Source organism: Sciurus vulgaris, assembly GCF_902686455.1.
Source record: "Sciurus vulgaris genome assembly, chromosome: 3".
Classification (NCBI taxonomy): domain Eukaryota; kingdom Metazoa; phylum Chordata; class Mammalia; order Rodentia; family Sciuridae; genus Sciurus; species Sciurus vulgaris.
Window position 1 is genome coordinate 43,338,287 of NC_136463.1, and position 227,487 is coordinate 43,565,773.

At 42.2% G+C, this 227,487-nt stretch overlaps 4 protein-coding genes, 1 long non-coding RNA gene and 6 pseudogenes across 17 annotated transcripts; 5 read left to right on the plus strand and 6 right to left on the minus strand.

Annotated features, from left to right (window-relative positions):
- Positions 1–14,182: 14,182 nt before the first annotated feature.
- On the plus strand, positions 14,183–15,153 carry LOC306658517 (small ribosomal subunit protein uS2-like; annotated as a pseudogene). The gene has a single exon. The product of its transcript is annotated as a small ribosomal subunit protein uS2-like (transcript).
- A 25,625-nt stretch (positions 15,154–40,778) lies between these two features.
- Positions 40,779–43,105, minus strand: LOC306656568 (vacuolar protein sorting-associated protein 26A-like; annotated as a pseudogene). The gene is made up of 2 exons: positions 42,211–43,105; positions 40,779–41,015 (listed from the first exon to the last, which is right to left on the minus strand). The product of its transcript is annotated as a vacuolar protein sorting-associated protein 26A-like (transcript).
- LOC306657586 (transmembrane protein 69-like) lies at positions 41,072–41,853 on the plus strand (annotated as a pseudogene). The gene is made up of 2 exons: positions 41,072–41,093; positions 41,297–41,853. The product of its transcript is annotated as a transmembrane protein 69-like (transcript).
- Positions 43,106–74,184: 31,079 nt separating the features above from the next.
- On the minus strand, positions 74,185–76,848 carry LOC306657587 (myotubularin-related protein 9-like; annotated as a pseudogene). The gene is made up of 2 exons: positions 76,837–76,848; positions 74,185–75,766 (listed from the first exon to the last, which is right to left on the minus strand). The product of its transcript is annotated as a myotubularin-related protein 9-like (transcript).
- On the minus strand, positions 76,411–78,029 carry LOC306657017 (RING finger protein 11-like; annotated as a pseudogene). Its single transcript has 2 exons — positions 77,300–78,029; positions 76,411–77,216 (listed from the first exon to the last, which is right to left on the minus strand). The product of its transcript is annotated as an RING finger protein 11-like (transcript).
- Positions 78,030–81,079: 3,050 nt separating this feature from the next.
- LOC306658385 (uncharacterized protein) lies at positions 81,080–131,056 on the plus strand. 5 transcript variants are annotated; one of them, XM_079135276.1, is made up of 6 exons: positions 81,327–82,807; positions 87,391–87,457; positions 89,275–89,352; positions 99,107–99,162; positions 129,797–129,915; positions 130,581–131,056. In XM_079135276.1, exons 1-6 carry the CDS (start codon positions 82,702–82,704, stop codon positions 130,770–130,772), a joined length of 618 nt encoding a protein of 205 aa, XP_078991402.1. In that variant the 5' UTR covers positions 81,327–82,701; the 3' UTR covers positions 130,773–131,056. The 5 variants fall into 5 exon arrangements, 2 of the variants coding, with proteins under 2 accessions (XP_078991402.1, XP_078991401.1); XM_079135275.1 differs by lacking the exon at positions 89,275–89,352 and having other exon boundaries at positions 130,564–131,056; XR_013763034.1 differs by lacking the exons at positions 89,275–89,352; positions 129,797–129,915; positions 130,581–131,056 and adding an exon at positions 81,080–81,255 and having other exon boundaries at positions 82,767–82,807; positions 99,107–99,647.
- Positions 116,332–118,113, minus strand: LOC306657593 (uncharacterized protein; the record flags this gene model as incomplete). Its single annotated transcript, XM_079133724.1, has 4 exons — positions 116,332–116,567; positions 116,810–116,904; positions 117,122–117,284; positions 118,041–118,113. The coding sequence occupies 4 exons, from the start codon at positions 118,111–118,113 to the stop codon at positions 116,332–116,334; spliced, it is 567 nt and encodes a 188-aa protein (XP_078989850.1).
- Positions 131,057–146,958: 15,902 nt separating the features above from the next.
- On the plus strand, positions 146,959–156,398 carry ALDH3A1 (aldehyde dehydrogenase 3 family member A1). Of its 2 annotated transcripts, none has more exons than XM_079131541.1 (11): positions 146,959–147,037; positions 149,872–150,038; positions 151,464–151,695; positions 152,308–152,393; positions 152,669–152,877; positions 153,686–153,803; positions 154,070–154,211; positions 154,867–155,033; positions 155,442–155,541; positions 155,953–156,090; positions 156,180–156,398. In XM_079131541.1, exons 2-11 carry the CDS (start codon positions 149,877–149,879, stop codon positions 156,230–156,232), a joined length of 1,407 nt encoding a protein of 468 aa, XP_078987667.1. In that variant the 5' UTR covers positions 146,959–147,037; positions 149,872–149,876; the 3' UTR covers positions 156,233–156,398. The 2 variants fall into 2 exon arrangements, with proteins under 2 accessions (XP_078987667.1, XP_078987668.1); XM_079131542.1 differs by having other exon boundaries at positions 155,953–156,083.
- Positions 156,399–161,796: 5,398 nt separating this feature from the next.
- Positions 161,797–162,274, plus strand: LOC306655699 (ADP-ribosylation factor 4-like; annotated as a pseudogene). The gene has a single exon. The product of its transcript is annotated as an ADP-ribosylation factor 4-like (transcript).
- A 3,522-nt stretch (positions 162,275–165,796) lies between these two features.
- Positions 165,797–190,206, minus strand: LOC306658388. The gene is made up of 3 exons (XR_013763040.1): positions 186,654–190,206; positions 167,950–168,120; positions 165,797–167,767 (listed from the first exon to the last, which is right to left on the minus strand). It is a non-coding gene; the product is annotated as an uncharacterized lncRNA (long non-coding RNA).
- Positions 190,207–190,570: 364 nt separating this feature from the next.
- ALDH3A2 (aldehyde dehydrogenase 3 family member A2) lies at positions 190,571–211,435 on the minus strand. 2 transcript variants are annotated; one of them, XM_079135270.1, is made up of 11 exons: positions 210,393–211,435; positions 208,727–208,958; positions 207,885–207,970; positions 205,780–205,988; positions 204,540–204,657; positions 202,444–202,585; positions 200,591–200,757; positions 198,687–198,786; positions 194,045–194,280; positions 192,972–193,092; positions 190,571–190,738 (listed from the first exon to the last, which is right to left on the minus strand). In XM_079135270.1, exons 1-10 carry the CDS (start codon positions 210,543–210,545, stop codon positions 193,012–193,014), a joined length of 1,524 nt encoding a protein of 507 aa, XP_078991396.1. In that variant the 5' UTR covers positions 210,546–211,435; the 3' UTR covers positions 190,571–190,738; positions 192,972–193,011. The 2 variants fall into 2 exon arrangements, with proteins under 2 accessions (XP_078991396.1, XP_078991397.1); XM_079135271.1 differs by lacking the exon at positions 192,972–193,092.
- Between the last annotated feature and the right edge of the window lie 16,052 nt (positions 211,436–227,487).

Here is a 227,487-nt window from a genome sequence, read left to right on the forward strand (position 1 = left end):
ATGAACAGCAGATATAAAGGAGTTTGATAATTTATTCCATTTTGATATATAGATATATTACCATAATCTATAGTACATGAATATTTACAAAGGACTTTGGTTCATGTTTTGAAGTTTCTGTGCTATGGTGTGCTATTCTAATTTTTATGATGACATATAAGGGATTTTTTTGGGTTTTAGCAACACTGGGTCATCTCTTTCCTTTCCATAGAAGTTAGACTTTTGGGAACCTGCTCTCAGTATCTCCTTGTGCAGCCAGCTTGATGGGAGACTTGAGAAGCCAGGAGACATGTAAGTGTAAATCAGGGGCTGCCTGTAGCCCAGATGTTTATAATGGGGGGGGTTATATATATAAAATTATATCATCTGCAAACGGGTAATTAGAACTCCTTCTTTAATATTTGGGCATCTTTTCTTTCTTTCTCACCTCTTATTTCTATGGCCAGTACTTCCAATAGTATATTGACTAAGAATGGTCTTTCCTTGCACCTGATCTTACCAGAAATGATTTCAGCTATTCCCCACTCTATGTGATATTGCTTTAGGCTTTTCATCAATTGTTTTTACTGGGTCAAGGCATATTCTTCCTATATCTAAATTTTGAGGTTTTTCATTATGAAGGGATGAAGACTTTAGTCAAGTGGGCTTTTTTGTAATGATTTAAATGGTGCAATGATTTTTGTTTTTTATTCCATTACTGCAGTGTTTCACACTTATGTATTTATATATGTTAAATAATCATTGCCTCCCTGGGATGAATTTCATTTGATGGTGGTTAATGATCTCTTTGGTGTTCTATTGGATTATGTTTGCTAGAATTTTGTTGAGAAATTATGCATCTATGTTCATCAGGGATATTCATCTGTAGTAACAATAACTACAGTTTTGTTTGTTTTTATAGTATCTGTGTGCTAGGGTGTCAGAATAGTTCTGTCCTCCATACTTCATGTTTGCATAAATATATCAAAATATACTCCACTATCTTGTGTAAGTAAAAAGAACAAATAAACTTATAAAAAGAAACTAGTGCAAATATTTTAGAATTGCGTTTCTTTATGAAGGCTCATTTCACATAGACTGAAAACTGAAGTTGTACTTTCCTTAGTTAATAATCTAGATAACATTTTATTTTTTCTAATTAGATTTTTTCTGGGATTATTCTCTTATGTATTTATTTCATAAAATGAGGACAGATACCAGTGACACCAAAAGAAAAGATGATGATCTGGGACTATTCTTTGAATCATTCCCTTTCTGTAGGCCTACAGAAAAGGATTATGCTGAGCTTTCTGATGAAGTGTCTGTTTCTTGTCTGAGAAGCAGCATTCTAAAATCATCTTGGCTGGGCTTTGAACAGCCTAGGCTTTAATATTTTGAATTAATTGAAGGTGGGAATCTAGACCTGTTGTCCAACATATACACCAGCAGAAACTCCAGAATGCCTTTCCTCTGTCACCAGTGTAACTGGGCCCAGAGAGTCTCAGAGGTTCATGTTTCCTCTTGACCATTTCTAAATATAAGAGTTAATGTTCCTGTTGGGAGGTAGAAATTTCAAGATAACTTATAAAACAATAATTACTTGGACAAATGCAATGGCATGTGGGTTTCCCTCTTTCTCTCTTTCTCCCTCTTCCTCTCCCTCCCTCCCTCCCTCCCTATATCTTTCTCCCTCTCTCTTTCTGAAACAAAGTCTCACTAAATTGCTGAGGGTCTTGCAAAGTTTCTTAGGTTTGCCTAGAACTTGTGATCTTTCTGACTCATCCTCATGAGCCAGTGAGATTACAGACATGCACCACCATACCCAAATCTATGACTATATCTTAGTGGTGCCATATTTCACTGAACTATTTGTTTTAAAGTAAATGGCCTGAAGCAAATATGTCTTTCAGGGAAATAATCATGCTTTGTATATTCTAAATCCTGATCTTCTAGAACAGAAATAATATACTAATATATTAAATAACAGAAGTAAACATAGATTACCTGATGATTCTGAAAACTGTGATTATTCTATTTTGCTACACTTAAATAAAAATGGTACAACTATTGGCCTTTCAAAATTTCTTTTTTTTCCCTGATAAGTGTGTGATGATATATAATGTGGGTGAAGGGGTGGAGGGTGAGATAAGAATGGAGGAACTTTAGATTATGTAGAGGGAAATGAGAGGGAGGGGTTATGAAAAATGGTGGAATGAGACAGACATCATTACCCTATGTACACATATGATTACATGAATGGCATGAATCTACATTGTGCACAACCATAGAAATGAAAAGATGTGCCCCATTTGTGTACAATGAATCAAAATGCAGTTTTTTTTTGAAAAATGTTGTGTATTCAATATGTACAACTTTTTTGTACATATTGATAATTTTTTATCCATGTACATTTTGAAATGATTACATGTATAATCAATTTAATTTGCATACTCATCACCACATATTTCTACCATTTTTTTTGTGTTTGTTGGGAAAATTGTAGATCTACACTCTTAGCAATTTTAGTTGCACAATAGATTCTTTTTAACTATAATTAACATGCTGTGCATTTCATCTCCAGGTTTATTTATCTTGTCATTGAAAGTTCACACCATTTGACCCAACTCCCCACATTAGTCTGGACCTAACTACCACCTGAAAACTACCTTTCTAGTCTGTGTTTCTACAAGTTGATATTGTTAGATTTCATGTATAAGTGAGAACATGCAGTATTTGTCTTACTATGTCTGAATTACATCTCTTGACATAATGTCCTCTTGATCCACCATGTTGCCAGAAATGGCTGGATTTCCTTCTTTGTTTTTTTCAGGGGGAGTTCAGTGTTCTGTTGATTAACTGCACTTTACTGAGATATAGTCACAGGTCTTTTTGTATTTTATTTTAAGACAGGGTCTCATTATATGGCTTAGGGCCTTGCTAGATTGCTAAACCTGACCTTGAACTTGGGATCCTCCTGTCTCATCCTCCCAAACTTCTGGGATTACAGGCAAGCATGGCAACTTCCTTCTTATTTAAGGTTGAGTAATATTCCATGTATCTCTCACCTTTTCATCATTATTTATGTGTTGATGGACACTTGAAATGATTCCATATCTTGGTTATTATAATTAATGGTGCAGTGAACATGCAGTGCATCCTTATTGAGCTTGCTTCAGTCCCTTTGGCTATGTATCCAGAAGCGGCTCTGTATCATGTCAATTTTGTTTTTCTTTAGTTTTAAAAAACTTTACAATGTTTTTCATAATGGTGGGTTCAAATAACATTCTCACTAACACAGTGTAAGTGTTCCCTTACCAACCCTTATTATTTTTACATTTTGAGAATAGCCTTTCCAGTAGTTATGAGATAATATCTCATTATAAATTGATTTGTGCTTCCTCAGTAAGTAGTGACACTGAACACTTGAATATAGTTCGAATGTACCTGAAGGGTTCATGTGTTAGAGGCTCGGTTCTTGTCTTGTTGTCTGTCCGCCTTTCTTGCAGTGTGATCTCTTCCTCTCACATGTGCTCCTTCCATTGTGATGTGATCTGCCATCTTCCCTCTGCCATTAGTTCCCAGAGAGCTAATACTGGCACCATGCCCTTGAACCTCCTGAACTGTGAGATAAATCAGTGTCTTTCTTGTAATGTTGCTCAGCCTCAGTTATTTCCTTATAGTAACCAAAATGGATTCATTCATTCCTTTTGGCCATTTGCATGTCTTCTTTTGAAATAAAACATCTTTCTATTTCTTTGACAAATTGTTATTGGGATACTTGCCTTGCTTGTTATTGAATTGTATGAGTTCCTTATATATTTTTGGTATTAACCTCCTTCAGATATATGCTTTTCAAATGTTTCTCCCACTGTGAATATGCCCTTCTCATTTTGTTCATTGTTTTTCTTGCTATGCAGAAGCTTGTTAGTGTGATGTGGTATCACTTGGTTATTCTTGCTTTTCTTGCATGTACTTTTAGAGTTGTATTCATCAAGTCATTGCTAACAGCGATAGCAAGATGCTTCCCTCCATTTTTTCTCTTAGATTCCACTGCCCCAGGTTGTGAATAGCACGTGTTGGTTTCCTCTGTTGACTCTGACTGATGCAAGGTTCAGCCAGTGTCCAAACATTGCCCCTTCTTTACCAGTTGTGACCACTGGTCAGGCTGGGAGCCAGGTCAGGCTGGGAGCAGACACTCCTTGCTGCCTTGGATCAGGCAATTTTCTGTCTTAACTAATCTCCCTCTGGCTGTGTTTGCAGGTGCCTACCATTTAAGTTTCCTGGGACATTCAGGGAACTTCTCCTAGCAACCTTTTGCTCATTGCTGCTACCATCTGGCAACCATATCTCTAGGTCACTGGATATTCATGTAACTTCCTTCTGGAATGACCCCAAAATTGAGAGAACAGTCCCTAGGCTTCTCACAGTGCCTCCCCCCAATGTCAGTGGTTGGTGCTGGTTTGGTCCTAATGGACCCATTTCCTCTGCTCTAGTCCAAATCTGCTTTGCTGTTGTGTCACTCTCCGGGTCAGTGGATGCTGTGCAGAGTTTTTTATTGTTGTTTTGTTTTTTCCTCCACCATTGATTGAGATGCAGAGTGGTGGGCTAGGTGCACTTCCCAGCACAGTCTGCTCAGCCCCACTCCTCTTGTTTGTGGTCAGGGAAGAGAGAGGGGGAGTCTCAGTGATTTGGGGCTAGTAATAGTCCCTTAAAAATTCTTTTTGGCTGGATTCAGTAATGTATAAGTGTATCCCCCCCCCACCAAATCCTCAATAACATTTATCCTTATTTGATGATTGTCTTTCTAGCTGTAGTAGGATGAAATATCAGTGTAGTTTTGGTTGGCATTTCCCTAATGATTAAGGATGTTGAACATGTTTTCAAATGTTTTTTGGCCATTTGAATTTCTTCTTTTGAGAAATACCACTTTAGATGTTTTGTCAATTTGTTGAGCGGGTTATCAATTTGTGTTATGTTTTTGAGTTCTTTATATATTATGTTTATTAATTCCCTGTTGGAAGAGTATCTAGCAAACATTTTTTTCTCATTCGGTAGGCTATCTTCATACTCTTTAAAAAATTATTTTTTAGTTGTTGATGGATCTTTATTTAATTCATTTTATTTATATGTGGTGCTGAGAATTAAACCCAGTGCCTCACACAAGCCAGGCAAGCACGCTACCACTAAGCCACACCCCTAGCCTCTCTCTTTATACTCTTAATTGTTGTTTTTTATGTGCAGATTTTTAATTTTCCCAGTCCCTCTCTTCACACTCTTAATCGTTTTCTTTGAGGTGCAGAAGATTTTCAAATTTGGTGCCATCCCACTTATTAATCCTCGCCTTTATTTCAGAGTCTTATTAAGGAAGTCAGTGGTCCTGCCAGTGCGTTGGAGTGTTGCCACTATATATTCTTCTAGCAGTTTTGCTGTTTCTGGACTAATTCCTAGGACTTTGATCCACTTTGAGTTTATTTCTATGCAGAGTGAAAGACAGGGGTCTAGTTTCATTCTTCTACACATGGCTTTCCAGTTTCCCTGCAGCCTTTGTTCCAGAGGCTGTCATGTCTCCAGTGTATGCTTTTTGCGCCTTTGTCAAGCATCAGACTTACATGGATTGTCTCTGTGTTTTTAATGCATTTTTAGTTGACATTTATGTATTGTTTAAGATAGTGTCCAGCTTCATTGCTTTGCACGTAAATATCCGTGTTTCCCAGCACCATACATGGAAGAGACTGTCCCTTCCCTATTGTAAATTTTTGGTGTCTTTTTAGTAATTGACTGTATGCATGGGTGTGTATCTGAGTTCTCTCCTGTGTTCCATATTCATATGGTATTCTCTTTTCTGTGTGTCAGTTTTCATGTATGTATCTGACTGTTTGGATTCTGAGAGTCTTATACTTGAAACCAGGTACTGTAATGTCTCTTGATTGTCCTTTTTTCTTAGGCAGAGATGACTATTCATGATATTTTATGGTCCCATATGAAATAAAGGATTTACTTTCTATATCAAGTAAAATTTCCATCGATAGTTTGACAGGAATGTTACTGAGTCTGTTAACATAGGCATTTTAAAAATATTTATTCTTCCAATCCATAAGTACACTACATAATTCTATCCGTGTATGTTTTCAGTTTCATTTTATCACTTTTATCATTTTCAGTGTACAGATCAACTTGCTATCTTTGAATACATCGGCTCACTTTGTTCCTAAATATTTTGTTTCTTTTTTAAAAAAATTTTAAATTTTTAAAATTTATTTTTATTTATTTTGTTCCTTTTGATGTCATCATAAGTGTCCTACTATCTTCATTTATTTTGGATATATGATTATTGAGAGTATAAAAATGTGTCTGATTTTTGCAGGTGAATTTTATCTCCTGAACCTTGACTGAACTTGTTAATTAGTTCTAACAGTTTTTAGTGGAGGAGGTTGTAGAATTTTGTGTGAACTTATCCTCTGCCAACAGAGACAATGCCTCCTTTTCCCTTCTTGTGTTTCTTTTTCTTGAGTAATTCCTCTGGCTGGGACCTCCAGCACTACATGGAATAAAAGTGCTTGAACTTTGGTTCTGATGTTAAAGGTAAAAACTTTCCATTTTTCACCCTTTACATACAATGTTTGAAGTGGCAGGTCGTATATGACCTTTTTTGTTTTGTGGCGCATTTCCATTTTTACCTAATTTTTAGAGGATGTCCATCATGGAAGAATGTTGATTTTTTAAGAATGATTTTTCGACTTCCCCAAGCAGCCTGGCTCCCTCCGGTGGGAAGCGCCTTTCCAGGCTAGCTTCTCGGAGCAGACCGCCTAGTGAGAGCCTTTCTACACAGAGCCAGCCACAAGTCCCCAAGCCAGCGGAGATCTCCGACACACAAGCAGCCTCTGGGACCAGGGTGGGCAGCCAGAGACCTCTCCAGGCAGCCCTGCCGGCTCCGGCTGCAGGCTTTTTCCACGGGGTGATCCAAGATGGCGGACTAGAGGATGACTGCATCTCCAGTTGCTCCAGAACCCAGGATTCAAGAAGGGGAGGCATTGAGAGAATTGGACTAAAATAGAACCACGGGGTGAGTGTCCCCCACCTGGTGAAGCTCAGCCGGGGTGGCAGGCCTGGATTCGGATGGCTTATTAGAATAGGGCAGGGCAGCTAGAGTCTCCCCCAGGCAGCCCTGAGCACTCGGCGGTGGGCTCCTCCCACAGGGCCAGATACTCCAGCTTCTCGGAGCAGGCCCCCCAGCGAGAGCCTTTCTGCACACAACAAGCTCCAAGTCCCTGAGCCAGCACGCAGCGAGCTCCAGCCCGCCTGCAGGTTGCTTCAGAGACCAGGACAGGGCAGCCAGGGACTTCCCCAAGCAGCCTGGCTTCCTCCGGCGGGAAGTGCCTTTCCCAGGCTAGCTTCTCGGAGCAGATGGCCCAGTGAGAGCCTTTCTACTCAGAGCCAGCCACAAGTCCCCAAGCCAGTGGAGAACTCCGACCCACAAGCAGCCTCTGGGATCAGGGCAGGGCAGCCAGAGACCTCTAGATCTCTCTTCCTGGAACCAGTAGCGGGCTAGGGGCAGCTTGCTTTGGAAGCACTGTATTATCAAGTTACTCCAAGACTTCAGGCTACTGAAGGCTGGGAGGTGATACACTGGAAATCTACAGGGACACTATAAGCCAATAGAGGAAATCTGCAATATCACAGAGTCCCACTGACATCTGACCAATATGAGAAAACAAGGGAAGAAAATGTCCCAAACAAACCTAGATACTATATCAATAAAACTCAATGACAGCACAGCAGAAGAAATGTCAGAAAGGGAGTTCAGAATGTACATAATTAAAACAATCAGGGAAGCAAACGAGGAGATGAAAGAGCAAATGCAGGCATTGAAGGAGGAGATGAAAGAGCAAATGCAGGCATTGAAGGAGGAGATGAAAGAGCAAATGCAGGCATTAAATGATCGCACCAATCAACAGTTAAAAGAGCAAATACAAGAAACAAGAGATCATTTCAATAAAGAGTTAGAGATACTGAAAACAAACAAAAAACAGAAATCCTTGAAATGAAGGAAACAATAAACCAAGTTAAAAACTCCATAGAAAGCACAACCAATAGGATAGAACACCTGGAAGACAGAACCTCAGATATTGAAGAAAAAATATTTAATCTTGAAAACAAAGTTGACCAAACAGAAAAGATGGTAAGAAATCATGAACAGAATCTACAAGAATTATGGGATATCATGAAAAGGCCAAATTTAAGAATTATTGGGATTGAGGAAGGCTTATAGAAACAAACCAAAGGAATGAACAATCTATTCAATGAAATAATATCAGAAAATTTCCCAAATCTGAAGAATGAAATGGAAAACCAGGTACAAGAGGCTTATAGGACTCCAAATATACAAAATTACAACAGATCCACACCAAGGCACATTATTATGAAAATACCTAACATACCAAATAAAGAAAGAATTTTAAAGGCCGCAAGAGAAAAGAATCAAATTACATTCAGGGAGAAACCAATAAGAATATCAGCAGATTTTTCAAACCAGACCCTAAAAGCTAGAACGGCCTGGAACACCATTTACCAAGCCCTGAAAGAAAACGGATGCCAACCAAGAATCTTATACCCAGCAAAACTTACTTTCAGATTTGACGATGAAATAAGATCCTTCCATGATAAACAAAAGCTAAAGGAACTTACAAAAAGAAAGCCAGCATTACAGAGCATTCTCAGCAAAATATTCCATGAGGAAGAGATGAAAAGTAACAATACAAATCAGCAATGGGAGGAACTAGCCTAAAGGAATAACCAAATAAAGGAGAAACCAAATCATGTCAAAAAAACAAAAATGAGTCAAATGACTGGGAATACAAATCATATCTCAATAATAACCTGAATGTTAATGGCCTGAACTCATCAATCAAAAGACATAGACTGGCAGAATGGATTAAAAAGGAAAATCCAACAATATGCTGCCTGCAAGAGACTCATCTCACAGAAAGAGATACCCATAGACTAAAGGTGAAAGGATGGGAAAAAACATACCATGCACACGGATACAGCAAAAAAGCTGGAGTATCCATCCTCATTTCAGATAATGTGGACTTCAAGCCAAAACTAGTCAGAGGGGATAAAGAAGGACATTACATACTGCTTAAGGAAAGCATAAATCAGCAAGACATAACAATCATAAATATCTATGCCCCGAACATTGGCTCATCCATGTACGTCAAACAAATCCTTCTCAATTCCAGAAATCAAACACAACACAATAATACTAGGCAATTTTAACACACCTCTCTCACCGCTGGATAGATCATCCAAACAAAAACTGAATAAAGAAACCATAGATCTCAATAACATAATCAACAATTTAGACTTAACTGACTTATACAGAATATACCATCCAACAAAGAACGAATACACTTTCTTCTCAGCAGCACATGGATCCTTGTCTAAAATAGACCATGTTTTCTGCCACAAAGCTACTGTTAGCAAATACAAGAAGATAAGAGATACTACCTTATATTCTATCACATGATAATGGATTGAAATTAGAAATAAATGACAGAATAAAAAACAGAAACTTCTCCAATACCTGGAGATTAAATAATACGCTATTATATGATGAATGGATAAAGAAGACATCAGGAGGGAAATTAAAATATTCTTAGAAGTAAACGAGAACAAAGACACATCATATCAAAACCTCTGGGACACTATGAAAGCAGTACTTAGAGGAAGATTTATTTCATGGGGCGCATGCAACAAAAGAAGTAGAAATCAACAAATAAATGACTTAACACTACAGCTCAAAGCCCTAGAAAAAGAAGAGCAGACCAACACCAAAAGTAGTAGAAGACAGGAAATAGTTAAAATCAGAGCTGAAATCAACGAAATTGAAACAAAAGAAACAATCGGAAAAATTAACAAAATAAATAGTTGGTTCTTTGAAAAAATAAAGAAAATTGATAAACCCTTAGCCACACTAACAAAGAGAAAGAGGGAGAAAACTCAAATTACTAAAATTCGGAATGAACAAGGAAATATCACAACAGACACAAATGAAATACAAAACATAATTAGAAGCTATTTTGAAAATCTATACTCCAACAAAACAGAAAACCTCAAAGACATCAAGTTTCTAGAGACATATGAATTACCTAAACTGAATGAAATTCATCTGGAAGAATAAGAAACCCAGAATAGCTAAAGCAATCCTCAGTAGAAAGAGCGAAGCAGGGGGTATTGCAATACTAGATCTTCAACCTTATTACAAAGCAATAGTAACAAAAACGGCATGGTATTGGTACCAAAATAGACAGGTAGATCAATGGTACACAATAGAGGACATGGACACAAACCCAAATAAATACAATTTTCTCATACTAGACAATGGTGCCAAAAATATGCAATGGAGAAAAGATAGTCTCTTCAACAAATGGTGCTGGGAAAACTGGAAATCCATATGCAACAGAATGAAACTAAACCCCTATCTCTTTCCCTGCTCAAAACTCAACTCAAAATGGATCAAGGACCTTGGAATCAGACCAGAGACCCTGCATCTTATAGAATAAAAAGTAGGTCCAAACCTTCAACTTGTTGGCTTAGGAGCAGACCTCCTTAACAGGCCTCCCACAGCACAAGAAATAAAAGCAAGAATCAACCACTGGGATAGATTCAAACTAAAAAGCTTTCTCTCAGCAAGGGAAACTATCAGTAATGTGAAGAGAGAGCCTACAGAGTGGGAGAATATCTTTGCCACTCATACTTCAGATAGAGTGCTAATTTCCAGAATCTATAAAGAACTCAAAAACCTCTACACCAAGAATACAAATAATCCAATCGACAAATGGGCTAAGGAAATGAACAGACACTTCATAGAAGAAGATGTATAAGCAATCAACAGATATATGAAAAAATGTTCAACATCTTTAGTAATAAGAGAAATGCAAATCAAAACTACCATAAGATTCCATCTCACCCCAATTAGAATGGTGATTATCAAGAATATAAGCAACAATAGATGTTGGTGAGGATGTGGGTAAAAGGTACACTCATACATTGCTGGTGGGTTTGCAAATTAGTGCAGCTACTCTGGAAAGCAGTATGGAGATTCCTCAGAAAGCTTGGAATGGAACCACCATTTGACCCAGCTATCCCACTCGTTGGCCTATACCCAAAGGACTTAAAATCAGCATACTACAGAGATAAAGCCACATCAATGTTCATAGTTGCTCAATTCACAATAGCCAGACTGTGGAACCAACCTAGATGTCCTTCAATTGATGAATGGATAAAGAAACTATGGCATATATATACAATGAAATATTACTCTGCTATGAAGAATGGTAAAATGATGGCATTTGCAGGCTAATGGATGAAATTGGAGGATATCATGCTAAGTGAGATAAGCCAATCTCAAAAAACTAAAGGACGAATGATCTCGTTGATAATTGGATGAGGACATATAATGGGGGGTAGGAGGGGTTAGTGTTAGGGTTAGGGTTAGGTTTAGGGTTAGGGATAAGGAGGGTGGTAAGAATGGAGGAAGGAAGGACTGTATAGAGGGAAAAGAGGGGTGGGAGGGGTACGGGGGAAGGGAAAAAAATAACAGAATGAATCAAACAACATTGCCCTATGTAAATTTATGATTTTTAATAAAAAAGAATGATTTTTCTATTTCTATTGAGAATAATGTGAATATTTCTTTCATTCTGTCTGCGTGGTTATCTCATTGAGTTATCACGTGTTTTGAAGCATTCTTGCATCCTTGGGATAAATCTCACTTGGTCCCAGTGTAAGATTTAGTGAATGTGCTGTTGAATTTGTTTTACAAGTGTTTTGTTAAGAATTTGTGTCTATGGATGCAGGAATATTGGCCTATAGTTGTTCCTGTTGTTTTTGTAATAACTATATCTGCTTTTGGCATTTCAGTAATTCCTTGCTCATAAAACGAATTTGGAAGTGTTTCTTCCAGGTCAATTTTCTGTAAGTTGTTAAGAAGGTTTGCTGTTAATTCTTCCTTTAGTGCATGATAGAATTTACCAGTGAAGCCATCTGATCCTGAATTTTTCTTTTTGGAGAAGTTTTTGACTATTGAATCAATGTCTTTATTCATTACTGGTCTGTACACTTGTCTGTTTTTTCATGATTCAGGCTTGATAGGTGTCCGAGAAGGAGACCCTTTGCCAACTAGGAGTCCCCTCCCTTTGATAACCATCCTCAAATTTCCAGCCCTAAGAACACTATAATCTACTTTCTTTATCTTTGAAGTGATGTATTCTGGAGATTTTGTATAGAATGATACTATTTTTTTGGAGTAACTTTTTCATGTCGCACAATGTTTTAAGGCACGGGGTGGGGTGTGTGTCCCTGCTGGAGTAGCATGGAGGTGGCTTGGGGTTGTGCCTTTCATTTCACTCTTAACACTCTGAACTTGTAGCAGTGTCTGTGAACAGCTGATGTGCTTTGTAAAGGCCTCTCATGCTCACAAAGTTCAAGTGGGTCCTGTTGTTGGCCTGAGAACGGCACCTGGCTCCTTTCCATTCAAAGTGGTCTTTATTACCTGCTGACCTTCCCATGGAGTAGCTTCCCTGAGTAAGAAGGGGCTCCATGGTTGGAGTTAAGAGTGTCCAAGCTGGGAAGCCAGTCCTGTCTTTCCTTTTGTCCCTTATGAGAGCCAGGTCACTTTTCTGTGAAACTGAATTATAGAGCTGGAGGGGCTGGTAACAGGCATTCTCTGTCCCTTAGTTCCTTCCCAGGGACCATGGTGGTCTCCAGTACTGGCTTATTCAAACTCCATTGACCCACCCTGTGTTGCTGTAGTCACTGCATTCTCCATCAAGGCTTTAGCTCCATGAAGATACTTCAGGTATGTAAACAGTGGCCAACATATTGAAATATATATACATTTTGACCTGGAAACCCCATTTCTAGGAATCCTCCATAAAAAGCTATGTTTATAGATGCATTCCCCTCAGCACTGTAATGGGAGGGAAACAGTCCAGTGTTCAACAGCAGAGGCTGCTGTGTCCATTGTGTCATTTCAACCTCTGCAAATGCACAAGGGATGACAGTTGGACCGGACCATGTGTCCAGTGGCAAAAGGAGAGAACAGAACAGCCCAGCTTGTGACTTGATGCCTACTTAGCCACTAAGAATGCACAGATCTCTATCTCTCGTCCTGTACAAAAGTCAAATCACAATGCATCAGACATCTTGTAAGTACTAGAAGAAAGCATAGGTCAATCATGTAGGTGTAAGACTAAAGTTCAAGAACGAGAATCAATTGTGGGATACCATTATATTAAAAAGGTTCTGCACAGCAAAGGAAAAGATTAAAAACACAAATATAGGGCCTACAGGATGGAAAAAAAAAAAAACTTTATCAGCTCTTTCTCTCACAGGGAATTGATATCCAATGTATATAAAGAACTCAGAAAACTCAAAGGCCAAATAAATAAATGGGCAAAAGAAGAAACATAAATGGCCAAAAAGTACATAAACCATGTTCATCTCTAACAGTCAGGGAAATATGAATCAAAACTGCAGAGATTTCATCTCATTCCAATCGGAATGGCACACTGATACATTGTTGCTGGGACTGCAAATTAGTACAATCACTCTGAAGCTCAGGTTGGAAATTCCTCAAAAAGCTAGGAATGAAACCACCATATTACCCAGCTAGTCCACTCCTTGGTATTTATACAAAATAACTAAAATCAGCATAATGTATAGTGATATAACCACTTTGGTGAATTCACAATTACCAAATTATGTAATCACCCAGATACCCATCAATATATGAATGTACTAATAACCTGCAATATATATACACCATGGAACTTTATTTATTCATACAGAATAATTCTGGCACTGGGAGTAAATGGATTGAAATGGAGAACATAAAGCTAAGTGAAATAAGCCAGACTCAGAAAATCAAGACTCAAATTTTTTCTCTCATATATGGAAGCTAGAGCAAAATAAAGGAAAGAAGGAGGTGGTGGTGGAGTAATTGAATATCACAATTATATAGAGAAGATTAGAGGAGTAGAAGGTCCAGAATGGGGGGAATGGTAAAGGGGAGGAAATGTGGATTGCATTTAACTAACAAAATCATGTTATATCCAAATCATGTTATATGCATATATATGCACACACACACACACACACACACACACACACACACACACACACACACACACACACATATATATGTAAAGGTACCAAAGGGAATTTAATCTTTGTGTATATGTAGAAAGTACCAATCAAGCCTTTCTGCACTACCCAGGGAGGGGTCCATACGGAGTTCTTGATTCCTGTCATAACATAAAGGGAAACTGTCACAATGTCTAGAGCCCTTGATGTCCTGCAAATGAAGGAAGAGGATGTCCTCAAATTCCTTGTAGCAGGAACCCACTTAAGTGGCACCAACCTTGATTTCCAGATGGAACAATATATCTACAAAAGGAAAAGTGATGGCATATACATCATACAACTGAAGAGGACCTGGGAGAAGCTTCTGCTGGCAGCTCGTGCATCATTGCCATCGAAAACCCTGCTGAGTCAGTGTCACATCCTCTAGGAATACTGGCCAGCGGGCTGTGCTGAAGCTTGCTGCTGCAACATGAGCCACTCCTATTGCTGGCTGCTTCACTCCTGGAACCTTCACTAACCAGATTCAGGCAGCCTTCTGGGAGCCACGTCTCCTGGTGGTTACTGATCCCACAGACTCTCCTCTGCGCTATGTGGACATTGCCATTCTGTGCAATAATAAGGGAGCTCATTCTGTGGGGCCCATGTGGTGGATGCTGGCCCGAGAAGTTCTGCACATGTGTGGCACCATTTCCCGTGTACACTAATGGGAGCTCATGCCTGATCTCCACTTCTACAGAGATCCTGAAGAGATTGAAAAGGAAGAGCAGGCTGCTGCTGAAAAAGCTGTGACCAAGGAGGAATTTCAGGGTGAATGGACTGCTCCAGCTCCTGAGTGCACTGCTGCTCAACCTGAGGTTGCAGACTGGTCTGAGGGTGTGCAGGTGCCCTCTGTGCCTGTCCAGCAGTTCCCTACTGAAGACTGGAGTGCCCAGCCAGCCCCTGAAGACTGGTTTACAGCTCCCACTGCTCGGGCTACTGAGTGGGTAGGAACAACCACTGAGTGGTCTTGAGCTGTTCTGCAGACACTTGTTAAGCAAAAAAAAAAATAAATAAATAAATAAATAAATAAATAAATGAGGGGCTGGGGTTGTGGCTCATTGGCTCAGTGGTAGAACACTTGCCTAGCATGTGTGAGGCACTGGGTTCAATCCTCAGCACCACAAACAAATAAATAAATGAAAGTCCATCAACAACTTAAAAAAAAATGAATAAAGGAACATGAGGAAGATCAGTAGAGCACAGGAAGAATAGGGTAGGGAAGAGATTGGGGAAATGGAGTTGAAAATGAGGACTGAGGTCAAATTCCTTGCATGTATGATTTCGTCAAAATGATCCCAACTCCTCTGTATAACTGTAATAATGATGATGATCATCATGGTGATCATAATAATAATAATAGTAATAAAGAACACACAGAAAGTATAGGACAGGAAAGATGTGTACCTTATGGGGGAGGGCAATATTTCTTGATAGACTGTGTCATTTCATAATATTCTTCATTCATGGTGAATTCTGCATTTCATTCTTGAAAAATATTACCTAATTTTGAGTAAATGCTCTTAATGAAAACTGGAGAATGTACTGTGTATATGAGTGGAAATGGATAGAATTCATAAATGAATTTTTATATAATTAAAATTTTATATTATAAAATATTTACCTATCTATTAATGAAGAAATTAAATATTTTCCACTCCATGCCCATGAGAGCATCATTGATGACTGGGTACATATCACTCAGGCCTGTCTCATAAGTCTCTTTTTCCTTTTCAGTCTGTCTCACATTCCTACCCAGATTCATTTACATATGTATGTGTGCATGTTTATATTATGTAAATGTCATTTTAAAAAGTGGTAACCTCAGTACACATGTCATGAATACGTTAATTTTTTTTTTTTTTTTTTTTTTTGCAGGGAAGAATTTCCTTGACATCTTTCCCTGTGGTCCCAGACAGACCCGCCTCACCAGTTGTACAGTATTTCCTGGAGCAGATTTATCCAGCCAAGTTCTCTCTGGATGTTAGTGAGGGCTCCAGTTCCTTGCTATCCCAACTTGTGCTGTGAAGAAGAGTCTTGCAAAGAAATACTGAAAAATGGTGCAACTCCACAGGTGGAATTAATTCCTGGAATTAGCCATGCTAGGTAAAGGTACCCTCTTTTAGAACTTTGATGGTTGTTGACAGAGAGTCCCTAGCCACATTTCCCAGGGGATCTCTCAGAGCCTCTGCCTCCCACATTTTTGTTAGTGCTGGTCATCACCAGTCAGTCTGATGGAGACAAATCCCACCTCAGTAACTGTACTTTTGTGTGGGTTCATTGGGATGTGGAATGTCTTTGACATTTTTTGACCCATTTGGTGATTCCATTTTGAATTGCAGGAGTTTGTCCTTTGTCCTAGTAAGCAAATTGAGTCATGAGGTTTGAGTATCCCTAGTATCCCTTGGATCTCCCTAGGAGGAATATTCATTTCCTTTGTGACTTCTGAAACTTGTGTCACAGAAAAGCAGTTCCGACCCCAATGTTATGAAAGTACTTACTGTGGGGCTTTGTTTTTTACATATGAACTTTGACATGTCTGGGATTTCCTCTTCTAACAAAACCAAATGTAATTGGCTCCTACAATGTGATGTGGCCAAACAGAAATCAGACTGTACTGATCTTAAAAATCCAGAATAGGCATCTCACAGGGACAGAAAGATGAGTGGTCACCTGGGACCAGGGGAAGGGATTGAGGAGGGATGCTTGTGGGTAGAAGATGAGGAAAATGCTCTGGACCTAGGCAGTGGTGACGGCTGCACAACAGTGAAAGTGCTCTTCACTGCACTGAACTGAATGTGATTTTAAAATTAATCATAAACAATGTGAAAATAATCTAAATAAACAGAACAAACGAAATGATGAGAGATGGGAAGGGACACTCTGGGATATGAGCAGGTCCAAGATTTAGATCAGACACTGGAACTAGCTGTAGAGCCACTGAAAGCTCCAGCCCTGGTGCGCCTGTTGAAGGCATTTCTGGTCCTGGCTCCCTCTGGTGCTCTAGGTGGGAAAGGAGCTGGAGGTGGATATGCTGCAAGTGCTAAAAGTGGTGGCCCTGAAGCTGCAAGAGGAAAGCTCACCCAATGGTCGATGTTCCTTCCAGGGATAAATACTTCCCACTGCCTTTCCACAAAAACTCCACACACAGTCACCTCTGGGAAGTGTTCACAGACTGCACCCAGCCAGTGATGGCTGTTTTTCATTTTCTTCCCCACACCAGCTTCTGGAAGTTCCGTACTACATGCCAAGCCCAAGCCCAGACCCACAGGTCCCCATCTTCCTCACCTTCAGGGTCTGCCTCAGTCGGCTCTCAATACTCCAGCAGCATTAGGTGCTCTACACGTGGGCCTGGCATGTTGACCGGGCTGTTGAATTGTGTTGATGGATAGTGATCCAGACAGGAGCCAAGAAGGGAGACCCACTTAGAGGAATGTGGTTGGGTCACAGTGTGAGAGGCCTGAAAAGAGGTGGCAACTCCCTTCATTAGGAGAATTACCCCTGGAGTAACTGAAAAACCTCCCATTCTAGATGAATAAATGGAAGTTTATCTTTAGCAAGAGGGTCCTTGTATGAAGACCCCCAGGCTGTCATCACAGACCCCTGAAAGCCTGGATCTGTGGAAGTTGGAGAGAGTGTGGAAGGACAGTTAGGCCATTGCCACGTGAACACCTGGACCCAGGAGTGAAAATGAGGTGAGACAGAATGCACAGACCTGAAGTGAAAGGATGACAATGTCACTTTCCTGATGTTTCCACCACCATGTGGATAGTGACCTTGCACCTGGTCAAGGCCGAGGTTGGGCAGAGAGAGTGGGGATGGATGAGGAGTTGAGGCTCACATTCTGTGGGATGCAGGCTGTGGCCTTACCATCCCTCAGGACCTGCAGGGAGATGGTCAGGGTGGCCTTTGGGCTGCATGTCCCCCTCTGTTCTTCTCTAGGCCCTGCCTATGGAGTGCCCTCTGTACCCTCACTCACCCCAAGGCTGAGCTGGAGCCTGTGGGTGGTGCCAGACTCTGGCTCCTTCTCCTGCATAGTGAACTCAAACTCCCACTCTACAGCTCCTCAGTGGTAACCTGCATAGAATATGTAAAGACACTGCCTGGCAGCTGGCAGGGAGCCCCAGGCCCTGCCTGGATGTTGTTCAGGCTCTTTCTGTCACTGGAGAACTCTGCTCCCCACACCTCATACAGACCCTGCGTCACACACGGTTCTCTCCTGGGAAGACAGGAAATGACACTGGGGGCCTGGGATTCATCCTGTGCACTCCCCACATGCCAACCCTATCCCTGGGTGACCATGACAGGACACCAGCATCACAATCTCCCACTACCTGCTCTTGTCTCAGCTCCCTGTTACTCACACTCAAGGAAGGACATGGGTCTGCACATGGGGACTCACAGTGTGGACTGGCCTGGATGCACCTGCCCTTGGCTGGCTGCTATTACTCATTGTTGACTCCTCATAAATACCCTGGTGTTTCTGGAGCAGAGTTAGAACCAGTGTAGCACCCTTTGTAGGAATCTTTCTCTAGGGTCATCCTGGGTCTGTGGTCCTTCAAAGTTAGGATACAGCCCAAAAGGCAGCTCTCATTCTGTGACCTCCTGAAGCCATGACCATGGGAAGTCAGGATACAGCAGAACATGTTGGTCTCTTAACTATCTGTTGGATTTTTCTTATGAAACTCTGATGTTTCTTGCATAGAGACACTGAACCAGTGTAGCACTCTTGGTCATATGTTGTACCTGCAGGGTGTCCTGAGGCTGGGGTCTGGGGTAGAGGGATGCAGCCACAGAGACTGCTGGGGATGCCTTGCAGACTTGGCTTCTAGAAACTCAGAGGTAACTAACATCCTTATTTGTCAAAGATGTCTCACCAAGTGAGCTGAGGAGGTGACTTTTGCTAGAATGTGGGTGCCTTAGTACTGGGGTGCCCAGTTCTGCTTGCATCTATCAACATTGAAGTTAAGTCATGTCTTGGGGTCCCTAACCTGATACTCCCTTCTGATGAGACCACATATGTCCCTCTGGGCTACTGCCTGCTCTCTTCGTGCCTCACTATATTTCTCTTTGTGAAATGTGTGAACCCAACACTGCTCCCAATTTTCTATGACAGACCTGAGTCTGCCAGATTTCTACCCTGGGAGGACAGAAGATGATGCTGGGCAACCAGAAAGAACCCTGGACATTCCCATTCCCCTTATCCAGCCCTGTCTAAGGGGTGACCATAACAGGACACCAGGCTTAAAATCTCCTACCAGTTGCTTCTGCCTAGGTCCTTGTTTCCCCAAATTCAAGAGGAAGGTGGTACAGGGGGTACTCATAGTGGTGATCTGTCTTGGATATACTTGACCTGGGCTGTCTTGCCTTGGGTTTCTCTTTCCACATGGACAGAGGCACTGGATTGGGAGCAAAAGCAATTTCCTACCCTTTTCCACAGATTGTGACTACAGGGCATCCTGAGGTTGTGGTTTGGAGAAGGGGCTATGTAGACACAGAGGGAGCTCTGGCTGTGGGGACTGGTAAGCTTCGGCCTTTACAAATTGGGAAGCAACGAACATCTTTGTGGAATGTGTTTGACCAAATGAGCTGGGAGATGGCTGTTACTAGAGTGTGGGTGCCTGGTTGTGGGGTTCCAAGTTGTTTGGATCTATCACCAAGGAAGGTACGGCATGTCCTGAGGGTTCCTGAACTGGCACCTCCTCCAGATAAGGCTATATTTGTCCCTCTGGGTTACTGTCTGCTCTCCTCCTGCTCATTCCCAGTGGTGCTCAGCCCTGGCTGTTCAACCATTAATATGTATATGAAGCTTCTGCTCCAGTTCTCTTCCATGAGAACCTACAGAGAGCAGGTAAACAGAGTGCCTGGTAGCTGGCAAGGAGCCCCAGGTCCTGCCTGAGCTCTGCTTAGGGTGCTTTGGCTCCGTGTGTCCTCCTCCCCAAACCTCATACAGATCCTGTGTCCCAGAGTTCTACCCAAGGAGGACAGGAGATGACATTGGGGGCCCAGAATGAACCCTGGATACTCCACATCCCCACATCCCGCCCTGTCCTGGGAATGACCATTGGCAGAACACCTGGTTCACAATCTCCCACCTGCTTCTGCCTCAGCTCTCTGTTCCTGCAAACTCAGGACGAAGGTGTTGCAGGGGTATTCATGGTGGTGGACTGTGCTAAGTTCAGTTGACCTGGGCTGTCTAGAGTGGGTCTTGGTCTTCTCTTGCCACATGGACAGAGTTGCTGTGAGTGAGTGTGAACCAGTACCCCATTCTTTGCTATAGGTTCTGCCTACAGGATGTCCTGGAGCTGGGCCCTGTGGAGGAGGCAGTGCAGCCAGAGAGGGAGCTCTGACTGTAGGGCCTCCTAGAGCCTTTACCTCTAGGGTAAGCAGCAGAACATGTTTCTTTGTCCAAGGTGTTTCACCACCTGAGCTGAGGAGGAAGCTGTTGCTAGGATGGGGTGCCTGGTTGTGGGATTCCAAGTTCGGCTTGAATCTATCATCAAGGAAGGGAGGTCATGTCTTAGGGGTCCCTGACCTGACCCCCTCCTCCAGATAAAATCACATTAGTGCTGCTGGGCCATGGTTGACTCTCCTCCAGTCCCATGACATTTCCCTATGTGTACACAGCAACCCCAACACTGTCCCCCACATTCCTGTGACATGCCTGGGTGTGGTCAGTGTCCCAGTTGTGAGGAGACACTCCTGGGATTAGACCCAGATCCTTCTCCTGACCTTTCATATGACCCTGAACAAGGCATCATGTCTTCAGACCTTCCCCAATCTCCCTCTACATAGTGGGGGTCATCCTAGCATCTGCTTCCTAGGGATGTCATCAAGCATATGTGAGATAACACTATGGGCTGCTGTTACATGTATGTAATACACAAAATTAGAGATAAAATTCAGGAAGGTGTGGGATGTGGCATAGGATATATCTAAAAGTAGATATATCTAAAAGTGACCTTCGGAAAGTCACTTCCTTTCTTGTTCTGTTTTCCTTGTCTGCAGCATTAGAGGGTTGAAATCACTTAATACAGATATCTTCATGCTCCGTAGCCTTCGGAATGCTTCCCATTACATTTAAATTCATAGCTAAGTGCTTGAACTATGTCTTTATGCTGGGACTCCTGCTAAGCAGTTCTCAGTTGCCCTCACTCTTGGTGTGCTCTTCCATGACTTGCTTATAAAATGTAGCTACCATTTTGTGCTTTTTATCTTCAGTTTATTCCTTTCTGGTCCCCCCACTGCCTCTGACTGTTATCTTGTGTGGCACCCCAAGGAGAAGGTCATGAGTCTCAGGGCAGAGAGGATAACAGATGAGGAGAAATTTCAGCCTCTGTCCTACCTGAGTCCTGCCAGTAACCTTGTGACTCAGCTTGGAAGCCGATCTTACCTAACTAGACCTCAGCTGAGACCACAGCCTGGCCTCCTGAGAGACATGGCAGGAGCCTCTACCTGAGCCCTTCTAGACTCCAGGTCCACAGAAACTGTGAGACCATGAATGTTTGTTGTTGTAGCCTCTAAGTTTGGGGTAGCATTTTTACTTAGTCGTGGGTCAGTAATATAATCAAGAATCTGTCCCTTCGTCCCTCTCCTTCTGGGCTCTCTCCAGCACCACTGGTTGCCCTTGTAACTTCCTCTCTCCCTCAGCTAGTTTTGACTTTGAATTCCTAAAAAATTGATCCTCCCCTCTGGCACACACTGCCCAGGGTTATGCAGGGCTGGGTCCTACTCAAGTCTTTGCTTGAGTGACTTCAAGACCTCAGCTTACCAGGTACCAGGGGCATAGAAGAGCAGGACAACAGGATCCAGGGGCATTAGGAGGGACCTCAGAAGCTCCCCTTTCCCCTTCTCACAGGCTTCTTCACCACAGTCACTGCCAGGATGTGGTTCCTCTTTCACATCAGATCCTGAGGCTCCAACAAGGTGGTCTTTGACTTTTTCAAGGATGAGAGGGTCAGTGCTCTGCCACATTGTATCCTTCCCCAGTTCTTTGTCTACAAGCAACCAAGCCTTTGTCTGGCTTAGAAGAACATTTAGGAGGCAGAAAGCATTATCCAAGGACCCGTGTGCACCAGGGTCTAGAGGTTGGTGAGTCTTGTGATTCTTGCAATGACCAACTGCAGCCTCCATATTATATCAGGAGGGAAACTGTGGCTTCTGTCCTAAATCCCCTCCATACTAGGCAGCTTTTCCTATAGGAAGGTGCCCATGCTGCTGGGCACAGAACCCCAGACCAGGCATACCCTAATTTTCCCTAGCAATGCCCCGGTCCTAAAATCCTGGTATCTCTCTTCCTTCCCTGCTATGGATCTGGAATATGGTGCCTTGATATGAGCTGCTCATGTCCGATGAAGGTGCTGCCTCCAGCATCTTCCTTCTTTTCCCTTGTCACTTCTTTGCGTCCAGTTTCACTTTTACATAGTGCTGTGTCCCCGATGGTATATTTTTGTGTGTGTTTGTGTGTGTTCTGAGTGGAATCAGTCCCACATATAAAGGGGGATAGGTTATACAAGATCTTAGGGATTCTTTCTGAAGCAAACCTTGTAGGAGATGGATGAGCCCTGATCTAGGAGATAAGGACCCTCCCTTGTCTCATTTGGGGTTTTTATTTTTGCTTTTTGGTTCATTTTTAAAGTTTTGTTATTGATTTATTTGCTCATTTGAGTTTATCCGTGTTATACTTCAATATAAAAATGTTAATAAATGGGTTGAGCTGTGGATGGTATGTAGGTAAGGGTTATGTGGGGTAATTTCTTTTTAGGCAGTTGAGGCATAATTGACATACAATGCACTGCACATGTTTAAAGGATAAGAAAATAGCAAATTTTATGTATATAAACACCTTGGAAACCATCACTTGGATGATAAAAATGAACTCATGCTTGTATTCCCTTAATGATCCTGTGGCCACTTGTAATCACTTCCTGTCCTCCCATCCCTTGCAACCACTCATCTGGTTTATGTCCCTGGTCCATAATTCTGTCCATGTACCCATTTAGTATGTGTTTTCTTATAGGGCTTATTTATTCAATGTAATTATTTTCAGTTTCATATGTGTTATTCCTTGTATGTACCACAAATTGGTTCTCCATTCATCTGCTGATGAACATTTGTGTTGTCTCCAGTTTTTGTCCTTAAAAACAAAGTTGTTGTGATCATTTTTGTACAAGTCCTTGTATGCAAATAGGTTTTCATTTCCCTGGGGAAGCTATCTAGGCATGAAAATGCTGGATCATGTTGTTGGTGTTTGTGTTTAACTCAGAAATTGTTTAGTGGTTTTTCGAAGTGGTTGTTGAAAGTAGAGTTACAGGGTTCCTGATTTTTCCTGAGAGAATTCTTAATCCCTGTTATTGTATTTTTAACTTTTTATGATATGAATTTGTGCAATAAGCCCAAGGAAAGGCTATTTCTGTTATATAAAACTCAATATTTTTGCCTTCAAGTAAACTTAAAAGAAAAAAATAAAAATACCTCTAATCATACCACACCAAAACCTGTGCAGTTTTTCTCCAGATACGTTAAGTCCATATGCCCAACATAGGATTTATTATAATTCAGCAGTTACTGTATTGTGACATATTTGGATTGTTTCCAATTTTTTATTTTAGGTTACAAAATGAGACAACTGCCAATATTCTGTTAAATGTATTTATTTAGGATTCAAGTATTTTACTATTGGGAAAGTAGATCATTTTTTTCTCCTCTCAATTATTTACTTACTTTACTTCAGGTATTTTACAAGATACTATATGATTTTTGACATATATATTATAGAATGTAGAGGTTTCAGGCCAGTCAATGTACAGAGGAGCAGAAGTCCTTTGAGTAAGCAAACTCCTCAGGACAATAAGGTCTTCTGATTGATTGGCTTAGAAACACTCTGCAACTCCTCTGTCCTTGAGGCCTAGAGACATTATCTTATTATAAAAACATTTGGTACTTGTAGACTCTGAGAAGCAAGCAAGTTATATGATCTACACATGAGCAATCTAGTTGCACTATGTAACCTAATGTAACTTGACATGACCCTGAAATACATAATAAAAGTGAACTGGCTTTCTCACAGGAGCCACTTCTTGATGTATGCCATTCTGTGTGCTTGCCTCTTTATTTGCTCTCCCCTTAATCTTTATAGCTGAACCCCAATTAACCTTTACAGGTGGCACCCTGAGCAGGGGCCCTTCTGGATATGTTGATGGGAGAAGGGGATAGCTTACTGCCTGGAACAGGCTTTGACATGCATCTCCCATTGGCTGGTACTGATCCCACTGTTAAGCAATGGGGAGTTCCTTGTCTGATGCTTAATGTCATCATTGGGCTAAATTTTCTTATTTGCTTCATAAGGCTAAACATACCACAAGTAATGCTGATCTTGATTTGCTGTCTGAAATAGATTCTTGCTGTGCATGGTATCTGGAGAGTGGGTCCTTAAGACCCAAAGATTGGGAAGATAAAGTAAAAAATTGCATGAGGAGCCGTGGGCTCCTCCTATACCTGTGTTACATGCTTGGTCTTTGTGTCAAGATGCTATCTCAAAAATAGCCTTGACAGCACTGCCAACTTCTCTGGTAGTCTCTACAACTGAAGTTGTTTTCTCAGCCATCTCCTTGCACTCCTACTCTTCCCCCTCCTCAAACTCCTCCCGAGTCCAGTCTCTATCGGAATGTCTCAGGCAGGCAGCTGCAGAGGGAGAAACTCAGACGTTGGCTGTCTGTCCCATTAGATTAAATACTAATCAGCCAGAATATTAAAGGAAGATAATTTTAATGAAAATAAAAATATATAAAATTCAAAGGAAAAAAGAAATGGTAGGGGAGGGTAAGGGCAACACTTGGGTGGGTATGGGTATATAAAGTGGGTGCTGCTGGCTGAGGGACCACCAGGAACTTCTGGCCTGGAGCTGCCATTGCAGGTGTTTCCAACTTCAGCTCTCTCTCAGGTGGTGGAGGTGGGGGAACTTGAACTGGAGTCTCCACAAGCACTGGAGGTGGCCCTGCAACTGCAAGAGTGGTAAATGTTACCAACTATCCATGTTCCTTCCAGGGATAAAATACTTCCCATTGCCTTTCACAGAACTTCATACACAAACCCACCCCTTGGGAGTGTTCTCAGAATGCATGCAGACAATGATGGCTCTGCTTCTCCTTGTTCCTGCCCCTACTCCAGTTTCTGGAAGATCTGCTCTGCACGTTCAGTCCCTTCCCATCCCCATTCTCACATCCCACACCCCAGACTTCACCTTTGGCCTCTTTCTCCATGGGCTCTGGGTTTTCTATCAAGGCCCAGACCCGGTAGTCCTCCATGTCAGGACCTGTCACAGTGACATGACTGCAAATATTACCAGATGGATAGTGAAGCGAGTGCAAGTGAAAAAGTGAGGAGACCACCCAAGACGAAAGGCGGGCAGCAGCATGAGACACCTGGCATTTTCTACCATGACATCAGTCTTCTTGGCACCCCACTGTTCAGAGGAGCAAGCTGAGGTTCAGAGGTGTAGGGTCAGTTCCAAAACTCACAGCTCTACGTGACCTTGTCATCCTGGGCAGGGCTTACCTTCCCAACATTGTATCCAGCTCCTGTTGGGTGGAGAAGCTGGAGATGGTGAAGATGGAAGAGGGGTAGCCATTAAGGAAGCTGACTCTAGGGGCTCTTTGAGGCTCTCCAGTAAGTTTGCCTGGAATTCAAGAATGCTGGTATCTTCCATCTCTGTAGCCATCTCTTCCTTCTGAGGTGGGACATTGAGGAGACGGAGTCAGTGGGAACTCTAACCCACCAGGAGTGTCTGGGGCTGGTATTCAATGCACAGTCCAAAGCACTTCAGGGCTTGATGCTGAGGGGAACAGGAGAGCCCCAGCACAATGGCTGGTGGAATGGCAGGGGGAACAGTTAAGAGATATTAGCAGATTCAGACCATTTTGTTAGCCAGTACAAAGTTCCTGCATTAGGAGCATTGTCTCATGAGTCCCTACAGAACATCACCTTTCAGAAACAAACGCAATAAAACCAATCATGGTTCAAACTTCATGTGCCAACATTGATCACTTAAAAAGAATTTATGGAAAAATGTTTTTAAAATATTTTATTATGAATTATTTGATCCAGGATACTGGAAAATGCATAAATACTTATATCTAAGTAAACCGTTAAGGGACAGAATCTATAATAAGTATATTGTAATGTGGACAAGATATTGTTATTTACATCAAATATAATTGACAGATAAAAATACTTTTGTTAAAATAAATATAAATGTGCATAAATGAAATTGGTGCCCAATGTGATGTATTTTTATTTTATTTCATTTTTAAATTTTTGGTTGCTGGTATTCAACTCAGGGGTGCTTTTAAACTAAACTACATCCCAAGCCCTTTGCTTATTTTTAATTTATGAGACAGCTATCACTAAGTTGTCAGTGCTGGCATCAAACTTGCAGTTTTCCTGCTTTGGCCTCCTGAGTTGTTGGGAGTTTAGATGTGTTCCATAGTTCCTGGCTAATGTATTTTTAAACTATAGCATTAAAAATGCCTTATAGAAGTCTGCTCTCAAAAATACTTCCTCAATAACTTTTAAAATACTGTTATAACTCTGATTTCAAAATGTACTGAGTACAGAGCAGAATTTTCTGAACCAGAAGAGCAGGGTCCAAATAGGTAAAACCATCAGGGCCAAATTCCTCCTGTATTTCTTGTGTGCTAGGGAGATGCCTATTTAAGTTAGTCCTGCGATCAGGTTTTAAAGTAGATGTCTTCATTAAGTCATGCGGAATCACCCCATAACTCACATATTTCAGTGGCATCGTGCACATTTTGTGCCCTCTTATCATTGCCAGTTGGTGCTCAGGTTGGGGAGGCAGCTCTGTCCCCATGCATGGGCATTCTGGAGCCCACAGTTCTTCCATTTCATGCTTTCACTAATACCCATCCTTGGTCTCAGCCCATCTGCATCCCCCAGCAGGAGGGAAGGAGCATGGAGAAACTCAAGTGGGAGAAATGTATGGGCCTGGTCTGCAGGTGGTTCCTCTCTCAGTCCCACTGCTCTTCCATTGGCCAGAACTGGTCATGTGCCCACACCTAACACAAGGAGGCTGTGCAGTGTGGTGCAGGTGTGTGACCACAAAAAAGGAGACTGGACATTCGTGGACAATTAGGGAACAGGAAAGAAATCATTTGTGCTAAGAGCAGAGCAGAGGGTTAATCCTGTGGTGTCCTGGCCTGGTATCAGGTCCCAGTCTAAAGTTGGAGATCAATATGGTGTGAGGATCCTGCATCCTAATAGAGGAAAGAATAAAGAGAATGTGCTCTGGGAATCTAGACTGGGAGGCTGCCTATAGATGACAGCAATTAAGCACAGATTTTAATGTTGGAGGGAGATGGCAGCAGGAAGCATAGAAGCATATAATTTATAAGACATATTAAGAAATCATAAGTAGCTTTTGAATTCTGGTGTTTTTTTCTTTTTTCTTTTTCTTTTGGTACTGGGGATTGAACACAGGACATCTAACCACTGATCCTCATCCCCAGCCCTTTTAATTTTTTAATTTTGAGAAAGGGTCTTGTTGAGTTGCTTAGGGCCTCACTAGATGGCTGAGGCTTGCCTTTGAACTTGGAATCCAAGTTCATTGCTTCAGCCTCCCAATTTGCTGTATGTACAGGTGTGAACCATGCCACCCACCTTAAACTCTATTTTCAAAACACTGAAGGGTATATAAAAATGCTCATAATGAATTATCAGGGTAACTGGGAATATCAGATGATCCCAGTTTTATAAAACTCTGTCTAAATTTAGTTGAATATTTAGAGATTTATTGGGTGGTAATTTTCTTTTCTTTTTTTTTAAATATATAGGTGATTTTATTGAGGCAAAAATAATTTGACAAATGTAATTTGACAAAATTTTACATTCATTCATTATGAAGATAAATAAACAGAAGGCTAATGTTATACAGAATTGAATGATTCCCACTTTAGGTGGGGGGCAAAACAAAAATAATCTGAACACCTCTCTTCAATATTTTACTGTGAGTAGTAGCCAGTTCACTAAAGCAAATAACTTAAAACATATATAACTTTTGAAAAAATTTTAAAACGATGAAATATAATTTTTCCCATTCATTGGTGGTATAACTGTCAACATAGAACATCTCAAGGATTCTCCAAAAAAGGGTGATAATTTTCAAATTCTCTAAAATGTTTTATTACTTATTCAATCACAAGAATTCCATCAATATGCTTTGGTTTTGTACTGTTGTCTGTAAACCAGCATAAACACCTGTGGTGTAGACCAGGTATTCTCCACACTCTGTCACCCATGCATGACCTGCTGTTCATGTGAGACTGAGACCCCTTCTCTACTTTCTGCCCTGGAATTCAGGCCCTGATTCTGGTGCCCCAAATATATTCCTTGAAAGACTGCACTTGAATATAGGCCCCTATTTTTCATGATTTGAAATGACAAAACAGTGGTTTCCTCAAGATGACATCACTAAAGCCTTGATCTTACAGAATTGGAATATGATGTAACAGCAGGCCTCTGAAGCAGTCTCAGCGCATGTGTGCTTTTGCTGACAATCAAGGAGCTCTACAGGTCTCATGTCATTTTCTCATATGGCCGCCAGAGGGCAGTGACTGATTTTTTGCCTGCATGACACTGCTTATTGCAGAAGGTTTGCAAGTTTTGCCCTCTGTAGAACATGGTTAATAATGGTAGATAATTATCTTAGTACACATTCATTTGCTTTTATTCTTCATTATAATTTTGAAGCTGATGAAAATTCTCTACAAGAAACAAACACAAGGTCATCCACTAGCTGGAAGATGTACCTGTGAATATGAAAACGTGAAAAATAATGGATCCATCCCACATTTTTATTCGGGTCTCCCTCTCTCCTTCTTCTCTTATGTACAAACATCCATGTAAAACATCTTGTCATGGGCTGGGATTGTGGCTCAGTGGTAGAGCGCTTGCCTAGTATGTGTGAGACACTGGGTATGACACTCAGCACCACATAAAAATAAATACATAAATAAGTTATACATTTTTTTAAAAAAATCTTGTCACAGATGAGAATCTGTGGTGGCAAGAGGTCTGCTTCTCAGAGTCAGGATGTAACAAATGTTGAGGTTCTACCTCAGGTTATCCACAGCATGTTTGTCAAAAGGCAGATCTCATTGTTAGCATCGCCAATGTCTGGCCCACATTGCCAGCCAAAGCACTCAGTTTTCCTTCCTCTGGGAAACTTTGCTAAGAGTCTTTATATCCTGAAAGAATGTCAGGCCAGAATAATGAAATCGGCAATAAGCATTTGAGGAGGAGATAAGGATGTGATTTTAATTAGCTGGAACTCAGCCCACAAGGAACTCTGCATTTTATCATGATTCTGAGACAGGGGCAAAGGATAGGTAGTCAGCATGATCAGGTTAAAAAGATGAGGACTAATTATCAAAGAAAAGGAGATGGGATGTAACACCTCCAGAGCACTTCTGATTCTCAGCTCGTTGCTGACACCCCTGGGGAATCTCTTCTCCCCACACAAGGAGTGCTGATGATCCCCCCCGGGATGCTCTTCTCCTGCCTTTGGGCACATACACAGGATAGAAAGGAGGTGGGCAGGAGAAGAATTGTAAGATCTATAAAGGAGAGAAGACTACCCGCTCCCATGGGCATCCAGCTCGGGGCCCCAACTTTCCTCTGGAGAAGTCTGCTATCCCTGTTCTTTTTCTTAAATGAAACTTGCTTTCTACTCTTGCCTCAGTATTTCTCGGATGTTTAATCGTCAACACTGATGGAATGTGGGCCCAATTCTGATTTCCAAGACCAGTATAAATTCTTTGTGTTCCTCACCAGTGACTTGGGAGCAGAATCTACACCTTGGCTTAACTGTTACTCAGGATCCAACTTAGCTCCAGGCAAATGACAGGAACTGATGAAAGAGCACTTGGGACCAAAGTTCTAACAGAATGGAGGATAGTATTTGAAACTGCGATTTTGTTAGAGCATCCTAGATATGAGGTCACCCTGAACATGGTGGGCACAGGCAGACCCACCTCAGCAGCTCCAGTGTTCCCTGGGGCACCGGGAGCAGATTTGTCCATTTATCTACATGGATGTGAGCAAGAGCTCTCGTTCCTCACTAATTCAACCAGTGCTTTTGATACCTCTGTTATTGGTGACGAGTACTGCTTCCTCAAATGTTGAAATTTGCACATTAGAGAAGCACGGGGAGGCAAGCACATAAAGCAGGTTTTAAGAAGGGAGCCATAGCTGGTGTCCTGGTACCCCAAGCAGTGAGAGCATCTTGCCCCTTTTATACATTTTAGGCTTTTTGTTTTCCAGCCCTCTTGCCCCTTCTCTCTCTCCTTCCTTCATATATGGCTAGGCCCAGGAGATGCCATTGGGGTGGCCTAAAGGTGAGAAGCAAATGGGCAGGGGGAAGGGACAAATGGAGTGATCCAGGCAGGAAGCAGCCCAGGGGGCATCAATTAACAACTCCCTGGCTGCAGTGTTTGGGAAGGGTAGTATAGGCAGGTAATCTTGGTAGTCGAAGGGTTCTGGAGACATTAACATTTCAATCTCCCAGGATCAGTCTCCAATCTCCAGGACCCAATACAGCCTCCATTTTCTCTATCTGACCAGATCATCTATCGACACTAACTGCCTGTCTTTAATTCTGGCTTCACTGTGAAGAAGAGCCTTGCAAAGAAATCTTGAAAAATGAGTGAGTGCGGCGGGTGGGGGTTAATCCCTAGTGTTGGCCCTGCTAGGTAAAGGGACACAGGCTGAATATCTGAATGGGTGCTGCCAAAGGAATCTCTGACAGAGGGGTATTCATGGCCAGGACATCTCCCAGGGCATGTGCCAGGGCCTGTGCCTCCCACATTCTCACCAGGGCTATTCAGTCTTAAAATGTTCCTACTCAATGGGGACAAATGACATCTCAGTAATGTGTGCCTTTTGTGCCGACATTCAGAGGTTAAGTATCTCTGATGGTTACTGGCTATATGTAGTGATTCCCTTTTGTGTCCCATGGGAAAAAAGGTTCATAGGTTCTATGTGTCCCTCGGTATTAAACTTTTATGTGCCTGAGGTTGTAAGGAACACCTTTCTGGTTTGCTTTTCTTTTTGTTTTGCTGTCAGAAATCATTCATTTCCTTTGTGGCTTCTGACCCTTGGGTCACAGAAAAACATTTTCAACTCCAATGTTATGAAAGTATTTTCTAAGAAACTTCACATTTTACAAATAAAATGAGACATCCTGGGGTGAGTGGTACATGCCCATATCCCAATTACTCAGGAGGCTGAGACAGGAGAGTTCCCAGTTGGAAGCCAGACTCCCCAACTTAGGGAGACCCTCAGCAACACAGTGAGACTCCATCTCAAAATTTGAAAGGATTGGGGATGTAGTACAGTGGTAAAGAACCCCTGGGTTCAATCCCTGGTCTCCACCCCCAAATGAATAGAAAAAAATAGGGGAAAAAAACCTTAGACATATATGGAATTTACCTCTCAAAGAAAACTCAAACAGTCCCTTCCAATATTATGTGGGCAAAGAGAAATCAGACTGCACTAATGTAAACGACCCAGAAGAGGCAAGTCACAGGGAGAGAATGATGAGTGTTCCCTGGAGACTAGCAGGAGGGAGAGGGGGTGGGGGTAGCTATGGGTACCAGATACAGGACAATGGGAGGCATGTAAAGCCAACAAGCTGAACAATTAAAAAATAATAAGAATGTAAATTTTAAAGTAAACCATTTTTAATAAAAATTTAGACATGAAATAAAAAGGAGAAAAAAATAAATGGGAGGAGAAGAAAAGGGCAGCTCTGTGGTAGGAGCAGGTGCAAAGGGTCGCTCAGTGGGCAGTGCTGGCTGTGGGGTCACTAGGAACCACAGGCCTGAAGCTGCTTTGGAAGGGATTTCTGGCCCTGGTCCTCCTTCAGTGGATGGAGGTGGTAATGGAAGTTGGACTGGATATTTGCAAATTTTTGGTAAAAATTTCTCTCTCTCTTTAACACACACACACACACACACACACATATACATTTTATATTGATAGTGGTACAATCCTACTCTTGTGAAGCTTTATCATCTTTTTCTTGGAATATGAATCAGATTCCTCATAGGACCATACCAATAGGTATATACTTACATGCATTTGAGATTTTTTTTTAACACCACAGAAGAGTTGAACTACATATGTTGTAGTAAAAATGTTGTGCTTTATACTGAAAGAGGCAGAATGTAACTTTATCAAAATGTATCTTGAAATAGAATGATTTTAGCCTGAACTTAAATTCCTTGAAGTAGTTACTAATGCTATCACCAAGATTTCCTTAGTTGTACAGTGCACTTAAGAAACCTGGCAGAAGTGAGATTTCTATCCCTCTAGCATATAGCATTTTTGTTTTCCAGGGCTTTGTTCTTCCTATGTCATTTAAATGCTTTGGATGTGTCTAGTGTAGATAGTGCTGATGAGATTCAGTATAATCTCCATATTTTCTTGTGTGTTTTAGCTATTCTTGTAAGCTATTGTACTTGTTGGGTCCTAAGATTTGAACATTTGTGGGGGTTGGAAGACAGAATGAAACCCAATGTTCTGCTCCACAACCTGGACAGTTGGGGAGATGGACATTCTGTAGCCAGGGACCTAATGAAGCAAGGCACAAGGCAGTGAGGAGGAGGGCGTATGTCAAGAGAAAAAAGGTAGAAAATGATATACTGCTGTAAGACTAATTCTTTAAAGGAGAGCTGGAGTTGGCTACATTGATATAAGCCAACTGGAGTGTGGGAAGCCATCCTTATTTAGCAGAATCAGACTAGGTTGAGCCATAGGACATGGAGGCCTGGCTTCTAGGAACTGCTGGAAAGCATGTAGCACTGCATGGGAATGGTTCCCTGCCTCCTTCTGGAATATTCCCCCTTAAGAGAATGGTTCCCCTAACTCCACCCTATCCTGCCCATCACAGAAGAAGCTCCTCCTTGTCCCGGCCCCCTTTACTTGTAAATTATAAATAAAATAGAGTTGGGCCAGTTGTTGTTGTAGGAGGCCAGAGCTGGTATGGCCAGAACCGTCATGCCCCTCTCATTTAAAAATAATATTGGCTCTTGTGTGTTTATGGAGTAGATAAGTTTTTTTTTGGGTAAAAAGACCACCAACATCATCCTCTGGCAATTAACCCTTTTCTCATCCTTTTGGGATGTGGCAGAGAGGACCCCCACACTGGAGCAAAGAATATTGTGGGGATGAAGAAATTCTTTTCATAATGATAAAGCACTCAATTATTTAAGAATTTGTGATAATCCTAAACATTATGAACTGAGAACAGAGTTTTAAAATGTATGAAGCAGATATGTCCAAGATGATAGTCAGTGATTCCATTATTCCTCTGGCAGTAGTGTATAGACCAAGTAGAAAATCAAGTGAGACTGAAGAGGACTTGAATGACCCTGTCAATTAGGGTCCATTCATTCTGAGTACACACACATTACAAGACCATATTCTGGGGCATAAAACAAGGCTCAATAATAATGATTCAAGTGCATATCTGGGTTAGCTACATGCTTCTGAGTTCCCCAAATTTTCCACTGAAAAGTGTAAAGTCAAGAAAATGATATTTGCATAAATGTGGCAAAAAGACTCCTTAAATTAAAAAAATATATACATATATGTTTCAAAGTATTTATGGAAAAATCATGCCCTGTAGGACCCCTGGCCAGACAGACTGAGCCCCGTCTCCAGGATCCCTCAGCCCAACCGATCACTCCCTGCCTCTGGGGCCCTCACATTGACTGACTGCTCCCTGCTGCCAGGACCCCCAGAACAACTGACTGCGCCCTATCACCAGGACCCCAGACCAACTGATTGCACCCGGCCTCCAGGATCCCACAACCACACCAAACACACTGACCTCCAGGACCCCTGCCTGACCAACTGCATCCCGCCTCCAGGACCACCTGCTGATCACAGCCACACCCTGAGCTGCAGCTCCCCATTTGCCAACACATTTTGAAGCCAGAGCAGCCATCTTGGATAATCTTGGAAGCCTTAGCTCCGATCTTTAGGTGGGGCAAATCCCATCCTGAGATGCCTGCTGGAGGCTTGAAGCTCATTGTCAGGTACCTCTCATGCATCAGGCTACTGAAGACTGGGAGATTTCATTATTATATGACTGTTATACTGTAGATTTTCTTTTTTCTCCTTATTGAAAAAATTTAAGTTTTTATTTCTTTACTTTTCTTGCTCTCTTTTCCTTGTGTTTACCTGTTCCCTCAGAGCCTCTTTCTCCCTTTTTTGCATGCTAACATCCAATTTGTTTTGATTACACTCTCACCCTTTCTATTATCTAGAACTTCTGTATATTCTTTTCTTATCCCATTAACAGCCACATTCTACATCCCTCTGCATCCTCTTTGTCCTCCATTTGAAACTGCAGACCTTATTGCAAATTGGTTTATTTTACTGAAGATAATATTTGAACTCATTCTGTTTATTATGACAATTTTGTTATTGTCCTCATAGGGGCTATTTGGTCTAGGATTGCATAGTGTCTGACTTGGGCACTGCTAATATTGATCTCCCCTTAAAGAAAGGGTTTTGGAAACCTATAGGGCCACTATAAGCTTATAGGGGGAAATCTGCAACACCCCAGATCTGCACTGCTAGAGGGGAAGATACATGAACAACATGAAAAAACAAGGGAAGAAAATGATCCAAACAAATATAGATTCTATATTAACAGAATACTATGACAGTATGTTAGAGAAATGTCAGAAAAGGACTTCAGATTATACATGATGAAGATGATTCGCAAAGCAGAGGATGAGATAAGAAAGCAAATGCAGGCAATGAATGATAATACCAATAAGCTGACAGAGCAACTGCAGGAAGCAAAAGATCATTTCAACAAAGAGATAGAGATTCTCAAAAAAAAAAAAAAAAAAAAAAAAAAAAAAAAAAAACCAAACCAAACAGAAATCCTTAAAATGAAGGAAACAATAAACCAAATAAAAAACTCAATGGAAAGCATCACCAAAAGACTAGAACACTTGGAAGACAGAACCTCAGACAATGAAGACAGAATATTTAATCTTGAAAATAAAGTTTCCCAAACAGAGAAGATGGTAAGAAATCATGAACTATGGGACATCATGAAAAGACCAAATTTAAGAATTATTGGAATTGAGGAAGGCACAGAGATACAAACCAAAGGAATGAACAACCTATTCAATGAAATAATATCAGAAAATTTCCCAAACCTGAAGAATGAAATGGAAAATCAAATACAAGAGGCTTACAGAACACCAAATGCACAAAATCACAACAGATCCACACCAAGGCACATTATAATGAAAATGCCTAACATTCAAAATAAAGATAGGATTTTTTTAAAATCCTCATATCATTTTTTATCATACATTTTGCATCAAAAAGCACTTCAAAATTGGGAAGCATTTATAAAGATAGGATTTTGAAAGCCAGGAGAGAAAAGCATCAGATTACATATAGGGGGAGACCAATATGGATAGCAGCCAACTTCTCAACCCAGACTCTAAAAGCTAGAAGGGCCCGGAACAACATGGTTGCCAACCAAGAATCCTATACCCAGCAAAACTAACCTTCAGATTTGAAGATGAAATAAAATCCTTCCATGATAAACAAAAGTTAAAAGAATTTACAAATAGAAAGCCTGCACTACAGAATGTTCTCAACAAAATATTCCATGAGGAGGAAATGAAAAACAACAATGGAGGTCAGCAAAGGGAGGAACTACCTTAGAGAAAAACCACTCAAAGGAGAAACCAAGCCAACTTAAAAACCAAAAATAAGCCAAATGATTGGGAATACAAATTATTTCTCAATAATAACCCTGAACGTTAATGGCCTAAACTCATCAATCAAAAGACATAGACTGGCGAATGGATTAAAAAGAAAGACCCAACAATAGGCTGCCTTCAAGAGACTCATCTCATAGAAAAAGACATCCACAGACTAAAGGTGAAAGGATGGGAAAAAACCTACCATGCACATGGACTCAGTAAAAAAGTGGGGCTTTCCATCCTTATATCAGATAAAGTGGACTTCAAGCCAAAGTTAGTCAGAAGGGATAAAGAAGGACATTTCATACTGCTTAAGGGAACCATAAATCAGAAAGACATAACGATAGTAAATATTTATGCCTCAAACAATGGTATATCCCTGTACATCAATCAAATCCTTTTTAATTTCAGGAATCACATAGACCACAACACAATAATTCTGGATGACTTTAATGCACCGCTGTCACCACTAGATAGATCTTCCAAACAAAAACCAACCAAAGAAACCATAGAACTCAATAACACGATCAATAACCTAGACTTAATAGACATATATAGAATATTCCATCCATCAAAGAGAGGATTCACTTTCTTCTCAGCAGCACATGGAACCTTCTCAAAAATAGACCATGTGTTATGCCATAAAGCAGCCCTTAGGAAATGCAAAAAAATAGAGATACTGCCTTGTATTCTATCAGATCATAATGGACTGAGAGTAGAAATCAATGACAAAATGAAAAAGAGAAATTACTCCAACACCTGGAGACTAAATAATATGCTATTGAATGAAACATGGATAACAGAAAACATCAGGGAGGAGATAAAAAAATTCTTAGAGGTCAATGAGAATGACGATACAACATATCAAAATCTCTGGGACACTATGAAAGCAGTACTAAGAGGAAAATTCATTGCAAGGAGCACATTCCAGAAAAGAATGAAAAGACAACAACTAAATAACCTAACATTGCAGCTCAAAGCCCTCGAAAAAGAAGAACAGAATAACAGCAAAAGTTAGTAGAAGACAGGAAATAATTAAAATCAGAGTAGAAATCAATGAAATTGAAACAAAAGAAACTATTCAAAAAAGCGACAAAACAAAAAGTTGGTTCTTTGAAAAAGTAAACAAAATAGACAAACCCTTAGCCACACTAACAAAGGGAAGGAGAAAGAAAACTCAAATTACTAAAATACATGATGCAAAAGGAAATATCACAACAGACACCACTGAGATACATAACATAATGAGAAGCTACTTCAAAAATCTGTATTGAACAAAATAGAAACTACCAAAGACATTGACAAATTTCTGGAGACATATGCTCCTCCCAAACTGAATCAGGAGGACATACACAATTTAAACAGATCAATATCAAGCAATAAAATAGAAGAAGCCATTAAAAACCTACCATCCAAGAAAAGCCCAGGACCAGACAAATTCTCAGCCAAGTTCTACAAGACCTTCAAAGAAGAACTCATTCCAATACTTCTCAAAGTATTCCAGGAAATAGAAAAGGAGGGTACCCTACCAAACTCATTGTATGAAGCTGACATCACCCTCATACTCAAACCAGGAAAAGACACATCAAGGAAAGAAAATTTTAGATCAATATCCTTGATGAATATAGATGGAAAGATCCTTAACAAAATATTGGGAAACCGTATCCAAAAACATATTAAGAAAATTGTGCACCACGATCAAGTGGGGTTCATCCCTGGAATGCAAGGATGGTTTAACATCTGTAAATCAATAAACATAATCCATCGTGTCAATAGACTTAAGGATAAAAAACATATGGTTATTTCAATTGACGCAGAAAAAGTGTTTGACAAAATACAACACCCCCTCATGCTCAAAACCCTAGAAAAAATAGGGATAGTAGGAACATATCTGAACATTGTAAAGGCTATTTATGCTAAGCCCATGGCCAACATCATTCTTAATGGAGAAAAACAGAAACCATTCCCTTTAAAAATGGGAACAAGATAGGGATGTCCTCTTTCACCACTTCTATTCAACATTGTCCTCGAAACTCTAGCCAGAGCAATTAGGCAGACCAAAGAAATTAAAGGGATACGAATAGGAAAAGAGGAACATAAGCTGTCATTATTTGCTGATGACATGATTCTATATTTAAAGGATCCAAAAAACTCCTCCAGAAAATTTCTAGACCTCATCAATGAATTCAGCAAAATAGCAGGCTATAAAATCAACACGCATAAATCTAAAGCATTTTTACACGCAAGCGATGAAACAGCTGAAAGGAAAATGAGGAAAACAACTCCATTTGCAAGAGCCTCAAAAAAAAAAAAAATACTTGGGCATCAATCTAACCAAAGAGGTAAAAGATCTCTACAATGAAAACTACAAAACATTGAAGAAAGAAATTGAGGAAGACCTTAGAAGATGGAAAGATCTCCCATGTTCTTGGATAGGCAGAATTAATATTGTCAAAATGGCCATACTACCAAAAGTGCTATACAGAGTCAATGCAATTCCAATTAAAATTCCAATGATGTACCTTACAGAAATAGAGCAAGCAATCATGAAATTCATCTGGAAGAATAAGAAACCCAGAATAGCTAAAGCAATCCTTAACAGGAAGAATGAAACAGGAGGTATTGCAATACCAGAAATTCAACTATACTACAAAGCAATAGTAACAAAAACAGCATGGAATTGGCACCAAAATAGACAGGTAGATCAATGGTACAGAATAGAGGACATGGACACAAACCCAAATAAATACAATTTTCTCATACTGGACAAAGGTGCCAAAAATATGCAATGGTGAAAAGATAACCTCTTCAACAAATGGTGCTGGGAAAACTGGAAATCAATATGCAACAGAATGAAACTAAACCCCTATCTCTCACCCTGCACAAAAATCAACTCACAATGGATCAAGGACCTTGAAATCAGATCAGAGACCCTGCATCTTCTAGAAGAAAAAGTAGGTCCAGATCTTCACCTTGTTGGCTTAGGATCAGACTTCCTTAACAGGACTCCCATAGCCCAAGAAATAAAAGCAAGAATCAATAACTGGGACAGATTCAAACTAAATAGCTTTCTCTCAGCAAAGAAAACTATCAGCAATGCAAAGAGAGAACCTATAGAGTGGGAGAAAATCTTTGTCACTCATACTTCAGATAGAGCACTAATTTCCAGAATATATAAAGAACTCAAAACACTCCACACGAAGAATACAAATAACCCAATCAACAAATGGGCTAAGGATATGAACAGACACTTCACAGAAGATCTACAATCAATCAACAAACATATGAAAAAATGTTCACCTTCTTTAGTAATAAGAGAAATGCAAATCAAAACTATCCTAAGATTCCATCTCACCCCAATTAGACTGGCAATTATCAAGAACACAAGCAACAATAGGTGTTGGAGAGGATGTGGGGAAAAAGGTACACTCATACATTGCTGATGGGGCTGCAAATTAGTGCAGCCACTCTAGAAAGCAGTGTGGAGATTCCTTAGAAAACTTGGAATGGACCCACCATTTGACCCAGCTATCCCACTCCTTGGCCTATACCCAAAGGACTTAAAATTAGCATACTACAGAGATACAGCCACATCAATGTTCATAGCTACTCAATTCACAATAGCCAGACTGTGGAACCAACCTACATGTCCTTCAATTGATGAATGGATAAAGAAACTGTGGTATATATATACAATGGAATATTACTCAGCTATAAAGAATGATAAAATTATGGCATTTGCAGGCAAATGGATGAAATTGGAGAATATTATGCTAAGTGAGATAAACCAATCTCAAAAAACCAAAGGACGAATGATCTCGCTGATAAGTGGATGGTGACACAAAATGGGGGGGAGGGGGGCAAAAATGGAGGAATGAGGGACTGTATAGAGGGAAAAGCGGGGTGGGAGAGATGGGGGGGAAGGAAAAAATAACAGAATGAATCAAACATCATTACCCTATGTAAATTTATGATTACACAAATGGTATGCTGTTACTCTATGTACAAACAGAAACAACATGTATCCCATTTGTTTACAATAAAAATAAATTAAAAGAAAAAAAACACATAGTTTTAGCAAGCTCTAAAATGGCAACATCTATCAACTCCATATTGCAGAACACATATGGTACTACTGCTGAAAAGTAGCTTAAAATGAGGTGGTGGGGCAAAAGGGCCAAAATGAAGACCACATCGTCCCTGGGAAAAAATTTTACATTTATACCATAAAAGACTTCAAAGAGGATAAAACACAGGAAGCCATGAAATGGTAGACCTGGAAACACCTAGCATGAAACACTCCATATACATTTCTCAAATACATATGTAAAAACAAATAGAATTTTCAAAAATATTGAGTTGCTCTATTTTACGATTTTAAGTCTTCTCAGGGTGTAAGGGTTACTCGGTTTTCTAGTTTTATTTGATCGCAAAATATTTAATGTTTTTCATGGAGAGAATAAGAGGTAATCATTAACCCAAAAGAAAAAAAGAAAAGGATTTATCATCAACATTATGCTGAAAAAAAGCAAAATTACAAATCCTAGTCTATCTGCATGAAAATCTTTCACGTTCATGCTGACACACATCTGAGCGCTTATCATCAATGTGCGCAGTTAAGGGAAAAAATGAAAAGGGCAGTGCAATTTAAATCTCCAGTGTTTCAAAGGAAGCACTTTTTAAAATGTAGGTACATTTAGTTGTAGTGTAAAATAGATGCAACACTGAAGGATAAAGGGAGACTATTGCTATGGAGTTTTGACTCCCCCACGACCCCGCCCTACACACTGCCACCATCTTTAAACTGCTGAACTTAATCTCAACAGTTACCGTTTTTTGTTTTTGTTTTTTTTCTCCTATTCAGTTCACATTTCAGGCTGTTCAGCAGATGCCTGTGATTCTGGAGAATCAAATTGCTGGTGAAAGTTTGTTCTGTTTCTTCAGTTTTTCAGGAGCTTTTCTCCACAAGATAATTTCCTGCTGCTTGAAGTACCATCTGTCTTCCTCCACAGTAAGCACTGGATTCAAGAAGTTCCCTACTGAGTTCTTTCCGTAAATCCCTGTCCTTGAAGTTCAGCTTGCCATATACTGGCACAATGCTGGCCAGTAATGCCAGAGGTTGAACCCAGGGCTTCGCATGCCTTAGACAGTCACTCTACCATGGATCTACACTCCTGGGACCTTTATTTAAAAGCCTCATGCTTCTGATGTAACCCTTCCACTTAGCTGTGAAAATACAGTAATCAGAACTGCTTGGTATCTTCCTGAATGAGACTTAAAGGGGGCCTATATGCTTTACTTCATCTAGAGATTTTCTTAAGCATCTTCAAAGATGCTGAAGTACCCATTCACAATGAGCGTGGGAACCAGAAGGAGAATAGATACACTTTCTCTGAAGACATCTCTTCAACAGAACCTATCCCTTTGCTTCCAACACCTTATCTTTCCCCATAATTTCCAGTGTGTATGAGCAACTCATGATGGTATCATACATCCCCATGTAACTTTAAGAAGCAGCATAAGCAAGCAGTACTTCCAGCCAGGCCATCAAGCACCATCACTTACCTGCCCAACAGCCCAAAGCCAGCATTATACATAACTCTGGCAGGACTAATCCCTTACATTGATCCACCATTGGTTGTGGTCATGACAAAGACTTATATCCCTGTGTTAGCTTTTACTTAGATGACTTATGGAGCCAGCTTCCTATCTTTCTTGGGAGGGGTTAGATGGGGTTTTGCTCTGGGGAATAGCATTACAGGTTGAAAATATTCTCTTGCAACATTATCCAAACTGGTTCAAGGCCCTAAGAAGAGTTTTTGCTTTGGTGAGTTTTTTTTTTTTTTTTTTTTTCATTTGTAGACATTTAACTACTTGAAGATATTTATCTAGAGAAAGGACCCAAGAGACCTAGTCAAGTGGTATTTTATAAAGTGGCATTTTGGCATGACCTTTTCAACTTCTGTTTGGCTCTTTTTCCCCCATTTTACTAGTGGTAGTTCTTTATAAGTTGTTTTTCATTTCTAAAAATTATTTCATAGTAATGCCTAAGCAAGAACTCAAAAATCCCTAACAGGTCTTTGTCATGCCATATAGGTTAGTTTACATTTTATCTTTTTATGAATGATATGTCATCCACTTAAACCTTTCAATGTTTTATCTTGAAAAATATAAAATAAAAAAGGTTAATAATCCTGAAACAAAACAAAACAACAACAAAAAAGAGATACCCTACTGAAAATTTTTTGTTCACATCTCTCATGGTTGGTGTTGGAGCATAGCCTGCTAAAAGCAGTCTTATAAGAATGGATTCACCAATTCCTGTGATCCCTTTTTTAATCAGCTTTAACTCCATGTGTTGTGTGTGTGTGTGTGTGTGTGTGTGTGTGTGTGTGTGTGTGTGTTGTGGTGCTGGGGATTAAACCCAGGGTCTTGTGCTTTCGAGGCAAGCACTCTACCAACTGAGCTGTCTCCCCAGCCTCATGTGTTGTATTTTTATTCTTACCAATAAGAAAGTAAATTTTTCCAACAGTCACATCCTTTAAATGATATTTTGACTTATTGTATTCAAACTCTGTATGCAGATACCCTATTAAGATGGAAGTGGGCATTGAAACATCAGGACAGGTGGCAAGCTGGTGAAAAATGAGATCATACTCTTTCACCAAGTCTGTCAGTCTGCTCACTATTGTCACCTTAAGAAGATACCTCAAGCGGACATTGGCATCAGTGTAAGATTCACACGGCTTTTCAACTTGCCTAGATTCGAAATCATAACTTCTGCTCTGCGTCAGTTTTCCAGGTAAGGCTAGTTCTTTCACTAGGTTTACAAATTCATGTCATTCTTGTCCTTGAAGAGTTCTTTCCTGAAACGGATTCTCCATCACAGAAGAGACAGGGCCTTTCTACTTCGCCATCTTCGGTTTCTTTTCTGCCATTTTCCTGGTTTCCCCATCATTAAGGGCAACATCAATTTCACAAATGGGACCCAAAAAGCCTCCAAGGAAACTCATTGTTAGCACTGCCACCGCCATGTCCCCACCACTCCACTCCTCTTTCATGTGTCACTTAAAGGCTCTGGATGTATCTAGCGTAGATAGTGCTGCTGAGATTCAGTATAATCCCCATTTTTTCTTGTGTGTTTTTAGCTGTTATTGTAAGCTGTAAGATAGGAGGGGGATTTGGTTTTTGGTGTTGAGAAAACAAGACAGGGAGAACTTGTTGGGTCCTTAAGATCTGAACATTTGTTTGGGATTGAAAGAGTGAAACCCAGTATTTTGCTGAGGAATCTGGCTAGTGAGGGAGGTGGACATGCTGTGGCCAGGGACCTAATGAAGCAAGGCACAAGGTAGTGAGGAGGAGGGCGTAGGTGAAGAAGAAAAAGGTAGAAAATGATATGCTGCTGTAAGACTAATTCTTAACAACAGGTGTTGGCAAGGATGTGGGGAAAAAGGTACACTCATACATTGCTAGTGGGGCTGCAAATTAGTGCAGCCACTCTGGAAAGCAGTGTGGAGATTCCTTAGAAAACTTGGAATGGAACCACCATTTGACCCAGCTATCCCACTCCTCGGCCTATACCCAAAGGACTTAAAATCAGCATACTACAGAGATACAGCCACATCAATGTTCATAGCTGCTCAATTCACCATAGCCAGATTGTGGAACCAACCTAGATGTCCTTCAATTGGTGAATGGATAAAGAAACTGTGGTATATATATACAATGGAATATTACTAGCCATGAAGAATGATAAAATTATGGCATTTGCAGGCAAATGGATGAAATTGGAGAATATCATGCTAAGTGAGATAAGCCAATCTCAAAAAACCAAAGGACGAATGATATCGCTAATAAGTGGATGATGACACATAATGGGGGTGGGAGGGGTTAGTGTTAGGGTTAGAGTTAGGGCTAGGGAGGGGGGCAGGAATGGAGGAAGGAAGGACTGTATAGAGGGAAAAGAGGGGTTGGAGGGGTGGGGGGAAGGGAAAAAAAGAACAGAATGAATCAAACAACATTACCCTATGTAAATTTATGATTACACAAATGGTATGCCTTTATGCCATGTACAAACAGAGAAACAACATGTATCCCATTTGTTAACAATAAAAAAAAGACTAATTCTTTAAAGGACAGTTGGAGTTAGCTACATTGATAACAAACCAACTAGAACAAATAATATTGCGGGGACAAACAAGTTCTTTTCATAATGATAAGGGGCTCAGTTATTCAAGAATTTGTGATAATCCTAAACATTATGAACTGGGAACATAGTTTCAGAATGTGTGAAGCAGATCCTGATCACTGCAAGGAGAAATTGATAAGTCCAAGATAGTCAGCGATTTCATTGGTTTCATTTCATTGTTACCTGTCAGTAATGGATAGAACAAGTAGAAAATCAATGAGCCTGCAGAGGACGTGAATGACCCTGTCAACCAGGGGACTCTACTTCATAGTTTAGAACACTCCACTCAGGGACAGCAGAAGATCCACTCTTTTTGAGTACACACTCATTACTAAGACCATATTCTGGGGCATAAAATAAGGCTCACACTAATAATGACTCAAGTCATACAAAATAAATTCTGTGGCCACACTGGAATTAAGAATAATTCCAATAATGGAAGTCTGAAGTCTGTAGTAACTAAACCACACACTTCTAGATAACCCATGCATCAAAGGAGAAATAAAAATGAAATCAGAATATTTAGAACTGAATCAAAATGAAAACACATCATAAATTTTGATAAGCCATTAAAGTTTATCTAGGGAGAATCTGTGGGACTCAACACTCGTATTGGAAAAAAGTATCCTTTATTTCAGCCATGTTTTGTAGTTTTGAGAAGTTTCTCATGTGCTTGGTTAAATTTATTCCTAGGTGTTTTTATTCCTTTGAAGTCTGGTGCAAATGGGATTCCTTTCTTAATTTTCATTCAGATTGTTTATTGCTGGTATATAGAAGAATTGATTTATGTGTGTTTATCAGGCCCTCTGTAACTTTGCTGACTTCCTGTGTTGGCTTTGGTAGTGTTTCAGTGGATTCCTTGGAATTATCTGTATGTAGAATCATATCATCTGCTAATAGGGCCTTACTTCCTCCTTTCTGATTTGGATTCCTCCTGTCATTCTCCTCCTTGCCTAGTTGCTCTGGCCAGCAGACAGTCCAGTGCTGAGGGGCAGTGGTTCATAGGGGGGTGTCTTTTTGTTGTTCTAACCCTTGAGGGACAGTTTTCAGTCTTCCATCTTTGAGGGTCCTGTTAGCTCAACTATCGGTTTTCCTAGAGCCACCCTTTATGAGACTGAGGAAATTCCCTTCTCTTCCTAGTGTGTTGGGAGTTCTTAATCATGAGACATAAATTTCTTAAAGGCTTTGTTTTCCTTTGTAATATAGAAACTTTGGTGTGTGGTTTATTGTGACTGGTGCTGATTGTTAAAGCAAAGTCCCCAATCACAGTCATTGGTGATGCTGGAGGAAGGACTGGATTGTTGTGGTGTGGAGACATCTATTATTATTAATTGTGGTATGTACCATTGTAATTCTCTTGATGTATTTATTAACTATGCAAATATAAAAGGCCTGGGGATGATGATGTGTCCATGTAAGTCTCGCATGAGTTGGTGCCTTGTGTTAAATGTTTACGTTGGCCCACAAACTGAAAAAATGCTATTGGTCATTTATTAAAAGATTGGTTAAGTTCTTAAACACTGTGTAGCTATTTGTTGGTGATAATATAGGAAACTGTTTTATAAGTAAAGTAGGGTGCAAAGTTGATAAATATTTCAAAACGCACATCAGAGACCTAGGATGTAGCCCAGTGGCAGAGCGTATGTTTAGCATGCAGGAGGCCCTGGGTTCCACTACCAGCACCACACACACATATACACGCACACACACACACACACACACACACACACACACACACACACACACACAATCTCAACCTCCCTGAAATCACAAATCACAAGCTGTCTCATACTTCATAAAACCAATGCACAGAAAGAATACACTTGCTGCCTGTTTAAAGAAGACTAGAATGAGGCCCTGTGAACTCACTGCTCTACTTGAGAGAGCCATGTGGCGAGGTGCCTGGGAAGACTGCCCTGGCTTTCTCTAGCCTTTTTCTTCTCCCACTAGCCTGAGAATTGTCCATTCTTGTCCTAACCGTTCTTTACAGTCTATAGTGTGTTTCTTAGTACTTAGTTGTTGATACTTGTATAAGTGATTTCTCTGCATATTCTTTTGTTCAGCACTATTGTTGAGATTTACCTGCTCAATGAGATGGAGCAGATATTATAATTTTTCATAGTTGTATGATCTTCTCTAGTGTAGCTGTTAAACATCTGATTTGTCTGTTCTCCAGGCATTGAATATAGATTTTTTTTTTAATTTCCAGATAATACTGGGCAGTGTTCCCAGAATACATGCAGACAATGACAGCATGGCTGTTCATTGTTCCTGCCTGACCCCTGTTTCTGGACAATCTGCTTAGTATGTCCATAACCATCCCATCTCCACATACTCACACCCGCCACCCTAGACCTCCTCACCTTTGGCCTCTTCCTCCATGGACTCTGGCTTTCTCTCAAGGCTAGGACCCCATGGCCTTGGGGCCTGTCATGGTGACCTGGCTGTGGATAATACCAGGTGGATTGAGAAGTGAGTGCAAGTCAAGAAGTGAGGAGACCACCCAGGTGAGAAGGGGGAGTGGCAGCATGAGAAGCCTGGCATTTTCTACCATGAAATCAGAGTTTTTTTTTTTTTTTGGCACTTCACTCTTCAGAGGAGCAGGCTGAGGTTCAGAGAGGTGCAGGGCCAGTTCCAAGCATCACAGCTGTATGTGACCCTGTCCCCCTGGGCTTGGCTTACCTTTCCAACAGTAGTTTGAGCTTCTGTTCGGTGGTGGAACACGACATGGTTGACATGGGGGACGCTGAGTCATGGAGGAAGTCTGACTCACGGGTCTGCAGCAGGCTGTCCATAGAGTTTTCCTGCAAGACACATGCAGGGCTGGTGTCATCCACCTGTGTAGCCACCTGTGCCTCTGGGTTGGAGCATGGAGGAGACAGAGTCAGTGCCAAAGTGTGACCCACCAGAAGTGTCTGGGGATGGAGTTGAGGGAAGTATCCACAGCTGTTAGGGGCTTGTCCCAGAGGGGGACAGGAGGGCCCCAGCAGAACAATGGCTGGGAGAGTTGAAGGAGGAATTGCCCAGGGAATAGTTAGAAGCCTGAGCAGCTTCAGGCTGGTGTGTTAGCTGGTAAGAGGTGGCAGCTCCCTGCATTGGGAGCATTATCCCTCGAGTCCCAGCAGAATATGGATCAACATCACCTGAGTGAGGCCTTTTCATATGCCCCCATGTAGTGACTGCAGAACTCCCTTGGAGCCCCATGCTCTCTTTCCATGTAACACTGGATCTTTTCTTCTAATTATTTCTCTAGTGGTTTATTCTTATCCTCTCCCAAATTTGAGCTTCTGGAGGTCATATCAGTCCTTTTCTTTGCAGCTCCCAGGCCTGACTCAGAACATGGACCAAGGTAAGAATTTGAGACATAGTGGTTCAAGAGATGAGAGAATCTGGAAATTACTTGAACCAGGTCCCTGTCACTGATCAGCTCTGGAGATGGATTCTTCTAATAGGTGGTACAGTTCTGTGTGGTAGCAGGAGAATGGTCATTATGCCCTCTGGTGGCTCTTCCTGGCTGCAGGTGCTCCAGCAGAGCAGAGTGGATTCAGTCTCCCCCTGGTGGCCAGTACTCACACTGCACCCATGGAGGAAAAACACCACAGAAAACAGGGTTTTGCTTGAGTGACTTCAAAGGCCTCAGCTTGAAATGTGCTACGGGACAAAGGAGCAGGACCTGAGAGACTCAGGGGCATTAGAGGAACTTCAGAAATTTCCTTTTCTTCTTGAATCCACAGTGCCTATGGAGCCCATTTCAATTCAAAGGTTTCTTCACCACATCCAGGGCAAGGTCTCTGGCCCTATATACACAAGAGACCCTGAGGCTCCACCAAGGTGGTCTTTGTCTCAGTACAAGAATAAGTGTGGTTCAATGCTCTGCTCTCTTGCATCCTACGCCAAGTCTCAGTGCACCAAGGGGATCATGAAAATGAAGACATATGTATTATATGGAAAGTCCAGGAATTTTACAAGTTTATTATAGAGATTGAGTTTTCTCACTCCACATAATGCCCTTGTGCCATCCAAGTAGATGCACATGCCTATAGTTCCTTTTCATTGCTGTGTGGTATTCCATGATATAGATGTATCACAGTTTACCTGACCATTCATTATTCTTGCATCACTGTTAGTTTTCAATTTAAAAAAAAATCACTTCAGGGCAGTGAAGTGTTATATCAGTTGTTGACCTAGTAATCAAAATATAATGCAAGTTCAGCCACATACTTTACATTCATTTGGGAGATGTCTTCTGCCTTAAAACAACTGAAAAAAAATCACCTATAGATGAGTTATCAAGTAAGGATTAAAACAAACAGGGAAACCTGTTTATGACAAAGGGAAAGCTTTTCCTTGCACTGAATTTACAAAAATTACTCTAGCAAGTGAAAAAGTGAACACTGATTGGCTGAGGCTGATCACTGACCTGCCCATGCACAGAGAGCCAGAGGCAGGGACTCGGTGAGTTGGTGTCTGCCTGGTGTATGCAAGATGAGCTCTCCTCAGCTCAGGTGCTGTTGTCCAGCCCTGGAGCCTCAGTGAGCACCAGAGGGGGGGATAGTGGGGCTGGGAAGGAATCCTGGGCCCTGAGACCTTCCAGTCACTCCAACTTGTCAAGTATGCCTTGATGTCCCCCCCACAGATATGGCTCCTCTCCTCTGTCCTCAGAGTCTAGTAGATTCTCCTGAAATACCCTCATTGATCTATTTCCCTCTGCCTTCAGCCCTCCAGGCTCTATTTTGAAGCAATCTTTTTTTTTTTTAATCTTCAATTTGTATAGATATCCCTTGAGCATTAAAAAAAAGTTTCTAAGTGGAGCTACTCCATTGAAAGCAGGATTTGGGATCTAGTCTCAAGCATCTCCCCTCATTCCCATGACTTTCCCATCATCCTGGAGAAACCCCTCCAGGGAACCTTAGGGCAAGGAGAAGCTCAGCACTCTGGGGCCCTGCTGCTTCCAATTTATCTTCCAGGAGTTACAGGTCATACTTCTGCTTAAATTAATCCTCCTTATGACCTGTGCAGTTTCCTAACCAGTGTTAATCATGTCAAAGGGGTTTTCTGGTCACATTGGTTGTGGTGGATTGGATGTGCTACTGGTAGTTCTGGGTCAATTCATACAAATAAAGATGTTTCCAGCTGCAGTAGCCATTGCACCTTTGGAGGCACTGGCCTGGAGGAGGCAGAATGCCTGTGAGAGCAGTTCCTGGTTCTGGTGCCTCTTTCTTGTTCCCTGGACCTGAGAGGCCTGGTGCACTGCCTGGGAGCTCTTCCTCAATTTCCTCCCTCTGCCACTCTGCTTCTGCTCTTTCATGTTTCTTCCTGGCTTAGACCATTACCTCTGCCAGGAATGAGCCTATTTTTAACCTGGCTCAGTTTGCTTCTCATTTTTGGATCTAGTTCAATGGTTTCAAAATTAATAATGCCATTTTTGAATTTCCCAGACCAAATTAATAATCCCCTTCACTGTTCAAAATACAAGATTCCAGCTGATCTTGAAAAACTTGGGCCTATTACTCAGTCCAGTCAGGAAAAACAACATAGACAACAGTGGGGTCATCTTAGCAGGAGATTTGGAAAGATTTCTCTGACAGGATTTGGCATTGTGTTAACAAGTTTTGGGGAGAGTTCAAGGAAGAGGAGTTTTCTTCTAGAGCACATGTTGTCAGGAAGCAGAGAATTCTTAGGGTGACCTTCTTACATCTTGTCTAGAAGAGGGAGGAATGGAATGAGGTGAATGTGGGTTAGGAGACAGACAGCAGTCACTTACAGTTAGCCAGGTTAGAGGATGTTGGTGACTTCTTTGATAAAAAAAAAAAAAAAAAAAAGTCCAGGTTTTAGCTGTGTCAAACCTTATTACAGAATAGGTTTTTTTTTTTTTTTGTTTTTGTTTTTTTGTTTTTTTTTTGTATATTTGTTTTGTTTTTTATTCTTTTCCTGGTCACTTGTGCTTTCACACTGATCTCCTTGGCTATTGCTGCTCTGTGAAACTGGTTATGTTCCCCAGAGACAGCATGGCCTATCTCTGTGAGTGCCAGCTTGGGGTCTAAATCCAGTGTGAGTCATGTCCTTATAAGAGTAGATGGAATGCACAGCCCCAAGTTCCTATGAGTAAAATGCCCTGTGGTAACTGAGGCAGAGAAGGAAAAAAAGAAGCTACAAGGCAGGAGGCACCAAGCATGGCCACAACCACAGGAAGCTGGAGGAAGTAAGGAAGGCTTCCCTTAGAGACTCTCCAGGGAGAAAGAACTTGCTGAAACCTTGATTTCTGACGTAGAACTTCTAGAACTTCAATGGAATATACTTGTTTGTTTTAAGCTATCCAGTATGAGGCCCTTAATTTAGGCAACCCTAAAAAGAATCATACAAGTACCCATAATATCTTAGGTCCTGGTGACAATAGTGGAGAAAGTCTAAGACCCTTGTCCATAAGAGCTCGGTCTAGAGGGGGAGAGAGACTTGCCCTTCCCTCTCCTTGCTATGAAGAGAACCCTTTTCCCCAGACACTGCCTGGTGAGGCTTCACTTAGCTTGGCATTGAAGGCCCCTACTCACCACCCTGCCAGCCTCTCTGCTTTCATATCCCTTCTACCCATTTGCAGGTAGAGCTTCAGAAACACAGAACTCTTTCTGGGTCACTGCACAGGCCACACTGTTCAGTGCCTTCCCTGCTTAGCATTGGCAAAGTTCCTCATCCATCTCCCTTCGAGGCTGCAAGAACGAGATGTTATGGGTTTTAAAAAATATTTTTTTTCAGTGCTAGTGATCAAACCTAGGGCCTTACACATGCTAGGCAAGTACTCTACCACTAAGCCATATTCCCAACCCCTCACCACTATAGATTTTTTAAATCACTCTGTTGCTTAGCAAAGTGCCTGGCAGAAGTGCCTAAAGACTACTGAAGAAAATGAGGTTAAAAACAAATCTAGATCCAAGATGGCGGACTAGAGGGTGACTGCATCTCCAGTCGTTCCAGAACCCAGGATTCAAGAAGGGGAGGCATTGAGAGACTCAGACTGAAATAAAGCATCGGGGTGAGTCTCCCCCACCCGGTGAAGTGCTGCCTGGGCGGCAGGCCTGGATTTGGGTGGCTTATTAGAGTAGGGCAGAGTAGCTAGAGTCCTCCCCAGGCAGCCCTGCGCACTCCGGCGGTGGGCTCCTCCCACAGGGCCAGATTCTCCAGCATCTTGGAGCAGGCCCCCCAGTGAGAGCCTTCCTGCACAGAACCAAGCTTCAAGTCCCTAAACCAGGGCGGCGAATTCCTGCCCACAGGTTGCTTCAAGGACCAGGACAGGGCAGCCAGGGACTTCCCCAAGCAGCCCGCAGCCCGGACCCCTCCGGCGGGAAGCGCCTTTCCAGGCTAGCTTCTCTGAGCAGGCCCCCCAGTGAGAGCCTTTCCACACAGAGCCAGCTCCAAGTCCTGGAACCTGTAGAGGACTAGGGGTAGCTTTCCTTGGAAGCACTGCATTATCAAGTTACTCCAAGTCCTCAGGCTACTGAAGGCAGGAAGGTGATACACTGGAAAACTACAGGGACAATATAAGCCAATAGAAGAATTCTGCAATATCACAAAGTCCCACTGACATCTGACCAATATGAGAAAACAAGGGAAGAAAATGTCCCAAACAAACCTAGATACTATATCAATAAAACTCAATGACAGCACAGCAGAAGAAATGTCAGAAAGGTAGTTCAGAATGTACATGATTAAAACAATCAGGGAAGCAAACGAGGAGAAGAAAGAGCAAATGCAGGCATTGAAGGAGGAGATGAAAGAGCAAATGCAGGCATTAAATGATCGCACCAATCAACAGTTAAAGGAGCAAATACGGGAAGCAAGAGATCATTTCAATAAAGAGTTAGAGATATTGAAAAAAAACTAAACAGAAATCCTTGAAATGAAGGAAACAATAAACCAAGTTAAAAACTCCATAGAAAGCATAGCCAATAGGATAGAACACCTGGAAGACAGAACCTCAGATATTGAAGAAAAAATATTTAATCTTGAAAACAAAGTTGACCAAGCAGAAAAAATGGTAAGAAATCATGAACAGAATCTACAAGAATTATGGGATATCATGAAAAGGCCAAATTTAAGAATTATTGGGATTGAGGAAGGCTTATAGAAACAAACCAAAGGAATGAACAATCTATTCAATGAAATAATATCAGAAAATTTCCCAAATCTGAAGAATGAAATGGAAAACCAGGTACAAGAGGCTTATAGGACTCCAAATATACAAAATTACAACAGATCCACACCAAGGCACATTATTATGAAAATACCTAGCATACCAAATAAAGACAGAATTTTAAAGGCCGTAAGAGAAAAGAATCAAATTACATTCAGGGGGAAACCAATAAGAATATCAGCAGATTTTTCAATCCAGACCCTAAAAGCTAGAATGGCCTGGAACACCATTTACCAAGCCCTGAAAGAAAACGGATGCCAACCAAGAATCTTATACCCAGCAAAACTTACTTTCAGATTTGATGATGAAATAAGATCCTTCCATGATAGACAAAAGCTAAAGGAGTTTACAAAAAGAAAGCCGGCATTACAGAGCATTCTCAGCAAAATATTCCATGAGGAAGAGATGAAAAACAACGATGCAAATCAGCAACGGGAGGAACTAGCCTAAAGGAATAGCCAAATAAAGGAGAAACCAAATCATGTCAAAAAACAAAAATGAGTCAAATGACTGGGAATACAAATCATATCACAATAATAACCCTGAATGTTAATGGCCTGAACTCATCGATCAAAAGACATAGACTGGTAGAATGGATTAAAAAGAAAAATCCAACAATTTACTGCCTGCAAGAGACTCATCTCATAGAAAGAGATACCCATAGACTAAAGGTGAAAGGATGGGAAAAAACATACCATGCACATGGACACAGCAGAAAAGCTGGAGTATCCATCCTCATTTCAGATAATGTGGACTTCAAGCCAAAACTAGTCAGAAGGGATAAAGAAGGACATTACATACTGCTTAAGGAAAGCATAAATCAGCAAGACATAACAATCATATATATCTATGCCCCGAACATTGGCTCATCCATGTACGTCAAACAAATCCTTCTCAATTCCAGAAATCAAATAGACCACAACACAATAATACTAGGCGATTTTAACACACCTCTCTCATCGCTGAATAGATCGTCCAAACAAAAATTGAATAAAGAAACCATAGATCTCAATAACACAATCAACAATTTAGATTTAACCAACTTATATAGAATATACCATCCAACAAAGAACGAATACACTTTCTTCTCAGCAGCACATGGATCCTTTTCTAAAATAGACCATGTCTTATGCCACAAAGCTACTGTTAGCAAATACAAGAAGATAGAGATAGTACCTTGTACTCTATCAGATCATAATGGATTGAAATTAGAAATAGATGACAGAATAAAAAACAGAAACTTCTCCAATACCTGGAGATTAAATAATACACTATTACATGATGAGTGGATAACAGAAGACATCAGGAGGGAAATTAAAAAAAAATTTAGAAGTAAACGAGAACAAAGACACATCATATCAAAATCTCTGGGACACTATGAAAGCAGTACTTAGAGGAAGATTTATTTCTTGGGGTGCATTCAACAAAAAAAGTAAAAATCAACAAATAAACGACTTACCACTACAGCTCAAAGCCCTAGAAAAAGAACAGCAGACCAACACCAAAAGTAGTAGAAGACAGGAAATAGTTAAAATCAGAGCTGAAATCAACGAAATTGAAACAAAAGAAACAATCGGAAAAATTAACAAAATAAATAGTTGGTTCTTTGAAAAAATAAAGAAAATTGATAAACCCTTAGCCACACTAACAAAGAGAAAGAGGGAGAAAACTCAAATTACTAAAATTGGGAATGAACAAGGAAATATCACAACAGACACGAGTGAAATACAAAACATAATTAGAAGCTATTTTGAAAATCTATACTCCAACAAAACAGAAAACCTCGAACACATCAACAAGTTTCTAGAGACATATGAATTACCTAAACTGAACGAGGAGGACATACACAACTTAAATAAATCAATTTCAAGCAATGAAATAGAAGAGGTCATCAAAAGCCTACCAACAAAGAAAAGTCCGGGACCAGATGGGTTCTCAGCCGAGTTCTATAAAACCTTTAAAGAAGAGCTCATTCCAATACTTCTCAAAGTATTCCATAAAATAGAAGAGGAGGGAACCCTCCCAAACTCATTCTATGAAGCCAATATCACACTGATACCTAAACCAGACAGAGACACATTGAGGAAAGAAAATTTCAGACCAATATCCTTAATGAACATCGATGCAAAAATTCTCAACAAAATTTTAGCAAATTGCATACAAAAATATATTAAAAAGATAATGCACCATGATCAAGTGGGTTTTATCCCAGGGATGCAAGGTTGGTTCAACATCTGGATATCAATAAATGTCATTCACCATATCAACAGACTAAAAGTTAAGAATCACATGATTATTTCAATAGATGCAGAAAAAGCATTTGATAAAATACAGCATCCTTCATGCTCAAAACACTAGAGAAAATTGGGATAGTGGGAACATTCCTTAACATTGTGAAGGCCATCTACGCTAAGCCCATGGCCAATATCATTCTAAATGGTGAAAAACTGAAAGCATTCCCCCTAAAAACTGGAACAAGACAGGGATGCCCTCTTTCACCACTTGTATTCAATATCATTCTTGAGCCTCTAGCCAGAGCAATTAGACAAACCAAAGAAATTAAAGGAATATGAATTGGAAACGAGAAACTCAAACTATCCCTGTTCGCTGATGACATGACTATATATTTAGAGGAACCTGGAAATTCCACTAGAAAACTCTTAGAACTCATAAGTGAATTCAGTAAAGTAGCAGGTTACAAGATCAATGCTTATAAATCCAATGCATTTTATACATAAGTGATGAATCTTCAGAAAGAGAAATTAGGAAAACTACCCCATTCACAATAGCATCGAAAAAAAAAATACTTGGGAATCAATCTCACAAAAGAGGTGAAAGACCTCTACAATGAACTACAGAACACTAAAGAAAGAGATTAAAGAAAACCTTAGAAGATGGAAAGATCTCCCATGTTCTTGGATAGGCAGAATTAATATTGTCAAAATGGCCATACTACCTAAAATGCTATACAGATTCAATGCAATTCCAATTCAAATCCCAATGGTGTACCGTACAGAAATAGAGCAAGCAATTATGAAATTCATCTGGAAGAATAAGAAACCCAGAACAGCTAAAGCAATCCTCAGTAGAAAGAGCGAAGCAGGGGGTATCGCAATACCAGATCTTCAACTCTATTACAAAGCAATAGTAACAAAAACGGCATGGTATTGGTACCAAAATAGACAGGTAGATCAATGGTACAGAATAGAGGACATGGACACAAACCCAAATAAATACAATTTTCTCATACTAGACAAAGGGGCCAAAAATATGCAATGGAGAAAAGATAGTCTCTTCAACAAATGGTGCTGGGAAAACTGGAAATCCATATGCAACAGAATGAAACAAAATCCCTATTCTCACCCTGCACAAAACTCAACGCACAATGGATCAAGGACCTCGAAATCAGACCAGAGACCCTGCATCTTATAGAATAAAAAGTAGGTCCAAACCTTCAACTTGTTGGCTTAGGATCAGACTTCCTTAACAGGACTCCCATAGCACAAGAAATAAAAGCTAGAATCAACCACTGGGATAGATTCAAACTAAAAAGCTTTCTCTCAGCAAAGGAAACTATCAGTAATGTGAAGAGAGAGCCTACAGAGTGGGAGAATATCTTTGCCACTCATACTTCAGATAGAGCACTAATTTCCAGAATCTATAAAGAACTCAAAACACTCTACACCAAGAATACAAATAATCCAATCAACAAATGGGCTAAGGAAATGAACAGACACTTCACAGAAGAAGATGTATAAGCAATCAACAGATATATGAAAAAATGTTCAACATCTCTAGTAATAAGAGAAATGCAAATCAAAACTACACTAAGATTTCATCTCACTCCAATTAGAATGGTGATTATCAAGAACAGAAGCCACAACAGGTGTTGGCGAGGATGTGGGGAAAAAGGTACACTCATACATTGCTGGTGGGGTTGCAAATTAGTGCAGCCACTCTGGAAAGCAGTATGGAGATTCCTCAGAAAGCTTGGAATGGAACCACCATTTGACCCAGCTATCCCACTCGTTGGCCTATACCCAAAGGACTTAAAATCAGCATACTACAGAGATACAGCCACGTCAATGTTCATAGCTGCTCAATTCACTATAGCCAGATTGTGGAACCAACCTAGATGCCCTTCAGTTGACGAATGGATAAAGAAACTGTGGCATATATATACAATGGAATATTACTCCGCCATGAAGAATGATAAAATTATGGCATTTGCTGGCAAATGGATGAAATTGGAGGATATCATGCTAAGTGAGATAAGCCAATCTCAAAAAACTAAAGGACGAATGATCTCGCTGATAAGTGGATGAGGACATATAACGGGGGGTAGGAGGGGTTAGCGTTAGGGGTAGCGTTAGGTTTAGGGTTAGGGATAAGGAGGGTGGTAAGAATGGAGGAAGGAAGGACTGTATAGAGGGAAAAGAGGGGTGGGAGGGGTGGGGGGGAAGTGAAAAAATAACAGAATGAATCAAACAACATTGCTCTATGTTAATTTATGATTTTTAATTAAAATAAAAAAATGTGGAAAACAAAACCCAATTCTAAACTGTGCATGGTAACCCACAACTATAGTGCCAGCTACTTGGTAGGCTGAAGTAAGAGGATTCCTTGAGTTCATGAATTGGAGGCTAACCTGGGAAACACAGTGACACACTAGATCAAAACAAAAACAAATCTGAGCCAGGTATGGTTGTGTGCACCTGTAATCCAAGCTTCATAGGAAGCTGAAGTAGGAGAATCTAAAGTTCAAGGTCAGTCTGGGCAACATAATGAGACTCAAACACAACAAAACAAAATCTAAAATGTGTACAAGAGACCTTTTTGAGGCTATCAAAATGTTCTTAAATTGGATAGTGGTGGTACACAATTCTGCAAAGTAACTAAAAGTCACTGAATTCTATACATGAAAACAAGTGGATTTTGTGATATTTAAAAAAATGAAAAATTGTTTTCTGAAGTATTCAAACCTACTTGAATAGCTAAAAGGTGAAAAATACAAAGAGCAGCCAGAATGCAGGTGAACCACCATTGGAATGTTAATGGACTCAGTTGCAATATCTGCTAATGGGACAGAAATATATATAGCCTTAATTCCACTCATAGTTATGTACCTCATGTGTTAATTAGGTCTTTGTCTAAAATATCTGAGAAGAACAAATTAGAGAAGGAATAGTTTATTTTGGTTCATGGAGTCAAAGGTTCAATCCAATGTCAGTTGACTCCCTTGCTGTGGGCCCAAGATGAAGCAGAGCATCATGGTGGAAGAGAATGGCAGAGGAAAGCTGTTCAGCTCATGATGCCTGGAAGCAGAGAGGGGAGAAGGGAAACGTGTCCAGGGTGTGCCTCCAGTGACTTGCTTCCTCTAGTCACTCCCCACCTGCCTATAGCTACAACCCAGTTAATTATTCAATTAGGTTACAGCTTTCATAATCCAATCATTTAACCTGTGAACATTCTTGTCTTAACACAGGAACTTTACGGGATACCTCATATCTAAGCTTTAGCACTCCCAAATTAAAATATGTATCCACCAAAAGACATATAAAAGTTTCATAGCAGCACAATTCATAATTTTCCCAAATTGCCATTTACCCAAATTTCCATCAACAGTAGATGGGGCAAATGAATGAGGGAACCAGAGACAAAGGGAAAAAAAACATATACAGTTATTCAAAACTCAACTGTCCCCCTGAGTACATTAGGACCAAGCTATCAACCCTATCACTTGCCTTTGGTTGTCCTCTGTCTCAGCTGCCCCAAATCCCACCCTACAGAGTCCAACCACAGTCAGATACCTCTCCTTTACCCAGAGTCTCTGCCCATGCTGACTCGTGAGTGAATTACTGCAGTTATTGTGGGAGAAGTTTCATTGTCTCAGGTCAACTTTCATATAAGAGGATGAATTTTCCCCCCTCTTGCTTTCTTTTGCCCTTTCTTTGCCCTTTTGTTATGGCATGACATAACAAAAACCCCTCACATAGGCCAGACGTGGTGGCACACACTCATAATTATAGCAACTTGAGAGATTCAGGCAGGAGAATCACAATTTCCAGAACAGCCTGGGCAACTTAGCAAGATCCTGTCTCAAAAAGAGAAAAAATTGAAAAGACTGGGGATGTAGCTCAGTGGTAGAGCACCCCCGGATTTAATCCCAACAACACACACATGCACAAAACCATATCGTAAAGTTATAATTTGTACATCATAAAATCTAATCATTTTACATGGAAAACTGCCATGCATTATGAGACATTTTCACAGGTCCCAGGCCACCGAACTGCTTTCTGTCACTATAGATTGATTTTCATTTTACCTTTTCTACAATGTCATAGAAAGGGTCTCATGCAGTGTTTTGGTCTTTCCACTTTTCTTTCAATGCTGGGGATCAAGCCCAGGGCCTCAAGCTTGCTAGAAAAACACCCTACCACTGAACTATACCCGCAACCCAGACCTCATACAATGTTTTTCAGAAGTAGAATCCCATTTTATGAATATATCACGATTTGTTTATTCATTTCTGGACCAAGGGGCATTTTAATGTTAAAAACAGCCCAAGGGACATTTGGGCTATTTCCAATATTGAAGACTATGTTTAAGGCTGCTGTGAATATTCACAAGCTGCATGCAGAACATTTGTTTTCATTTCTCTTGGATAAGTACTTAAAAGAAGGAGTGCTGGGTCTTAAAGAAAGTGCATTATGATTTTGTAGGAAAGCAAGACACTGTTTTCCAAAGTACTGAGCCACTGTAGGTCCCCACTGGCAGTGTATGAGGATTCCCCCCACATCCTCAGCAAAAATGTTGTCATCATTCTGTTAGTCAGCTTTATGTCACTGTCATAAAATACCTGAGACATAAAGAAAACTGAGTTCTAACTTTAAAGTAGGAAAGGTCTGTTGTGGCTCATGGTTTCAGAGGTTTCAGTGCATGGTTTCTTGACCCCATTGCTTTGGCCTGTGGCAGCACAGCACAGCACAGTGGGAGCACATAGTCAGGAAGCTGTTCACCTCATGGCAGCCAGGAACCAAAGTGAGAGACAGGAAGGGACTGTTTTCCCAATATTGATTTTTAGGGCTCACTCCTGATAACTTAACTTCTTCCCATGAGGCCTAATACCCTAAAAGTTCTGCTACCTGTAATATAATAGAAAGCTGCTCCCCTGTCCTTTATCCTGCAGTCATTTCCCCACCTCTCAACTTCTTGTCAGTCTGTGAACATCCTAGCTAGCTATTGGTTCAACAGTCAGCTTGCAAGTATCCTTCTCCGTTATTGGTCCTGTTAACCCATGGAATTTGACTGCTTAAGGATAGCTCGCCGCCATTTTCTTTCTTCTTCTCCTCACATTCATGCTTTCTCTCTCCTCTCCTCACTTTCTCTCTCTCTCTCTTCTCCTTGCTTTCATGCTGTCTCCTCCATTTCACTCTCCTGCATGTGTGCCTTTCTCTTTTCCTCTCATTTTCTCTCTTACCCTGCAGGGAGACACTCTGTCTGTGTGCTTAATAAACTCCCTTATGTGAATTTCCTTGTCCGAAGTGGTTTCTGGGTTCTTACACTACTTCCTAATGGCACCACAGATTGGGCACCAAGGCTTTGACACGTGGGTCTTTGGAGAACATTTCAGAGCCAAACAATAGCAGTCTTATTTTTAGCCATTCTGTTGCTTAATGGTGTGTCAATTTGCTTTTAATTTACATTTTTCTGAAGGCTACTGACACTGTTTTTCATGTCCTTTTTTATAATTTCCACTCATATATCTTCTACTGTTAAATCTCTGTTTAAATCTTTTGCCTTATTTGAAAATTGAACTCTTTGCTTTCTTAGTATGGATTTTTAGGAGGAAATAACTTGTCTTTAGTCATTACCTTTTTTATTATACTTATTTATTTATTCAGTAGTACTCAGGATTGAATCCAGGGGCCATCTGCCACTGAACTTTATCAACTCTTCTTTTTTTTTTTTTTTTTTTTTTGAGACAGGGTCTTGCTGAATTGCCCAGGTTGACCTTGAACTTGTACCTCTCCTGCCTCAGCCTCCAAATTGCTGGGTCATTACCACTTTAAAGCATATGATACAGTGACATTTAGTACAACTACTATATGTACTTTCTTCAGCTTTAACATATTATATTATCCCAAAAGAAAACCTGATACTCATTAGCATTTACTACCTCTTCTTTCCTCCATCATCTCCTGGCAACCACCAATCTGTTCTCTGTCTAAACGTATTTTCCTATTCTGGACCTTTCATATGTGACCTGTCATGAATGATGTCTTTCATTTAGCATCATGTTTCTGAGTTTCTTTTATGTTGTAGAATAAATCAGTGTTTTATTCCTTTTCATGGATGAATAATGTTCTATTGTATGGACAGACCATATTTTGTGTATTCCTTCATTTGTTGATGAACATTTGCATCATTTCCACCTTTGGGTCATTGGTGAATAATTCTGCTTTCAACATTCATCTATATGTATTTGTATATGTTTTCACTGTATTGAGGCATGTAATTTGGGTTGGAATTGATGAGTTATGTGTTAACTCTATGCCTAATTTTTTAAGAAACTGCCCACCTTTTATAGTTTCAATATTAGGTGTCACCCAAAAGCTCATATATGAGACAATGCAAAAAAGTTTATCAGTGAAACAATTGGGTTATAAGAACCTTAACCTAATCAGTACATTAATTCTCTAACAGGGATTAACTGGGTGGTAACTGTAGACAGGTACGGTGTGGTTGTAAGGGGTTGTTTCCTGGGGGCATGCCTTTGGGGTATATATTTTGTCCTAGTTGAGCATAGCTCTTTGCTTCCTGATTATCATGTCCTGAGCTGCTTTCCTCCACCATAATCTTCTGACAAGATATTCTGCCTCACCTCAAGCCCCAAGGAATGTAGCTGGCTGTCTATGGACTGAGGCCTCTAAAACCATGAGCCCCCAAATAAGCTTTTCCTTCTCTAAAATTGTTCTTGTCATGTCTTTGGGTTGCAGCAATGAAAAAGATGACTAAAACAGTCTTCCACAGTGAATGCGTCATTTTTACATTCCCACCACCCATTGTGTTCCAGTTTCTTCATATCCTAAAAACACTTGTTATTTTGTTTTATTTTTATTATTATGAACAATTTAGTGTGCATGTCTTCTGGTGGATACATATAGTAAACCTTACTGTTGATTCTTAAAGTCTTTCATATATTCTCTGTAGAGCTTAGTTGAGAATAGAACCACAAGAAGAGAAAAGCAAGGAGAACTTGAAGAGAAATACAACACTAGTTGAACACTGGATCTAACCATACCTAACACTGTCCCCTGACCTTCTTTATTATGAAAATGAAGCAACCTCCCCCTGCCAACTCTGTATTTTTAGCTAGTGTAAATTTGTTTCATTGCAAAATTTCTGATTAATACAAACACTTATGATAAAATGTGAACAGAGGAAATCTTTCTCTTTGCTATTATCTCAAGCAAATATAAAATATGAGTGAGTGGTGAAAGTCCCTAAAGGAGGCACACCAGCCTTACTCCCTGGAGGCCATAGGAAGAAAAATCAAGGATCCCATCCTTAGGCTTCTTTGGGAGTAATTTCCAATGAAGGAGGAAGGAGAAATGCCTGAAGGGTGGTAATAAAGGGGCTCTCCAACTAGGACCGTGAAGGAGGGGATCAGTAGGTCCAAAAGACTCCAGCTCAGGATGCCTGATTTAGAGCAACCAAGCCAGAGAAACATGGTTTGGGAGAGGAGAGCATTTGCTGTGATGCTGGACTCTGGGAGGGAGGGACTGGTAGAGTTGAATTGGGGATGCTGCATGGGGAAATCATCAACATTTGGTCACTTTCCAATTGTGGAAACAGCATTAAGCCATAGCAGGTGCTGATACTGCTGGTTATTAGTGATGAGTTCTGCTTCCTTAAATGTTGAGGTATAACACCAGAGAAGCATGCTGAGTCAAGCATATGAAATGGGTTTTATTTAAAAGTAGTAACACAGGGCTGGGGATATAGCTCAGTTGGTAGAGTTGTTTGCCTTCCTTGCAAGCACAAGGCCATAGGTTCAATCCCCAGTACCACAAAAAAAAAAAAAAAAAAAAAAAAAAGGAGTAACACAGACTTCTCCCAGGAGGGAGAAAGGGACCATGGCTGCTCTTCTGGTATCCCAAGAAGTGAGAGTGCCCTACTCTTTTTAAAGATTGAAGTTTCCCTTGTTGTTCTACTCTCTCCTCACTTACCTCTCTCCTTCCTGCCTAGGTGACTAGGCCCAGAAGATGCTGGTGAGATGGCAAAAGAAGCAGATGGGCAGGGGAAAGGGCCAAATGGAGTGATTCAGGCAGGTAACAGCCCAGGGGCCATTAATGAGCAATTCCCTGCCTGCAGCCTTTTGGGAAGGGTAGTATAGGCAGGTAAATTTGGTAATCAAAGGGTTCTGGAGACACTGACATTTCAATCTCCCAGGGGTGGTCTCCAACTTCCCAGACTCAGATGGTCTCCATTTTCTCTATTCCAACCCAATTCCCTATTCTATACTAACTGCCTGTCCTCAATTTTGGTTTCAGTGGAGAGCTGCAGTATTCTGCACAGTATGGGCCAATAGTGCCAAGGAGAACAGTTGCAGTGAGAACAATGCCCGCAAAAAACTCAAAGCCCCAGATCTTCACTGGGTGCTCTCAGAAGGCTGCCACAGGACCTGTAGGTGGCCTGTCTCAACTTCACTGTGATTTGGTTTGTTGCCAGGTACCATGAATACATGATTCCACTCCATGCTCTCAATAGTGTCTGGAGTTAAGGGCATTAGCCATTAGCCTATTCATAGATGAGGAAACTGAGGGTCAGAGAGGGACTTCTAAGTGTATAGCTTAAAAATGGTAATTATTTGTGTAATAATAATGAATGCCACATGTGATGATAATAATTACAAAGTTAATTGAAAATTTATATTTAGAGGATAACTACAAAGTTAATTGAAAATACTTTAGTCAGAGGTTACTGGGTATTAAGGCAGGACTTTGCTAAGCACTTTACATGAAATGGCTCATCTACTATGGTCACCATATGAAGTAGGTGTTTTGTTTGTTTCTTACTATAGCCCCAGATCTTGGCATTGGACCTGGCATGTGGAAAGTACTCAATTAACATGTACTGAGTGAATGAATAAAGATGAAGTTCAAGTAGCATAATTTGGACAAGTAATTTTTAAAGTCCAGGAAACACCATTCACTCTGCCAAGTTAAAACATGAATAGTGCCTGGCATTGGTGAGGGTAAGGGACACACATGCTTTTCTACCTTCCTGGTGAGAATGTAAATCAGTATACACTTTCTGGGAAACAAAATGTTGAAAGGGCATGGCCTTTCAAGTAAACAACCTTCTAACAATTTGACATGATGCAATAATTGGACAATGGTACAGAAACAGATTTTATATAATAGTAAAATGTACCAGAATTAGGGATTGGTTTAACAAAACCATGATCCCTTCATACCGCAATAGCTCCTATGTATAGCTAGTAGAGAGGGGTTGTCAACTATGGGCTGGTTCATAACTTACCTGGTCACCACAACCACCCATGAAGTAGATGCTGCTACCATTCCCATTTTATAGGTGAGGAAATGGGTGAGAGAACTAAAGGAACTTAATTGAGATCACACAGCTATAGAGACAGTAGAAAGAATTTGGACCCTGGCTGCAGGCTCCCAGTCTGGGCTATTTTGTCCACGGTTCACATAATGATGACATCAGCCTAAATTCATCAAGCTGGAACCAGGTGTGCAATAAATTGCTAAATGAAAAATGAAAAAGTACCAGAGGTGATTACCTACATTGGATAAAGACAGATTTATACTTTTTTTCCTCCTTGCTTGTTTGATTTTCTCTGATATATAAACATTATTTTAATCACAAAAGAAAATGAAGTTCTTTTCATTTGGGGGGCAAACAGGAAAAGGAGAAAGGTTCGAGGATAGAGGAAGGGATCCAATGAGAGAAACTTCCAAGGATCCCTTGACTGGGGCCCTGGTCTTGGCCTCTGCTGTCTCCTGCAGGCAGACTAGCTGCAGTCCCACTCCACCTTGGAGGTTGGATGGCCAGGGACTCAAGGGCAAAGAAGAAATTGCAAAACAGCTTCCTCTGGTGACCTCTTACTCCATGAACTCCATGGAAATGTCATTGCTCACCTCCAACCCTAAACAGCTGCTGATGTAATGGCGTTCCACTCCATGCCTTGAACATAACCCTTGCTGCTTTGCCACTGGTAGCTTATTTTAAAGTTTATATGTTTTTTCCTTCTTCTTCTCCCTCTCCTCCTCCTTAATCATGAGGGAAGGAAGCAAGATTAACCTTCTTCCTGTGGCCTAGGCAGAGTTATTTTTTTCTTCAGCTCAATGACCACAGGATTGAAGGAATCCAACTGCAGAGCTGGTACAAGTGGGTCTAAGAAGCAGCTCTCTGTAGAGGATACAAATAAGTTATGAATCCTGATAGGGCACAGCTGAAGTTTAACCTTTGTATCCCCTTTTTAAAAGCCAGTTTTTCCCCCTGGCAGTTAGAATCACAGCCTCCAGGACAGGAATCCACTGTATTCTCCTTTGCTAACAAAGCAATAAATTTTTTTCCTTTTCTCAAAAACTCCTCATTATTGACTTTACTTCAAGCACCGGGACCAAACTTACAATATCACCAACATGAGTGATCATTTTCAGGTGAGGAAACTGAAAGCTCAGCGAAGCAATGGTATCTCTAGGACATCCCTTCTGCAATGGAGAGGAGAGAGGATGCGGAACCAGGTCCTAGTGTCTGACAGTCACATGCCTGTTTTCTTTTATTTCAACAATCATTTGAGAGTTTTCCCTGTGCCTATTGCCTAGAGCACCTTTAAGGTCCACGGCCTGGTCACTGTGACCTCCGCCCTCTGCGCGCTGCGGGCGAGCCGGGAACCCTAGAACCCAGGCAATGGAGTCAGTGACCTTTGAGGATGTGGCTGTGAACTTCACCCTGGAGGAATGGGCTTTGCTGGATCCTTCCCAGAAGAAGCTCTTCAGAGACGTGATGCAGGAAACCATTTGGAACCTGACCACTATAGGATAACAATGGAAAAATCAGGACATCGATGATTACTACAGTTCCAGGGGAAATCTAAGAAAGCAAGTAGTAGAGAGACTCTTTGAAAAGAAAGAAGATAGTCAATGTGGAGAAATCCTCAGGCACATCATAGATCTTCTTGTAAACAAGACAAGTTCTTCTGGAGTAAAACCAAGTGAACATCATGGTGTGGAGAAGTCCTCATTGCTGATTCATTCCTAGCCGTTCCCCTAGCAGCTCACACTGGACACAAAACACATGAGTATCAGAAACATGGAGAGAAGCCACATGAACATAAGGAACATGGGAAAGCCTTCCATCGTCACTAATGTTTGCAGAAGCATGAAAGAACTCACACAGCAGAGAAAGTCCATGTGTGTAAACAATGTGGAAAAGGCTTTAGTACATCTAGATACATGAAAACACATGAACGAATTCACAGTGGAGACAAACCTCATGTGTGTAAGCAATATGGAAAAGACTTTTGTTATTCCAGCTCAACTAGAAATCATGAGCGAATTCACAGTGGAGAGAAACCCCATGTATGTAAGCAATGTGGAAAAGGCTTTAGTTTTTCCAGCAACATTAGAATCCATGAACGAATTCACAGTGGAGGGAAATCTTATAAATGCAAGCATTGTGAGAAAGCCTTTTGTTTTCCCAGTTCCCTTCAACAGCATGAACATATTCACACTGGTGAGAAACCCTATGTATGTAAGCACTGTGGACAAAGCTTTATGCTTTCTTCCTCCCTTAGAAGACATGAACGAATTCACAGTGGAGAAAAACCCTATGTATGTAAGCAATGTGGAAAAGGCTTTCCTTTTTCCAGAGACCTTCAAAAGCATGAACAAGTTCACATTGGAAATAATCCCTATGCATGTAAGCAATGTGGGAAAGCCTTTCCTATTCTCAGTTACCTTCATGAACATGAACGAATTCATAGTTGGAAGAAAACCCATGTGTGTAAGCATTGTGGGAAAGCCTTCCTTCTTCTCAGTTTCCTTCGCAAACATGAACGAACTCACACTGGAGAGAAACCCTATGTGTGTAAGCAATGTGGAAAAGCCTTTAGTTCTTCCAGTTACATTAAAATCCATGAACAAATCCACAGTGGAGAGAAACCTTATAAGTGCAAACAATGTGGGAAAGCCTTTCGTTTTCCCAATTGCCTTCGAATGCATGAACAAATTCACAGTGGGAAAAAACCCTATGTATGTAATCAATGTGGAAAAGGCTTTAATTCTTCTAGCGAAATTAGAATACATGAACGATTTCATAGTGGGGAGAAACCCTACGTGTGTAAGTAGTGTGGAAAAGCCTTTCATTCTTCCAGCTCCACTAGAAGACATGAACGAATTCACAGTGCGGAGAAACCCTATGTAATTAAAAAATGTGGAAAAGGCTTTGGTTCTTCTAGTGACATTAAAAGACATGAAAGAATTCATAGTGGAGAAAAACCCTATGTGTGTAAGCAATGTGGAAAAGTCTTTAATTCCCCCACCAACCCTAAAAAACATGAACGAATTCACAGTGAAGAGAAACCCTATACATGTAAACAATGTGGGAAAGCTTTCCGTCATTCTGAGTCAATCAGAAAACATGAAAAAACTCAGCACTAGAGAAAAACCCTATGTATGTAAGCAATGGGGAAAAGCCTATAGTGATCCCAGTCTCCTCAGACATAAAAGAATTCACAGTGACATGAAAACAGCATGTGAGCAGTGTGTGCAAGCCTGCAGTCATTCGTCCACCCTTAGAATACAGGAAGCAATGCACGCTGGAGAGAAACCCTGTGTGTGTGAAGAAAGCAGCGAAGCCTTCACTCCATCCAGTTACCTTCTCAAACAGCAAGGAACTCGCGAGAAACTCCATGAGTGTGAGCAATGTGAGAGGGCCTTTCTTCTCAGATTCTTTCCACGGCATGGAAGAACACACTGAAGATTAACCCTGAATATAGAAAATCGGAAGTCTTTATTATCGCATGAACTGCCTAGCGCACATGAGCAAGCAGTAACTTGTATTGTTGTAATAACTTGTATTGTTGGAAAGGAGGTGGGGATACTTGTTGCAGTGTTGCTTCAGTGTACCCACGTGGAGTATCATCCTTCCAGTCTGGAGTGAAACCCGAAATAGAGGAGATATGCTATGTCGTTTATAGCATATATATACTTCCTACATATATTCATATGTAGGAAATCACTCTAGATTAAAACTGTGTGACTGTGAAAAATTCTTAGAAGAGGGTGTCAGTTGTAACATAGTTTCAGAGGCCTTTAAAATTCCTCATGTAGCAGAATGCAATTGCTATGAAGAGCTTGGTGCAAAATAATTTGGTTAGAAGACTGGAGAAATTGTGCTTCCTGGAGGAGATTTCCCAAACTTCTATTGCGTGCACCACTAATTCATTTTTCAAATAGATCTCCGCATGGTGTATTTCTGATTTGTGTTCTTGGAAATAAAGCTTGAGGTGAAACACTTCTGGGAATTTTCTCTAGGCTGGGCTATATGACTTTGATAGGTAGCATATTTTTAATCAAACCAGGTAGTAAGCCTTCTAACATTTTGAAGCATGTTGGACCCAAAGCAAATTAATGTGTATCTCTAATACGACATTAGGTTTAATTTCTGTGTAGTTTTTAAGTAATTGTTGGCAGTGGGCCACTGAAGAATTAGGTTTTGTGCATTACTGCAAATTTCTTCGTGGCCTCACACAGTGGGGTATGCATACCTTTCTATTATGTATACATACAGAGAAATGTATATGTATATGTGGGTATGTTTCTTTTCATGGATTTTTATATATTTCAGTTTGATGGGATGTTTTCTGTATTTTTGGTACATCATAATTATGCACAATGGTGAAATTCATTTTTACATATTTGTAAATGCCCATGATATAGCAATAAATGAATATTTTCTTTAAATCAGAAAAAAAAACAAAAAAACAAAAACAAACAAACAAACAAAAACAATCATTTGAAAGAGGAGAATCATTCTGTCCCACTACACCATGAAAAACTTCTATTAAACTATGGCAAAGATTCCTTCCCTTCCATTCCCCCATCCCTGCCCAGTACTTGGCTTCATACTTGCGAAGTAAGTGCTGTACCACTGAGCTATAACTCAGCGCATCACTATTTTTATTATTTTTTTCAGCATTTGAACATATTCAGATTTTATTACCTTTTTTTTTTTTTTTTTTTTTACCATTGTCTATAGAAATTTAACACCAGTATCTATGCAATACTCCTCTGGGCAGAGGGAGAACACCACACACAAATATTATACACTAAGAACAGTGCCACATTGACAAGACCGTTTCTTGATTCAGTAACCAAGCTTGACAAACCAGCCAACTCAAGGTGACTGATTTCAGTTAAAGGACACACATGAACTTACTACTCAGTGAACATGACAAATAATATCAAAGTGTTACACACTTACATAAGTTCAGAATTTTACCCTCAGACTACATATAGATAGGTTCACAGTATGGAAACCTGTACCTTACAGCACTCTGAGGTTTTAGCAAAGCATACTTCAAAGAAAAATTTCCAAACAGTGCAATTTTATTTTCTAAGACCTGAACAATAGTGCACTTAAATCCAAGAGTCACATTCAAATATATCAAGAGTACAATCCAAATACCAGGCTATTGTAAGAAACACAGTCTTTTTAAAAAATAAACTAAGTTGTGCAAGTACATTAATTTTAATGTAGGTTTGTAATAGATCTATGTAGGTTCTAAACCAGCAGCTGTTTAGAGTTGGAGGTGAGTAGCTGTTTAGGGTTGGAGGGAAAAAGGGTGAATCTGTGTAGAATTCATTTATCTAAAGAGATGTGCATTTTTAGATGAGATCGGGCACATTCAGTGTGGTATGACTGTAGATGAGGTGTGCATTTTCAAAGTGAAGCAAATGTCTTGGCCTGGCAGACACAAGCAGTGTTGTAAAACTCAATCTTATTACAAATCACAAACACAGTTTATCTTAGACTTGCAGATGGTTAAACAGAATGGCTCTAAAAGTCAGTAAACTCTCATCAGAACAATGTAGTGTCCACAGTGAACTCTGTTCTCTTTCACTGAATTGAACACAAACTACTGTTCTCAGTGTAGTTCAAGAGAAAGGGCATTAGGTTTCTTTAAAGAGAATTTAGGTAATGGGTTCAGAAATTTTAAAACCTAGTGCTAGAATTTCAGAGGGTCTTTGCTGGGGCTATCAGTATCATGGAAGAAGAAGAGAGTGGATTATATAGACTGAATGAGGGTGGAAGTAGTCTTATTCAAAAAAATAAAAATTAGAAAATGGATACAATAAAATAAATTTAACATTTTATATCATCTAAGAATAAATACAAATGGAGAAATCAGTCTTTCAATGTTTTTTGTTAAGATGGTGAAAAACATAAAAATACTACCTGGTAATAACTTAAAATGCCAGCTCTGGAGAGGCATTTTTTTCTTCTTGTTAAAGAATGAGAAGTAACTGACTGACATCTTGAGGTGTGGCACAAACCAGTACCAGATGTAATAAATGCCATCCTTCCCTGGTAAAGGTCAAAGCTTCCAGAATAGGAGGTCAACTATTCTAAATATTACCCACTCCCTGTCCAGGAAATACTTTCCTAACAAAGAATGTGCGCAGTATCCTTGTGTAGTTTTCATTCACTAAAATCTGGAAGCTGGCAAATGTTAAAACATTTGCCTCAGATTAAGTCTGATAATAACCTAGCCTTATGACCTTCTGAAGACCGACAATTACAACAGCTGAAGCCAGAAAACTACCAGTGCCGTCTTTAATCAGATCTTTCAAATGTGGAAAAATATTTTCACTTCAACAAATCGTTAAGGGTGTTGAGAACAGGGTGATATCTGTGCAGCTAACTGTCTTAATCACCAGGATGCAGGCAGTTGCAACTGTACCCTCAAAAGCCAATTCAGCGCAAACAGGACTGCTGGGCCCCCGTCCTTATTGAGGTTGTTAAGAGACATTTGTCTGAGGAATGTGCAGATGCCTAGAAACCTTATCTATCAAGGACGGGGGGCCTAACTCCGACTCATCTCCTGCATAGTTCACCTCTTCCCTCCTCCCTTCTTCTTCTAGGACTGTTCAGTTCTGGTGGGACCCAATGAGAATCAAATAGATTGGCAGGACCCAACCAGAGGAGGACTAATGTTTAGCTGTTCAAGTGTTAACCAATTAAAAAGAACACTGTAAAACTGTTTGCTTTTCATTATAAAAGGCCTGTTGAACAAAGGCTCAGGGCCTCTTAGCGTCACTGGTTACCGAGTGCGCGGAGGACCAGGCTCGAGCTTGCTAATAAATGACTCTTTGTTGCTTGCATTGATCGTGGTCTCTGGTGGTCTTTGTGGGGTCTCGAGCCGCTGGGCACAACAAGGGCTGGGGCTGTCCCACATGCAAGGCACTGGATTCGATTCTCAGCACCACAGAAAATTAAACAAAGATATTGTGTCCATATACGACTTAAAAATATTTAAAAAGAAACTGTTAAATCTTTTCCATGATATTGACTTTTTATTTAACATAGCCAATTACTGACTAAACTTCATCTTTAAAATGAAAGGCAATGAGACCCTACCTCTAGTCAGCTTTCACAGTTTGAAGAAGTTTTAAAATCCTCTATATTGGGATTTTCAATAAATCTATCATTATTTTTGCATGTTTGCCAAACAAATCACTTTAAAATTCTGCTTTGACAGCCTGATTTTCTTAAGAAATAAAATATATTTATAAGTTGTTTACAAGCTAATGGATTTTATTATTTCTGCTTTTCTTTCCATTTAATGTTAAAGACAAAACTTTCAAGCAAACAATTAAAAAGTCTTGTCACCAAAAAAGTTACAGGTTTCTTATATATTCAAGTAACTAACTATAATTCTTCTGATGTTCAAAAAATTAAATCTCAGGATCCTTGTTGTTGTTGAAAAAGGATTGTGGTCCTTTGTAATTTTGAAAATGGCCTTTGGAGGCCTACTTTATAAAATATTCCCCAACTGTAAACCAACCTTTGCTACAAATGAATAGAGATGACTAATGTACATGAACTGACTACCTCTTACTTGATTATAAGGCATCTATTTGCTTACTAATTTTGTCACCAAACTCTTCATTAAAGTTTTAAAAGCCATGCTCATCAAAGGCAACTCTCCAGACCTAAGGCTTAACAAGTATTTTTTCATGAGTGTATCCATCGTTATTTATTCTCTTCACCCAAGGGAGGAATAACTTAATAGTATTGCTAGAAATCCTCTTCAAATTACAGTGACAATGCACTTGTTCTTGACAGGGTTCTCAAGTCAGGGGAAACTATAATATTTACATTATTAAGTGACCCTTTTGAAAGTGCACTGATACCAAAGTTCGTTTTTACAACTTACAAACAGATTTGAGATTTGGTTAATTCCTATTTATAAGTTAACATTAAAACACAAACTTGTCAAAACAGTGAAAACTGCTGTCTCAACAGGAGAAAGAAAAAGAAACTGGAATACTAGGCTGGAACACATCAAGTGTTCATCAGGAAGACAGGTGTAAACTGATGGCTTATGAGTTTCCCATGACCAAGCCTAACAACAACTCCCTTCTGGGTTTCTGCATAAGCAGTGGAAGATCAGCATAAGCAGTGGAAGTAACTTCTAAAGAATTACTAAGGAAATCTCCAGATGGTTCTCCTTATCAGTCCATTAGTTGAGAAGAAAAGGGCTCTTTTTTCATATGTAGCCTTGAGACAAAAATAAGAGAAAATAAAAAGGTCAGTTGCACAAAACAACCCAAGGAATTCCCTGAGGATACATGAAAAAGCAAGGCTGTTTTTTCTTGTTCAAAACTCAGACATTTCATAGAACACGGAGATATGGACAGCAAGGGAGAACACCTTTTATAAATCTCCTTCCCTTAGTCTTTTGTGAAGATGTCAGTGCCACAGACTCATAACTACAGTCAAGAAAAGAAGACAAGAATAAAATTGAGCTTAGAGAAGAAGGCAAATTTTTTTTTCTTAAAAATTTTTTTGTAGTTGTAGGTGGACAGCATGCCTTTATTTTATTTGCTTATTTTTGTATGCAGTGCTAAGGATTAAACTCATTGCCTCACATGTTCTAGGCAAGCACTCTGCCACTGAGCCCCAGCCCCAACCCAGGCAGGCAAATTTACCAAAAGAATTTGACTATTGATTGTTACCTAGACTTTTGCACAAATCTGAGGAAGGAAAACAAAACAAAACAAAACAAAAAACAAAACAGGGAGGAAGTTTGGGACATTGGAGACAGAAAGCATCTGCCATTTTCTAAGGCTCCTGAATGTGGCCATAGATTTTGTAAGAGTACATTTTTGAAAGTCATATTTTTACCTCAATGCATAACTCTGCAGCAGTACCCAAAGCTGTGTTGAACATGGTGTAGAAATGGTCTTAAAGATTACTCTCCAACTATCCATTTAAAGGAAAACTAGAATGGATGAAATCTGTGTGTTAAAATGAGCAGTGCTATAAGATAACAACACACCTGGACAGTACTGAACACCAAATATTTAGAGTTACAGTTATAAACAAGATAGCAGATCACGAGCACAGCCATTGCTATTCTGTAATTCTAAGACATTTCAGAACTGCTTCTGAAATTTAAACAGAGCTGCATCATATTTAAAAATCTCCCCAGTTAAATTATACTTGCCTAACACATAGTGGGCAAATCAGTGGAGTCAAAATAAAACTTGTAAATGGCTATAGCCAATGTGAAAGTTTTAATGACCATAGTCTTAGTAAGTGCTTAGAATACTACTTAAAAATAAAATAAAACACACACATACAAATATAAACGAGTATAATCAGAACTTCTGACAAGGGCAGTGCATCTCCGGAATAAGAAAACCATATTTGGAAATAAATAAGGAAACCATATTTGGTCTTAATGTTAACAAATTAATCTTTTCTAAGTGATGATTTAATTTTATATCCAGCATTTGATACACATTTTATATGCATGGTCAGAAACCTGAAAAAACAAATTCAATAGTAACAGTTTTAATAACAAATTCCTACTTGAATTCTATTTTGCACATACTTTTAGTGTCTACTCTTCAAATAAATTGAACTCTTCTTAATGTAAATATCATAGGATCATACCTATTGTACTTACTGAAAGAAGGTACCTTGAACAAGTATTCCAATTTTCCTTTCTTGACAATCCAGAATGAGAATGAAATCAACTTTGTTAGTCCAAAAATGTTTTAAAGAGAATGGTTGTTTTATGTTGCAAAGATAATGTAAATGGTATATCAAACAAAATATTTGGCTTAGTAACCATTTCAGTTTTAAAAATCATTTCTATACTGAGTGCTTAAAAGCCTGACCCTTTTGTTAATCCACCAAATATTTCCTAGAGAGATTTAATCATATCCTCAACTGGTCTGGAGTACTGTTTGGAAACTGGACAAGGAGGAGAGGTTTGGCGAAAAGACGTGTGACACAAATGCCATTAAATAGGTCACTAATTCCATGTAAAGAAAAATAACTGGGACCTCCTTCCTGCTTCCAAAACAAAGGGGCCTAGTAGGCCACATAAAATTGTGATCACACTGGGTGTCATTTCTATAGTGCTAAGAGAGCATGACATCAGAGGGGACCCATGTCCAAACCCTTAAGTTCAAGGCTACAGAGTACAAGTGAACTGCAGGAAGAGATGGAAAGAGGAGGACCTCGGCCCTGAAGGTCCTTAGGATGCTGGGCATCTTTCAGGGACTCTCCCACAGTTCATCCTCTGTTTCTCCAACTGCCTCCTCAGGATGTTGACCATTGCTTATAATTCCCTGTTGTACTCAATGATGTTCACCATTTCCTCATATGCTTCATCTATATACTTACAGGATTGGTTCCAACATAGGAAAATTCTCAGCTCACTGGGCCAATGAACCCAAGACCACAGAGACATAATTTTCTGCTGGAGTTTAAATTTACATCTTTCACTTTCATTGTTGCCCAGAAATGTTCCAGACTGTGAGGCATATGCATGCTCAAAGAGCATGATAAGGAAATTCTGGTTAAACTCAAAAGAGCAAGGGAACTGACAGAGTATCAAGAAGAGAAGATACACAGGTGCCTTCTACTTCTGCTTGCTATTGCAATAGGCTGACTGTGCACAGCATTGTCAGAAGGGGTGACCAGCCTGAAGCCCCTTTTTTTCTAACTAGGCCTTGAAACCTTGGGCAGTCTGGCTCCATGGTTCCAAAATGATCTGAGCCAGCGAGGCCACCTGCAGAATGGAGTCAGTTCCTTCTGCTCCATGAATCAGAACCAATGCTCCTTCCCTGTTGATACACTGAGCGGCTAGTCAGGCAGCGGTCAGAATCTCTTTGACATGAGTCAGCCAGTTGGAGGCCTCCAACTTAATAAGCCATCTGCCCATGTTATGCATTTGGTCATTACAAGCTTCCACAGTTCGATTAAGTTGTCTTGAAGAATGTGACACCTCTCAATGGGCTTAAGAATTTGCCTCCACTGGGGATAATGGGCTTCTTGTTCAAAGTCACCTTTAACTCTAGTTTGCCGATTCACATTCAGACTTTGAGTGTCAATGATGTAGCCACACTTTCCTGCGCTGAGGGCATAGCATTTATCAGCTTCTTATCTTCCTTGCACCTCTCCCATTTGTGCCAGTGAGTGGCTGACCACTTTGCATAATTACCATTCCATTTTTAAAAAAAATGATAATAGCTGAGTACTAGAAAGCACCTTGCATGTCAAAAGGTAGCTATCTTCAGAATAGCCGCATCATCAATGGTTTTGGGCACAATGACAATTGGTGGATAAGATGGACAGACAGCAAATTCCTTATTGACACAGCTTACCCTCCATTCGCTTGTAGCTGAAGAGTAGAGTCTAAACTCTGCTCAGAAAGGAAGGAATGCCAGCTGTCTTCTATCACCTCAAATATGGGCCAGTAGAAGAAAGGGTACATGAAAGTGACAGAGTATAGGGAACTGGCTATATTTAAACATACCTCCTTCCAGGACTATCCAACGCAATAATTCGAAGATCTTTACATTGTATGATGATGGTACCCAGGGAGCTCACAAATCGCTTGTCACTTGTTGATGGCCTTGATGTTTGAATGGAGGAGCCACAGGTACTCCGAGTTTTCCTGATGAGGTGATGGCTGGTCAGACACAGGGTCCCCTCTACTGTCGAACAGAAGTGCCGGTTTGTCCACCGCGTGGACTTTATCAGCTTGGCAAACTCTGTGTTCCCCCAGCGGCTAATACTGGACGCCGGCCCACCCCTTGGCCACGAGGTGGTTACCCCACCCCAGGGAATGACCTGGAGGGAATGACCAGCGCTGGGCGGGCCGGCAGGGGTTGGGGGAGGCAGCGCCCCGCCCCAGGCAGGTGAGCGTGGCGAGGCCTGCAGGCTGCGCACTAGCTAGGCCCTCCTGAACCTCCCCATCACCCAGGCCACAGGGAACGCCTCTGCCACCCGCCGCCTGGACAGAGGACACAAAGAAGAGACAACTTTAGGACCAGGTCCCTAGTGGGAGCCGCTAGGGACCTATTTTTAATTTTTGAGACAGGTTCTGATTATGTTGTCCAGGCTGTGCTCAAACTTACAATACTGCCTCAGCTTCCTGAGTAGGTGGGATTATAGGCATGCACAACATGCCCTGCTTTCTTCTCCTTCTTCTTCTTCAAAACAGAAAAAAAAAAAAAAAAAAGTTGAAGGGAAATATCTTTTTAAAAAAAATTTTTGCCTTGATTTTCATTTATCATATTAACAATCCAAAGAATTAGATGAAACCCATAGGAAAGGGTAATATTAAACCCACTTTGTTGAGTTGATTTATTGACACATTAACTCATTTTTTATAGAAAAAGGATAGAAAAAGGATAGCTAGGAGATCACTTAAATTCTGCATTTCCTAACTGCAAACAGAACATAGCACTTACAACAGGTTATAAACTGGCTTTCAAGTGTACAGCCAGCCCCAACGATAATAAACTATTTAAAAAGACCTAAGGCAATGAATTCCATTTCCAATTGAAAAAAAGAACTGTGCAAACAAGCTTAAAACTACTTTTTTTTGGTGCCAGTGTTATAAAATGTAGCTTTTAATAAAACCTTGACCCAAAGACTGGTAACTTCAGAAAAGAATTTAGTGGAGAGAAAAAAGTTATTTCATTTAGGAAAAATAACCACTATCTTTTTTCCTAACCTTCAACACACAATTTAAACATATACAGCTGCTTTAACACTTTACACAATTCCTATGTACTGGAGCAATAACAAGATCTAAATACAATTATATTTGTAAACACTGAGTCAAGGCTTTACATAAAAATACCATCCTACTTCCCCCCACCTAAGTTTCTAAAATGTCACATGCTTTCCTCAACATCTGCAGCCATCCAGGAATTTTTAGGAAATTTTTGTGCATGATCTTAATTCCTAATCCCTGGTTCTTTGGGCTCAGTGACAAAAGATCAAAACCACAAAAAACGATGGTTCACTTGAAGTCAGATGAGAGACCCTGGTCCAATTAGTCTCATAGGATGCAAGCAGTGCTCCATCAACTGGCTCCATGCAGGAGGGGCACGTGAAGGAGCTCATCGACCAGTCATCTATACAGTCCAGGTGATAGATTGCATGCACAACAGAAATCGAATTGGGTCCCCATAAACAAAGTCCATCATACCGATCACACATTCCCAGATCTTCTTTTCTGAGCTATCTCCTTCAGGGTCATGAACTCCTTTAGGCAGATGCTGTATAAGGTCTATATAAGGTCTATTCTTTTTTTTTTTTTTTTTTTTTTTTTTGGTGCTGGGAATCAACTGAGCTATCTTCCCAGCCCAAGGTCTATTCTTTGAGCTATCCTAATTTGTTCCTCTTCAGTCAGCTGAGTTGCTAGCTGAGTGTGGTTAGGTGTTGGATGATAAACTGGAACTGGAACTTGTTCCTGATATGGTGGCAGCTCCTGATCGAGCTCTGTCCCCTCGCCAAAGCTAGACTGGTCAGACTGAGACTCATGAATCAGGGAGATGTCATCTGAGGTGGGGGATTTGAGGTAGTTCCCCATCTTCCGGGACTGGGGCATGTGATCTTTGCACTGTTCTGACAGTCTTCTTGGGAAATATCTTCGAATTGGCATCTTGTTCATATTCTATAGGCAGCAGTTTGCCCCTTGAATATGGACAATAATGTGCACTGGTGAGCTGGGCATTTCAATTATATGCAAAAGCCCATTGCAAACCCCCAACGGGCAAGGGATTAACAAATTTAACAATGGAGTAACCAAAGATAGCTTTAGAATACAACTGCCCACAGGCTTTAAAATGGGTTCTTGTTCCTTTCTTGCTTATTACCCATTGTGTAACAAACAAACTTCAAACTCAGTGCCTTATTACAAAATTTTATAATTATCTCTCAATTTTCTCTGGTTTGACTGGACTTAGCTGGGTGGTTCTTGCTTAGGGCCCACACTGTTGCAGTCATCCTGTGGGTCATCTGGGCCAGACATCCATCATGGCTCACTCCTATGGTTTATATCCCAAGAATAAAGAGATGGGGAGATTTGACATCAGCCTGTAAAAGATTTCTAGAGTTTGTGAAGAAAACTCTGGAAATAGAGAAAGTGGTATCTGCTATAAGCAAACAAAGCAAACCCAAGTTTAGTGCCTGCAGGGAGGGGAACTTATGAGAAACAAGTCATGTCACTGTGGATCCCTGCAAGCAGTGATACACTGCAGCCAGTTCAGCTATATTGTTCTTTGCTGCTGCTCCTCTCCTTTCCACCAAACAAAGAGCACTCACTTAAAGCATTTCTTGAATACCATACTTGTGCCAGGCACATTGCTGAGTATCATGAAACAGCAAGAGAGACAAAAAGCTTGCCATTGTGGTGCTTACAGTATTTAAGGTTTGGGGTAGGGATATTTACCAAATCATCACCCAAATATAGGTTGAACATTCCTAATTCAAAAATCTGAAACCAAAAGTACTCCAAAATCTGAACTGTTTGACCACTGACATATTGCCATGAGTGGAATATTCCACAACATGTATCTCATCCACAGCCCAGTTGTGCAAGGGCAGTGGAATAGGTTGTAGGAAAGACAAAGTGCCCAGAAATGGCATGGAAGACATATGGCTTATTGGGGAAAGCTTGCAAGAGATCAGTAACTGCTCCAAGAAGAGTTCAGGGGTGACAGACCAACGGCACTCCATCCCTCCAGGTGCTTCACCAAATAGTGCCTCCTCTCCCTCAGAGGGTTTTGTCTAGTGGAAACTGGCTGGAGAGTGACCAGCAGTCCGAGGAGCAATTGTCCTGGCAAGTATGCAGAAATAGCTTTTGACAGATAACGTAAGGTGCCCAGGTTCCCGGGGTTCACAAGAGAAAGCCAATTTTCTTCAAAATAATCTGTATACTGCCCAGGCTTGCTCTCATTGTTCCCTTAACTTGGCTAGGGTTTGGGGAGCAGAGAGAAGATGTTCAGTAACGTGGTGTTTTACTGTCCCCCTTTTCTTTAGGGATGATACAAAACGAAACTTTGTTTTATGCATAAAATTATTTAAAATGTTAATGAGGCCCTAAACAACATAGGGGGACCTGTCTCAAAATAAAACATAAAAAGGACGGGGAATGTGGTTCAATGGTTAAGCACCTGTGGGTTCACTTTCTGGTACAAAAAAGATATTTAAAATGTGTAAAATTATCTTCAAGCTATGTGTATAAGGTGTATATGAAACAAATTTCATGTTTATAGTTGGTCCCATCCCCAAGATACGCATTATGTATATGCAAATATTCCAAAACCCAGGAAAAAAATCAGAAATCCAAAACACGTTGGTCCTAATCATTTCTGATAAGGGATATTCAACATGTAAATGCTTAATTAGCAATTGTGATAAGCCCAAGGAAGAAATAGTTTTATTTGGTGAGGGGTGGGTTTAAAGAAGACTTCAAAGTGATAGTTGGCTTACATATGCAGTTTAAGTCAGAGTTAATGGAAGATGCAAGACAAGGATGGAGTAAGCAAAGAGAGAACATCAAAGAGACTCTGTAAATGGCAGCAACCCAATCTATAATGGCTTCAGAGGAGGCAAGGGAGGAACTTGGTGGCTTCCATAACTGAGTAGCCCAAGGATCTACTGTCTTCAGGATTCAGCTAAAACTCAGTTGGTCCTGGTCTATATGCCTCCCTTTTTCTTCAGCATCTTCTTTGGGTAGCTTTCCTCCTGGCAGAGCAGCAACAGTGGCGGCAACCGCAGCAGAACCAACAGGCCAGAGAGAGAGAAAACCTTCAGTGAGCGCAGAACGATGACCTGCTCTGATTGGCCATTTCTGACCACAGGTCAACATGTGAAGGGTAGAGTCAACACCACCTGTTGCAGATGGTAGGGCTGTGTAGAGAATTCTGTCACAGCACAGAAAAGAAGGAAACCCTGCACAGGTCCTCTGAAAAAGAATCAGCTTTGTCATGAAGATATATCCGTGGGCTCACAAGAATGGCAAGGAGGCACGTCTCAGTAAATTCAAAGGAAATATCTCAAATTTACATTCCAGGGACTATCATGTAATTTATAATCCATAATTCAAGATGCTTGTGTCTTTTGTCTGTAAAATAAGATGTTGAATTACAAAGACCAGTTACCCGTAGTTCCCAGTGCAACCTCCAAAGAATGATATCATGCCACACTGTTGTGAAAAATTCAAAGTAGAATTGGAGAGGTAGTGTGATGTGGGGGTTAGCTACCAGAAGAAGTTCTACAGGGCCTTCTGAATTGAATTTTGTCCATCACTTTGTCACTGGAAAAGTAAATAATGTTGGTGTCTCAGTTACTATTAAAATTATAACTATTAAAATGCACGAAATAATACCTACTTGGTATTAAATAAATTGCTGCAAATATATGCAAAACACTTAAAAGAGGACCTGGTCTGACCCTTGGTAAGTGCTATGTATGTGTTTATTATGATTCAATTAAATATATATGATAAAGAGTACACATACTTAAGTTAGAACTCAAGCAATGGGTACCCAAAACACCAATTCTTAATAATAAGAAAAGGGCAACGAGACAAACAAAAACCGATAATAACTTAGCACTGACGATATGCCAGGAACCTTGTTGAGAGCTCTGCAAGTATCTCATTTTTTCCTCTCAGAAATCCCATGAAATGAGTACTTTGATCATCTGTTTTTCACACAAGGAAACTGAGGGTCAGAGAGATAAAGATGCTTGCTCAAGGTTGTAGGCCAATAAAACCTTGAACCCAGACACCTATAATTCCAAGCTCCATTCTCTCTCCACACCTAATCCTTGACTAGCACTCTCCCAGGTGTAGCCCAGCATTCTGCCAAGCCTCTGGTGTCATCAGGAATCTACCACGCCCACTGTTTCCTTCTTCTCCCTTGAGAGGGCCACCCCACAAACTCAAGTCAGGTATCTCCTTGGTCGCAGCTCCTGGCCGCACCTTCTTCCTCCGCAGTCGCGCCATCTAGCCCCATCACTCTGACTGGGACTGGAAGATCCCGCTCCTCCCCGTCGAGTAGGCCACGCCCCAAGTCCCCGCCTCCTGCCTCCTCTGGCCCCGCCCCGCGCCGTCCGCGCCCTCGCAGTAGCTCCTAACGCGGTTTTTGCGCGTGCTGTCGCCGTTTTGCTTCTAAAGACGCCGCCTGGGGAGCCGGAGATTTCTTTCTTCCAGCTCGGAGGGCGAGGCGGGGCGGGGCTGGGGTCGGGGCAGGTAGGCGGGCGGGAGCCAGCGGCGAGTAGCGGTGAGGACTGGAGGCCCCTGGCAGTACCGAGCGCAGGTGCGCCGGGCGGGGAGCTCCTTGACTCGATGGGCCCGGGTGCCGCGGAGGCCGAGGCTGCGGTACCGAGGCTGCGGTACCGAGGGAGACTCCGGCCTTTCGCTGCCGGTCCACCCCTTGCTCTCTCCCTCTCTCCTTCTGGCTGGGTTGGCGGGCCTCGGGCTTCCCCCGCCCCCTCTAGGCGCCTCTGGGGAGCTAATTCCTAATTATGGGACCGGAGGCTGCCGCTCAGGAAGCAAGTCCCAAGCCGGCATCGGATCTAAACTCCCAGCCCTTAGTTTTAATTTGGTTATCCTTGCTAGTCGTGAACATTTACCCAGAAAAAAGTGATTTTATTCCCCTCAGAACTCAAATCCTCAGAGCTTGAGAGGCACCGAGATGTGCTTTTTAAGATATGGTTCTACTTTAAAATTTTTACTCCCAATGTATAGAATATTGATGATAAGGATCTATTTTTATTATTTTAATGTTGGCTCAATTTGGGTGATTAGGTTGTGTAAGGAATATGAAAATGTGGAACGGGGCTTTGGGGCAATAGGAAGTATGATCTCTAATTTTTTGAAGAATTTAAATACACAAATAAAAATAATTTACCCATGTTATTGAACCTCTTTCCCAAAGAATATATTTCTTGTCCGTATTCTTTCCTTGCCTTGGTGTGTACCTTTACTACCCAGTTCTGCCTCATTCCTAAGCAGCTTTGCTTATATGTATGGAATATTTAGTATTTGAATGTACATACGGTCTCAGTTGTACTTGATTACCCCACTGTGGAACCTTTGCATATGTCCAGAATTTCTGCTCTTTTAAGAAATTTTGCAGTTACCATCATTAAGAATAGAGTTTTGTCCTTGTTTCCTTGGGGCAAATTCCAAGAGTTGGAAATAAAGAATCAAAGTTTTATATTTTCTATTTGCTATGAATTGTTTTCTAAATAAGGCATGTTTGCAGTAGTTTTCAAAATCTGGGTATTTGGTTCTGCTCATCTATGTGGAATTCAGTAAGGTGGTAAGTCATTTTCTGTGTGGGTGGAGACAGGATGTGCCCTTAGTGTTGTGTACTACTAACCCCTACAAATCAGGTGAAGACCAAGTTCTGTCTGCTGCTGAGAGACCATGCAGCCTTGAGAAGGTTTTTTCATCTCTAAACTTCCTCATTTGTAAAATGGGTTTAATTCTTATATCTGCTTCATTGGCTGTCATAAAGTTCAGATCACTCAGAGAGTGTTAAGCATTAGGCATAAGAAAACATTCTGATGACAGATGAGCAAAGTGCCCAGGGTCACAGAAGAATGGAAGAGTAATTAGATTCAAATTTCGCCAGTAAATCCTTGATTTTTAATTTTTGGTTCTGGGGACTGGGACCCAGGGCCTCTGCATGAAGCACCCACTCTCCCACTGAGCTGCACCGCTAGTCCTTGATTTTTAAAAAGTATATTTTCTTGGAATGAGATTTATCACTAATAAAAGTAATAATCCTTTGTTTTTTGATGTCTTTTTTTTTTTTAACAGACTACTTCAGTTCCATTTGTTAATCATTGCAACTCAGCACGGTGAGTGTTTATTCAACACACTTTTGTTGAGCCTCTATGATATGCTAGGTGCTCTTCTAGGCACTGGGAATAGTGAAAACTCTGCTGCCTGGACTTTAAATTCTGGTGGAGAAAGCTCAATATTTGGTTTCTCTCTCTCTTTTCTGGAAGGTAAAGACTAAGGCCTAGTGATGTACCCTAGGCCTGGCAGCTAGTAACTGGAAGGCAAGCCCAGGCCTTCATCCACCTCCACTAACCATCAGCAGATAGAAGACTTACACAGTGGGAAAATGATATACTTCTATGCCAGCCTTGCTCATCTCCTAATATGAATCACCACACAGGGTCACCAATTTACATTTAAAAAATAAAAGGACTTTAAAACTTTTTTTCCTGTGTTGCTGGGGATCTAACCCAGAGCCTCACACATGCTAGGCAAGCATTCTACCACCTAGTTACCTCAGGATGGTTGGTGTTGAAATGACCGCTAGTCTGTTTCTTGTGGTGTGGTTTAATTCATGAAACTTAGACTCTCAAAGTTCATTCAGAGAGAAGTGTGATTTGCACTTTAAAAGATGCAGAGATTCACTGAAAAGGATGCGTTTTCACACATACTATGAATAATTCTTACACATTCTAGAGTAGATTTAGGATAAACATAAAAGCAACTGTAACTTATGGAGGAAAAGCTGGCATGTTATTTTTCTTCTCCATTTCACACTAAAACCTTGTGTGAATGAGCCTCCTACCAGCCTCCTATCATGCTTTGAAGGATAGCCTTTAAAAGTCACTTTTCTTGAGTGGTGATAAAGAGCACAACCTGAATTTCAACAGGAGAAAGGAGAATTAAAACTAGAAACAGTGCTTCCACCTGAATAATTTGTGCAATGAGTAGTCACAGGGCATTTTTAAATGGATGCCCCATCCCTATGGTGTCATTTTAAGGATGATCTCACATCAGGATTTTTTTTAAGTGCTGTCCCAACGCAGAGTGGCACACACTCTACCAGTAAGCAATATCCTCAGCCCTTATATTAGACTTTAATTATAGTCTATATCTGAAGATGAACTTCAGAGACCATAGGGTGATACAGGGCATTTGAGCCACGTGAGATAAGGAAAGGCTTCAGGAAATACCCTGAAGAAGCCTACACTTCAGTGTAATTTTACATACTTGTTAAATGAATATTAAACCCCTGCTGTGTATAAGACCTTGATCTAGACATTGGAGGTTATCAGGAAGCAGGCCAGTCAATTTTCTTCTTTCTTACAAAGTTTACATTTTAGTATGAGAGCCAGACAAGAAACAAATCAACAAACCAAACAAGTTCAGATGGTGAATACCCTGAAGACGGCAGAGTCACAATGGGGTGGGTAGTTAGACTTTAGCTTAGGTGCACAAGTGTCTTAAACCAAGGGTATGATAAGTAAGTTGAGAAATGTGAAGGAACCAACACATGGAGACCTAAGATTAGAACCCTCTAGGCAGGGGGAACAGCAGGTGTTCTGAGGCGCTTTGGTGCACAGGAGGAGGAATTGGTGTGTGTCAGGAACCTGGGCTGGAGGTCAAAGGGCAGCAGGAGTACAGGGCAGAGATGGATATATAGGCTTCAGGTAGACATGGGATGGGTAAGAGGGCAGGAAGTGAACTCATAGAACAATTTTAACTTTGATTTCAAATTTTGTAATAACTATTTATATTACTTTTTATCAATTATGATCATCCTTAAATAATAGAGATGTTGGTTCTGTTCTAATGACCTCAGCTTTTCCCCACCTCCTCTATGTGACTGAGGGTGGAGATGGGCAAAGGGCAGGTTTACAGAAACCTGAGATGAACTGTCTTGGACATGTGTACCATTTGATCTTTTGTGAATATGGCATATTGTCTCAGTCCTTCATCCTTTACTATTGAGACAGTTTGATTCAATTGTCCACTTAAGAAGTCAGGCAAGGTGGAAGAGAGTGATGTTTTAGCTTTCACTAATACCAGCTAGAGTCACATGTGAGGTCTCACCTGGCAGTTTTAGAGTTCATTTAATAATAATTGCATAAATATATCAACCAGCTAGTCAATTGAATGAAAACATTGGCTCAGCTGTTGATTGAATTGTTATCACCTTAGGCAGGATAAGCAAATCCTGTGACTGCACTTTCAGGTTTTTTTGTTATTGTTGTTGTTTCTTCCCTCAAAGACAGGTTCTTATGGGGCACAATGGCACATGCCTTGTAATCCCCGCTGCGTGGGAGGCTGAGTAGGAGGATCATAAGTTTGAGGGCAGCCTGGACAACTTAGTGAGACACTATTTCAAAATAGAAAATAAAGTAAAAGGGCTTGGGACATAGCTCAGTGATAGGTGCCCAGTACTGCAAGTAAAACAAACAAACAAACAGAAAGGGTGGTGGTGGGAGTTCTTGCTGGCCTCAAACTCCTTACGCAATCCTCCTGCTTCAGCCTCCTGAAGCAGGGACTAGACACACCCCGCTACACCACTCTTTTGCCCTGGTGCTGGGGATTTAACCCAGGCCTTCCTGCATGTTAAACATGCATCTCACAACTAGTTCCCAGTTGGTTATTCTTTATTTCCACCTAAGCTGCCATAGATTAGACATCATGAAATCTTTTTAGGAAATACTTTTGTCAATTGATTTCTGCCACCAATAACCATTCCAAGTTACAAAGAATGTGTTATTAAATCTTAGTAATATCTTTTAAAATGTTGATATTTAAAATTATCGTAGCAAGAGTGATGTACAGCTTGCATGGGCTTGAGAGTCATATGACTTATTCTTTCTAAATTGTAAACAATTAGGGCTATTTCTAGGATTAAATGGGATATCTATGTGTCTAACACAGATCTTGGCACATAGTAGGTACTCTTTAAATCATTTCCTTTCCTTTTCTACTGCAGGATTTTGTCAAATATTTAAGTATCACAGTGTTTAGGAGGCTTTGATAGAAAGGTGATACAAAGGTGTCCTCTGCTGCTCCCTTATTGCTCTCTCCAGTACTGCCTCCTTTTTCCTGTCTCCTAGATGGCTTCAGTAGAGAAAAGTGCAATTGAAGAAACAGTCTGAAGGGGTATTATGGAGGAGATTCTCCTCTAATGGGGACTGGATGAGGGAGGGCTACTGGGAAGCCTGGCAGTGAAGTCTCAGGGAGGTTGGTTCACTATTCAGGCTTATGAGTGAAGGGAGGGAAGATAGTATGTGTTGGGAAGGAAGGAGGGAACTAACGTGTGTATTTTGTATTGTCACCAGATCTTGAAAAACAGTTTAGGTGTGATGTTATGTATGAGATCCCAGAAGTAGAAGAGTCAGGATTCAGATTCAGATATCCCTGACTCTAAAGCTCATTTTCTCACCATCCCACCACATTCTTTTGTAAATCTGCATTCTGTGTTTTCCAACTTTTTTATTCTTCTGTTTATTTGATGTGGTGCTGGGGATCGACCCCAGGACCTCACACATGCTAGACAAGTACTCTATTACTTAGCTATACCCCGGCACTTTCTAACATTCTTAATAAAAATTTTCAAACATATGTGACAGTTAAAAGAATGATACCCTAAGCATCCATCCATATGTATATCTACCACATAGGGTCAACATTTAATGTTTTACCATCTGAATATGTGTGTATGTAATCATTTGAAAATAAGTTGCAGATACCTGACCACACACCTCCTGGGGATAAATTCTTTCTCCTGTATAAATACAATGCCATTGTCACATTTAAGAAATTAATACTTTTTAAATCATGTGATATCATTCTATATTCAGATTTCCACAGTTTTCCTAAAAACCCAGTGCTGGGAATGGAGCTCAGGGCCTCATATCTGTTAGCATATGCTCTACCAGTGAGCTATACCACCAACAGCTGTCATACCCCCCACCAAAAACCAGGACTCTTAGCTCAAGTGATGTGTTTTACATATCTTTAGTCTCTTCTAATCTAAAATAGTCTCCTCATGTTTTCTTTTTTATTCCTCTGACAGTGACTGATGAAGTTGTCTTATGGAGTGCTCCCGTTCCACATTTATCCCATTGTTCCCTTGCAATTGATCATAGATGTTTTGATATTAGATTTCATTTCCCTTTGCTGTCATAGCATACAACATCTTGTGCCTGAGTTCTCAGTTGATCCGGGTCAAATGAATGAACGTGTCCTTTCTGTACAGGTCCTATGCTCAGTGTAGCACAGCACTCAACTGCTCACATGTAAGGGCTGAGATACCTAGATTTACTTATTTCAAGTTAGAAAGGTAATTACCATTTAATGTGCTCATGTAACCAAGCCTGTTTAAAAAGTATAATTAGGGGCTGGGGTTGTGACTTAATAGAGCACTTGCCTGGCACATGTGAAGCACTGGGTTCAATTCTCAATACCACATAAATACAAATAAACAAAGGTATAAAAATAAATAAGTACAATTAATAGCATTTTGTTTATTATCTGTGGTAGCATCTAAAGCCTAGTGAGTTTTTAATAGTTCCAGTTTCCACAGATTATAACTACTTCATACCCCTATGTTATATTGCTTGTGAATTTTTAAAAATCTGAACTCTGTGCCTTTTCCTCCTCCCTTTCCTTTTCCTGCCAGAAACAAGAGAACATGTTCAAGAGTCTGTGAGGCGGAAAGATGTTTTCATCATCCAGACTGTCTCAAAGTGAGTAGTTCTACAGCAGTGGTAATGTTGCCTTCTGGGTTTTTGTTTGGACATGAGTGTTTAGAACACAGAGAGTTAACAGAACAGGATGAGTTCAGATAGTCTTAAAATCGTGTATCTTGCTTTGCTAATTTTTCCAGCATAACTGCTGATTTTCGTGTGCTCTGTGTGTGTGTGTGTACATATGCATGCATACTTTTAAGAGACAGGGCGTTGCCCCGTGGACCAGGCTGGTCTCAAACTCCTGGCTCAAGTGATTCTTCTGCCATAGCTTCCTGAGTATCTGAGTCCACAAATGTACATCACTGCATGCAGCTTTCCTCTAGGAGAAAATGAGCAAGTATTAGAGTAGAGGCTCTTAATGATAACAGAATTCCTGAAGTTCCTAAGAGTCGATAGTCAGGATCATGTAAGACTTGTAGGGAAGCATTTCTACTCCTGCTTCTCAATAAACAAACAAAACAACAACAACAGAAAAAAAAAAAAAACCAGGGTGGGTGGGTAATCATATTAGTGGGGTTCTTAAAACTTTATTGTAGATAATTTAAATGTGGTAAACGAGCTGAGAAGATAAGAAGACTTTGCTGAAAGAACATATGTCCCAATCCAGTGGGACATTTGCCATACATGTGTTCTGGAAATTGTGGAGGTCACAGATGTGTAAACTGGGTGTAGAGAATTTAGTGGCAGGGTTTTCTGTGCCACTTTGAATGAAGAGCCACTGTGGAAGAGAATGTGGTCACACGGAGCCCTGCTTTCTACTGTGTATTTATCCTCAAGTGTCCCCAGACACCTCTGTAAATGGAAATTTTTCACTCAGAATGATTGTTTTTTTCCTTTTTCTTTTAATGGCCAGGCTAGTCCTCCAATTCCAGGCTTCCCAGTTCAACAGTAGTCCCCCATTCTTATTCCCATAGAATAAGGTCCCCCTGGGGTAGTCTGTAGCAACCACATTGCCCTGGATGTAAGGGGAGATGTGTGCTGTTCCAGGTTATTCTTTCCAAGTTCTGATAAGGGGTAGGGACTCCAAGTGTCCCAGCTTTGCCCAGGCAGAGCGGGCTACAGGTGGCCTGAAAGTGTCAGGTCCCTCTAGCTTGATGATGCCATCTTCAGTACTATCCTGTCCTCTCCCTGTAAGGGATACAAAATATTCCACAATGGCATAAGTATTATTTTGATCTGAGGACATTTGATAAACAGTAAATAAAGGACTAGGCCTTTTTTCTCAAATGTCCTTATCTGCATAAAAGCAAAGCCTCACAAAAGAATTCAGATGTCATAAATCTCCTCCCTAGAGTTTGGGAGTTTTCCAAGGAGGGGAGACTGACTTCTGTCCTGAAGCTAGAAAAGAAATCTCGCCAAGATAAGAAGTTGCCTGATTGTCACAAAACTGTACCTCTATCTCCCATCTGTTTTCCAGAGGGCCTGTTTTATCTTTCCTAAAAGTCATTTCCTTTAAGAGCCTTTAGTTGTCTTCCCCTTCCCATGCTAAGATGGTATATAAGCCCTAAATTCTAACCAATTCTTCTTGGCACATTTTCTGAGTTCCTACTTTTTTCATGCAGGAACTGAGTGAGGCCTCAGTACATTTTTTTAATGTCTGGACATCAGTTTGGATAGTGCATCATTTTTTTAGCTCAGGGTCTTAAAATTGCTGCATACCAAATTTAGTAACAGATATGGATATATGTATATAATAAATATGATAAATAGCAAAGAAAGGGATGAAAAGCCAAATTTCCCAGAAATGTAGTCTTGGAACACACATACTTTCACCTGAAGTTTTAATATCTGTGTCCTGACCTTTGATTCCTCAGGATGGTGTCACAAAACCCTATCTGTCCCAGAAAGAGTAGTGGTAAGGAAATGTTATTGCATCCCAACCCATGGAGAAGGTATGTGCTGTGAGAGTGAGGGCATGGTTGGCCATTATCAGCTACCCTTGTTTCCTCTTCTGAACTTCAGAGTCCTCAGCAGAGCTGGGCATGAAGGCACCAAGTCTCAGTATCTTGTGCCGCTTTCCCCTTCCCCAGGCTTATCCTGTGCTCAGATGCTAGGCGGGCAGACCCACCTTTTCTATACCCTGTTGGCAGCATCAGGGAGGGAAGGTCAGGCATAGATGGCCCAGGCTGCTCTGGCCCCTGAGTGTCTGCAGCCTGCTGTCTCCTCAGATACAGTTTGGGTGTGTTGGATAAATACTGGAGGCTGTGTGGCTTGTCCAGGAGAGAAGTGGAGCTGAAGTTCCAGTTGAATTAGAATTCAGGACTCAGGAAGGGTGACTGTGTTAATCCTTGCCATTTTCAAGTACTTCCATTTCTCTTCCTTTGCACATTTTTGTTTATTTGAATTCTGTTGTCATCTGTCCCTGCCTTTTGTTAGTTTCTTTTCCTCCTAGTCAAGACCAGTAAGTATGCCCAAAATATTATTCCTACCTCTGCTTTCCATTGTCCCATGAATGCCACAATTTGTGTCTAGTCAGGTCCTCAGTATATCCAGGTTATGATAAGCCTGGACATCATAGTCTTTTTTCTGAAATCACCTGGATATTTGCTGGTATCATACATAGCCTCCACTTCATTTTATTTATTATTGATAATTTATAATCCTCGGGACAAGGCCAGAGCCTCATGCATTCTAGGAGAGCACTCTACCCCTCAGGTACAGCCCATCCCCTTACTTCATTTTAGTACAGACTCCAGTGGCAGTTACTTGAAGTATTAGACAGATTTTAAGTGAAAAAAAAGTCCGGTCAATTAACTGAAGTTTTCTTGTTATTCAAGCAAGTTTTATCATTTGAGTTGAGTGGTGGAAGCCCTGTTCCTTTTTGTTCCCGTTTTGGATCCTAGAGTGACTTTATACTCACTGTCAGTTCCTCTACTCATCCTTCCACATAGTATACTTTTGTGAAAGTATGTTTTAATTCACCAGATATCAGACTCGTTATTTGATGATAACAGAAACCTACTCATTCAAATGTTCTGTGTTTCTGTTCACTCATTAACAAACATCTGCTGAATGTCTATGATGTGTGAGTTTCCATTACTGGTGTGGGAGGTGCCTTAATGGTTGATACAATTAAAGATCTTTGTCCTTGTGGAGTTAATATTGTAGTGGAGGAAGACATACAGAGAATGTGATAAATAAGTTATCCAGGGTATTGGAAATGATAAGCACTATGGAAAAAAATAAGCAGGTATGGCAAGGAATCAGAAAGATGTTAGTGAGAGGGTTGAAGGGCAGACAGAATAAGCCTTGTCCCAAAAGCGATGTTGGAACAAAAAACTGCAGGAGGTGTGGGAGTGAGCCTGATAGAACGACCTAAAACCAAGCCTTCTGTGCAAAGAGCAGCACTAGGAGGAGTGACCAGGACAGAGTGTGACTGTGCTGAGAAGGGGGCATGGGGCCAGGGGAAGGAAGGGGCTGATCATAAGAAAGGAGTGTGGGAGCCACTGTGAGACCTTGGGCTTTGGCCATGGGCAGAAGAGAGACCATCTCATGGTCTTGAGCAGAGGCCTGTGCAGTGTGACTTCAGTTTAAGGGCAAGTTTCTGTGCAAAGAGCATGCTTTTCAGGGATATTCCAGGAGGGACAGGCCATGGTTACCAAATGGGTGGCATGGCCCAGATGTGGGGGCAGTGGTAAGATGCAAAAACCATCTGGAAAAGAGAAGAGCTGTAAGAAGTGGCTGTAAGGTTTCTGTCCTGAGTTACCCGGAGGAACAGTTTGCCAGTAATTGAGCTGGTGTGGGTTTTCTGGTGAAGCAGGTTTTCTTGGGAAAAAGAGTAGTTCCATTTAGGGAAGGTTACATTCTGAGATGCCTTGGTATACAGTCCAGTGGAGCCATAAAGCATCTAACTCTTTTAGCTCCAAGTTCAGAGGTACATGGACTGAAGGTAGGAATGTGAGTCACCAACATTTACAAAGTCACTCATTGGATGAGAAACTCAAAGGGTGAGGGAAGGCAGGAAAAGACAAATGAAAGTCTTAGGTGGAGGTCAGGCAAAGTGAAACCAGCAGAAGAATCCAAGGAAGGAATCCAAGGGGAGATCAGAGAGGGGCTTCCTGGAAGTGGTGTGCATTAACCATATGCAGGAACAGGGGTGAGCAGCTGCAGCAGATGCTGCTGAGGGGCCAAGAAGTAAGACTGAGTGTTGACTGGTGGATTTAACCACTTAAAGGCCATCAACAACAATGAGAAAAGTATTGGGGTTGTTTGGATGACCAAAGCTTCTTTGGAATATGTATGGGAGAGAATGAGAATGTCTGAGATAGTGAGCATAGACATCTCTCTTGAAATGTACTACAAAGGGGAGCAAAGAGATGGGGCTTCAGCGAAGGTGGTTATGAGTTGTCACTTTCAATGAAAGAAGGACCTGAATATTTACAAGCTGATGAATATGAGCCAGGGGAGTGTGACAAATGATGGTGCAAGCAGGGAGGGAGGAGTGTTGGAGCAAGGTCTTCCAGTAGGCAAGAGTGGGTGGGGGTTAGTTTGTCATTTTGGAGTAATCTCTGAGACCAGTACTCCATCAGAAGATAACTTCCATGGGCTCTTTACCATCAGTTGCATCTGCACCCTGCAAGTCTGCCTGTGTTCAGCCATTAGTCAGAGAGGAACTTTGCACACCACAAATACTCCACTATTGACACTAAACCCCATTGCCTATTGCCTGCTGAATGATGCTGGTCTCAGTGAAAAAGAGACTAGAGTCATCAGTTGAGAGGAAATGTGGGTAGAGCTCATGGAGATATGAGAAGAGAAGACATCACTGGTTTCTGCATCTTGCACCTTTAGTCTTAGAATAGGAAAATAATAATGTTATTGTTATTATTTTGGGATTGGGGAGGGAACCCAGGGCCTCAAGCATGTTAAGCATGTGCTCTACTACTGAGCTACACCCCTAGGTCAAGAGGGAAATCTTATCTCACACCCCTCGATGGGATTTTCTGTGCCTGGGTTACAGGGATGTGAACACCCCCATCATGGAGCTCCTGATTATGGTGTACACATGTAAGACCTCTTGTGCCAAGAGCATCATTGGCGTGATCCCCTACTTTCCTTACAGCAAACAGTGCAAGATGAGGAAAAGAGGCTCCATTGTCTCTAAATTATTGGCCTTCATGATGTGCAAAGCTGATAAGAACTCTAGGCAGGTCCTTGACAACTAATTGGAGCCTGGGATTTTTACTTTTACAGAAAAAATTTCAAAGCATTTTCTTAACCAAATGAGAATGCCAACTAGTTGTTTTTAAGACAACTAGTTTATGCAGTCCATCCTTACCCACAAGAGATAAATGCCAAGACCTCCAGTGATACCTGGAACAGTGAGTAGTACTAAACTCTGTAGGAGCACTGCACTACTGTTGCAGTAGATCTCATAACTAAGATGGCTACTAAGTGACTAATAGGTGGATAGCATACAGCATAGACACACTGGGTAATGGGATTATTTACTGCCTTAGAAGGACAAAACAGGATATCATAAAATTCATAGTGCTACTCAGAATGATGTGCAATTTAAAATTCATGAATTGTTTATTTCTGAAATTTTCCATATAATCTTTTTAGATAATTGATAAGTAAAATTACAAAAAAGCAATGTCACAGGTAAGGGGTGGGTTTGGGGGAGAAATCTGCAGAGAATTCTGTTTCCAACTCCCTAAACATGGAAGTAACGAGAACAACATTTAATTTTTTCCTAAACACTTTGTTCAAATTCATATTAAAATGAAAATTTACAATCACTTTAAAGTTGTTTTGAAGCACAACAGTCATTCTGAACCCTACTATTTCTCTAACACAGCAACTATTTATATTTTAACCTTTTCCCTTTCCAGGACTGAGAAGCATATTTTGTAAACCATATGTATTGTTCTGTGTTATGCTTTCTCAGGTAGCATCCTAGGTATATCCCCTTGTTTCTGAATATCCTACATAGTTTCCATTGTGTATGTGTTTGCACATGTGCAAATACTCTTGTATATGTCTCTGTGTGTGCTCGTGGATATATGATTATAAGGTATATAGCACAAAGCATTTGCACCTGTGCAGAGGAAGGAGTTTAAAAATCCCCATATCACTGCCTTTTAAAACAGACACTTGCCATAGAGTACATTTTCCTGTGTACCATACCAAAGAAGGCAAAAATAAACCAAACCCCATGGACCTCAGCAGTATCTCTCCTTGAAAACACTGTAACAGGCTCTGGAAAGTGGGGCAGGGGCTCCTCACTGAGTCTTTTAGATATGTTCCACCCTTCTCTTCCAACCTTCCACAGACTCACTTTTCTGCTCTTTTGGGCAAGTATTTCTTTTTAAGTATTTTTATATTGAATTTTCTCTACACTTGCTAACGGTCATTTCAGATATTCTCTAAGGATGTAGTGAAGGATTTTAATTTGCTCCATTCCCAGCTTGGGAATTTCTTTGTAGGCTTTGTTAGGCTTATTAAGGAAATATTCAAGGAAATAGAATCCACTCTAATAGACTTTTTAGAGACATTTGTGTTACTATCATCTTTGCTACTTTATACTTTATTTAAAAATCATGCATCTCATAGTGCCAAAGAATCTGAACCACAAAAGTGCTAGGATTTTTTGATAGGAGAGTAATTTTTTATAGTAACATTATATACAGTAATTTTGTTTACATAGCACTAATTTCCTATAATGTAGCTTGTTTTACAGCTATTTATGTGCTTTATTTTTGAAGGTCTAACCCACCTCATTACTATGGATTCACACCAAAAGGGAATTTAGGGTTTCTTCAAAATTCCCATGGATAATTTAAGAGCATCTCTGTTCCTATTACAGTATATTCAAGAAGAGGTGATCCAGCTTGAACTTTTTAAAATTTTAATATTCTGGTGAAGGTATAGTTCCATTTATCTGAGCTGTCCCTAAAAGAATTCAAATTTGAGGTATCCTGCTTAGTGATTTGTTGTGGTTTGTAAATGCAATTCTGTATATTTTAAGTGTCTTAATCAGTAATTCATCTTTTTTTACTCATCTCTTAAAATGACCTTTTCTTTTGTACCTCAAGTACCCAGAATTGAACTAGTCATTGATCATAATAAGTCAGTCTTATCACTGGTCCATGTGTGGTCTTGGCCCTTTTGAATATCTTCATCTCTCTACTGTGTCTCTGTTCATCCCTCTATGGTAGTTGACACCCATGATCCTCATCCTGTCACCGAACAAGAAAACAAGAAACATCTAAGTGCAGTGGCACACACCTGTAATTTCAGCAACTCGGGAGTCTGAGGCAGGAGGGTTGTGAGTTTGAGATCTCAGCAACTCATCTAGACCCTCTCTCAAAATTTTAAAAAAGGGCTGGAGATGTGACTTTGTGGTAAAGCACCTCTGGGTTAAATAACCAGTACAGAGAGAGAGAGAGAGAGAGAGAGAGAGAGAGAGAGAGAGAGAGAGAGAGAAAGAAAGAGAACTATTTCAGTACTTCACATCTGCTCACATGATCCTTCTCTGTCCCGTCCCATTCCCTCCTCCCACCCAGGAAACCACTGTCCTCGATCTCCTGTCATTTTTCCTTTAATTTCCTTTTTACATAGTTTCAGTTCATATATTTAATGCTAAGTTATATATGTATATTTGCATTTTTAACTTGACAAGAAAAAAACTGTAATCTTTTGAGTGTTTCACTTGGTGTTATGTTAATAAGAATTATGTGCATAACTGAAACCCATCCCTTTTGTTGTAACTGCAGTTATCAACTTTGACTACTGAGAAGTGCTCTTTGTGCAGCTGTATTTGAGTCTAGTTGTCCTTTGTTCATATGAATTGTTTGTAGGTTTTCACTATTATAATAGCTCTCCTGTGAACACATTCAGTATATCTGCAGTGGTACACAAGTCAGTGTGTGTCTTAGTGAAATTGCAAAATTGCATGGTGTTTGAATGTTTAATTTTTCCAGAGCAGTTATGCCAATTTATATTCCCACTAGCAATGAGATTGATATCCTGTGGATCAATCTTTGCTTCAATACTTACACTACCAAATTTTAAAATTCTCATCAGTTGAATGCCTGTGATGTGGTATCTTGTCACTTGGATGGATGGATCTGATGACTAATGGGTTTGAACATATCTTCAGATAGTCTTCCTCCTCACTGAAAAGGTATTACATCCCTTCTGTATATTCTATAGTGGTTTCATTTGTGTGGTTCTTCCTGAGCTGTAGGCATTCTTTTTTTCATTCTTGATTTGTTGGTATTTGTTTTACTTAGATTCCTCAGCTTGAAACTTATCCATTTTTTAGTTGTCTTTGGACAGTGTTGGTAAACAAACATTATTTTTCTCAAAAGTGAAATTCACACAACATAAAACTAACCATTTAAACATAAAAATTCATTAGTATTTTATTTATTCACAATTTTGAGCACCCGCTATCTCTGTCTAGTTCCAGAACTTCATCACCCTGGAACACCCTGAACCCATTAAGTAATGAGTCCCCATTCTTTCTACCCACCTCTCTGCCCCCATTGCCTGGCAACCACTGATCTTTTTCCTGTCTCCAGGGATTTGCCTGTTCTAGAGATTTCATATGAGTGGAATTATAAAATTTATCCTTTTGTCTGGCTTCTTTTACTTAGCAAGAAGTGTGTGATAGTTCTACTTTCTCCACATTCTTACTAACACTTATTTTCTGGTAATTTTTGGTTATAGCCATCGTGGTGGGTGTGAAGTGTTATCTCATTGTGATTTTGATTTGCATTCCCTAACAATTAATGACATTGAACTGACCATTTGCATATCTTCTTTGGATAAATGTCTGTTCAAATCCTTTGCCCATTTCTTAATTCAGTTGCCTTATTGTCCTAGGAACACACACAGGTTCATGAACATGCGCACCCACACACACACACACACACACACACACACACACACACACACACACACACACAAATAGATAGGTAGGTAGATAGATGGATAGATTGATACTGAATTCCAGACTCTGTTGGGTAGGTGATTTTCAAATATTTCCCCCATTTTGCAGATTGTTGCTTTCTTGATAGTGCCCCTTGATGCACAAAAAGTTATAATTTTGATAAAGTTGGTGTAGCTATTGTTTTTTTATTTCCTTCTCCCCTCACCCCCAATACTAGGATCAAACCAGGGTCTTTTTTGTTTTCTGAGAGGAAGCCTCACTGTATTGACCTCCTAAACTCAAGCAATCACTCTTCCTGCCTTGTCCTCCAGTTATATGTCCAGATTCTACTGTTACTCATGTTTTTGTTGTCATAACAAAAACCAAAAAATACTGTTGAATCCAAGGTCATGAATATTCATCCCTTTTTTCTAAACATCTCATAGTTCTAGCTCTTCTGTGTAGGTCTAATTAATTTTGAGTTATTATTTGTATGTGTTGTGAGATAGGGATCCATCCTCATTCTCTTGTATATGGATACCTAATTGTCTTAACGCCATTTGTTAAAAATTATTTTCCCCCCACTGAATTGCTTTAGTCAAAAATAAATTGACTATGTAGATGCTTGGTTTGCTCTGGACTCTTGTGTTGGTCTGTATGTTTATCTTTTACCAATTCCATGCTGTTTTAATTCCAATTGGGAATTATGAGTTCTCCAATATTGTTCTTTTTCAAGATTGTTTTGGCTCTTTGAAGCTTGCAACTCCATATAAATTTGAGAATTAGCTTTTCTGTTTATGCAAACAAGGTCTTTGGAATTTTTTCTTTCTGTTTTTCACACCCTTATATATAACATACTCAGAAAATTCTAGCTCAGTTATCTCAGGTTTTTTTCTTAAGTTGGTTTATTTTTACCATTTAACCAGCTACTGAGTTTCTCATTTAGACTGCAATGACTTCTTCTTCCTGGATTTCTTGTTCTTTTTTATTATAACTCTTCTTGCTTCATCTGTATAATTTCCTGTCATAACCTCTGACGAGCAATAGACCTGTTTTGATTAGAGTCCTTTTATTTGTTTTACTAATGGTTTCTTTGGTTGTCATATCTTCTTTAGGGTGGTTTTTGCTATTTGATGATGTTTGATGAGACAAGGAAATACCTGAGGTCATTTCAAAAGAATTCCAGAAAAATAAAGAAGTGCCTAAGTGAAAATATGTTTTGCTGCCTTCCTCCCTGAGAACATGGGGTGAGTTAGGCTTTCCTGCAGATGCACTGATCCATGTGATCATGGTGCACCTATGTATCCTTCTGTGAATTCATTTTGTTTTTCATTTACAAAGTTTCTTATATGGTAGACATCATACAAGGTGCTAGGTGTTAGTACTACTGATATTAAAATTGACCAGGGTAATTGTGAGAAAAACAACAATGGAAACCAGGCACAGTGTGGTACATACTGTAATCCCAGCAACTTGGGAGACAAGAGATAGGAGGATCAAAATTCATGACCAGCTTGGGCAATTTAGTGAAACTCTGTCTCAAAATTAAAAGTGAAAAGGACCGGGAGTAACTCAATGGTAAAGCTTCTCTGGGTTCAGTCTCCAGTACCATTTAAATACAAAACCACATCAGACACAGTCCCATCTCAGACACATTTTAAGTCAGTACACAGTCAAGGGCTGGGGAGATAGCTCAGTTGGTAGAGTGCTTCCCTCACATGCACAAGGCCCTGGGTTCAATCCCCAGCACCACACACACACACACACATAATAAAATTAATTAATTAATTTAAAAAAGGAAAGAATGGGAGTATACTTCAATGAAATAACATAACTTAATGAAATGGTGAATTTTAAGAATGTAATTTGAAAATTCTGCCAAGTTGAATTCAGAAACAAACTGCAACTCAGCTTCAAAACAGTTTATTGTCCATGCACTCAGAACTTGAAAATGGGTACATCTTTGACTCTGATCATCACTATCATCACTAGTACTTATTACTTCAATTTTCAACATTAAAAAGATTCCAGGTCGGGTACTATGACACATGCCTATAAACCCAGCAATTTGGGAGACTGAGGCAGGAGGATTGCAAGTTCTAGGTCAACTGCAGCAACTTAGTGAGTCCTGTTTCAAAATATAAAATAGAGAAAAGGGCTGGGGACATAGCTCGGTGGTAAAGCACTCAGTAACCCCTTCCCCACCCCAAATAAAAGATTCCAAAGCAGCAGCTGATACTTTAGATGGTTTTGTTTGTTTGCTTTTTTTAAGGGTTCTTTTTAAAATAGTACAGGGCTGATTATTCTTTCAGAAATTGGTTTCTTTGGCATGCAGTAATATGTTGAACAGTCATCTCTGACCACACTAATTTGGCATTTGCCAGTTAACCTGGATTTGAATTGGGTGACTATCCTCCTTGTACTGTGAAACTGCATGTAATTGGGAATCGTGAGAGGATTTTCTGTTGACTTTATAGAAGCATCTTTATAACAGTTATTTGTTGGCATAGAGATGTGAGCTAATCACTGATTATCCTATTTTTTTTTCTTAAAAGGAATTTGTGTGTCTCACACCTTAGTGGTACTTCCTTCCTAGGTAGGCATTCCTTCAATCTCCAAAGGAGACTTTTGTTTTGAACTTCTCTTTTTGCAAAACTTCCAAGGAATCAGAGGACAGTTTTGAGTCTTTTGGAGCATTCCTTTTCATTGACTGTCAGCATAACCTCTTAGAGACATGATGGTAATCCCCAGCCTCTTGTCTGTCACAGATCCCAGATTACAGGAATGCAGTCAACATGGCCAATTCTCCAGCCTCAACTAAAAGGTAGGTGGGATCTTATACCTGTCTTTGGTTCTGCTTCAGAGGATAGTCAAGTCCCAGGCATTTCCAACTAGATGTCAGTAGTACCCCTAGAATCCCTTCTTTCTCTTCCATGGACTGATTTTAAAATTGTCCTGCCAATTTTTGCTTTCTCCCTCACTGCCCTGATCCCAGCCTGTGACTGCCAGTCATATTTCTTGACCAAAGCCATCCAGATCTGGGGAATACTAATTAGCACCTCCTTCCCTTCCAGATGGGCAAGCACTTGTGGGTCTTTAAATCTGCCACTTAAAATACTTGTGAATATACCTTGTGGTTGTTTACTGCCTCTTACTCAAAGAACTAAGTGATCTATTAAAGGAAATGTATCCATTTGAGAGGCTACCTATTTGTACATGATAAAAAGTAACATTGTAAGAAATGAAAGTACCCTGAGCTATACAGAGTGGGCAGCCCTGAGTCTGTACAATGAGTTATGTTTAGCCTGAAGTAACTGCAGGTGATGGAATTTCACATGGCATTTTCTAGAAAGCCAGTCCATTGGAGGGGGAAAGAACAAAAGCACAGGTAGGAATAAAGACTTTTTTCCTTAAAAAGTTCTTCTAAAATGATTTTCCTATCGAAATCTTATCTCTGTGGATCATTGTTGAGTCCTGTGGCATGAAAGAAAATATCATAAAGTGCCTCCACACTGCATCTAGGTGCTGTTAATATTGAAGAATGAGGAGAGTGGTCCATTAGTAAGCCATGATTTTATAATCCTTACAATAAGTTGTTTGACATTATCAATTAAGCATGATAGTGTGTATGCTTAGTCTATTAAGTAAAATAAATTGGTCTTGGGACAGAACCATTATGTGACCCCATTCTTATGACCTACCAACTACAACCAGATCTGTGTCCCTACCCCACGTGCCTTCTGTAAGTTTGTTGTTGTTGTTTTTCTTTTTTTATTTGCGGTACTGGGGATCGAACTCAGGGCCTTGTGCTTGCGAGGCAAGCACTCTACCAGCTGAGCTATCTCCCCAGCCCCCTTGCCTTCTGTAAGTTTTATCATTGAGTCTCTTCTTGTCCATTTGCTTAAGTTGTAGGAAACCTTAGTGCATTTCAGAATATAAAAATTTCAAACAGCTTTTCTAAACATTTGTTCAAAGGCTGATTTAATTTTTATTTATTTTTATCTGATTTTCATGCTTTTTAAAAATTAAGATGAGACACAAAATATATTACTGTCCCTTGGCGTCTGCAGGGGATTAGTACCAGAATGCCCCTCAGATACCAAAATCCACAGATGCTCAAGTCCCTTATATAAAATGGCATAGTATTTGCATATGACCTTTATATCCTCCTGTATTCTTTAAGTTATGTCAAAGTTACATATGTGTAATACTTAATACAATGTAAATGATATGTAAATTGTTGGTATACTGATCGATGATAAGAAAAAAGTCTATGTGTTCAGTACAAATGCACTTTTTTTTTCCCCAAATATTTTCAGTCCTTGGTTGAGTCTTTGGATGTGGAACCTGTGGGTACAGAGGGCTGACAGTAATCATTCTGAAGGTTCGGATTTGCTGGCATTTGGTGCATTCAGAGTGTTGTGCAACCACTACCTGTCTCCAGTTTCAAAATGTTCTCATCATCCCAGAAAACACCTTGTGCCCATTACACAATTGTTCCCTTCCCATACTTCCCCCATCCTGTGGTGACCACTCCACTGCTCTCTGCCTGTGTGGATTTCCTGTTCTGAATATTTCATAAAAATGGAATCTCTGTGTGGCCCTCTGTGACTGGCTTGTTTCACTCAGCATCCTGTCCTCAAGGCTTGTCCACATGGCCTGTGTCAGTGTTGCAGGCCTGATTTTTGTCATGATATTCAGGTGTCCTGGAGAGTTCCTGATAATGCTCTTCTGCCTAGGCCTGCAGTGGCTGATGGGCACAGCAGCTAATAGTTTAGTTGAGGTTAAAACAACTTTTAAATTTGTTGTTTTTTGTTTGTTGGTTGGTTGGTTGTTTCTGGGGATAGAGCCCAGGTCCTCCAGCATGCTAAGCACACCTGTTATCACTGAGGTGCCCACCCAGCCCCTGGTTATTGTATTTTTTTAACTCCTTAAATTATTGATGTTTTCCGCCATAATTCTTTGCCGAGACCTATTACTTTGCATAGGCTTTCTGGTATTTCCATTGCTTTCAAGCATGTCATAATTATTCTTTGTCATATTCTTTTGATGGAGACTCTAAAAGGTCATGTAATTCTAACATGTCTGTCCTCTTGGTGTTAACATGTGTTAATTGGCTGTTTTCATTCACGTTGAGATTTCCCTGGCTCTTGGTGTGAGTGATTTTCAATTAGAACTTGGATATTTAGGTATCTGTCTTTGACTCTGGATCTTTTGTACAACCTGGTTTTGCTGATTTCTTATGCTCTGGCAGAGAAAATGGTGGGGGAGGGTATGGGGCTTGTTACTGAGTTGAGGATAGAAGTTGAGGTTTCCCAGCTGACCTGTATTATCCAGCCAGGTTGGGAGGTGCTGCTGGTTACTGCTTGTGACAGGAGCAGAGCCACCTCTCTGCTTCTGAACTGGGGTGGAAGTTCATGTTTTGCTCTCCAAAGACACTGGCAGCCTGGGCACTCATTACCCTGAGGGGGATGTGGGTCCCTTCTTGACCTTCTCCTAAACCAGACCACTGAGCCACAGGCTGCAGGTTATTCTGTGGTGTTTGGCTACAGTGAGGCCCTTCTCCACAGGAGGTCTGACTCCTCAGACTGCCTTTTCCCTAGTCTTCTGGCTGGAGAGTGGACTGTGGTTGGGGTTTGGAGAGTGGTCTTTTGTTTGCAGAGCCAGTCTTAAAAGTGAAGGAGGAGCTAATGTGTGTGGTGCCAAACTCTCCTGTGGAGGCTGCCATTGTATTTGGATGAACTTTTTTTTCCTCTAAGAATTTATTTTAAAACTCTTTTTTTTTTTTTTTTTTTTTTTGTAGGAAAGGATTTAAAGTTATATGAGTACTAAATTTATTTCCTCTCTCTCTCTCTCTCTTTTTTTAAACAATGCTGGGGATTTAGCCCAGAGCCTTGCATATACTAAGCAGATGCTCTACCAGTTAGCCACATCCTCAGTCCCTGAATACCAAATCTTAAATGTTGGAATATTTACAAATTTTAGTAAACTGTTCTTCATTTGACTCTCTAACTTGTCCTAAATACAGTTTTCTCCACACACACATGCACACACACTCACATATACACACATGCACTTTTATGTTGATTATGTGGTACAGACCTGCTTCCATAAAGACTTTATCATCTTTCCCTTAGAAATATCAATCAGATTCCTGATTAATAGGACCAGCCCAATAGATATTTACTTACATACTTTTGGGATTTTTTAATACCACAGAAGAATTGAACTCTATGCTTTCTGCAGAAAGAGGCAAAATTTAACTTTTTAAAAGTTTATCTTGAAGTAGAATGATTTAAGCCTGAAGTTAAATTCCTTGAAGTAATTACTAATGCTATAACCAAGCTTTCCTTAGTTGTACACTGCACATAGGAAACCTGACAGAGGTGAGATTTCTCTCCCTCTAGGGAACAGGATTTTGTGTTTCCAAGGGCTTTGCTCTTCATGTCATTTAAATGCCTTGGATGTGTCTAGCGTAGATAGTACTGATGACATTGTATAATCCCCATTTTTTTCTTCTTCATTTTTAACTATTCTTGTGAGCACTTAGACAAGAGAATATTTTAATTTTGGTGCTGGAAAACCAGAAGTGGGAGAACTTGTTACGTTCTTAAGATTTGAACGTTTGCTGTGCAATGGGTATTATGCAGAGTGAAACCCAGTGTTCTGCTGAGGAATCTGGTAGTGAGCGAGGTGGACATTCTGTGGCCAGGGACCTAATGAAGCAAGGCACAAGGCAGTGAGGAGGAGGGTGTAGGTGAAAAAGAAATAGGTAATAAATGGTATTTCACTGTAAGACTAATTCTTTAAAGGAGAGTTAGAGTTATCTACATTGATAACAAACCAGCTAGAGCAAAGAATATTGTGGGAACAAAGAAGTTCTTTTCATAATGAGAAGGGGCTCAGTTATTCAAGAATTTGTGATAATCCTAAACAATGTATTTCTTCATGTAACAGCGTCCTGACTTCTCTCCCTTCTGGCACAGACAGACCCACCTCAGCAGCCACTGTGTTCTCTGGTGCATAGGGAGCAGATTTGGTTGTCCATCCTTTCTACATGGAAGTTACTGAGGGCCCGAGTTTTTGCATATAAACCAGTGCTGGCAAGATATGTACCTAGACATGCTACATGAGAAAGGGACACATGCTAAGACTTGCAAGGGTGTTGCCAAAGGATTCTGAGTGGAGTATCCGTGGCCAGAACTCTCAGGGGATCTGTCCAAGCCTCTGACTCTTCTTGTCTTACCAGGGCTGTTCAACAGCATCCTTTAAACTTGCCCACTCAATGGGGACAAATGACATCTCAGTGGATTATATTGCCCTTCAGAGTCTGACCATCTTTGACAGCTACTATGTGCAGTGATTCCTGTTTGCATGGCAGGAATTTGTCCTTATTACCAATAAAAAATGATTGACTCAGGAGATTCTCTGTGTGCTTGGAATATATCAGTCATGGTTCTTAAGGAAAACTTTGCTAGTTGTGATTTGTCTAATTATCTATGTTCTTTTGATTTTCCAAAAGGACTCAGGCATTTACTTCATGACTTTCAACTTCAATGTTATGAAAGTTTAACTTCTTTGGCAAAAGGGTTTAAGTTTGAGGTAGGCTCAGCAACTGAGCAATAGCCTGTCTCAAAATGAAAAAGGAAAAATAACATGGGGGGTTCAATCAGAATAACTAAATAAATTAGACCCCTATGGCATTTCCCCTTGTAAGGAAACTTAATTATTCCCTTGCACGATGATGTGGCCAAGGAGAAATGAGACTGCACTGGTTTGAAAACTGCACACTAGGCCATGAGAGGACTAGAAAGCTAAGGGGTTGCTGGGGACTAGCTGGAGGGGAGGGGAGGAGAGGGAGTGGGTATGGATACCGAATTCCAGAAAGCATTCTGGAATTACATAGTGGCGATTGGTGCACATTTTAGAGACTGTACTTAATGCCAATAATGTGAGTCTTTTAAAAACAAGAAAATATTTTAATTTTCTAAGAACCTAGTAATACACAAAGAAATAAACACAGAAAATAATAAGAAGGAACAGAGAAAGGGCAGGGGGGAGGAATGGAGGATCTGGGTCGTTCTCAGTAAGCAGTGCCTCCTGAAGGGCCAGCAGGAGGTTTTGGACTGCACTGGCCATCGTGGGTGTTTCCAGCCCCAGGTTTCCCTCAGGTGGTGGAGGTGGTGGAAGTTGAGGTAGAGTTTCCACGAGTATGGGAGGGGGGCCTGCAGCTGCCAGAGGAGCAAAGGTCAACAAAGTCCCCATATTCCTTGCAGGGACAAAGTATTTCCCACTGCCTTGCACACAGTTCCACACAGAGCCCCAGCCCTGGGCAGTGTCCCCAGAATGCATGCAGACAGTGACAGCTATGCTTGTCATTGTTCCTGCCCCACCCCAGTTTCTGGAAGATCTGTTCCGCATGTCCAGCCCCATCCCCTTCCGACATGCTCACACCCCCCACCTCAGTCCTGCTCACCCTCGGCCACTTCTTCCATGGGCTCCAGGTTGTTTCTCAGGGCTGGGACCCCGGGGCCTTGGTCCTCCATGTTGGGGCCAGTCTCGCTGACCTGGCTGTGGATATCACCAAGTGGATAGTGAAGCAAGTGCAAGCCAGGAGTGCAGAGACCACCCAGGAGGGAAGGGGGACGGCAGCAGGAGAGGCTTGGCCTTTCCTCCCATGAGGTCAGTCTTGGTGGCACCACATTGCTCGGAGGAGCAGGCTGAGGCTCAGAGAGGTGCAGGGCCAGTTCCAGGTGTTAGAGCTGTATGTGACCTGGGCAGTGCTTACCTTTGCAACATCATGTCGAACTTGTGTTCGATGGTAGAACACGACATGGTTGACATGGGGGACGCCGAGTCATGAAGGAAGTCTGACTCAGGGGTCTGCAGCAGGCTTTCCTGCAAGACACATGCAGGGCTGGTGTCATCCACCTGTGTAGCCACCTGTGCCTCTGGGTTGGGACATGGAGGAGACACAGAGTCAGTGCCAAAGTGTGACCCACCAGAGGTGTCTGGGGATGGAGTTGAGTGCAGTATCCAAAGCCGTTTGGGACTTGTCCCAGAGGGAGACAAGAGGGCCCCAGCAGAACAATGGCTGGGAGAGTTGAAGGAGGAATTGCCCAGGGAATAGTTAGAAGCCTGAGCAGCTTCAGGCTGGTGTGTTAGCTGGCAAGAGGTGGCAGCTCCCTGCATTGGGAGTGTTATCCCTCGAGTCCCAGCAGAACATGGCCTCTGGAGAAGAGAAAACAGGCTGATCCCAGACAGGAGGCTCTGTGTGTGGGGACACCCAGGACATGGTTCTCTGTGGCACAGTTGACATGGGTCCTGGAGGGAATGTGGTCCAGGTGTCACAGCCCTGAAAGGCTGAATGGCTGTGGGAAGTGGGCCAAGTGGAAGGTGGTGACGCCCAGGGGCCCCAGCTCCTGCCCTCAGAGTCTGGGGTGTGTTCCTTGAGACAGCAAGTGACAGAGCAATGGAACGATTGGCAAGAGTCCCCTGACGTTTTGGCTCAACGCAGCCCTACTAATCCTGACAATGTGTTAGACTTGGAGAGTGTGTGGAGGGACAGTCAGGCCACTGGCAGCTGGACACCTGGGTGCAGGAGTTATAATCAGTTGGATGGCAGAATGCAAAATCATCAGAAGAATAGAGGTGAGATAGGGTCAGTTTCAGTGTTGTGAGGTTGTGACAAATATGGGAATGGTGACCTTGCATGAGGACAAGGCCCAAGCTGGCAGAGAGGGTGGGGATGGGCGAGGAGTTGGTGCTGAGATTCCTCATGGTGTGGGACTATGCCCCTCCTCCTCCCAGCCCTCCAGGGAAGGTGGTCCTGGTGGTGTGAGGGCCCTGAGTCGCTTCTGTCCTTCTCTGAGGCCCTGCCAGTGGAGTCCCGCCTGTCCCACACTTACCCTGAGGCTCAGCTCCTTGCCAGCTGTGCCTGGCCCTGTCTCCTCTTGAGTGTTGATGGAGCTTACACTCCAGCTCCATCGGTGGTGGATGAGAACCTGTGCAGGGCATGGGAAGGTGGTGCCTGGTAGCTGGCAGGGAGCCCCAGGTCCTACTGACCTGTGTTGAGGGTGTTTCTGCCCCTTGTGACCTTGTGCTCCCCAGACCTCACCCAGACCCTGTGTCCCAGGCATGTACCCTGAGAGGACAGGAGATGACACTGGGGGCCCAGGAGGTACCCTGGACACTCCCATTCCCCACCTCCAGTCCTGTCCTGGGGGTCTGACCATGACAGGACACCAGGCTCCCAATCTCCCACCAGCTGCTCCTGCCTTAGGTGCCTTTTCCCCCGTAGTGAGGAGGAAGGCGTGGTGGGGCTCTGCAGGGGTACTCACGGTGACAGTGTGTCTTGGATGGACCTGGCCAGGGCTTTCAGGAGTGGGCCAGATACTGCTCCCCCCAGTGGAAGCAGTGAGGCTCTGGGAAGGGGAGGGGGAAGGGGAAGGGGAAGGGGAAGGGGAAGGGGAAGGGGAAGGAGAAGGGGGAGGGGGAGGGTTGTGGGATCCAAAGCAGGATTGGAAATACTTCCAAAACTTTTTTTTGTGGGGTGTGGTGAGGCTGGGTCCTGGGGAAGGGGCCGAGCTGCCACAGGTGGAACCTTGGCTGCGAGGCCTCCTACCACCTCGCCTTCCACACGGGAGACAGGAAAGCATAGTTTCTGGCTCAAGTGAATTTCACCAAATGAGCTGGGGAGGAGGCCGTTGCTAAGTGGGGGTGCCTGGTTACTGGGTTCCAAGTTCTGTTTGGATCTGTCACAAAGGAAGGGAGGCCATGTCTTGGGGTCCCTGACCTGACCCTTCCTAGGTCCCCCTGGGCTCCTGTCTGCTCTCCTGCAGCCCCATGACATTTCTAGATGTGTACACAGCATCCCCAGCAATGAGCCCACATCCATGTTATAGCCCTGGGTGCAGCCAGGCTCCCAGCTCTGTGGAGACCCAGCTAGGCTTAAACCCAGCTCCTCTTCCTTCCTCTCCTGTGACACTGGGCAAGTCAGTGTGTGTCTAAGGCTTGCCCAGTCTCCCCCAGCACAGTGGGGTCTTCCTAGCATCTGCTTCCTAGCAGTGTCACCAGGCATAGGAGAGGTAACACTTAGAAACCATGTTGTCACATGTCTGTAATGCACAAAAGTAGAGAAGATGTAGAAGCAGGAGGGATGTCACGTAGAATAGAGCTAAAGAGAGGACTCGCCTCTTGCCTGGTGATTTTGAAACTGCTGTTTTCCTCCTCGGCCTTCTTTCCCCGTCTGCTTCCTGAGAGGATTGAATTGCAATTAGTGGGGACAACTGCATCTCCCAGAGCCACTCACCTTGTTCTGTTAGGGATGAGTGAGAGTAAGCAGGTCCCTTGGCACCTCAGGGACACCCCATCACTGAAATTCTGACCTCTTCCGCCTTTCCATTCTCTGGTTCCAGTCAGGTACATGGAGATGGCTGCTCCTGTTCCATGGAATCTCTGTCTCCATCCTCTTACTTTTTTACTTTTTCTTCCTCCCTGCCCCCTACCTCAGGGTTGAACGAAGGGTGCTCAACCACCAAGCCACACCACCACCCCTTTTTCTGTTTTTTATTTTGAGAGAAGGTCTCACAACGTTGCTGAGGTTGGCTTTGAACTTGTGATCCTGTTGCCTCAGCCTCCTGAGCTGCCAGAATTGCACTTGTGTATCACCTTCCCTGGCCTCTTTGTCCTTTTCTGTGTTAACCCCTTGGGCCCCCATTTTCTCTGACCTACACTCTGCTCCCCACATGCGGTGTCAGTGTCTGTGTGCATCTGTGTATATGTACCTATTGGGAGGCAGAGAAGCAATGTTGTCACATGGCAAAGGCAGGTAGGGGTGACCAGGATCATGGGAGTTCTTTTCCTCACAGAAACCCCATGGGTGATGACTGAGTCCTGACCTAGGAAGTCAGGAGCCTGCCTTTTCCTCTGGAGTCTCTCCTTGTCCTATTCCCTGGACCAGTCCCTGCCTGACAAGTGGGTCTCAGTTTTCCGTGTGTCCAAAGAAGGTTTAGAGTGGTAGTGACACATTGGCCCTTTGGGTGGGTGCTGCATAGTTCCCCAGGGTGGCTCGGGCTGGGCAGGGTGGTGCTTCAGGATCCCATGTGTACTGTCTTCCCAGGATGGATGCAGGTGCACCCTGCTTGGCGCAGCCTGGCCTTGTGATCCTGACTTGGTCATACACAGCTCAGAACAACAACAATGGGGCAAGAGAGATTGATTGATTGATTTCCTTTCTCCTATACAAGAAATAGAAGTGATGCTGTATGGTGACTTGTACTGCACCCTTGCAGTCACCTCACTGTCTCTCAGCTCCAGTCTCTCTGGAGTTGGTTTCCATCTTGGAGTCTGTGCCTGTCCCCAGATACTGCATTGTAGAGGGTTTGAGGGGGAAAAGGAAGAACATTGTATAAAACATACAGCTTTGTTGGCTCCATACAAGTTGATCCCCAAGTTCCTGCCTTCTTTCTGCTCACTTCTCATCAGCTTGTAATAATCCTAAACATTATGGACTGGGAACATTCAGAATGTATGAAGCAGATTCTGATCATTATAAGAAGAAATTGATATGTCTAAGATGATAGTGATTCTAATATTTCTCTGTCAGTAATGGATAGAACAAGTAGAAAATCAATGAGCCTGCAGAGGACTTGAATGACCCTGTCAACCAGGGAACTCATAGTTTACAACACTTCATTCTGGGACATTAGAAGATCCATTTGTTTTGAGTACACACACATTACTAAGACAATATTCTGGGATGTAAAAGAAGGTAATAAGATTCAAGTCTGACAAAATAAGTTCTGTGGCCACACCGGAATTAAGAATAATTCCAGTAATAGAAGTCTGCTAGGCCTGTGTGCTGGGCCTCCTACTTAGCAGCTCCCAGCTCACCACACTCTTGTGAGTGCATCTAAGCATCCTCTGCCCTTCAGTGTCGGGTTTGGTGTCTTCCTTGTGACCTCTAGAACATGACAAATGTTCATGTATTGTCACCTCCAAGATTTACTTATGAAATGTCTGTGGCTAACATCTCACTCTCTCCCTTCTTGCTTCTTTCTTTTTCCTTTTGTGTCCTCTTCCCTGTCTTCTTGAGATCTCTGGCTCTGGGGAAGCTGTTGCTCTCTTATGTTGCTCTGTAAGGAGAGGCTTATTCGTCTCAGGACTCATTAATTTTTTCAAAGAACCAATTTTTTGTTTTGTCTGCTTTTTTGAATTTTTTCATCTGCTTCATTTCAGTTTCATTTATTTTGACTCTGATTTTAATTATTTCCTATCTTCTACTTTTGGTGTTGATTTGTTGTTTTGTTAAGGCTTTTTAGATGTAATGTTAGGTCATTGATATGGTGACTGAATATTCTTTTAATGAATGAGCTCATTGCATTGAACTTTTTTCTTAGAATCGCCTTTATTGTGTCCCAGAGATTTTCATATGTTTTGTCACTATTTTCATTTCCCTTTAAGTATGTCTTTGTTTCATCCCCGATTTCTTCTGCTATCCATTGGCCATTTGATAGCATATTGTTTACTCTCCAGGTGTTAGACCAGTTTCTATTTTTTAATTTTATCATTGATTTCTAATTTTATTCCTATGATCTGATAGAATGCAAGCATTATCTCTGTTTTTTTTTTTTGTATTTGCTAGGCATTGCTTTGTGGCCTATGATATGGTCTATTTTATTAATGATCCATGCTACTGAAATAAAGTATATTCAGTCATTCATGGATGAAATATTCTCTCTATGTCTGTTCAGTCTGAAGTATTAATTGCATTTTTAAAATTTCTGTAACTTTGTACTTAGTTTTTGTTTGAAAGATCTATCCAGTGGTGGAGGTCATGTTAAAGTCACCCAGTAATCTTGTGTTGTGGTCTCTTCGATTCATGAAATTTAGAGGTGTATTTTTTTTTTTTTTTGATGTATGAAGATGCCCCATTGTTTGAGGTGTGTGTGTGTGTGTGTGTGTGTGTGTGTGTGTGTGTGTGCGCGCGTGTATTTACTGTTGTTACTGATGTATTAATTTCCTTAAGCAGTATGAAATAACCTTGTTTGTCCCTTCTGCTTAACTTTGGCTCAAAGTCCACTTCATCTGATATGATAGAAACCCCTGATTATGAGATCCCTGTGAATGATACATTTTTCCTCCTTGTACCTCAGTCTCTGGATGTCTATGCCTATGAGGTCAGTGTCTTGGAGACAGCATATTGTTGGGTTGTGTTTTTTAATCCAGTGTCTTTTGATTGATGCATTTAGGTCATTCACATTCAGTGTTATTTTTGAGAAGTAATTTTCATTCCCTGTCATTTTGATTTATTTCTTGTTTTTAATTTGAATTAGTTTCTCTTTGACTATTCTTTTAGTGTACTTCCTCCCTTTGCAAGTTTTCAATTTTATCTTTAATTTCTTCTTCAAGAAATTTTCATTGAGTATATTTTCTGGTTCAGGCTTTGTAGTTGTGAATTCTTTCAACTTTTGTTTATCATGGAAGGTTTTTATTTGTCCATCAATTCTGAAGCTCAATTTTGCTGGTATAGTATTCTTGGCTGGCATCCATTTCCTTTCAGGACTTGGTATATATGAGAACATTATTGGTAATGAATTATACTGGTAATATAGTTTATTATTGATAATAATAGTATATTATTGAGAAATCAGCTGAGATCTGGATTGGTTTTCTTCTAAATGTGATCTGCCGTTTTTCTCAAGGAATCATTAAAATTATATCTTTCTTCTGTAGATTAGGCATTTTCATAATAATACCCAACAATGCCCTTTCCTTCCCAGTTGTGAGCACTGGTCAGGCTTGGAGCCAGGTCAGGCTGGGAGCAGATAGTCCCTGCTGCCTTGGATCAGCCAATTTTCCACCTTAAATCATCTCTGGCTGTGTTTGCAGGTACCTACCACTTAAGTTTCCTGGGATATTCAGGGAACATCTAGCAGTGTTCTATCACAGCTGCTCCCAGCTGGCAACCAGATCTCTTATGTCATGGACATTGAGGCAGCTTCCCTCTGGTGTGGCTCCACAATCAAGAGGACAGAACCTAGTCTTTTCACAGTGATTCCCCACAATGTCAGTGGTTTGTGGATTCTGCACAGATTTTTTTTTTTTTTGTTGTTGTTGTTGTTGCTTTTTTTTTTTTTTTTTTTCCTTTCCTCCCTGCCTTAGCCTGTGTTGCAGAGTGCAGGTTTAGGCACACTTTCCAGCACAGTCCACTCAGCCCCACTCCCCTATTTGGGGTGACAGCAAGGGGAAGGGATTTTCAGTGATTTGGAACTACTAATGGTTCCTCTAGAAATTCTTTGTGACTGGATACCTCAGACGTCCCACTGCAGGGGACTTCCCTCTGGTTTAATTTGCAGCTGTGTGGACTTGGGAAGATGTCTTATGAGACGGCTGTGAACCTCTGGCTCAAGTTTCCTTTCACAATTTGGTTTTTACATGTTTGATGTGTTTTAAGGGACTTGCTGTTCCCATCACACTTAAAATTTTGACTGCCTTTTCAAATGTTGTTAGTGGGTGAGTTGAAGGGATTTTCTGTTCCCTCTCTCTGTCTTTCTTTCTGTTGCCTCTTCCCCCTTTCCCTACCCCAGTTCGGGTTTGGGATCAGGGAACCATGTGCTTTTTTTCTTCTGTAGTAACCAGTCTTCAAATCTCTCCAGCTCTCCGACTTAGTAATACTGAGTCTTAGAACATTTCATTTGTCACCATCTCTCAATTCTGCTTTTCCCTCACTGCCTCCTTTGGTTGCATGAGGAGATTGGGAATCGTTGTCTTACTCCCTTCTACCATCTTGCCTGTTTCTTATTTATTTTCTTTTAATTGATGCATCATAGTTATGTAGAAAATTGGAATGCCTTGTGATGTATTCACACATACACATAGTACAATTTGGTCAACTTCATTCCTCAGTTCTTCCCCTTTGCCTCTTGTCTTTCCTCACCTTTTTTTAAAGTTGTCGTTGTCCTTTATTTTACTTATTTATTTGTATGTGGTGCTAAGCCTCGAACCCAGTGCTCTGCCACAGAGCTACAACTCCAGCCTTCCTCCTTCACCCTTGATTTCCTCTTCCTACTTCTCTCCCTTCTATTTTTGAAAGTTCCCCCTTTTTATTCCTTTGTTGTTCCCTAAGTTCCGCTTATGAGACAAAGAATTTGACCCTTACTTTCTGAGTCTGACTGATTTCACTTGGCATGATGTTTTCCATTTGTATCCATTTACCAGCAAATGACACAATTTCATTTTTCTTTATGGCTGAGTAGAACTCCATTGTGTGTATGCATGTTTGTATATATATATATTCATACATACATACATACATATCATATTCTTTCTTCATTCCTGGGTACCTAGGCTGGTTCCACAGCTTGGCTATTGTGCAATCATAAACATTGGTATGGGGCTGCATTTGTAGTTCAGTGGTAGGGTGCTTGCCTAGCCTGTGTGAGGCACTGGGCTCGATTCTCACCATCTCATACAAATAAAGAAAATAAAGGTCCATCACCAACTTGAAAACATTTAAAAAAAAGCCATAACTATAATATGCTGACTTTAGATTTTTCATGACTAACAATAAGTGAGAGTTGGGCTATGTGGTAGTTCCATTTTGAGGAATCATCACACTGTTTTCCAAAGTGGTAGTACTCATTTGCAGTCCCATAAACAATATATAAACATACTTTTTCTCTCGCATCCTCAACTATTATACTTATTTGTATTCTTGATGATTGCCATTCTGACTTCTATCTCTCTAATTACGAATGATGTTGAACCTGTTTTCATATATTTGGTGGCCATTAGAATTTCTTCCTTTTTGAGAAATGTCCCTTTAGATCTTTTGCCCATTTACTGAGTGACATATTGGTTTTTTGTTTGTTTGTTTTTTAGTGTTCTGCTTTTGAGTTCTTTTATATTGTGGTGATTAATGCCCTGTTGGAGGAGTATCTGGCAAACTTTTTCTCCCATTCTGTAGGCTCTCTTCACACTCTTGTTTTCTTTGCTGTGCAGAAGTTTCTTACTTTAATGCTATCACACTAATTGATTCTCACTTTTAATCCTTGAACTTTAGGAGTCTGATTAAGGAAGTCATGCTCCTGCCAGTGTGTTGGACTGGTGCCTCTATGTTTCCTTCTAGCAGTTTTGCTGTTTATGGACTAATTCCTAAAGCTTTGATCCACTTCGAGTTTATTTTTGTGCAGAGTAAAAGATCGGGCTGTAACTTCATTCTTCTTCATATGGCTATTCAGTTTTCCCTGAAGCATTTGGTAAAGAGGTCATCATTTCTCCAATGTATGCTTTTGGCACCCTTGTCAAGAATCAGATTTATGTGGATTTGCCTGTGTCAATCCATTTTCAGTTCACTTTTATGTATTGTGTAAGATACGTGTCCAGCTTCATTGCCTTGCATGTAAATATCCATGTTTCCCAGCAGCACACGTGGATGCTGTGTGAACTTCTCTTAGAAGTTCTTGGTGGCTTTTCAGTAATTGAGTCTGCATACACTTCTCTCCTGTGTTCCATATTTATATGGTATTCTCTATTCCCTTCTTTTTTGTGCGTTTTTGTGTCAGTATCTGACAGGATTACTGGAGTCCTATATTTGAAAATAGGTACTGTAACACCTCTTAATTGTAATACCTCTCAATAGGAGATGACTATTCATATCTTTTTGTGGTCCCATCGGAATTAAAGGATTTTCTTTCTGTATGAAGTAAAATTGGTAGATTGAGAGCAATGTCACTGAATTTCTTGCTTTGGGTAGACTGGACTGTTTAACAGTATTCATTCTTCTAATCTATAAGCACACTATCTTTTTAATCCATATATGTCTTCAGTTTTTCTCATCAGTGTCTTATAATTGTTACGATACAGGTAAATTTGCTTTTCTTAGAAGACATTTGGCTCAATTTGTTTCTGAGTATTTTGTTCCTTTTGATGTTATCAGTGGAATCTTCATTTTTTGATAATTGATTATTGAGGGTATGGAAATGCTTCTGATTTTCACAGATGGATTTTGTTTGCTGAACTTTGACTGAACTTGTTAATAGGTTCTCACAGTTTTAATTGGAGAAGGTTGTAGCATGTTCTGTGAAGAAAACTGTCACCTGCCAACAGTGGCAGAGCTTCTTTTCTTCCTTCCTGGTTTGGATGCCTGCGATTTCTTTTCTTCGCTGATTCCTCTGGCTGGGACCTCCAGCACTTCATGGAATGAAATAGAAGTTGCTCAAGTGTGGGCAACCTCACCTTGCTTCTGATCTTCAAGGAAAAGGTTTCCGTTTGTCACCCACTGCATATGACATTTGATTTGGCAGATCCTGTATGACCTTATTGTCTTGTGGTGCATTCCTTTTTCACCTAATTTTCGGAGGACGGCCATCATGAAAACGTGTTGAATTTTCTCAGAATCATTTTTCTACACCTATTGAGATAATATGATCATTTCTATCTGTCAGCATAATTTATCACATTGAATTATTTGTGTGTTTTTTGTTAAAGATTTTTGTGTCTGTGGACATGAAACCTGTACGTATAGGTTTTGATGTAGTTTTTGTAATATTGCAGCAACTTTAGAGTGTGGAGTATTTGAAGCTCATGCAAGTTGTGCTTACAGTGCTACTGCTCATACAGGAGTGAGAAAGCCAAGCAGCACTGCCAGCATAATTCATTTCTGTGAACCTGAACTCACCCTCCTCCAGGGATGGACCCCAAACCTTGAGCAATCACTGTGGGAGGCCAGGTCATAGCACTCAGCCTGTCACCTGGTACCTTTAGTCCTGAACCAAATCCTGTGGGGAAAAGCCAATGCACTTCTCCCCAGCACTCATTGCATCTGTGTGTTCCTGCAGATTTACATCATCTGTGTGTCCTTTATCAAATGAGATTCTCTATAGACCCACTCTGAACAGGTCAGTGTGTTTCTTCATGTAACAGTTCCTGACTTCTCTCCCTTATGGCACAGACACACCCACCTCAGCAGCCACCGTGTTCTCTGACGCACAGGGAGCAGAGTTGATTGTCCATCCTTTCGACACGGGAGTTACTGAGGGCCTGAGTTTTTGCATATAAAACAGTGCTGGCAGGATATGTACCTAGCTTTAGACATTCTAAAAGACATGAAAAAGGGACACATGCTAAGACTTGCAAGGGTGTTGCCAAAGGATTCTGAGTGGAGTATCCATGGCCGGATTTCCCAGGGTATCTGTCCAGGCCTCTGCCTCTTGTATTCTTACCAGGGCTGTTCAACAGCATCCTTTAAACTTGCCCACTCAATGGGGACAAATAACATCTCAGTGGATTGTGTGTCACCAGAGTTTGAGCATCTTTGACAGTTACTATGTGCAGTGATTGCCTTTTGCATTGGAGATTTGTCCTCATTACCAATAAAAAATGATTGACTCAGGAGATTCTGTGTGTGCCTGGAATATATCAGTCATGGTTTTTAAGGAAAACGTTGCTAGTTGTCATTTGTCTAAATATGTGTGTTCTTTTTGATTTTCCAAAAGGAGTCAGGCATTTACTTCATGACTCCTGACCCTTCAGTCACAAAAATATATTTTCAACTTCAGTGTTATGAAAGTCTAACTTCTTTGGCAAAAGGATTTAAGTTTGAGGTAGGCTCAGCAACTGAGCAATAGCCTGTCTCAAAATGAAAAAGGAAAAATACCATGGGGGGTTCAATCAGAATAACTAAATAAATTAGACCCCTATGGCATTTTCCCCTTGTAAGGAAACTTAATTATTCCCTTGCATGATGACGTGGACAAGGCGAAATGAGACTGCACTGGTTTGAAAACTGCACACTAGGCCATGAGAGAAGCTAAGGGGTTGCTGGGGACTAGCTGGAGGGGAGGGGAGGAGAGGGAGTGGGTATGGATACCGAATTCCAGAAAGCATTCTGGAATTACATAGTGGCGATTGGTGCACATTTTAGAGACTGTACTTAATGCCAATAATGTGAGTCTTTTAAAACAAGAAAATATTTTAATTTTCTAAGAACCTAGTAATACACAAAGAAATAAGCACAGAAAATAATAAGAAGGAACAGAGAAAGGGCAGGGGGGAGGAATGGAGGATCTGGGTCGTTCTCAGTAAGCAGTGCCTCCTGAAGGGCCAGCAGGAGGTTTTGGACTGCACTGGCCATCGTGGGTGTTTCCAGCCCCAGGTTTCCCTCAGGTGGTGGAGGTGGTGGAAGTTGAGGTAGAGTTTCCACGAGTATGGGAGGGGGGCCTGCAGCTGCCAGAGGAGCAAAGGTTAACAAAGTCTCCATATTCTTTGCAGGGACAAAGTATTTCCCACTGCCTTGCACAGTTCCACACAGAGCCCCAGCCCTGGGCAGTGTCCCCAGAATGCATGCAGATAGTGACAGCTATGATGTCATTGTTCCTGCCCCACCCCAGTTCTGGAAGATCTGTTCCGCATGTCCAGCCCCATCCACTTCCGACATGCTCACACCCCCCCACCTCAGTCCTGCTCACCCTCGGCCACTTCCTCCATGGGCTCCAGGTTGTTTCTCAGGGCTGGGACCCCGGGGCCTTGGTCCTCCATGTTGGGGCCAGTCTCGCTGACCTGGCTGTGGATATCACCAAGTGGATAGTGAAGCAAGTGCAAGCCAGGAGTGCGGAGACCACCCAGGAGGGAAGGGGGACGGCAGCAGGAGAGGCTTGGCCTTTCCTCCCATGAGGTCAGTCTTGGTGGCACCACATTGCTCGGAGGAGCAGGCTGAGGCTCAGAGAGGTGCAGGGCCAGTTCCAGGTGTTAGAGCTGTATGTGACCTGGGCAGTGCTTACCTTTGCAACATCATGTCGAACTTGTGTTCGATGGTAGAACACGACATGGTTGACATGGGGGACGCCGAGTCATGAAGGAAGTCTGACTCAGGGGTCTGCAGCAGGCTTTCCTGCAAGACACATGCAGGGCTGGTGTCATCCACCTGTGTAGCCACCTGTGCCTCTGGGTTGGGACATGGAGGAGACACAGAGTCAGTGCCAAAGTGTGACCCACCAGAGGTGTCTGGGGATGGAGTTGAGTGCAGTATCCAAAGCCGTTTGGGACTTGTCCCAGAGGGAGACAAGAGGGCCCCAGCAGAACAATGGCTGGGAGAGTTGAAGGAGGAATTGCCCAGGGAATAGTTAGAAGCCTGAGCAGCTTCAGGCTGGTGTGTTAGCTGGCAAGAGGTGGCAGCTCCCTGCATTGGGAGTGTTATCCCTCGAGTCCCAGCAGAACATGGCCTCTGGAGAAGAGAAAACAGGCTGATCCCAGACAGGAGGCTCTGTGTGTGGGGACACCCAGGACATGGTTCTCTGTGGCACAGTTGACATGGGTCCTGGAGGGAATGTGGTCCAGGTGTCACAGCCCTGAAAGGCTGAATGGCTGTGGGAAGTGGGCCAAGTGGAAGGTGGTGACGCCCAGGGGCCCCAGCTCCTGCCCTCAGAGTCTGGGGTGTGTTCCTTGAGACAGCAAGTGACAGAGCAATGGAACGATTGGCAAGAGTCCCCTGACGTTTTGGCTCAACGCAGCCCTACTAATCCTGACAATGTGTTAGACTTGGAGAGTGTGTGGAGGGACAGTCAGGCCACTGGCAGCTGGACACCTGGGTGCAGGAGTTATAATCGGTTGGATGGCAGAATGCAAAATCATCAGAAGAATAGAGGTGAGATAGGGTCAGTTTCAGTGTTGTGAGGTTGTGACAAATATGGGAATGGTGACCTTGCATGAGGTCAAGGCCCAGGCTGGCAGAGAGGGTGGGGATGGGCGAGGAGTTGGTGCTGAGATTCCTCATGGTGTGGGACTATGCCCCTCCTCCTCCCAGCCCTCCAGGGAAGGTGGTCCTGGTGGTGTGAGGGCCCTGAGTCGCTTCTGTCCTTCTCTGAGGCCCTGCCAGTGGAGTCCCGCCTGTCCCACACTTACCCTGAGGCCCAGCTCCTTGCCAGCTGTGCCTGGCCCTGTCTCTTCTTGAGTGTTGATGGAGCTTACACTCCAGCTCCATCGGTGGTGGATGAGAACCTGTGCAGGGCATGGGAAGGTGGTGCCTGGTAGCTGGCAGGGAGCCCCAGGTCCTACTGACCTGTGTTGAGGGTGTTTCTGCCCCTTGTGACCTTGTGCTCCCCAGACCTCACCCAGACCCTGTGTCCCAGGCATGTACCCTGAGAGGACAGGAGATGACACTGGGGGCCCAGGAGGTACCCTGGACACTCCCATTCCCCACCTCCAGTCCTGTCCTGGGGGTCTGACCATGACAGGACACCAGGCTCCCAATCTCCCACCAGCTGCTCCTGCCTTAGGTGCCTTTTCCCCCGTAGTGAGGAGGAAGGCGTGGTGGGGCTCTGCAGGGGTACTCACGGTGACAGTGTGTCTTGGATGGACCTGGCCAGGGCTTTCAGGAGTGGGCCAGATACTGCTCCCCCCAGTGGAAGCAGTGAGGCTCTGGGAAGGGGAGGGGGAAGGGGAAGGGGAAGGGGAGGGGGAGGGGGAAGGGGAAGGGGAAGGGGAAGGAGAAGGGGGAGGGGGAGGGTTGTGGGATCCAAAGCAGGATTGGAAATACTTCCAAAACTTTTTTTTGTGGGGTGTGGTGAGGCTGGGTCCTGGGGAAGGGGCCGAGCTGCCACAGGTGGAACCTTGGCTGCGAGGCCTCCTACCACCTCGCCTTCCACACGGGAGACAGGAAAGCATAGTTTCTGGCTCAAGTGAATTTCACCAAATGAGCTGGGGAGGAGGCCGTTGCTAAGTGGGGGTGCCTGGTTACTGGGTTCCAAGTTCTGTTTGGATCTGTCACAAAGGAAGGGAGGCCATGTCTTGGGGTCCCTGACCTGACCCTTCCTAGGTCCCCCTGGGCTCCTGTCTGCTCTCCTGCAGCCCCATGACATTTCTAGATGTGTACACAGCATCCCCAGCAATGAGCCCACATCCATGTTATAGCCCTGGGTGCAGCCAGGCTCCCAGCTCTGTGGAGACCCAGCTAGGCTTAAACCCAGCTCCTCTTCCTTCCTCTCCTGTGACACTGGGCAAGTCAGTGTGTGTCTAAGGCTTGCCCAGTCTCCCCCAGCACAGTGGGGTCTTCCTAGCATCTGCTTCCTAGCAGTGTCACCAGGCATAGGAGAGGTAACACTTAGAAACCATGTTGTCACATGTCTGTAATGCACAAAAGTAGAGAAGATGTTGAAGCAGGAGCGATGTCACGTAGAATAGAGCTAAAGAGAGGACTCGCCTCTTGCCTGGTGATTTTGAAACTGCTGTTTTCCTCCTCGGCCTTCTTTCCCCGTCTGCTTCCTGAGAGGATTGAATTGCAATTAGTGGGGACAACTGCATCTCCCAGAGCCACTCACCTTGTTCTGTTAGGGATGAGTGAGAGTAAGCAGGTCCCTTGGCACCTCAGGGACACCCCATCACTGAAATTCTGACCTCTTCCCCCTTTCCATTCTCTGGTTCCAGTCAGGTACATGGAGATGGCTGCTCCTGTTCCATGGAATCTCTGTCTCCATTCTCTTTCTTTTTTACTTTTTTCTTCCTCCCTCCCCGCTACCTCAGGGTTGAACCAAGGGTGCTCAACCACCAAGCCACACCACCACCCCTTTTTCTGTTTTTTATTTTGAGAGAAGGTCTCACAACGTTGCTGAGGTTGGCTTTGAACTTGTGATCCTGTTGCCTCAGCCTCCTGAGCTGCCAGAATTGCACTTGTGTACCACTTCCCTGGCCTCTTTGTCCTTTTCTGTGTTAACCCCTTGGGCCCCCATTTTCTCTGACCTACACTCTGCTCCCCACATGCGGTGTCAGTGTCTGTGTGCATCTGTGTGTATGTACCTATTGGGAGGCAGAGAAGCAATGTTGTCACATGGCAAAGGCAGGTAGGGGTGACCAGGATCATGGGAGTTCTTTTCCCCACAGAAACCCCTTGGGTGATGACTGAGTCCTGACCTAGGAAGTCAGGAGCCTGCCTTTTCCTCTGGAGACTGTCCTTGTCCTATTCCCTGGATCAGTCCCTGACTGACAAGTGGGTCTCAGTTTTCCATGTGTCCAAAGAAGGTTTAGAGTGGTAGTGACACATTGGCCCTTTAGGTGGGTGCTGCATAGTTCCCCAGAGTGTCTAGGGCTGGGCAGGGTGGTGCTTCAGGGTCCCATGTTACTGTCTTCCCAGGTTGGATGCAGGTGCACCCTGCTTGGTGCAGCCTGGCCTTGTGTTCATTGCATGTGTGCTGCCGTTGGCATGAGCATGGAAAGAGTCCCACAGAACATATGCCCTCTCACATCATTTCTGAAATCTTACATATGAGGTTCTTTTGTCCCATGTCCCCAAAACCAGAAAGTTAATCAGCCCTTTTTATCTGCATGGATGTGTGGTGAGAGGTGGATCCCCAAATCGAATGTGAGTTGGTGTGATTATCAGAAGTGGGCTGGATGGGCGCATGGTGAAGCCGTCAGATCTTCAGAAATGCGCATGTTATTTCCGGCCCTGTCTCCAGAGGGGAGGGTCTTTTCTGAGTTCACACAGTGATTTAAGGAGAAGCTGGGGCCTCAGTTGGGATTAGATTTGCCCCCACACTGCAGAAATCCCAGCATCTGAGGAGCTCAGACTGAGTGTAGAGAAAGAGAGAGAGAGAGAGAATGAGAGAAAGAGAGAGAGAGAGAGAGAGAGAGAGAGAGAGAGAGAGAGAGAGAGAGAGAGAGAAAATTGATTTTCTTTCTCCTCTACAAGAACGTGAGGTGGTGCTGTGTGCTGACCTGGACTGCCCCCATGCAGTCACCTCACTGTCTCCCTGCCCCAGCCTCTCTGGAGCTGGTTTCCATCCTGGAGTCTGTCCCTGGCCCCAGATGCTGCATTGTGGAGGGTTTGAAGGGGAAAGGGAAGGACAGAGTGCCACACAGCTTTGTTGGCTCCCTGCCAGCTGATCTCCAAGTCTCCGCATTCCTTCTGCTCACATCTGATCAGCTGGAGCTGTGGTCACTCTTAGCTCCAGAGAGGTGATGAGTGACAGCCTGTTAGTGTGGAGAGTAGCTTGCCCTAGAAACCAAGTCTTTGTTCTGAAGAAATGGACAAAGTGAAAACTGTATGTTCAAGAGCAGACTCTTTCCTTCCCTAAAGCCCAAGATGAAGGGGAGGAAAGAGAGTCTCCCGGGGGTGCTGGGCAGTGGTTTATCTGTTACCAAACCGGGCCTGTCATGCCTTCCTCACAGTGTGATCCTCCCTGAATCTGCTCAAAGTTGCTCCAAGGAGCATTTATTCACAGGATGGGTATGTCTGGTAGGGAGAGACCCCAGACTCAAATCTGCCTCCCTGAGGATAGGGCTCAGGGGTGTTTATGTGACCAGAATGCCATTGAGGGGTGATCTGAGGTGAGGGATTCAGTGTCTGTGTGCTTAGTCTACTTACATCGCACTTGATGGGACATGGGAAAATGGTCCTCTGGCTGGAGGGTGGACTTTGGCTGGGGTTTCTTTGGTCTTTTGTTTGCAAAGCCAGTCTTAAAAGTGAAGGAGGAACTAATGTGTGTAGTGCCCGTCTCTACTGTGAAGGCTGCCATTCCATTTGGCTGAACTTTTTTTCTCTAAGAATTTCTTTTAAAGAAATTTGTTTTAAAGAAAAAAAATTTAAAGAATTTTCGTAGGAAAGGATTTAAAGTTATATCAATACTAAATTTTTTTTCTACTGTTTTTTTTTCTTTTTCTTTCTTTCTTTCTTTTTTTCCTTTTTTTTTTTTTTTTTTTTTTTTTTTAACAATGCTGGGGATTTAACCCAGAGCCCACACCTACTAAGAAGGTAAGAAGGTGCTCTACCAGTTAGCCACATCCCTAGCCCGAATACCAAATCTTAAATGTTGGAATATTTACCAAATATTAGTAAACTATTCTTCATTTGATTTTCTAACTTGTCCTAAATACAGTTAATGTCCACACATACACTCATATACACACACATGCACATTTATGTTGATTATGTGGTACACACCTGCTTCTGTGAAGGCTATATCATCTTTTTCTTAGATATATATATCAGATTTCTCATTGATAGGACCAGACCTTGTGAGGAAGGCATGACAGATCATGCCTTTGAGATTTTTTTAATACCACAGAAGAGTTAAACTACATGTGATATGAAAAAAAATGTTATGCTTTCCAATGAAAGAGGCGAAATTTAACTTTGTAAAACTTTGTCTTGAAGTAGAATGATTTAAGCCTAAAGTTAAATTCCTTGAAGTAATTATTAATGCTATAACCAAACTTTCCTTAGTTGTACAGTGTACATAGGAAACCTGACAGAGGTGAAATTTCTATCCCTCTAGGGAACAGGATTTTGTGTTTTCAGGGTTTTGCTTTTGATGTCATTGGTTGTGTCTAGTGTAGATAGTACTGATGAGATTCAGTTTAATCCTCATTTTTTCTTCTTTGTTTTTAGCTATTCTTGTGAGCCGTTAGATAAGAGGGTATTTTAATTTTGGTGTTGGAAAACCAAAACTTGGAGAACATGTTGCATTCTTTTCTTTTCTTTTTTTTTTTTGGTGGGGGGGGGCGGATACTGAGGATCGAACCTAGGGCCTTGTGCTTGCCAGGCAAGCACCCTACCAACTGAGCTGTCTCTTCAGCCCCTGTGTTGCATTCTAAAGATTTGAACATTTGTTTTGCACTCGGTGTTATACACAGTGATACCTACCCAGTGTTCTGCTGAGGAATCTGGCTAGTGAGGGAGGTGGACATGCTGTGGCCAGGGACCTAATGAAACAAGGCAAAAGGCAGTGAGGAGGAGGGCGTAGGTGAAGAAGAAATAGGTAATAAATGATATGCCACTGTAAGACTAATTCTTTAAAGGAGAGCTAGAGTTATCTACATTGATAACAAACCAACTAGAGCAAAGAATATTGTGGGGACAAGAAGTATCATAATGACAAGGGGCTCAGTTATTCAAGAATTTGTGATAATCCTAAACATTATGAACTGGGAACATAGTTTCAGAATGTGCAAAGAAGATCCTGATCACTGCAAGGAGAAATCGATAAGTCCAAGATAGTCAGCGATTTCATTGGTTTCATTTCATTGTTATCTGTCAGTAATGGATAGAACAAGTAGAAAATCAATGAGCCTGCAGAGGACGTGAATGACACTGTCAACCAGGGGACTCTACTTCATAGTTTACAACACTCCATTCTGGGACATCAGAAGATGCATTTGTTTTGAGTACACACACACATTACTAAGACAATATTCTGGGATGTAAAACAATCATGCTAATAATGATTCAAGTCATACAAAATAAGTTCTGTGGCCACACTGAAATTAAGAATAAGTCCAGTAATGGAAGTCTGCCAGGCTTGTGTGCTGGGCCTCCTGCTTAGCAGCTTCTAGCTCCCCTCACCCTTGTGAACACATCTGAGCAGTCACCTGGGTTTAGTGTTTCCCTTGACGGCACATAAATGTTCATGTGTCATCACCTCCAAGATTTACTCATGAAATGACTGTGGCTAACATCTTCTCTCTTTTCTTCTTCTTTTCCTGTTGTGTCCTCTTCCCTGTCTCCTTGGGATCTCTGGCTCTTGGGAAGCTGCTACTCTCTTAGGTTGTTTTGTAAGGAGAGGCTTCTGAATCTTAGGACTCATAATTGTTTCAAGAAACCAACTTTTTGTTAATGAATGAGCTCATTGCATTGAACTTTTTTCTTAGAATAACCTTCAGAGTGTCCCAGAGATTTTGATATGTTTTGTCACTCTTCTCATTTACCGTTATGTTTTTATTTCACCCCTGATTTCTTCTGCTATCCATTGGTCATATAATAGCATATTATTTATTCTCCAGGTGTTAGACTAGTTTCTATTTTTTTTATTTTATCCTTGATTTCTAATTTTATTCCATTATGATCTGATAGAATGAAGTTATTATCTCTTTTTTTTGTATTTGCTAAGCATTGCTTTGTGGCCTAAGATATGGTCTATTTTACAAATAATCCATGTTGCTGAGAAGAAAGTGTGTTTAATCATCAATGGATGAAATATTCTCTATGTGTCTCTTCAGCCTGAATTGTTAATTGCATTTTTAAAATTTCTACAGCTTTTAATTCAGTTTTGGTTTTGAAGATCTATCCAATGATGAGAGTCATGTTAAAGTCATCCAGTATTCTTGTGTTGTGGTCTCTTTGATTCATGAAATTTGGAAGATTTTTTTTTTAAGTATGAAGATGCCCCATTGAGGTATGTGTGTGTGTGTGTATGTGTGTGTATACATATGTGTGTTTATATATATGTTTATATATATATACATGTGTGTATATGTGTGTATGTATATATATATATGTATATATATATAATTTATGTATAATTTCCTTAAGCAGTATGAAATGACCTTGTTTGTCCCTTCTGCTTAACTTTGGCTCAAAGTCCACTTCATCTGATATGATAGAAACCCCTGATTCTTTATGAGATCCATGTGAATGATACAGTTTTCCCCCTTCTACCTTCAGTCTCTGGATGTCTATGCCTATGAGGTCAGTGTCTTGGAGACAGCATATTGTTGGGTTGTGTTTTTTAATCCAGTGTCTTTTGATTGATGCATTTTGGTCATTCACATTCAGTGTTATTTTTGAGAAGTAATTTTCATTCCCTGTCATTTTGATTTATTTCTTGTTTTCAATTTGAATTAGTTTCTCTTTGACTATTCTTTTAGTGTACTTCCTCCCTTTGCAGGTTTTCAATTTTATCTTTAGTTTCTTCTTCAAGAAATATTTCATTGCATATGGTTCAGGCTTTGTAGTTGTGAATTCTTTCAACTTTTGTTTATCATGGAAGGTTTTTATTTGTTCATCAAATTTGAAGCTCAATTTTTCTGGTATAGTATTCTTGGTTGGCATCCATTTCCTTTCAGGACTTGGTATTTATTAGTCCAAGACTTCCCAGCTTTTAGGGTCTGGGTTGAGAAATCAGCTGAGATCTGAATTGGTTTCTTCTAAATGTGATGTGTCATTTTTCCATGGCAGCTGTTAACATTATATTTCTTCTGTAGGTTGGGCATTTTCATAATAATGTCCAAATGATGCCCTTTCCTTACCAGTTGTAACCACTGGTCAGGCTGGGAGCAGACACTCCCTACTGCCTTGGATCAGTCAATTTTCCACCTTAACTAATCTCCTTCTGGCTGTGTTTGCAGGTGTCTACCACTTAACTTTCCTGGGATATTCAGGGAACTTCTCTTAGCAGCCTTCTGCCCACAGCTGCCTCCACCTGGCAACCAGATCTCTAGGTCACTTCAGGCAGCTTCCCTCTAGTATGGCCCCTGATCGAGAGAACAGTCCCTAGGCTTCTCACAGTGCTTCCCCCCAGTGTCAGTGGTTGTTGCTGCTGTGGTCCTGATGGATCCTTTTCCTCTGCTCAGAGCCAAAGCTGCTTTGCTGCTTTATCACTGTCTGGGTTGGTGGATGCTGCACAGTGTTTTTTGTTCTTGTTGCTGTTTTAATTTTTTTTCTCCTTCATTTGCTTGGGTTGCAGAGCTGATTTAATAACACTTCCAAGCACAGTCCACTCAACCCTACTCCCTTGTTTGGGGTAAGGGCATGGAGGAGGGATTTTCAGTGATTTTGGTTTACTTGTGGTTCCTCTAGAAATTCTGACTGGATCCCTAAGAGGTCCCACTGCAGGGGGCTTCTCTCTGGTTTCATTTGCAGCAGTCTGGACATGGGAAGATGTCTTGTCATGAGATGACTGCAAACCCCTGGCTCAGCTTTCCTTTCATAATTTGGTTTTCACCTGTTGGATCTGTCTTAAGGGATCTGCTATTCCTGTCACACTTAAATTTTTGTCTGCCTTTCCAAATATTTTTAGTTGGTGAGTTTAAAAGATTTTATGCTCTTTGTTTTTCTTTCTGCTGCATCTCACCCCTTCTGCCGCCTCTCACCCCTTCTGCCACCCTGGTCTGGGTTCAGAATCAGGGATCTGTGTGCTTATTATCCCCGTCTTAACAGTCTTCAAATCTCTCCAGGTCTCAGACTTAGTATATTGAGTCTTAGAACATTTCATTTGTCACCATGTCTAAATTCTGCCTTTCCCTCCCTGCTTCCTTTCTGTGTAGTGAGGAGATCAGGAATCATTGTCTTGCTCCCTTCCACCATCTTCCCAGTCTCTCATTTATTTTCTTTTAACTGGTGCATTATAGTTATGTAGAAAATTGGAGTGCATTGTGATGTATTCACACATGCACATAGTACAATTTGGTCAACTTTGTTCCCTGGTTTTTCCCCTTTGCCTCTTGTCCTCTCTCACCCTTGATTTCCTATTTCTACTCCTCTCCTATTTTTGGAAGATCCCCCTTTTTATTCCTTTTTTTCTCCATAACTTCCACTTATGAGAAAAAGCATTTGACCCTTGCTTTCTCAGTCTGACTTACATCACTTGGCCTGATGTTCTCCAGTTCCATCAATTTATCAACAAATGACATAATTTCATTTTTCTTTATGGCTGAGTAGAGTCCATTGTATATATGTGTATGTATATACACGTATACAACTATGGTGGTTCCATAACTTGGCTATTGTGCTGTTATAAACTTTGGTATGTATATATCACTATAATATGCTGACTTTAGATTTTTACATAACTACCAAGAAGTGAGAGAGCTGGGCTGTATGGTGGTTCTATTTTGAGGCATTATCACCCTGCTTTCCAAAATGGTAGCACTAATTGCAGTGTATAAGCATACTTTTTCTCCCACATCCTCAACAATCATCCTTATTTGTATTCTGGATGATTGCCATTTTGACTGGCTAGGGTAAAGTCTCAGTGTAGTTTTGACTTCTATCTCTCTAATTACTAAGAATGTTGAGTATGTTTTTATATATCTGGAGGCCACTTGAATTTCTTCTTTTGTCCTTTTAGATCTTTTGCACACTTATTGAGCAGGTTATCAGTTATTTTTAGTGTTATGTTTTTGAGTTCTTATATTGTGTGGTGATTAATGCCCTGTTGGAAAAGTATCTGGCAAACATTTCCCCCCAATTCCTATGAAGAGGATTTGTCATCTGCCAACAGAAGCAGCACTTATGTCTTCCTTCCTGATTTGGCTGCCTACTGTTTCTTTTTCCTCACTGATTCCTGTGGCTGGGACCTCCGGCACTCCATGGAATAGAAGTTACAAAGTGTGGGCAACCTCACTTTGGTCCTTATCTTAAGGGAAAAGGTTTCCATTCTTCAGTCACTGCATATATTTGATGTGGCAGATCCTGTATGGCCTTTATTGTCTTGTGGTATATTCCTTTTTCACCTAATTTTTGGAGGACGTCCATCATGAAAAAGTGTTGATTTTTTTTTCAGAATCATTTTTCTACACCTATAGAGATAATGTGATTTTATCTTTCATTCTGTCAGCATGGTTTTTCACACTGAATTATTTGTGTTTTGAAGCCTTCTTGTACCCTGGGATAAATCTCACTTGGTCCTAGTGTATGATTTAATGAATGTTTTGATGAATTTGTTCTACCAGTAGTTTGTTAAGAATTTTCATGTTTATGGACATCTGTTGACCTATACCTATAGGTTTTGCTGTGGTTTGTGTAATATTACAGTAACTTTATAGTCTGGCCTATTCAAAGCTCATCCAAGTCATGTTTAGAGTCCTGCAGCTCAGACAGGAAAGAGAAAGCTAGGTAGCACTCCTAGCATAATTCATTTCTGTGAACCTGAATTCACCCTACCTTGCTGCTCCAGGGATGGACGCAACACATTGAGCAGTCACTGTGGGAGACCAGGCCGTGCCACTTAATCTGTCACCTGGTACCATTAATCCTGCACCAAATCCTGTGGGGAAAAGCCAACGCAGTTCTCGCCAGCATTCATTACATCTGTGTGTTCATGTAGATTTATATCATTGATGTCTCCTTTATCAAATGAGGTCCTCTATAGACACACCCTGAACAGGTCAGTGTGTTTCTTCATGTAACAGCTTCCTGACTTCTCTCCCTTCTGGCACAGGCACACCCACCTCAGCAGCCACCGTGTTCCCTGGTGCACAGGGAGCAGATTTGATTGTCCATTCTTTCTACATGGAAGTTACTGAGGGCACAAGTTTTTGCATTTAAACCAGTGCTGGCAGGATATGTACCTAGCTGTAGACAAGCTACATGAAAAAGCGACACATGCTAAGACTTGCAAGGGTGTTGCCAAAGGATTCTGAGTGGAGTATCCATGGCCGGATTTCCCAGGGTATCTGTCCAGGCCTCTGCCTCTTGTATTCTTACCAGGGCTGTTCAGCAGCATCCTTGAAACCTGCCCACTCAATGGGGACAAATGACATCTCAGTGGTATGTGTGTCGCCATTCAGAGTTTGAGCATCTTTGACAGTTGCTATGTGCAGTGATTTCCTTTTGAATTGCAGAAATTTGTCCTTATTACCAATAAAAAATGATTGACTCAAGAGGTTCTATGTGTCCTTGAAATATAACAGTTGTTGTTTTTAAGAAATACTTTGTTAGTAGTGATTTGTCTAAGTATCTATGTTCTTTTTGATTTTCCATCAGGAGTCAGTCATTTCCTTTGTGACTTCTGACCTTTCAGTCACAAAAATATATTTCAACTTCAATGTTATGAAAGTATTTTCTAAGAATCTTTACTTTTTACATATAAACTTAGACCTGCTGGATGGGTGGCACATAACTATAACCACATGACTTGGGAGACCTAGGAAGGAGGATTCAAAGTTGGAGGCCAGTTTCCCCAACTTAGGAAGTTCCTCAGGAACTTAGTGAGACTCCATCTCAAAAAGAAAATGGACTAGAGATGTGGTGCAGTATTAAAGTGCGCCTGGGATCAATCCCCAGTACTAATGAAACAAACAAATAAAACAAAAATAAACAATACAAAAACTAAAAATCTTAGATCAATGTGGGGTTTACCATTCAAAGGAAATTCAAACTCAAACAGTCCCTTCCAATGTATATGGTCAAACAGAAGTCAGACTGCACTGTTGTGAAAGACCCAGAAGAGGCAAATGAAAGGGAGAGAATGATGAGTGTTCCCTGGAACTAGCAGGAGGGAGAGGGGGAGTGGGTGGGTATGGGTACCAGATAGAGGTCAAAGGGCGGCACTTAAAGTCAAGGAGCTGAACTTGTTTTAAAAATACAATCTTTAAATTTTAAAGGAAGCTGGTTTTAACATAAATAGAAAAACAAAAAGGAGGAAAAAAATCAAAGGGAGGCGAGGGAAAGGGCTACTATAGGTAGGAGCAGGTGCAAGGGGGTGGTCAGAGGGCAGTGCTGGCTGTGGGGCCACTAGAAGCTACAGGCCTGAAGCTGCTGCTGAAGGTATTTCTGAGCCTGGAGCTCTCTCTGGTGTAGAGGTAGTAATGGATGTTGAGCTGGATTTTCCTGTCTTTTCCTTCATCCTGACCTACTTATATTTACAGTCTACTGTGAGTGTATATGTTTCTAAGTGCTTTATTATTTTGCTTGGCTTGTTGTGGATGTTACCATCAGTGACGTCTCTGCGTACTCTTTTGTTCAGCCCTGGTGTTGAGATTCACCTGCCTAATGACATGGAGCCTGATGTTGTTTTCCACTGCTGGATGTGTTCCCTGGTGTAACTGTTCCAAAGCTGATTTATCTTTTCTCCGGGCGTTGCAGGTAAGAGTTGCTGTTGTTTTTTCCACTCCTTGTTTCCAAATAGCTTGAACCAAAGGGTTTAGGTTTGAGGTCAGGCTCAGCAACTGAGCAGGAACCTGTCTGAAAATGAAGAAGAAAAATGACCATGGATGTAGCTCAGTAGTGCCCCCTGGGTTCAACCCTAGTAACTAAAGAGCTAAAAAACTTGGACCTATATGGCATTTACCCTTTTAAGGAAACTTAATTAGTCTCTTCCACCATTATGTGGCCAAGAAAAATGAAACTGCACTGGTTTGAAAAAGGCACACCAGGAATATCACAGAAGTAGACAGAGTGGTGTTGCTGGGGACTAGTGGGAGGAGAGGGAGTGGTTATGGATGCCAATTCAGAAAAATATTCTGGAACTCCACAGTAGTGATTAGTGCACAGTTTAGAGAATATACTTAATGCTAGTAAATTGAATCCTTTAAAATCATTTAAAAATGAATAAGATCTTTAATTTTAAAAGATGCTAATTATACTAAAGAAATAAACACATACAGTGAAAAGAAGGAATAAAGAAAGGGCAGGGGAGAGGAATGGAGGCTCTGGGTTGGTCTCAGCAAGCAACACCAGCTGAGGGGCCAGCAGGAGGTGTTGACCTGGATCTGACATTGCTGGTGTTTCCAGCCCCAGGTCTCTCTCAGGTGGTGGACGTGGTGGATCTTGAACTGGAATTTCCACAAGCACTGGAAGTGGCCCTGCAGCTGCAAGAGGAGCAAAGGTCAACAGACTATCCATATTCCTTGCAGGGACAAAGTATTTTTCACTGCCTTGTACACAGTTCTACCCAGAGACCCAGCCCTGGGCAGTGTTCCCAGAAAGCATGCAGACAGTGACAACTCTGCTTGTTATTGTCGCTGCCCCACACCAGCTTCTGTAAGATCTGCTTTGCATGTCCAGCCCCATCCCTTTCCAACTGCTCATACCCCTAACCTCAGTCCAGCTCACCCTCGACCTCTTCCTCCATGGACACCAGGAAGTTTCTCAGGGCTGGGACCCCGGGGCCTTGGTCCTCCATGTTGGGGCAGTCTCGCTGACCTGGCTGTGGATATTACCAAGTGGATAGTGAAGCAAGTGCAAGCCCAGGAGTGAGGAGACCACCCAGGAGGGAAGGGGAGCGGCAGCAGATCAGTCTTGGTGGCATCACATTGCTCGGAGGAGCAGGCTGAGGCTCAGAGGTGCAAGGCCAGTTCCAGCCATCACAGGTATATGTGACCCTGTCCCCATGGGCTGGGATTACCTTTCCAACATCAGTTCGAGCTTTTGTTCAGTGGTGGAACTCGACATCTTTGACATAGAGGAGGACAATTCATAGAGGAAGTCTGACTCTGGGGTCTGCAGCAGGCTGTACGTTGAGTTTTCCTGCAAGACACATGCAGGGCTGGTGTCATCCACCTGTGTAGCTACCTGTGCCTCTGAGTTGGGACATAGAGGAGACACAGAGTCAGTGCCAAAGTGTGACCCACCAGAAGTGTCTGGGGATGGAGTTGAGTGCAGTATCCACAGCCATTAGGGGCTTGTCCCACAGGGAGACAGGAGGGCCCCAGCAGAACAATGGCTGGGAGAGTTCAAGGAGGAATTGCCCAGGGAATAGTTAGAAGCCTGAGCAGCTTCAGGCTGGTGTGTTAGCTGGCAAGAGGTGGCAGCTCCCTGCATTGGGAGCATTATCCCTCGAGTCCCAGCAGAACATGGCCTCTGGAGAAGAGAAAACAGGCTGATCCCAGACAGGAGGCTCTGTGTGTGGGGACACCCAGGACATGGTTCTCTGTGGCACAGTTGACATGGGTCCTGGAGGGAATGTGGTCCAGGTGTCACAGCCCTGAAAGGCTGAATGGCTGTGGGAAGTGGGCCAAGTGGAAGGTGGTGACGCCCAGGGGCCCCAGCTCCTGCCCTCAGAGTCTGGGGTGTGTTCCTTGAGACAGCAAGTGACAGAGCAATGGAACGATTGGCAAGAGTCCCCTGACGTTTTGGCTCAACGCAGCCCTACTAATCCTGACAATGTGTTAGACTTGGAGAGTGTGTGGAGGGACAGTCAGGCCACTGGCAGCTGGACACCTGGGTGCAGGAGTTGTAATCGGTTGGATGGCAGAATGCAAAATCATCAGAAGAATAGAGGTGAGATAGGGTCAGTTTCAGTGTTGTGAGGTTGTGACAAATATGGGAATGGTGACCTTGCATGAGGTCAAGGCCCAGGCTGGCAGAGGGTGGGGATGGGCGAGGAGTTGGTGCTGAGATTCCTCATGGTGTGGGACTATGCCCCTCCTCCTCCCAGCCCTCCAGGGAAGGTGGTCCAGGTGGTGTGAGGGCCCTGAGTCGCTTCTGTCCTTCTCTGAGGCCCTGCCAGTGGAGTCCCGCCTGTCCCACACTTACCCTGAGGCTCAGCTCCTTGCCAGCTGTGCCTGACCCTGGCTCTTCTTGAGTGTTGATGGAATTTACACTCCAGCTTCAATGATGGTTGATGAGAACCTGTGCAGGGCATGGAAAGGCGGTGCCTGGTAGCTGGCAGGGAGCCCCAGGTCCTGCTGGACTGCGTTCAGGGTGTTTCTGCCTCTTGTGACCTTGTGCTCCCCAGACCTCACCCAGACCCTGTGTCCGAGGCATGTACCCTGAGAGGACAGGAGATGACACTGGGGGCCCAGGAGGTACCCTGGACACTCCCATTCCCCACCTCCAGTCCTGTCCTGGGGGTCTGACCATGACAGGACACCAGGCTCCCAATCTCCCACCAGCTGCTCCTGCCTCAGGTGCCTGTTCCTCATAGTGAGGAGGAAGGCATGGTGGGGCTCTGCAGGGGTACTCACGGTGATGGTGTGTCCTGGGTGGGCCTGCCAGGGCTATCGTGTGTGGGCCATATGCTACTCCCCCCAGTCGAAGCAGAAGCCCCAGAGAGGCTCTGGGAACGGGAAGTGGAAGTGGAAGGGGAAGGGGAAAGGGAGTGGGATGCAAAGCAAGAATAGAAGCATTTCCAAAACCTCCGTCTGCTGGATGTGCTGAGACTGGGGCCTGGGGACAGTGCCATGTAGCCATGGGGGTATGTCTGATTGTGAGGCCTCCTATAGCCTTTACTCCTCCCACAGGGAAACATAACTTTTTGTTTGATCAAATGTTTTTACTTAATTAGCTGGGGAGGTGGCTGTTCTTAGAATTAGGGGGTGCCTGGTTACTGGGTGCCAAGTTCTTTGGATCTATCATCAAGGAAGGGAGGCCATGTCTTGGGGTCCCTGACCTGACCCTTCCTAGGTCCCTCTGGGTTCCTGTCTGCTCTCCTGCAGCCCCATGACATTTCTAGATGTGTACACAGCATCCCCAGCAATGACCCCACATTTGTGTTACAACCCAGGGTGCAGCCAGGCTCCCAGCTCTGTGGAGACCCAGCTAGGCTTAAACCCAGCTCCTCCTCCTTCCTCTCCTGTAACATTGGACAAGTCAGTGAGTGTCTAAGTCTTGCCCAATCTCCCCCAGCACAGTGGGGTCTTCCTAGCATCTGCTTCCTAGCAGTGTCACCAGGCATAGGTGAGGTAGCACTTAGAAACCATGTTGTCACATGTCTGTAATGCACAAAAGTAGAGAAGATGTAGAAACAGGAGGGATGTCACGTAGAATAGAGCTTAAGAGAAGGCTCTCCTCCTGCCTGGTGATTTTGAAACTGCCGTTTTCCTCCTCGGCCTTCTTTCCCCGTCTGCATCCTGAGAGGATTAAATTGCAGTTAGTGGGGACAGCCTCATCTCCCAGAGCCACCCACCTTGTTCTGTTAGGGGTGAGTGAGAGTAAGCAGGTCCTTGGGCACCTCAGGGACACCCTGACCCTGAAATTCTGGCCTCCTCCCCCTTTCCATTCTCTGGGTCTCAGTCAGGTACATGAAAATGGCTGCTCCTGTTCCATGGAATCGCCGTCTCCATCCTCTTTCTTCTTTCCTTTTCTTTCTTCCAACCCCGCTCCCCCACCTAAGGGTTGATCTTAAGGGTACTCAACCACCAAGTCACACCACCACCCATTTTTCTGTGTTGCTGAGGTTGGCTTTGAACTTGGGATCCTGTTGTCTCAGCCTCCTGAGCTTCTGGTATTCCAGACGTGCACCACCTTCCTGGCCTCTTTGTCCTTTTCTGTGTTAACCCCTTGGGCCCCCATTTTCTCTGACCTACACTCTGCTCCCCACATGCGGTGTCAGTGTCTGTGTGCATCTGTGTGTATGTACCTATTGGGAGGCAGAGAAACAATGTTGTCACATGGCAAAGGCAGGTAGGGGTGACCAGGACCATGGGAGTTCTTTTCTCCATAGAAACCCCATGGGTGATGACTGAGTCCTGACCTAGGAAGTCAGGAGCCTGCCTTTTCCTCTGGAATCTGTCCTCGTCCTATTCCTTGGACCAGTCCCTGCCTGACAAGTGGGTCTCAGTTTTCCGTATGTCCAAAGAAGGTTTAGAGTGGTAGTGACACATTGGCCCTTCGGGTGGGTGCTGCATAGTTCCCCAGGGTGGCTAGGGCTGGGCAGGGTGGTGCTTCAGGATCCCATGTGTACTGTCTTCCCAGGATGGATGCAGGTGCACCCTGCTTGGTGCAGCCTGGCCTTGTGTTCATTTGTGTGTGCTGCCATTGGCATGGGCATGGGAAGAGCCCCACAGAACATGCATGTCTCCCATCATTACTGAAATCTGAAATGTGAGATCCTTTTGCCCATCTCCCCAAAGCCAGAATGTGTAATCAGCCTCTCTTATCCGCATGGATGTGTGGGGAGGGGTGGTTCCTCAAAGCAAATGTGAGTTGCTGTGACTATCAGAATTGGGCTTGTACATGACTGATGTGATTCTACAATACGTATAATTAGAAAAATGTGAGATTATACTCCATTTATGTATGATATATCAAAATGTATAAATGCATTATATTGTTATTTACAATAAATTAAAATAAATAAAAAAATAAAAGACGTGGACTTGGATGGGTGCCTCGGGATTGCACAAGATCCTCAGAAATGTGCATGACATTTCCAGCCCTGTCTCATGATCATAGAGGAATATGTATGTCCCAGAGAAGGGAAGGGTCCGGCCTGAGTTCACACATTTATTTAAGGAAAAGCTGGGGCCTCAGTTGGGATCAGATTTGCCCACACATGTCAGAGATTCCAGAATCACAGGAGCACAGAAGAAAGAGAGAGAGACATTGATTGATTGATTGATTGATTTTCTTTCTCCTCTACAAGAACGTGAGGTGGTGCTGTATGCTGACCTGGACTGCCCCCATGCAGTCACCTCACTGTCTCCCTGCCCCATTCTCTCTGGAGCTGGTTTCTATCCTGGAGTCTGTCCCTGGCCCCAGATGCTGCATTGTAGAGGGTTTGAAGGGGAAAGGGAAGGACAGAGTGCCACACAGCTTTGTTGGCTCCCTGCCAGCTGATCTCCAAGTCTCCGCATTCCTTTTGCTCACATCTGATCAGCTGGAGCTGTGGTCACTCTTAGCTGCCAGAGAGGTGATGAGTGACAGCCTGTTAGTGTGGAGAGTAGCTTGCCCTAGAAACCAAGTCTTTGTTCTGAAGAAATGGACAAAGTGAAAACTGTATGTTCAAGAGCAGACTCTTTCCTTCCCTAAAGCCCAAGATGAAGGGGAGGAAAGAGAGTCTCCTGGGGGTGCTGGGCAGTGGTTTATCTGTTACCAAACCGGGCCTGTCATGCCTTCCTCACAGTGTGATCCTCCCTGAATCTGCTCAAAGTTGCTCCAAGGAGCATTTATTCACAGGATGGGTAAGTCTGGTAGGGAGAGACCCCAGACTCAAATCTGCCTCCCTGAGGATAGGGCTCAGGGGTGTTTATGTGACCAGAATGCCATTGAGGGGTGATCTGAGGTGAGGGATTCAGTTGTCTGCGTGCATAGTCTACTTACATCACACTTGATGGAACTCATGTTCAGATAATGGCCCCAGCAGCATGATCTGAGGGTGGAGTTTTTGGCCTTTTGACATCAAAAGCTCACCCATGGGACTCTTGTGCAGGCCCATTGAAATAGTTAAGGGTTTCAGCTGCTTTGATCTAAAGAAAAACCTGCCAATTGTTGAAAATCAACTGGCCTTAGTGGAAAGCCATGTGGCAGTTTCTAGAAAAAATGAAAAATGCACATATTCCCAGGAAACTCTTCCATAGAAATAAAAACATCAGTAAGTTCAAGTGTGTTTATGGATCGTTGTGTCCAAGGTGTTCTATCAACAGGGAACATTGTGGTCATGTGCATGTGGCACATTATTAATGTTGATATCAGCAAGGAAAAGGAATGAGTCAAGCTGAGGAGCTGCATTGGAGGTATTGTCCCTCCTCAACCTGCAGTGGGAACAGAAGATTCAGAAAAGTGAGTATAAAAAGACCCCATTTGTTGTTGTATTTTTCCCTCCGGTGTCTGCTGAGCCATTGTTATTATTGGCTTTATTAGTCAGTTTTCCATGACTGTTAGAAATACCTGGTATGAATCAACTTACAAAGAAAAAAAGTTGTTTTGGTTGATGATTTCAGAGGTTTCAGTCCATGGTCATTTGGCCCTGAGGATTTTGCAGTATATCATGGCAGGAACAAGTACAGAGGAAGGTGCTCACATTATGATAGCCAGGAGGCAAAAGAGAAAGAGGCTCCTGGAGGTCCTGATCTCCCTTCATTTGCACCCTCCTAGTGACCCACCTTTTCCCAGTTAGGACTCCCGTTAGTGGTGCACCGAGTGCCTATACTACCTTAGATGAAAGGGTTAAAACACTTGGGCCTCTGGGGGGCATTTATCCAAACCATAGAATTGGCTCTGTCCACAGTGGCATTCCTAGACTACCATGGGAAGACGTAACCTGCCAGACCTTTTTAGAACCATGAACATTCCCACTGTGTTGTGCATGTTTTTATTTATGTTTTTGTATGTTACACAAGTAGTGAGAGAAACGTTGGGAAACATAGAGGAGGATTCCTGAGATGCTGATGTTGAGGAAGGAAGTATGTATGAGCAAAAGGTTGAGCCAGTTCCTTTTCTGCTTCTGGTTGACATCTAGGTGATTGTTGCAAAGAAATAGGCATTTCCATTTTTGGAGTTCATTTCTTGAGTCATGAGGATGCATTTGTTTATTGTGATCCAGGGTGGGGTGCTCAAACCCAGGCAGATGGAGCAGCAGTGCCAACCAAAGCATGTCCTGGTGTGCTCTGGCATGCTTGGCTGTGCCCCCACCCACAGGAGCATGGGCTAGTGGGTGGGGGGATCTATAGCTGGATGGGGTCCAGGCAGCACCCCAGGCGGTCTCTACCTGGGCTAGGTGGGCCCGGCATTCCTGCTGTCAGGTGACTGGTGCCTAACTCATAGTGATGTGCCCTTAGCCACACCTTTCCCAGCGGGCAGACTTTGCTGGCACCATCCTGGAACTGCCTGCTCCCTATTTTCTGCCCCAGTGGGCTTCCCTTAGTCTTTTTCAAAATTTGTTCCTTTTAGATATACATGGCATATTATACATGCATGGAGTATAGCTTATTCTAATTAGGATCCTATTTTTGTGGTTGTACATGATGTGGTTACACTGGTTGTGTCTTCATAAATATAGGACAGTTATGTCTGATTCATTCTGTCTTTCCTATTCCCATTCCCCCTCCTTTTCCTTTGTCTAATTCAATGAACTTCTATTTTCCCCTTCCCCACCCTCTCTTATTGTGCCTTTGCATCCACATAGGAGAGAGAACATTCAGCCTTTGGATTGGGGGATTGGGTTATTTCACTTAGCATGACAGTCTCCAGTTCCATCCATTTACCAGCAAATGCCATAATTTCATTCATCTTTATGGCTGAGTGATAATCCATTGTGTGTATATAATACATTTTTCTTTATTCATGCAACTGTTGAAGGGTAGTTAGCTTGATTCCATAGCTTGGCTATTGTGAATTGAGCTGCTATAAACACAGTGATGTGGCTGCATCACTGTAGTGTGCTGATTTTAAGTCCTTTGGGTATAAACCAAGGAGTGAGATAACTGGGTCAAATGGTGGTTCCATTTCAGGTTTTCTAAGGAATCTCCACTCTGCTTTCCAAATTGGTTTTCCCAATTTGCTGTCCAACCAGCAATGCATGACTGAACCTTTTCCCCCACATCCTTGCCTACATTTATTGTTACTTGTATTCTTGATAATTGCCATTCTGAGGTGGAATGAGATGGAATCTCAATGTGGCTTTAATTTGCATTTTTCTTATTGCTAGAGATGTTGAACATTTTTTTCATATATTTATTTACCAATGTAAAACATTTCTTCATTTGTGAAGTGCCGTTCAGTTCCTTTGCCCATTTATTGATTGGGTTATTTGGGTGTTTCTTTTTTTTTTTTTGGTGTTAAGTTTTTTGAGCCCTGTGTATATCTGAGGTGCAAGTAGCAAAGATTTTCTCCCATCCTGTGGATTCTCTCTTTATGTTCTTGATCACATCCTTTGCTGTGAAGAAGCTTTTCCATTTGATACCACCCCATTCATTGATTGTTGATTTTTTTGTCTTGCACTTCAGGAGTCTTATTGAGGAAGTCAGTCCCTAAGCCTACATGATGGAGAGTTGGGTGTACTTTTTCATCTGGTAGGTGCAAGGTCTGTGGTCCAATGCCTCAGTCCTTGGCCACTTTGAGTTGAGTTTTGTGCAGGGTGAGAGATAGGGATTTAATTTCATGCTATTATATATGGATTTCCGGTTTTCTCAACACCATTTGTTAAAGAGGCTCTAACGTATGTTGATGGCACCTTTGTCTAGTATGAGATAACTATATTTATGTGAATATGTCTCTAAGTCTTCTATTCTGTTCCATTGGTCTTCATGTCTGTTTGGGTACCAACTCAATGCCATTTTTGTTATATAGCTCTGCAGCATAATTTGAGGTCTTGTATTGTGATGTCTCCTGCTTCACTTTTCTCGCTAAGGATTGCTTTTGGCTATTGTGTGTCTCTTGGTTTTCCAAATGAGTTTCATGACTTTTTGTTGTTGTTTCTTAGAATATCATTTGAACTTTAGTAGGAATTGCATTAAATCTGTATGGCCATTTTGACTATTAATTCTGCCTATCCAAGAACATGGGAGATCTTTCCAACTTCTAAGATCTTTAATTTCTTTCTTTCATGTTCTGTACTTTTCACTGTAGAGCTCTTACACCTCTTTTGTCAGTTCGATTCCCAGGTTTTTTTTTTGAGGCTCCTGTGAATGGGATAGTTTTCTTGATTTTTCTTTCAGATGATTCATCATTAGTTTATAGGAACATGATTTATATGTGATAATTTTATATCCTGCTACTTTGCTGAATTTTTGAGTTCTAGAAGGTTTCTGGTGGTTTCTTTCAGTCTTCTGAATATAGAATCATGAGTGCCTAGGAGGGGTCCACCATGGTCAGAAGTGATGTGCATCAGGGAGCAGCCAAGTTCAGGACCTCTGTCCCCACTCCCTCTTACCCTTGGTAAATAGGGAAAGTTTGAGGGCTCTTTTCCTATTTGTATCCCTTTAATTTCTTTCCTTTATCTAATTGCTCTGGCTAGTTTTCAAGGATTATGTAGAATAGGAGTAGTGAAAGAGTGCATCCCTCTCTTGTTCCAGTTTTTAAAGAGAATACTTTCTGATTTTCTCCTTTTAATATAATGGTGGCCTTGGGTTTAGCATAGATAGCTTTTATAGTGTTGAGGTTTGCCTACAATCTCTAGTTTTTCTAGTGCTTTGAACATGAATGGGTGCTATATTCTGCCAAATGTTTTTCTGCGGCTATTGAGATTATCATGTGATTTTTGTCTTTAAGTCTATTGATATTATGAATTACATTTATTGATTTCCATGTATTGAACCAAGTTTGCATCCCTGGAGTGAACCCCACTTGATCATGGTGCACTCTCTTTTAAATATGTTTTTATGTGATTTGCTAGTATTTTATTAAGCATTTTTGCATCTATGATCATCAAGGATATTGACCTGAAGTTTTCTTTCATTGATGTGTCTTTCTGTGGTTTTGGTATCAGGGTGATACTAGTTTCCTAGAATGAGTTTGGAAGGATTCCTCCATTTTCTATTTCATGGAAAAATTTGAGGAGTATTGGTGTAGTTCTTCTTGGAATGTCTGGTCAAACTTGGCTGAGAATCCATCTGGTCCTAGGCTTTTATTTGTTGGTAGGCTTTTTATGGCATCTTCAATTTCATTGCTTGAAATTGATCTGCTTAAATTGTCTATGTCTTCATGATTCAATTTGGGTAGGTCATATTTCTCTAGAAATTTATCTGTCTTTGTGATTTTCTATTTTATTGGAGTATAGATTTTTAAAGTAATTTCTGATTATCATCTGTATTTGATTAGTGTCCATGGTGATATTTCCTTTTTCATTACAAATGTTGAGTAACTTGAGTTTTCTTTTTTTCTTCATTTGCTTAGCTAAAGATTTATCAATTTTATTTATTTTTTCAAAGAATCAACTTTTTAAAGAAATATTTTTAGTTGTAGATGAACATAATACCTTTATTTTATTTATTTGTTTTTATGTGGTGATAAGGTTCGAACCCGTGCCTTACATGTTCTAGGCAAGTGTTCTACCACTGAGCTACAACCTCAGCCCAGAACCAGAACTTTTTGTTTCATCAATTTTTTGAAATTTTTGTTTCAATTTCATAATTTTGGCTCTGATTTTAATTATTTCCTGTTTTCTGTTTTTGTTGTTGATTTGTTCTTCCTTTTCTAGCCCTTTGTCTTAACTTGATGGTTGCTTTCAGTGAGCCATAGGTTCCTGACAGCAGGAAAATCCAAGGGATGCCTTGATTATTGGGGATCTCTGCAGAATCTCTGGGGAAGATTTCTTCTTGCTGTGTCCTACCTTCCAGGTCCGGAAACCCATAGCTTCTCTGATGCAAGAACTGTTACTGGCAGCAGATAAAGAGAGATAAAGAGGCCTCAGAATTACTTTCCTGCATTTTTCCAGAAGGTACAGCTGAATCCCAGAGCAGAATGGCAGTAGGAGCACAGTTGGCAGTGAAAGGGAAGGCTGGGTAAGAAGAAAGAGAACTACAGCCTACTAACTGTCTGAAGGAAATTGAATGCTTAAAGGAAGGTGCTCCAGTGTGCTCCGTTCTGTCAACTTTGTGTCTCTCAAAAGGAGGGTTCTGTAATCAGTACATCTGGCCCTTTGGGAGCTCAGGTTCTGCATCCACCAGTTCAACCAAACACAAATGAAAAATATTAGAAATAAAAATTGTGTCTCTACCAAACACCTACAGACTTTTTTTCCTTCTTATTCTCTAAACAGTATAGTATAAATATTATTTTCAAGCATTTACATTTTATGATAAGTAATCTAGAGGTGATTTAAAGTTTATGAGAGGAGAATGTAAGTTATTTGCAAATACATTATTTATGTAGGGGAGTTGAGCATCTGGTGATTTGAGTATTCAAAGGGGTCCTGGAACCAATTCCCTTTGGATACTGAGGAGGGTTGACTTTAGTTGACCCAACTGCTAAAAACTTGTATTATCTTGCAGCTCCTCTGAGCATTCAAGAGTTGGTGGCCAGGACCCTATCTGCTGACTGCAGGGATTGTAGGGTGCCTGGGAGGGGTCCACCTAGGTCAGAAGTGATGTGCAGCAGGGAGAAGCCACGTTCAGCATCCCTGTCCCCACTCCCTCTTACCCTTAGTATCCTCATTCCAGAGAAACCTGGAAGTCAGCCTCCTAGGTCATCAGGCCCCATCACTGGTACGTCATCTGGAAGAGTGTGTGTGAAGGAGCCCTAGCCAGCAGGAGGGTGCTAGAGAGGATCCGGGTTTGGAGACCTTTTTGATAGGGGGAATCAGGATGGTCCAGCAGGTAGTAAGAAGTATAGAATGATGGTAGGGAGCACAATGAAAGGGAAGGCTGGGTAGGAAGAAAGAGAAATATAACCAACCAATAGCCAGAGGCTTAATCCAGTGGAAAATATCTATGGATATACAGGCATGCACCACATGGATATACAGGCACGCACCACATACCAAGTCTACATATAAGATGATGGTCCCCTCAGAGTATATTTTCCAACTAACTGAGGTTTACCCTTTTAAATCAACTATTTTTAAAGAAATTTTATTTTGCAAAGCTCTTTGGTGTGTATTACCTCATTAGGATCCCATATCCACTGTTGAAGAATTTTAACTGATGGGGAAGTCAGGCCCAGAGAGGATTGCCTTTCCCAGGCCACATAGCTAGAGACCGTGAAGCTTCATTTTACTCCAGTTTCTGCCTCAAAATGAGCTTTTTAAATAAACTATTTTAGGAGCTTTAGTGTAGCTCAGTGGTAGAGCACATGCTTAGCATGCACAAACCCTGGTCTAATACCCAGTACCCCTAATATAAGGTACTTTAGAAAAGTTGCAAAGACAGTAGAGTGATCATAATGTTCCAGCCAGGAGCCCCCATTGCATTCAGCTCCCATGTCCCCTTAGGCTCCTCTTGGCTCTGACCTTCCTTGCTTTGTCATGATTGGGCTGGGGCCAGGTGTCTTGGGGAAGAAGACCACAGAGTGGAGGTGACCTCTTTATCCCATCATATGGAGGACATATAGGAGCCTCGATCTCTGATGAGGTCATGTTTGTCAGGTTTCTTTGCTGTACCTTACTCTTCTCTCCCTCATCCATACTGTCCTCTCTGGGAGGAAGTCACTACTGCTGCTCAGATAGAAGGAATTGGGGGTAATGCTTGAGGGCAGAGGATCTACGTAAATGATAAATTAGTAGGGTACATTAAAGTAAGTGGGCAGGGGGTGTAGCTCAGTGATTGAGGAGTACTTGCCTAGCCATATGGAAGGTCCTGGATTCCATCCCAGCATTGCAAAAGAAAAAATTAATTAAAATAATAAAAACATACTTCATACTTAAAGTGTACAAGTTGATTTTGTAAGTTTTTTAATGCAACCCCCACCACAATCAAATTTTTAAACATTTCCATCTCCCTTAACAGAAACCCCATAGCCCATACCAATTTCTTATTCCTTGCCTTTACCGCCTCCTCAGGGCCTGGAAACAACTAACCTATTTTCCATCCCTATGGATTTGCCTTCTCTGGACATTGCGTATAAGTGGAATCATATAATGCGTGAATGTGTGTGTCTGACTTCTTTCACTCAACATTATGTTTTCCAGGTTCATTCATGTTGGAGCGTGTATCAGTCTCATTTCTTTTTATGGCTGAATACTAACCCATTACATGGCTACAGCACATTTGTTTATCATTTATCAGTTGATGGATATCTGGGTTGTTTCCACTTTTTGGCTATTATGAATGATGCTGCTAGGAACATTCATGCACAGGTTTTCTGTGGACACATGTTCTCCTTCTTTTGTGTATATGCTCAGCAATGAAATTGTTAGGTCGTATGGTAACTCTATAACTACTTGAGGAACTGCCACACTGTGTTTCAAAGTAGCTGCACCATTTTACACTCCCCCAGTGATGCAAGAAGTTCCCAACATTCTTACCATCATTGGGGACTGTCTGTCTTTTACACTATGACAAGACTAGCTGCCAAGTCAATGATGCCAAAGCATATTCTCCTTGCTTACAAGTGGCTATGGAGCCAGGGTATCAGAAGGAGGCCTGGTGTGCACAGGATGGAAGCCATCTCATCCCATCAATCTCCAGAGTCATCAGCATGTCACCAAGGCAATTGGGAGACCCCACCAAGGCCGCTGCCTGCTTATCCATGCATCTATGACAAGTGCTGTCAGTCCTGGCCTCTAAGGTGGCTTTTTCAGGCTGACAGACCCATCTGGCCATGAGGTGTTTTTCAGTCAAGTGATAAATAATTTCTCACTTCTTGGAATCATCTGTCAGGCCTGCACTTATTGGAATTTCATGTTGGATGGGGTTGGAAATGTTCCTGAATGTTCCTGCCACATGCTCACAGACCATCTCTGTCTGCTTACAAGAAGCATCATGTGTAGGTTTTCCTGTCCCTAGTTAAATCTGTTGAAAATCATCTTTCTAATAAAAGATGACTTTTAATATGATGGATAATTTCTTTTTATCTTAGACCCCATGTACCCCCACATATAGGATGATTTGGTACATTGGGCTGCTTCCATATCTTCTGAGGTCTTCCTCTGTTCCAGGCACTGTGCTGAGTGCTGGGCATACAGTATTGAATAAAAGCTGAGATCAATGCCTTCATGTGAATTCCAGTTCATGGAGAGACAAGGAGAAAAGAAAAGTGATGAAAAGAGTTACACAAAGATTTGATTGCAAGTTTTGCCAAGCTCCTAGAAGTAAGGGATGTATTATTATGGGGGAAGGGATCAGGGAAGCTGAGATCTGAATAAAGATAAGAATTACGTTGGTACAAAGTAGAAGGGAAAGTGTCCCAGAGAAGGAGAACGGCATGGGAGAGACCCTGAGGAAAGAAATCTCCTGGCCCTGTTGAGAAATGCTGGTGACCTGGAGGTAGTGGAAACAGTGTCAGGTGGTATGAAATGAAGCATGTGAGGCAGTCGGGAGCCAAGATACACAGGGCTCCAAGGCCATGGAATTTTTTCCCTAAGAGCAAGAGGAAGCCACTGAAGGTTCTTAATCAGGGAATAGACATGCTCAGGCCTTTCTTCATTGTCCAAAGGTCCCATAGGCAGCCTTTTTGAGGAGGCATCATGGAAAATGATTATGGGCTTCAGAGAGAGCAGGCAGGTGGTGATGACCATGACCCAGGAGGAAGAGTGTGGTAGCCCAGTCTAGGATGAGGCATCAGGAATTGATTGTCAGGGCTTGCAGAGATACAAATCTCAAGAACAGGTACCTGTAGGAGTTTCTATTACAACCCAAGCTATGCCAAAGCTAAAACTTTATTTAAGTGCTGGGGAACAAACAGAGAGCCTCATGTGTTAGGCAAGCAGTCTACCACTGAGCTAAACCCAAGTCCTATAACTGAAACTTTCAACCAAAACACAAAGAAAACGACCTTGAGGGTTTTGTTCTCTGTTGATGTAAACCCATTCAAGGTTTCTTGCTCTGTGTGATACCCCTCCCCCTACTTTTGCTACTTATGGCAAAAGCAAACCAAAACTATCAAGACGTATCAGTATGGTAAGCACATTGCTGCTCCCCACCCCCACAGCCTGGCCTGACCCACAAGCCTCTGTGCCCATGGAACGCCCATCCATCTCCTCACCTCCTGCTGGTCACACCATATACATCACGCCTTATTAGTGACAAACATTGGTGAATAGCCTTCTCTGTTTCCTGCCTCTGTACCTATGCCTTCTGTTTCAAGGTCCCTTGCTGTCCCTTGCCTGGATCCCTCTCACTCAGCTCAGATGTGCTTCTCACAGGACCCTCTTCTAGGCCCCTCTAGCATCCCATGCATACCCCCATCATTACAGTTTTCATTTTATTCTTGTTTTTGTTTATTGCACCACTCAACAAATATTTATTGAGTATCTGCTATGTGCCAGGATTTATTCTAGGTGCTAGGAGTTCCAACAGTGAACAAATCACATTCTAGTTGGTGGGGACCAACAAGGGGAAGCCATGTAGCAAACAAAATAAGTACAGTCATGTGTCACTTAATAACGGCACGTGTTCTGAGACTCATCCTTAGGTAATTTCACCATAGAACACACCTACACAAACTAGGTGGTCTCATCCACTACACACCTGCACTACCTGGTCCACATGTGGTATGGCTTACTGCTTCCACAGCCACGATGATCAAAGCAACGAAGTCAAAAGACACGATAAACACATGATGTATGAGGTATCTGCTGGCATCACACAGCACACTCTTTACAGGAAGGGTTTTTTTTTTTTTTTTTTTGCAAGTAGAAGGTATACACTCTAAAATGATGATAAAATATAGTATAACAAATACATATAGCAGTAACATTGTCATTCATTACCATCAAGTATTATGCACTGCACACAGTTGTATGTATTGCACCTTTAAAAATTGCAGTGCAATGGATTTGTTTACACCAGCAGGCATTTGAGCAAGGTGTTTCCTTGTGATATTACAACTGCCACACTGTCACCAGGCAGTGGGAATTTAACCGAATTATGATAGTGTGGAACCAACATCATACATGGATTGTCATGTAGACAAATAGCATCTCAGAAGGATAAAGATGCTCTGGAGAAAAAGGAAACAATGATCAGGGTGGTGTCATGTGACATGACATTGAGCAGAGCCACCTGGATGGATATATGCCTCAGGCTGATCCAGGTAGGGGAAGGGGAAGAGGAAGAACATATCCTTAGGGGCTCATAGGCCGTGATGAGGACCTTATCTTTTCCCCTCGGTAAATGGAAGACCAGGACACCCAAATGCCAGCCTGCACATGGGCAAGGGTGTCAGGGAAGCATGAAGTAGGAGAAGGCGCGGGCTCTGTGGTACAGTGAGAGGTGACAGGATACAGGATACAGTGGCCCACAGTGTGGCAAAGAGCAGATGCCCAGCAGACATCTGTTAAACTGCAGGGGAAGGGGCTTCCTAGGTGACCTTGCAGGGCAAGATTCTTGGCACCGCTCACTGGTCCTGCCCCTTTGCTAGTCAATGAGGGAGCAGATCCCCACATCAGTGGGGACCCCCACAGAAAGCCGCAGTCTTCAGGTTGAGGTCTCTGATTCAATGGAGCCATGGCACCTGTGCACATTGTGGGGACAGAGGAGAGTGTGAATTTGGGAGGCACTGCATGTGCACAGTTGTGACCTGTGGCTCACCCACTGCTGACCTTATATAACAGAGAACTCCCAAACAGCATCTGGCAAACATATTTCGGAAATTGGACAAGGTCCATGCTAGGCTGAATCAGTCAGCGGCCCCCACGCCCAGGATAATCCCAGGCTCCTTTTGAAGGTTGGATGTGAGCCCTGCCCAAGGCTTCACAGAATCATCTTGCATTTCAGAATAAAACAAAAACAGACAACCCAAGACCTAATCCCCAAGCCCCAGCTGTAGAAGCAGAGGTCTGGATTGTGCTACACCCCACATTTGAATATTATTTTTTCCTTGTCACGCAAACTTCCTGGGCATGGACTCTTAAGAGCCAAATGGGCGGGAAGAAAGGTCCTTAAATGTGTCCCCTCTTGGGTTCTGTTCACTCCTGAAGCCTCAGCCACTAGGAGAGACTGTGTCAAAGGTAATCCTCTTCTCCCAGGTTCCCTTTCCTTTGCCCTCCCACTCTGAGGTGGGAATACCTGGGCAGAGCCTGCACTTGGAGCAGGGACCCTAGGGTGAAAAGTCCTCCATCCATCTCTGAGGGGGCTGGTTCCTATCCCCAGGGTCATCATCTTCTGAGTGAGCATCCTCCCAGTTGGATGCACTGATGGCCTCGGGTCAGATTTCTGGCAGCTCTGCCATTCTCAGCACTAGGAGGTAGAGGTCCTGGGAATCCATGGAGCAGAGGAACTGAGGTGGTCTTTGGGTGGAATGACTTGTGCTGTCAGGGTGCTTCACTCCTCTGGAAGGCAGTGGTACTGTGTGGTCTGCGCCACAGATAGAGACGGATGTGGGTTCAAACCCTGACCTTGGTATTTGCCAGTTGTGCACAGAAGATAGAGCACTGAACAGTTTTCAGCTTCACTTCCCTCATCTGTGAGACAAATCCATTGCTGTTCCTTCTTCATGGGCTTTACTACAGAGCGTCGTGATGACTAAAGAGGAGGATGAGGGGCAAAGTCAGCACAGGCGAGGGGAGTGGGTTTCAGGGAAGCTGGAAGGCGGGGCATCATCGGAATGGTGGACTGGCTCTGGGAGAAGGATCTCAGTTTGTGTCAACTGCTCCCATCTGTGTGCCAAGTGCTATGATAGGTGCTTTGGGTTGCCATTAGTCTTTTGCCAACTCTGGGAAGCAGTTCTATCATCATCCCTGGCTACTCACAGATGAGGCCCACGTGCTTCTGAGTGGTGACTCTGGGGCATGAGCCCAGCACAGTCCTACTCACTCCAGGCTCTTCTCCCGGTCTTAGTGGCTAGTGGCTGAGGTTACCATCCTGGTTCAACCATCCACATGTGAGAAGGGAGCATGAACTTCCTGCAGGGCTGTGTAGCTGGGGTCATGTTCAGCAGGAGGATCCTGGTCTACAGGCAAGTAGGGCCAAGAAGTCTCAGTAAGGAGGCTTCCCCCGCCACCTGTCAAATGATAGGGAGGAAGCAGTAACATGTCCAGGCTTGAGGTGTCCTGGAGATCAGCAGGGTCCCTCTTCCCTGAGCAGAAAGACTGGGACTGGATCTGGGGCTAGGGTCAGCACTCATGGGGAAAGGAGGTGGTGGAAGGAATCAGGAACCAAATTCAAGCAGGATCTTGTATCTCTATCTAATATAATTAAGTAGTGTGTGTGTGTGTGTGTGTGTGTGTGTGTGTGTGTAATATGTAGTGATTTTTTTGTTCTTAATTTTGTAAGATGGAAATAGCCTCATTTCCCTCCCCCCACTCCCCATCCCCCACCTGATGTTAGGCAATGTCTGTGAATGGGCTGAACATCTCTGGAAGGAAAGCGAGGAACTGGTAATAGTGGCATCTCTATGGGGTGGAACCTGACAGCTGGTAGAGAAGTGAGGAAAGAGACACCTTCTTCTGTGATCCCTTTTGTCTCTTCTAAATTTTGCACCATGAACATGTATGCCTATTCAAAAATGTAACAAAATTTAAAATTATGAGCTCATTGCAGAAAAAGGCACACACTAGAGAAGATAGAAACAAAGATCACAGGAACTGGAGCACTGTAGCTCAGTGGTAGAGTGTTTAGCATGTGGGAAGCCTTGGGTTTGATCCTCAAAACAAGAAAGGGAGAGAAAGAAAAAATATAAAAGGGGAAAAAAAAAAGAAAAAAGAAAACAAAGATCATCAATAATATTACCCCCATCAATTGCTCCCTCCATGATGAGGCTATCTTTCTGGTCTTCTCTCATATGCATGCACAAGTGCATGTACACACACACACACACACACACACAAGCCTAGCACACCTGTCATTTTATAATCTATTCCTTATCCCTAGAGCCTGGGACACATCTGCCACACATGGAGCCCTTATTAACATGCTGAATAAGTTTATCTCATTCCTGAGTACTGCACATTATAACCATCACATGAATGTGGCACAGTTCATTTAAACTGCCTCCTGCCCTTGGGCCTTTAGAGTGTTTTCAGTATTTCTCTATTGTATACAAACTGTGATGACTTTCTCATTCATGACAGATTAGGAACACAATAATTACTATAAGCTCCTGAATGTGGACCTTATGTGCAGGTAAAATACCTTTGAAAGCCTTTTGCTAGATATTGCCCAACTGCCCTCAGAAGAATCAATCCAATCTGCCAGGATGGTTTCTTGAAACAAGTAAAAGGAATTACCTCCATATTTTTTTGCACAGAAACCTGCAAGTTCTTTGCTAGCATTGATCTGTGTTTCCCAGGTTTAGCACACACCGATTTAAAGACTAAGCCTGCTTTAGCTCTGACAAGTCACCAACAGAAAGGGTGTGCAGGTATTTTGATGCTAGTTTTTCTTTAATGAGCCTGAGTGTGGAATCTTGACCAGTGCTCATCCAATCTAATCTGGAAAGTGTGTTACAGAGTTTCTGAAATATTTGTCTGGGGGCACCTTGGAAGCAGATAGAGGCACAAGTGGGACACCAGAGATGCCAGGAAGGGTCCTGTCCCCTCAAGGACCCACTCTGAGCAATTATGCCTAGGATCAGTGTCACAGCTTCCTCACCCTAACTGCGGGTGGCAGTTTGCTCTGGGACGTCTCAAAACACCAGAAGCGTTCTGAAATTTGTAGTAGGAAAAGGGACCTTGCAGTAAAAATGACATTTTTCTGGATCCAGGGGAGATAACCCTCTTCCTGTAGAGTTAGGGTATGGGGGGAGCAGTGAGGGTGAACGAGTACGCTGGTGTAGGTACCCCAGTGCAACTCTGGGCTCTTTCCAACCTCCTTCACCCTGCTGCAAGATCCTCTCTGTCCCTAGGTACCATGAGCAAGATCAGTGACGTGGTGAAGCGGGCCAGGGCCGCCTACAACACAGGCTTAACCCGCCCGCTGCAGTTCCGGATCCAGCAGCTGGAGGCGCTGCGGCGCATGATCCAGGAGCGCCGGTCCGACATCACGGAGGCTTTGGCGGCTGATCTGCACAAGGTGCTCATGCTAGCAGGGCTGCGGCGGCTGCTTGGGAGACCTCCAAGAGCGGGAACAGTTGTGGTTTGGTGTAGGGCATCTCTAGCATGTCAGGGGTTCTGTGCCCAGCATTTTACAAAGGACCATGCTCCACTCCCAAAACCCTCTGCCAGTGTTATGACCATATTATATAGGGGAATGTGAGGCTTGGAAATGTTTAGGAACGATTTGGGGGTCACCCAGTCCATCAACAGCTGAGACACGGCTTAAGGCCCTCTCACTCTCAGCGGAGTGGTCCCACCACACGCCAGTGCATCCTGTTGTTGTGCAGGGCGTTTCTTCCCCTCATCTGTCTGCTTTTCCTTCCTGATTGGTTTTCTTCATCCAGCCTGTATCATAGGACCACTCATTTCAACCAATCTCCTCCCACATGACAGTTGGAGCTCCTGGTGTCCTCAGTCCCACCTAGGAACATCTGGTTCTCCACACCAAGGAACAGCTTGCTGCAGTGCAGAGGGACCCCTGTCTACGCTGGGGCTGCTCCATCACTCACTCTGAGAGAATCAGACTCCTCCAGTTCACAAAACTTTCTCTTTACTGCCCAGGACTCACCTGACCCTGTTTCCACCCTCCCTCTTGGGAGAAGACATGAGGTAGCCCTGCAGGGTTCAGAGCTTTGGAGCGCACTCCTCTGCTGTTTCAAGGCCTTCTCACCAACCTGTTCTGTAGTTTTAGAAAATCACTCAAGACTTCTAATCTTAAAAAAAAAAAAAAAAAAAAAAGAAAGAAAGAAAGAAAGAAAGTAAAGAAAAGAAAACCTGCTCTTGATCTTACAGCCAAAGTTCATATTTTCTGTCTGTGCCTCCCCTCTCCTCACTCTGTGCTACTTCAGGAGGCCCTGAGACCCCAAAAACCCTTTGTCCCCTGCCCACTCCCTCTTTTCCCTTGTCTTCTGGATTCTCTTCTGACTCTCTTGGGAAGCCCTCTCTCTGTCCCCATTTCTTCAGGGTGGTCTTTTGAGGGCTCCTTTCTAGGTTCAGGTTTTACTTTGATCCATAAGCTTTTCCAGACAACATATTGCTCAGTTTCCCCCCACTCACTAATGACCCTCAAATCCATCCCCCTAGCCCCCACATCCAGACTTGGCTCCTTCATTCATTCACCAGCCCTCTCCCTTAGAGGCTCCCTCATATTGGACACATCAGAACCTGCTGGAGCCCCCAACCTAGCAGAAGTTAGATTCACCACTCCTATGTCAGACCCTCACCTCTCTTTCTCCCCCAATCCCTATGTACCTTCTATTCCTGGTTCCCCACCTAGGCTGAGGAACCCATGGTGTACAATCCCCATCACCCTGGCAGCTGGGGGTTGGGGATGCCTGGCTTGCACCCCCAGAAGTTTGGCCTTGGCTCTGGGCTAGAAGCTTACATAGTGTCCTCTCCATAGAATGAATGGACTGCCTACTATGAGGAGGTTATCTACGTTCTGGAGGAGATTGAATATACAATCAAGAAGCTCCCTGAGTGGGCCAAGGATGAGCCTGTGGAGAAGACTCCTGAGACCCAGCAGGATGAGTCCTACATCCACTCAGAACCCCTGGGAGTGGTCCTTATCATTGGCACCTGGAACTACCCCTTCAACCTTACTATCCAGCCCATGGTGGGCGCCATTGCTGCAGGTACTGGAGGCTCCATTCCAAGAAGGGCTCAGGCCTGTGGAAACAGGAAACCTGGTGGCTGAGAATGATTTGATGTGACTTTCACAGGAGGCTATGGAGACCAAACCATTTAGTGAGGCCTCCAGGTGCCTGCAGCAGTTAGATGCAGTTGACCATGAGAACAGCTTCCACCTGCCCATGTGTGCAGGGCTAGGGCAGCTCTCAGCTAAATAGACAAGGCGGGGCTGACATTACTCTCCCAGTCAGCCCAAGAGCACCTCTCTCTCTCCTTTCTCATTCCGTTTTTCCAACCTCCCAGCAACTGCAGAGGCGAAGTTGCTGTGGTTCTAGCCAGCATGAGCCTATGTGTACACGTGTGTGCCTGTGTTTGTTCCTGTGACATCTGTTCATCTGTGCTCCTCAGCATATGCCTGTGTGTACAGCATGTGCTTCTGTGGTGTGTGTCTACATTTTTTGTGCTTGCGCTCCTATGGCATGTACCTATGTGCCTGCAACTCTTCCCTCCACTCCTCCGAGGACACTGATGTTGGAAGGAAGGGTCCAGGGTTGGTCAATGGGAGAGCAGAGCATTTGGGGTGTCCTGGTGTGGCCTTGAGTCTGTATGCTTCACAGGGAATGCAGTGGTCCTCAAACCCTCGGAGCTGAGTGAGAACATGGCAAACCTGCTTGCCACCATCCTCCCTCAGTACCTGGATAAGGTAAGGTGCCCTCCAGGGCTCAAAGATAACTGTTTGAGGTCAGGTCTTTGGGACTTGACCAAGCTTCAGGTTGGTGGAGTATAACTCCCAGCAGCTGCTGGGGTAAACAGAGTCCCTACACCCTGAGAGGGGGGCTCTACTTGCCAGTGGCCAGCCAGCGGGTGCTGAGCTGCAGGGTTACAGGGCCACTGGTCTCAGCCACTGGCCAGCCCTAAGCGCAGGGGTGAGGAGGGAGGTGGTCTTTGTTGAGATTCTCCTCTCTCCTTGCATGGAAGGACCTGTACCCAGTGATAAATGGAGGTGTCCCTGAGACCACAGAGGTGCTCAAGGAGCGATTTGACCACATCTTCTACACGGGCAGCACAGGCGTAGGGAAGATTGTTATGATGGCTGCTGCCAAGCACCTGACTCCTGTCACACTGGAACTGGGAGGAAAGAGCCCCTGCTATGTGGACAAGGACTGCAATCTGGATGTGGCATGCCGGTGAGGAGGCCATGTGCCAAGCACTGCCTTTCTGCTCTGAGCAGCACAAATGGGCCTTTCCCCACGGGTTCTGCAGTCCTCAGCAGGAGTTCTGGGGGTGGTGGGAGTTGCCGAGGAACCTCATCCACAGAAAAGGTGCAATGAGTCCAGGAAGGGCTTCCTGGAGGGGGAGAGCTCCAGGCAGAGCTTTGACCACTTTGTGGGCATCACAGGGTAGGCAGTAGTCCAAGCAGAGACTGCAAGAAAAGCAAATGTGGGGTGTTCAGGGCATGAAGAAGTTGGGCCTGACAAGCCCTCTGCCACAATTGAGCTGATATCTGGAGATCATGACCCATGAGAAGAGCTGCTGCCACTCAGGGACCAAGGCAGGACTTGTATCTTGACCTTCCAACCTTAGCCATGGCTCTGGACACCTCTGTGCACCACATATGAGGTCCTTGGAGATGAGGGTGCAAGTAGAGGTAACACCTGGCCATGAAGGGCTCTGTGAGGGTGATCATAGAGGCACAAAACCCACCAATCCCAGACATCCTCCAGAAATTCCCCACCTGCCACCAACGAGCTTAGCACACATTGGCTCCCAAAGGCCCATGTGCGCATGGTGAGGGGTGTGGGTGCTCTCAGCCCAGTGCCTAGAAGTGAGTGGGCCTGCCTAGGAGGACTCACTGTGGCCTGCTCACAGCCCGTGGCTCCCACTGACCAGTGTGCTAAGCCCATTTTTTCTTGACCCTGAGCACATGGAATAAGGCCTGTGTTCTTGGGAATCTTTCCATGGCCTGCAGAATGTAGTCTACTCTGTATTTCACAGACGCATCGCCTGGGGGAAATTCATGAACAGCGGCCAGACCTGTGTGGCACCCGACTACATCCTTTGTGATGCCTCAATCCAGCACCAAATCGTGGAGAAACTAAAAAAGTCTCTGAAAGTGAGTATGGGTCCCGGGGCCTGAGAGTGAAAGCTGTAAGGCAAGAGGTGGGTGTGACACCAGGACTGACTTGTAGGACTTTAGGAAGTAGCGAGTTCTTCTGATCATAAAAGGAATATATAGTTAATAGAGATAATTTCAAAAAGTTTTAAAAGCATTAAAAAAAAGCTGCATCCCATCCCCTACAGTCTGCTGACATGTGACTTGGAAGGCTTTGACTATGAACAGGGTCTTCATCCTTCCCTGAAGCCTCCATCTCTTCTCAGGAGTTCTATGGGGAAGATGCCAAGAAGTCACGTGACTACGGAAGAATCATTAATGCCCGGCACTTCCAGAGGGTGATGGGACTAATCGAGGGTCAGAAAGTGGCCCATGGAGGCACTGGAGATATGGCCTCCCGCTACATAGGTGCGCATTCTGCCCTCTAGAGCACTGCCATGCTTCCTAGTCCTCCAAGGTTCCCACCAAGTTTGCAGCAAGCAGCACAGATACTTGACAAGCAAGGAAAGCCCTGAGATGAGTATAAATTACTCTCACCAGTGGGCTTGGGGAGATTCTGGGGCCTTTAGTAGGCAGGGGCTGAGCATGCATCCCAAGAAGCCCCCATTTCAGTCCCAGAATCCCATCTCCCACAATACCAGAGAGAGGGGCTTCAGCTCCCCCTCATCTCTGCACATCAGCAGATGATGGGGACAGTAGAGGTCATAAGAGCCCCTGGCGCCTAGGATTGGGTCACCAGATGAGACCCATTTGGACCTTGATCTGTTGAAGAGACAGAAGAGCTCTAGGAGGGACGCAAGTGTCTGTCAGCTGCTGTGCCTGCCCCCTTTATGTTTAGACTTTGTTTACTCCCATGTAGGTTAAATCAGAATAGTCCCAATGGTCTGCCACGATGGCCCCCAGGATGTGTACAGGTCATAGGAAGAGAGCTCTTCAGTGTCTTATCCCTGCCCCTCTCTAGTACTGGGCAGCTTCCTCTGTGAAAGAGTAAAAGCAAGAATTAGACATGCTGGCTGGGTGGAAGGGGGTCTCAGCACTGACTCTGGCTCCTTTCCCACCTCAGCCCCCACCATCCTCACGGATGTGGACCCCCAGTCCCAGGTGATGCAAGAGGAGATCTTCGGGCCAGTGATGCCCATCGTGTGTGTGCGCAGCCTGGAGGAAGCCATCCAGTTCATCAACCAGCGTGAGAAGCCCCTGGCTCTTTACGTATTCTCCAACAATAACAACGTGAGCCGGAGAATCCTCCTACCTGGGTCCTGGGGCTTCTGGGCACAGCACTCACACACAAGTAGGATCTGGGAATCCACAGGCCTGAATTCAAATTGCAGCTTCCTAGTTTATTGACTATGTAACATCGGGCATGCCATTTAAACCTTCTAAACCTCTTTAACCTTGTCTTTAAGAAGTATCTAAGAAGACAGTAGCATCACGTGGTTGTCAAAGCTATTGCTCATACTATCTTCCCAGATGGTGCTGAGGGTCATGTGATATTTGAGAAGGGCTGAGATGGTAGGTAGCTATGCCTCTGCCACCTCTGTCCTTGTAGCTCCAGAATGTGCTGAGGCAGGACAGGAAGGGAAGCCCTGGGCATCCTCTCAGCAGGAATGGATGACCAGCAGCTTGATCTTCATACAGGTGATTAAGAAAATGATCTCAGAGACATCAAGTGGCGGGGTGACTGCCAATGACGTCATCGTACACATCACTGTGCATTCTCTGCCCTTCGGAGGTGTGGGTGAGTCTAGGACTAGGCTCACTGCCCACCTGCTTCCCCCCTGCCCAGGGTTCCCACAGGGCCAGGCGAAACATCAGGGGAATTCAGGGGGACCTGGAGCAGTCAGGGGCCATAGATTCCCACTTACCTCTCCTAATTGGACCTCCAACTTCTGCCTTGGAGCACTAGTGCATTCTAGGTGCACTAACCTGTTCCAGGAAGGTCCCAAGTCAAGGGTCTTATGCCTGTTTAGTGGCATAGCTGGCACAATTTGGACTCTTCCTGGGCACTCTTTATATTTTCCCCAGCATGGATGCCCGGGGTGACACCCTAAGGATTATCCACCTGTAGGAGGCTCAGAAAAGGGCCCCTAAAGGCTTGTTGGCACACCTTGGGAGTATAATCCTGGCCCTGAGCAGGCTTCTCCCACAGGGAACAGCGGCATGGGGGCCTACCATGGCAAGAAGAGCTTCGAGACCTTCTCCCACAGCCGCTCTTGCCTGGTGAGGTCTTTACTGAATGACGATGCCCACAAGGCCAGGTATCCCCCAAGCCCAGCCAAGGTGAGAGGTGGAGAATGGTGTTGCCAGGGGAAGCAGGCTGTTCCAGATAAGGGCAAGGGCTTGGACCTTACTGTCCCCACCTGTCCTTCCTTATAGATGTCCTGGCACTGAAACTACCCCTGGCCTATTTGTGCTGTGCTGCCACCTGAGGATGAGATGCCCTTGCTTGCTCTTCTACTCCTGGAGTCCCTGGTCCTGGCCTCTTGCTTCTCTGCTGACATATCCAAGCTTCCAACTCCCAGCTGGACCCCAGGCCTCAACTCTCCAAGACCCTGCCCCTTGCAGAACACATAGGGACCAATAAAGTTTTCTGAACGAAAAGTCATGCTGGTAATTCTTCTTTTGCAAATTGCACTCACTGGCCCTGTTCAACCTGATCCCACTGCCCTTTGAGATTTGGTCATTCCTGTGAACCAGTGAAGGCCTCCTCACAGCCTCACATCAGCCCAAGGGGTTTTGAGGTAGGAGGTCATGGTGTTGGGGTGGTGTGTTTATTCCATTTAGACTTTGGGGTGTTAGCTCCATTCCTGCTGTGTCCAGCTGTAGAGAAACTGAGGAGACTGAACCTTGACTCCAACACCTGATTTGGCATTTAGGGTAGGGGTCCCTCCTAAAACAGCACAGTGGTCAACAGGAAGCCCCATCGGCAATGTCAAAGTGTTGCTTGGGGAGGCAGAAAGACAAAATCAAGATTTGTTAGGCAGCAACTCACCCCAGGTTCCATCCTTAAGGACCTAAAGAATCAGGGTCCGTGGAGGGAAGTCTAAAGGGGGATGATGGTCTGAAAGGCTGGTCAGAGTGAGAGTCAAGCATCAGCCCTACCTGGGCCAGGTAGGGGAGTTGGGCTGGTAGGGTGGTAACCTGTGAAGCTGGGTCTGCCCTGGTAGGCCCTCTTGGCATCATGGAAGCCAATTCCTCCCTGAAACTGGCAAGAATGACTGGGACTGAGGTGCCACTCTGAAGGCACTGCAACCCTGTGATGTCATCTCCATGTGCCAGGTCCTGCCTCTGTCGTCCCTCCTGTGACTGCACCAATCATTGCTGCTCCCAAGACAGGCTCCCGACCCTGTGCCTAGCCCAAGCCCTGCCCCCATCTCCCCACTTCCCACACCGGACCCTGCACTCTCTCCTGCACCATTGCTCTCCGCTCCTGTACTGGATCATTCCTTGTTGCTAACACCTCACACCTCATATAAAACTCCCCAACCCCAAAGCACCCCAAACCTTAATCAGTTACCTGTGCTCCCCCTACCCTCTAGTGAGGGAACTTCCCTGCATTGTTGGAATGTTTTAATGTGCACCTGTGACTTGCTGTACCCATATCCAGAAAGGTGAATTATAGTAGGAAAACCAGAGTCTTCTCACAAGCCTCTCTCCTTCTGGCTGCTGCCTCATTTCTCTACTCTCCTTCCCAGTGAGACTCTGTTGAATGGTGGTCTATTCTTGGATGTCGCTTTTGCTTCCACTTATCTCAGCCCAGCCAGGTGAGGCTCCATTACCTCCACACTATCCAACTACTCTTGCCCAGTGTACCAACAACCCCCATTGATGCTGAACCAGACCTACTTTGCCTGCTGCACAGTGTGCCAATCACTGAGATTGGCAAAACAGTTTATTCACAAGGTAGCTGAGAGTGGAAGAGGGGACCCTGCCTCTCATAGGACAAAGTATGAGGATACTTATGGAATAAGGAAGAAAGGAGACTTAAAGCCCAGGGAAAGGCATTGGTGGTGAAGAAGTCCGTGGTATTGCTACAGGGGTCCCTTTAATGTAACAGGGGTCCACTTCATACTTTGAATATAACTTCCTGCTCGACCACTGGCAGCTTATTGTAAAACTGACATGTTTTTGCTTCCTCTTCTCCCTCTTCCCCTCTCAACCATGACAGAAACAAGATGAATGTTCTTCCTGTCCTCAGCCAAGTTATCTGCCCCCTACTCACTGTACCCAAGAATAATGAAACTCTGGATCTGGAATTTGGAACCCCAGCTCTTTCAAGGATATAAGTTAAACATTAATTAGATCTACCACTAATGATATGTGGAAAACAGCTCTTGATTCCCTCTTTTAAAGCCCTCTGTTTCCCCTGGCAGGTAGAATGGAAGCTGTGTGACATGATTTCATTGTCTTTCTCCTTCACAAGAAAGGCAGTAAAACCTCTTTTTCCTTTTTCTCAAAGCTTTTTGTTACTGGATTGGCATCTGGGACCAGGACCAAGCTTTCGGTTTCAAACTGTGCACATATAATCAAACTTCTTGACTCTTCGGGGCACTCATGTTCTTGAAAATGGCAGCATCGGCATGATGTGAGGGTGGAGTTTTCAACCCTCTGACTTCAAAAGTTCAACAATCAGACACTTGTGCAGGCCCAAGTGAGGAGTCAGTGATTTTGACAAAAGCAACCTTCAAGTCTTGAAAAGTAACCTAGGCAACCATCATACCCCACAGGTCAGAGGTAAGCTAGTGGGAAACTAAGAACATATTTCTCAGCTGTGTGACTTCAAAAATTAATGCTTTGTAAAGTCAACTGAAAGCAAACTAAAAGCAAGTGAAGTTAGAGGACTTGTTTATTTTTCCCTTGGTTTCACTGTGTGGCTGTCCCACAGTCTCCTGGCCACCTCCAGCTGCTGCACCTGCTACTAGAGTTGTAGGGCAAAGACTTTGGCTTCAGGGGTCCCAACAGACAAGTTCTGTCATCCATTCCAAAATGCTATTTGAAGAGACAAGCAGTGGTGTTACTGACTTTTTTGCTGTTGTGACCAAAAGACCTGAGAAGAACAATTTGAGGAGGAAAAGTTTATTTGAAGGCTCACAGTTTCAGTGGTCTCAGTGCACAGAGGGCCAACTCTGTTGCTTTGGGCCAGAGGGGAGGTAGGAAATCCTGGCAGAAGAATGTAGTGGAGGAAAGGAGCTGCAAGTCTGGCTCTAGGCAGGGGAGAGAGAGAGAGAAACTCCCCTCACCACTGACAAAATACATGCCCCATGATCCATCTCCTCCAGCCACCCCCCACTTACCCACTGTGACCCCCAAGTTAATCCCTATCAGGGGATTAATGTGCTGATTAGGTCAAGGCTTTCATAACTCAGTCACTTCACCTCCAAATTTTATTTCACTGTCTCATACATGAGTTTTGGGGTATACCTGATATCCTAACCATAACAAGAGGTGAAGGCAGGAAAGGAACATGAATCAACATAGCTATAACAGGAAGACAAGGGGACCACTGTTCCTAGCACTGTCTTTGGGGGCACTGACAGGAGCCCCCAGGTTATATGTGGTAGGGGAGCCAGAAGTATGCATAGTCAAGCCATCTTGGTCAAAATGAGGTCTAGTAGATCATTGTCTCAGGATTAGTCAGGAGGGGCCTTGTTGGCAGTGATAAAGTTGCTGTTGCTCAGGGTGTGCTTTCCACTCATCACAAGATATTTATCAATCAGACCTGTTCTTGGAATCCAAGGTGACTACAGGTAAAAATGACTCAGAGCAAAGGAGACAGATGGAAAATGCAAGCAGAGTTGCCAAGTTTTTATCCTACTTTTGGTTACCCACTGGGCATCTTCAGGTCAAAGCAGAGTCAGTGTTTTTAGCAGAGCAGCCTCTGTGTCCTTGTAACACACTCTCAGCTACTTCCTCCCTGTCTGCTCATGCCCTCCTCCCAACATTGTCTTCTCTGGTTTTCTGGATCTCACAACGTCAATTTTCCTTCCTCACCAGCTTTGTTGTCAAATTAAAGTCTCCAGCCCTGACCCTGAGTTCCTGACTCTTAGATACAACTACCTCCCTGGCATATGAACTCGGATTTTGAACAGGAACTTCTCACTTGCCCCAGAAGAGAATTCTCGATTTTGCCAACATGGCACCATCCTTCAGAGAGCTGCTGCAGCCAGACCTAGGAGTCAGTCTTGCCTCGCTGCTTTCCTTCATGACCTCAGGGAGGCCTGCAGCTCTCAGGAAAATGTGCCCCTCTCTGCATTATTTCCCCGTGGCATCCTGGTCTGACCACCATCGCATGCTTCCCAAGTGGACACCTTTCCTCTAGTCTTGCCCCTGTGATTCGCCCTTCACTGAGAATACAGATCAAACTCCTAAAACAAAACTCAGAACATGACATCATAAGGGTCAGTTTTAAAAATTAAAAATAACAGGCATAATTCTCCTGTTGAAAATAATACAAAAGATTTCCCTGCCTTGTGTTGGATTAATTACTTTGGAAAACTGTCTTTGCAAACTCTTTCTCTTTAAAATGTGTGATCAAACATTTTAGAAGCCAAAGAAGACGCTTGGTGGTTTTAAGAGCCAGTAATGTCTTTCTCAAGAGTCTGGGAGTCATCTCTTTAAAATGCAATCATTGAGGGAACTGGCCCCATCTCCTAGTTCCTGAGGGAGATATCAAAAGAGGAAACTAAAGCAAATGTAGTTTAAAGGTCTTAGTTGGTTTTTATATGCATTTCTATAATTGGGCAACACCTCATTCTACAAAATAGGCCAAGTGTTTTAATGAGCAGAGGAGGTTGGTGGTATTGACAGAGAAGTGTTGAAAAGAGGATCGCTGCTCCAAAGTTACTTTCCTCATACGGTAAAATAGGAGGGTTATGTAAATTAGGCCCATTTTGATTAGTTACTCTGAATTTCCTGGTTTTTTTAGAAAAGTTGCCTGCTTTACAGTTCAGTTTATTCATTTATTTTTGCTGTATTGGGGATTGAACCTAGGGGTACTCTACCACTAAGCTACATCCTCATCCATTGTTTTTTTTTCTTTTTAGACAGGGTCTCACTAAGTTGCCCAGGCTGGCCTCGAACTTCCCATACTCTTGCTTCAGCCTCCTGAGTTGGAGTTCATTTTAAATACTTGGTACCTAGTGGGAGAGACCTCATTGGTTTCATCTGGTCTTCTGGGATCTAGTTCAGGAAGCTAGTCCAAAACAATGGCCTCCTCTAACTTTTATGTAACAGAGGATGGGAACCTAACCACACTTCTCTCCATGTTGCAGAACTACTTTTTGCCATAAAGATATGAGAAGTCTGTTTTCCCTTTGGGTAAAGCTAACACAAATGATTGTCCCAACTTCCACTTAAAGGTAGCAATAGTCTTCCCCAGGCTGCAATAACAAAATACCTCAGATTGTGTGGGTTAAACAACAGTCTGTTTTCTCATAGTTCTGGAGATTGGAAGTCTGAGATCATGCTGTAGACAGAACTGGTTTCTCGAGTCCTCTCCCCTTGGCTTGCAGATAGTTGTCTTCACCATCTGCTGTGCCCTCCTGTGGTCTTTTCTCTGTGCATGTTCCTAGTGTCTCTCTGTGTGTCCAAATTTTCTCTTCTTTAATGACACCTGTCACACTGGATTAATGCCACTCATATTATCTCATTTCACCTACTCACCTTTTCAAAAGATCCCATGTCCTGATGGTGATGTGAATCTGTCTGCGTTGGAGGGCGGGCTGAACCTACCATGTGATGTGGCACAGGCAGAGAATTAACGTCAGAGCCTGAGCTACATCACCAGTCACCAAGCAGGTCCTCGACACATTAGTTTCAGTCACGAAGCCCCCTTTCTGTCCCGGCTCTTTCTTTTCCCTTCTGCTCAGTTTGTTGGGAGTATGAAAGAAGAAGGCCCAGGGACACCCTGACCCCCTTTTCTGATCATCACAAGTGACACTATTGCCATGGGCCTCACCATCTCCTGTTATCCAACCTCTTTGGCAAGAAACAGATGTGTACTTTGGATGCTGCTGGCAAGACCAACATTCTGTATAAATTGAAGTTAGGGGAGAAAGTCACTACCATTCCTACCGCTGGTTTTAATGTGGAAACAGTAAAGTATAAGAACATTTGTTTCATAATATGAGATGTTGATGATCAAGATAAAATTAGGCCTCTCTGGTGTCATTACTTCCAAAATACCTAGGTCTTATTTTTGTGGTAGATAGCAAGGAAGGAAGGAGCCCAAGCAGTGCAGAAAGCGCTTGGGGAAGATGAGCTTCGAGGTGAAATGCTGCTGCTTTTTGTGAATAAACATAGCCAAATGTTACAGCTCTCAGTGAAATGGCAGATAAATTAGGTCTTCAGTCTCTTTATAGTGGAACAGCATGTTCAAGCCACTTTTGCCACATGAGGAACTGGTCTGTGATAAGGGATTTAACTGGCTGTCAAATGAGCTTTCAAAACATTAAATGAAACTGGATATCTAACCAAGGATACATTCAAGAGAATTTGTAGGCTTATACAACAAAATTCATCTGTATCTTGGTTATTAAACTGTGGGACTAGTTTGAGCAGAATATTACAGTGTTTAAACTTATTTTGTTGCCAATTATTATTTACCAAATATAATGTTGCCTTTTAGCAATATGCTTGGTTTTGAAGAAATTCTCCTTGAGGGGAAAAAGTATGCTCTTTTAATTTTTACTTCCTTTAAACCTAAATGCCTGGACATATCTATTGTGCCACTGTTAAGTAAATCAGTTTTGAATGTTTTTTTGAGCCCACAATAAGTAATATTTTAAAGTTATCCAATTGCCACTTAACCAATATGTTTACCATTTCTCCAGTCTGCTGATTTAAACATGCAGCATTCCATTTGTGTTTATTTCTATCCTTTGTCAAAAGGATTTTCTAGTACTGCTTGTACCACCAGGGAAATGCCTCAAAACGCTATTCAGCGATCTTGCACTAAGGAACTTAACAATTTTTCCCCATTATTGACTCCTGGCTTCCATCAGTCAAACTTACCTTGGTGTGGTTTGGATTCCATGGCTAATTCTGTACTGGATGTAAAGAGTTCATATTGAATTAGCATCCACATATCAGAGAAAACATCTGGCCTTTGGTTCTTTAGGATTGGCTTATTTCACTTAGCATGATGTTCTGATGGTAATTCACAATGAGAGGGATGGCTAGGGAAGAATAAAGGTACTTTGAATTAGACAGAGGTGAGTGAAGGGAGGGGAGAGGGCTTGGTGGTAGGAAGGATAGTAGAACAAATAGGACATTATGACCCTATGTGCATATATGATTACACGACCAGTGTAATTCTACATCATGTACAATCAGAAGAATGAGAAGTTATACTCTATTTATGTATAATGTGTCAAAATGCACAAAAAAATGAACAAAAAAATGAACAAAAAAACAAGAGTTCATATTGAGATGACTTTTAATATTTAGCAGAGCATCTTCCTTTATATTGTTTATCTTTCTTATGTTGTGTGTTGTTTTTGGTATCAGCCAGACTCTTTGCCCAGTATATGATAATTCTGCTGGTGCTTTGTTTATTGATTGAACATATATTCCCTAAGAGTTTTTTTTTAAACTCTTCAAACACAATGAATAAGTTTTCTTCATAACCCATTTGAAATTATTCTTAATAAAATAATAAAATTTATCTTTAAAAGACCTCATCTTCAAGTACTATGACATTCTGCAATATGGGGAGTTAGGACTGCAACACGAATCTGGGAAGGGTGTTGGGGAGGATCACACAATTCAGCCCCTATCAGTCAGGAGGAACTGTGTGTGACAAATGATGTTGTTATGTCCCCTTACATGAGGGCTAGTTATTGTTCATCTTGAAAACATACATGAAGGTATTATATATGATTGACTTATAAGGGGATAAGCTTCCTTTCTGCCTTTGCAAATTCTTAACAAATTACCTTAATGCCTATTCAATAGCTAAACTGTTTTCTTTCTTTGCTACCTCTGTGGAGAGATTTGCTGGGTTGGGATATTGTGGTTTTAATTATATTTCCTCAATACCACTGAAGGATTTCAGGGGATGCCATCCCAAAATATGCTACTTTGGCATGCTGATTTGTTCAAACTAAGGGCCAGAGCTATGGCTAGTGCATAGTGCGTGCTTAACACATATCTGTGGAGTAAAGGAAGAAGAAGTGAATGAGTTTAAATGGCATCATTGGTGATTTTTTGTTGTTCTGATTCTCCCCACCTCATGTCATCATCCTATCTGAAATTATATTATTTTAATTGATGACAAGCTTCATATGAACCAATTTTGTGGGATGAAACAACCCAGAAGTTTTACTATTTATTTATTTATTCACTTACTTACTTACTTATTTTTGTGTGGTGCTGGAGATTGACTCCAGGGCCTCACACAAACCTGGGCAAGCACTTCTACCCCTGAGCTATACCCTCAGCCCCAGCCCAGAAGTTTGCAGCCATATTAACAACAACATCCTGATCAAAGATGATGTGTCCTACTGTCTTCCTCAGAGCCACTCAGGGCCCATCCACAGTGAGAGACCCAAGGCACCACTCTGATAAATGACAGTTGTCCCCCAGTCGAGTGGTAAGAAGGAGAAAGGCTTGGCTGGCACCCTTTACCTTCTCTTGCCCACCCTCACCCCCAACAGATCTATGCAGCAAGGACATAAACCCAGTTATAGAGTAGGAAACTGAGGCTCAGGAAGTAATGCCACTTGGCCAAGGTCTCACTGTGCTGGTCACAGGTACCATGCCTCAGGAGCATCTGCTATTTACTGACACCATGGTGGCTCCTCAACACCTTTGCATGAAGAGCTGTTGACAGAGCTGGAAGTACTCAACCTGGAGAAGAAGAGGCTCAGGCTTTCCAAGGGTGTCCTCTGCATGTTTCAGAGAGGAATTAGTATCTATGGGTAGTAATTATAAATGTGTCTCCTTCCCCTCCTCGTCTCCTCCCTCTTCTCTTGTTCCTCTTCTTTTCATCCTCTTATTTTTCTTTCCCTATTTATCATTTGTATTATAACACAATTTACAGTATAAACTCTTTTAGTCATAAAGTTTCAAACCTGACCTGTTCTCCACTAATCCTTATTTCCAAAGTAGATTTGAACTAAAATCAATTAAAGAGAAAAAACCACTTGGTCTACCCCCAGTAACCTGATTCAACCTACTGTTTGTTCTTTCTATTTCATGGTTAAGGAATGGGCTAAAAAACTATGTGCACAATTATGATTCAATCCTTTCAAACAAGGGCTATCAGCCAAACATAAATGACCAAAAATTGTCATAATCTGTGTGTCACGAGGGAAAGCAGGTGGCATTCCTGGTTTGCCCACCAAAGTCCATGACTCCCTATGCACAGTACACAGGAGAATGCCAATGACATCCCAATTTATAGACCAGTAGCCACAACCTCAGCAAATCATTCTTCAGTTCCATTGTTGCCTGTAGTGTTTAGATTCTGATTAAAACTTTTTTTTGTTTTTGTAATCATAGTCTCTTTCAAGTTACAAACTAAAAAGCAAAGTTTTCACCCATAGAAGGCTTCTGTCTTTGTTTCATTTTGCTGGTACCCTTTATCTTTTGTTCTTGTTATAGAACAGAAAAGAAGATTTTATCCTTATTTGTTCACTCAACAAATGTATATTGGGTGACTGTTCCAGGTGGTGGGAAAACTGCAAACAAGCTACCATTTTGAGGACCTTACATTGATTGGAATATTTAGTCAGGAAAGGATAGGTCACACTGTCATAACAAATTCAACTCAGAATACTTGTGGTTAACACAGTAGTGTTAACAATCAATAGAGAGTCCTTTGGATCATGATAAAATGAAGTACAGCTCCTATGGTGTTATCAGTTCTCAGCTGCAAGTGTTGGCAGCTCTCAGTGTTAACAGCTGTCAGTGTTACCATACCTTAGAGCTACTGGCTCAGCTGAGGGTTACTCCACTCAATTCAAGGTAGAAATCACAAAAAGGCAAAGCACTACCATGCAAACAAGACTTTATTGGGGTTTATTCTGCAAGATAGTGAGAAATTCTATCATTCTGCAAACAACAGCAGACTGTATCTTCAAGAGCTGCCCCTTTTGCACCAACATGCTAGTTCAGTTCTTTACTTTTAGCTGTCAGGAGATGGTGAAGGTTCTCCCTATCACCACCCCAGGAGGTCACTCAAAGATACCCTGGCAAGCCTCAAGGACCATCACCCACACTGGGTCTGGCAGAAGCAGCCAGGAGCAGAAGAGAAACAGCAGCCGCTCGCTGTCAGCAGACTGGAAGCCACAGGGGAAGTGCCATGGTGGTGGCAGCAGCTGTGGTGATAAGAGCAGAGGTTGCTGGGGCAGCTGCACAAAAACAGCAGCTGACACAGCCAGGACAGGGGTTGCTGCCTCAGCCTCAGCCTCGACAGCAGCCTCCCTGTGGTGCCCAGAGTCTCCACCAAGGACAGGGTGGGGAGATGATGGCCTCCCCTGCAGCCTCTTGCACTATCCGGGTTCTGAGGGAGCAATGAGCATTGCAAGAGGCAGCCAGATCCCCGTCCCACCTTGACAGGGTCCAACAGGCTGGTGTGGCCATCTGGCTGCACTCTGGGGCTGTGGCAGCTGTCAGCCAGGGGCTGGACACCGGGCAAGGTGGTGCCTGCTCCCACAGGCCCAGGTATCTCCAGCCAGCTGCAAAAACTGCTCCTTCTGATAAAAACAGAAAAACAAAACAAAACACCAACAACACCTTTTGGGTGAGGCTCCACCCTTCCTGTTGTTTCAGCAGGAAGTTGGTGAAATTCTGCTTCACAAAGCCAACCAGAGACTCCATCTCCTTGCAGGGCTGAGGGCTTCACCCAAATAAGGGAAGGAAGAATTTGAGGGGCATGCACCCTAAGTCACCTTCACTCATGCTCCAAGGATAGAACCACAGCCCACAGAGCTGAAAGGGTGCTGGGAAATGTGTAGAAGCAATCGTTATTTGTTGAGCAGCAAATGTCTCTGCAGGGTGGACAGAGGTAGACCATAAGCACATGAATAAACAGTTTTCAAAACAGTTTTTAAAAATGCAGTGCTGTGCAGAGAATAAGGAAATCTGTTGGCATGGTGATGACCAATAGAGGAGGTGACTGATGGAAAGGTAGGTCATACACCCCATGTCACAGGCCCTGACCTGCAATAACCTTTGTCCCTCCTCTCCCCACTACCATCAACCCCAGATCATCCCCACACCATCTCCTTTGAATAGGGAGACCCATGTCTAGAGTTCTGCACACCCTCACCCTCACCTGCACACCACTTCAGTCCCTGGTCATCTCTCTGTTCCCACACTGGAGTCCTCAGGGATCCCAATCATCATGCTTCAGAATAAGGTTGAAATAACAGCAAATCCTGATTCAAAAAGGTTAAACAGTGAGAATGTCTGTCACCTCACATTCCAGAAGTCTGGTGGGAGGGTGGATGCCAGTCTTGGACCCAGTTCTCCCGCTCTTCTTCTGAGGTTTTCTTGGCTCCACTTCTCTTGTGGGCCAGCACTAACCTTGGGTGACAGCAGGGTGGCCTCTTCTCTTGAGTTCTCTTCTTTCCCAGAATTTTCTGGAGTCAATGTAACAGGCTTGGACTGACCATCTGGACCAAGGTGCTTATGGCAGATATTGTTCTTGTCAATGCCAAATCCATTCTTCCTTTCTCTTTGCTAATAGAACTCAATTTTGAGAATTTCTTTAACAATAATGATGCCTAGAATCCTGAGATTTTTGTTCTTCAAGTGATTCTAATATTCTGCCAGGATTGGTATAAGTCAGTAATTCAGTGTGCTTTCTGGCCCGTCATGAATTAAGAAAGAGCACATGATCCAGCTATGGTGTCCACTGGGGGGTTCTGGAAAAGCTTCTGCAGGAAACTGGCTTGACATAACTATAGCCATCTTGGTCATAACTGCCATTTTACGTGCCAGGTGATCATGGATTTTCCCTATAAGGCAAAAAAGTCATGAAGATAGTGTGTTGTGCCAGCTGCTGATGCACAGACTGTTTCTTAACAAACATTGAACATGTTAATAGGTTTTGAGAAAGACCAGCTACATTCTGATTGGCTGTGGTCAACCTTTGCCCATTTTAAACCCCTTCCTCCTCCCTTGGGGTGCAGGGACTCACCTGACTTGTTTCCCATCCAAGATACACTTCTGTCTGTAAGTGTCCAATAAATTGCACTTTGTACAATCCTAGATCTGACTTTTTTCTTCAATCTCACAATAGCTTTTTTCTTGAGTACTGGATTTTTCTGTAACAGGGTCCTTTCCCCAATTTTTTAGTCCATTCCAGTTGCTATAATAAAATACCACAAGATAGGTGGCTTATAAACAACAGAAATATGTTTCTCATGGTCCTGGAGCCTGGGAAATCCAAGATCAAGGTGCTGGAAGATTTGTATGCTGGTGACAGCTCTCTTCCTGGCAGTACATAGAACCTTCTTGTTGTGTTCTCATGTGGCAGAAGGGGTGAGAGAGTTTCTCTTGGGTCTATGTTTTTTATGAAAACACCAATCATCTCACAAAGTCTCCATCTTTGAATATCATCATCAGGGGTAGGATTTCAACTTATGGATTTCAGGGTGCATGCAAAACATTTAGACTATTGCATTTGATGAAAATAGAAGCATAAGAAAATGTGGTCCCTCTTTTACTAGAGATTGGCATGTCTGGATATGACAGTTGGAATAGCACAGCCATTTTATGCCTATGAAGACAGCACCTCCAAGGGTAAGCAGATCTACTGGGAATGACATGGTAGAGAAAGGGAGACCTCAAAACTCCTTGAAAATAGAATTGAGCTTCTGAAACTGCCTTATCTTTGAATTCCTTATTACTTTTTTTAAAAGGCATTTTGAAGTGTGTTTTTTAGGTATTTACATTTGAAAGCATCTTAACCAACGGAGGGAATCAATTGTGTTGCCCACAACAATCTCAACGGTCTCTAATCTCCTTCTCTACCCTGAACTGGTATCCTGCTCTCCTCCTCTTGCCTCTCGGTCCATTCCTTGTTCTAGTGTCCTCCAAACAGGGATCCCTGTTCTCCTACCTGAGAGTTCTGCTCATGCTCCCCAGTGGCTCCTCCCTCCAAGACTCCTCTTCCCCAATCCTGCAGGCTCAGGTGTCCTCCGAGGTTCTCCTGTTTCTGGCTCCTTTCTCAAACCACCCCCAAGCTCTTTACTCTGATCCAATGGGAGAGATGAGTCCCAACTTTGCTTCTAATTTGCTCTAGGACTGTATCAACCCCCTCATCCTCCAGAAGTCTGGAGGGAGGATGGGTGCTGTTCTTGCACACAGGTCTCCATCTCTGCTTCTAAGGTTCTCTTGGCTCCACCAAGGGAGCAGAAACCACTCTAGGTTTTGGCTTCACAGGAAACAATATCTAGGTATTTTCAGTAGAAAGTGATTCAATAAAGGCATTTAGATCTCTGCAAAATCACTGGAAGGGCTGGCACAGCAGGCTCTGGGTCTCCAAGAACAGTTCCTGGGTTTTAAAAGTACTACCCTCCAGAGTCCATCCAAAGCTCTGAAGTGCAAGAACTCACTGTCCCAGGATCAGTGAATTGGGACTGGGAATCTGGCACCATTGCCTTCATTGCTATATGACCTCAAACAAAAGATGTGACTGGACACATTGGACCATAGCATCTCCATACCTTATTCACCCAGAGAAGCCAAGTTTCACAGAATTGCCTCTAAAGATCAGCACTTAACTCTAACCTAGAACGTTGGCTTTAAGGGAGTGTGAGAAATGTGGGTTTAAGTTTTCTGACCACTGATGCACAGAAAGCTGTGAACAGAAATGGGAGATGATGCTAGAGCCAATTGGCCACGTCCAGTGCTGTGAGGTATAGTGTATTGCTCAGCAACGCTGAGCCTATGTCTTGTTCTACAGATTGATTACAGTATCCCTGCTACCTCTAAGGGGTGCTATGGTGATTAAATGAGATCGTGCAGGTAAAGCACTTGGCACATTGCCTTAGCAAGGGCTAATAGTCATGAGTTATTGTTTCGGATACTTCCTCCTGAACTTTATCCCTTACTCTGAAATAGGCTCCAGAGGTCTTTCAGGTGGTAGAAAGTTTGCAGAAGATATAGAAAAAATGATCTTGAGAGGGTGGCCCAATGGTGGGTCTGGGACAACCAAGGCCCTTGGGTCAGCCAGAGCCTCTCTGGACAAGCTGCTTCCTGAGCTCCTCCCAGCTGCTTGGTCATGCCAAGCAAAGCAAACTCTCCAGCCAGAAATGTTATATAAGCTGCATCTTTTGTTTACAGGAAAATCTGAAAACATCAACTGGGCTTGGCCTAAGCTGCTTAATTCCTAAAGGCAACAAAAATTGTCTGGGCAAGTAAGGCAGGCATATGCAAAGCATCTGCTCAGGCCCAGAGCCAGGCAGCCCTTGGCCATCTCTTTGTTCCAAGATTCAAAATCTGAAATGCCTGGGGGAAGCCATGTACTCAGGAATGCACACTCACTGTAGGCCCAGACCCTCTACCAGGCTCTGAAGTTCTCTGCCCTAATGGCAGCCCTGTATTTCACCAGACTCTGGAAGGCTCAGAATGATTTGGAAGTTCTTTCTAGGCATTTCCCAACACTTCAGACAGGGTTCAGTCTCCTAGCAAAGCAGGAAGAGTGGGAGGCTCCTCAGTTTGGGGAGGGAGTACATAGGTATATGAAGAGAGGATGTCTCCTCCTTACTGTCCCACTTCTAAAGCTCACAGCCTTTGTTCCTTCACATGATAATGGTGCTGAGCAGGTGCCAAGCTTCCCAAGCAACTGCTTTGCCCCTCCTGGGAATTCTTCCCAAGCCTAGTCCCAGGGTGCTGCATTCACAGAATATTTTTCCTTTGAGCAGGAACCAAACATGATCTCACAAGTCTTCATGTGGCCTTCTGGGAAATGTTTGTGCTGGTAACTTTTTGGCTTGAGAAAAAACTGTTTCCCAAAGCTCATATGCTTGACAGGAGGTCACAGTGTTGGAAAATGGAAGAAATTGGAGTAATACCTACCTTACCCCAAGAAAGGCAAAGGTTTGAGAGCAGAGAAGACCCAGGTCCAGCTAGATGACCTGGCAGGATGACAATCAGGCCTTTGAGCATCCTGAAACTGAATTCTTTTTCAGGTCAACAGTTGCTAGAAAGAAACAAATAGGTTTTCCTTCTGTTTCTGCTCCTTAGCTTGTGCTCATTGTGATGTAGGTTAGAGAGGCTACTGCATAGCACACATGCATTACTCCTCCATCCTGTGCCTGGGGCAGGCATTGAAAATTGATCACCACACACTTTTCTGCTGAATTATCAGAGGTTGATAGTACAACAATGCAGGACAATGTGGCCAATTGAGCAGAGTCAGCAGACTGGAGAAGATCTATTTGCCATTTGTTATGGTTGAATGTTTATCCTTGAAACAGAAGAGAAGGGTCTGCCTGGCACTCCCCAAGAGATACTTTATTTTTCTTTCTTCCACATTTGTGTCTATGTGTGTGTGCACTACTGCGCATGTGTACATGTTACTGGGAATTAAACCCAGAGGGACTCTACCACTAAGTTGGGGGACTCTACCACAGTCCCTAGCCCTTTTTATTTTTTATTTGAGACAGGGTCTCATTAAGCTGCCCACACTGGCCTCAAATTTGTAACCTCCTGCCTCAACCTCCCAAGCAGCAGGAATTACAGGCATGCACCACCACACCAGCCTCTTTCTTTCATATTTCTTTCATCTTTGACAGGCTACCTCAGACACCCCATGACTGCTCCAGGAAGCTTTCACTTTGGCTGCAGCAACATTCAATTGCAGATCCATTCCATCTAAAACTGACCTGGGCAGAGATCCCCCAACTCCTTAGTTCAGGACTACCATGATGCCCTGATAGCGCAGGAACATCCCAACACCTGAGTCTGCCATTCCAGGCCCTTCTGTTAGTGCAGCACCTCCTGCTGCCACCCTCGGCATCCCCACCTCCTGGTTCTTGGCTCCTCCCAGTTGACTGGCCTGAGATGCCCCCACTCACTCTCTCTCAATCTTTTGTGGGCCCCCAATGCACCTGCTGGTCTCCATGACTTTGAATCTGGCTCATTCTGGGCACAGAATGAGCATCCTAGCTCCATCAGTGAGTAAGGTCTCCCCATCTTACCTATCAAGCAAAAACTTCCCTGACCCTGTCCTGTCTGGATTGTGCCACAGGCTAGGAGATCAGGCTAGGGCAGCAAGTTTGGGGCATGTACACCCCTCTCCTCCCTGCCCCAGGCCGGGTCAGGCAGTTCTTCTTCCTACTAGGATGTGGGGAGGACTGCTGGGCTCCTGAGTTGGATCTCTTTGTCAAGCCCACTTAGGGCCACTGAGGACTGCTAAAGTCCATTTCTACCCTTTGAATGGGGCTTCCTTCAGTCAGATGTTCAAGCTGTAGGACACCTGCAGGGTCTCCACCAGGGGGCAAGCGGATGGGGTTGGCTGTGGTAAGACTGACAGACAGCATTGCCCTTCTGGCTTGCCCACAGTGAGCCTCTGATCCATGTCCTATACATTTTCCAAAACTCTAGAACATCTGTCTTTCCACATTAGATCACAGACCATCTCTATAAGTAAACAATCTTGATGTATAAAAGGGGCTTACCACAGCATCCTGCCCCTGTTCCACAATTTTTAAATAGCTTTATTGAGATACAACTCACACCCACATTCCCCTCTTTTGGGTATACGATTAGTGGGTTTAGTGTATTCACAGGTATGTGTGGCCATCACCAAAATCAATTTTAGAACATTTTAATCACTCCAAAAGAAACCCTGGACCCTTTGGAGCTGTCATCCTTACTCCTCATCCCACCTCCCTGAAATCATTCATCTACTCTGTGTCTACAAATGCACCTGTTTTGACTTTTCACATCAAACATGTTTGTGATCTTTCGTGTCCAACTTCTTCCACTTAGTGTGTTGCTTTCAAGGTTCTGCCATGATGTGGCATTGATCAGTACTCCATTCATTCCTTTGATGGGGGAATGGCATTCCATTGTGTGAATACGCGATATTTTGTTCATCCTTTTATCAGTTGACAGACACTAGGGCTGTTTCCACTTTGCGGCTATTGTGAAGAAGGTGCTGCTACATTTACACAGTGACATGCAAAAGAAGGAGAGCATTTCCCTTGGAAACCTCAATAAATTTCTGTCCATTTTTTAGAGCAGTTTTAGGTTTAAAGAAATATTAGAGTTTTCATATACCCCTTTACCTCTGCCCTACCCCTGTCATTTTTTCCTATTACTAACATCTTGCATGAGGATGGTCTATTTGTTACAATTGATTCACCAATATCCATTCATTATTATGAACTAAAGTCCATAGTATACATTTGGGTTCTCTGTGTTAAACATTCTGGGTTCTGACATATATCTAGTGACATATATCTAGTGATTCACATTACGGTATCCTACGAAGTAGTTTCACTTTCCTAAAATTCCTCTATGCTCCTGCTCCACCTATCCACCCAGCCCACCTGCCCCCAACCCCTGGCAACCAGTGATCTTTGTACTGTTTCCCTAGTTTTTTGCCTTTTGTCATATAGTCATTCTCATACAGTAGGCAGCCTTTTCAGATGGACTCCTTTCACTTCCTGATATGTATATACGTTTCCTCCATGCATTTTCATGACTTGATAGCTCACTTCTTTCCATTACTGAATACCATTTATTTTATTTCTTGCAAAGTTTTCCCCAGAGGGAAATGCCCACCATCTTCTGGGCCTTGAAGCCCTAGAACTTGGCAGGTATCGAATGTCATGTTCAGGGTTTCACCAGTTGGCTCCATCTATCCTCTTGATACCAGGTGTTGAAGATTAAATGCCCAAGAAATGAGGCAAGAAAACAAGTTTTGTTTAAGAGACAGAACACACACACACACACACACACAGAGACAGACAGACAGAGAGAAAGAGAGAGAGAGAGAGAGAGAGAGAGAGAGAGAGAGAGAGAGAGAGAGATTCCTCTAGAGAGGAACCAGGGACTCAGAGCCAGTGTCCATGGGAGTGTGTTTTTATAGATCCCTGTGTCTTTCTTCCCTGTGGACGTGCTCAGAAGTCAGGAAAGAGTAGCCCCAGAGGGTAACTGCTTTTGTTGGGAAGTGAGATCCTTCCCCTTCCACGGAGGTGTTAGTAACCCATTGATGGAGAAGTGCTAGCTACTTATTTCCTTTTCTTTGATAATCAGCAACCTGTCCTTTGCCCCTCACCCACAGGCCTTGGAAATGCCTTGGAACTGAGCCCCAGGTATTTCTGGAGTCCCATGGCCTGGGCCTGGAAGGTACCCAGTGAGATCTTGTTAGGAGAAGAACAGGAAAGGGTGAGGGGTAGAGGGAGGAGGTATTGGGGTAGAGGCAATGAGAAAAGGAAGCAAAGTCTAAGATGTGGTGGGAGGGAAGTCCTGAGTGGCTTCAGGGATTTCTTCAACAGAAGAGCCAGGGAAAGGAAGGAGGCAGAAAGCTGTCTTCCTCAGCTGTCCTTTACCCTGATGATACATGTGAGGCTGGGTCACCAGGACGCCAGAGACCTCAATCTCCCCAGTGGAGAACTTGGGGTTTTACAGTCACAGGGCAGTAAGGAGGAGTCACAGGGAAGGGCTTTCACCCCTGAACTGCAGGTATACATCTTGGGGATGCCAAAGGGCAAAAGCAATGGCCTTGGACCTGGTAAAGCATAACTGAATGAAAAAAGTTTAACTGTACCTGGCCATCATTTATCCTGGGAGCCAGTTTCATGACCCTTCTTCACAATGGACCTAGTCTTCCTTGCTCCCACAATGACTGAGTCCTAGTGATTTGTAAATTCCTCCTGGCACAGGCCACAGTATAGCCTGAAGGGAGGCTGCAGGGAGGAGACTGCTCCTCCCTACCCCAGCTAGCAAAGCTCCCCCGAGCTGCTTGGAAGCCTCCTTACCCCATATATTTCCCCTACCCTACCCCAATCTCTGCCTCCTGCCTTGCCCAGATTTTGTCACTTTAGGTCTTTTACAGTTTGAATCTAAAATGTCCCCCAAAGTCTCATGTGTTGAATGTTTGGTCCCCAGTTGGTGGTGCTATCGGGAAGTGGTAGGAACTTTAGGAGGTAGGGTGTAGTTGGAAGAGGTAGGTCACTGGAGGAATGAGCTTGAAGGATGTATTTTGTCCCTGGACTCTTCTTATCTTTCTGCTTCCTAGCTGCCATGAGGTGAGCAATTCCATACCACCAGTTGCTGCATGCCATGATATGCTGACTGACCACAGGCCAAAAGCAATAAGGCCAAGTGACCATGGACTGAAAGCTCTAAAACTATGAGCCAAAATAAATCTTCCCTCCTTAAAGTTGATTTTCTTGGTTATTTTGTCACAGCAACCAACAGCTAGCTAACATGGGGTTTTCCTTTCCTATGAGGGTACTGGGCAGGCCCAAGTCCCCTCAACACCAAGTTCAGGGAAACTGCTCTGCCCTGTCTCAGGGATAAAGTGTGAGAAATGGGCTATGTAGAAAAGGAGAAAAGAGATTGAGGAGGAGAGAGAGAAGGAAGAGTATTGGTGGACAGCAGAAGCTGTAGACTCGCAGCCATTCTTCCTATAGAGATATGAAGGTTGCTCCTCCTTCATTAAATCTTGGTCAGTAGAAGGGGCAGAAGGGGCCTGGGTGACTTTCCAGTCTGGGTCTTGACATACAGGCAGCTTCCACTTTGTACCCTGGAATGTCTTGTCTTCTGATCCAGCTCCTTGCTGAGAAGCCCTTTGAAGGAGGAAGTAGTGCTCTGTGTAACAGCTCAGTTAAGGGCAGGCACCTCTACCGCCTATGATGAGCCCTGAGATCAAACTAGTCTGGTTGAGCCCCTTGTGATGACAGACACAGCCAGCCAGGTGGACGAGGACCACCCAGCTTAGCCCAGGCAACCCAGAGTCAAGATGTGAATAATGATGTTTAAGACACCAAGTTCTGGGGACATGTATTATGCAGTAATAGAAAACCAGAGCAGAATGTGCTGGAGATACCATATTTTAAATCTGCACAGCATCCCATCCTTTGCAAAGACCACTGTGCACTCCAGGTGGTTCCTGATTCTTCTTCCCCCCCTTTTTGTCTCCTTTCCCATCATAGGTTGGTTTTTTTCTCAGTCTTCCTGGAATTTGTCTCTAGGACTGAAGGTGTTTGGAGCTGTCATCTCAGGGGGTCTCCCTCTGATGATCTTGGGAGTTTGAAATGCCACAATTCTTTTCTGCTCAGTTCTCATCTAGATCACCTGCCAACAATTCTTCTCCCTTTCATCTTTTGCCATTATCACAAGTAGTGTCTACCATTTCCATCAAAGAGCCATTACTGACACAGAAATTGACATAAGGGAGGAAATCATGGGCCATGTATCCCAAGGGAAAGGAGGGGGCTCGGGAACACATTATCACCTGGAAGGGGAGAAGTTGAAGATGTCACAGGGACTGGCTTTCATGATTTAGGGGATTAGTAACCCCTGTTTGAAAGAGATGGGTTGCTGATCAGTCTCCAGTGTGTGGCATCTGAGACCAGAGTGTGACACACTGCAAGGTGGCATGGTTGCTCCTAAGCATTGAAGAGAGACAGAGTTCTTACCGGGTTACAGGATGATGCTCAGGTCTGTCTTTAAATCTGCTTAAAACTTCATTTTGGCTTCCACATTCTGAATTCCCAGAAAAGCAAATCCAGAGGGTGGATGAGCCTACTGATTTCTGTGTAGTCCCAGCTGAATTTGCTATCATCACGTAAATAATAGGACCTTTGTTGGAAAAGAGAGGAGTCACAGCCCTGGGAGAACCTGGAGGACTAGAGAGCCCTGAAACCCACAAGTGGAGGAAGCAGCCCCCACTGTGCCACCTTCCCTGGTAGTGGGGAGGCAGGCAGCAGCTCCTGCATTGTAGCAGGAAGTTGATAATCACCCAGGGTCAAACTGGCCAAAGTCTGGGTTTTGAAATTTTGGAAGCTGTGTGGGGGAGAATTTTTCCATGAAGAAATGTAAGAGTGCAGAAGCTTCTATCACGACAATCCTGGGGAATATTGTGGGAATGGATTTTGAAGATGTTCAGACAAGGATTTGACCTTGAGAAGATGAACTAACCCACTGAAAGCCCTGTGAGTCAGCACTCTGAAAAGCTTTGACCCAAAAGAATACCAAGCTGGTGGTGGGCCATTTGCATTAAATATCGTCTATCTTGGTAAGAACCGGGGGAGGGGTGAGTGGATTCATATTTACTCTTTACTATCCTGCCTTTACTATCCTGCCTGTGCCCCTATAACTGGGCTCCCTGATTACCTCCCCATTGTCACACATCCCTCTCTGTATAAGATACACATCCCTGTGACAGGAGCTAAGCAATAGAAGAGGGTGACCGCTCACCCAAGTGCCCCATCAGCTGGAAGCAGCTGGTTTCATATAAGAGACACTGGGGCTCAGAACCCCAGGGATGATGGAAGGTTTGGGCCAAACTTTCAGTAGAAGCACATTGACCAGCTGAGAGCCAGCGGAAGATGAGAGCAACACAGAAAAGTCATCGAAGGAGTAAAGTAATAAATGCTAGCAATGACCTTATAGCTAGAGTGCTATGGGTTCCAACTGTATTTCCTCTCCTTTTGTGTCCTATGATAATAATCCCAATGGATATAAAATGTCTTCCCTCTTTGTGACATGGAAATATGGTCACAGCTTTCCCTGACCTCCAGAGGAAAACAATTGGGACCCCAGCCTTGGCTCACTGACCTCCTCACCCTTATGTTCAACTGCCTACATACAGTACAGGTGTGAGTCAGAAGCTAAGAAGACATCAGTGGGAGGTGGCTGAGTGGCCGACAGGTGCTGCTCTGGAGTACACAAGGCCACAAAAGGGTGCTCTCCTTGGGACCTCTGGCTTGGCAGTGGACCTGGAGGCTTGGGCTGGGTCCTGGCTGCAATTTACCAGCAGGACGATATGACAAACAGGTGCCTTTGCCATAACTCAGGATGAATAATGCCTTCCTCATAAAAACAGTGGAGACAATAGTGAAAAGAGGTTGGCTGAGGCATGACCCAGAGCTAGTGCTCAGGAAACAGCTGCTGCTATATTCTATAAGCAGGCTGCAATGGAAGGTGCCACATGCCCCCATGGAGGCATCTCCTGATGCCTGTGGTGTGCTAGCTCTGGCACACACCACTGGACTGTTTTGCAGAGCTGTGCTCACCAAGGCGCTGGGATGTCTGAGCACCCAGGGGACAACCAGGGCAGTTTGCCCAGGGCAGGCTGTTTTGCAGAGCTGTCCCTGTAAGAAGTCCATGGTGGTCATCCTACAGAGGGGCCTGCTCCTGCTGCTCCTCTGCCTCTTTCCTTGATGTGCACTTTTTTTTTTTTTTTTTTAAGAAAGTATTGCCATCCTATTATAAGTGAATTTTTTTAAAAATATTTTTTAGATGTTGACAGACCTTTATTTTATTCATTCATTTATTTATATGTGGTGCTGAGAATTGAACCCACTGCCTCACACACGCTAGGCAAGCGCTCTACCACTGAGCCACAACCCCAGCCCCGTGTACTCTTTCTTGATACCCAGGACATCTGCTGCTTTTCTGGCAGGCCATGTCCAGAGTCTGTGTGGCTAAACCCTGCTTTGCCCAAGACCCATAAGGTCCTGGGAAACCCAGGTGGTGGGTGGGAGCCCCAAAATACCTCACCCACCAGGACCCATGCCTCTCTTGGCAACAAATGGTGGCAGGACCTCTGCAGAGTTCAAAGGTTCATACTTAGAGGGAGCTTCCTGCACAGCAGACACCAGTCCATGCCTTGCATTCCCAGCATGCCTGAACTGTTCTGCCTTCCGAGAGAGCCAACATTGCCTGAGGAGGGCACCACCTGCTGGGAATTTCAGGAACAGTTCATTTCAGGATCCCTGGCATTTCAGTGCCCCTCTCCAAAGTGTGGGCAGTCTTTTCTGCTTTATGACTCCTGCTGGCATCCTTATTACCTGCAGTTTTCCGATGAGAAAATAGCCTCAGAGAGGCAGGTAGTTAGTTGCCCAAGATCCCAAGGTGTTGAGGGTGGGGTGGGGATCAAAACTAGTTCTCTGGGCTTCCAGTTGGGTCACCCCTGGTGCTGGCCAATGAGCCTGGTGCCCTGACCCTGCCTCCTCCTCCGCCCACCCCAATACTAGCCCTAACCCAGCCTGCACCCCTTGTGCAAGATGCCACATGCCCAGGCCTGTGAACCCAGGAATGGGAAGCACGGGGGTGTCACAGCAGGTGTCAGGCAGGCATGAAGAACAACTGTCAGCTCTGGCACCTCTGTTTCTTGGCTGGTGCAGCCAGTGCTTGCAGGACTGGTTCCCCTTCTGCTCCCTGGCCATCCCTCGCAGGCTCATAATATATATTAAGTGGTGGCCTATGAGATTGGAGCTTCCTCATGGGTATGTGAAAGAGAACAGGGTGGGCCACAGTGTGGGGCAGCTCACCAGGCTCAGAAGCCCCCTCCCCAGGATGAAGAGTTCACCAACCCAGGACACAGCAGGGGACGTTAGCTGGGGACATATCTGTCCTTGCTGGGCCATCTCCCAATCAGGCTGTAAGCACCCAGGATGTAGACCTTGGCCTTCCTGCTGAATCCCAGAATGGGCATGGCACTGAGTGGGCACCCATGGGAGGTGACCCAAGTCATTGGAGAAGAGGCTGAACAAACCCTTAGGGAGTGTGCACGGTACTCAAGGCTTAGCAAGTATGGGGCCCTTGTCTGATGCCTTCCATGTGTGGAGTCAGCCCAAAGTCAGAGGCCAAGGCTGGAATGGCCTGGAGACATCATCTATTCCAACCCCTATCCCCCATTTACAGATGAGCAAAAAAAGCCCGAGAATGAGAGCAATAGTCTGGAGGTTCACAGAAGATTCGTGGCAGGGCCGAGACCAGAACTCAGGTTGTCTGACTTTTGGCTTACTCTCCTTTCCTCCCTGGCCATGCCACATGCACAGAGGAGTTTATCTTGAAAGACAAACCATGCAGGGTGTAGCCTGTGGGGAGTTTCAGAACTGGGCAGGATTTTCCTGGCAGTCCAAAAGGCAAACAAGAACATCCTCTTCTTATTATTGCAAATCTGCCCTTCAAAGTCATGTGCCCTTTGTTCCTAAGCAGAGGAGCATTATCAGTCCAGCATCTGGGGCATCTCCTGATGTCTGGGGCCCTGGTAGGGTGCTGTCCTGTGCTGTCCTTGGCCCAGGCCTGTTCTGCCTGATGGATCTATCTGGGCCCACAATGTGACCACATGATCTGTGAGCCTCCCATAGCATGCCTGCCCTCATCCTCCACCTGAGAGCCTAGATGTGTCACAGGAGGGTACAAGCTGTCATATAAAAACCTATCTCTGTCACCCAAGGGACCCAGGCCTACCAGACCCTGTCCCTGCTTGACTGACAGCAAGGCTCACACACAGAGGCCCACAGTCAGTCCACTAAAAGAGATATTTCATTCACAGATGTCAGAATTAAAGAAAATTAATTAGTATTACTTAAAAATTGAGAGATTTCACATTATAATCTGAATTTTTGTATTTTCTTGAAAAATGGAACATTTCATCCAATGGTAGGCCTATGCTCCTGCACATCACAGTTGGTCTGAGCTGGGTGATAGCATCCCTGAAGTCCACCACAGTTCCAAGATCCAGATTGTCTTCTTCCTTATGTGTGGCCCATGTCACTCATGTAGGCATCTGCTGGCCTTCTGGAACTCATATGTGTCCGTGAACTCTTTAAGCAAACTATTCAGAAAAATCTATATTTAGCAAATTAATTTATAGGGCTGGGGATACAGATGTAGAGTGCTTTCCTAGTATGCACAAGGCCCTGAGTTCCATCCCCAGCACTGCAAATAATAATGATAATAATATTAATAATTTATAAGTTGATTCTTTTTTCTTTTTTCTCTTTCTTTTTTGGTGGTACTGAGAAAGGCGAGTCTTTTTTCACAAATGGTTTCCACGGACTTTTTTTTTTTTTTTCTTACAGGGAGCTTTTTCTACTGAAGACCACATCTACTTCTTTAAAATTCATTTACTCATTTCATTTTTGTATCACACTGATTTTAAAGGCCAGCCTGCCTTGAAGTCCCAGATGGAATGGGTGCTTATGTGGGATACATGTACATTCTTAACCCTTCTCCCAGTCCCAGATGTCACTGTCTCATTGTCAGCAACCATGAATGCATCTCTTCACATCCATCCTGCTCTCCTCTCTCTGGGCCCAGGCTGGAAGGCTGCCCTCCACTCCAGCCCTGCCTCTTCCTGGTTCAGGAATCCACCCCTTGCCAGAAGCTGGAGTATAGCTTTACTCACACCTCTTTATGTGGGATCTCAGATTCCCATGGGGCCCAATATCAGTAGCCACTCTGGGAGCTACAGATGTTGTGCAAGCAAAGTAATCTAGCTTTCTGGGACATGCTCTGCACAGGTAGCTTGGAGTCTTCTCTTGATGAACCTTGGGATGTTGGCATCCCAAGTCAAGGGCCTGGGTCAGGGGAGGGCCCAAAACGTGGGCATGAGGGCTAGCCCTGGGAGATGGCAATTAGACCTTCCAAACCAGCTGCACCTGCCATCTGACCCAGAGCTGCCACTCCCTGCACAGCGAACATCTCCCACCTTGTTCCCTTTCCACTAACTCCTCCCTGGTTGCTGGGATTCTGGGACTCTCCTGGAGACTGGTTTAGATAAAAGCAAGACTCTTTGAAGTTCCTTCCTCTCCGGCACTCAGCTTCCACTGTCCAAGTTCATTCTGTAATTCTGGGCCCTTACAGCATCCCCACAGGTTGAGGCCTGACGGCCCCAACCCCAGAATGAGCTACTTCACATACTCCTACATCATGGCTCTGCTTTCTGAGACTGGCAAATTCCAACCAGCAACTCAGGAAAGCAGTGATTCTGGGGCTTTAACCTAAATCCCCTGGAGGACTGTGGTCATGGATAGCTGTGGTCACTCAGCAGAGTCTAAATCAGTAGGTTAAAGGTGAGGTCTGAGAATCTGCATTTCTAACATGTTACCAGGTGCTGCTGCTGCTGGTCCAGGAATTCCCACCCCTGCAATAAAACATCTTCTATATGGTGCCTGTCCTGCAAAAGTATCTAATCCAAATGAACGAGTCTCATGCAAGGGACTTGGACCCTTTGACCAAAGAAAGGTTCCTGGGTGCAGCAGGACCAGGGTGACTTGCATGGAATAGGGGCCAACCCTTCACTGATGGTTCCTCCACTGGTCGGGATCTGTCAGCACTGTTGCGTTTGTCTCTTCCAGTTGGCATTTTCCTGGTTAATTTATTAATTCGATCTATTTATTTACTGTGTGTTTATTTGGATTGTTTCTCTATTTGAATTCATTTAAATAATGTCTTTCTAGGACACTGTCAACTTCTTTGGCATGAAGTTGCTCATAATATTCCCTTATAATACTTTTCTTTGGGATCAGTAGTGACATCCCCTCTTTCATTCCTGATTTTGGTAATTTATGTCCTACTTTTTTGTTTTCTTAGTCTTATTCTACTAAGATCAAATACTTGCTGTTTTTCAATTTTATGGATCTTATCAAAGAACTAACTTTTAGGGGCTGGGGTTCACTTGCCTAACACATGTGAGGCACTGGGTTCAATCCTTAGAGAAAGAAAGGAAAGAAAGAAAGGAAGAAAGAAAGAAGGAAAGAAAGAAAGAAAGAAAGAAAGAAAGAAAGAAAGAAAGAAAGAAGGAAGGAAAGAAAGAAAGAAGAAAGGAAAGAGAAAGAAAAACGAAGAAAAGAAAGAAGGAAGGAAGAAAGGAAAGAAGGAAGGAAAGAAAGAAAAAAAGAAAAAGAAAAAAAGAAAGAAAGAAGGAAGGAAGAAAGGAAGGAAGGAAGGAAGGAAGGAAGGAAGGAAGGAAAGGAAGGAAGGAAGGAAGGAAGGAAGGAGAAAGAAAGAAGGAAGGAAGGAAGGAAGGAAGGAAAGAAAGAAAGAAAGAAAGAAAGAAAAAGGAAGAAAGGAAAGAAAGAAATGTATTGTGTCCACCTATATATTTTTAAAAAGAACTAATTTTTGGTTTGGTTTCATTGGTTCTCACTGTTGTTTGGGTATAGATTGTTCTTATTAGATTCTTAGAGTGGAGTATTATTAGGTTATTGATTGGAGACCTTCCTTCTTTTTTGACATAGGCATTTAAAATTATACATTTCCTGCTGCTGGGTATAGTGGTGTGTACCTGTAATCCCAGCACCTCAAGAGACTGAGGCAGGAGGATCACAAATTTGAGGTCAGTTGCAGCAGTTCAGCCCTGTCTCAAAATAAAAAATAAAAAAGGGCTGGGGATATAACTCAAGTGGTCAACTGCCTCTTGGTTCACTCCTCAGTCTGTAAAAATAAACAGTAACAACAACAAATAAATACAACTATGCATTTCCCTCTAAACATTACTTTATTTGTAATACATTTTTCTTTTCATTAAGTTCAAACTACTTTTACATACCTGTGATGTATTTTTTGGACCCATGTACTTCAAAGCTTATTATTTACTTTCCAAATATTTGGGGGTTTCCTCCTGGTAGTTATTTTGGTGTGGTCAGAGGGCAGGCATACTTTGTATGAATCCAGTCCTCTTCCAATTTATTGAGGTTTATTTTGTGGCCTCTGACCTGGAGAGTTTTGTGTGACCTTTTACTCCAGGACTGTTGTTGTGTTGGTTGCTTAATATTTTTCCTGGACTAGTTCTGTGACTCCTGTGTCCTCTACAATGGGCACCTGCTGATCTCTCTGTCCAGAATTTTTTGTTTCTTATCTGTTGACTGTAGCATTCAGTCAATTACTAGTCAAGATTATGCTCAAAGACCTTAGCTAGTAAGGCTTTCATTCTCTGCAGAAGGACCCGTGTGTAGGCTGGAGACACATTCAAAACTGGGGTTTTTCAGGTCTGCCCCAGCCTTTAATTTCTTCTGGGTCTCTTCTGCCCACATGCATGGGCTCCACTATCCAGGGACATGTGGGAGGCCGCAGCCTGCTCTTGTCTCTCCTACACAGAGGCCCAGCCTCCACTCAACTTGGGATATGCTGAGAACTCAGCCCCAGCTGTTTCACCTTGTGAAATTTACTATTAAATCCCCGGTCCATGGCTTCTCCAAAATGTGCCCAAAACCTCAGTTTCTCAGGGTCACCATTAAAATGGCCACTTATTTTACAATGTTCCCAAGGCTTCTCAATCTTGGCACTACTGGTGTTTAGACTAGATAATTTTTGGTAATTGGGGCTTTCCTGTGCATTACAGGATTTTAGCAGTATTCTTGGTATCTACCCATTAGATACCAGTAGCACCCCCTTGTCATGACAACCAAAAGTATCTCTAGACATTGCCAAATGTCTCCTGGGGGCAAAATCACCCCTGGATAAGAAATACTGGTCCAGAGGGATATATAAAATACAGAAATGTGCACATTATTTTTGATGTTCAAGAGGCATATATCTCTCCTCCATGCATTAACTATCTGCCTGAATGATAAAAGCAAAACAAGATCATACCTACCCTTCATATGAATGAAATAAAGATAACCAAATACCTACTGGTAAATAATGCCAACTGACATGAGCTGTGTCTCTAGTTTCTTAGTTTATTAGATCTGGGATCAAATTAGGAGGAAAAAGGTTAACCAAATAAAGCAAAGAGTACATTTTACAAATCAGTTTTTGTTTGTGAGATAAGACATGCTCATAGACTTCAATTGGCAAGGGCTGCCTATTGCATATGGAATAAGATGCCACCTATCTTGCCACATGTAGCAGACAGAATAAAGGCTCCCAAAGATCTTTATTCAGAATCCTAATCCACATCCTAATATTCAGAACCTGAGTATTACATGGCAAATGGTACACTGCAGATGTGGTAAGAATCTTGAGATAGAGATAGTTCTGGATTATCCAATGGGCCCAAAATAATCACAAGGATTATTAGTTTTTGTACCAAGCATCAAACCCAGGAGTGCTTAATCACTGCCCTTTTTGAGACAGGGTTTCACTAAGTTGTTTAGGCTGGCCTCAAACTCAAGATCCTCCAGCCTCAGCCTTCTGAACCACTGGAATTACAGGTGTGCACCACCACACCTGGCAATCACAAAGATCTTTATAAGAAGGAAGCAGGAAAGCCAAGATGTGAGGGTGGAAGCAGAAGTTGGAGTGATGGGGGCCACAGGTCAAGGAATGCAGGCAGCTTCCAGAAGCTGGAATAGGCAGAAAAAGAGACTTAAACTGAGGACTGTAGCAGGAGCCAGTCCTTGACATTAGTACAGTGAGACCAATTTTGAACTCCTAGCCTACGGAACTGTAAAATAATGTTTGCAGTCATTTCTAGAGCAGCCACAGGAAGCCAATATACCATGTGAAGTTAGTCCTGTCTCCCAGACCTGCTGGTAGTTGGCCACCAGTTCCACCTTTACATTCTAGTGAGCCAAACATGGTATGATGGTGAAGTGTGGGGACTCAGGACCTTGGTCCAAAACGCACTTAGTTCTGTGTTAACATACGCAAGTGATCAGGTCTCCCTGTGACAGCCTCCTCACGGTTAGAATTACATGATATAAATAAAGCAATGCCATGTAAACTGTTCAGGGTCTTGTTCCCTTGTCACTCTCCCAGCATATCTGTGGCAGAGTTCTGAAACGCATTGGGAAGCAGGCCTTTGGAGCCACTGTGTACATTACATCACTGGCCTCCCTCTGGGCACTCTGCTGACCTTTGTGGTTGGAATGAGAATAGTGATACATGGTATGAGGAAGTCAGGAGAGGCCTGGGGTGGTTACCTGACATGCACTTTGGCACTTGTCTCCAACAGGCCTCTGCATAGGCATGCTGGCCTGTGTCACTTTTTAAATTTACTTTTATTTTTATTTTTTTTCAATTTATCCCTTCTAGTTGAACAGAAAGCTGGCTGCAGAGGTGGTGAGTAGGTCCGCTGCCCCTGGCCAGCATAGGCAGAATGCATCAGGACTTGGCAGTGGTGGTCTAGGGAATAAGCTGTGGGGAATGTGGAGGGGACACTGGAGCCTCAGCATTTATTCCTGACATTGTAGTTGACCAGTGTGAGCACTCTCCACAGTTACAAAAAGAAATGCAAAAGCCAAGCCTTTTTGAGATGGCTCAACTGCTGAAAATCAAACAAAAGCAAAGAGCTCAACTCAACTAACCTGAAACCAGATAAGCACCCACTAGTATGCTTGGATTTTAGATAAGGTAATGAAATGACTTGGCCCACTATCCTCTTGGATGAACGTTGGAAGCAGGGCCAGGCAGCCTTTACTTCTCAGACACAGGAAAAGCATAGCAGAGCACCTAAGGGTAGTTCCCCCACAGATCCCAATCCTGTCACATGGTTTTGCCTTTGTGCACAAAGGAAGTCATTCTGAAATTTAAGACACTGGTAACAGACTTAAATCATCAACAATTAAAAATCCACAGCTATGAACAGATGGCTATGTGCTGCTTTAACATCTGTTTAAAAGGCAGAGAATACAAGGCCAGTGGTGACTAGGAGGGCGGTAGGCTGACCCAGGTATGCTCTCTTCCCTTCAAGCTCAGATGTATATGGAGCTGCAGCCTCAGAAAGCAGAGCATAGTCCCCAGGTCTGGGCCTTAGAAGGTGGCTCGTTCTCCAGGTAATGCCGTCACAGGTGCTTCTGCTTTAATATTCACACAAACGTAGGCAGAACATCACTCCTAGTCACCCCATGTACCTTATATGAAGGGAAACTGGGCAAACCCAAGCTGTTTTTCTTCCTACCTTCATGAAAATCCCATGAGATCCATCAGGAAGACAACATCTATTGTTTCACGAGGCATGGAAGTACCAGGTCCTACCTCAAATACTTCACACCAACAGTTTTGAGAGGCAGACACGTGTTCCCATGCTTAGTTGAGGAAGCGAGGCTGAAGGAATTTCGGTACTTTCTCCATTACCCCATGACCTGTAGAGGTCAAAGACAGTCTCTGAACATTGGCCCATCAGGTGCTAAAGCTCATGTTCTCATCCACTGAAGCCCACTCCAAGACAGAAAGCCACTTCTTGGTCTCTAGCTGTTGGTCCAGGAAGACCAGCTTGCCCTTGATCAACTATCCACAGGAGGCGCTCAGTGGTTTATACTCAATTTCCATGTGATGAAGTGATGCCCCAGCTTCAAAATACAGGGGCCCCTCCCACCCCAGGGCTGGTCTGTACCAGGCATTGAGTAAATAGGTCAAATCTCTTACAGGTTACATCTCCACAACTTCATCTCCTCCTGGGCTGTCCCCTCATCAGTGCAGTAGTCAGTTCATTAAAACTCTGGGAGTTTAAGTTGTCACAAGAGAAGACGTTAAGATATGATCAATTAGGAGTTTAATAAGTGCTTTTGAAGTCATACATAAAAGTTACACTTGACATGCCACATGCTATCACAAGGACAGGTTCAAACAGAAATACTCCTCAACTGATCTTAGTAGTAAGCTTTATCTGTACAGTAAATTCACAGTTCAAGATGCTTTCCCACATATTTCCTCCTCTGATCTTACTTGCAAGTACAGCACATATTTTCCTATTGTGCAGGAACTTTTTCTTATAAGGCATTGAGCCTTAGAACCAGTCACTCGGCATAACAAATGCAGCCTCAGCTTCTGGATGGGAAAGCTCAAGTTCTCCCCGACCTCCAGGACTACCAAGTTTGCTCCTGTTTGCTTCTACAGAGTTTACAGGCAGCTCTCCATAGCATTACCTTGATGGCAAATTCAAGGTCTGACTCGAGGCAGCCCTTGTCCTTGCAGCTCCTACCAGCAGACCCACAGCTGCCTGGAAGTGAAATCAGCCACAGTAATCGTGTGGCTTGTCACCCCAGTCCTGGCCATCAGGACTACCAAAGAGCACAGAAGCAGAAAGTCATGTGGCTACCTTCAGCATACATTTGTGCATTCACACAGTCTACCCTACAAAAGCACCCATGCGTCCAGTGCAGGTGAACACTTGGAACCACTTCTCAAAAAAGAGGAAAGAACTTCACTGGGCACCTTGTAGTGACATTCAGAAAAATCTGAAGTGCAGATCAGCAATTCTATTGTGGTCAAATTGGTTTTTTTCTTCTCTGACCAGGACTGTTCTTCAGAAGACATTAGCCCACTGGAAAAATAAGAGTCCTGGGATTGTCACTATTATTCAAGAATATAAATGGTTTCAAGCTGGGCACAGTAGTGCACACATGCAATCCCAGCTACTTGGGAGGCCAAAGCAGGAGGGTTACAAATTCAAGGCCAGCCTGGACAACTTAGACCCCATCTCAAAAAATAAAAGGAGCTGGGGATGCATCTCATTCACAGAAAACCCCTGGGTTTACTCCCAGTAAAACACACATACACACACAGAGCACACAGAATATAAATGGCTTAGAATTACAGATTCAAATAAAACAAAATTGCAAAAACCACTAACATTATAAATTGCACTTCCTAGGCATAGCCTGATGCCTGTTTGTCCATAGATCCTCTATAAACTCTCTGAGAAGGTAGCAGTGGGCCCTGCCCAGGGAACCCCTTGACCCCTGCACACATGGATGCTATAAGACCCTGGCTAGGGCAGGGGATTGTCTACAGATCTCTTACCTTTTCTCCATTTCTTTCATTCCACCAGCATTTTCATGTATCATAGACTTTGAGAAATACTTGCTCATACTGCACTTTTTCTTATAGCAGTGGTATGATAAAAACCAGAGCAGCAAAGATTATTTTGCCACAGAGCCTCAGGATGGAATTCAGTGCTGACCCAAATTTCTGGATGCTTTTGACACCTGGGATTGGTGAACATCTTTGGATTCAATGGTAAATCAGGTCACAGGTAGCCATCAATCAATATCTCTCTTCTCCTTTTCCCTCTCCCTCTCCACCTCCTCCCCATGCAAGCAGAAATCAAAGTCTGAGAAAAAAAATTTTTGGCTAAGAATTTAAAATGAGAAAGCACAACAAAGACAGTTAACAAAAACCATCTTTGTTAGATAAAAGCAAAAAATGGAGAAAACTTAATAAAGAAAACATGATCAAAGGATTATCTCCAACAGCGCATGTCTGAGATTTCACATGAAGAATGATATCAAAATTCATGCCAATTTTATGAAGTATAATCATTTATTTAGGAGAATATATTAGTAGACAAGCCAATAATTTAGCTTAACTAGAAATTATAAAATACAATTAATATAGTAAATGAAAATTCCATATTGAAATTTTATATAAGATATTCTATGATTGATCGTTCTATCAAAACCACAGTTTAAACAACTGTTTTCCTAAATTAGGCCAGTGATTAACTCTTGACACCTTGTAAGGTGGTAAAGATATACCATACTAGATAGCCTTAATGGAACAAATTATTTAACAAAATTGATTATACATTTGATAGTGCGAGTTACATTCTGTCATTGAGTGGGCCAAGTCTCTTTTCAAATTCAAGCAAAGGAACCAAAGTCCCTGCAACCAGGAGCTCCAAGGCATAGCACAGCACTCCCTGGCAGAGAATGCCATTCCACACAGGCCTCCTTTGGCACTTTCCTCCTTGGATGACGTACCTCAGGCTCTAGTGAGATCTGCCCATTTGTTCAGGAGATCCTCTTACCATCTCCATTCTTTTTATTATGGCCAACTAACTTAAACAGCATTCTCTAAACTTCTCTATATTATCCACTGTCTCTTCCCCATGAAGTTCTAAAGCCCTGAAGTCCTAATATTCAAGGCCTCTTTTTTTGTGACAGGAAATGATTCCCCCATTTTAAGCCCTGCAAGTTGAATAGAACAGAAAGGGATCTCTTTGAGGTTTAAAAAAGTGAAATTTACTTGTATGGTACTCTAGAAATAAGATGGTTAAACACTTGTCCTCGAAGATCTACTAACTTGCAATTTTAGGGTCCTGAGAAGATTTATTTTACCACCACATTGCCTAGGCTGGCCTCGAACTTCTGGACTCAAGCAATCCTTCTGTCTCAGCCTCCTAAGTAGCTGGAATTACAGGCAAATGCTACTGCACATGGCAGTATTTTTATACTTACTCTAATTATAGCATTTAAAAAAAAATGCTAGTTAGGTTTCAGTAAGATGTTAAGTCCAACATCATGTCAAAGACAGGTGATACTTGCATGAAACTGGCAAAGATTTTCTAGCAAGCCCTAGACTTTATAAGATGCTTTGAGTGATATTATTCACAAAAAGCATTTATGAATAACCACAGCAGACTGTCAAAACCAAACACACTCCAGATGATGGAGAATGAATGGGAAAGGATGAAGAGCTCTAATTGCTGGAAGCAAGTCCCTAAGTCCCAATGGATGAGGAGCAAACCTCCACTCACAGCCTTGCTCCCCCAACTCCAGTTTTAGTGCACCAAACTTTAAAGGGATGCGGGAATATCTTTTTTTTTTTTTTTTTTGCGGTACTGGGGATCGAACTCAGGGCCTTGTGCTTGCGAGGCAAACACTCTACCAGCTGAGCTATCTCCCTAGCCCCTGGATCCAGGAATATCTAACCTTACTTCTTTGGACTATAGAGGACTACTGATAGCCCTGGGCAGTAATGAGTTCTTGAAAGCTTCACCCAATGATGGTAGCAGCAAGGGCAAGGGATGGGATGTCCTATGAATTGGAGTGAAGAAGTCACTGAGCAGGTTCAAGGAGTTTGGATTTAGCTGAACACATTCCTGTCCCTAGTACAATCTAGAATAAATTTCCTAACTATTCTTATTATTGGGGAATGTTGGGATTTGGCTGAAATGGCAACTTTTATTAACAGTGAGTGGTAATGACTTTTAGGTTTCGTCATGGCATATTTGCATATTTTCTGATTTGGGTAGGAGTTAAAAATCAGTTTGTTAGCCATTTATAGAGGAATATTCAATAGAAGAGGTTGAATAGAATCATTCTTCAGTAGTATCCAGCCTGGAAAGAGGAGAAAGAGGTCTAGGTTACTTGACTGATTTAAAAGTTCAACAACAACTAGTCTTGGAACACAACTTAAATACCAGGATGTTAACAAATACCCCATCTTAAGAGACTCTTAAATGCACTATTTAATAAAGGATTATGTATCCTTAAGAAGTCTAAGTGTGGTTTCAACTGAAGATAAAGGGTTATGACCTTCCTCAACAATAACAATAACAAGGTAGGTGGTGATGGAGGCTGTATTCTGTTAAAAAACCAACATGGTAAGTGGAGACAGAAGTTGAAAATACTCATTTATTATGCTGGGCACTGAAAGCAGGAAGCTGAAATCTATACAAAAATTGAAAATTGATAAACAAACTTGTTTCTAAAATTCAAAAATAGGAATGGAGTTAATCCATCCTACTGAAGCGAATGAAGTGCTGTGACCTCAAAGTACAATCATACTTAATTGTTGAAGGCTAATGGCATTCATCAACTTTAACCTATGATGTTTATCCACCCTTCAAAACTCAGACCACCATGAAGCTTTCTCTAGTTTATAAGCTTTTTTAAACTTTACTTTGTGGACTTGTGTTCCAAATCCATCTGAATTCTAGTAAATTAATAAAATGAAATCCAAATATCTAATGAGTAAACTATTATGTACAGAAAAGCAATTTCAGAAAAATGTTTATAATTACAATGAGTGAAGACTTATCAAAGCAATCATAAATATGAGATGACAGATGCCAGCTGCCCTGATCTTATCATTAAAAATTGTGTACAAGAAGCCAGGTGTGGTCGCATAGTCTATAATTTCAGCAACTCAGGAGGATGAAGCAATATGGTCTCAAGTTTGAGACTAGACTCAGTAATTTAGTGAGTAATTTTGTTTCAAAATAAAAAATAAAAAGGACTAGGGATGTGGCTCAATGATAAAGAATCCTGGGGTTCCATCCCCAGTACCATCCCCCCCCCCCAAAATTGATACAATTGTTACATCCCATAAATGTATACATTATGTCGGTTAAAAGTAAAAAAGATATTTTTAAAAAGACAAGTAAATACACAATATAGATTTAGTCATTTATTTAAAAGTAAACATGATTTGATAAAAAGAGGAGTAAAATCTCAGAAACCAGAGCAGAGAAGCAGCAAAGAGGCAAAGAAAACCAAATTCACCTGGTCCCATCCAAAGTGAATCAAAAGAAAATAGGAGCAACAAATACATCAGTTAGTAGGAAGAAGAACGGCAAGAGAGAGTTCAAAGTAGTCTGGGAAACCACTAATGACCATTTCTGCACCATGTAGCTCAGGCCCAAGTGAGGGCTCAGGAAAGGCCTTGACCAAAGTTTTAAGTCAATAACAGAGCCAAGAATCAAATCCACAAATTCTTGTTCCCAGCTAAAGGATTCTATATGTTATTGCTTCTCTAGATCTGCACAGAGAAAGACCTGACTGCCAAACCCTTTTTGTGAATTCAAACCTACTTGGTATAGGACACTGCACCGGGGAAAGCCTTCCTGGGGACAGGGCAAGACTGGGGAGCACAAACCTAGCCTGGTTTTCCATCTTGTTCAACAGGCTGAGAAATTCTACCCTAATCAAGAAGATGTGTATTAGGCTAGGGGTCCCCTGTCTCAGGAAAAGAGCAAAATAAGCAGATAATGACCAGAAACCCAAGTCTGTCTCCAACCACATTTCCACCCTTGGAAAGATAAAACGGTGAAAGTAGAAACCTCCTAAATTGCAAGTTATGTTTGATTCAATACATTTGCCACTATGAATTCCGAAGTCAAACTTTTTTATTAAAAACTCAAAAGTGAATCTGAATAACCCAGAAATTTTAAAATTATTCTTAAATAATGAAATGGAATTCAAAGTCTAAATGATGACTACAGGTCTGAAAGAGCAGGCCCTTCCTCCAGGAAAGGTGAGTGGGTAGGGAAATGAGGCTTACATGTGGCCACTCTTTTTCTAGAAATGATACAGGCCCAGAAGTTACCTCTATACATTTCTTAGACTCCTAGTGACCCAACCTCTCCTTTTTAAAATTGTGAGTAAGATGAGTTTTAATACTTCAATACTCTGGCAAGGTCTGAAGTAAGACAGGTAAGTTTAAACATTCTACTTTCAGAAACCCCTAAGCCTCTAGCTGGAGAAAAACAAGTAACAACAAAACAAAACAAAAAACATACCCCCCAATGTGGCCTACCATATGAATAGAAAGAAAACAAGGAGTTCCTACCTCACTCTTAACAGACAGAGTTGGGTTTGAAATCTGTTCATCACTGTTTACTGGACCAATGCAGTCTGTGAACTACCAGACAAATCAACAGGGCCTTTCTCCTCAGCACAGCTCGGTATTTCTGAGAAAACCCAAATGATTTCAAATGTAACTGTTATCTCCAGCTCCACCAAAGCTGTGCTACTATAAGATGAGTCAACCCCCCTTTAAATTTCACACAAAACACAGATATAAATATAGCAACTGCAATTAAATACTTGAATCTTGCCTCTTTCATGCCCATTCTTCACTGGTGGTGTTGATATTTTCAATGCATCTCCTCAGCTGGCCAAGGGCTCCAAGGACACAGATGCCTTTCCCCTTTCCATTCTAACTTTCCTTCCCACAGATTTTCTCCTTCACACCAGATATACACAAACTGCCTGGAGAGGGCAGATTTTACAAGGGCCTCTTGGCAAGCCCATCTCTATGATAATCAGTCACCAAAGTCAAACATTATCAAGTAGTTAACTATGGGGGAAAACACTCAAACCTCAGAAAATATCCCTCACCAAAACTGTTTTGCCTCTACTACTGTCTACCACAGAATGATCTCCACAATCCCCATGCTGAGTTCATGCACATTGAAGAGGGAAACTGAAGCTGAAGAGGGAAGAACAATACCATAAGGATCAGAGGGTTAGATAGCTCAAAACTCTGCAAGCAAGTTCTACAGTGTTTTAAACTCTTAGGTCAGAAACTGGCAAACTTGTTCTGTAAAAATGTTGGCCACGAGAGCCAGTCAATCTCTATCACAACTATTCAACTCTGCAATTTTAGCAAGAAAGCAGGCAAAGACAATAAATCAACAAGTGCATGTGGGTGTGTGCCAAGAACTTTATTTATAAAAACAAGTAGTTGGATTAGCAGGCTATAGTTCACTGAACCTGTCTGAGATTCTAAGAGTTTATGTAGAATCTTGATAGAATTAATTTATAAAACTAGAGAAGCTCCTAAGACAGGAGAAAAGAAGTAAAGATGGCAGCCACTGGGACAGGACCAGAACTGGCACCTGATGAGCAAAGGGGACTCACCTTGATAAGCACTGCTGCCACCACACCCAGGAACGTGAACAACAGGAGCCCGAGTTTTCCTTTGTTGAATTGTTTCAGCATGAAAAATTTTGCCCAATCTACCTTTGATTGGCTGTTGGGAGGATACCTGAGCTTGTTAGCACCTTCTCTCTTCAAACTTTTTAATAAACAGGGACGATGATGAGAAAAAGTATCAAAACTATGTTTTCCATGATAAGCTCCCATCCCACTGGAACCTGAAAAGAGAGGGAACAGACACAACAGTTACCACTGAAGGTGACCTGGGTTCTCTGCCTCCACACAGATCCAGAAAATCCACATGCACTCCCTGCTGCCTGAATGCACACATTGAACTTCTCTGCCTGCAATATGTTTCTTTTCAAGAAATCCTCCCCAACTTTGTCTCCAGCACAATCAACCTCCCTTTCAACCAGGATGCTTTCCAAGAGCAAGGCAAGGATTTGAAGTTCTTCTTGGGTTGCAGGGACCATGTAAAAAGTTTGAATGAATTTTCTATGTTACATCTCACCTCAACCCTACTGTATTGAGTTCCATCAGTTCAGTTTCTAAAAAGGGAAAGGGAATTCATAGGGTCAGTTAACCTGCCTAAGGTCACGTGACTGCTGAGCGACAAAGCCAGAATATGTCAGTCTGACTCTAAATGTTACACAAGCTCAACTCTTATCATCCCAATGAGGCTTACTTATCCAAGATCCCACTCACCCACTTGCTTCCTTCAAGTCCCTGGACAGTGACAAAGACTAGGGTGACGTGGTTATGCAGCTGGGTGAGAATAAGTGAAAAGCTCTGCCCTCTAAGAAGCCAGTTCTTTGAAAGTTTCCATTTTTTCTACCTTACTATGTGTACCACAGACTGACAGGTGCAAAGGGGAGAAGAATGTGCTGGGCAGGGAGAATGGCAGGTATATGGCATGGTGAACCATGGGGCAACCAAAGGACAAGGAGCAGTTTTTAGGACCACGATACAGGTGAAGTGGTAGCTGAAGCTATAGGAAGAGATCATTCAGGAAGTAAGGATGGTTCACAAATAAGGCTCCAGGACCAAACCCTGAGAAACTCTAACATTGAGGAAGAGCAGAGGCCAAGAGGCCAGCCAAAGGCATGACCAAAGTAGGAAGGAACCGGAGGGAAAATGTATAAAGAACTTAAGGAAGAAAAATGGGGTGAAAAGTACTTAAAAAAAAAACACATGAAGACATGATTACTGATAGACATAAAACAGCTATATGAAGCAATGGAACACTTTCCCCCTACGACTCCATATTTTAAAGATATAAATTCTTCCCAATATAATTTGTTAGGATTAAAGCAATTTTAATCAAAATTCCAGGAAATTTCAAAGGTATTTTTTTTCTTTGAGTAGGAGGAGGTGGTAACTGATTTTGAAGTTCAACTTGTTTAGGTAATAGGCAAGAGAACACTGAAAAATAATAACAAGGGATTTATTGAGCAGAATTGTTCCTGAGGAGTAAACTACAAGATCAGTTGCATATATGGGTTTTAGAGACAGGAAACTTGGGGTCAGTCCCTGGTTCTACTTTTTACTAGCTACTGATGATCTCTAAAATGCATAGACTCAACTCTATACTTGGCATATAATAAGCACATTTTATATGCTAGCTACAAAGCTAACTATAAAGCTACTGAAATTAAAACTGTGGAGTTGGTTCAGGGAAAGATAAGCAAGTAATTGTTTTTATTGAATATAGATGATAGAAGGATGATTATGACAAAGATGGTCCCAGCATCAGTTTACTCTTTAGAAAAAAAAAAAATAAAGGTACACATTCTTTCTCATGAAACATCCCAAAATTAAACACATGGTTACATGTAAAAAGAAAATTAGAGAATTTAAAGAAACTACACATGAATACCTATAATGCTGACGTTGGGAAGACTTTTCTAAGCCATATTAGAAGCTGAAGTCTCACAGATTTGACTATATAAAAGTTTCAAATCACAGACAAAACTGACAGACAAAATACAATCTGGAAAGAAGTAACTTGTTACAGATATGACCTACAACTAATTTTCTTACTTACAAAAAAGGCCATTTATGAATCAATAAGAAAGAGTGAACACGACAAAATATCACTGGACAGAAAAAGAAAATTCACAAGAATCTTTAGTTCACTCTCACTAATAATGAAAGGATGTATACTTTTTTGTCTAGCAATTTTATAATGGAATAATCCAGTGTAGGAGATATAAGTAAGTGGACATTCCTATACTATTCATGGAAACAGATAATACAACTCTGCAAGGATATATGGCAAGATGTGTCAAAAGCAACTCTAAAGAAAAAGCTAAGCTACATACCAGAAATGTTGGTGTTATACACATAATTAAGATTTTATGCCTTAGAGGTTATTGCATATTTCCTTATAACACTCTGTGGTATTTTGTTTGTTTAATTGCTTAGGCTTTTTGCCATTAAGCCTATATTGCTTCTAGAATCAGAAGAAAAAAAGTATTTTACTTCAGAAAAAAAAAAAAAAAGATATAAACCCTTTTAACACAATGATTAAAATTCTAGACATATTTCCTAAAGAAATAATCAGAGATTGCACAAAGATATATTACAAAAAATTATAATACCCAAAAATATAACTGTAGGAATTGGTAACAAATCTGACAGTAACAGTATGCAATTACTAAAATCATGACATGCAAGCATACTAACATGGGAGAAACTCACACTACCTTGTCACATACAATAGGATACCACTTTGAATGAAACATTTAATCTATGTATATGTGCACATATATGTGCAAGACATATATCAGTTATCTTCCTATAGTGGGCTTATGAATAATTTAAATTTTATTTTTTAGGCTCTTCAATTTCTTTTTCCAAGTTCTTTTAAAAAATCCATATTGCTTTTGCATTGGTGAGAAAGGTTTGTTTTGTTCTTAAAAGAGGGTATTACTGATGATGCCACATCAATAATAGAGATAATAATAGAGATAGGAACTAAATCCAATCATTTAAAGGTACAAATGGGGCACTGGTAACATCATATGGAACAATGACAGAGATTTGCTGCAGTAGCACTCTGGGGGTCAGAATCCTGTGGGATGAGATGAGGCTCTTAGAGACAACAGAGTCTAATCTTCTAAGAATTTGGGCTATAAACTATGTTTATTCCAGCCAAAATCACAGGAGCCCTACTTGCTTCCATTCACCACTTCTCTCACATACACTCCAACAGGAAATTCTGCTGCTTGACTCCCAAAATATTCCTTCATGCACCCCCATCTCTCCTGCCACCACCCTCCCCAGTCTGGATCTGGTAGTATCTACCCAATCTTTCCCCACCTTTCCCTCATGATGTATGCCATTATGTCGTGTACTGTGCTGGATGCTGGTGATATCTTTACATCCCCAAAAAAGACCAGTAGCACTCATGGGAGCAGGTCAGAGTTCCTTAGCCATGGAATAAGGTTTCCTTAACCAGGAACAGATATTTTTGCCAAATCAGCCATTCATCCCATAGAGTAATTTATGCGATTACATTTAGAGAGAATAAATCAGGGACTTTCAAGATAGTTGCTTCTATAGTTTGCTCACTGTTGTGAGAATTTCTCCACACTGGTTATTCTGTACTATTGCTACTATATAGCAGCCTAAGCCTACCACTTAGGTCCCAAATAAGAAATAAATAAGAAATAAAAAGGTGAGTCAATCATCTCAGGTAGGGAAAAGAGAGGCAGATCACATCCCAAAGGGAATGGCCAGGACCAGGCTGTGTCCACAGCCCATTTTCTCTAGAACACAGGAGTCTCACTCTCTTTAAGTGAAGGAATAGACAAGCACAGGCCACTTCTTCCCCAGAGAGAGCTGGGGAATCAATATAGGTATTCACAGGTACTCACTGATTACACCTGAACTACCCTGAGTGGAAAACAAAGGGATATCAGAAAATCCTTTGAATGTTGCCTGTTCCCGGACATTCTGAATGTTTCTTTCACTTCCTCATTGAGAGAGAAAGAGAGAGAGTAGGGGAGAGGAGGAGAGATCTTACTAATTGAGATTGGGTCTTAGTCCTCAAATCCCCTAAATATAGGAGTACAATAAAAAAGTAAAGCAATGAAATGAACAAAGTATCCACAACTGTAGCCAATGCTACTGAGGACAGAAAGTGGTGACAGGATAGATTCACCCTGGGATGGGAGGAATCAGGAAAACTACAGTTAACTGGGTGGCTGGGGAAGGCCTCTCAGAAGAGAACAATCATGCAGTGACCTACAGCAGTCAGCTTTTTTTTTTTTTTTTTTTCTTTTAAAAAAAATTAAGTTAAATTTATTTTGGGACAACTGTTAATAGGCATGCAGTTGTAAGAAATAATAGAGATTTTATATGTTCCCAATTTACTCCAATGGTAACATCTTGCAAAACTATGGTACAATACTACAACCAGGATATCAGCAGAGACGCAGTCAAGATTCACAGCGTTTCCATCATCATAAGGATGCCCCAAATTTCTCTTTTAAGCCACACCTACTTTTCTCCCACTAAACCCCTCTTTAGTCAGCAGTCAGCTCTTTTAACAGCCCGCACAAATGACTGTTGAAATGCAGTGCTTTTGAATTTACTATGAGCAGAAGAAAGTAATATTTACCCACTCCTCCAAAAGGCAGAGAATTGAGAGTGAAGTGCATGATGACATCATTGCCTGTCACACCACCACTGGATGTCTCGTCAATCATCCGTTTGATGAGCTAAGGAATAGACCAAAGGCATCCAGGTCAGTGACACCTGCACCTCAGGGAGCACTCAGAGCTCTTCATAGGTAGGACTGTGTGGAAGGGAAGCATATTCTTTACATGCCAGCAGGAGTTCTTGAGTTTAGGGACACCATGCCAAGTGAATAAAAACAAACTATGGTTAACTTAGCAAACATGATTGATATCTAACTTTTCAGACTATCAAGTATAGGTTGAGCATTCTAATCTGAAAAGCGGAAATGCGAAAGGCTCAAAAATCCCAATCATTTTAAGTGACAATATGACACTGCAAGCAGACGATTCCACCCCATGAAACTATTTCATACACAAAATTAATAAAAACCCTATATAGATTATCTACAGGCTATGTGTATATGAAACATAAACAAATTCTGTGTTTAGACTTGGGTCCCATCCCTAAGATATCTCATTATGTATATGCAAATATTCCAAAATCTAAAAGAATGAATAGCATAAACCACTTCCAGTTCCCAGTATTTCAACTATACATTGCAGGAGGCAGCCCTGAACTTTCATGGGGCCTGTTCACTTGATCACCACATAAGACTTATTTCTCTACAAAAGAGGAGCAAAAGGCTTTTATAAGGGATAGTTCAGATTATTTTCCATTTTTTAAAAATTATTTCTCTCTAAAATCTTTGGATTTCTAGAAATTGAAATCCAAAGTCTAAAAATCTCTGCTCTAAATTATACATACAATTAAAATGTATTAGTCTTTATGAAATGCAAAATATTCAAGATTTCAGGTTTAGCATCCTGTTTTTGAAGAAGTAAATGGTTGGCTGGCCTAAGATCCAAAACGGGTCATGATATAATACTAGTGTCATTTCACCTGAGTGCCGACAAGCCCTTGAGAGTTCTTCATGGTACACGTCAAATCTGGGCTGCAGTGAACTCAGGTGACCCAGTGCTGGGAAGTGCTCCCTACCCAGCCGTACCCTGGTCAGGAGACTTTAGGCTTCAGAGTTCCCACTCACCACATTATCTATCCACAGTCATTTTAAATGACAGACCACTGTTCTATGAAAAACTCAGTCTTTTCTGAGCTCTACATATCATCTCACTTCAAGTATCTATAGCTAATTGTATCTCATTAGCATCATAAGCTTCAGAAGCTATCACAGAACAACTGCTCCTTTACCAGCAGAACTATCCAGAAGACACCTGGCTCATGAACTCCTCAGACTGACTGGTTCCATTTTCCCTCTTTTTCTTTTCCCACTTCTTCAGAGAGTTCCCACAAAGTGGCCACTGTTTTTTAGCAGTAGCCCATTACCCAGGGACACAAATGAGTGAGCTATGCAGAAAGTGGCACAGATGCTAGACTGTATGAGTTCACCATTCTAACAGAAAAGTAATATAATTTGAGAAACTGAAATCCAAAGTATCACAATTATTTATGATGGTGCCAAAGATCTTTGTCCTATGCAGCTGCATCTGAGTGGCTATGAATGCCATTTTGATTATGAGGACAGGTTCTCATAGAGCAATGCCCTATGGATTCATGTCACAAAAGCACTGACTGCTAGTACTTACAAGTTTTCCAATTATACAGGTGTTTATGAGTCAAAAAGACTCGTGACACTCACCCCTGTGGACTCAGATCTAACTCCAGGGAACAAGGGAAGGATGCAGGGATAACCCTAGGGCCTCATCACCCAAAACAACAAGCTATGAATATAAACTCATTTGGTAGACTTTGGAAATATGACATGACAGTCATTCGTGATAGTGAGCTGTTTTCTATAAAGTTTGAGCTGTTTTCTATAAAGTTTACCTCATTGTTATGAGAAAATACGTAGAGAGCCAGGGGCTTTTCACGTTCATTTATGAAATTTATGGCTTCATCTGCATTTTTCACAGGCACTATTGGAAGAACTGGTCCAAAAATTTCTTCTTGCATCACTCTGGTCTCAGGATCAACATCAGTAAGTATTGTTGGGGCTAAAGAGAAAATAAAATGAAAATGCTAAAGTAGGAGACAAAAATGCAAAACTCTCATCTTAATTTGTTTCACTGGGTCAACTACCCATCCTCCACTCTCTCCCACCCAAGTCATATCTTTTGGGAAAAAAAAAGTCCTCTTATCAGGTGCCAGCCCTGGTTTTGTGACTGAACTATCCAATTAAGAATTTTCAAAGCAAGTGGACTAGGGATTCTTGTGCAAACCAAGAGGAAGATATATACCAAAATATATCTTATTCACATTTAACCATGTTCCAAGTCAGAGCATATTTAACCATAGGTTATATTTACATCTTTCTCTGAACTGGTCTTTCTGAAAACACTGACAACTCCTCTTCATATTGCTTCTTCTTAACTCAAGTTCTTTCATGCATATTATTACAACTCTGTTAGATTAGGAAACCAAACTTATATGGTCAAGATTCCCTATTTTGTCTACAACAGGGAAGGTGAACAAGAAAGAAGAGCAAAATGGATGCTGAATAAGCTGTGCAGTGTGCCAGCATTCATGCCAAGGTAAAGCCATCAATTAGCAGTATTCAGGAAGACCCTGTAAATAAATGGGATCAGTAACTAAGAGAAACATCTGAAAATAACAAGTTAACTCTATTTCTTTATCCCTACTTTCTACTTGGTTCTTTTGGTAACATGGCTGAGGACAGCTCTTTGTAGCAGTACTCCTGGGGTATACAAGCTGCTTCCCCAAATTCACAACCCACATCTCCCTTGGGTCACAGAACCAATCTGGTTTGGGCCTCCCAACTCCTAAGCATAGTTGTATGCTCAGGTGCAATAACAGAGCTCCAGCTCAGGGGGCCCTTTTAATTAGACAAAGCAACTTATGATAGCCCCTTCTTCTTGCCACTTATTAGCTAGAAGTGGGCATAGCTGCTATAGAAAGGATGGAGAAGAAAAAGATGCATAAAGGGAATTTTAAGGATATCACTGAGCCAGTGAGTTATCCAGTCCGAGAGAGACTAGGACAGCTTATTATAAAAGAATAACTTTCTCCTTATTACTGAAGTCCTTCAAGTTTTATTGTTTTAAGTTGCGTTTTTTGTTGTTGTTGTTTTTGATTTCTTGCAACATCCTAAAGGATAAGGAAGGTTAAGTAAAGCAATCTGGAGCAGATTCTTTGCCAGCAATGTGTCATATTTCTACAATTGCTTTATATATTATTTTAGAAGAACATGTTTAAATTCAAAGTAATACATATTTATAGCAAAAAAAAAACCCACAAAGAAAAAACAAATAATAAAGTCAAGCATTACAAATAAAAATATTATTTTTGCTGTTTTCAATGGCATTAGGCTAGTTGTGGAATTTTGATGAAACTATTTCTTTCTTTGTGCTGCTTTCCCATCCACGAATGCAAGATAATTACAAAGTTCTATTCTGTTTCTCAGGGTTGTTAGGGATTTTAAAAAACAGATAATATACATGCAATTATGAAAAAAATTAGTGCAACACAAGTGGTATTAAACATATATATGTACATCCATTTAAAAATATTTTTTAAGAAAAGCAGTATACTAGAAAGCAGTATTTAATAGTTTAATAATGAAATACTATGCATAAATAATAATTTGTTTAGGGTCAATAAGTAGGGTCAGTAAAAACTGCCAAGCTGTCATTTTCCCATAGAAAAAGGTAAATTTCCATTACCTATGTAGCGTGTGGCCTCATCAGTCTCCCCACCAAAAGCTATCTTTTGTCCTTCAAGCAAACTTCGTATCCTCTTAAAATGACGAAGATTGATGATCCTTTCATAATCAGGAGATTCTTTTATGTTTTCTCCATAAAATTCCTATTGAAATTAAAAAAAGAGTATTTAATTGTCACAAACTCATTTTTCAATTTCTTTGAGTTCCACATCCACTTATGCCTGAAAATCAATCTGGTTTTATATCTTCACAGTAGTAGTAGTACAATAGCAATAAGTTTTAAGCTTTTTGGAAGGTCTAGGGTAAGAAATAAAACATACCCCCAACTGATCTATTATTTTCCATAGTTCTAGTAGGTTCCTAGGGGTCTTTTGCAATCTACCATAGGGTGCAATGGTGGAAGCAGGTGTTGGAGAACAAGTCTTGCTCTATTTTGTTGACTTACGTCTTCTCTGGACTGGTATTTCTACCAGTCAGAGATGACAGTGAAACCATTCGAGGTTCAAAATACAGCTTTAGTAAATACCAAGGTCAAATAACCACAATAAATATACAATCAATATTCCTTGGGTAAAACAAACCCAAAACTATTGAATTGCTGCATCACTTCAAAGCCTTGTGAGAGCTCCAGATTTAATCTCAAATCAAAATGAACGTTATTCACCCGCCCCCAACCGTGAGTAACTCTCAAGTCTGAGTGGCAGAATCACGCTGGCAGCTTGCAGAAATGCATGCTCTTGGGTCCAAAGTCCAGGACTACCAACAGTGGTTTTCAGGGTTAACTGCATCACAGAAATCACCTGAAGGATCCAGACCACCTGATCTTTGGAGGATAAGGACTGAAAACTTACTTTTAAACAGCTCTGTAGTGACTCTAATATGAAGCTTGGTTGAGAACCAATGTGAAAATGTCTCAAAGGAAGACAAAGGGGCCCTGTTCCTTTGAAACTGAATTTATCACCATACTCAACTGAGCAATTTGCCAATTCTGAAATATTCTCAATCTCACAGGTGTCTTTAATTACTCTTCTTCCATCCCACAGTCCCTGGTATCTGGCCAACTTTCATGTTCTCCTTGTCTGGGTCCATATTTCAGTCCCATTACTAATGTCCAATAACCACATTAAGACCTTAGCACCTTATCTTACCTCCCTCAACTTCCTGGTACATAATTTTCATTCTCTGATGCTTCATCCCTTTTTGGTGTTCTTGTTCCTTCCCTCTAGTGCTCAAGTAACAATTGTTCCAACAATTTCTTTCAGAAAGGGTGCACAGCAACCCTCTCCCACCACTGAACTCAGCAATATGGGTGAACCCATTCCATTCTACAAACTTAAATCCTACATTCCTACATTTCTTTCAAATCATAGCTCAGGATACTACCATGAAGTCTTCTTTGGTTCCCTCACTCAGAACTTTACTTTAAACATCCTATAAAACTGATAACCACCTAAAGGGTACTCTATAAGTAGGTATTTTCTGTAGGTATTTGTTTAACTCACTCCCTCAAACAACTGGCCATCCAGGCCTTATACATATACAAAAACTGATATCTTTAATCAGCAAAGGCCAATATGCCAAAAGGTCTCTGATTATGCTGCAAGGAATTGGTAATGTTCTTCAAACTACAAAGAGCTTGGGCATGGTGGTACACACCTGTAATCCCAGTGATTACAGAGGTTGAGGCAGAAGGATTACAAATTCAAGGCCAGTCTCAACAGCTTAGCAAGACCCTATCTTGAAAATTTAAAAGGACTCAGTATATAGCTCAGTGGTAGAGAGCTTGCTTAGCAAGTGCAAGGCCCTGAGTTCAACTCCCAGTACCCCCCCAAAAAATTAGTTATTTACTTTTTTCTTTTTAAGAATATGCCACAATTAATCAACAAATCAAAGACAGTGGATTTACATCAACCTAACTTTGCTCCTATTGCCCGTTCTTTTAAAAGGTACACAGAGCATTTTTAACTGGTTGATAAGTTAATTCAGGCATATATGCTTCTAGAAATTTCCTGGGAGGGATGGGGATGCTGCCTGTAAATAGTTCATTGATTCCTTATATTACTGAAATTGGTGGAATCAGATGTATTAAACACAGACCTTCACGGTTTCCTTTATCTTCTGCACTATTTGATTCTGGAGGGAGGCTTCACAGAGAATGTAGTCAGGAGCAATGCAGGTTTGACCACAATTCATGTATTTTCCCCAGGTTATGCGTCTAGGAAAAAACCTAGATTAGCTATAAAATTCAAATTTTCATTTGTTACATACTTTGTGTTGTTTGAAAGTTTTCCAACCAAAATGGATTCAATATTTAGTTGGTAATATTTTTAAAACAAAACAAAAAACAAAATTCATCTCTAAATCAGTTGGCAGGAAGGTTTTCAAGTCAGTTCATGTGAAATAGTACTTGAAAAGCAGTAAAGTCACTGCCTGACTCAGGAAAGGAGAAAGAGCCTTCTAATACCCCTTTCCTTCTCTTCTCCAGCCAAAAGGCTGTCCTGGATGAAAAGAGTTAGCTTAAGACTCTGTTGCTTTTGGCCATGGCTATAGCTATTGCTGGCAAGATGTGCGGGCAGTAAAGCAGGACACCGTCAGTATCAACAACCACTTCCCTCTATGTGGAGCCCTTCCCACTGAAAAACCCTTCCTATGTATGGAGAGAGGCCATGACCTCAACATTCACTGACAGAGGTTCTCATGTTCTATTTATGAAGCCAACCTGGAACCCTGACCTGCCTCCCTACCTCCTTTTCTTGGCTCCCCATCTCTGAAAGGAAGAGAAAGCCACAGCACCCAGAGCAGAGTTGGTTCTGTGTTTCAGGCACTTCCTGGTAGCAAACCCTCAAGAAGAGAACCTGAATCCTTTTGTATTCTAGTTCCTGACTGCAAGATGCTATTCAAGGTTAAAAGAGAATACTGGTTTCTGTCAAAAAAGGACCTCAGTTAAGACAACAACATAATACCTCTTCAACTGAGAATTTAAATATTTTACTAGGTACACACAATACTTTGGATTATATACTTCCTGGATCTCTGGCTAAGAGAACAAAAAATTTCTCACCAGATTTATCTGTAATCTTGAGGAAAGAAAGAACTTTCCCAATATTCCTAAGGACATCTATACAATATCAGAACCTATGGCTCATCATTTCTGATAGTGGCATCAAAAGATAGTTTGTGAAAGACTTCTATTACTCTTCAGCACTTTGACCACAAAAACTTAATGACATATCTTGGGGCCATAAGGCATGGGTTTCAAGTGCAAAGGATTACATTAATCTATTTGGAAAAGTCTCCATTGTGCTGAGAAAAATCAGAAAACCAGAGCCAGACTCACCTGCAGACAATGTCCAGGTCACAATCTTTATCAATGTAACATGGACTTTTCCCTCCAAGTTCAAGTGTCACTGGGGTCAGATGCTTGGCAGCAGCTTCCATGACAATTTTTCCAACTGCAGCATTTCCCGTATAGAGAATGTGGTCAAATCGCTGCTTCAGAAGCTCTGTGGTTTCCTCAACACCACCATTAACAACAGCATACAGATCCTCAAAGAAAGAGAACCATAAACTCTTACATTGCCAAATTAATCCTATGGTCTAACATGTCAGCAATTTCTTCAACATTAACATGTAATATTCAGTAAAACCAGGAGACTGAGATAAATGCCTGTAAAGACGGAAGAGGGAAATGATCAGGACAAGTTGAAGACATAGTGTCTGCTGGTGTCTGGGAACCTTGATCAACCTATGTGAAACTGACCCAGAAAGAACCATTTTTTTCTATATGAGCTTGCAATGAAGTCACAAACAAGAGCAAATGGTTGAATATAACCAGGGAAGTGCATGAGAGAAAAGAAAGGTGTTGTGCAGAAGCTAAGGACTTGGGTGAAAAAGTGGTTACTACCAATGATCACATGACAGGGCCCAGGTGCTTGGTTTAATCTATATATTCTCTCTACATACAAAGCAGAACAGGGCTTAGTCCAAGAAAGAAACCAAGTTCATTTCTGCTGAATGAATGATATATATAGCATGGGACTGAGAATGCTCACTTTTGAAGTACATTCGGACTGATTCTGGGCTCTGGCACTCACTAATGCAAGCTACTGGATATCTCTGAGCCTCAGTCTTCTCACTGTCAGTGGGAGAATTCACATAGTTTCTGTGAACTGAACCTTTAGCTGCACTGTGCTATTATTAGCAGCTACTCCAAAAGAAAGACTACTTTGGATAATAGCATGAAAAACAACTGTGAACAAATGACAAAGAAGGAAGATAGAGCGAAATATTGAAAAGATTCTGAGTCCTGAATGTGAAGCAAAAGCTAGCTTATGGACCTCAAGTTTCCATTTGATCTCCTCTTTGAAAGGCTAATTAGTTCTCATTCACTTCATGTTTCAACTGCACAACACTTTCAAATTTTAATTTTTCTGTGGCTTCATATCCACAGCATACGTGATGGACTCCGTAATAAGCTAACTGCAGATTAAGGCCTATTTCCCTCCCTGCCTGGACAGAGTCAACTACTGTTTAATTTACCCCTGATGAGGGACAAAGCAGGACCTTAATCTTCCATCTTTTGGTTCCATGTCCTACTCAATCCATGATATCTCACTATCTTCCATTTCATCCTTCTGGATTGGATAACCACAGCTATTAGAACAAAATTGTTCTGTGGGCTGTCATGATAAGACAACAAAGAAAACAATGTTATTCCAAGAGCCAGAGAAGGCCTCAAGGTCATTATAAATTAATATGTACACTACAGGCAGTATATTTTAAAGTTGCCTTGCTGTTGAAAGCTAAGTGAATTCCATAGCAATTTCATGTGGAACTCAACAGTCCCAAATTTGTCACAATCTTCCTCCCTAGAAAAGCACGAGAAACTCTGACTCAGACAGAGGGATAAATCACCCAACGGCCATGGAGATAATTTTCTTTATTCAGACTTTGACACTCTCAATGCCAGCACTTTAACTCAGAGTGAGAATTTACTTTCTGTAGTTTTCATACAACAAGTGTGCCCTTTTGAAAAGCAGAAGTATTCTTATATAATAATACAGCATTATATTCTTTTAGAACAAGAGATTATCAGTGACAAAAAAAACTAGCACCCAGCACAGTGCTAGCCCTTCATTAAGTAATTCATTAAAAATCATGTGGGTACAAATAAGGATTAATCCAAAACATCATATTGTAGAAGAATATGTGTAAATAGCATGGGTGTTTATGAAGCCACAGGCCTAAATATATTGTGTAACCACAATAGACAGGTTATTCCATAGTGTAATTTGGAACTTATCTTCTTTTATAAGGTAAGCCAATTGTTGAAGGCTTAAGGAAACTGCAAACAATTCCTGAGCTAGCAAAGACATATGGGAAAATCAAATGTGTACCTTCTAATATGAACAGATGTGTTGAAATGGTTCAAGATATTCTTACCTGATCTAAATACTGAGGGAGAAGCTTAGCCAAGATCTTGGATGTATTTTCACTTAGTTCAGAAGGTTTGATAATCACAGCATTTCCTAAACAAAATAAAAAATCAGAACAGTAATATTAAATACTTCAGTCATTTTTATGGCTACCCAAATAATATTCATGTAGGGGTTACAGGTTAGGTACTCCAATTATTTCTGCAGTGTTTTAAATCTGGTCTTCATCAAGGAACATCAGAGCTTGTCTCACTTTCTCTTCCTTTTCATTTTCTCCTTCTTTACTGCTAACTCCTTAATTCATATATCTCTAGCCTTTCCCACTCCTCCAGCTATCATTTTTCTCCCAATTCTGCTCATGGATTCTACTCTCTACCCTGGAAGTAATGAGCAAACAGGCTATGTCAACATAAAGTTGTCAATCTGGATTCTCCAAAGTAAGAAATCAATCTCTTGGCATTTGGTATACACCCCAAGCTAGTATTACTCTCATAGCCTTTATCTGAATAAAGAAAACTGGTCAGATAGAATCAAATGGTACATCCAAGGCCAGAGTCAGCAAATGAAATCACATTAAATATGAATGCCTGATCCCAAACTTCTGTGCCTATTGACTCATTAGATGCCTTTCAGTTTCACAGGTTCATTTCCCAGTTACTCCAGTCATTCAAATCTTGTCAGCAGCTCATTTAAAAATATGTATTTATGAATTCTCATTACACTTCTGGTATAAACCAAGACAAACCACCAAAGTAAATGTACTTAATAAGCCATGATCCTTACTTTACAACCAATGTGAGAGAATAATCCCATCTAATAAGGTATAGAGAACATAAGCTGACACCAGACCTGCAGCAATGGCTCCCACCAGCGGCTGCATGGTGAGAACGAAGGGGTAGTTCCAAGCTCCAATAATCAGTATGACTCCCAGAGGCTCTGGTTGGACATAGGCCTCATCCAGCATAGTGAGCAAGTTCTTCTTAACTGGTTTAGCAGTAACCCATTCATGAAGATTCCCCAGCATAAGATCAATTTCCCCGAGGACAGTAATGACTTCCTGACTGTATGCATTGAATTCACTCTGTTAGAAGAAAATCAAAATTAACCTGGCACAATGAGTGCAACAGACTTGCACGTGAACCTCAAAAGCCCCAGTCTAGGTACATCTATAGTGACAACAAATGTGTTATCACACTAGCTGGTTTGCCATCCAGATTTCTTTTGATGCTCCAAGTCCTCTATTAGAACTTATTAACTCCCTCTCTAATATATTCAATGCTTTTAAATCCTCCTCTGCTAATCTAGGTCCTTTAAAACTAGGTTTAAATATTATCTCTCTCCAGGGGACTTCCCTGATTAAGAATGCCCTGCCTTGATCACATTTTATCTATCACAGTAGTTATGGTTTTGACCTGTATCTTAATAGTTCACCTTTAACACATGGGTTTATAACTATACTCACATTTTACCTGTGTATGTTCTGTTTCCCAGCTAAGTTTAAAGCTCTTAAGAGATGGGAACTTACTGTATTTCTTCAGTAATCATGTACTTACACACACACACACACAAATATTTGGTGCTTATAGAATGAATAAATGATTCACAGCTGTTCTTAATTGCCCCACCTTGTTTATTTAATATCACAGTCCCTCTCCCCCATAAGTACTCCAAAGGAAATTTTATAGTTACTACTGTTATTACTCCTTGAAATAATCTTTGGTGGAGAAAGGAAGAATCATAAACCCAGAAGAAGGCCTTGCTATGCCTAGAATGTACATAAAAAGAAAAAACAAGGGGAAAGTGATATTAGAAAACACGGTAATATATTTATACCCTAAATACTACTTAAAACTTTGCTACACAAAGTGTGCTTCCAAAAGAGGCAGCATGGTCTCACAGGAGACCTCTTTAAAAACTTGGGATCTCAAACCTCATCCCAGATCTACTGAGTCATAATTTGTGTTGTAACAAGATCCCCAGGTGAGACCATCAGTGCAGAATTTGAGGAGCACTACTCTAATAATGTACAAAGCAATGAAGAAAAATCTGAGTGCAAAAACGATACCCCCCCAAAACCACTGTCTACAAAAGAAACCATAAACAAGGTTAGAAGTCAAGATTAGACCTGGAGAAAAATATCTGCTAAAAGTCAGGCTGATAAACTACAGATGTCCAGAATATACAAAAAGTTCCTACGAATCATAAGGAAAAGGGCCACAAATGCAACAGAAAAATGGGCAAGACTATAAAAAGAAATTCTCAGAAGAGGAACTATGGAGGTCAGGAAACGCGTGCACTTTCAGTATATCTGCAGATTCAACAAGGGCTGGCTCTAAGCAAGACTGGAGGTTTGGGAGAATCGGAAAATCGACATGAAATTTTTTCTTCATTTGTACTCCTGGAAAGAATATTCCCAGTGCTTGCATAATCAGAAAAGCAAAAGTTCGGGCGGAAATTGGTTCCGGAGTACGGCTTCGCGAGACTGTCATCCCGGCCCCTCCCTCCGCGCACTTACCTTGCACAGGTCCGCGGCGATGGCCGCCAGGATGTCCTTCTCGCACTCCTGCACCATCCTCCGCAGGGCTTCGAGCTGCTGCAGCCGGAACCGCAGGGGTCGCGACCGGCCGGACCGGAAAGCCTGTCGAAGCTGCTGGACTTGGCTCTCCATGGTCTGGTCCTGAAGAAAAAAGGCAAGCTCCCGGGGCGCTGGGGCGTGGCGAACGGGATGGAGGCTGGGGCTAGCGGGCACTGCTCCTCCTCTGAGGCGTTCTGCGGATTAGACCCCCACCGCTGACCCCAGGCCGCCCCTCACTGTCCCACTAAGTGCTAGATCCCCCGCGGCCTCACCGCCGGCCAAGTCCAACTGCCCCACCGACGCTCAGCAAGGCGAAGCTCAACCCCGAGCCCCGTGCCTATTGGTCTTGGCGGCCCACGTGACCGCGCGGCCCCCGCCCGCTCCCCGGCTCTGACCACAAGCCCGGCAGGAGGGGCTTCGGGTGCAGAGGTGAGTAAAGAGGATGGCCTGGCGGGGAAAGGAACCCATGGGTGGTTCCAGAAAAAGGGAAGAGTACTCTTCGAGAATGAGCTGAGTCTCAAGGACGAGCAGCTGAGGAGAGCCGGACATCGGGCAGGAAGTACCCAGACGCCCAGAGAATGCGGCCCACACACCGAGACGCCCTGGAAAGCGGGTTTCCTTCCTCCTGCATTCTGTGGCTCTTCAGATGTGGCTGAATTCACAGGATCCGGAGGCCTGGGGCTGCCAGACGCCTGGGATTAAGTGGGCAGGGCCTCGGCGAAGGGTGGGAGGGTGGGTGCCCGAGCCCAGCCCAGCCCCGCGTCAGAAACAAGCCGCCAGCCCCCGAGGCCACAAGGAAGAGGAAGGACCTGCCCTTACCCCTTATCATCTCCAGCTGCCCCCAGCCCTTCCACGAATTAGCTGCCACGACTTGACTTAGCGTCGCAGATGGAGCTCAGAAATTCCCTCGAGGGTTGGAAGTCAGGTCTTCATCTCCTGTATTGCTAGCACAGGGATCATTTCCAGAAATATACTTAATGAACATTATTGTCTCCCAGGCTTTGTTTTTTTTTTTTTATTTTTTTTATTTTTTTATTTTTTTGGTTTTGCTGGGGGAAGGCCGTGGGGATGGAACCCAGGGCCAGCACTTGACCACTGAACCGCATCCCTAACCTCCCTCCCTTTCTTGACTGCATAGCATCCCGGTTTGCTGCTCACCTTTAGAGCACAACTCCGCCCAATAGGGAACCCACGCTATTCAGGTTTTCCTTCCCAGTTAGTTTTTGCAGATCCAAAAGGAGAGCTTAGTTCTCATTCTTGTCCTACTCAGCAACATTTGGCACAGTTGGTCACTCTCATTTCTAGAAAAAGTTGGTTTTGTTTTGTTTTTGTTTTCATCTTCATCCCCCCCACCCCCACCCGCACTCTTCTGATTTTTGTTTAGACCACTGGAGTCCTCTAGGTTTTTCTTTGCTGGATCTTTCTTCCCTTTCTGTTCTCTTTAAATGTTCAAGTGCCGTGGGACCTCGGTCCTTGGTCCTCTTTTCCCAGTCACTATGAATATTGGTCAGAGAAGGCTCTAATCCCAACCTTTCCTCTGAATTCCAAAGGGTATATTCAACCACATTCTGTTCTTCTCCATTTGAATTTGTAATAGGAGTCTTAACTTTAAATCGAACTCTTTATTCTTCTCCACCAAATATAATGTATGCATCTGCCAGTGTTCCCTGTCTCAATAAATGAGACTGTCCTTTGTCCCGATTACTCAAACTGAAGTCCTTGACTGTTCTCTTTGACTGTCTTTAAAATATATATTAAATCTAACCACTTCTACCCTAGTTTAAACAGTAATCATTTTTCACCTGAACTATGTATGGCAAGAGCATCCTAAAGGTCTCCCTGCTTCTGCTTTTGCCTCTTTGGAGGTAGTTTATCTATTATTTCTCAGTTCTACACTTGCCTTTTTATAGACTGTACTGCAGGGACCCAGAATAAGTAGACATTTTGTAGGCTCTGGTGCCACTTGGCTTATTCCTGACTCTAGGAGTTCCTTCCTTGGTCAAAGTGACACCTCTCTAGTAGACAGAGGCCTCCATTTTCTCTATCAGACCCAGTCCCCTCTTCCACATTAATTGCCTGTCTTTAATTTTGACTTTAGCACAGGAGCTGGTTCAGCCCCTATGGGTTCCAGGCAGGGGTATTTGTAGAAGCTTTTGATCTCTGGTACCACCCCATTCTTTGTTTTGACATCTGTTACTCTTAAAATTCACCCATTATGAAATAATAGATTGTTTTCTACTTTGTGACTAGTCTCTGACTGATGGACTTTGCTATAGCCTACTTCTTCACCTGGCTATTGTTGGTCCTTTAGAAGGCACCCTGACTTTATTAGTCCCCTGCTCAAAACTCCAACAGCTTCCAATCACACAGAATAAAATCCAAAGCCCACACCATATTATAAAACCCTGTATGTCCTTGCCTCTGGGTATAATTATTTTTGTAGAATACTCCCTCTTTTTTTTTTTTCCTTTCCACGTTTTTATTTGTGCATTATAGTTGTACATAATAATGGGATTTGTTGTTACATATTTTTACATACACTCAATATAACAATATAATTTGGCCAATATCACTTAACTTACATTTTCAAACCACTCCCCCCCCCCCCCAGCCCCAGGTCCCTTTCCTCTACTGACTCCCTTTTTCATTAGATCCCTGCCCTCTCACACACCTTTCTTTTCCTTTTTCCTCTCTAGCTTACACATATGACAGAAAACATCACTCTCAACCTTCTGAGGTTTATTTCACTTAACATAACGGTCTCAACTTCAGGATGCTCCCCTTTAGTGGGTTCTAGCCAGTGTGGCTTCCTTGTTCACTGAATACTCTGAACACATTCCCACCCCAGGGCTTTTGTACTCCATTTCCTTTGCCTGGAATGTCCAGCTAACTTGTGGTTTTCTCAACAGTCTGTAATTTGAGGCTTATTTAAGGAGATTCTTGGTGAATATTATTTTAGATATGAGAAGACCCCCCAAAAAAAGTCATGTGTGAAAAAATGCAAGAATGTTCAGAGGTGAAATGATTGGATTATGAGAGGCTCAACATAATCAGTACATCAATTCACTGGGATTGCTGTAGGCAGGTAGGGTGTGGCTGGAGGCAGGTGGGATGTTGGGGGAGAGCCCTTGGGGTTTATATTTTGTCTGTGGTGAGGGAAACTATGTCTCTGCTTCCTGGTGCTATGTTCTGAGCTGCTTTCCTCTACCACACTCTTCCACCATGATTTTTTGTCTCATCTCAGACCCAGAGCAGTGGAACCAACTATCTGTGGACAGAGACCTCTGAAATCATGAGTGCCAAATAAACTTTTCCTCCTCTAAAATTGTTCTTGTCAAGTCTTTTAGTCATGACAGCAAAAAAGCTGACTAAAACGGTGAAGCAAGAAAATTGGCAAGATTATCAAACTCTTCACCTCTGCTTCTCCTTTGCCTGTTAAATCAAATCAAAACAAATCAAGCCAGTCCATATTGAGATGTTATGGTTAAGGTTGGGAAATTGTACGTAAGAGAAGGCCTGGGAGAAGGTAAACAACTTCTTACATTATAGGCAGTAGCGCCCAGGACATACCAAATCTTTAAATCAACTCCATACATAATTGAGGATTGCCTGTGCCTGGCAAGTGTCTAGAACTGTGTGGCAATGTTTAAATCAGTTTATCACAGAGCATGCTCAGTTACTACCTTTTTATCTAATCTGAAAGAGTGAACATTTGTAAACTGAGCTAATAAACATTGTGTAAACATAAATTATATAAGGTAAATTGAAATAGGAACCATGCTATGAATCTTTTTAAATATGAATAGAATTCCAGTGTGAAATTGAAGAGCAATCAATATCATCTCTGTTGAGTTAATCTCTGAGAAGAGCTGCTTCTACTGAGGATAAGACATGAGGGATTCACAAAATGAACATGTGATTCTAGTGGCACAATCACAACGAGTTGGCTCTTACCAATTCTTGCACATTTTATTGGAGAAACAAATTGATGGCATTTTGTTGGGCATATTTAAAACCCACATTCAAACGCTAACAGAACAAGGCAGGCTGGGAAGAATTTTAAAAGAGAACCGGGCAATTTATTTATGGAATCCAGGAAAGGACTGAGAATTCTTTTACTATACTCCCAAACTGAAACATTTTCTTTTCTGGTTTTCAAATATGATCCATTCATTTAAGTAGTTAAGGTTCAATGAAATTGCAACTGCAGGATACAAGAATATGGGATGAGTCCTCAAAAGCTACTTTCAGGAAAGGCAGTAGATTGTAGTAACATTAGTAGGCCTGCCCATCATGCTTTTCCAACCCCCATTTTCAGCTTTTTTAAAAATGGGGCATCTTTTTGTCAATAATTCACTCACTACTCCCCATCACAACCCCAGGGGTTCTTGTGATCCATGCCTATCTAGGCAGAGTATCAAATCCTCCTCAGCACAGTGATTGATTCAGGAATGTCGTAAGTTCAGCCCTCCCTGGAACTTTAGTTAACACTATCATGGAAGAGAAATGCTTTTCCCTACAGGATCATTGTATATGTGTTTGATATCATCGTAGAGTTCTCCAAAACTAGTTTTTTGTGTTTTTTTTTTTGGCACCCAGAGGGAAACGAATCCTTGAAAATAAAGTCAATACAAAAGAAAGGAGAGCTGAGAGACAGTGTACTGATAAGACTTATTGTACTTAATAAAAACTTGAAGATAAAAGTACATCTGTACTTCGGTTCCATGAGCCAGTAAATTTTCAGATGTTAGAGACCAACAGTTCCAATTGACTATTTGCCACTTGCCATCAAAAGAGACTTTATTGTAGAAAAACTTACCAAATTTCACTCCATTCTATTGTCTCAGTCCTCAGATTACACTGTAGAGGAGGAAATAAAACATCTTACAACTATGATAATACTCCTAAGCAATAAATATACTCCTTGTAGGAGGACATAATTAAAAAGTAATTCCAATCCAGTTCTCTAAGAAATGAAATTGAACCGGAAGAAAGAAAGGAAGAAGTCCTAGGTACACACAGTTTTCCACCCCCAGAAGTTGAGATAATTGTTTATTTCACCTTTGCCTTCAAAAAGCTCTCTGCCAACAACTGAGGAGATCAAAGACCTAAACTTTGCATATAGGCTATCAGTTTTGGGGTGGGGAGTTTGATAATAAATAGTACATTTGATTAGATACTACTTCAATACAAAATAATATACATAATGAGTTATTACAAAATTAACCTGTGTATCTACTATCCAGATCGTTACTCTTTTGCCCCTTCCCAATGCTAATATAGAACTTTAGTAGCCCAATAAATTTTCAACATGTTTATATCAATTTAACTGGAACACCATACATACCAGTAATGTATGGAACAGTCTAGGTACTCCATAGCCTCTCTCACACTTGCTAATGTCAGTTTCTTAAAATTATCCATTCTAGTAGATGTGTAGTGATACCTCCTTGTGATTTTAACTTGCATTTCCCTACTGATTAAGGATGATGGACACCGTTTCATATGTTTATTGACTATTTGCATAATTTACTTGACTAAAAATAACAAACTCTATGGAAGGTTAAAACCTGAATAAAATCTGAATTGCAGCCTCAGACTGCCTTGAATACCTTTCCTAACTCTTACCACATCCCTCTTCAGCAAATGCTAGCCTTGGTATAGTAGTTTATGTTCACAGATCAGTAATAGCCAGAAAAGAGCCAGAAAAGAATAATCATGGGCCCATAGATACTACATACATGTGCATGTACATATAACTAAGGAAAAGGAAATACAAACCTTGTACAAAAGAAATATCTAGTCTCTTGAAAGGAAGATTTAAACATAATATTTGAATAAAATCCAAAGGAAGGTTACAAGATTAAAGAATAGATAAGACAACAAAAGTGAGGAATAAAATATTTGATAGTCTATTTTCAAAGCAAGGTATTTAGTTAAAAGGATGCAAATGGCTCAGCTTGGAATGAAGGATTACTGGTAGCCAGTTTACACAGCAGCTTGCTGATGTGATGACCATAAAGCACAGAACCACCAGCTAGCTGTCAGCATATCCTTACCTTGCACTGGCAGACATCAGGAGTAAAAACTCTCCCACTTCCACCCAGCACTCCCCACTCAGTGCAGCCTGTGCAGAACCAAGTAAAATTGATTGGTCCAAAGTCAGGCCCCACAGGATTCACTCTTTTTCAAAGAAGTACACGTAGATTTGATTGGTTCAGGAGTCAACCAAAAAGGGAATGACCTTATAAGGAAACTTAGGTGATGCCTGTAAAGATTGTAACCCCCATAGTATTTGGCCCCAGGATAAGGGTGTCTGGTTCTGCTACTTCTACTCAACATAGTATTTGAAATTTGAGACAGAACTGAAAGGTCATGGAAAATAATATTCCTATGAGACAGTCCCTGGGAAAAACTGAAAGACGGTGTGGCTCAGGAGGAGGGAGGGAAATTAGCTAAACATTAATCCTCTCCCAGTAAATTCTTTCCCAGTAACAATGGGCCCCAAGGGGAAAAAAAGTAAACTTTCATCCCTTTCCAGGTTTGATCCCCAGCATCTCCACGAAAAGCAAACACCCATTCCTTCCCAAGAACAGTGGGTTCTGAAGGGAGGAGGTGGATACTGAAATGCTGGACCCTGGACTTTTACCCTTTCCCATTACTGATCAGTCCTGGAAGGAGAAAAATAAATAGTGAAGCTCTGGGTAACTGTGGGTCCCAGAGTAAGAACATAAGCAGTAAACACCGAGTTCTGAGCTTTTCCCAGTGACAATGAGTTCAGGAAAAAAAAAAAAAAAAAGTTTTACAACTTTTTTCCTGACTGACCAAACCAACACATTCTGCCTCAGATTATTCCAATTAATCATTGGAATAATCTCTAATGATTAATTCACCCTCATTGTAAACTATATAACTCAGACTCCTTCTTTAACTGAAGGCCATTTTTTTTACACAGAAAACGAGCCCCTTCATTGCCTGATTGATTGACTCCACTGCAGAAGAAAGGAAAGCTTGCTGATCCATTTGAGGTCTGCTTCTGTCCCAGTTATCTGTGCTTCCATAATGGTGCCAAAACCACATTGGTTATTTTTGCTTACATGAACAATTAGAAAAAGAAAATACATCTAAATTAGAAAGGAAGAAATAAAATTATTTGTTAATATCATGGCCAATACCTGGAAGCCAGCTATGTTTTTATGAAATTGGTGCTTTCCTAACACAGATTTTATGTTCACATAGCTGATGTCAGTTTCTTCTCAGGCATATTTTTATCAGTGTCCTCATATAATTTTTGCACATTTCTTAAGTTTATCCCTTAGACAGTTATCCTTTTCTGTAGATAAGGCCTTTCCTTCCATTACATGATCTAGGTGGTTGTATCCTCTTTCCTCGACCACAAAACTTTAGAATTTGGGTTCTTCCTATGCATGAACACCCAACTAAGCACTGGAGGAGGACGACAGTACATTTTTTCCTGTTCCACTCCAGGGATGCATTCCTTCCTGGGATTCATGTTAATCATATGCTTCAAGCACAGTTTAACACAAATTATAAAAAAAAAAAATGAGATTAGTTATAAGTCAATAAGTGTAAGCTCCTTGAGTAAAGCGATCATAATTTACCTTTTAGTCATGTGTTACCTTTTTACCCCATCCCTCATTCCTCCTATTCACCCTCTGTGCCTGGCACATAAGAGGTCCTTTTCCAGTTAGTGAAAATGTTTTTCATAGTATTATCAAGTTAGAAGATTAGGAATTAAGAGTTTGATAGAATTTAGCAAATGTTCAGTCAGGGAAAGAACAATTAAATCCTTATTTGTAGATACTGTGTACGTCCCAATGACTTTGTCTCTGAGGGTAGGTAGAGGGAGTGAATGGCAAGAATCAAGGGCTTGCCAAGAAATCCAGAGCCACCTAAGGACCTTCGTCAAGTTGTTTAATAGCCCCATGCCTCAGACACTTCAACTTGGGGAAGCCGTGGCACCTATGCCATAAGGTTGTTTTCATTGGACTAAGTTATTTAGTTTATGGTAAACTCTTAGAACATTGCTTGGCATACAATAATCGTTATCTAAGTATTGCCTGTAATTATTAAGGTGATGGCAATCAGAAAATATTGTCTTTTAAAACCATAGAAATGTGGACTGGGCTGTGTGTGTCACATGCCTGTAATCCCAGCAACTCAGGAGGCTGATGCAGGAGGATCACAAGTTTGTGGCTGGCCTCAGCAAATTAGCAAGGCTGTAAGCAATTTCGCAAGACCCTGTCTGAAAATTAAAAATATAAAGGTCTGGTGATGTAGTTCAGTGTTAAAGCACACAGAGTATAAACAGGAAAAAAAAAGAAATATAAGAAATATGAAAAGAGAGTTGGATATTGTAGACTGTAGACTAAACATTTGGCTATTTGAAAAATACATTTTTAGTGACTTAGAATGACTAAAACAATAATTACTAATGTTGATTTTTTCCTTTGTAATAAGCATTTTGCTAAATAGTTTTATATGTAATATTCCCTACAGTACTATAAGGTAGGTAGTATTTTGTCCACGTTTTATAATTGAGCAAACCGAGAAAAGGAACCTGTTTAAAGACTCAGCTAATAACTGAAGGAGTCAGTATTTTGAATGTGAGTCCAAGCTTCTGTGCTTTATTTTGTGCTATTGCAAATCATACTATGATTTACTTACTGACTTGTATTGTCTGAGATGACATAGGAAGTTGGGTGAAAGGAAGTTGGGTTAACATTTAAAGTAATTTTGTGTATACTATGAAATTTGGATTATTGACATCTATAATTCTGAAACAGTAACAGACTGATTTAGACAGAAAAATTTTCCAAAATTTTTCAGAAATATTATCTTTTCTGGTCCTACGGGTCAATAATGACCTTTTTCCTAAGAGCACACTTCTGCCCATGTAGTATAATTTATACCATTTGCTTTATGCTTAACCTTTGAAATGTACTGTATTGATTGGGCTTCATCCAGAGAAGTAGAACCACTGGGGATTAGGTATGTACATTTTCATATATATTCGTTACAGGGAACTGGTTTACACACTTGTGGGAGCTGGGTAATAAATCTCTCCTTGTTTCTGTATCTGATGCTGGAGTAAGCCAGCAGGAAGGGAAGATGGATATAAAGTGGAAGAGATCAAAAACGGAGCAAGCCCCACACGTAAGCTGGGACCCCATGAAGACAGATGGAAACTCGTTAGTTTCTACCATCTTTGATCTTGAAGACAGACAAGTATCTTGCAGAAGCCAAAGCCTTCATCAAAGAGCTGACCACACATACCTGGTCCAGGGTCAGAGGCACCAGTAGAGGAACCAAGGAAAGATGGAGCAGCTTACCAACTTCATGCCCATGAGAAGATTTAGCAGGTCAGCAGCAGTGTGTCTTCCTGTGGATTTTGCCTACTTCTTGTGAGGCCTGATTCATAGGTGTTTAGATTTTTCTAGTGGTTTGTTTGTTTTCACTATTGTGACTATATATATATATGTATATATATGTATGTATGTATATATATGTATACACATACTCATATATACTCATATATATATAAAATACATATATTTTTTTATAAATATATATATTTATTTATTTATTGGTACCAGGGATTGAACTTGGGGACACTCAACCACTCAGTCACATCCCTAGCCCTATTTTGTATTTTATTTAGAGATCAGGTCTCACTGAGTGGCTTAGCACCTCGCCATTGCTGAGGCTGGCTTTGAACTCACGATCCTCCTACCTCAGCCTCTGGAGCTGCTGGGATTACAGGTGTGCACCACTGTGCCCAGTGTGAATATATTTTTAATTAGAATTTTAACTGGTAACTGATTAAACGTAAGAAAGCTATGGAGTTTTTGGAAGTGGACTTTATAGCTTAACAAGTTTTCTGAAACCTCTCATTCTAATACCGTTTCAGCTTTTCTGCATTTTCTAGGTAGGTGACCTCATCGTATGCAAATAATGGTGCTTTTTCTTATTTTTCACCCACATTTTCACCTCATATCTTTGTCTTACTGCATTGGTTAGGTTGAAGAGTAAGTGTGCTGGTGGTCTTCCATGTATTTCTAAAGTTACCTTGGGCTTTGTTCTACTGCCCTTTCCTGTCCTGGCATTTATGCCATAAGTTCTCATCTAGTGGAGTGTTTATTTTATTGAGAAACCAGTTTTCAGGGATTCATCATAGAGCAAACATGGCAGCTACCAGAAACTCAATGGACTGAGGAAGGAAAAAGGCCTAATTGTCCCAACTCCTCCAAATAAAACATTAAAATTATTTGTCCTGATCATTTCTGTCAGAACTTCCTGTGGTCTTGTATAACTCTGGAACTTTGTTAGAAGTGCTATAATAGTAACCTTCTATTTAGGACTTTGGGCTGTTTCCCCCCCTCCCTCTAGTTTTCTGGTTCCTTCAACTTTTTAATCGTCTAGGAATTCTGACTCACAAATGGTATTTTCTATCACTTATTTCACTGGGATTTGGAGCAGAAGGAAGAATGATACAAGGGAGTCCACCTGCATTTGATCTAATCTCCTGCAGTTTTCAAAATGCACTGTTGTTTTTGAACTGTATTTGAGTTATAAATGAAGCCAAAGCTTCCACTCCTTTTCCGCCTCCCTCCCAGTTCTTTACCAAAAGGAACAGTTGTTCATCTGAAATAAGTTGGATTCCAGGACACTGATAAAGCCATGTTTATTAGTGGGCAAGCTTCTATACAGTTGCCCTTACATAGAGCTTCTTAATGTCCAGATGAAAATGACCAACAACCTGATAGAAAAATGGGCAAAGTACATGACCAGTTTTTACAAAAATAATTCAAATGGCCCTTGGACATATAAAATGGTGCTTAATCTCTCTCCTAATAAGAGACATGCAAACTAAAAGTTCGCTGAAATGTCTTCTCACCTATCAGCTTGGCAAAAATACAAAAGTTTCCCAGTATATTCTGTGGTCAATGTCATCATGATATAAGGATCCTTATCTATTGCTGCTGGAGTATAAAAATGGTGTAATCACTTTGGAGAGTAACTGGGCAATAGTTTATCAAAAATACAAACTCACTTTGACCCAGCAAGTCCTCTTATAAGAACTGTATCCCACAAATAACCCAATTAATAAATGGGCAAAAGAACTGAACAGACCCTTCTCAAAAGAAGAAATATGGGCTATATTCTCAGTACTCAAAAGAAGAGATATGAATGATCAACAAATACATGAAAAATGTTCAACATCTCTAGCAATTAGAGAAAAGCAAATTAAAACTACACTGAGATTTCATCTTACTCCGGTTAGAATGGCAATTATCAAGAATACAAGTAACAATAAATGTTGGCGAGGATGTGGGGAAAGGGGATCACTCGAACATGGCTGATCAGACTGCAATATGGTGCAACCATTCTGGAAAGAAGTATGGAGAGTCCTCAAAATACTAGGAATAGAACCACCATTTGACCCAGTCATCCCATTCCTCTACATATATCCAAAAGATTTAAAATCAGCATACTACAGTGACAGCCACATCAATGTTTATAGCACTCAATTCATAGGTAAGCTATGGAACCAACCTAGATGCCCATCAACAGATGAATGGTTAAAGAAAATGGTCTATATACACAATGTAATATTACTCAGACTTAAAGAAGAATGACTTTATGACATTTGCCAGTAAATGTGTTGTGGAGCGCAACTTAGGAACAGACCAATCACCACTGCAAAGTCCCAAATTTGAGAGTCTTTATTAAGCTGGTTGGCTGACTGTCTCACACAATGCCCCAAAAATGGCTATTCGAAGAACAGCCCTGACCATAGGGTTGCAGGGGTTTTTATACCATAAATCAGTACACCAATCATAAGTGTCTGTTGCTGATTCAAAATTAAACCAACATCATGGGATCTGAAATCATTAGCAGAGGGGGAAGTGGGTCAAAATGAACCTTACTTAGTTAGGTACAAACTAGAGAATGGTTACCAACATCTAAACAATCACTGTTGACATCACCATTAACATAGTACATTGTTTAGGAAAGTAGGAATCAAAAAGAGAACAATTTTTCATTACACAAAAATTGTCATTTCATCATTTTGTATTACCAAACAAGTCAAGATAAGCAACTGTTGATGGGAACAGAGGTGGGGCGTTCCCATGGGAGAAGCATTTCCTACATAACATGGAGTCTCAAGGTAAAATGGAGTCTGTTTAGTCATTGCCCATAGAGCCTGGCCTATAGCATTTCCATGGAGTGAAACATGTCAATCCTTCACAAATGGAAGGATCTAGAGAATATCATGCTAAGAGAAATAAGCCAATTCCAAAAAACCAAAGATTGAATTCACTGATATGTGGAAGCTAAACCACAATAAAGGAGGCGATGGGAATAAAATTAGACAAAGGGGAATGAAAGGAATGGAGGGATGATAGGAATAGGAAAGACAGTAGAATAAATCTAACATAATTTTCCTATGTACACATATGAAATTACCTAAGTGAACCCTGTCATCGTGCCCAAATGTTTTCTCTGATATGTGGATGCTAATTCGTAAGTGGGGCGGGGGAACTAGGAAAGAATAGACTTACTTTAGATTAGGTAGAGGGGAGTGAAGGGAGGGGAAAGGGGTATGGGGGTAGGAAGGAGAGTAGAGTGAAAGAGACATTATTACCTCATGTGCATATATGACTGCATGACCAATGTAATCCTGCAATATGTACAATCAGAAAAATGAGAGATTACACTCCATTTATGTATGATCTATCAAAATGTATAAATGCATTCTATCATGTACAACTAATTAGAATTAAAAAATTAAAAAATTTTTAAAAAAGAATGGGGTCCTAATTAGAATATGATATATCCTATGCTTGTATAATTCTATCAAAATGGATTCTACTATCATGTATAACTAAGAATAAATAAAATTTAAAGGAAGAACTGTATCCCTAAAGACACATCTGCCCTTATATGAAATACCTACATATGAAATGAAGTGTGTAGACAATTATTCATTATAGTGTTGTTTATAAAGGAGAAGTAGGGGCATTCATTAGATTTGCCTAGCCCTGGCTTCACCAGGGCTTCATCTTAAATCCCTCTAATATGACTGTAATGGTTAAATTGAATTGTCGACCTGATTGGATTAAGAGATGCTGATGATTAAGAGGCTTCTGGGTGTGTCCATGAGAGCATGTCTAGGAATGACTGGCATGTGGGATGGTGAACTGAAGTGGAGACCCTCCCTAAGCGTGGGCAGCGCTGCCCAATAGGATGGTGGCTTGGATGGAATAAAAGCTGGAAGAACAAGGAAGCAGATGCAGATGCAAGGTCAACTCTTCTTAAACAGGTTCTTGATTGCTGCTTCAATTGGCTGAGGATATCAGATTCTTGCTTCTTCACTCTTCAAAGTGGACTCTGCCAGTGATTTTCCAGGGAGTTTCCAGAAGCCTTGGTCTCGGACTAGGGTAGCACTGTTGATCCCTCTTGTTCTGGGGCTTCCACCTCTTGGACTGTGCAGCTACTGGATCTTCCAGCTCTCTAGCCTGTAGACAACCATTTTGAACTATTCAGCTTCTGGTCGTGTAAGCCAACCTAATAAACTCCCTTTTTATAATCATACCTCCTGTTGATTCTGTTCCTCTAGAGAACCCTAATACAATGACTAAACTGCACCAAGCAGTGGAGAAAACTAGAAAAGTGGAGCATGCAAGAGTACTGAAAATAGAGTATTTGGGGATACCTTATTTCATTCATTTGTGCATTTATTGAGCACTTACTGTATGCCATGTTGTTTTGGACCTAAAGTAACCAGTGACTAGACCCACAAACTTCTTACCCTCACAGGCCATTATAATGAGAGAGACAATGAACAAATAGATATATACCATCAGCACTGTTTATAATAGCAAAAGATTGGAAATAATCTGAGTGTCTGTCTTATAGGGTCCCAGTTACATAAACCATTGTACAACCACACAGTGGAATCAAACAGGAAAGCTTTCATTGTACTAACATGGAAATATCTCTGCGTTATAGGATTCAGTGAAGAAAAAAAAAAAAAAAAAAGCCAGACAGTGCATGTTGTGTACTATGCTATTGTTTGCATAATAAAGAAAGAAATGGGGCTGGGGTTGTGTCTCAGTGGTAGAGGGCTTGCCTGGCATGTGTGAGGCACTAGGTTCCATCCTCAGCACCACATAAAATATAAATAAATAAAATATACTGTGTCCATGTACAACTAAAATAAATTGAAAAAAAAATGAAAGAAATAACATCCTTGGTTTTGCTCAGAGAAAAACTGGAAAGTTACAGAAGAAATTAAGTTTCCTATGTATAATTGGGCTGGTGGCTAAGGGTGAGGTGCTGTTTGGTGACAGGAGTGTTTAACTTTTCATACTGATTTTTAAAATTAGAATATAAAACCATTTCTGTGATCATTGTGTATATTAATCAGTTTGTACCCAGAAGAAAAACACCTAATCTGCAGTTTGCATTCATTTTAAATTCAGGCCTTGAAACCCTAAGTGGGCCCTTGTTGCTGTCTGGGAATCATAAGTCTATTTCCCAGGCAGTTGCACTCCCTCTCTTCTCAAACCTCCTTCAAGCCTCCTTCCTAATCACACTCTCAACTGAGAGCCGCGTTTCCTACTTCCCTGAGAAACATGGCAACTCCCACAGATTCCCAAAACACGTTATCTTGCAAAGCTGAAGATGAAAGGATCCTATCGCCCATTACTTCCCCTCCTTGTCTTCAAGAGATAGCAAGTGTGGCTGGATCAACCCATCAGAAACAATCTGTTCTGGTTTTGCATGTTATTCCTTTCTAAATGGAGGCATTCCTTTTATCATTTTGTTCCTTAATTTTCTCTTTCCAAAGTTTTCATTGATACATTATCATTAGATAATGGGATTTGTTGTTACACATTCACACGTGATACAATATAATGATATGATTTAGCCAGTATCACTCCCTAGTACATTCCCCTCCCTCCCCTGGACCCCCTCCCTGATCCCTTTCCTCTACTGATTTCCCTTTGATTTTCATGATGTCCCTTTTTGTTGTGTTTTATTTTTGTGGTACTGGGGATCGAACTCAGGGCCTTGTGCTTGCGAGGCAAGCACTCTACCAGCTGAGCTATCTCCCCAGCCCTGTTGTTATGTTTTGAGGCAGCTTCTCTCTGTGCTGCCCAGGCTGACTTCAAACTCTGGATCCTCTTGCCTCAGCCTCCTGAATAGCTGGAATCACAGGTATGAGCCACCACACCTGGCTGTTCCTTACTTCTTTATGTCAGCTTTATTTTGCTAAAATTTACCCATCATACTGCATGCTGCCGTAGTTCATTCATTTCCACTTTTAGTTATTGCTATAGTTCAGGTCTTGAATGTCCCCAAAGGCCCAGGTGTTGAAGACTTGGTCCCCAACCCATGGCTCTATTGAAAGGTAGTGGAATCTAGGAGGTGGGGACTGGTGGTAAGAAATCAGCTCACTGGGGGCATTCCCCTGAAGGCGCTAGATATTGGAACCCCAGTCTTTTTCCTGCCTCTTTCTTTACTTCCTGGCTCTCATGAGGTGAGCAGTTTGCTCTGCCATTCACCCCCACCACAGCCCCAAAGCCTTGCAGCCAGCTGACCATGGACTGAACTTCTGAAACTGTAAGCCAAGCCTTCCTCCTTTTCAGCTGAGGATCGGCTATTTGTTATGGCCACGGAAAGAGACTAACAAAGCTTTTAATCCCATTGAACATATACACTACAATGATCTATTCTATTATAAACAAGCATTGGGTTATTTACACCTGGGGCTATTAGGATGTTGCAATGGATATTCTTGGACATACATATTCATTTATATTCATGGCATATACACACATAATTTTTCTCTAGGGTCTATAAATAGTAATTGAACTAAAAAATCATGGATCTTATTTATCTTCAATTATATTAGCTAATATGAAACTGTTTTCCAAAGTGGTTGTGTAAGTTAACATTCACCCTAGAGGTGCATAAGCGTTCCTGTTTTTCTACATCTGTAACAACACTTGATATTGCCAGACTTTTTATTATTTTTTATTTTTTTGGTACTGGGGATTGAACTCAGGGGTACTCGGCCACTGAGCCACATCCCCAGTCCTATTTTGTATTTTATTTAGAGACAGAGTCTCACTGAGCTGCGTAGTGCCTCACTTTTGCTGAGGCTGGCTTTGAACTTGTGATCCTCCTGCCTCAGCCTTCCAAACTGCTGGCATTACAGGCATGTGCCACCTGTAATTTTTGACAGTCTGGTGGTTGCCTAATCATTTGTTTTTCTTGATTGTAAAAGTAATGCATAGTCACTGTTGATTTTTCAGTAAAGTATACAGAAGAAAGTAAAAACGATCTGTAATACTATCACCCAGAAGTTCCCATTGTTAATGGTGTTATACATTTTCGAACTGTTTTCTTTACATGTGTTCCTGGTTCCTATGCACTCATGATTCTTAAAACATGGGCCCAAGCGCCAAGGGGAACAGCAGTGAATTCACAGGTACGTTGTGGGGTATTTTAAAATTTCAGGGGAAACAGTGACGCTCTGCATTTGTCAGATATAACACAAGCTATCAGCTAAACATCCTTCACAGTTCCAGTGTTAGGTTACAGTATATTCCCTTTGATGATACCATATCTCTGCAAAACTGGGTGTTTAGCAGTTGCTATGATAAAAAGTGTGAAAATCAATGTGAAACAGGTAGGGAGGGTGGCGCTGTCCTGTGATTCCAGGGTTTGAGGAGTCGTGCAGTGCCCAGCACATATTCTTTAACACCATTACAGTGGTTATGAAACAATAACGCATTTTTTTCTTTATGTGTATCACTTTTTAAAAAACCAGCTTCTAAGCTGTTAGGACATGACTAATTACTAAGTTGCTTAGACTTCACTGATAAATAAACAGAACTCTAACATATTCCTTTTGGCCCAGAGGAGTCAGGAAAAAAATGACTGAAACACTAAGGGTGCCATGAATCCAGAAGGCTTGAGAAATCTGTGATCAGATTGT

Coding starts and splice junctions, on each gene's coding strand:
- ALDH3A1 (XM_079131541.1), top strand. CDS start 149,877: ATGAGCAAGATCAGTGACGTGGTGAAGCGGGCCAGGGCCGCCTACAAC. Junction 152,394..152,668: donor TCCCTCAGTACCTGGATAAG/GTAAGGTGCCCT, acceptor CTTGCATGGAAG/GACCTGTACCCAGTGATAAA. Junction 152,878..153,685: donor AATCTGGATGTGGCATGCCG/GTGAGGAGGCCA, acceptor TGTATTTCACAG/ACGCATCGCCTGGGGGAAAT.
- ALDH3A2 (XM_079135270.1), bottom strand. CDS start 210,545: ATGGAGAGCCAAGTCCAGCAGCTTCGACAGGCTTTCCGGTCCGGCCGG. Junction 207,971..208,726: donor GGTGGGAGCCATTGCTGCAG/GTCTGGTGTCAG, acceptor TATTTTGTTTAG/GAAATGCTGTGATTATCAAA. Junction 198,787..200,590: donor TATTTTCTCATAACAATGAG/GTAAACTTTATA, acceptor TCTATTCCTTAG/CTCATCAAACGGATGATTGA.
- LOC306658385 (XM_079135275.1), top strand. CDS start 82,702: ATGAGATTTATCACTAATAAAAGTAATAATCCTTTGTTTTTTGATGTC. Junction 82,808..87,390: donor AATCATTGCAACTCAGCACG/GTGAGTGTTTAT, acceptor TTTTCCTGCCAG/AAACAAGAGAACATGTTCAA. Junction 87,458..99,106: donor ATCATCCAGACTGTCTCAAA/GTGAGTAGTTCT, acceptor TGTCTGTCACAG/ATCCCAGATTACAGGAATGC.